The sequence below is a fragment of the Cyanistes caeruleus genome, chromosome 25 (assembly GCF_971803275.1).
Source record: "Cyanistes caeruleus chromosome 25, bCyaCae1.hap1.1, whole genome shotgun sequence".
Classification (NCBI taxonomy): domain Eukaryota; kingdom Metazoa; phylum Chordata; class Aves; order Passeriformes; family Paridae; genus Cyanistes; species Cyanistes caeruleus.
The window spans coordinates 1174901-1446362 of record NC_141725.1 but is presented as its reverse complement, the minus strand read 5'-3'; the positions used below and the strand labels follow the sequence as shown (position 1 = coordinate 1446362).

Sequence of the window (271462 nt, the reverse complement as noted above, 5' to 3'; positions counted from 1 at the left end):
ACTTATGGTGCCCCTTGGCAGCAGCTGTCTTGCAGCAGTGATGCAGGCGACCATTTTTAGTGCAGAAGCCCACAGTGCTGCAAAGAAGGGATTTGGTCTCCTTTGATGCAGAGGTGTAGCATCAAGTGCCTGCTGGTGCTGCAACAAAACAATGTACTCTTACCTTCTTCCCTGTCCTGGTTAGGTTTAGCACCTGCAAAGCACAGCAAGACATGCAATGAAGAGCTATCCATGAGGAAAGATCTGCAGTTGGTGCACAGTGGGGAACTTGATGAGAACAAGGGAGGATCCTAAGGAACTGCTAGGAAAGAGAGGGTAACCACAGAGCCAACACCCGGAGCGGGGCTGTCACCTTCATCGTCAAGCGTGGGGTAACTCCTGGCTGCCCGCAGGTCGTACTGGGTGTCATCCTTCTCAGAGGCCAGCTGGCTGGCTGAGAACGCCGCGGTGGGACCTGCCGTCTTCACGGCCAGCAAGGCACTACGCCCTTTCTTTGAGGGGGATGACTTCAGAGCTGGGGGAGGGAGAGAGACAGTCAAAGTACCACCACCAGCTACTGTCACACCAAAGGAATTTTTCTCTTCACAAGGAGAGGCTCTGCCCTCACATACATCCCTCCTGGACTGAACCCAGATCAGGTGCAGGGACTGCGTGGGAGTCTGAGCAGACCAAGGCAAGCCGTGACAATCTGAGGGCTCTGCAATTCTTAGTTTTGCTCTGTATCATGGCATATTCTGGGTTGGAAGGGACCTTAAAAACCCATCTCATTCCACCCCCTCCATGGGCAAGGACATGGGCACTAGAGGAGGTTGCTGAAAGCCCTGTCCAGCCTGGCCTTGGACACTTCCAGGGATCCAGGGGCAGCCCCAGCTGCTCTGGGCACCCTGTGCCAGGGCCTGCCCACCCTCTGATTTCCTAACTTCTAATCTAACCCTGGCAGCTCAAAAACATTGCCCCATGCCTGTCACTATCTGCCGGCATAAAAAGTCCTTCCCCTCCTTTTTCTAAGCCCCCTTTAAGTGCTGGGAGGGGCTCTAAAGTCTCCTGAGAGAAGGCTGAACACCCCCAGCTCTCTCAGCTGTACCACAGTGGAAAACCCTGCTCAGGTTCCAGCTCAGACTCCTTTTGAGAGCTGCAGCAGCAAGGCCAAGGTAAAGGCTCACAGCACATCAGCCCCTGCACTTGGTACTTACAGGAATTCTTTCGAAATACTGTGTTGGTCATGAATTTGAAGAATCTCTCTGCATAAAAGCTGGGTCTGTGTACTGACACCGTGTCCTACAACAGCAAGAAGCAACTGTTTAATTTTAAAATGATCCCTCAAGGCAGAATTTCCCTAACAACCAACACAGTCTTTTTTATTCCAACATTTAGCACTGACAGAGCCTTAAAATGGAAAGGCTTAACTGAAACACTAATTAATGCTATAAATAACCCTGAAGCATTGCCTTTGATTGCATTTGATTATATTCTTGCTGTGATTTTATAATGGATTTTGGTGACTTTATTCCTTTGTAGACTTCCTGGATTTTTTTTAAACACTGGCCTGATTGCATACATGAAATTTCTTCTGGCTTTGCTGGCTGCCATTCCAAGCACACCTGGATACCTTTGCATGTCATGCAGACACCCAAGTTTAGCCAAGGGTCTCAATACATTTGAAATATTTTTGTTTAGAATAGTAAAACCAAAGCTCTTTCTGCTTCTGATGTTTGACTGTGCTCCCATGATTTGGAATCTCCACATTTCCTTTGCCACATTAAGGGAAGCCAGGAAATGCAAGGTTGAAAAACGGTTCCCACATCTGAGGTTGCTCTTTCAGAAACACCCACCCGGCTGCTGCAGGAATGAAGCCAGCAGGGAAACATGGAAAGGGATTTGCTGGCAGAGAGCTTGCTGAAGTGAAAACAGCCAGTCACCAAAGAGAACAGCACAGGGCTCCTGACAGCCCAGGAACACACACCAGTGTGTGCTCCTGGTGTCATGGGAGGAGGAGAGGGACAGACAGGAACAGGGGAGGAAAGCTGTGAGCACAAGAGCTCAACATGTGAGGAGCTGGATTGAGCAAGGAAACCTGGCTGGGAATAAGTGGCACCACCCTGCTGTGCAGGAATGAGAGGCAAGAACTGCTCCTTTCATCAGCTGCAGCTGTGCCAGGTCAGGCTCTATAAATAGCCACCTGCGAGACTTGGACAACTCCTGCCTCTGCACAGGCACTTACCCCATCATGGACAAGGGCCTTCCAGGTGTGTTCCAATTTCTTGATGAACCTAATTCCAAGGAGAAGTGGAGAGAAAAATAAAGATACAGATACAGGCATGCACTCTGTACCAAGCCCCCTTTTATATCCTATGGAGGAGGTCCCTGCGCTGCCAATATCACCACAACTGGGCTTTCTCCAGCATCTCCCCAGCTGGGTCAGGAGTGCCTGGGAACACCACAGGGAAGGAGGAGCTAGGCTAGAAGAGGTGCACCTTCCATCCCTGGAGATATGCTTCCCACACTGAGGTGGGAAACTACTTCTTTATGAGCAGCTCATCATCCTGGACAAAAGGCTGTGTGTCCCCAGCTGTTCTAAGGACATGATGGAAGCCCATGACCAGCTTGGGGCAGCCATATCTACTCATCCTCACAGTCTCAAGGAGAGGACATCCTCCCTGCCTTCATTTGGTACTAAAAGAGGTTATTAGGCAGAAAAGACACACTGCCAGGTTACCTACCTGTATGACTGCAGGATATCTATGATTCCTACGTGCAGCAGGAGACGCTCTCCTTTGCCATTCACTGCTGGGATCCCTCCCATCCTGCAGGTAAAGCAGAACTTCAGCAGATGCAGCCTCAGCCAGAGCACCCGTGACACCCAAGTTCTGGGGAAGGGCAACAGCAGCTGTGCTAAGGGGCTCTAGTGTGGTGTCAGACACGTTAAAACCGGTGTGGTCACTTTGTGCACAACCATGGGAGTCACCGACTGACCTGGCCTGACCCCAGGTGTCCCAGGGTCACCGCCTGCATGGCCAAACACCACTGTCATGACAGAACCTGTGTTGTATAGCACAGCTCTGCCTGGGCCAGAAAGCACCATGGAGTTTTTTCCTGCCTACTTTATTCTGGGGATCAGATTATTTATTTAGGTCAGCGAGAGCTGTCTACCACTAGGGCAGTAAACCCTTAAGGACAAGGGTATTTCCAGTCCTGTCCACACAGATGCCATCCTGCCAAAAGTGCAGCGGCCATCAGCACCAGCAAACAACCAAAGCACAAGAGTACCAGACACTCTTTTAGACAGCCAATGCAATTGTTGATGCTGCCTGAAGGACTGGAAACACCATGGTATTATCTCAGCTCTCAGGATTAACCTTCCATCAAACCCACAGCAGCTGGTTTCAGACAGCAGCAAGCAGCAAACTCCACCATTCCTTGGCCCAAGAGCCAGGGATCCAGGTGGAACCACAGATCAAGCACAGCACAAGCTTGGGGCAACCCCCAGCCTCCAGCTCCAACAGTGACACCAGCACTTGGCTGCACTGCTATCTGCTAATTGCACTGGAATGGCTTCAGGGAACTGCCAGGGATTCCAAAGGTGGGAGTGATAGAGAACTGCAAGCTCCTACTGAGCTGATCCCTACTTCTGCTCCAGTATTTGGGTGCTAAGCTAGAACCGAGCTAGTGTCTCCTCCCCAGGGCATGGGTGGATGTTTCAAGGCTTGTTACACAAGCTAACAACGTAGAGCCTGGCCTAAGAAGAGAGACTGCTGTGAGGTCATAGACTTACAGAACTATTTCCTACCCTGGCTTCCCCCTTTCCCCCCACAATGGCAGCACTCTCAAAATCCCATGAGAGCTGCTCCCTTGAACAGTTTCTGTGGGCCTCAATACAGATTTCCCACTCCAGCCTCCACCTCTGCCCGTCCCAGCAGCACGAGCGAGCCCAGATTTCACCTACGTGTCGTCGGTGTCTATGGACTCCCCCCGGGCAGCCCCTCCTTGGATGGACTCCATGGCTGTGGAGTACAGGGCCTTCTGCCCCACAGGACGCTTCTCATCCGACGTGCTGTGGGCTCCCTCCGACAGCTGCTCCCGCTCGTGCTGGTCTATGTTATGAACCCCAAGCAGGAGGCTGTAGTCCATGATTTTAAAACTTTCCAATACCTACAGGTTAGTATCAAAGTCAAGAACAAAGACAAAATATCAAGCCAGCAGCAGAAATACAGACTCTGAAGCATGGAATCAAAGCAATCAAAGCAAAGCATCCCATCCACATCCCCACTAACAAATCCTCTGACAGAGCCTGAATGTTTCTGAACCAACAATCACCTCTGGGCTTGACTGCACAGAGTTTGGCCATCCCACAATCACACCAAAGGCCTGAAGGCTTGCAAACAACACCCTTGTATCTGCTGCACATTGATTGGGAAAATGCTCTGGCAGAGCAGCTGCAAGTGGAGCCTAAGTGTGATGCACCAGGCAAAGGAGAACAGCCTCAGTCCTCAGAGGCTGCCAGGAGATCCAACTCTACTGCTTGGCTTTTTTAGGGAAAAGGGCAGGAGAAAGGATTGATTCTACTCTGGGGTCAGCAGATTAGCAAGGTTCTCAACTGGGAATTGCTCTTCCTCATGCTTGAGAGCCACAGAGGTTCCTTACTCTGTCCCTGAGCTGCCCCCTCCTTACCAGACAGTCTCGCTGCAATGTCTTCACCAAAGCACTGAAGGTGTCTGCATCCAACATCAGGCCCTCAGGCATGTCTTGGATGAAGTCCAGATCCTTGTACGTAGGGCTGGACTTTTCTTTCTCCTTCTTGGATGCCCGGCGTTTGTATGTTGAACCTTTGAGATCGAATTTCAGGTGCATTTTCACCACTCGAGGCAGGATGTTGTTCATCACGACCACGCGGATATTTTTGCCCCCAGATTGCACACAGTACAGTCCATAAAACTTGGGCAGCAGTGTCCGGGGGTTCTGGTTCAGATTCTGTAGCAAGGGTGGGAAAAAAGCATGGAGGAAGGTTATTTGAGCAGAAAATTCCTGCTGTGTTCACCACAAAGCATGTCAACAGTTGGACTAGAGATTCTTTGCTGAGAGGTTTTCTGAACTTAACAGGAGCTCAGTGTACACGTTCGACAAAGTCCTGCATTTCAGTGGCTTTAGGACCTGAAAATACAGGGTCTGAGATGTTCAGCACTCTCTGGGCAAATAACCAAGTCCGGAAATCCCCTGTTTTTCTCAAGTACAGCAGCTAAAAAAAGGAAACCAAACTGGGAGAGAAATAAACACAATAAAAGGGAACTTCAAGCTTAAAAATAACAGCTTTCTTTATCTCTTCTTGATTCTTGTCAGAATCAAGAGCCATTCTCCAGCCCAAAATAAACCAAGGGACAGGGTTATTTTTTAAGCAAAACAACATAAATGTTCTCCTCCTGTTGCAGAGTTGCTTTTTAAAGCAGTCAACCAGAGAGCACGGATATCCTGTTCTGCTGTCATCTCCTTTCTTTAGGCAGCAGAATAATTAGGAATGACATGACAGGCAGGATTTGCTTGTTCAGCTTTGGGCACATTTGGGAAGGAAACAGAACTTCTCTGCATGCTGTGGCAGGAAGGACAGAGCTGACATGTTCTGACAGACAGAAGAAACGTGACTGTATTAAAATTTCATTCCCTTCAACTCACCCACCTGAGCACAGCAGTGAGCCCTCTTGGAGAGTGCCAAAAGTAATAGAGGCAGGTAAATGGAAACAGCTTTAAAGTAACTCAGGATTAAACCACCCTGCTTCCTTTCCCTGACTCTTTTGATATGGGTGGTTTCCCAGGAGCAGCAGGGAGATCAGGGGTAGCACCACAGAACTCAGAGACAGTGGAAAGCTGCAACAGGTCGCTCAGAACTCTGCATCACACAGGTAAGTTCAGTTTAATTCACTGACTGATGGTGGCAGGATTAACAATGCAACTTCATTCCCCCACAAAACCCCACGCCTGATTTACTACACACATTAGGCAACAGGCAGTTTTCCAAGAAAATTCATCCTGTCCAGGAACGTGAGTGTCATCTGCAAAAGTAAGTGATTCACAGAATCTCAGGATGGTTTAGGTTGGAAGGGACTGTAAAGACCATTTGGTTTCACCCTCTGCCATTGGCTGGGACACCTTCCATTATCCCAGGGTGCTCCAAGCCCCGTCCAACCTGGCCTGGAACACGCACAGGGATCCAGAGGCAGCCACAGCTGCTCTGAGCAGCCTGTGCCAGGGCCTCCCACCAGAATTTCTTTCTGGCCTGCCTGCCACTAACACACAGACATCCCATAATCTGCCTCCCTTGGGTAAATTTTCCCCAGTAAATATTGAGCGAGGAAAGGATTTTCACAGAACCACTGTAGGATCACATAAACCCACTGCACAAGGCACACAGATGGGGCAGCAGCATTGCTTCTCATCACCTTCTCCTTGGCATCTTCACAACAAACAAATCCCTGGTTGCTGTAACTGAATGTCAAGATTCCTCATCCATAAAGCTGGAGCCTCCAGCACAGTTGTGCAGGGAGACCAGCTCCTGGTTTTTACACCAAAACAGCAGGTTTTGGTCTGATTTACTTGACCCAATGCAAGTCTCTGGGTCTCAATATCCTGCACTGCCAGAATGATATGCAAAACTGGCTGGTACCATGGGAGATTCCAGCCTGGAATTGCAGAGATGGGAGTTAGAACAATCCTCAGAATTACAAACAGCAGGAATGGCAGAGATTCAGGGACAGCAGTGCTTTCCCCAAAAAAACACAGAGGTTGCATTATTGCCTGGAGAAAAGGAGGCTCAGGGGGACCTTTTGCTCTCCTCAAGTCCCTGAAAGGAGGGTGCAGCCAGGTGGGTGTCAGGCTCTGCTCTCAAGGAACAAAGGACAGAATGAAAGGAAATAGCCTCAAGTTGTGCCAGGGGAGGTTTAGGTTGGATATTAGGGGAAATTTCTTCATGGAAAAGGTTGTAAAGGATTAAAACAAGCTGCCTAGGACAGTAGTGGAGTCACCATTCTTGGAAGCATTCAAATAATGTGTGGCTGTGGCACTTGAGGACAAGTTTTAGTGGTGACCATAATGGTGCTGAGCTGAAGGCTGGACCTGATGATCTTGGTGGTCTTTTCCATCCTTAAGAGTTTTACTATTCTATGATGGCTGCAATCAGCAGCCATCCCCAAATGTAGGCTGGGGCAGATGCATGCTGCCAAACGAAGAGAAATTTACTGGTTCTGGGGAAAGAACACTCAGAAACACACACCTGGGAAGCCACTCTGAGGCTAGAACATGCCTCCAAACTATGGCACAATTATCTGCCTCATTTTTACCCACAGAGTTTGCAAATAATCAGTGATTTGTGCTTCTGGGACTGGCTTCATGACATGCTGTTAACACTGTCCTTGGCATGGGGGCAGGCCACAACACACCCAGGTGGAGGACATGCCCTGTGAGATGCTCTGCCATGACAAAAAAGCTGCCACAAGAAAGCTGAGCTGGGTTCAAGGTCCTGAATGATACTCACCATGTAGTATCCAGGAAGGAGCTTCTGCAGGAATTCAGCTTCCTTGTGCATCACAGTTTTTATGATGAACTCATCGTCGCTGGTGACATAGAAGAGGGAGCCGCTGGCCCCGGGGTTGGACAGCTCGATCAGAGGCTCGTTACATAATGAATACTGGCAAGAAAAAGAGAAGAAGGTGATGTTTTATCCCCTGTTTATAGCAGATTTGAGTTCTATGCCTTCAAGGACCTTCCCAATCGTGTTGTCTCCCTGGGAGATTAAAGAGTAGCAAAGCTCAAGTGACAATTATTTTCATTATAGGTTAGGTGTGAGCAGCCAAACTGATGGACAATTTATAATTAGAGACTAAGATTACAGTTCAGAGCATCCCAACTGCTCAGTATCCCATTAATCATCTGCTTTCAGGAATATCCAGCCTTCATAATGACATCTTATCTGTTCCCATTGTGCCTGCAAGCACGTATCACATTCAGGCTCTTTGAGCACAGCCCAGCACACGCTGACAGACACAGAGGATTTCAGGAAACACCACAGTCTGCTCAGGGAACCACACATATCACTGTGCTGGAGGGAACACAATGCACTGGCTGTTCTCAGCAGACTCCCCTGGCCTTGTGCTCCCCTGCAAAAGCCAGGATTCTGATCCACAGACTCCCAGAATGGTTTGGGCTGGAAATGACCTTAAAGATCATCTCATTCCATACATGAGCAGGGACACTTTCCATCAGACTAGGCTGCTCCAAGCTCCATCCAACCCGGCTGTATTTTTACAGCCACACCTCACTCCATCAATCCTGCTGAAAACATGTGACAAGTCTTATCCCAGGTGTGCAATCAAAACGGATGAGCCCTGCTCAAGCACAGCAAAAAGCTCTGTATTGGGACCTGAACTGGGAGGGCACGTCTGGTTATCAGGATGCAAACAGCAGGTCCTCAAATAAGGACTTGTCCAGCAGCAGATGAAAAAAAAAAAAAAGAGAGCAAAGCAGGCAGATGCACTTTTTAGCTCAGCGCTCACCCAGATACTGCAGGGGTCAGGTGGGTTCAGGGCAGGATCACAGAACTGCCCAGTGAGAAGGGAGATAAGGAGAAGAGGTGACCAGAACAATAGATTAAATGCCCATAATTATGTAAGGAAAACTGCTTTCAGCTCTGCACAGATTAACAATCTCAGACTTGATCAAGTTAATAATCTCATGCATAATTAAATGCATTTGTTGCTGTGGCAGGAAAGAGACAATCAGGAGAACCAGAAACAACAAATCAGAGCCATGACCTTTGCAACTGAGGTAAGCTCCTTGCCTGTCCTCAGTTCCTAACACCCATCCATTTAGCAGCACTTGGCTGGCACAGGAGGGGATCACTATTACCCTTCCACCAGGCACTGGCACAGGTTTGTTTCACTGGCAGGTGTTCAGCTGTGATCACCCCCATCTACAGGTGAAATCACACAAAAAGGGCTGTTCCAAAAGGGGAGGGTGTGCATTTGCGGATGTGTTTCCTTCCCCAGTTCACACAGAACAGGACGTTACATAAAGGCAAGGGCCCAAATTCAACCACAGTGCATTCAAAGCCCAAACAGCTTGTACTCCAAGGTATTTGAAAACCAGCCTTTCCAGCTCTGAGAAGCTTTTGAAACACAAGAACAAGTTGTGGTTTATTCTGTCCTTTTAAGATGATTAAAATAACTACACTCACATAGCTCTCCAATGAGTACACAAGAAAAAATTCCCATCTTTGTCCTTAGAGCCGCAGGGGACATTACAGGGTCGCACCCAGCAGAACACAACTCCTTTGGCTTGTAAACACAGTAAGTTATTGTTACCACAAAGACCAGAGAGGGAAGCCCATTGCAGGGTTTACACAGCTCACACTGTGTGCAGGTCATGGCCTTCCTCCAGTACACGCTGGCAGCTGCCATTCAGCAAACTCAGACTTGGAATCACGGAATATTTTGGGATGGAAGGGACCTTAAAGCCCAACTCATTCCACCCCCTGCCATGGGCAGATACACCTTCCACTATACCAGGTTGCCCCAAGCCCTATCCAACCTGTCCTGGAACACTCCCAGGGATGGGGCAGCCACAGCTTCTCTGGGCAACCTGTGCCAGGGGCTCATCACCCTCACGGTAAAGGTAAATAAAGGAGGAAAAGACAAAGAAATCTAAAAATATATCCATACCAAATAATCATCTGGACGAATCCCAAAGAGCTCTCGGAAGTACCGGAAAGCCACTGGGGCATAGGTCTTGAACCTGAAGTCGGCGTAGTGGTGAGCCGGGGTGAGGTTACTGCCTTCACTGCACAAAACACACACATGGGCAGGGCCTGTTACCATTCACCAGACATGGATAGTCACACCAAAGCTACTGTGTATTTCAGATGCACTGAGCCTTGAAAAAAGACATCTTTGTAACAACAACCACCACCTTTCCTCTGTGGTAGGAAAACAGGAAAACAGGTTTCAAACTATCTGCGAAAATCTATTTCCAGAGATTAAAAGAACAACCACTTGCCAAGCAGAATATATTTACACAGAGAACATAACTTCTATGAGCTTTGTTTATTCACAGTTAGAGAGCTCCCAGAAGGAGTTTCTTCCATCTAAAACATAGTATGATTTTGTGGCAGAAATTCTAGATGGACAGCTAGAAAGACAAGCACGTAGGAAGGTAACAAACGGAAGCGCACAGTACTGCATCTTGTACTGTGCTTCCCTGCCGGCCAGTGCGCTGCAGATTCCAACATTTCCCACTGTTCTGTTTGTGTATCACGGAGCAGATTTTAAACATTCAGAGCATGCAACTCTGATCTAAAGACAGATGGAAACTCTCTTGAAAAATCAGTGAGGGGAAAAGGAAAGAAATAATTAATGCATTCATTCTTTTCCCTTTCTTTACCTTGGGAAAAAAATGCTCTCCACCACATAGAAGTCCTGCATCAGGACATCTCTCTCTGGCTTGGAGCTCAGATTGCCCACAGTATATCCAATCCCCAGCTGGATGGCCCCCTTCAGAGTAGATGAGGTGGTCTGGCAAAAGGAAAAGAGCAGTCAGTGAGCATTTCACAGCAGATAATCACAGTAACATCCCCTGCATTACAACACAGTCATGTCTGTGATTTGGTTAGCAGTGTCTGGGCACCACACACTGCTAACCAAATTTACCCAGCAGCTGAAGAGATGAATTAGGGGTTCAGATTTGCTATTTGCAGGATTGTGCTGTTCAAGAGTGCTGCATAAAAATCTCAACCAGATTAATAAGTACTGAGCCATAACTTCTCTCAGCTTGTGACCTACACTTGGGTGCCATCCCCCACTCCCCAAACCCAAACCTTTTTGTAGGTGGTTTCCCCAGAAGCATCCACGCTTCGATGGCCAATCTTCTTTCCTTGGCCTGGCTGTCCTGGCAGTGATGGGCCCTGCAAGGAGAGCGTAAGTCAGGGCACGGGCTGAGCTGCCACCAAGCACATACAGAGCAGCACAGCCACATTCCCACACTGTACTGCACACAGGCATCATGATACTGCTGGAGAAAACCCTGCAGAGTGCCAACAGGTGAAACTGAAGCTCTCTGAATTATACTTCCACCCCTCAAGATGAGTTAGAATAGCAACACTCCACCTGACACCCCCACTGCTTGCTGGCAGAGCCCTCAGCAAAGATGCAGAGCTTGGGAAAGATCCAGCTGCCAAGATTCCCCTGGTGCTTGACTGTGATTTCACATTGATTTAAAACAGTTATGTATTAAATCAAACAGCCACAGAGATTTATTCTTAAAATCCCACGCCCTCAGGTGTCACACTGACACCTCGCGTTTTGGTGGAGAGATCAGAACCAGCTGATAACCCAGCCCCACTCACACTGAGATAATCCATTTAAGCAAGATCTCATCTGTTTACAATTACAAGGCTGAGCCTACACAGGGTGAGCCACAGGAATGTCTCTTCCACAAGTTCTGAAGTTTGCAGAAATGCTACAGACTGCCAGCACTTCAGGGTGACAACCAACCTGCTCCTGTCCCCTCCCCCTCTCCTACCTCTGAGTCTGCCTAGGCCTTTCTTTGCCAGCCCAGGAGGCAGCAGGTTGTGGCTGCTCCTTTAACAGCCTGGTGTAATCAGGTGTTAGGTAGTTCCCTGCAGCTCTTTTTGCAGCCCTAGGGACTCTACTCCACCAGGAGTCAACACTGCATCCACACCCAAGCTCTCTGCCAGCTGATCCCCACAGATCCTGGAGCCCACCAGACAGTCAGGAATGTTGGTGAGAGATCAGCATCATTTCAGGGTTTGCTACACTGCAGAACTGCTTTGGATGTTCCTTTGAGCAGTATGCAGAGAAATCCAAGGTCACTTCCCAAGTGACACTGTTCTATCACTGTCCCTCTTGAGTGCTGCAGAGACCCAGCTCTGAAACAATGGCTACAGCTGACAAAATGGGTAATTTTGCTCAGACTAAGGTTCTTTGTACTTTAGCTTTTGATCAAGAGCTCGCAGTTATTTCTGATCCATCTGCTCATACTTCTCATACTAAAGGTCAGTCTGAGTTCTCCTTCAAAAATCCCATTTCCTACCCTACTTTATTAGCAGGGCCAGCCTTGCTTCTGAGCACTCCTCCAGCACCTGTGAGCAGCAGCACAGCTCAGCCTCTCCTTCTACCAACCTGTCAGATCTTACTCCATGCAAGCCCAAGCTGCGCTGTCCTGCCCTGCCAGTGGCTCACGATGAACAGACACAGGCAGGGGGAAGGGACTGCCATCATAGGAACTGCAGTGACAAAAGTCTCTTCCAGTCTCCTGCTCTGCCTGTGGCTGTTTCCAGGGCAAGAAAAAGTGGACCTATTTGTGCACTGAACAATGCAATCAACTTCCACACAAGCTGAGCTTCTCACTACGCATATTCCGGTTCAAAATGATCAAGTGTCACATTCCAGGCAATTTTATGGAAATATTTTGTTGTTCATGTATACAAATGCTCATCATCCCAGGTGAAGAATGGGAAGGAGGATGTAAAAAATTGGATCAAACAAAAATCATTTGAACATGATGCCCTAAATCATGAGTGTGGGTTTCAGGGAACAGCTTTCAGGCACAGAGCCTCCTGCTAGATTCCCTGCTGCCAACTGTGAAGAGTTTTGCACCAGAAAGTAACAGTGACTCAGAACCTGCGACCTGGAATATCTACAAGAGAAGATGAGTCCCTGGAGATGTTCCCCTGTTTTAGGGCTTCACAAATCACAGCCTCCCTGACTCACTCCCACCAGTGGGTAAGTGCCCAATACATGCATTCTCCAGTTACCACCTCCAGGTGCTGGTGTGGAAGAGGTGCCCTCAGTCACCCATGTAGAGGCATCATGGATCACACAGCCAAAACTGGCCACATGATGGACACAGTCCCTCCACATCCCTGCTGTGGCTTTGGTGATGCCAGTGAAGGGACCTAGAGACCTGCCACTAATTTTATTTCTCCCAAATAACAGATATTGATTTTGTAGTAAACTTATAAGTATTCTGAAATGCAGTTTTACTCAGAAAAAGGCAGGCAGAAGAGTTTCTTAGGTCTCTGTTCTCATTTCTCAGCACAAGATTGTCAAACCAAGCTTTACACATCTCACCTCAGTGACAGCTGTCTTCTTTGGGCCCAGACCTGCAGACAAAAGGGAAGAGCATCAGGAAAAGTAGGGACATCAAATAAAAAAACTCCAACCCAACCACCAGAACTCCGAGAAAACAGCTCAATGCTCTGTCTTTTAAAGCAGCCAGCCTTTAGACCAGCTGATTTTATTTGGTTTTCAGCTTCACTAGTGCAGGAATCTAATGGTACAGGAGTCACCTGAACAATTTCATATTTAGAAGCACAAAAATGCACATTTTTTCCCAGCAACAGTGTTTCCTAGAGGCTTCAGCAGAGAGGTCTTGCAAATCTCTGCTGCCTCTTTATGGCACAGATGGGTCCACACCACGCTGAAGAGCTGGCTCCACACAGAAGCCCAGAGAGACACTCCTGAAGCTGTTTTCCAGCCACTCAGAAGGCACTTGACAAACTGTATCAATAATTGAATATATTTATAGAATCCTATGTCCAAATATATCACACAAATGAATGCATCATTTATCTTTATTGCTGCCTCAGGAGAAGCCACTGCTGCTCCATTACAGCCAACGGTGGAAATCAGGCTTTTGCCTCAAGCTTTTAGGGATATAATCAGAGCTGGAAAGACAGGCCCAAACCCTCTGACATGAGGCCACCTCCCACTTCCTACCCTGAGTTTGTTTTTCTGAGTTTTTCTGAGCCCAAGTTTGCAAGAAGCTCCTTAATTTCAGACAGCAGGGAGCATGGGCTCCTGTGTGGAACACGGGACCATGAAATGCAGCCCAGCTGGCTCCCAAGAGCTACCATGAAGGATCAAGAGCTGCTGAAGAGGAGCCCCCAGCACCACCCCAGCACCTCTGTGCACAGGCCAGTTCTCATGGTCCCCCATGGCCTCCTGCACAGAACACAAACTCAAGGGACACGTTTAAGGCCTTACTTCCAGCTATGAGTCTGCCACTCCCTGCTCCTGTCCTACAGCATTCCTATGGGAACAGATCCTTATCAACCCATAATCCTTCAGAATTTTGCAAGAGACAATTGAGTGTAGTTTTGAGTTCACCTACACTCAAATTAGGGGGTGGTCTTCTCTGAGGGGGGCAGATGTCCTCTGTCCCTCCTGGCTGGAGAGCAGGAAAAGCCACAGAGCACCTAACCCAACTTCTGCTGCTTCAGCATCTCCCCCATTTGGCAAAGGATGAACTTGGATGGTTTACCCATGGTACCTGTTCACCCCCTCAAAGAGAAGCAGTGATACTGCTTCCAGGGCTTGTTTCAGAAGGAGCCTGAGCAAGAACCTGGGCTTCAGTATCTGAAGGGGCTCCAAAAGAGCTGGAAAGGGACTTTGGACAAGGGCCTGGAGGGACAGAACAAGGGAGAATGGCTTTCTGCCAAAGGGCACGGTTAGATGGGATACTGCAAAGAAATTCTCCCCTGTGAGGATGGTGAGGCCCCGGCACAGGTTTCCCAGAGCAGCTGTGGCTGCCTCTGGATCCCTGGATGTGTCCAAGGCCAGTCTGGATGGGGCTTGGAGCAACCTGGTGTGGTGGAAGGTGTCCCTGCCCATGGCAGGGGGTGGAACAAGATGAACTTTAAGGTCCCTTCCAACCCAAAGCATTCCAAGATTCCATGATAATGGGATGACAAAACCAGGGAAGCGTGTGACTCACATTTTGGAAAATATTTCAGACTCTGGAGAGCAAATAAACAACAAACCAAAAAAAACCAAAATAAAACAAAGCAAAAAAACCCCCAAAAAACCTTTGGTGATCACAAGGGAAATGAAGCTGCTCTGACTTGGAAGTGCTGCAGGTGTCTCACCATCCTGATCTCCACGAAGTGGGCAGTCCCTTGTGTGAAACAGGTCTTGTCAGGTGCCACTTGGAGCCTGGCCTGCAGGGCAGAGCCAGGGCAGCACAGGAAGAGTCACTTCTTGTTATTCTCTTTTTTAAAAAGAGTGCCCAACTCCTGCCTCAGAAACACTGAAATGCCACTCCCTGTGTCACACCATCCCATTGCAAACAGGCAGAGGGATGTGAGCAGAGTGGGAAGCCAAGGGATGCAGAGCAGTTCCCCTCTGTCACACCCTCAGGCCAGGCCCCCTCAGGTGAGGGGGTGTCACTGACATGGGCAGGTGACACACACCATGAGTGGCATGAACCCTGTCACTCCTCCAGCTTTCAGACTGTAGCACATGGCTGAGGACCACTGTGAGCTCAAACTGTGCTGAAAAGTAAGTTTTTTGGCCTAAGCCAACACAATTTTGTGATCATTGAACAAAACACCCTGCAATGGCCCAGACAGCAGGAAATAAGGCTCTGAGTGAGCATTTGGCTACTGAACTTCCAGGGCACAAGCTGAAGCAGCACTTTCAGACCATGGGAGAATCCAAAGGAGCTAATGCTGCTCCACATTGAGCACTTGAAACTGCTGGGAACACAGCGCAGCTGAGAGCCCTGGGCCAGGGGAATGTGCTCTCCCTGCATGCTTGCCACTGCTCTCCTGCTGCACTAATCTCGTTTCTGCACTTTGTCACAATTCCAGAGCAGGAGATTATCTTTAATTTTGTGATAATTACCACGAGCCACTTTCATTCCCAGCTTTTAAGTGTCTGCTGCTGTACACGTACCAAATGTGGAATCAACACCAACCGTCTGCAAAAAGGAAAGGTATCTGAGGCAAGGAACCACACATCTCTGGGAGAAATGATGTCTGATGTGGGCAAGAGCAACCGCAGCAAAACTTCCCTCTGCCCCCACCACTAATAAAAAGTAATCAGCTTTATAAAATCAACTTGTCTAGTCAGAAAACATAAAAATCTTCCACTGGTTCCTCTGTGCATGGCACACGGCTATGCTCGGCTTAAACAAGCTGACAGATGGTCTGGCAAAATCTGATTTAACTCCAGCTCCATGGGTTATTGAGCCACAAGGCACCGCTGGGGTTTGTGGGAGTGGGAGCACTGCTGCGGGAAGTTTTGACGCTTAACAAGACAATTGAAATTATTCTTATCCTATTTGGTGTGGCTTATGTGCTCAGAAATCTGGTGAGTGGCTCTGGAGGGGAAACCCTGAGACGAAACCCCAAATTTCTGCCCTGCCTCCAGTCTGTGCCTGGGCTCTGCCAGGCACTTCATGCATGCTTAACCTGCTGCCTTCAGTTCTGTTCTCATCTGTGCATAGCTTTGAGTGACCCTGTCCCAATGCTTATGCTTCTATGGAGCCTCTGAAATAAATTTCAGTTGTATTTCATTCAGCAATTCCCATCTCAGACTTGTGTTTTTCCCATATTTACAGTCACATTGGCCATCTCCACCACTAAGCTGATGCCCTGCAGGACAGGCAGGAATTTCCTCCTGGAAAGCCTCTGCACAGGAAAAGGCTCAAGTTTCAGCTCTACCAGCCAGAGGAGCAAAACCCCCACAAGGTAAGGGTGGTGATGCCCTGGCACAGGTTGCCCAGAGAAACTGTCCCATCCCTGGAAGTGTTCCAGGCCAGGCTGGATGAAGCTTGGAGCAACCTGGTCTAGTGGAAGGTGTCCCTTCCACTCCCTCCAAACCAGCTGAGGCAGGCTGACTTGCCAAAACCCTTCATCGTCAAAACAGGCATTAGAGGCTTCTGTCCACCAGAAAGGAATTTCTTAAAATGTTTACAAAAATCCAGCAGAAGCTTAATTCAAGATCACAGAATCCTAGAATATCCTGAGTAGGAAGGCACCTACAAGGATCAGTGCAGCTCCTGGCCCTGCCCAGAGCCCCCAACAAGCCCACCCTGAGCATCCCTGAGAGCGCTCTCCAAACGCTCCTGGAGCTCTGGCAGCCTTGGGGCCGGGCCCATTCCCTGGGGAGCCTGGGCAGTGCCCACATGATCTAATAATGAAGTTTTCTTTATAACACAGGTCTATACACTCAGACATATATGAATAAATTATAAGTATTTGATGTTTTATGATGCCCTAGAGAAGTCAAAACAAATCTGAATAATCAGTGGACTCCTTTCTCTGATCAGAACTGCCGCGGCACCTTTATTAAAAGCTTCACTTTATTTAAGGGTTTATAAGGATATACAATGTGACTAGAACTAAAAATACGTGAAAAATATAAATGCCATGTAAGCTCCTTGGCTGGAGGCTGCAGCAGCATGACTCCCCCAGAAATCCAGCACACCAGAGACCTGCAGTTTGCCACTCACACTCAGCCTGGTCTAGTGGAAGGTGTCCCTGCCCATGGCAGGGGGATGGAACTGGACAAGCTTTAATGTCCCTTTCAACCCAAACCATTCCAGGATTCTATGAAATGCTGACAAGTAACACACACCCCAAAGGAGTGTGTCTATCTCATTTTTCACTCTCTCCACTGAGAACAAGGTACACCTGAGCAGCCCATTTGGACAATAAGGGGATGTGGAGACTATAACCAGGACAAATCCACCAAAAGCTGTTACTGCCTGTAAGGGAATCCTGGTAAAAACAAATTAAAATTATGGGGGAGTGGAGGAAGGCAATCCAGCAAATCATGGAATGGTTGGGGTTGGAAGAGCCCTCATCTCATTCCACCCCCTGCCATGGAGGGTGGATACCTTCCACTAGACCAGGGTGCTCTGAGCCCCCTCCCTGGACACTCCCAGCTGCTCTGGGCACAGGGCCTCAGTACCCCCATAGGGAAGAACTTCTTTGCAATATGCCATCTAACCCTGCCCTCTGACAGGGCATTCCCCTTTTTCTGTCTTTCTAGGCCTTTGTCCAAAGTCCCTCTCCAGCTCTCTTGTAAGCCAGAAAACACACCTGAGCTGGGAAGCAGCCCTTGAGCCAGTACGGCAGCCAGCTGAGCTTCCCAAGGAGCCAGCAAAAGCATCAGGCTGTGTCTCAAGGCACAGGCAAAAGGAATTTCTGAATTCCCTGAATTTCTTCTCACACTCCACACCTGTGGCTCCAGCTCCCAGCACATGGAACAGCAGCACAGGGCAGTCCTGGGATGGGAGGTGACACTTCAGGGACTAGCCATCCCCCAGAGAAGGTAGCTGAATACAATCTGCTCTTCTCAGGCACCTACTTCTGATTGTTAAACATATTTTCTTCCCATAATTCAACATAATTTAATTCAGATGAGAATCATCAAATAAGGCACAAAATTAAATTAAAATTTTGGGGGTTTTCCCCCTTAAATGTGGCATCACTTGGCAGAAAGAGCTGTAGCTGTTCTGCACCCTGGGCATGGATCACTGTTCCTGCCATCCGAGAGCTTGGAGAAATAATACAGAAATAAAGCAATCTGAGATAAATTCTGCTTGTTATGTAGAACCTACACAAAGCTTTACCACCTAAATATATCTATTTTTCCCTGGAGCACTGCCTGACTGACTGACTTTTGGGATCATCCATACAAAACTGGTGCTGGTCAAACCCAGCTGACCCTCTCTACTGCCTTGTTCACCTCATTATTCATCCCAGTGCTCAGGCAAGGCTGTCTCCATCCCTATGGGCAAGCATATAGGGAGAGGAGAGGAGAGACCTGTCCCTGATGCATCTGCAGCACAGATAGCTCAACATTCCTCAGGACACTTTAGCCAACAACCAAAGTCCAGCAGCTATGTGCAGCAGAAATGCTGGCAGCACCAGGCAGTGTCCAAACTGGGCCACCAGGAGCAGACAGATATAAATAATCCCATTTAACCCCACCTCAGCCACCCTGAACACCACCCTGTTCTCTGCTCCTTCTCGTCACCCGCATGGGCTCTGTGCCTTGTTTGAAGCACACAGGAGTCACTTCACATAAAATGACATTTGCACACAGGATCTGCTGCCCCAGCTCGTGTACTGCACGCTTCCCATGGCCTTTGTCTTGTTTTTCTCAGCAGAAATGCTGGGGATGGGAACAGCAAGGTTTGTACAAATAAATGGCTTGTACAAACGAAGGGAAGCAGCTTAATGTACAGGCTGGGCCTCAGGGCACTGCTGCGGTACCTGCTGAGAGCAGTGACACAGCTGACCCCTCCTTTCCACCCTGGGCATGGACATGCTCTTCCATTAAGTGGAGACAGACAGGCACAGGGAGCCCCAGTTCTGTCCCAGCCACCCCCTCAGTTTTCTGACCCCCAAACTCCAGAAGCTGCTCCCCTGCTAGCTCCCAGGGATCAGCACTGAACCTGTATTTTACAGCCCAGCCACAGAAGGATGTTATGCAGTAAAGGCATCTACCAGCCTGGTTTATTTTTGGGTTTATGCAGAAACTCTTTCTGCCTCAAAAATAAATCTGTTTATCCCAGCTCAAGAGGCAGGGCAGAAGCTGAAGATGCAAACAGGGAGTTAACACATCCCTTCCTTATTGTCAACTGCAGGTGCCACCACATCCGGGGTGCAGCATCCCGGGTGCAGCTCTCCTCGGGGAGCTGAGCCAGGACATCACGCTGGAACATTTCCTTAACAACTCCCCGGAAAAGCACTTACAGCGCCAAAGCCCAATTACAGTGAGGAACGAACAGGACAAGATCAGGGAAATGAAATTCAAAAAGAACTGATTTGTTTTCTTGTTTTGGATCAGCTGCATGTAGAAAAAGGAGAATTTTGGAGTGCTGAGCCCAAAGCGTGTGACATAGTGACAAAAAGCAAAACAAAAATCTCATCAAAAGCAGCGCACAATAGCTGCCACCCAGCAGCAGAACAGGCTGCAGCCGCTTGGCTCAGTAATTATGCAATCCAGTGGGATGTTCGGGCAAACATCTGCTCCATGGGAAAGGTGCAGCCTTATCTGAACACCGTGTTCCTGCTCCCTTCCACATGCTGCTCACAGGGGGATTGTGGAGTGGAAGAACACATGCTCCCCAGCATGTCCCTCGCAGGCAGTGGGGGCAGGAAGGCGAGAGGAGGCTCCCAAGGTCAGGCACCCAGCAGTGCTGCTGGAAACGCCGGCCTCTTCCCAGTTTCTGGCTTCTGTGTTTATTACAGCCTGCAAGTCCAATCTGCCTACCAGCACTCCCAACAAAGCTCGACCAGGATCAGAGACAGCAAACATGGAGCAGGAGATGTCACCTCTGCAGGACTGAGCCAGTTCTGTGCCTGTGAGGACACTCAGGCACAGAGGTGCCAAACTAAAACCACAATGCCAATTTAGAGCAGGACCATAAAAGGCTGAAGGACTCTGAAGCCACATTCCTCACAATCATCCAGAAGAGACAGAGCAACATTCAGCTGCCCTTACTTTTGTTCAAGGGTAGGATAAGCTTCGAATCCCCTACTAGCAGGTTCCAACCCACCAACTCTGCTCACTCAAGCATCTCCTGCCTGCCCAGAGCTGGGGTTTGGCAGCAAGAGGACACAGAACCTCCTGCTGCCCTTCTAGTTGTGTTGCAAAACCACTGAGGACTTGGATGTAGCACATGACCCCACCCAGCCCCTGGAACTCTTCTGTGTGTTCAAGATGGAGTTTCCAGCTGCCACAAGGTCCTCAAGAGCCACTTCTCAAACCCATGTCAGAGAAGCACAAGACAGTGAAGGAATTAACTTTCCTTGTTTATTTTCCAAGAATCCCCATCCCCCTGCTTGCAGACTCCTGATGAGAAGTAGGATCCAGGACCTTTAACATGCCCTACCTATGTGCAGGGAAGGAGGCTCACCTCCATCCTCCAATATGCTGTTCTCCCAGTGCCACTAATAAAGAGGGAGAAGTTTGACCTGACTAATCTGAGGTTACACCCTGCCTGCCACAGGCAGAACAGTTGTTCTGTCCTAGATACCCAGGATTTCCACTGTGGCACAGCTGAGGGCTTTGGCAGCTTGGGGCTTAGAGCCCATAGCACCTCCCAGCCAGGTAGGGATTAGTGCTGCTGGAGCCTCTTCACCAGCCAAGCTCCTTTTGGAACTCACTGGCTCTATGACAATACCTGCAAGGCAGGTGCCAAGCAAAGGACAGGGGACTGCTAGCTGGAAAAAGGCTATACTCACTGTGATCAATCCCAAAATTTCTTCTGCTGATAAACAGCACAGGATATTGTTATTGAGACGACGAGCCCCCTTTAACTACAGCAGGAGGATGCCTTTGCACATCAGCTTGGCTCCCTTTCCAATATTCCTTTTCTGGGTATCCTGCAAATGATCTCAGCCTGTCCTGAGGGGGAGCACTGGCAATGCAAAGGAATCATTCCAGCTGCTTGCAGAAGCAGCAGCACAGCAGATACCCAGAGTGTTGGATGCAGGCTGCAGAGATGGTGACAAACTGTTCCCCTGACTTTATTCCTCAGCCCTGTCTCCCTCCAGGAGGGATCGGCCAGAAAATTAGTAACTTCCACTATTCAAAAGTGTTTTCCTCAAACAAGAGATTGGCCCCCTTGCTCATTCACCAGCAGGAACTACTCTAATTTAGTCTGAGAATACAAGAATGCAACCCACAAAAGATATCCACCATCTTCTGACATTCTCAAAAATATGTGGAAGTCCAGTTACTACAGCCAAAGAAGGTAAGGAAAACTACTTTAAGTTTCCCAATAACCACCTACCACAAGACCAGGACATAGAGATGTCACCACAGTCAGCAAAGCTTTAAACACCTGGGATCCCAGCATCACAACCAACAGCAGTCTCCAAAGGGAAAACAGCTGTTCTGTCTGTGGGCCACCCTTCACAAGACATCCCAAAGATGCACCTGGATTTTTACTAGTGGGGCATTTCCTGATTTACTCTGTAGCAAAAGCTGCTTGGCTAAATCCTGTAAGATTTAATTCCACTCTGGCTAATGTCACCTGACAGAGATTTTCTGAGGGTGCTCAAGCACTGCAGACTTGAAAGGGGATTTCAGAACAAGGTTACGTACAACACACGTCACTGGAGATAAAGTCCTTGTACCCAGCCTGATGGGAGGAGCCAACAAACTCCTTCACCAAACACTTCCAGGTTGCCACAGGTGCTGCTGACAACATTGCAATATAGAGCTCTGCACCCCAACACTGAGGATAAGGCCTGGATGGGAAAAGAGGCAGGGATCTCTAACTCCTACCTGTCTCAAAAACAGACGTCCAGGCAAAAGCATTAGGTTGCATTTCCAGTTTTTAGAGTGTGAGTTTGATAGAGTGTGATGCAGCCCTCAAAGAGCACATCCTCTGCACAACTCAGACATGGTTTTCAAGCTGACCAGGTCCCAGTGAAAACACAGTTAAGAAAACATGCTCAGAAAAGCAGAGCTGTGACACATCCTTGTTAGAGAAACCAAAGGTTTGACTTGACAATCTTGCAGGTCTTTTCAAACCTCAATGGTTCCATGATTCTATGATTTACTAAAAAGGAGAAACCCAAGATCTCCAGGATGCAGAAATGGCTCATCTGAGCTGGTTTCTTGGCCTCAATCAAAACTTACTCTTCCAACCCTACTGCTTCCCATCAGAATGTCCTGTGCCTCCCTGGCAGTACCTCACCACCCTTGCTGCCTGTGCCTCTCCTGCACCACCATCCAGACCCCACAGATCAACCAAGTGACTACTGGCCAGCTCTTCAGGAGCAAACTCTGCTTAATCCATCCCAGCTACTGCAAATTCTTTCCTCCAGGTAGATCCAGATGGATCCTGGGCCACATCAAAAGAATTGTGACCAGCATGTTGAGGAAGGGGATTCTGCCCCTCCACCCCACTCAGGTGAGATTCCACCTGCAGAGCTGCCTCCAGGTCTGGGTCCAACATCAACAGGATATGGAGCTACTGGAGCAAGTTCAGAGGAGGCCACTGAGGGTCTCTCTCCAGAGAGACCTCAGAGCCTCATCCAGTGCCTAAAAGGGCTCCAAGAGAGCCAGAGAGAAACTTTGGACAAAGGCTTAGAAGGACAGGATAAGGGGGAGTGGCTTCCCACTGCCAGAAGGCAGAGTTAGATGGGATACTGGGACGAAATTCTTGATTGTGAGGGTGGTGAAGCCCTGGCACAGGTTGTCCACAGGAGCTGTGGCTGTCCCAGGCAGTGTTCAAGCTCAGACTGGATGGGGCTTGGAGCAATCTGATCTAGTGGAAGGTGTCCCTGCCCATGGAAGGCAGTGGAACAAGATGAGCATTAAGGTCCCTTCCAACCCAAACTATTCTGTGATTCCATGATCCATCCCCTCCCTGGACATGCCCACATCTCCTCTCTTTGCCAGGCTGAGGGGGCTTGTATCCAGGAGGGGTCCTGAGCCTCTAGTCTTTGCCCCAAATGGGGCTCTGTGAGCAAACATCCCCCAGAGCTGCAGCAGCTCTGGACAAACAGGCCCCTGTGCTGTGAGACTCAGGAATCATCGCCAGGGCAAAAGCTACTGACACAAGGTGTGGGAAATCAGAGGTTAAGAACAAATTTATTGCTCATTACCATGTTCTTTTCTCACTGGCCTAGCTAAGGCCTTCTGCTCTCTGTGACTCAAGTGTTTTGGTCGGATGCTCCTGCTCTGCTCTCGGAAAGGCACCTGAACAGATGGAAGAAAACATGCCACAGCAGGACAAGTTTCAAAGATGGAGTGTGCTGCCAAAAATCGTAACTCAAAGTTTCAGCAAGAAGTCTCTCCTCTTCCTGGGATCCTGGCTGTAGCATGGCAGCTAGTGACTCAGCTAGCAGCTGAAAAGAAGGTACCTAAAAAACATTTCAAAAAATACTTCTAGAGCTCTTACTAGGAAATTCAAGCAGGTGAGACATCCAAAGAGGGCATGAAGAGATAACCTGCTGCCCATGCTGGGCTACAGGGACACCTCAGTTGCATTACACCAGCAATCAGGGACAGCCTCCTACAGTGCAGGCAGCCACGAGCTGAAGGACAGGCTGGTTCTGGCACAGACCTGCAGTCTCCTCAAGGCTAAGCCAGAAAAGCAGCTTCTGCAGCCTGGCCTAGAGGACTTGCACTTATGAGGCTAAGCCAGGAATTTATTACTTCTATTTAACCAAGTGCAGCAATGCCCATTTATTTATTCATTTGGGAACCAGATCTCCACACTCTGCACAGGTATGTGCCCAAACAAAGATGCAAAAGAAGAAAGAGCAAAATCCAAAAGAGCACTCAGGCTCCCAAGGTGCTGCTCAGGCAGAACTGAGGCTGTTGCTGAGCTTGTTCTTCTAAACTCCTGCAGATCCCCAGGTGCTGAGGACCCTGCAGATTGCTGGCACTGTTTTCTCCGAGGCTGAGTACACACTTGTACCCAGTGCAGCCACAAGCCCCTCTGGGAGCAGCACCAGTTAGGGCTGAGCTTGCACAGGGCACAAGATGTGCCTCACCCTTGGAACTCCTGCACTTGCACAGGACAGAGGAGTGGTCAAGGTCTCTCTGAAGTGATGTTGTGGTTTCTAGGATGTGTCTGATAGAAGACTCTTAATAGGTGAAAGACAACACGTTACCTTGGAGTTGAACCCCAGCCATCTGGGTCAGCTCTTTTCATGGCTTTCCAGAGCCTCCAGAACTTGGGCTGTGAGCTTCAGAGCAGCTCTTCTCCAGTGAGGGTGTGGAGGAAAGGCATGCTTTAAACAGAGAGAACTACAATTAAGAATATTTGGGCTCTAAACACAAGTGACCACCTCAGGAAAAGCCCAGGCTGCCTGCCTACACGGCTCATAAATGTGCACTGAAATCACTTTGTAAGCTCCAGATTCAACTGGGAACAACTTCTGGTCTCTGAGTTCTCAAACAGAGTCCTGAGCTATGAACAACTTGTGTCCTTCTCAGAGTTTTACTCAGCATCTGTCCAACACAAGGAAAAACTTGGGATGCTGTATGAATAATAGAATCATTAAGGTTGCAAAAGACCTCAAGCCCAACCTCTGACTGAAGCTCATCATGCCCACTAAACTATACAGCAAAGTGCCATTTCTACTTGTTTATTGAACACTTCCAGGATATCATCACCACCATGATCCTGGGTAGCCTGTTTCAAGGCCTGACCACTATTTCAGTGAGGAAATTCAGTGTCCAACCTGAACCTCCCATAGGCCACCTTGAGGCCAGTTCCTCTCCTCCTGTCCCTGTTCCCTGGGAGCACAGCCCAATGCCCCCGGCTGTCCCCTCCTGGCAGGGAGTTGTGCAGAGCCAGAAGGGCCCCCTGAGCCTCCTTTTCTCCAGGCTGAGCCCCTTTCCAGCTCCCCCAGTTGCTTCTGGTGCTTCAGTCCCTTTCCCAGCTCTGTTCCCTTCTCTGGACACGCTCCAGCCCCTCAATGTCTTTCTTGTTGTGAGGGGCCCAAAACCGACCCCAGGATTCGCGGTGAGGCCTCAGCAGTGCCCAGCACAGGGGGACAGTCACTGCTCTGGTCCTGCTGGCCACACAACTCAAGCCAGCAGTATGGAGTGAACTTCACTTCAGCATTTCTGAACTACACAGAAGAACCTGTTGAGTTCTTTAACACTGTTTGCTAAGACTTCAATAAAACAAGAAGTGAATTCATTCCCCTGAACCAGTACACTATACGTTTGGATCAGCCAAACACACACTACCACTGACCTGCAAAAGAGAGGAGGAACAGCACAATCTGCTCCTCTGTTTGGAGAGAAACAGAAGCCACAGCCAGGCACACTGACATCAAATATTCCCTCAGAAAAGCATCTCCAGGAGGACAACCCAGCTGTGTGCTCAGGCTTCTCCTCCCAACCACCAGCTTTCTGGTCTATGGTGGTGGTTGCAGGGAGGCAGGAAGAGACAGAAGTGTGCGGTGATGCTGGCCAACACTTACACAACAGTTCTCAGTGGGGAATAAAGGATACCACAGTCTGACATGGACAGTCTCATGGGTTAAGGTCTACATTTCCTGGCTCCCAATCCAGTAGCCTCCTTTCAAACCAGATGGCTTCAGCCTACAGCTCTGTCCTCAACAAGCAGGGGGCTCCCCAGCCACACCAAGGAAGCCAAGCAGGTTTGAGCAGGGGAGTTTTTCCACAAAGTGCAGCAGAAGGGCAGTTGGAAGGCTCAGAGCAGGCAAGAGCTGAAGGCTGTCTGTGGGAAGAGGAGAAGGCAGGTGTGAGGAAGCAGAACCATCCTGCAGGGACTGCAGCCCCTTTTAAGGATGGGCCTGACCAAGCTCTGCAGTTTTGGATGGGCTTCTTGGCTTCCTCTTCACCAAAATGGGTGCAATAGTTTTGCCAACACTTAAAGGCGAGTCATAAGGCAAAGGAGGTTTGGAGATTGTTTTCTTGTCAAGTCAAAAACAGGAGCTCTAATAGAAAACATGAAGTACCAGGCAGCACTTGCTACTTCTGCCTGCAACACATTCCTTTTACCTTTAGATGAGCAGCTGCCATTCAGACACATCCCTTCCTCCCACAGGTTTTGAATCAAGTCATTTTTCACCCCACCTCACCCTTACAGATTAAGTTTTTACCCTACTTTGCAGAAAAACTTGCATTTAAATTTCCTTTCTTCAGCTGCTGTAAAAACCCACCTTGTTTCTCTAGGTCGCAGTTTGCTCTTCATGCTGAGCACTTCCAGCCTCCTTGCACTCCCAGTTTACAGCTTAGAAAAGATTAAAAATAAATCCAATCTTTCTCTTTTAAAACCTGGGAGTTCAGAGAGTCACAGTATCTGAGATTGTTATAAACCTTAAATCTCATCCCCTGTGGAAGCCTGCTCATTGCCATCCCATCCATACAAAACCAGGGCCTGCACATATTAAACCAAGTTCCTCCCAAATTGCCATGTTTCTAATTTTTTAAATAAGCATTTTCTGGCATTATCAGTTCAGAAGCCACTTGCTCAAGAGTGTCCCAGATAGTTAATCCACCAGTGACTCCTGCCCACTACTGAAATGAAAACAAACATCCAACCCTCTGAGACTACAGAGGAGAAAGACTGTCAGCAGTTCTCTACCATCAAAATTAATTTAAGCCTGAAGAGATGCTGGGTTGAGAAGAAGTATCTTGGAAATAAAAAAATCCATATGCATATCAATCAGTACAAGGCTGCAGCCTCACCTTGTGTTTTGGAGGCAATTTGGGCACCACCAGATCAGAAGGATCCAAAGCTGTTGGAGAGTGTCCAGAGGAGAGACACGGAGCTGGGGAAGGCTCTGAGGAGCAGCTGAGGGCACTTGGCTCGTTCAGCTGGAGCAGAGGAGACTGAGGGGAGGCTCCTCGGGGGCTGTAGCTCCTCCCGAGGGGAGGCGGAGGGGCAGGGGCTGAGCTCTGCTCTGGGACAGGGACAGGAGCCCAGGAAGGGCTGGAGCTGTGCCAGGGCTTGAGATGGATCTCAGGGCAAGGTTCTTCCCCCCGAGGCTGCTGGCACTGCCCAGGCTCCCCAGGGAATGGGCCCGGCCCCAAGGCTGCCAGAGCTCCAGGAGCGTTTGGAGAGCGCTCTCAGGGATGCTCAGGGTGGGCTTGGTGGGGGGGTCTGGGCAGGGCCAGGGGCTGGACTTGGGATTCTTGTGGGTCCCTTCTAGCTCAGGATATTCCAGGAATCTATGAAAAGCTACAAAATGCAACACAATATCCACCTCCTGAAAAACTTCATTGTCTTGTAATGTAAGTCAGAATCACAGGGGGAAAAATAATACATTAAGCAAAGGCAACTGTTAACCTTCCAGATTTCAGCTCTTATCACTGAACAAACACTCCTTACCAACCCCAAAAACCATTCCATAACAAGTGTTATTTATACCCCCAAATAATGCCCACCTGTTAGGCAAGAGTGAAACCCAAGGCCTTATTTCTGAATTCCACCTCAGCAAGTGAGCATGTCATTAACAATGACAAGCACAGCTTTGAGGGCTTCAGCTTCATTTTCTGCTGTCTCTATTCCAGCTTTGAAGTCAGGGACTATTTTACATCTCTACAGTTTGCATTTCTGCCAGCAAATGCTCTGCGTTTTGTACACTGCCCCCGTCAACACACAGCCAGCCAGATGGAGCGAGCGGCACCCAACACATAGAGAGAGGAGGAAAACTGTCATTTTGCAGATGACACCCAGTTAAAAGTGACATTTAAAGAGAAGACAAATGCTTTCAGGTATTACATCTGCCCTCTCAGCTGCATGTGGGACTGAGCACACCACCCCTCCATCCTGGCACAGGGATGCAGAGCCCGCTACACTGACAGAAACTATGGAATCAAGAACGCAGAGAGACACCCAAGTTCCACATCAGCATCCAAGTGGAGTGACTGTGACTGCTGAAGTGCCATTAGCACATTCAGGGAAGGAGCACTTAGCCAGAGGAGGATTTTAGCCAGCTCCCTCCCTTTGAAAAATGCTATAATGGACAATTTTATACTGAAAAATCTGCAAAATCTGGTCCATCAGATGTGCAGAGAAACTACAGAAAGAAAAACTACTGCAAACATCTTTGTTTCCAGCTGCTGCGTTCTGCTCAAAGCAGAGGCTTTGGCAATATTTCGTTATGGCCAGGTCACAGAATGTGCCAAACATGACAAGGTAGCACAAAGACAGGCAGATCTTCCCTGATTTTTTAGAGCAGTTAAAGTCCATCACTTTGCCTTGCAGAGGACTCTTCCCTCTCCCCCCATTAACCCACGTGGTAAATGCCATCCGTGTTACAAAGCCAGGGTGAACTCTGGTTCGCAGCCCTACATTGGGAAAAGAGCTGCACATCCTACAGGAACACCCAACCAGTGGCCACGGCAGGCTCCAGCTTCACTTTGCTTTGTACAATGCACACATGTGTTTCTAGGCCTTATGCCAAGCCTGAAGGTTTTTCTTAAATCCTTCAGTTTTTCAGGACCTCAAGTAAAATCAATAGACCCCAGAGGTGACAAATGACTTAAGCTGGACTGTCCCCTCTGTGGGATCCACTGCAGACAAAGTAGTAACAAAACAGAGCAGGCTGCAAGGGCAGAAACAAGCCATGTCCCATCTCAGCTGTTGTGACTCCCACGATTTTATCAACTGTGTTGACAAAGCAGGATACATCACTGTTGGTGGTGGCTGAGGTCACCTGAATTCTGCCAGAGTTCACAAGTGTTTCGACAATGCACCCAGGCACTTGGTGAGATTCTTGGGGTTCTTTCTGTGCAGGGCCACGAGCTGGACTCAATGATCCTTGTGGGTCCCTTCCAACCCAGGAGATTCTATGACTCTATGGTTTCTGGCACTGTGGTCTGCTGGGAGTCTCACAGGACTTAGGAGATAAGTCTTGAGCTTTGAAAGGACTTCATGAAAGCTCTCAAAATTTGCCAATTACATAAAAATACTCAAGTGCTCTGAACCCTTTGTAAGTTGTAACAATGCACCAACCCAAACTGCCCCCACTCAAGTTGCTCAAATTGGTGCCAAGTGGCCTCAATTACCTGAGCTCAGGCAACCCTGAATGAGATAAAAATCCACACACAGCTGTTCTGAGCCAACCCCATCACTGGAGGGCTGACAGGACTAAACAGCATCTGAAGCAGTGCTGTGACTGTACTGCTGCCCAACTATAGCTGGAGAAAAACCAGCTGTGAAATTCCTAGAGCTCAGGAGGATGCTGTTAACTTGCCCTTAAAATGGAATCACAGTTCCATCCACAAATCAGGAATTCCACCCCAAAAATAATTTAATAATAACTTAAATAATTGAATTAAATCACCTTGAAGTGATCTCATGCACAGAAACGAGACTGTTCCACCATACTGCTGAAGAGCTATATTTGATTTTTTGGTAGGTAATAAACAGGTAGAGAAGCCTCCCAAGGTCACAGGATGCTCCATAGGTCAACAGCAGCAAGACAAAGGTGGTCCCTCATCATCATCACCCTGCAGCACACGTGGCCAGGATGTTCTCCCATTCTGCAGGAAAGGGAGGAGGGAGAGCAGATTAAGGTGACCTACATTACTCCTGCTTTAAATATACAGGAGAATTGCTTTTATTTTACCTACCTCATTCCTCCCTGGCCTTCCTGTCCCACATAGGGCTGGCAAGACCCCTCTGCCTAGGTGGGATGTGCAGGTGGGGTGAACCCAACCTTAGCCAGGGAAGCAGAAAGCAAGTTTGGGCATCAAGCTTGAACTCCCAAGAAACTGACTTTGCAAACAGTGCTTTCAATGGAGATGACAGATGTTTCTCTGTCAGTCCTCAACACCATCAGGTTGCTTCACTGGTCTCAGTGGTTGGCTCAGCCACTAGAAATCTGGACCTTCACTTACTTGGGGTGACAGAATACAAAGCAGCAACTGAGAACAGCAAACTCCAAGGGAAATAAAGGTCTAACTACCAATTTAAACAACATCTTGTCAGGCAGCAAGTGAGCAGGCAAAACAATCTCAACTAATTCTACTCTTGCAGAAGCACAACATGGTCACCATCACAGTCTGACACATCCAAGACAAACATTTTGAATGGTAGCATCCTGATGTGCCCAAAGTTCAGGTCACACTAAGGAGAGGCTTCCAACATCAGCCCTGCTAAATGACTGAACTCAGGTCCCTGGCCCCAAAAGCAGCAGAACTCTTCTCCTACAGAAAAAAAAAATAATCCATGAAACAACTGGGGAATTACTCTGATTTACTAAATTCAGTGAAGGAGTAGAGACCTGACTGGCTCCCAGCCCAGCACTCCCTTCCTCAGATGAGCTGCATTTCCTCCAGGAGATGGCTGAGGTCAAAGCGCTACCAGATCTTCTGGAAAATAAACTAGGAGGTGTCTGCCATGGTACAGGAACACAGACAACTTGAATGTGAAGAGTCAGCAGTTTGACAGAGCTTTGTCTGAAAAAGCATTACTGAGTTTAAGTGAAGAGTTAACAGCTGCTGTGCCTAAACAGGCCCTCAGAGCACAAAAACTCATTTTGCAGGAGCCACCAAGACCCATGCAAGAGCTCCCACAGGAGAGCAGAAGCAGGAAAGCTTTAACAGTGGCAGCCAGAGCACACAGCAGAAGCTGAACCAAACCTCATTCCCCCTGCATGGCTGGGAGAGGTAGAACATTATGCAGTAAAGCAAAAAGCAGTGTTTGAGCTCTGTGGAGTCTGACCAGTCTGACTGAGCTCCCCACCAGCCATGGCGCCAGTGGCACCGTCCCAGCAGCGCTGCTGTGTTTTAATGACCACAAACAAGGCAAGCTGCCCTCATCTTGTAATCCATTAATTCCTCCCAGTTCAGGAGACTGAGCTGTTTCACTCAGAACAAAGTCAGGAGCTGCTGCCTGTGCTGTTCCCATGCTCAGCTAATCTCCAGGCTCTTTCAGTCATGGATGTGGATCTGCCCAGACTGGTCTTGTGACAAACCCTGGGCCATGACCTGGTTCCCTTTCCTGGATCAAGGAGTGTCTTGGGCAACAGAAGCAGCTACAGTTGCGCTCCTGGAACGTGGGCCCTTGCCTTTCAAACACTCCTCAAGCAACAGGCAGGTCGTCAGTGATGAAGGCAAACAGCTGGCTTACAACTTCTCTTTTCTCCCAGGAAGTCTTCCCCACCCTCTCTAGTAGCTATTTCTGCAAAGAGAACATGAAGATTCTGCTGATTATAAAGGAAATGAGCACTGGGCCCCATCAATGAATCTGCAAAGCATTTACATTCCTCACACTGAATGCAAACCACTCAGACAGTGGTTGGACACAGCAAAGTTTATTTCCTGCAACTCCAGATCCAAAGATGAGCAGTTATCCAGATGAACAGCACTTCTCCTAGGCATCTGCCAGAGGTGCAACTGTAAAGAACATGCCAGCTCCATTCTATAAAGGAACACAGCTCTTCAGCACATGTGGATTATTCCAGTCTGCTTCTGTGTTAAGAGTAAATATTTAAGAGAATCTTTCACATCACACACTAACTCCCTAGTGGTACACATTTGTGGTTTTTTCAACAGAATTAGGAACAAGCAGTGGGTTTGATGTAGCTGAAAGCTTGAAGCTTTCAAAGAAAGCTGGAAGAGAAGCAAAGAGACTCGCAGCTTCTCCCCAGAGCTGTGAGATAAAAAACATGTCATGGTAAGTGGTGACCACTGGCATGGGCAGAGCTGGGAACACTGGCACAACCCAGCACATTGACAGCTTCAGATTTCCTCCCCACCACAGTATGTCCTCTGACTCAGCCTGGTAATTCACCACAAGCCAGTGCCAAAACCCACATGTAAGCTGGGGAAGCCACAAGAACACACCATGGAAGACAATGACACTTAATTAGGGGCTGACAGCATTTTCTGCTAAATATGTGGGTGAGGAGACAGTAACAGAAAAACTCCTTTAATGACTTCTAGCTTTTTAATTACAAAAAATGCTTTCCAGAAAGCTAGAGATTAATCTAGCTACTGACATTGCCAAAAAGTCAAACAAACAAGTGCCAGGCTGCTTAGGAACTGAGTATTTCAAAGACCCTACCTAAGAAGGAAAAGCTCCAACATCACCAATGACCACTGGCTTGTGCAGGGCTCTTGGAGAAGCCAGGCTCCTGTCCACAGACTCAGTCTGTGAGTTCTCTCCAGAGGAGGTGGAAAGCTTGGGAGAGACAGCAGCTGCTTTCCCTTTAGCACGTGTTCTCCAGCCAGGCACGTAAGCAATGCTGGGCTCTGATGAGGTTTGTGCTGATGGAAATCAAGACCAAGCCCACTTCACACAGGCCACAAGTTTGGCTTTTTACATGACCCTCTTCCTTATGCTTTTGTTTCATTTCAGCATTGAACAGTCTTTGGCTTTTTGCAGTGCCTTGATTTCTCTCTCTGCTGTGGTCATGTCTTTTCCTGTCTGTGAGTGCATTCCCGTGGCAGAAGAGCTGGCAGCAGGGGCTCAGCCTGGTGTGTCCTCATCCCAGCATTAGAGGGAAACACAAGTATCTACACAGGCAACCTCAGCCAGCAGCAAACATCCAAATCATGCTTGGCCAGGAATTCTGCTTTGCCAAAGACTTACAGAACCCAACAGTACTTTTCTCCTTTGAGTTCCTGCACTCACCACAGATTTAGAAATGGTGATACACCACAGAAATGTGTCTATCAGTAAGAACTTACAGGGAATCCACACCAAACAACCAGGGCTTTGCACCTGCACAATGCTTCTGCCTAGTCCCACAGACATGACCTGACAATCAGTCTGATCTCACTAAAAATTATGCTGTTGGGCACATTCATGAGGTGACCCAGCTTGTAGGCCTGGGAGATGGGTGAAGGACAGCAACACTGTCACTGGGTTATTAAACAAATCAAAGGGGACTATCAACGATCTTGGTTAGAGATTTGGAAAGACTTAATGGGAAAAGAAAGGTGCCCACCTTTGCACCTGCTGTTCTGCAGCTGTTTATGAGTTTCAAGGCCAGTCTGGATGGGATTTGGAGCACCCTGGTCTAGTAGGTATGGTAAGGTCCATAGCAAGGGGTTGGAATGAGATGGTCCCTTTCCACCCAAACCATTCCTTCATTCTATGATTCAAACATTCTGAGTCACTTCTCTCCCAACATAAGCATCTCGGAGAAAAGGAGGTACCAAGGCCTCTGTGTTAAACCAGAGTGTGCCCCAAAACTGGCAGCCTGCTCCAATACCTGCTGCCCCCACTGTCTTCCCTGGGACGCAGGGGAGATCTATGAGCGCACCCATGGGATCAGAGCATCTGGGATGGCAGGACCTGCTTTGGCTCCCACTTTCCTGCAGCCAAGATAGCAGAGGGAGCATCTCCTGCTAGCAACATGGCCAGCAGCTCCCTTCCCATGCTGTGGATGGGAGCACTGAGCATTCACTTCCACCTAAACAAAGTCAACCCTCTTTGCACTGAGATTAGCAAATATTTCCCCCTCTCACTCTGCTTCTGACATTCCCCAGTGCAGTGCAAAAGGTGTAGTGATTTCTGCTTTTTGAGTCACAAGTTAATGACCCCCGCAGAACACCTGCAGGTCCCACATGCACAGATGAATAGATCTCCTACCAGCAGGCCCCAGCAAGCACATGGTACAACATTCATGTCAGGAGTGAGGAACCTGCCAGGCCTCTAGAGATTAATTACAGTACATGGGAATACACTTGGCAGCCCAAAAGGATGGATGGGAATAATCAAACACTGACAAAGCTGAAGCAGCAAGTGATGAGAAGAGCTCTCAAGTCTTTGTCAGGGTATCACACAGCCAAGGCAGGAGTATTTCTGGTGTCAACTGGAGCTAACCAAAAGATGTGTCCATGAAGGAAGAGAACGCTGGAATTCCTGCTGCTGCTTTTCAGGCTACAACCACCTTATATGGGAAAACCATATTTATTAAGATTATGCATCTGGCAAGAGCCCATAATGGTCACGTCAGTGAATCACTTCAGTAATAGTTCCCAAATTATACACTGTTCATACTGAATCCACTCGGGTCATTCCCTGAGGAGCTCTTCCAGAGAGCCCATGTGCCTCCCAAGTGGGATGAGGCAGGGGCAGCTCTGCCAGCCTTGGCCCCAGCAGTGGTGGAATGGGCTTTTATATATTGGTCAACGCCAAATGCTGGCTAATGAAAATGAGACTAATCATTCCTTGCCTTGTATGTTCTTGGGGACTCATTCTCCAGCCTGCCCCGACACTGATACAGAGAGCTCAGCATCCTTTGGGTAGTGCCCACACCTCCTTGCTGTACACACTGCCGTTCCCAGCTCCCAGGCTCCATCACACCAGCTTCCCTGCACGCTTCCAGCCGATTCATATCTTAAAGAACAATTAATTTGCCAGAGCAGCCTGAATTCTATTTTCATTGCCTTCCTCCTTCCCTGCAGCTGAGCTGTGACTTATTGACTGTGAAGTAACTGCAGGGTCTTTAAGAGTTCAAGGCGCGGGGTGTTTTTCTGCCTGCTCCTGCCTGGCTGACTCCCTCTGTAATCATCCTCGCCAGCACCATTTCACGCCACAGAGGCATGTGACATCCAACTAAGCTGTGAACCATAATCATGCTGGGGATGATGTTTACATTTGATTTTCCCTCAAGCCGATAAGCTCTCTTCAATTTCCCCTCTCCATCGAGTTGGTATGAATTGAACTGCTTATGCCCCACAGGTTGGAATTCTTCTCTTATCTCTAATCTGCTCACTGAAAAAATTGCTTCAGCAACCCTTCAAAAGTCACTTCAAAGTTATCACTGCTAAGAGGCAAGAGCTGCATGCAGTACTGTTTCTGGGCTGTTGCAATCAATGCTCTCCCAGTGCTTTTTGGAGACAGCCACACAGGTGCCACCACCACACAGAACACCTGGCTGAGGCCAGGATCTTCATTTTGCTCCTTCAGCCAGAGATACAGCAGGACAGCTGTCCAATACGAGTATAAATCCTTTCATAAAATCATTTCAGCTCCCTTAAGCATTAGAATCCAACCTTGAAGAACACAATGGAGGCTTCTGCTCCAGCTCTGGACCGCAAGTGATGGGCAGACTCCAACAGGAGTAACAGGAGACCTGACCAACAGAAATAAATCTAATGTCAACTCTACTTCCCCATTAGACTGAGAATTCTCACTTTAGAAGGGAGATGGTGGAGGCCAGTTCTGCTGTCCAACACTTGGACAGTGCCAGTTCTTTTGTAGTAAAAGCTCTCCCATAACTCAACCACCCTTGACAAAAAGGTTTCCAGGCCCCATGTCTCCAGACTGCACCTGGCTAGAGGAATGGTGATGCACCACTTGCTTACCCAAGCACCCCCGGGATCATGGTACCCCAGCCTAAACAAGCCTGTCACCTGTCACCCCACAGCACCGTACCTCCCCACAACACCTCTGGCTCCTGCCCACAGCTCACCACAACCTTGGAGCAGCCCCTTACACTCCCTGCAGTCCCTCCCCAGAGCACGAGGGTACAGATTCAGGGAGAGGGCACAGCAAGCATCTGCACCCATTAGATCTTGAAACTCCCTTTCAACTAGCTGGTCACAAAATTTTTTAAAACTTCGAAGCCAAGGTCTCAGGAAGGGATGAATTTGGCCTGTGTGTTCATAAATGAGCCCTGCTGCTGGCAATAAGTGAAGTTTTCTCCCTCAAAGCATGAGATTTCCCTTCAGAACACTCAGTACCTTAAATCGACTTACTGCCAAGGCCTCCCAAACTTCCAGCCCTTCTCCATGCAGTTTTACTTCTGAATCAGACTAATTCTGATAACTGGTAATTTTTCTATAATTACTGAGGGCTTGGGGAAGGTCTTTGCTGGCCTGAGCCACAGTCTGGATTAACCCTGCCATGTTGTTCAGGTAGAGTACAGCACCCAGATGCCTCCTCTCCAGCCAGGAGCCAGGCAGCAGGTTTCAGCCACGCTGCTGATCCTTCATCAACAGCACATTCAGAGCAGTGAGCAGAAGGGGAGCAGTGTGAAGCGCCCATGTAGGTGGGTGATGGGCACTTCAACACCTCCACACAGCAGCAAAGGCACCACTATGGGGATCTGTCACCCAGTTCAGACCATAGAGCAGAGACAACCCCAGACCTGCACCACAGCCTACCCTGTGCGTGTGCAGCCATGACTTCCTACAGCCCACCAAAGGCCACCTCCAACCCCCAGGCTTTGCTCTTCTCCAGTAAAAACTCATTTGCTGTTGTGCATGTTGCCCCCAGCCCCCCGGGAGCTTCAGCTACAAGTGCAGCTGAGGCCGAGTGACACAATCTGGACACTACCCAAGTGAGGAGTAAGCAACTTGACTTGAGAAATCAAAGCATCAGTGAGATTACTGGCTCTGTTTCATCTTTTTTACTATCAGTGTAAGGTAGATAGCCTACAGGTTCATAAACTCAGATTTACGTGTTCACAGAAGAAAAAAAAAATACACTGTCCCTGCTTAAACCCTTCCTGAGCAACAGTCTCCATAGACACTTTGACTAGTCGTGAGCAACGACCCTCTATCCTCCCCAACAAACAGGTATGTGACAGAGAAATCTGAAGGACAAATTATATTTTAATTGTTCATTGGTGTCCCTCCCCATGGCAGAAGGGTGGAACAAGATGGGCCTTATGGTCCCTTCAAAACCAAACTGTTCTGTGAATCTGATCAGCAAGAGGTTCCCTCCCACTCCATTGGCATCACCTGCCACCCCTGCCCGTGCTGGGAAAACATTCCCAAAAAGAGGTTCAAGGGTGTGCGTGGCCTTGGGAAGGCAGGCTGCAGGCTGCCACCCCCTGCATTTCTTTGCAGCACCGAGGAACTGCAGCAGGACGGCTGGGGACAGCTTCCCTCAGCCTAAACCTCGGCACCTTACCCAAAGTTACACACTACACCCACACCCCCGGCGCGACAAATGACATCAGCGAAACGAGCTCGGCTTCCACTGTAATTAGCTGGTTTTCAGAAGATCTAATGATGCTCATTTAAAGGCGTGACGACACGGAGATCACTGGCATCACACAGCCAAACCCTCTGAGCACCCCGGACTTCAGCAGGTGCCCGGAGCTCCGCGTCGGGCCTGCGGAACAATGTGTCAGCCCGGCAGCAGAGGGGCTGAGCATCACGGGCACGGCTCAGCCAACAATCCTGAGGCTGTTAATGAACTAGAAACAATTAGGCAGCAGCGGAGGCGGGGGCAGGTGCAGCCCCATGGCTCCATCCTGCCACTCAGAAACCCCAAACCTTCTGCTAATGCCGCTGCCGGGCTCGGGCTCGCTCGGGGCCCTGACAAACGGGCGCCCTCCGCGGGAGAGACCCCTGCCGTCGGCAAAGCCCCCCACCCCCACTGCCAGGGTCTGCCCGGCCCCTCGAGCAACCCCTCCACCCCTGTGCGAGCGACCCCCGAGAGGGGACGGGACAGGACGGCCCCGCCACGGCCTTCCAGGCCCAGCCGAGGCCGGTTCGGGGCCTGGGAACAGCGCTGGAGGTGGGCGGCCTGTGCCCTGCACGGTGGTCCGGGCGTCGCCGCTGCCCCTCGGAGCTCCGAGATGCCCGAAGGCAGAGACGGGGGAGCCCCATCCCGGTGTCCCCCGGTGTCCCGGGAGTCCCGCGCTGGGGGCGGAACCATCCCGGGTCCGGGGGAGAATGGGGGGGAAAGGAAGCAGAGGAAGCAGCAGTTGGACGGGACCACGCGGTGGCTGGGGGGGGCGCACTCCGGGAACGGGGGAGGCTGGACCAAACCACTCCGAGCACCCCGTGGGGGGGCCCTGCCGGGGTTACGGCTGGGCTGAACCAACGCGAGCCGGCGGGACACGGGGACACGCCGGGGTTCGGCCGGGTGGGGGACAGCCAGGGGCGGCCCCCGGTGCTCGCGGCACGTTACCTCCTGACGCGTCCGGTCCCCCTACGCCGGCCTCCGGAGTGATGGCACCGGCACCCGCCGCGGCCGAGCCCTCCGCCTCCTCAGGCACCTCCAGCTCCATGGCGGCCGCGGGCAGGCGCAGCCCCGGGGCAAGACAGGCCCCGGACAGGCCAGCGCCCGCCGCCGCGCTCCTCCCGCGTACCGGCCGCGGCGCGGGGGACCCTGGGAGCGCCGCGGACCATAGAACGCGGGTGGCGCCGCGGCCAGACACGCCCCGAACAGTGCCGGAAGTACAGCGGGGCTTTTCCGCTGGAGTTAATTGCGATGCAGCGGAGGGCTGTCGCGATCGCGAGGGCTGTGGGATTTGAAGCGGGGGACGGATAAGGAAGGCCGCAGCAACTCCCGCCGCTCCCTCACGGTGCGGCGGCGGCGATACCTTCGGCGGAGGGGGAAACACCACAGGGTGGGGGCGGGGCCTGTGGTCACCATGGCACCGGGGCGGGGCTCCGTTGGGGGCGGGGCCTTCCTGCCAGTTGCTATGGCAATGGAGGCGGGGCTCCCGGGGGTGGGGAGTCTGCCGTTCGCCATGGCAGTGGGGGCGCGGCCTGTAGGTGTCCATGACAGCGGGGGCGTGGCTCAGGCTGAGGGGCGGGGCCAGGGCGGGGGCGTGGCCGGCCCTGCACGGCGGAGCCCATGCGCCCCGTCCTGTCGCGGCTCGGTTCCCACCGCGCTGTCCCTGCTGGACCGGGGCCTTCCAGGAGCCTTCCCGGTGCCGGGCGCCGCCTACCCGCCCTCCCCACACCCCCGTCTCCGAGAGCTCCCGGTAGTCTCACAATCCGCCGGGCTGGACCGGGCCTGGCGTGTACCGGGGCCCGGACACGCTCCCTCCTCCCTGCACGGCCCCGGCACCGTTCAGCACCGCCGGTTCCCAGCCCGGGCCGGAGCCCAGCTCCTACCGGCCCCGCGGCACCATCTAGTGGCGCCGCCTGGCCCGGGTCAGCCCCGGGGCGCGGGTCAGCTCGGGCCGGCCCCGCCGGTTCTCGGAGCCCCGGGGCCACGCGTGTCCCTGATGGGTAGCCGCGGCTGGGTGGCAACGCTGGAGCCACCGGCACTAATGAGACTGCTTGGCGGCGCCGGCCCCCGCCGGAGGGGCTCCCGACTGCGGCTGGTCCTGGGGAGCGGCGGGAGCGGCTCCAGGCTCCCCGCGGGGCTCGGCCGGGTGCAGCCGGTGCCGAGGAGCGAGCGGAGGGGAAGGCGGCGGCATGGCTCCGGCTCCGGGGTGGCGGCTGCGGGCCGGGGGCTTCCGCAGAAACTGGTCTCCCCACGCCGCCTCGGCGCTGGGCTGGGAGCGGTACCGGCCTCGGCGGGAGGAGAGCCGCGGCGTGGACCTGATCGCTGTCGCAGCCAGAAAACGGCCCCGTGGGACGAGGGATGACGGGGGCCTGGTCCTCAGGTGCGGACAGGAGCAAGGGAAGAGGAGGAGACGGGGCAGCAAGTCATCACCAGCTTCCCCCACGCCTCCCAGGATAGTGATCCATCCCTAGGCTGACTCCTGTGTCTGTCCCCTCTTGGGACAATGGGTAACGCTGAGAGAGTTTGGGAGTCGGGGGCAGAGTCCCACCGCTTCCCTGGACAGGGCAAGGATTGGGGGCGGGGGAACCCCTTTCCGCAGCCACCGCCACCACCAGCATCCTGAGAGCCTGTCCCGGTGCAGCGCTGCGAGGACGATAAGTGCAGGTGGCTGAGCCACCATCACGGTGGAGAACACCAGGGACGGCTCTCCGGGAGACCTGCTGTGGCCGGGAAGCTGCCACGGGACACCCTTCCTGCTCTTTCCCCGCTGTAGGCAGAGTCTGGGCCACAAAGGGTTACGCAAGGCACCCTGGAGTGACACCACTGCCACCAGCCCGGGAGCTCAGCTCCTTCCTGGTCGGATCCCAGGCTCGGTGAGTGCCTAATTCTGTCCCCCGGGATCTGTCGGCCGTTCTTTCTGGCTCTCAGCCGTGCTTTTCCCCTGGGGAACCGGCCGTGCTTTGTCCCTCTCTGGGTGGCTCCTCTAGTGACCCTCCTGGAGCTCTCCCCCGTAGCAGGGAGATACCCCGGAGAATCAGAGCTCCACGCCCCCGGGCTGGAGGACGTGCCTCTCTGCTGCTCATTTACACTCGGTCCGGAGCAGCCCTTCCAGAGAGCTTTCCCCAGAGCAGGGGGTCGGGATTGCTCTTTGTGTGGGGTTGGGATGGAGCAGGCTCTGGAGGGATCCAGGACCTCCGTGCTGCATGGCCAGGACCAGAGAAGGGACGAGTGGTTTTGCAGCACTGGCTGACAGCAGGGACCTCGCTGATCACAGGAGGGCTTTGAGGTCTCAGGATGAGGATCCCTATCAGGGGAGGGGGGATTGGGAAACATTATGGGTGGTGGGGTTGTCTGTGTGCACGGCTGAGGTGGACACTGTGTGTCACTTTCCAAATAAATGATCCCCTGACTCGTTACCGTCCCCATGATGGGCATTGTTGGTGGTGTCACCCGGGGCCAGGCACAGCCTGGGGACCTGGCAGTGGGGCGAGCTGCCCCGGCACCGCTTGGCTTTGTTTGGCGTCAAAACCCCTGGGGAAAGCTGCCACGGTACATGTGTGGGGCAGCGTGGGGCGGTGTGGTGCTTCCAGTGCTGCTGGTGCCCGGTGCTGCGTGTGTCGGGCTGGGCCATGGTCAGCTCTGCCCAGATACTGCCTCTCCCTGCGGGGCCATTCCAGGTGCGGGCTGGTTTCTGTCGCAAACCGGCTGAGCCGGCTCCTCCTGCTGCCAGCCTTGGCCTTTGGCTGCTGCAGGCCCTCCGCCAGCTCTTGGGGGGAGACTGGGGACAGGGCTTGGTGGCACTGGAGCTGCTGCCATCTGCATGCTGCCCCAGCCACTGCCTGAGGAGAGCAATGGGCAGCAGTGGGATGCAAGTTTGTGGCACTGCGATGGTGGGACAGTAGTGGGAACCAGCTGGGGACAGTGAGAGGCTGTATTGGGTGCTATCAGGGATGGCTCTGGCACAGCAGATGCCACCACCCTAGAGGGAGGGATGATCTGGCTGCTCCAGGTTGGTGTCTCTTGGACCTATAGCTCACACCATACGACCTGCTGGTGTCTAGAGAGCACAAACAACACTGGTGACACAGCTGAAACCACCCCAATGCAACACTGGGAGTTCCTGTTTATTATCAGCTTTCCCAGTGCCAGGACAGTGGGTGCTGCCACACTGGGGTCCTGCCCAGCCCCAGCTACCCCCTGGTCCCATGTGTCCCTGGGTGGCAGGGAGGCACTTGGGCTGGTTTCGGCAGCTGGTGACGCAGAGGGAACTCTGCCCTCCACACCCATGGCTGCAACCTGCCTGTCGGGTGAATGATTACCCCAGGCCTCCCCCGACCCTCCCCAGGGCTACAGTGGGTCTTGTGTCAGGGACTCAGGCTGATCTCATTTTGGGGGCTCAGCCAGATGCCTCATCACTGCTCCAGCTGGGGCTGCCTGTGGGATGTCCTTGTACTGGGGCTGAGCTGCTTCACTTGTCCAGGGCTGGCTGCCCACTGCCAGATCCCTGATGTGGCATCACCCCAGCATTGCCCATGAGATGTCTCTGTGTCCCACCAAAACTACCCCATGGCCAATTCCCAAAGGGCTTGTGGAGGTTTTGAGCTCCCTGTGACACCAATGTGGGCATCCCTGGCTGGACTTGAGGGTTGCTGAGCTGCGCTGGGAACTTTTAGAAATGAGCACAGCACTGGCACAGCCAGTCCAGAGCCCTTGGACACCACAGCTGTGTGGTGCCATGGGAACTGGGGGTGTTCAGTTTGCAGAAGGGTGTTCAGGGGACCTCACTGCTCTCTACAGCTCCCAAAAGGAGATTGTAGTGAGGTGGGGATCAGCCTCTTCTGCCAAGTGTCCGGACCAAAGGAAACTGGCCTCAAGTTGCACCAGCAGAGGTTCAGATTAGACACTAGATAAGTTTTTTCACTGAAAGAGTGATCAGGCAATGGAATAAGTTGCCCAAGGAGGTGCTGGAGGTATCATCCCTGGAAGCATTCAAGAGGCATCTGGATGTGGCACTTGAGGACATGGTTTAGGGGTGATTATGGTGGTGTTGGAGTGACAGTTGGATTTGATAATCTCTTCCTGCCTTAATGATTCTGTGATTCTGTGAGCCCTGATTGAAGTGATATGACCGTGTCCCACCCCATGGGAACTGGTGGGAGGCTCTGGTCCTGCTGTCTCCTACCATCAGGGAAACACGTCTCTCTGGGTTCATGCTGACATTTCCTCCAGGGAGCCAGGAGCCGGTGGAGGTCCCTGGGCCCATCTCAAGAGTTTCATCCTCAAAGGGCATTATTCTGTCAGTCAGGCTATCAGCCTTAAATGGTGAAAAACGTTGGATTTAGGGAAAACCCAAGGAAACCAAATGGTGAAACTGGGGCAGTGGTGCTACCAAACCAGCTGGCAGAGCTGCTGGAGGCCAGAGTGGGTGGATGGGCACTGAAACACCATCCAAAGCAGCACCCCCAGGCCTGCCAGCTCCAGGAGGACAGAGCAGACCATGAGGATGCCATGGACAGTGGGTCCCAGCCATGGAGATGAGTCCTGTCCTTGCCCTCTCCTTCTATGAACACATGTCTGAGGGGATGGAGATGGACCCCCAGGGGGTGATTTCATGGTGCACAGAGGCAGCTCTGGGTTTGGAGCCCTGCAGGGTTAGCTGGGGTGTGACATAGCTGCCATTCCTGGTGTCCCAGTACCATGGGGCTCTGTCCCGTGCAGCCTCACAGTCCCTGGTGCTTATGGCTCAGTTTTGCTGCTGCTCTTTGTTGCAGCCTGATGTTGGATTGAGGAAGGGGCCAGCAGCTGCAAAGAGGAGCCGGAGCCGGTCAGAGCCCCCTGGCTGTCCAGCTGCCACCATCACTCTCCCTAGCTTGTGCTGGTGGGTACCCACCATGGAGGAGATGGTGATCTGGGAGCAGCACACAGTGACGCTGAGCAAGGTGAGTGTCATCTGGGGTAACCCCACTGTGGGAGGGGCAGGGTCTATGGGGTCAACTCTGTCTGACCTCCATTCTGCCCACACCCACTAGGACCCTCACCGAGGCTTTGGATTTGCTGTCTCTGGAGGCCGTGACCGTCCCAACAGGATAACCGGGGACACAGCAGTGTTTGTTTCAGATGTGGTGTCTGGGGGACCAGCAATGGGTCAGCTTCAGTGAGTGCATGGGGACATGGGGCCATAGCGGGTGCTCACTGCCAGCAAGGGTGAGAAGGATGGAGAATCACTCCTGCTGGGACAGGGCCAGCACCACTGTTGCCCTGTCTGGCTGGAATGGGATCCCTTGGGGTACGCTCACCACCCCACCAGCTCCCTGGACTGGGAGCTGTGCCTGCAACAGAGTCACAGCTGCATTTTCCCTCTCAGGAGGAAAGATCAGATCGTGATGGTGAATGGCCTTTCCATGGAGAATGTCCCATCCTCTGTTGCCATCCAGACACTTAAAACCTGTGGCAAGATTGCCAACATTGTGAGTGTGCTCTGTGGTGGTATGGGACTGGTGTCATGCTTACACTGTGCCTGTCCCCATCCCAGATCCCCTGTCCACACATGCCCAGGGTTTGGGGCTTGGGAGTTGGTGCAGGGACATCTGGCAGAGACAGTTGTACCTGTCATCCTCTCCTGCTCACTTTGCACCTGCAGACGCTGAAAAGAGCAAAGAAGATTCACCTCCCTGTGAGCAAGAGCAGCCCTGGGTCCCCTGCTGTGGCCCGGCACTATGACTCAGATGACAACTACAGGCTGCACCGCTCCCGGGATGACCTGGATCAAAGCCAGGGCTATGATGGGGACTCATCCAGTGAGAGGAGCTCTGGTCACCACCACAAGTCACACAGCCAGAGACGAAGCCAGGACAGCAGCCACTGGATGCAGGGTAGCTCAGATCGGAGAGGCCACAGCCGACATTGTTCTGCCAATGCCTTTGGTCAGGATGGGGACACCAACGGGCTGGCCCTGGTGTCAGGCTTCAAGCGCCTGCCATGCCAGGATGTGCCAATGAAGCCCATCACGTCAGTCCTGGTGAAGCAGAAGCAGAATGAGGGTGAGGTCCTACTGCTCCTGCTGTCCCTGGGTCTTGTTGCCTGATTTTTAGCCATGCCTTCCCCCAGGGAGGTGACAATAGTTGGGTGGGTGCCAGGGCCTGGCTGCAGAAAGGGGACAGTGCATGCCATGCTGGTTGCACTAAACCTCCTGCCCTCAGCTGGGGGCTACAGAGCTCAGCTTTGGGGCTTGCTAGTACCCCAAGGGGAGCTGGGGCTTGTGGGGATTGTGCCGAGGAGGAACCTTGAGGGGGTCTTGCTCTGCTGCCTGACTCTGCTACCATCATGGCTCTCTCTGGTGCAGAGTATGGCCTGAAGCTGGGGAGTCAGCTCTTCATCAAGCACATAGTGGAGAGCGGGCTGGCGGCCAAGGGCAACTCCTTGCAGGAGGGAGACCTTATCCTGAAGGTATGGGGGCCCCAGGGTGCAGGGGACACTTGGGGTCTCATCTGCCCCTCTTTGGAGGGCTCGTCCCTGGTTGGTGTCACTGCAGGGCCCAGCCATGGCCACGCTGGAGGCAGTTCTGTCTGTGCCCACTCCCTGCCCCAGCCCCCCTGGCTGTTCCAGGGACCCTGAAGGGGCTCTCAGGGCCCAACTTCCTACTTGTGGCATGTCCTGCTGGCACAGTGGGGTAATGTCCACCCCACTGTCCCCATGATGTGTGGTGCCTCACTCTGTCTGTGTCCCCACCGGACACATATTTGTCAGATAAAACGATACTTAAAGTATTTGGAGAGGAGGAAATAGAAGAGAGGGAGACCCTTTGTTAGCACACCTAATCCAGGCAGACCCATGGCTGCTGGGAACTGGTGCCATAATGACTCTGAGGTAAACGGAAGGGATTACATCCCACAATCTGTTGGGAAAAGCAGCTACTACTCAGGGACATCCCAGCCCCAGGGCCAGCTTGGGGCCTGACTCCCTGCACCAGGCCAGGGCATGGAAGGACAGTGCTGGGGCCAGGGCAAAAGGAAACAGCTTCAGGTGTCTGAGGGGTCTGTGCAATCCTGCCTCCTGGCAGAGCCCCAGGCAGGTGGAAGGGGGTGTTAACGAACCATGCTAATGTTTCCTCTGTACAGAATAAGGTCATACTGGGAAGCAGCCAGGAACAGGGACACAGAATAGGTGAAGCTGCAGGAGCTGGGGCTGGGCTGGAGGGGCTGGGAAGGGACCAGGAAGATGGCAGGCAGAGCATCCCTTCCCACTTCCTGTGGGTGTTTTTCTTAGGAGCAAGTGCCCTGAGGCCTCCTACTCTGTCCCTCCAGATCAATGGGGTACCCAGCCAGGACATGTCCTTGGCTGAAACCCAGCAGCTCATTGAGCAAACTGAGGGAATCCTGACACTGCTCATCCTCCGTGACCACCGGCAGTTCCTGGTCAGCATCCCTGATGTTGACAGCCAGAGTGACAGCTCCCAGATGGATGGTGAGGAGACACGGTGGCAGGGCCAGGGTCAGATACAAGGCACAGGGGCTGCATGGCCACTGATGCATCTCCCCTCCTGTGGCTGCAGATATCTCAGACATCGACTCTGAGCTGTCCAACCCGCCATCTCCATTGGTCTCCCCACGACCTCCAGCTGCTGCCAGGACAAATTCATCGTAAGGCCCATGTACCCATGAGCCCCTCTGTCCCCTGGCAGATCCTGTTGTGTTCTCCACCTGTCTGGAAATGCTGGTTCTCCATTCCTAACCCGATATCCCCGGAGCTGGCCATTCCCAGCTTGCTCTGCTGTCTCCACTGCCCGTGTGTCCTGACTAAATCCTGTTTGACCTTGTTCCAGGGAGAGGAGACGATCGAAAAGGGAGCCTGTGGCTGAGGTGACTGTAGCTGATGCTCAGAGCCCAGGTGAGTGGACTGGCCACTGAAGGGGCTCCAGGCTCTCCGGTGCATCTCCACTGCCCAAAGCCTTAGCAGAGCCATGCCAGGGCTCCCTGTGCCTTGGCACAGCCACTCCTGCTCCTAAACCAGCTCTTCTTCCTGCAGACCTTCTGGAAGCTGTGGAGTGGGATGGCCACAGCCCCACTGCCCAAGCTGCCCACAAGGATGGGTATGTCTGCAAGAGGCAGGGGCAAATGTCTGGGGGACATGAGGAGCTGCTGTGTGATAGGGTCAGCGCCTCCCTGTCCTGTCCTTGCATGTGTGTCCCAGCACCACTGGGTTGACTGCACTTCCCTGTGGCAGGTACAGCACCAACTTCAGGATCGTGCGGTTTGTGAAGGCCAAGAGTGTGGGGCTGCGGCTGACAGGTGGGAACGACGTGGGCATCTTTGTGTCGAGCGTGCAGGAGGGAAGCCTAGCTGACAGCCAGGGTGTTCGGGAAGGTGACCAGATCCTGCAGGTACCTGAAGCTGAAAATGCTCCATATGCTGCTGCACCTGGACTGGCCCCAGCCCTTTTGGGTCCAATATCTCCCCAGGGTATCACCTCCAAGGTTACAGGGACCAATTCCCTCTCCCACACTGCCCTGGGCACTGCTGTCCCTAGGGCCCCTGCTGGTGCCCATGCCTTCTGTCCTGCTGGCAGGACCATGTCCAAGTGCTTTTCTGTGGCAGGTGAATGACACGAGTTTCCAGAACCTGACCCGTGAAGAAGCTGTGGAACATCTCATGGCCCTGCCCCCAGGCGAGGAGGTCGCGCTGTGGACTCAGAGCAAGCAGGACAGTGAGTGGTGACCAGGCTCATCCTGGGCTTGTGCCTTTCCACCCTCTGTCTCTCCTGGGCAAGCATCACACCTGCTGGACTTGCCACGGCCCTTCCTGTCCCTGCAGGGTGGTCTTTCTTCCCCCCTCCTCCTCCTCCTCCAGAGAGCGGATGGGAGGGGACTAGACCATCCCAGCCCTGTTTGTGCCTCGGCTTCCTGGAGCACAGGGGCTTTCTGCCACCACTGCTCAACCTGGAGGGGCCAATGTGCTGGGCAGTCAGATTCTATTGTCCCCAGCATGCCTGAGAGTACCATGGAAGGAAAAGGTATCCCCAGTACCCTCCTTAGCAGCAAGGGCTACTATGGAGCCTCCCAGCCAGCCTAGTGCCTTCCCAAATCTCTCCAGCCTCTTCTTCCTCAGCCACCTCTTTCCCTGATGGTCCCTCTTGCCCTGGGCTTCAGTTTACAGGAAGATGATCTTGTCCAACGTGGGTGACTCGTTCTATATCCGGACACACTTTGACTTTGAGAAGGACACGCCATCAGGGCTCAGCTTTGTCCGTGGGGATGTGTTCCATGTGCTGGACACCATGTACCGGGGCAGGATGGGGAACTGGCTGGCTGTGCGCATCGGCAGGGACCTGCAGGAGCAGGAAAAGGGCATCATCCCCAACCGGAGCAGGTAGGGATGGAGCCAGGAACAGCCCCTAGACAAGCAGAGCCAGAGAAGGCTCCCAAGTGAGCTGGGGAGATGGATGGTAGGCTCAGTGAAAGACAGGGCAAGGGCTTGTGGGACAGTGGTGGGAAGCGTGAGCTGGTAAAATCCCTTCTCAGGGTGGTGGGGCAACTGACAGTCAAATTCTCCAAAGTCCCAGAGACAGAAGTCTACCACAGCCTCACCTGGCTGTGCCACCGAGCAGGGGTGCCAGCTTCTCCTGACCTGGTCCTCAAACCCAGAGGCTGCAGGTCCTGAGCCCTCTCCTCTCCCAGGGCCGAGCAGATTGCCAGCCTGGAGTCAGTGCTGAAAGCCTCATCTGGTGCCAACGCCTCTGGGGCAAGGGCCGAGTTTTGGAAGCTGCGGGGCTTGCGGGGAGCCAAGAAGATGCTGCGGAAGAGCCGGGAGGACCTGTCTGCCCTCACAAAGCAGGGGCACTACCCACCATATGAGAGGGTGGTCCTCAAGGAAGGTGGGCACCAGGACAGCCTGACCCACCTTGGGGACATTGGTCCTGGGGCTGCCCTGCTGTGGATGCTGATGGGCCTCCCTCTCCTGGGAGAAGTTGCAGGCCTGTGGGCACCATGAGGAGCAGGGCTGGGTGCTTGGATGCTGGGAGCTCTTCCCTTGCCCCCCAGCCACCATGAACACCTCTGTCCTCCCACAGCCAGCTTCAAGCGGCCAGTGGTGATCCTGGGCCCCATCGCAGACATTGCTGTGCAGAAGCTGAGCAGGGAGCTGCCTGAGCTGTTTGAAATTGCCCGTAAGTGCTCCCACGCTGGGGAGAAAATGATATCCAGCAGCCAGACCCTGTGAGAGTTCCTTACCTTTGGCTCCCTCCCTATGACACCCCAACACTTTCCTGGGCTCATTCGCCCTCCCCCCTGCTCTCCCTGAGGGACACAGCCCTGGGGCCGGGTATGGCCATGCCCAGGCTGGGGCTGTTGGAGCTGCAGCCCCTCTCATGCCCCATCTCTGTGTCCTGCAGCGAGTGTGCCCCGAGATGGGGCATCGTCCAAGGTCATCAAGCTGGATTCGGTGCGGCAGATCGCAGAAAAGGTGAGACCTTTCCCGTGTCCTTGGAGTCAGCTGGGGCCTGTGGAAAGCCCATGGTCCCCACCCCTGCTCCCAGCAGGGCTGATGGCTGTGCCCTGCCCCAGAACAAGCACGCCTTGCTGGACATCACGCCCTCAGCTGTGGAGCGCCTCAATTATGTGCAGTACTACCCAGTGGTGGTGTTCTGTGAGCCTGAGAGCCGGCAGGGCATCAAAGCCATGCGGCAGTGGCTGGCGCCTGACTCCAGGAAGAGCTCCCGGCGCCTGTATGCCCAGGCCAACAAGATGAAGAAATACTGCAGCCACCTCTTCACGGCCACCATCAGCCTCAGTGGCAGCGGCAATGCCTGGTACGAGCAGATCCAGGACATCGTAAGGACACAGCAAAGCCAGCCTGTCTGGACAACAGCAGAGCAGGTATGGGCATGGGCTCTCTGTGGCAAGGCTTGGCCTCCTGGGGCTCCAACCAGGCAGGTGATGGGGCTGCACATGGTCCCCCTGGCTGGGGTCTCATGTCTCTGTCATCCCCACCCCTCAGGCAGATGTAGCACCTGAGGACAGTCTGTACCTGCTGAACCCTCCAAGCTCAGTGGCCTCAGGCTACCTGACATGTGACAGCCATGCCAACAGCGACTATGACGACACAGATGGGGAGGCAGGCGCTTATACTGACGGTGAGGCAGAGGATGCCTATGACCAGCCCGGGCTGGCACGTTCCTCTGAGCCAGCACAGCTGGCCCCGAGCCATGGCCTGGACTCCTCCGAGCCAACACAGCTGGCTCCAAGCCACAGCCAGCGTGAACAGGTGTGTTGTCCCAGACTGGTACAAGAGCCTAGTGGGGCAGAAGAGGGTGGCATAGTGCCTGGCTCTGGAGTGTAATTCCCATCCTCGTGGCACAGGCAGGGTGTCACCTCTGGCTGCTGCAGGGTCCATGTCCTGCTCTGGGTGTCCAGGGGCAAATGCCCCAGGCTGGGGCAAAGCCCCTGCCCTGCCCCTGACCTCTCCCATCTCTTCTTCCCCAGGTGCCTGAACGGCCACAGCAGGGCAGGCGCTATGACAGCATCAGGTACCCTGCCCAGGGGTGGGGATGGCAACCACCCAAGGCTGGGGACAGTCCCAGAAGGGCACTGTTCCTGTCACACAGAGCCATCACCACCCTTCTGTCCCCCAGGGAATATGAGCATGAGGCAGTGAGGAGGAGGTTCACACGGGCCAGGGATGACTCGGACCAGGATGAAGGCTACGAGTGGGGCCCAGCCACAGATGTATAGTGGCACTGCTGGCCTGTCCCTCTGGACCCTGCACAACAGCTCAGGTTGTACCCCTGTGGCCAGGCTGGGCTGGGCCAAATCCAGCTATACCCTACATCACCAAGTGCCTGCACTACCATGTGCCTCCTTCCCTTTTGGCCACAGCCACTGCTACTGGAATAAAAGGGATGTTTGGATCAGGATGGGCTGTTTCTGGGGGTGCAGGATGGCAGAATACAGGGCCTTGCTGGGACCCACACACCTCCCTGGCTGGTGGCCCTGCGTACAATGAAGCATCACAGGGGGAATTGGGGCCTGGCACCACTGCAGACCTGGGACATGCCCCCCAGAGCTGAGCGTTCACTGCTGCAGTTCCCTGGCCACTCCTCAAATGCAGCTTCATGTATTTCCAAAAATTTTTATTTTTAGAGCAACCAAGCACACAGGCACAGCCAGGTCAGCACTGCTGCAGCTCTGGGAGCCCAGAGAGCTGCTGACAAAAAGGCTCACAGCCCCAAGCTCCCAGGATGTGGGGCTGGGCAATGCCATATTTCTTCCCTTTTGCTGCTCAAAGGGTTGTGGCTCTGGGCTGGGCTGTGCATGCAGAGCAATGCAAGGCAGCACCAGGTAAAAGCTCAGGCAGGTTCCCAGCTTGGTGCAATGTGTCTAATGGACAGTTTGCACCCCAACAGGCCTCTGGCCAAGCCACGGGAGAAGACAAGGTGCCAAGAGTGCTTCTGCCCTTAAGGCTGAGTCTGAGAGCTGCTGGGTATCCCTCAGGGGTGCCAGTGTGCACCCACACATGGTTCTGCAGGGTCAGTGCTGCTCTGGGGCTGTACTGGCTGAGCTCTGGAGTTGAGCTGCATGCACCATCCCCATCTTGGGAAAGGCACCATTGGTGAGTGTAAAAGTACAACAGTCAGGGACTGGCTGGGAGGCACTTTCACATAGGGCCCCCTCTGCTCCCACTAGCACAATGCCAAGGCAAGGGACCCTGTGCAGCATCAGAACAGGCACTGTGCAGGCACTGTAAGGTGGGCAGAGGTGACTGGAGGAATAGAGGTGCCCAAAGCATGGCACCACAGGCCTTGATGCTGCTCAGGCTGGGTATTGTCCCACTGTGTCCTGAGTAAAAACAAAGGAGGTGCAGACTTAGATCCTGCTGAGGGCTCTGATGCAGGGCTGGGGCAGAAGGCAGAGCCAGTCCTGCCCCTCTGCAGTCCTGGGCTTGCTTGTGCCTGCCCCAGGCATCGTGGCTCAGAGGAAGATGGGCTGCTCTTGCCCCGTCAGCAGACGGTACGTGGAGGCAGGCATGGTCTTGATGTGTACCTAGGCAGAGAGGTGCAAATCAGAGGCCCCAGCCCAGGCTGGAGAGTGCTGGTGCACAGCTCTGAGCCCAGCTACTCTGTGGGGGCCCAGCTCACCTCACTGACCGCCTCGGTGAGGATCTGGATGATCCTCTCGTGCGCCATGGCCACCACGCTCTGCCCGTTGATCTCAATGATGCGGTGCCCCACGCGGATGCCACCCCGCTCCGCGATGCCCCCACGCATCAGGCTGCAGATCTGGGAGTGGGGAGTGCTGTGAGAGCAGGGCTGTGCCCACAGCCCAGCCCTGTGTCACCACTGCTCTGAACCCTCACAGCCCTGTAGGCTCCCAGCAAGAGCTCTTGCCTGGGGTACACCCCTCCTCCAGCCCCTGGGCACACAGTGAGGGCAAGGATGTCCCAGTGCATAGCTGCCACCAGACTGATGTGCTGAGCTGGGGCCAGGGCAGCTGCCAGGATTTTGTCCCCCAGCTGACATGGCTGTGGCTGCCTTATTCACTGAAACCTCCTGCTCCCCTCAGGCCTGGGCTGCAGAGACTGAGCTTCTCCCTGGGGCATCAGGAGAGGCCCACATCTCCAGTCCTAGGTGGGAGCACCAGCTGGTGTGCAAGGTGGCCGTGGAAACCACCCCCTTGGCTCCCACAGAGCCCAAGAAAGCCCCTCTCTGCATTCCCAACACAGCCACAGAACCCAGGGCAGGGAGTGGCTCAGGCACAGGGGATAGCAAGCACTGTCACTAGGATCATGCCCAGAAAGAAACCACCACCCGGAAAGCAAACAGGTACAGAGTACCAGAGAGAGGGCTACAACCACCAATGCTGCAGAAAGGCTGTGAGGAGCTTTTTGCTGAGTAAAGCAGAGCCCTGTGACCCCTTGGCCTAGGCAGGCACATGGAGTGTGGGAATTGGGTGCTGGTCCCTGGACACAGCTAGCTCTGCCTGTCCCTCAAGTAGACCCCGGCCCAGCTCCCATCCCATGGGCACTCACCACACCGTTCTCAACACAGAAGCCCAGCTGGTACTTGGAGTCAGGGCGCCGGATGACAGCTGTGGTGACAGGGGGACAGTGCACAATGTTCAGTGTCACTTCGGTCTGGTGCTTCAGTTCCTGGAAGGTGGGATGGAACTTGATCAGATTTTGGACAGCTATTCAGACTGGTTGATGGGCGATGCAGCCACACTGCTCATGTGAGGGCTGAGGATTAGCAACCTGTTTGCAGTGGGGAAACTGCACAAAAGGGATACTGCAAATACAAATCCAGGGACAAGAACTTACAAACCCAGCCCGAGACATCCCTTCCCCTGAGGCTATGCTGTCCTTGCTTTCAGCTCCTTCCCATGCTACTGAGTAGATGATGCAACAGGTTCCCTTCAGGACAGGTGCCTGCCTCCTCCTCCACCCTCCTTTTCAGGCAGGGCACAGCAAGTACAGTCCCCAGTTTTGTCCCTGCCTTCCTCCAAGCACTCTGAGCAGGAACTGTCACAACCTGCAGGACACGTATGACTCTGCACACCTGCCTCCAAAACAGGGGGCCCCGAGGGAATCCCAGTGTCACAGACACTCCCAAATCATTCAGGCCAGTCTCCATCTCTCTCCTGGGGTGAGGCAGGAGCTCACCCTGCTCTGGCTCACCCGGATGATGCTCTGGCAGGTACCCAGGGGCAGCCCCACCAGGCTGGTCCCGTTGACTGACATGAGGCGGTCCCCAATGCTCAGCTCGCCCGACCGCTCCGCAGGGCCCCCGTGCATCAGGTTGGCGATGACCACGGTGGGCAGGATGGAGCCCCAGCCCGACTCCACAATGGCAATACCCAAGATCTCCCCCTTCTGCTTCTGAATGCACACCTGGGGGGAGAACAGGTGGGTTATGGTCGTTACCTCCACCAGAGTCGTGGAGCACATGTCCCAGCCCCCAGCTGTGCTCACAGCTAGCTGGGACGTGGTCTGGTTTTGTAGGAAGCACCTCAGCTGCACAGGGAGCCATGGAGTGGGTAACACAGAGGTGCCAGTGGGTTCCCCACATTGGCCCCACCCCACAGAGCAGCTCTTACGTCCTTGCAGTTCTCTTGCCGGGAGAAGTGGGTCAGCTCTGCGTTGTACTGCTCCTGGTCCTCCAAGGCACGGCTGTACTGGCGTGGGCTCAGCTCGCTCGGGTCGATGCTGTTGGCCTCCAGGAAGCGCTGGTAGGCCACACCAAATGCCTGCCCAATGGCCCGGGCGATGACCTGGGCCTGGGGAATGACAGGGGCTGTTCAAGGCTGGAGCCAACAGCTACCAGTGCCCTGCAGTGCCCAGCACAGGAACCATCCTTGGGGTCTCCAGGGTGTCCTGGCTCCTTCCCTGCCTGAATGAGCCCCTGTATGGAGGCAACCTTCCCTTCCACTTTGCTTGCTGGGCCTCTGTGTGTCACAGAGGGCTCCTGCCCTCTCCCTTGTGGGGAGGGAGGGGTCTCTGCTGGAGCCCCAGCCCAGAATACCCAGTTATTACAGTGGGATGGGACTCGGGTTCCCAGAGCCACCCACCCATCCCAGGGATCTGTGTGCTGCCTCACATCAGCCGAGTGGAAGACGTGGCAGATCATCTTGTAGAGACGCTTCTCCTCCGCCACCTCCGAGCGCCGCGGCAGCTTCCGGCGTGCCATGAGCACCACAAGGGAGCCGATGTCAGCAATGTAGGAGATGGTCTGAAGGGAGTGATCCATCATGGCCTCCTGGCAAAGGGAACACAGACAAAGAGTTCTGCCTCCTCAGGGCTGTCAGACCACGTGCGCAGCCATGAGCCTGCTGGCACTGCAGGCAGGAAGGGATGTGGTGCAGCTGCCCAGAACATGCTCGGCAGAAACCATGTCTGTGCCAAAAGGTACAAACAGATCCTTCATCAAGGACCCATTTATGTCCCTGGGTACTGCCAGGGGACAGGACAGCTCTTCCCTCTTGCTATAACACAGAAACTAATCCTGAGGCAAAGAGCTCCCCAGATTCTAAGCCTGAGTTCCCCAGAGCTCGGTCTGGGATCCCAGCAGCTCCAAAGGGTGCAGGTCATATGGGAAGTGTTGTGCTGCCACACAGAGAGGTGAGGACAAGACACAGGAATGCTGTGAAGTGACATGTCCCCTCCCAGACATGTGTCCTCATCCATAGGCCATGGACAAGACCCTGGTGGTGTGGGAACAAAGCTTAGATCCTGAGACCAAACAGCAATGTTGAAGCAGCCACAGAGTCATGTGTTACTGCTGCTCCTGCTCACCTGAGTGTCAGCGGTGAGCACCTTGATCCTCTGTGTGGAAACAAACAGATCCACCTCCGTCATGGGCTGGGACTCCCCCTCGGGTGCCTGCAGAATGATGGAGAGGTCACAGGACCCTGCTGGGACCCAACCCCACAGCCAGGTGCCCTCAGGCATATCCTGAGTGCTACCCCATACCCACAGGGGGGGCAAGGTTTGGGGCAGCCATGCTCCCCATCCTTCCTGCACCTTGATCCTGTCCACCGCCTCCTGGGCCTGCACCATGCGAACGCTGGTTGGGGGGTTCCTCTCCGAGGACAACTGCGTGGAGCCCAGGTACTTGGCCCCAAAAATCACACCATCCAGCAAGTCCTCTGGGTCACAAGGGCCTGGAACTGAGGCATTGGGAGGGACTGAGCAGAGGCTGCTCCCCCACCTCTGAAACTGGGGGTACCAAGTCCTGCTGTCTGTTAGCTGCATTTCTACACATGATGAAGCAGCTCAGTGCTTGGTACATGGGCACCTGGCATCACCAGGGGACCAGGGCTGCTTCTCCCTTCCCTTGGGAACACATGTATTCCCTTTCCACCAAGTATACCACCTCCCTGATCTCTGATGCACCTCCATTTCCCCAGCAAAGGCTCAAACAAGCCACGTGGAGCTTGGTGCACCCATTCTGGGTAGGTGCAGAGCTGGCTGTTCCCTCCCTGACTGGGACCCTGTACCACCACCCTTCAGGGGGTTCAGGGTCAGAGCAAGTGGGTCAGGGCTCCTGGATGCTCTTGCTGCTCAAGCACAGAAGCAACTCACCCTCTTTGAAGGCTGGGCAGGATGATGGGGATTCCCTGTTCTGCAAAGCAATGAGAGAGCAAGTGAGGCTGTGGCTGGTACCTCAGGGATTCAGCCTGCCTGGCCCTGGAGCAGTGGGACAGCAAGGGCAGAATGTCCCTGGGGATGGGGGAAATGGGACAGGGTCCCAGGGCTGGACATGGAGGAACAGGATCTTAGGCCTGTGAGGGTGCTAGTGCCGGGTCCTGAGGCTGGATGGGAGGATGGCACAGGATCCCAGGAACAGAGGGGCTGTTTGGACCCACCAGCCTCTGCACCAGGGCACACATGAATCAGCCAGCCATCCAAGCATGCATTTAGGGCCGAAGTTGGTACTGAGGGTCTTGTCTGGGCAATCTTGTAGCACAAGGCCCTGTAAGACCTGAGGAAAGTCATCCCTGGTTCTCCTTTGCCCCCATCCCAGACCCCAGGAGGGATCAGAGCCAAGGGGAATGTCCTGGCTGCTGCTGCCCCATCGCAGCCCAAGGCACAGTGCACTCACAGTTACAGGGCCCTGAGGCAGTTGCTCTGTCCCAGGGGTCAGAGCAGAAGGCAGGGCTGCCCATGCCGGCTCTGGGGAACCTTCCCGAGGACCCTCGCAGACAGAATCGTCCTCGCAAAGCCCCCCTCCATAACACCAACTGCCAGGTTTTTCCTCAAAGCTCTCTGGCCTCCCCAGCCCTTCAGGCTTCTCCACAGTGGCTGGCTCCTCCTGAGCCTGCAGCATCTTCACGTTGGTCCCAGCCAGAACATCGGAGCAGGCCAAGGAGGTCTCGGCACCAGCCTCAGGTAACCCCCCCTCATAGCCCAGGAGGCTCAGCAAGTCCTCCCGGTCAGCCTCGGCAAAGAGCAGCCCGTGGCAGGGCCGGTCGCAGGCAGAGTGCTGGGGGCAGCAGGGACGCATCGCCAGGCCCCGACCCGTGGCCACATGCAGCGGGCACGGCCGGCACTTGCCCGGGCACTGCCCGCGGCCCCGCCGGGCACCGGCGCCCGAGGAGGACGGCGAACCCTGCTCTGGGGCGGAGGAGTGGTCGCGGAGGTTGGGGTCGAGGGTCTCGAGCTGAGCCAGCAGCCCTTGGATCTCCGAGGGTTCGTCCTCCACATCCTCGGTCCACTCGGCGCTGCCCGGGCAGGCGTGGGGCTCGGGGGTCTCATCCAGCTCCATGCCCGCGGGGTCGGTGCTGCTGGGGGTCCGGGGGCGGCCCGTGCCCCGAGGGGCGCTCCCGGCGCCGGGCTCCCAGCGGGCAGAGCCCTGCGGCACCTCGGGCCCCGCCTCCGCTTCCATCGCTCTTCCCGAGCCCCGGCACAGCTCGCTCCGTCCGCCCGCGCCTCCCGCGAGCTCCGGGGCTGCGGCGGGTCCCGACCCCTCCAGCCCGGAGCCGCTGCCGGGCTGCGGGGCGGAACGGGAGGGCTCCTCCGACCGCCCGCCCCCTGCACAGCGCCCAAGGGCATCCGGCCCGTCCTCCGTGTCCATGGCCCGCGGCTCCGCGGTCTCATCGCTGCCGCCACCGGGGTCGGGGAGCGCGGCCGCCTGGAAGTCCATGGCGGTGCGGCTCTCCATGGCGCCTGGGGCCCGGGAAGGGCCCGGGCCGGGCGGACTCGGTCGCTCCCGGCGCCTCCGGTCGGGCCGGTCCCGCCGCCGTTTCCGTTCGCCCCGCGCACGCGCGGCCCCGCCCCGCTCCCGCCCTGCCCCGCGCTCATGGCCGCCCGGGGGCTGCTGCGGGCCGCGGGAGCCGCGCTCCAGGTCCCGGCCCGTGGCTACGCCAAGAAACCCGGTGAGGTCCGCACGGGCATCGGCCCCGGCCCCCGCCCCCTGTGTTTCCCCCTGTGTTTCCCCGTGTGTCACTCTGTCCCTTCGTGCCCCGGTCCCACGCTTCTTGCCCCTGGTACCGGCCCTGCCCTGCCCACCCCATGTCTCGGTCCGGCCTCGGCCCCGTGCCCTCCCCGGTGGTGCCGCCGTCCCAGCTCCATTCCTTATTCCCCCCACTCCCGCCTGGCCCCGGCCCGGCCCCTGTTCCCTCCCCGCGATGCCCTTGCCCTCGAATCCCCATCCCTTTCCCTGTCTGCGTCCTTGTGCCCAGGCACATCCTCTGCCCTCACCCTGCCCTTCTCCTCACAGCTGCCAAGTCCAAAGGCAAGGGTGTGCCGAAGGAGGCGTTGAAGGGGCCGGAGGTGTGCACGGACCCCACCCTGCTCGCCACCCATGCCATGGGAGTCAACTACTTCAAGGAGGGTCCGGAGGTGGCCCTGAAGCCCGACTCTGAGTACCCCGACTGGTGCGTGCTGCCCCACTCTCCTCTGTGTCCCAAAAGAGGTGCCAGCCCAGGGGCACAGAGCTGTGTAAGAGGAACAGGGAAGTGTTCTGTGAGGAGGCAAACTGCCCCTCTGCAGCCCAGACACCCTCCCCAGGGTCAGGAGTGGGTGCACTGTGGATGTAGGGTGAGGGATCTCCATATTCTGGTCACTCATGTCCATTGCTCCATCTTGTGCTTGTCCCTTTGTCCTCCTTCCCGCAGCCTCACATCCTCTCTATTCACCCCCAGGCTCTTCAAGATCCACCTTGGGCCCCCTAAGAAGCTGGAGGAGTTGGACCCTGACACGCTCGAGTATTGGAGGCGCTTGCGGAAATACAACACATGGCAGCGCAACAGGTTGAAGAAGGGCAAGAAGCTGTAGGTGCTGCTGAGCTTGGGGCTTCCCCATGTGCCAGCACAGGTGACACTGGGACCTGCCCTGGCTTTTGGTCTCTTCTCCTTGCTGTAAATAAGAAATAAACCTCTGGTGAAGCTGTTATAAAATCTGTTATAAAGGCTGTGACAAACCCAGACTCTTTGCAAGCTTGGTGCAGGGTCCCTCCATGCCGAGGGCTGAGGCAATACAGGCCACAGGGTCTCAGCGTGTTTGTTAAGACAGAAGCTTGGGTTTTGGGTTGTAGAGAGAGCCCACACTGCACATGGCTCCTGCTCCCTGCTCCATCACTGGCTGTGCCACAGGGGCTTCAGCTGAGGGCTCCATGGTATGTGGGGTGGGGAATGACCCACCTGTGTCACAGTGTCCCTGGCCAGTGGATCTCAGGGCCTGAGCAGCCTGTGCTCTCCAAGGCTGGAGTGATGGGGGCCAGGCTTTGGCAGTGCTGTGGGGCAGCAGGCAAGGTGAGGGAGGGTTCATGGTGGCCCTTTGCAGTGCCACCCCAACAGCATGCTCTCCTTTCATGCAGCAGCAGTAGTGGTGCTGGGATGCCAGGGTTTGGCTGAGCTGGATGGTAAAGGCAGGTTCTTCCCCACTACTGCCGTACCTCTGCTTCTCCTTGGGCAGCTTCAGCCTGGCAAATCCCAGAAGCATCCCCTGGCCTCAGTTCTGCCTGTGTGTTGGGCACACCTGGCTGAGAGGTGCCTCTGTCGCCTCAGTTCACCTCAACTCTGGACTCACTGTCTTGCAGCTCCTTCTGGGCTCAAGTTGGGCTCTGGGGAAAAGAGGTGCCTGTGGGTTCCTGCAGTGAGGAAGGGACAGTGGGAGCCTCTGCCTAACTTGGCAGTGGCCCTTGTGACAGGGCCGGGCCTGGCTGTGCCCAGCTCCCCTGGGGCTGTGGGCGGGGGGAGTTGAGGGGTGGCAGCTCTGCACCCACGTGCTTCACAACAGGAAGGAAGAGGGAAAGAAGCAGAAGTGCTGTGCTGCAGCACGGGGGCCTAGGGGAGATTTTGGGCTGAACCCTCATTTCCTCTGTGTGGGGCTCAGTGCACAGCCTTGGACCTGACGGGGCTTGGCCATACCCTGTGGTGAGTGCCCCTCCCTGCTGGGCCTGCAGGTCACCCTCTCCTTGCCACCCCCAGTGTGTCCAGATCCCAAATCCAGCAGCAGGTGAGAAGACAGAGCACCTGGGTCCTTGTCTTCTGTCTTGGAGCCCCCTGCTTGTGTGAGTATCACCCAGCTGCTCTGGACAGGTCAGTCCTGGAGACAAGAGCCCTTTTGGGGTGGGTTGTTGGGAAGGGACCTGAGGGGGGGAAGAGGGAGCTCCCCCTGTCCAGGTGGTTAATGTCACACTGAAACCTTTCCCAGGATTCAGGGCAAGCTGAGCTGGGTCCCAGTCCCAAGACCCCCATGTACCCTGTGCTGAGCCACCATGAAGAGGCTTGGTGACAGCAAGGGGGCTGCTGCTGCCCCACTGGGGCCTCTGCCAGAAAGAGAGGGGTATTGGGGCCCCATTATCTGTATCACCTGACAGGACAGGGAAGGTGACAAGGGCCATCCCCTCCTAGTTCCGTGGATCCCCCTTTCATGAAGGTCCCTTTCTTGGGGCTGGGCTAAAGTACCCTGGCTCCCTGCCCAAGGCTGCGGGGGGAGGGTGAACAGGGACCCCCGTGCCACCCAGTTCCCAGAGTGGGAGTCTGTGTCATTCCTGGCTGGCTGCCGGTGGCCGGATCCAGCAGTGCTGCCCAGCCAGGTCCCAGCACCTCCTCAGGCTCCTGCCAGGAAGTGCCTGACACCAGGGATCTCATTGTTCTCCCCTCTAAGTCACCCTGTGCCCACAGGGGTCCGGTGGGGCAGGGGTTCCTGTCAGCCACTGACAGCTCATCCCCTCGGCACCCCAGGAGGGATGGGGGACTGGAGCATGCCCATCGGCTCGCTGGGTGAGGAGGTGGTGGCCCGGCTGTGTGAGCTACTGGATAACGCCGGCCGGGGCTGGCGCAAGCTGGCTGAGCTGGCCGGGGCCGAGAAACGCTTCAAGTGCAGGTAGGGCTGGGGGAGCCTTGCCTGGGCCCGTCCCCGACCGGGTTCCAAAACGCGCAGCTCTGCCGTGGGCTGAGCGAGGGGCGCACGGCTCAGTTCCCCTCCCACGCTGGGGCACTGCCCTGGCACGGCTCCCATCCGCACTGAGGGAGGGAGGGAGGGAGGGCTGTGGCTCTGACGGCTGCGGGCGCTTGCAGCGCGGAGGAGCTGGAGATGTGCTCGCTGAAGGTGCTGGAGCCCCGCGGCAGCCCCACACAGTGCCTGCTGCAGCTCCTGGCCGAGCGCGACTGCACCCTCAGGTACCTGCTGGGCTGCCTGGAGCGCATGGGGCACGAACAGGCCTGCCGAGTCCTCAGCTCCGCCGGTATGGATGGGCGGTGGGAACCGGGGGGCTGGAGGGGAACACCACGGGGCAGGAGCTTAGCAAGAGGACATGGGCGTGGGGGTGAATTACAGCAATTGCTGCTGGGGGTTTCGCTCTGGTAGCGAGGTCCTGGGCAGGCAGGGTGGAGTGGGATGGAGTGGGCAGCAGGATGAGATAGGATGGGATGTGGTCTGATTGGATGGGACAAGACAGATTTGGACAGGATGGGATAGGAGAGGATAGAGCAGAGTGGGATGGGAAAGACTGAAACAAGATGAGATGCACAGATGGGATAGCACTGAATATGCCAATGGGACAAGGTAGGATGAGATGGTTGGGACAGGACAGAGGTGTGGGATGTGATAGGTTGGGTTGGGCTGGGAGAGGAGACTGTTGGGGATGGGGGTGGGGCAGGATAGGATGGTATGGGGTGGTGCGGGGCAGGGGACTCAGCCAGCCCAAGCTGGTCTCTCCTCTCCTGCAGTACAGGATGTGATTCGCATCACGGTGCAGCCAGAGTCGCAGGTGGTGGCAGAGGGGACACAGGTGTCCCTGACCTGCTGCGCGACTGGCCCACCAGGGCTCGTGTACCAGTGGTTCTGTGGGAGGCAGGAGGTGAGGTCCCACTGTGCCACACTGAGCAGGGCCCCCACACCCTGTCCATGGTGAGGGACCTGCATGGGTGAGAGGGAGCCAAGGATTACTCCTTGGCCTCCTCCTGTCTTGTAGGTGCCTGGAGCTACATCCCCAGAGCTGGTGATTGACACAGCCATCCCAGTGGGCCAGCCTGAGTGGTACATCTGCCGGGTGAACTGTGGGGCCACCTTCACCTTCTCCAGGTGGGCTCATGTCCAGGTGGAGAAGAGCAGCAGCCCCAACTCAGGTGGGTCTCGAGATCTCTGTCCCTGGGCTGGCAGCTATGGGGCACCACTTGTCTATTTGGGACATCTTCTGCAGGCCACCTCTCGCCCCACCAGGACAGGGATGGGTCCTGGCTGGTATCATTTGCCATGTAATGCCCTGGCTCAGCTGTGAAGGTCTCTGGGCTTGCTGGGGTGATGGTGCCCACAGAGGAGCCACATGCCCTATGTCCTCCTCATGCCTGCTGCCTCATGTTATCCATGGGTGCCAGGGCCTGTGGGTGAAGAAGCTGGGCCTGGAGCAGTTCTGCAGAGTGCTGCCACGGCTGGATGCCTAATTTGCCACCCTGTCCCTTCCCCAGGCAGTGGCTACTGCTTGACCACAGCAGGGCTGCAGATCCTGCGGCAGCCGCGGCCGTGCCGCCTGGCCGAGGGGGACACGCTGGCACTGGAGTGCAGAGCCATTGGCAACCCCCCACCCCAGTACCAGTGGTTCAGGAACCGGCGCCCTGTGGAAGGGGCACAGGCACCCCAGCTCCAGGTACAGAGGAACCTCTCCATGGCACAGCACAGCATAGCGTGGCACACTGTGGCATAGTGCAGCATGGTCTGGCACACTGCCCCAGCCTCCTGCTCCGTCCTGCTGGCAGGTGAAGCTGGTGACAACGGCTGAGCGGGGCAGCTACTCCTGCCGTGTGTTCAACCTCTTCCATGAGGTGTGGAGCCAGGAGGTGGATGTGGAGATCGGTGAGGGCCCCAGACAAACCTCCATAACCCCCCACCTGCTCTGTTCCCAATAAAGCCCTCATGGCTGCTCCACAGTTTTGGGGGCACTGCAGCCCATGCTGGGAGGTGATGCCATGCCATAGGGTCCCTGACATCCCCTCTGCCACAGGCCCACGGCTCTTCACCTCTGGAGGCTCCTGGCAGGAGGGGGATGGAGGTAGGTGGGAGCAGGTCTGTGCTGCTCTGTCCACTGTGTTCCCATGGCTCTGGAGGGCCATGGCACAGCATTTTTCTCTTCCTAGGCTCCCTAGAGTATGGCAGCCCTGGACAACTGTATGGTAAGAGCCTGTCCAGGAGGGGCTGGTGGCCCTGGGGGGCTCTGACTATAACCAGTGTCACCACAGTCACCCCATAAGGCTTTACTTGGCCAGGAATGCTTTGGGTGTAGCATACTGGAAGAGTGAAACAGCAGCCCAGCCCCAACCCAAATTAGGAGAGCAGATCAGCACCTTAACCCTCAACACTAGTCAACCCTAACCATTACCCATAACCTGAGGGTTCAGGGATCAGCGAGGCAGGGATGCCACTGGGTACCTTGGTACCCTTGGACAGTGATGTTGGCCAGAGATAAGTGTCACCTCTATGGGCTGTGGGCAACGTGGAGAACAGCTGTGTCCCACTCTGTAACAACACCTCCCTCTCCCGTCCTTGCAGCCACGGACAAAGTGGCGCTGCTGATTGGCAACATGCACTACCTGCACCACAAGCAGCTGCAGGCGCCCATCGTGGATGTTCATGCCCTCGGTGCCCTCCTCCACCAGCTTGACTTCAAGGTGGTGTCACTGCTGGACCTGCGCAAGGCCGAGATGCAGATGGCTGTCGATGAGTTCCTCCTCCTCCTTGACAAGGGGGTCTACGGTGCGAACACCCACCAGGGTGGCTCCAGCCCAAGGGGAGCTGGATGGCTTTATATTGGTGGAGTCTTGGGGTGCACCCAGGCAAGAAGCAGGTGCTGGCAGGTCAGGGGATGTCACCACGTCATCTGCCCTCTGTTCCCCCAGCAGGTTTGCTCTACTATGCCGGGCATGGCTATGAAAATTTTGGCAACAGCTTCATGGTGCCCATTGATGCGCCCAGCACCTACACATCAGAGCACTGCCTGTGTGTGCAGCGGGTGCTGCGGGAGATGCAGCAGCGCCACACCGGCCTCAACATCTTCCTGCTTGACATGTGCCGCAAGAGGTGACCCAGTCCTGCCACCCACCTGGGGACAATCTGCCTCTCAGGGAGAGCCAGCACAGGGATCTGTGGGTGGTGGCTCCTGGGGGAGGGTAGCTGAGCACCCTCAGAGTCCCATCTAAACCCATTGTCTTTGTCTAAATGCCCAAGACTTTAAAGCACCTCTGAGCTAGCAAACACCATTATGGGTGGGCAGAGGGGCACAGAACAGCCCTCAAGGTCTGATGTTTCACTTTGGGGTGGGTTTTGGGGGAGGACAGGTTCTCACTCTGTCCAGCTTCTCTTCTCTTGCAGGAACCTCAATGATGATGTCATCCCGCAGGTTGGGGCACTGGAGGTCACGGCCAACATCGTCTTTGGCTATGCCACGTGGGTCCCCTCCCACCATCCCCTGGCACAAGCAGTGGGGCTGAGTATCCCTGCCTAGCTCAGGGTGGGGCAAGTGCTCTGATCCCCATCACCTGCATCCCTCCACCCTTGATGCTGGAGGGGTTGGGTGAGCGGCAGCCCCCAGTCCCTCACAGGGCAGGGAGGTGCCCATGGTACTGTTTGGCTTTGGGCAACACCTGCTAGCATGAAGCTCCAAGATTCCTCCAGAGCACAGGGGTTGGGGCTGGTGATGCTTTAAGTGCCTGGGATCCAGCCATACTTTCACCTGTCCCCAGCATGGGAACAGGAAGAGCACTGGGCACCCAGCTCTGGCTTCCTTAGGGCTGTCACCCTGTTGGGGGCCAGTGCCCAGGGAGTACCAGATCCAAACACTGCTCCGTCCCCTCAGGTGTGCGGATGCCGAAGCCTATGAGCTGAGCCAGGGTGAGTTCTCCAACGGCATCTTTGTCACATTCCTCAAGCGCTGGCTGCTGGAGGATGAGAAGATCACGGTGCTGCTGGACAAAGTGGCTGAGGGTGAGTGAGGAGTAGTGGGGAATTAATGACCCCCCTGGTGGCCCCTGCCAACCCCCTGTTCTCCTGCAGACATGGGCACTCTGGAGATCACACGGGGACGGCAGGCACTGGAGCTTCGCAGCAACCTCTCAGAGAGACGGGCTCTGACAGACCCCATCCGCCCTCCGGGCCAGGATGAGTCCTCTGCCAGGAACCTGCAGTGGGCCAAGGCTCATGGTGAGTCATGGCCACCCTGTCCCAAGTTGGCATCTAGAGAGGGTACAGCCCCAGGAGCAGAGAGAGGCTGTGAACAACATTTGCTGAGTTCCTCCCACCCGGAGGAGAAACTGCCAGTACAGAGCCAACAGCCTGGGGACAGAAGCACCATGTTGCCACTTCTGCTCTGGGGTGACCCAGTGGCCACCTCTCCTGTGGGTACAGCTCTAGCCCTGAGGCCCTGCAGGTCCCAACCCTGTGCTCCCTGTCCCCTCCCCAGTCCTGCCAGAGAGCCGGCACCTCTGCTTTGACTGCGGTGTCACCGTCCAGCTGGCCTTTGCAGCCGAATTCTCCAACATTATGATCATCTACACACGTGTGGTGGCGGTCCCCAAAGACATCACCAAGTGTGAGGCTCGGCTCACTGATATTCCCGAGGTGGGAGCAGCTGCCAAAGCCCCCTTCAGGGCAACGCTGGGGAACGGGGGGGAAGCTGTGGTGGTTTTCACGTGGATGCCATTCATGGCAGGAGCTAGATGTGGACCTCAAGTGCACCAACAAGGAGAGCCCAGAGGAATTGGGCAGCCCACTGGCACCCGTCTGGAGCCTCGGCTGCCCCTCCTGCTGCCTCTATAGCCGGATTTGTGGCTTGCAGAAGCTGCGGGTAAGAACCATTGTGGGCAGGGGCTGGTGTCAGGGGCACAGTGTGACCGTGGCCATGCCAGGACAGTAGCCCATGGTGTCCCTGCAGCAGGAGCTGGCCTTCACTGTGTGCCTGCAGTACCGCTACCAGGGCATGGACGACTTTGTGGAGGAGCGGCAGCGGGTGAATGTGGGGCGGCCGCTCATCGCCAAGCTCAACCTGCAGTGGGCAGCCTCCCCCTCGCCACCCCACAGTCCCCTTTTCTCCTCTCCCCCTGGGAGCTGGGGGATGGTGGAGAGCTCGTGGGTAAACACCCCTGAGGAGAACCTGAGCCCCGAGGGCCCCAGCTCCCACACCCCATAGAGGGACAGTGAGGCCCCCCCTCTCTGTCACCGCAGTCCCCTGCTGCCATGTCATCCTGCTGGGGGCCAGGGGACGGAGGGGGCGAAGGTGACACTCACAGAGGCTGGGCTCCACCCTGGCCTATGCCAAGGGGTGCAGGTCTCACAGTACAGCACAGCTGGGACTGCGGGCCCCAGCCACACGTCCCTGGCATGACAGTGCTCCCCCGCCCCCATCCCTGGGCAGTGCCAGTCCCCCATCCCTGGGCAGTGCCAGTTCCCCATCCCTGGGCAGTTCCTGCCCCACGTGCCAAGCCACCACCAGGCAGCGCCAGGGGCAGAGTGCCCAGAGAGCACAGCTCAGCGGGCTCGAGGTGTCGTGCCGGGGCAGGTCTAGGTTCGTTCAGGCCTGGGAGAAATAGAGAGAAATAAGCAGCTTAGGGGGCAAATCCCGCGGGAGGAGATTACAGGGGGTGGGAGCGGGAGGGCTCTGTTCGGCCACGAGGGGGTGGGAGCATTCCCTGGTGCTCCCAGCTCTGTCAGTAGCACCCACTCCTCACAGTACAAGTCCAGGAACCGGCCCTATCTGGGCAGTGAGCGATTTCAAGACAGGATTGGGATCTAAGGGGGGGAAAAAAAGCCTTTTTGCTTGTATTTTTGCCAAACAAACCCCCACATGCTGGGGCCGGCTCCAGCGGGTATCCACGGGGAAAAGCACCAATAAAGTGGTCCGACCAGGCAGCTCGGCGCTTCTGCGCCCTCCTTGCGTTTAAATGGCATTTTTGGGGTCAGAAATCTTGGCTGTTCCTGCAGGAGGCGGAGCGCAGCACGCGCACCCACGGGAGGGAAAGGGGGTACCAAGTGAGGGTACCCTGACATTCCCTGTGCCACCTTATGGAAAACATCATTTCCGTAATTCACACAAGCCGCAGCCGCAGGGAGCCGCCTCCTGCCGGCGGGGCCCCTCGGCGCTCTCGGGCGGCGGTTGCGGGGCCGGGCTGGGGGAGCACCCTCGCCCCAATTAGGCTCCGATCAAACGAGCCGGGGGTGCGGCGCTGCCGCTCCCAGCGCCAGCCGGCCTTTGTTGGCGCTCGGGAGGCCGAGGGGTGCCCCGGGCTGGCGCCAGCCTCGGCAATTATGTCATGTGAAAAGCGCAGCCCCCATTGAGCGCGTCCCGTCCCCCGGATCAAACCCCATTACTTCCGCAGCCCTTGCTTCATTATCTGCCGGCCGGAGCTCGCCTCGGCCGGGGCGCTTCACCCCATTAGCCGGGCCGGGGAGCCGGGGAGCATCGATTATGCGTTTAATGGCTCGTTAAAGGTTTAATTGTCGCTAACGAAACAGACGAGCAGCAGCAGCCGGGGTACGGGGCACAAGGAGAAGGGTCTCGCCGGGGTCAGTGCCTCGCCGAGCCCACTGGCATCCCGGCCAGACCCGGCCGAGCCCGGGGCTCTGGAGACGTCAGAGTCCGGCCCGGGGGGTCGGGTTGGGGTGAGATCCCAGGCGGCTGCGGGGGGGGGCACCGAGCGGACACGGTGGGGATGGGGCTGGGGGCTGTTGTCAGCTCCTAAGTGGGAAGATTTTCTGGGGAAGCGTTTTGGTGAGGGGAGGGTTGTCCCTCGTCTGATTTCTCCAGGAACTGGGGCACTCCTGGAACCTAGGACGCCTCAGGGCATCCCAGGGACCCGGGGCACGCACTCACCCAGGGATAAGTCCCGTCTTGCTATCCCAGCTGTGCTTAAGCACCTCAAAGCCACTGTGGACTCAGCCAGGCCCTGGGGCCGTGCTGGCTTTTGCCATGGCTGTGCCCCGAGCTCCAGCGGGTGAGCAAATAGGTCCCCCAGAGCTGCAAAGCCACTCTGGGGACCCCTGAGCACCCTGTCACTACCACCCAGCTCCCACCTGGCAGGAAACAATGGCAAGGGATAAGCCAAGTGTTGGTGTGCCCCAACAGCCCTGTTGTGACGCCAGGGCTCCTCTCACCAGCCCAGGCCAGGGGCCTCGGGGATCCCACTGCTACCCATCCTCCCACCAGCATAGTTCTGGCAACCTTCTGCCACTGGCACCCCTGGGAGTGTCAGTGCGGGCACAGCCCACGAGGGACAGCCAAGCTTGTGACAAGCTGTTGAGGCCATGGTGCAGCACAAACCAGTCCCAGCTGGGGCCGATCAGGTCATCTGTGCCTGGACCTGGCCCACAGCTGCACGCAGCATCCCAGGGGAGCAGGTCAGGAGGGTGCGCAGGGGTGCTCCCATGCCCCCAGGAAAGCTCCTTTCTGCAGAGGCTTGGCAGCCACACAGTGGAGAGCACAGCATAACTGAGGCCCCAGCAGCATCCGACTCCAGCGTGCGGCAGCTGTCCAGCTTATCTCTTTACTCACAATACACCCGTGCTCTTGGTGCCGGCACATCTCCTGGCGTGACCGGCAGCGTGCCCCGACACAGCTAAAACATCCCCCCAGGTACTCCCTACAAAACTAGAGCTCTCTGTTCAGTTTTGTTTAAATCTGCAGCATTAAAAAAAAAAAAAAAAGCAAAAAAGAATAGTGGAAAGGGGAGGGGGTATGGAGAAAGGAGATGTCCAACTGGGGTGTGGTGGGTGGTCTGGTGGCACAATGGGATACCTGAGCCTCAGCCATGTCCTCAGATGATCTTGGTGCCTTAGAAAGGCAAAGGGGCTCTCCTGGAGTGCTTTCCCCCAGCCATGGGGTCCAGCCAGCACCCTGACTCGCTCCCCCAGCACCACTGGTGCTGGGTCAGTGTGGGGAAGACACAGTCCAGCATCCCTGCCTGGTGCCAGCTTTGGTCCTGCTGAGCACCCACCGTCCTCCCTCACCCACTGTGGGGCCGAGCCAGCACCAGGGCTGGGAGCGGCAGCCGGGGAGCTCGGAGGGGAGTGTTCATCAAATGGGCTGCCAGGTCTTGTCAATGGTCTGAATGTGCTCCTTGGCTTTCATGCGGAGCGAGGCGATGCTGGAGCTCCTCTGGTCCACCTCCTCCAGCGGGTACTTGTCCACAAAGGGGGTGCCGCACTGGTAGGGCGCGGGGGCCATGGGCTGCATGCCCTGCGCCATCGGTGGGGGGGTGTTGAGGAAGGAGTGCCCAGCGTAGGGGGGCTGCAGGGCCTGGGGGGCTCCCATAAAGCCAGGGATGCTGTGGACTGTGGTGGCGCTGGAGATGGGGGATGTCAGCCATGGGTCGAGTGGGAGGGAGTTGCTCATGGGCCCCACGTTGGGGGTCATGGGGGGCCGGTTGAAGGAGAGCACGGGAGTGTCGTGGAGCTTCATGGAACTGGCTTCCATCTTCTCCTGCCTCCTCCACTTGGCTCGTCGGTTCTGGAACCAGACCTGCAAGGTGAGAGCCAAGGTGAGCTCACTGTGCCCAGCTGGACCCTTGCAGTGTGCCTCCCATGCCCCATGTCTCTGCCCCAGGCAGGGTGCCCCATGTGGGCAGTACCCATGTGGGGTGCCGCACAGGGAGTGCTTGAGGTGGGGGTGTCCCATATGAGGTACCCCATCCCACAAGGGCTGTCCTGCAGGGCTCCAGTAATCCCAGCACCTCTGTCAGACCTCTTCTCTCCCACAAGTCCCAGAGACCAAGGATATCTTCAAGGTGTGGAAAGTGAGAGGTGTATATGCACAACCCCTTCTGCTCCATGGGAAAGTGCACCCTGGCCCTGCAGACTCCCAGCAGTCCATGGGACAATGTTATCCGACCTTCCCAGCTCCTTGGTTGCAGCTTTTGTAAGTTAAACAGCTACAGTTGTGCCAAAACCCAGCAGGAACGACAGTGACCAGCGACCCAAATCCTGTGGTGACGTCTGGCCCCGTGGGAACTGCTCATTAAAGTGCTGGTCCCCATGTCCCCAGAGCAGCACAGGGCACAGGGGTCTGCTGCAGGAGGCAAAGGGGAGGAAAGATGGATGGCTGGGTGGGAAAGGGGAGGGTTCCATGGGCTGCTCATGGCTGTTGGTGGGCGCTGGGCTGCACTGATGCAAACTGCATGTCCAGAACAGGGAATGGAGCTGGGGAAAGGGCTGGAACACAAGTTGGATGAGGAGCAGGTGAGGGAGCTGGGGAGCTCAGCCTGGAGAAAAGGAGGCTTAGGGGGGACCTTCTGACTCTCTACAACTCCCTGACTTCTGATAACTCCCTGACAGGACAGTGGAGCCAGGTAGGGGTCAGGCTCTGCTCCCAGGGAGCAAGGAACACGACAGAAGAAAGCAGCCTCAAGCTGTGCCAGAGGAGGGTTAGGCTGGAGATTGGTGGAAACTTCTTCCCTAGGGCAGTGGTGGAGTCCTTATTCCTGGAGGGACTTAACAAGATGTGTGGATGTGGCACTTAAGGACATGGATTGGTGGTGGCCTTGGCAGTGCTGAGGGAGCAGTTGGACTCTATGGTCTCAGAGTGCTTTTCCAACCTGAACAATTCTGTGATTCTATGAAACTGGTTGTTGCTCAGAGGTGTCTTTATGGTTTGGACACCCACAAAAAAGGCTGCACTGTCTTGACTGGGGCTTGAGGCCTTGGAAATTCACTTCATTTGTTTGGGGTTTACTTCTTGGGTTCACAGTGGGTTTGATACTTCAGCTTCCTGACCCTTTCTCCCTCCCTGATCTCATCCCATCAGGCATGGTGGGGAGAAGACTGATGGCACCCCAGGCTCTTCACAGGCTCTGCTGACCCCTCATGAGCCTTTTCCTGCAGCCTAAGGAGCAAAACTTCCCCAACCCCACTGCCCCACCAATTTGTCCTGCTCCAACAAGCTTAAAAACCTCAAATCCATGAGGATCTTGGACCTGGAAGGTCCAAAAGACCTGGAAGGTGCCATAATCAGCCAAGGTGGGTTTTTTGGCCACTTTCCCATGTGAGCAGCAGGAGGGATGGGAGCAGCCACCACCAGAAGACAGAAATATTTCTGAAAACCATCTCTGTGCCCTAGTGGAGCCTCTGGCCTATGGGCCCAACTGGGACCTTGTGAGTCAAACTGGGACCCCATGGAGGAACAAGGCTCAGCCATTAAACCCTTTCCCTGGCTTTGTCAGGAGCTGCTGGCTCTGCAGAAATGCCAACTCCATCTCAAGCAATGGGGAAACTGAGCCACCGAGGGAGGCATTGGCACTAGAGCTGAGATCTGAGCAGAGCTCTCCAGCACCTCGGGGTCCCTCTGATGCTGCTCAGAGACAGATCCACGGTGCTGGGAAGCTGCCCTGCCTACCTGCACGCGGACCTCCGGCAGGTTGACCTTCATGGCCAGCTCCTCGCGGCTGTACACGTCAGGGTAGTGCGACTTCTCGAAGGCACGCTCCAGCTCGTGCAGCTGGTACGTGGTGAAGGTGGTGCGGTTCCGCCGGTGCTTCTTCTTGGGCTGCTCCTCCTCGGTGGTGGCCGGTGGGGTGCCCTCGCCGTCCCCTGGCTTACGCAGCTCTCCCAGGTCCCCCTCACACTTATTCAGGAACATGGTGGCACCTGCAGGGGCACCACAGAGTTAGGAGGGGTGTGGGGGCTTTGGACCCCGCATGTGTCCCCAGTCCAGTGATGGATGGACAAGTAAACAGAGGGATGGGAAGATAGGGTGGCACTAAGAGCAGGTTATGCAAAGGCATAATCCTCTCTGCCACAGCAGAGGATCCCAGGGCTGTGGTGTCCTGGGGGCTGATCCACGGTCCTGGGGACTGATCCAGAATCCAAGGGATGCCTCGCACTTGGCTCTGCTGTCTGATGCCACCAGGCATGTGCTAAAAGTCAGATTTCCTCTAAAATGGAAGATTTTATGAAGGTGCCATCACAGAGAGCCAACCTGATCTCTCTCTGCCCTGGCTTGGAGGGGACCAAGCCTGGGTTAATTCCCTCCTTCCTCCCCAGCTCCTCTTGTCCAGTCTCTTCCATGGTGAAGGCTGGCCCTGGAGCACTGGAGGATCCAGTGTCAGTCCCCATGCTTGACAGGAGTGACCCAGCATTGTCCCCTGGCTAATAACCATTTTAGTGATGCTTATAAGCATTTTCAACCTTCACAGCGTTTCATCTTTAAGCTTTTTATCCGGCATCTGAAATCTTCCTGCAGTATTTGCAGAGGATTAAGGGTCTCTTTCCACCGTGAGGATGTCAGCAGACATGGAAATGGGGCAGAAAACCGTAATCCTGGGGCAAGGGGAAGGCACTGCATTTCCCAGACCCAACTCCTAATGCCTCAGAGGGAGTGGGGAGGGAAAAGGAGAGCAGCTTCACGCTGTGAGGGGGTAAATGGGGGTCCTAGAGGGCAGCGGGTGGGTGTCAGGTGTTGCCCAGGCTGTGCACACAGGGGTGTCTGGGTGGGGGTGCCCATGTGTGCTGTGGGGGTGTGTGCGGTGTGCCCGTGGTGGCTGCATCTGTGCCTGTACGTGGGCAGGGGCCTAGGGGTGCTCAGGGATGCTCTCAGCAAGGCCCAGGTGTGTGGGGAGAACGTGAAGTGGGCTGAGCATGCAGTGTAAGGCGTGCAGCATGTGCACGGTGTGGATGTGTAGGTGTGGGGATGGGGTGTGCGGGGTGGTTTGTGCCAGGTGGGAGCAGTGCTAGGGTGCAGTGCCTCTGTGCCATGCATGTAGCACATGCTGTGCAGTGTCTGCACTGCTGCACAGGGGGCTCAGTGTGTGTGCACAGCGCTCATGCAGGGTGTGTGCACAGCTCTGTGGGTGTGCAGGGAGCACAGTGTGTGTGGGGCACGCACAGCCTGTGAGCACAGGAGCTGTGGGCACCCAGTGTGTGTGCAGCGTGTGCCGTGCACATGGCACATGCAACAGAGGCACGTGCAGCGCCTGTGGCACAGACCGTGCAGTGCAGCACATGCAGTGCCATTGGCAAGGCCAGTGCATTGTGCAGTGCCTGTTCAGCATGTGCTGTGTCTCTGTGCAGTGCAGCCAACATGACCAGCATGTGCTGCTGTGGTGTGCTTAGAGCATGTGCTGTTGGTGTGTGCTGTGGGCAGTGTGTCCACTGCAATCAGTGCATGCCCAGGGGCTGTATGTGCAGCGTGTGCAGTTTGTGCATGTGCAGTGTGTGTTGTGTGCAGCATGTGCAGCGTGTCCAGCTGTGCATGTGTGTGCAGTGTGTGCAGTGTGTGCACGTGCAGCGTGTGCAATGTGCAGTGTGTGCATGTGCAGTGTGTGTTGCACACCCAGTGGGTGCTGTACTCACAGAGGAGCTGCGCACATGCAGTGCTGTGTGTGCAGAGAGTGCAGCACAGTGTGTGTCCCTTTGGGCACTTTTGCCTCCCCAGCTCCTCGCAGGGTGTCTGTAGCCCTGGGGGCTCTGGGTCCAGCCCAGCAGTCTCAGGGTGCCTCAGGGGAGCCACAAGTCAGGGCAGGGGTGTTGGGTGCTGCACCCTGGGGTGTCCCAAGGCAGCGGGGAAGGGGGGGGGTGCTGAGGGGAGCAGGGGCCCTGTGGTCACTGTGTGAGCATCACAGTGTGTTCTGGGGTTGGGGACACGGGGAGGGGATGGGGCCCCCCACTGCCATCCTGATCTCACTTACCTGCTTCTCATTTGCGCAGCTCTGCACCTGCAAGGAGAGGAGAGAGGGGGGCTGAGCACCTAGAGCAACCTCCTGGGGTACAGAGCCCCCAGGGGATCCAGCACCCCATCAGGACCCCCATCAGCCCTGCCCAACCATGTCCCATGACCTCATAGAGCAATGTGGGGGAGCCAGAGCTGGGGGGGAGCTGGAACGAGCTGGGGCAGTAGGAATGGGTGAGATTGGCATTGGAGTGAGAGAGGCTGGAGGGGCTGGAGATAATATGGGGCAAGCGGGAGGAGAAGCGGGGCAATGGTGGGGGGACAGGGGTAAGGTGCAGAGATGGAGCTCCATGGTTCACCCCCTGACCCCATCAGAAAGCAAAGGAGGAAAAAACTCTCCAGAGAGCAGCAAACCCCAACCTGGGAGCACAGATGAGCCAAGAACAGCAAAATCCCAGAGCAGCAGTGACCCAGCAGCAGGGCGGCAGCACCAGACCCTGTGGGATGGGGGCAAGGGTGGGACCCCCACCCCCATCTGCCTTGGCCTGTCTGGGGGGGCAAAGATATCCCTGAGTGGGGAAGTGGGGAAGCATTACAGATCAGGCTGGGGGGACATCAGCACCAACCAAACATCCCATATTCCTCATCCTCCAGGGACTGGCCTCAGGACTCCCAAGCCTTTGCCACCAGTGTTTTGGGAATCCTGCCTGGAAACAGGCCACGCTGAGCTCGGGGTGGGGGCATTGCTAAAATCCGGCTCCCAAAGGATATCTTCCTGCAGCCACTGTCATGCTAGCAGCAATTTTTGGGTTTAAGTTTTTAAGCTGCAAACCTGTGCTGGGAACCATAAGGATCCAATATCTCAGGAGAGTTCTTACCCCCTTCTCCTCGATTCCCCAGATCACAGTTTCCCTGTGGGGGCTGCTAGCTGGGGGGAGGATATGGCTGCTAGTAAAGATGCCCAATAAAGCAGCAGAAACAACACTGAGCCCTGGTAAAAGTGGGTAAAAAACCTTGCTTCCTGAGAACTGCAAAACAGCAGAACATCCGTGAGGACAAGAGGCCTCCTCTGGCAGCAGGGGATGTGGAAGAGACAGTCCAGGGACAGCCCCAGCTTCCACTGGAACCCCATTCTTTGCCTTTGGAAGCCCATCTGGGTGCCAGAATTTGGCTCCTTGGGCTCAAGCTGCCTGGGACAGGTGGTAGGAGCAAGGGTGACTCCTGCCCCTGGCTCTGTGTGATTCGGGGCGAGTGAAACTGGCAGGTGCCCACACCCGCTCCTGAATCCCCAGGGAATGGTGCCAGCCCCGTCCCCAACACCAACCCTGGGCACACTCTGGGGACACCCTGGGGACACCCTGGGGACACCCACTCCCTTTCTCAGCATCTTCCCTCAGCGCTTTGTCCCGAATTGGAAAAAAACGGCGTTACCTGCTGGGCCCAACTCGGCTTTTCCAGGAGTATTTAACTTTGCTGGTCCCTCCCGGGAACCAAACAAGCGGCTCAACCTCACCAATCTCGCAGCTTTGGCAGCCAAAGTTGCCTCTAGTCTTCTTATTTGTCACAGAACCGCCGTGCTAAGGCTCGGGAGAATCTTTATTTAGTGTTGCAGATGTCACCAAGGCACCGCAGATTGGAAATGAGTCCAAAGGATTAAGACGAGGTTATTAATTGGAGGCCTTCCCCTTTAAGAATGATTGACAGTTACTTTCTGGACAAGTAATTGCTCTAAATGTCCCCCCAGCACGGGTCCGGGGGGGCAGGGGCGGACAAAGCCCCGAACTGCCTTCCCCACTCGGATTGTCTCCCCACAAAGGCGTCCTGCTGGAGTTTGCCGTGTAATCCCCTCATTACGGGCGAGGAGAAAGAATTAGAAACAGGGGGAGCGGAGAAGAAAGGATGGAGGGGGAGGGGGCAGGATTTCCTTGGGCTGCAGAGGCTCTGCCCCAGGGATGGGGTCCAGGGCAGATGCCCCAAGCCTCGGTGGGATGGGGATGCTGCAGTGACGGATGCTGTCCCCCCAGATAGGGATGGCATGTCTGGGGGTGGCCCTGTGACAGCGTGGGTGGCCCTGTGGCTCCCAGTGATGCTGCCTGCAGAGCCCTGCCCATGTAGGAAGCAGAGATGGGAACAGGTGTGAGGACAGGGATGGGGACTAGGCATGGGCTCCCACTGTGAGGACCCAGGGTGCAGACATGGTCTGGGGATCTGCTCTGGGGTCTGGTTGTGGGCCCAGGTGTAGGGACCAGCCACAGAGAGCAGCCCCCCTGAACAGGCTTGGGAACCTGGTATGAAGACCGGGCAGGGAACACTCACGAGGACCAGAGCAGAGGGACCAGGCAGGAGGGCCAAGTGTGGGGAGCAGCCATGGGGCAGTGCCCACAGGACCAGGTGTGAATGAATCATGGGCATGGGACTGAACACTGGGGCCAGGCATGGGAACACTCTGTGGGGACCAGCTGTGGGATCCAGCCAAGGGGACAATCCCTGGGGAATGCCCATGGGCCCTGGCCTGAGGGGCTGTGGGACAAAGGCAACCAGGCTGAGGAGCAGGACTACCATTCTTCTCCCCACTCCCACTGCTGCCCCTGGGTCCCAAAGAATGATGGAAACATCATGGTGGGGTTCCTGGGCTGTGCTGGGGGATGTGCTTGCCCACAGCTGCCCACAGCTCCCATCATCTGCAGTGGATTTTGCCCTTTTCTTTCTTTGCTCACTTTTACTTTCTCCCAAAACCATCTTCCTGCCACCTGTAACCGCCCCCGGACCTGTCTAGGCTTCCTCCCACTCCCTTCCCCTCCTTGCCACGCTTCCCCTTTCGGATAGCAAATGTCACTGTGGGGGTTTTGGACCCCAGCACCCTGTGCCAGATGGCTGCTGGCTCCTGAGAGGGTCTGTGCCCTCCGCACAAGAGCTGCTGTTGGTGAGACCCCACAGCCCACTCTGTGCCCTGGTGTGGACCCCAAGGCCATCCTGTTGTCCCTACCCAGGTTATGAAGCTTCACCTGCCCTGTCTCACACCTCCTTGGGGACAGTGTGACTTTGTCTTAAGGATGGCACACCACCGCCCTGGGGACACTGTGCCGCCACCCCAGGGACACGCTGGCACTGCCCTGAGGATGGCAAGACCACACACCAGGGATGGCATGACACAGGTGGGCCATGCGGCCCCTGGGGGTGGGGTGACACCCCCATGCCATGCAGTGCTGCCAGAGAGCGCAGGGGAGGGCAGGGAGGGGCTGCCTGTGGAGGTACCAGGGACATCCCCAGGGCACGGGCGATGTGTGGGGCCCGGGGCGCAAACTGGACCCCACTTGCCCGGATGCCCGTGCTGGCCACTGTGACGAGTGCAGGAGCCGCGTGCCCCTCACTGATGCTCCCCCAGAGTGCCCCCCCGGCCCGGGGGCGCAGGGAGGTCCCCGGGGTGCCGGGTTTGGGGGCACGGGACTGCCCAGCTGCCCGGCCCCGGCGCTGTGTGTGCCGTGCCGGCCCCACGGCCACCGCAAGGTGTTGCCTCGCCCGGGGGGAGGCAGCAGGCTGATTTGCCAAATGATTATAATTGCCTTTTAGGAGCAGATAGCAAATTGATTTGCTTCCTTGTCCAAGGCCCGTAATCACTTCATCACTTTAAAATATTAATGCTATACTTCTTTGCTAGTTTCCCAATTACCCTAATTGAAGGCAAATTGGTTAAGAAGGTGCAATGCAGAGTATCAGGGGGTTTAGTTCACTCAAATGACAGTTTTAAACCTCCCTAATCCTATTAGCGCGCAAAGCTGCTAACGCTTAGAGACGCTGCGTCAGCTTACCGGGGCGGTGGGGCCGGAGGCGGGGGTCGGGCCGGGGGGCGGCCGGGGGCCACCGGCCTCACGTGACCAGCTCGGCCGGGGATTTATCACTTTTTTAGTTCATTAAGAGGCCTTGGGCAGGCGGGGAGGCAGCAGGGGTGACCCAAAAGGGTGCTGAGCGGGAGGCAGGTGGCAGCATGGGGAGGGCGGGGGGGCAGGACGATTAGCCAAGGAGACCTGGTGGAGGGTCCTGACCCGAATCCCAGCTGGCGCTGGGAGTCCCTATGCTGGGAACACTGGGAGAGGGCTGCCCGTCAGGCCAGGATGGGGCCCTGATGTGGAGCCGGGATGGAGGACTGAGGTGGTGGTGACAAACCTCAGTGCCACCATCCCAGCAGCTGGCACTTGGTGGCGAAGCCAGCCCTGAGGAGAGCAGCGATGTGGGGTGGGATCAGCGTTGTTCTGGGTGCCGCAGCTGCTCCCACCTTGTCAGGGACCTGGCGAGGGACTGGCGTGGCACAGACGGTTCCATCCCACAGGTGGGGTTTCTGCCTGAAGGGAGATTTCCTAAATTCTGAAGAAAAACTGGCGAACGGGATTGGGAATAATGGCAGAGACATCAGGGATGATGAGGACAGCAGAGACAGTGGGGCCACCAAACATCAGGAGGCTCCCCAATGTCAGGCCCAGACAAGCCTGTCTCACACTCTCTGGGATGCTCCAGCAGCCACCAGCCCCTGGACCTGGTACCCAGAGGTGTTCCAGGGGAAATTGGGCACCTCGTGCATCCAGGGACCTCCTTGCTCCGTGTGCTCCAGCTCCTCAGCGGCGGCTGAGTGCGATGGCTCTGGTGACAGCGCTGAGCACTGTGACACAGCTCCCAGCCCCCCGGATCCGGCTGCCCCGTCCCAGCCCGGCAGGGCCGTCCCCGAAGCCTTTCCGGAGCAGATGGCAGCGGCGTGGGGAGGACGGAGGCGGCTCAGCGCGTCCTTCCTTTCATGCACACACAGCATGAAATCCCACAGTGATTCCCGGCGGCTCCGGCTCCGGCGGGAGGTGCCCCTGGGGCCAGCGCTGGCCGAACATTTCACACGGGTTCAGCGAGCTTAGTCCTCGGGGACAGGCGACTCAGGAAGATTAGACCTCGCTAAAATAGGCAGGTATTAGTGATCTCAGCAGCCCCCGGCCTTCCGGCGCGGCGGCATTTAAGCCAGCGCTGCTGCTGGAGCGCCCAGGACAGAGTCCCTGGCGGGGAAGAGGCGGCCGGGCGCCCTGGCCTGGCCAGAGGGATGCCCCTGCTGCTCGCACTGGCAGAGGATGCTTGAGCACAGGAGTAAATGCTCCACGCCTTCTCCCGGTGCTGTCCCCGAGGGACAGCCAGGGTGATCACTGGGTCCCAGTGGGGGCTGCTGCAGAAGGCGGGGACGGACCCAGTGGCCAAGCATCCTGGGCTGGTTGGTGGGTCAGGGGACATGGGGCAGCCCGGCTCCAGTCACCGTGTCCCCTCACCAACCAGGACAGGGACTGTACGGGTGCGGGATACGGCGGGACGACCAGAATAGTGCCGGCAAATGCTGTATTTATTGAGCCGAATGGAAACCGGTGCCAGGGCTGGTGAGGGGGGGTAACAGTCAAGGACCTGCCCCATATGGGCGCTCACACCAGGAGCACACCGAGGGACCTGACCATAACGGCTGCACACGCTGGGAAAGCTAATGGGAATGGTTTTGGGGAAGAAAATCCACACCTAATATGTGTATTGGGACCCGCACTCCAAGCAAAGACACGCAGAGCCTCCGCGCTCCGTGGCTCCCGGGGCAGGAGCTGCCGGTGCCCCCGGGGCGGGCACGGAGCTACATCAGGGCGCACTTTTCCTTCACCTGCTCCGCTCCGCCCAGCGCTCGCCCCCGCAGCGCCGGCAGCTCCACCTCCCGCAGCCTCGCCAGCAAGGCGAAGGTCCCGGCGCTGCCATCCTCCTCCTCCTCCTCCTCCTCGCTGTGCACCACGGCTGCCAGGTCCTGTGGCAGCTCCACCGCACCTCCGGCCACGCGCACCTGGGCGTCGTCCCGCTCGTCCTAAACGCGGGTGGGAGAGGGTGTCGGGCGGGGACAGACACGGTGCCTACCTTGGGGGACGGGGGACAGAGAACAGCCAGTCCTACGGTGCTGGGGACACGGGGGCATTCCAGGACTGTCCAGTGCCAGACTCGGACGCTGGACGAACAGTGGGCAGCAGATAGACAGTGGCCGTCTGCTGCCCTCTTCAGGAATCCCTCCCATCCAGGGGACCACGGCAGCCATGGGCCCGGGACTCTTGTGGGTAATGTAGAGTCAAGGGGAACCCCCGAGGTCTGCAGACAGGCTGGTTCTTACCTGGGCCAAGTGGTACTTGTCCCGCAGGTGCATCCGCACCGTGGCCCGTTCTGCCTTCCTCTGTGCAAACACCTTATCCCGCTCGATCCTGCAGTAGGTGCCACACCATCACCCCCACCTCACCGAATCCCCCAGGACTACCCTGATATCACCCTGGTCCTCCTGCAGAGCAGGTCTAGGGCAGTAGGGAGGAGGTCTGAGATCCCCAAGAGGGTTAAAGTGAGGATGTGGGACCAGGAACCACATCCTGTGCACCCAGCTCAGCAGCCAGATTCAGAGGTGCTTGATGAAGGTGCCCATTTCAGGGACTTGCTCCTCCTGCAGCCTCTCATCTCCCTGGTGCTGAGCTGCTGGGTTCCCACAGCACCTGCTCTTGGGGGAGGTGGGACCTTAATCCAATCCTGTGCTGACCCCCCATCCCTTGGCTCCAAGGGTGCTGGGCTGGAACCATCCTGGGATTCTGACACCTGAGGGTTTTCCTTGTCACCTGTGGTGCACGAAGGTGCTGTTACAGCCCTGTGCCAGCACCTCCATGGAATTCCCATGCTGTGGGGGAGACACACTGAAAAGCACCTTCTGTGCACTGTCTCTTTCCCCAGCTGCCTCCCTGTCCCTGTCCTGTGCCACCCCGGGGAAAGCCCACAGCAGGTGGGATCCCGATTCTGGTGTGTTGGGGGACCCTAGTGACCCGCCCAGCCCCAGCAAAGCCTTACTTCTCCTCCAGCAGCTGCCGCTGGTACTCCTCAAACTCCTCGCGAGCCACACCGTTGGGCAATGCAGCTGCCTTGTCATCCTTGGGGGCCCCCTTGGGTGACTCGTCCTTGCCCCTCTGGAAGCTCTTCAGGGCAGCCATGAAGAAGGAGGCCATGGTGGGTGTGTGGTGGTGACAGATCTTGCCCCAGGGTGCCCACCAGGTTCCAGTGCCTGCAAGGTCAGTGGGACCAGCCCCAGGGGCACCGCGGATCAGGGGCGGATTAAGGCATTAGGAGGGGAAGCCACAGCCAGGGTGGAAAGACCTTCCCTTTGCTGCACCCAAGGGTGCTTGCAGGGGACAGTGGCAGTGTGGGGGGACAGCAGGTGCTGCCACATCAGAGTGATGGGGAGGTGGAAGGAGCCATTGAACTGCAGCACACACTGGGTCAGGCTGAAATACCCCCCATTACATGGGTCCCAACTTGGGGCAGCACCCATGGGGCCAGGGCAAGCCCTGGGGAGAGCCCCATGCCGTGGGCACCCAGAACTACAGGGGGATTGGTGGTGCAGGACGTTAGCACAGAGGAGACACAAGAGGATTAGCCGAAAAAACACAATTGAGGGCCAAAGGACTGGCAGCAGATGAGGCAGTGGTGGGTGCGCACCCACCCGCGCGGCAGCCTCATGCCCCCGCTAATCCCTTGTCCACCAAGACTCAAGATTGCTTGGGAGCCTGCAGGGCTGGGGGCTACCCACTACTGGGGATGTGTCCTGTGCCTGTAATCTATACTAAAGCAATTCCCATACAGCCTCTGATTAAAGCATAATCCCCTGCTGCACTGAGCCCCGATGGGAAAGGGGATGGATGGCACGGGGGCTCCGAGCTCCTGGTCCCCCCAAAGCCTTTCACTGGGCTTTGTCAGGCCCCAAGTGAGAGATCGGCCTAATTTCACCCCAGAGGCTTCAGGATGCTGTTGAGCTAGTTTCTTTGGTTTAATCAAAAAGTCCAAATCCATGGGGTTTAGCTGGCTGTGCTGGCATCCCTGTGTGGGGCTGGGTGCTGGGGCAGCGCTGAGTCAGGATGGGGTCTCATCCTCCACCCATGGAAATATCCAGTCCTGTCTCTCATCACGGGGAGTTGCAGCTTGAAGGGACCCCACATACAGCATCTGCTCCTGGGGCTGAGCACAGGGGGTGTGGGCATGGCTCCCTTGGGGACTGGGCTCCCCACTCTGGTGGGTCAGGGGAGATCAATCCCATGGAAACATTCTCTGGGCGAGAGGTGGGTAGAAGGACCATGCTGGGATGGAGGGAGGCTGCTGCCCCATCTCCACAGGGAGAGAGCAGCACCACAAGCCATTCTTTCTGTTCCTGGCCCCAATTGCCCTACCACTCCCAACCCTGGAGGGTCTTGGGGCTTCAGGTCCTGGGTCCTGGTAACAGGATGGGGGTTAAATGTCCCTCAGGTGCTTCAGCTCCTTCTGCAGCTTCTCTGTGAGTTTCTTGAAGGACGGGCGCTTGCCTGGCTCCAACTCCCAGCAGCTCTTCATTAGGGTATAGACGGTGGGTGGGCAGCCCTCGGGAGGATCCATGCGGTACCCCTGCTCCAGCAGCTCTGTCACCTCCTTCAGGGCCTGCCAGGATGGAGAAGCCAGCTGACAACCCCCTTCCCTGCTCTGGTCAGGGAGCAGTGGGATGTCCCTGTCCCATGAGTGCCAGTGGGGTGTAACAGGTGTAACCTGTGGTGTTCCCTGGCACAGTGCTCACCAGCTTGGGGTAGGGTGCCCGTCCAAAGGAAAAGGTTTCCCACAGGAGGATCCCGTAGCTCCACACATCCGACTTGGAGGAGAATCTCTGTGGCAGCAGGAGACGGGGAGGCTGACGCCAGCTGAGGGCTGCACTGTTGGACCCCATTGCTTCCCGAGGGCAAGACAGAGGACATCAACTGCCCCCTGCCCCACCCCCAGCTCCCATGATGTGAACACCCCCCAGTCCCATCATCCTGCCCCAATTCCCATTGCATGCCTGCTCAGGACAGAGACAGAATTTTGGGAGACGCAGGGCTGACTGTACCAGAGGTCACTGTGGGGCAGGGATGGGGCAGGGAAAAAGGAGGGGCTACCCACGGGGGTGAGATGCTTTGGAAGGACCCTCAGGCCAGCCCCTTCCCTCTCACTGTCACCCACGTTGTGTTTCAGGGCCTCTGGTGCCGTCCACTTCACAGGGAGCAATGTGGCATCTGCACCCTTGGGGTTGACCCGGGCCAAGCCGAAGTCGCTCACTTTGGCCACGTTCTCCTCGGAGATGAGGATGTTGCGGGCAGCCAGGTCCCGGTGCACCAACTTCTTGGACTCAAGGTAGTCCATGCCTTGAGCCACATCCCTGCCACAAGCGAGTGAGACAGTGTCACCGTGGGTGCCCTGGGGCCGCACAGGGGGATGCAGAGCCCAGGATCCCAGCCCAAAGGAGAGAGAGGGACTTACAGGGCGAACAAGAGGAGCTGCTGGGTCGAGACGAGCGCCCGGCCCCGTGTGCGCAGGAAGTTCACCAGGTTGCCCTGACAGGATAAAATGAGTCAGGACCAACAGGATGAGGCTTCCAGGAGACTTTGTCTTCTGCAGGTTCTGCAATGCCTGACATCTGTGATGACTCAGCCCCTAGACAGGGATATTGTCCCCAGTCTAAGTACTGATGTGTCCCACAGGCTGAGGAGCAGCCAGGTGCACTCACCTTGCTCATGAACTCCATGACAATGTAGAGGCCATTGTGCAGGATCACTCCCAGCAAGCACACAAGGTTTTTGTGCCGGACCTTCCTGGAATGGAGGGGATCCGAGTCAAGGAGGTGCCTGCTCGTCCTGGGCCACGAGGCAGGGTTGGGCCACACCTCCATGAAGCACTCACGTCATGGCAGCTGTTTCAGCAAGGAAGGCCTGGGCAGTCACATCACACTTGATGTTCTTCACAGCCACCCTCTGCCCCATGTACTCGCCCTGCAGGACATCTGGAAGAGCATGGGAGAGTCAGGCTGAGCCCCCCATGCTATGAGATGGTGAGGGGGATCAGGCAGTGCCATCTGGGGAAGCTGCACCTGGGGAACATCCAGCCCCATCCTCTCACCTACCTCCGAACTCGCCTTGCCCAATGCGGTCTCCAAGTGTGAGGTGCTTCAGGTTCAGCAACCAGCCAGCTGGGCATGGGCACAAGGGCAGGTTAGCAGGGGCCACCAGTGGGGCCTTGTCCCTAAAATGCAGACCCAACCCCCTCCCACTATGCCCTACCTTTGGCCAACTCCTCCTCAGCTGACTTCATCCCAGATTTTGGTTTGGGCTTCACCAGCTTGGTGCAGATGGCTCCCTGCTCCTTCATGTAATGCTGCCAAGGGATGAACAGATGGAGCTGATGCCAGCTCTTACCCTCAGGCTCAGGGTGTGAGTCCAGGGAACAACTTTGGGGTACTCCATGAGACCACACTATTGCCACCCTAGAGGGCAACCCATGTGTCAGCCTTGTTCCCCTCTGGGCACAACCAGAGGAACACCACGATGGACACGGGGGAATATGGGATTCTACCAGTTGAACCACAGGTTCTGCTGCAGCAGCTGAGGGCAGTTTGCAGAGCTGATGGGAGCAGAAACAGCCAGACAGGATGGGACAGGATGGGACAAGATGGGACAGGATGGGACAGGATGGGACAGGATGGGACAGGACAACCTTTGGAGTTTTAAAGTGGGGCTGGGGCAGCTGAGAAGGGAAAGGAGCCACCCAAAAGTTGAGTCTAAAAGGAAAACACGAGAGTGAAACTCCCTGGAGAGCAGACAGGGTGAAGGATGGGCAGCTAGGAAAAACTCACTGGAGGGGCAAGAGCTCACACAGGAGCCTGGGAGCCCTGTGGGGTCAGCAGGTGAGAGGGACCTTTGGGTGGAGTGAGACACAGCAAAATGCCTCAAAGTCCAGAGGCCACCAGGGTCTTCCTGCTATGTGAAGCACTGAATAAGCAGGGATAGGGGTAATCTGGCCCTTGGCCAGGGACTGGGACTGCAGCTGGCACAGCTGGTTTGCAGAGACATCCTTGGGATATCCCAGATCTGCCCATTGTACCCCAAACTGAGTGGGAACCACGAGCCTTTGAAGGGGATAGGGAATTATACCAGGGCTCTGGTGGGACTCTCTGCCCAGGGGGTCTCACCTCAATCATGTCAATGAGGTTGGAGAAGTACTGCTGGCTGTCGATGCTGAGTGTGTTCTCCTCGTGCACCACGCGGTAGTGGATCACCTCCTTGCCAAAGCTCACGCACAGCACGTAATCACCAGGGTGCCGGACAGACTCACGCACCAGGAACAGCCCGTCCTCAGGGGGCTGCAGCTCCCGCACTGCCTCCATCCCTGAGATCTTCCCATGGAACCATCTGAGGAGAGGGGGCTGAGCCAGTGGGCTTCCCACAGGGGCAGCAGTGAGATGGGGAAAGCAGAGCCCCTGCCAAAGCTACACAGACCCCTCTCCATGGGGTCCATCCAAGCTTGGTGGGCACAACTAGGGGTCCTTAAAGCCAGATACTGGCCCCTGTAAATCCCTCCATCACCAGGGCATGGCTACAGGATGCTCTGTCCCCAGCTGTCCACCCAAAACATGCATGGGGAGAACACACTGGGCTCATCTGCTGTTGCAGCTCCCAGGGGTTCAGCTGAGTCCCCTGGGGTCCCCTCAGACACCCCAGCCATACTCACGGCATCAGGCTGAGTTTGGGGTCGACACGGATGGCCCCACGCTCCCGCAGTGCACTGGCTGCCAGCAGCCCCTCCTGCCCCGTCTCATTGTGCCTGGCGCGGTACCAGCCTTTGCCCTGGGGACAAGAGGGTGTCAGAGCAAGGGAAGAAAGAGGGGATCCCTCTGGGAAGGAAGGGACTGGCTCTGGCAGCTGAGCTGATGGCACTGGAGTCCCATTCTGGCCATGCCCTCTCAGCACAGCGTGTGCCTGAGCACCCATAGGTCTCACCTCCACAGCCTCAATGATGGTGACCATGTCACCCTTGCGGTAGGCCAGCTCCCGGGGCTTGGGCTTGCTGTGGTCATGCTTGGTGACACACTGCGTCCCGGGGGGCCAGTGCTTCTGCAAGGAGAAAGCAACATCAGTAGGGACAGAGAGCTGGACCCCTCTGCTTCCCACAGGCACCAGAGCCAGCCCCAAGGACCATCTGAAGCCCTGTCTGGGGACCAGGGGCACTGGGCGTGAGCCCTCCTCCACCCCACTTTGGTCCTGGGAGGATATGTCCCCCCAGCTGGCACTGCTGGTGTCCCTGTGCAGCCCCGCTCACCCCAGACATGGCAACCGTCAGCGCATCAGGGGCTCCCTGTCCTCTCCTGCTGCCACCTGCAGAAGAAATCAAAGGGACTGTGGAGGGTCGGGGCTGAGCTGGCTTGGCCCAGGTCACAGCTGCTGTCCCAGACCACCGCTGCTGTCCCACAGGCTCCCCTGGCCAGTGCAGCTCCTGTCCCTCACACAGCCTCGCACCACAGGATGGAAGAAAAGGCTGAAAACTCTGCCAGTGCCAGCTGCGTCCTGGGGACACTCCTGTCCCACACATGGATGGGAGCAGGACCCAGCACTCCTGTTCTCTGCCTCTGCCATCAAAGAGGGGCCCCAGCTCCCACCAGCTTTGCTGGCACAGCAGCAGCCCAGCACCACAGCTGTGTGGGAGTAATGTGGTTTTACCAGGAACTTGCTTTTTCACCTCCTCTTTCAGGAGCTCTTAGTCACCATGGCCCTGCTGATGTGGGATGTAGCAGGGCTGATGCAGGGGCTGCCTAGCAGCAGGGACAGAGACAGGCAAGGCTGGGCTGAGGTGGGACTGTCACATGCACTGGCTGTGGGGTGATTGTGCAATGTCCCTGTGATGCCCTTGACACCAACTGGTCATGCTGGGATGCATATGACAGCTTTGCAATTTAAAATTGTGGGTCTTTTCCTACTGGAGTCCTTCGCTGTCACCTCCTTAGGAGGACCATAGAATCAGGGAATGGTATGGTTTGGGAGGGATCTTAAACCCCATCTCATTCAACTCCATGCCATGGGCAGGGACACCCCCCACCATCCCAGGCTGCTCCAAGCCCCATCCAACCTGGCCTTGGGCACTGCCAGGGATCCAGGGGCAGCCCCAGCTGCTCTGGGCACCCTGTGCCAGGGCCTGCCCACCCTCCCAGCCAACAATTCCTTCCCAATATCCCATCCAGCCCTGCCCTCTGGCACTGGAAGCCATTCCCTGTGTCCTGTCCCTGCAGGCCTTGTCCCCAGTCCCTCTCCAGCTCTCCTGGAGCCCCTTTAGGCCCTGCAAGGGGCTCTGAGCTCTCCCTGGAGCCTTCTCTTCTCCAGGTGAGCACCCCCAGCTCTCCCAGCCTGGCTCCAGAGCAGAGGGGCTCCAGCCCTTGGAGCAGCTCTGTGGCCTCCTCTGGACTGGCTCCAGCAGCTCCACGTCCTCCTGATGTTGGGGGTCTCAGAGCTGGAGGCAGCTCTGCAGCTGGAGTCTAATCAGACCAGAGGGGCAGAATCCCCCCTCTCTCCTGCAGCCCCTTCCATCCCATGCTGTGGGATGAGCTCCTTGGAGCAGAGATGACTTTGCTCCTTTGGAAGGTGAGTCACAATCAGCACTCTGCATCACTGGTGGTAAACTCATCTCTGTGGCATTGTGGAACCAAGGTTTATCTGGTTATGCCAGCCCATATCCACAACAACAAAACAGGGACAATTGCAGCTGCTACAAGGTTATTATCAGAAGGCAGCAGTTTTGTCTCTACCAGAAGCCACTGTTAGCCAGCACCGCCATCCCCTCACCTTGCAGCCCATTCGTGGCACACATTGTCCTGGTGGGGCTGGAAAGGTCACCTTGTGCCTGTTCCCCAGCAGGCACAGCCAAAGGCTGATGTGATTGGGTGCAGCTCAGATTAATTCCAGGATGGTGAGGACCCCATGAACACAGAGCTTCAGAACAAGGTCTGCTCCACACCCCTGCTGTGGTACATCCTGATCCAAAGACAGATGTGCTGGCTGAGCCAGGAGGGCTGATGGCAGCTCTGACAACTGTCCTTTGTTTTCTGCTGCTCCAGGACAGAAATTTTCGGTGAAAAGCAGCAACTTTTTGGTCAGTTCTGCCCCCGTGTGCAGACAGCAATTGGTGCTGGGAAGGGACAGATCCTCCACTCCAAAGGGAAGAGCTTCTCCTCTGCCCAGTTAGCCCTGGGGCTCGGGGTGGTGGACACACACCACCACATGGACACCTGCCATTGGCAGAGCCTGGCCACCAGCCAGTGCCTCACCCAGGCACCAGCAGGGACAGCAGTGAATCACCTTCCTCACATGCCTTGTCCTAAAGCAACTCTTTGTTCCTGGAGGTGTTTGATCCATGAAGTTCCCATCACTGGAATAATTGTTCCCACAAGCAGAGTATGCAGGCAGAAAGCCTGAGAGAAGATATTTGCCCTATTCTTTGTTTTGGGGCTGTTCTGTACTTTTATGAATTGGTAAACCTGGGTAATAGCACTGAGGCTGAGAAGCACAGAAACACAGTGGGGGTTGGTAAAGCTGTCCCAACCCTGGACTGGAGAGCTCAAGCTTATTCCCAGTGCACAGAGTTACCCCAGCTGAGAGATGCCAAACCTGACAGCACTGTGCCAGGAGGGGACACCGCCTGTGGAGGCTGCACCTCTGGATGAGATGGAGCCGACACGTTGTGCACTCCTCTCCAGAACACACACAGCTGCACTGGGTGTCAGTCAGACAAAGGGAAGATACATTTCCTCTGCTGGAAAACAGGTGACACCCGAGCATTCCCCCCACTGCCCACCATGCTCAGCACTGTGCCCATCCCTGCCTGCTGCCAGAGTGGACAGGAGGACTCCTCATCTGCCCTCAGCACCTCTTGGACCTCGCTCTTACCTCAGTGGTGGCCATGTGGAGCCGGGGGCAGCGATGTCAGGGGAAGCTCACAGCTGAGCCTGGACTTGGATTCCTGAACTCCTGGAGAGTCTCTTTCCTTCTTACACAGAGCCAAGCACTACATTTATGGGTAGCTCCCAGACAGAGGCAGGGCCCAATTTCCTCATTTCTCTGCTGGTGAGGCTGTGATGCAGCGTCCGGGCGGTCCCCGTGCTGGCGCCGCCTGCGCCCTCAAACCTCCATCAGAAATGACTCATTATTTGACAACACTTAGATCAACTTCTGCCCTTTGAGGGCACAGTTATGAACCCTTGATAGAAAGGAACTGGAGTTTACCAGATTCTGTCCCCTGCGGCACTGTGGGGAAATCAGTATCCCCCTGCAAACAGGGACAGTTGCTGTCACCACTGCTGGCCTGGCCAGAGCAGTGACAATGGTATGGGTGCCTGTGGTGGCAACAGCTCTCTGGGGAGGCTGAGTCTCAGGAGAGGAAGAGCTGGGACCAGAGATCCCCAAGTGGAATTTTGTCTCAACATCAACTCTGTGAGCCTCAGAGCAAGTTGATCGTGGCCACTCTTTGCTGTTCCTCTGGGGGTGACAATCCAGAGGCATTGCAGGTTGGGACAGGCAAAGGCAGAGAGACCTTTAAATGAGTACCACTGTTAAAGAGATGCCGCTTATCTGTATCCTGCAGCATCCACAATGAGTTGGGAGGGAATAACCGCCTCCACAGTTCATCCCAGCCAGAAAACCAGACACCAGCTCTGCACTAATGTTCAGCATTTCCAATATTCTGAGCAAAATGGTGAAAAAGAAGAAAATGAAGTTGTAGGCAAACACCAGACTGCATTCAGGGGTCTTGGGATCTTTTTGGGTGTACTTTAAAAAAAAAAAATAATAAAATGGTGTTTAAGCCTTTAGAAAATATTGGCAATTTAAGGGCAAAGGCAGTGTAGAAAAAAACTAAGTTAAACTAGCTGATACTTTCAGGTCCTGGTTATATCTTTTGATCCACAAACAACTTCCCTAAACCATTCAAGCCAGACTGTTCATAGGATTTTTGGGGTGGGTTTCCCCAGGAACACTCCTTGCATTTTTCCCTGTATTTGTAGGGATGGGTCCTTAGAAATGTGGTCTGTTCAGGCTGGAGAATAAACTCGAGTTCATCTGTACACCTCTGAGCTGCACTCCCAGGATCTGCACAAGGCTCCCTGTGACAAACAGAAATATTTTGTACTTTTGGGTTTTGCCACATCCGGCTGTTGGTACAGACATGACCATGGCTGAAGAACTTGGTGTCACACACAAGGAACCACTCCCCCAGATGTAATAAATGGGCTTTCCCTGTCCTCCTGCACAGCCATGTGCTTCTGCTTGAGCTGGTGTTCCCTTTACATCCTGGCACATGCCATCCAGCCAGAGCCTGAGCCTTTAACACGCAGAACCTCACACTGCCTTTTCCCTTCTGGTGCTACAAAGACAATGCCCGGCTCGCTGGGTACCGCTGAACCCCACATGCCTGGGTCCCTCCAAAAGCTACAGAGCCAAAACATCGGGACTGTGCAGCCCCTCCAAAGTTACTGCATAAAGGGGCATTAGTGTGGGAAAGTGTCTCACATTCCTGGCTGAGGCTTTGTCTACTCACCAGTCTTCCTCCTGGCATCCTGCATTTGGATGAGAGGGAGAGTGAGGCTCAACATCCTACAGAGAAAATTTCTGAGCAGTGCCATTCCTGGCAAAATCAAAGTTATCCAAAGGAGCAGAGTTTGGAGGTGGAAAGATGGGCAACAATATTTGTCAGGAACAGCACACATTTTGTACAAAAAACCCAGCTCCTGTAATCTCAGCAAGATCTGGGCATTAGCAATCCCAAACCTACAGGCTCTCTTTTGCCAACTCAACCCCTTTCAGTCCCTTTGGACAATACCATTGGATTCACCAGAAATGTACCTTCCAGCCTGAGGAGTCTGCCCTGCATTTCAAACCTTCAAAAAGGGAACCAGAAAATGGCAATAAGTCATAAGAGCAAACATGTCTTTGACATCCAGTTTCCAGCATTTAAAGGGAACGTCACTGAGTGAAAGCATGATTTATCATAGCAAAGATTTATAAGTCCACCCAGAAACATAGACTCACTGAGTGCCAGAATGGTTGGTGTTGACCTTGAATAGCATCCCTTTCTAAATCCCTGCCATGGGCAGGGACAATCTCCACCATCCCAGGCTGCTCCAAGCCCTGTCCAGCCTGGCCTTGGGCACTGCCAGGGATCCAGGGGCAGCCCCAGCTGCTCTGGGCACCCTGTGCCAGGGCCTGCCCACCCTCCCAGCCAACAATTCCTTCCCAATATCCCATCCAGCCCTGCCCTCTGGCACTGGGAGCCATTCCCTGTGTCCTTTCCCTGCAGGCCTTGTCCCCAGTCCCTCTCCAGCTCTCCTGGAGCCCCTTTAGGCCCTGCAAGGGGCTCTGAGCTCTCTCCAGAACCTTCCCTTCCCCAAGCTGAACACCCCCAGCTCTCTCAGCCTTTAACACACAGCCTTCATCATAACAGTCTTCAACAAGAGAAACTGAAGCCTGTGGCAAGTCTCTTGCTGCCTGGTGGTATCACATCAACCAAAGCATCCACCTCTGGTTCTCTCCATTGCACTCCTTTTCCAGGTACCACCATGACAGCACCAAAGCCGTGTTACAGCTCAGTCAATTTTGCTCAAAACCACTGAGAAGGAAGTGTCTCCATATGTCTGTACCACGCTGTACACCGCTGCTCCCAAACAGCAGCCCCTGAAGCCCAGGATCCCAGGATCATCCAAAGGATGGTGGAAAACTCCAAACCCACACAAGAAAACCTGGCAGCTTCAGGCTCTTCAGGCTAGAGGGCAGAAATCTAAAGTGATAAAATGTTTAAAGGATACACATGATACCAGAGTGTGTGTGGGATTTATATATTTTTCTTTTTTTTTTTTTTTTTCTTTAATATATTTCGCTATATGTTTTGCTGTGGGAAGAGTTTCTTCTAGAGCAAGGAGTGGGAGGGAAGGAAACATAACAGAAGGAAAGGAACTGTTGCTACAGGCAACTCAACTCTTACACAACGGTGCGATTTCTGTAGTGATTATGGAATCACAGAATCATGGAATTAGTAAGGTGGGAAAAGACCTCCAGGATGATCAAGTCCAACCATCAGCCCAGCAACACCTCCATGTTCACCACTGATCCATGTCCCTGGATGCCACATTCACATGTTGTTTGAAAACTTCCAGGGATGGTGACTCCACCATTGCCCTGGGCAGCTTGTGCCAGTGCCTGGCCACCATTTCCATGAAGAAGTTTTCCCCTATATCCAACCCAGACCCCCCCTGCTGCAATTTGAGGCTTTTTCCTCTCGTCCTGTCATTTGTTACCTGGGAAAGAGACTGACCCCCAACTGGCTCCACTGTCCCATCAGGGGTTGTACAGTTTTGGAGAATTATAGAACAGCAAAACTCCCTGCAATGGACTATTTAAAATGCAAGATATCAGACAAACCCAGCACTTATTACAGGCAAAAATTGCAATCATATGAGCATTATTTCATGCATGCAATATGATTACTATGCAGTATCTCTTGTTTGTAATTTTATCCACCTCCTTCACCCTCTGCTCTTCCACCTGTCTCTCTCCTTTTTATTGTGCTCATCAAAAGTATTCTTTTGAGATTTCAAGTGCCCTGATTATGTTTTTTCCCCCTCAAAGCCATCATTTTTAAACTATGCCAGGAGAAGAAGGAGATAAAATGGTAACAACCCAACTGAAATGAAGATAGCTATAAGGAGGAAATACATAGAAATCTGCAGTTCTTCCCACACACTATGGAAAATGGAAATTTAAGTTATTTAGAAGTTCATCACCACCATTACAGCATACACAGAAATTAAGCTGATATTGCAAAAACCTCACCGAATGCTACAGTAGCCAATGCCTTTGAAAATATGAAACCAAGATTTTGGTGTCCAAGCTGAAGCCTGCTTCATCAACCTTCTGCCCTGAGCCACAGAGGTTTCAGGCAAGACTGGCTATTGCAATTTTAATTTAATATCAAACTGGGCTCCCTTTCATTATATTTAACATTAGTAACTGTAGGATTTTAATGTTTGCTTATTTGATATTGATCAGGAAAGTCAATGCTTTCATTTCACAGTAAAGAAAATTGCTACTGTTAATGAAAAAAAAGTAATTACATGTAAATGACCTTTCCTTCTGCATATCAAACCAAGAACAACTGAGCAAACAGGATGGGAGAGGGCTTGAGTCACTGTGCAGTTTTATGTGCTACAATAAATTTTGTGGTTTTCCACATAAGCAAAAAAAAATGGGACAGAGGAGTCAATGGCACAGAGAAACACTGAGGACATTTATAGACAGTAGGACACTCATTTGGTGGGAGACCCCTAACTCTCACTGTCAGTGTGGAGAACTAAATTAACCAGGACCCTCATGCCAGGGCTTGGGATGGGTCTCAGGGCAAGGTTCTTCCCCCCGAGGCTGCTGGCACTGCCCAGGCTCCCCAGGGAATGGGCCCGGCCCCAAGGCTGCCAGAGCTCCAGGAGCGTTTGGACAGCGCTCTCAGGGATGCTCAGGGTGGGCTTGTTGGGGGGTCTGGGCAGGGCCAGGGGCTGCACTGATCATCCCTGAGGGTTCATTCCAACTCATGGTTCTATGCTCCTATCACTTTGATGGATCCCTTCACTTAAATCTGAGCAACAACACAATTTCTGGTGTTACTAATGATAGAAGTACAATAATAAATAATAATAAATGTAGTCCACATCTCTACATCGTTTAAAAGTGTTAATTGCAGTGAGAATCTTCAGTATCCTACTGTCAAGGACATTCAGCAAACAAGTATTAACTGTACTTCTCTACCTGTGCATCATTTCATTACAGCTTCACTGAATCCCAGAATGGTTTGGGTTGGGAGGGACCATCCCAATCCACTCCTGCCATGGGCAGGGACATCTCCCATCTTCCCAGGTTGCTCCAAGCCCCCTCCAGCCTGGCCTTGGGCACTGCCAGGGATCCAGGGGCAGCCACAGCTGCTCTGGACAACCTGTGCCAGAGCCTGCCCACCCTCACAGGGAAGAATTTCTTCTTCTACAGTAAAGAGTTCCTGGCAGCTTACAGTCTCTAAAGCATCAAACTTACCTTCCTAACAGGGATCTTGCAGTCCAGGTTCATCTGCCAATGCAAGAGATGAGAAAGGAAACCCATCACAAAAATAATTATATTGCAGTCAAGTTTTTAACAGCAAACATCAGCAGGCAAAGAATTAAAAACATGTTTTAAAACTATTCAAATAATTCTGAAATCTTGCTTTACCTGAAGAAAATGTGAGAAGCTGATGAACTGAGCTTTAGATTCTCTGGAATGAGCCCACAGTTACAGCATCTGAGACTTCCCTTAAAAGCTTTTCTATAAATAACAACTGTGAGCGTTCCGAAAAGCAACATGAGCTTTGTAGAAGCCAAGTGGGAGTGCCTGGGGCTGGAAATACAGTTCTGAAAAATCCATAGAATCACAGAATCCCAGAATGGTTGGGGTTGGAAGGGATCTTGGAGACCATCTTGTTCCATACCCCTGGGCAGGGACACCTTCCTCTGTCCCAGGCTGCTCCAAGCCCCGTCCAGCCTGGCCTTGGGCACTGCCAGGGATCCAGGGGCAGCCCCAGCTGCTCTGGGCACCCTGTGCCAGGGCCTGCCCACCCTCCCAGCCAACAATTCCTGCCCAATATCCCATCCAGCCCTGCCTCTGGCATCCCCCTTGTCCTGTCCCTCCATGCCCTTGTCTAAACTTCCTCTCCAGCTCTCCTGGAGCCCCTTTAGACCCTGCAAGGGGCTCTGAGCTCTCCCTGAATCCTTCTTTCAAATCCTTGTATTCAAAGAGTGACACTGTCTCTGGAGAGGATTAAAGTGACATGTTAGAAGCAAAAAACCAGGCAAATATGCTTTCCCTTTAACCAAACCTTTTTACTTCTCTGAATATTTGCCCATTCTTGAGACTCTGCCTTCGGGTTTGCAGCACTTGGAAATTAATTACTGGACTGCTTTGTCACAGGTCATCCAACTACCAGGAATGTATCCACTTTTGTGGGAATTCTGATTACATAAATAGCCAAGTAAGAAATTATATTTTCTCTTTTATCACCAAAATGCACGCACCCTCAGCAAATCAACTCTTCAACCTGATCTTGGTGGCAGAGTTTCCTTGGGATGAACATCAGGAGGATGAAGAACTGATTTTGGAGCTCCTTTCTAAAAATGTTAATGATCTCAGATAACTGAGTGCACACGGGATTTAACAGCTGCCTGGTAATCTTCTTAACTGCAGTGATCATACAAGAAATTCTACCTCAAATGCACACCAGGGGCTGAATATATCACCTCTGTCACTGAGACCGAGTTGTCAGGGGTCTCAATGGATATTTTTGTTCTTTACTGGTGTTTTCCCATCACTCACCTGCTGCAGTTTGATGGCCGTGTGCTAGAGGAGAAGTATTTTCTCCATGTCCTGTCACATCTTTTATCTGGGTATAGGATTCAGGCATTACTCTCTGAATACTAAACACAAACCCATTGCAGCTGCACTCAGAGCTTACAGTGAAGGTGGATATTTTAACCTTCACCATTTCCAATCTGAGACACAAAGAACATCCTTCAGGATGACTAACCATGACAGTAAGAGCAGGAATTTCTCACCAGGATGTATTTTCTCAAGGTGTACATACTTATTCCTTAATAAAATGTTGTCACCCTGTTGAGTAGCAATGACTTTAAAAGCTCCCAGCCACCCCTTACACCACAGTTCAAGACAGGAAGGAAATGCAACATCCATTGAATCTGCAAAGGGCTCTAGAAAGAACCAATTGTAAACCCCACAGAGAAATTTAACTGGAGGGCAATTCATTCACATACATTGACAAGGTTTGTCACCACAATGGAAATGTCTTAATTTTAAAGCTTATGGGAAATAGCAATCATTTAGCAAATAATTTCTTACAGCAGATTTTTTTTATTCCATTGTGCACCCAGCTATGTTCTCTTGAAGATTATCACCCCTTCCTGGTGCCAGTCAGTCACCTGCCTGTGGTATCATGGGCATTTTCCAAACATAAATAATACTTACATGTGGGTTTTGTTGGTTTTTTTTTTTCATTTTATCTGCCCCTGCTTATAGTAAGAGTGGGAAGAACAAAATCTGATCTCACTGGAAAAGGAGATTTAATTTATATTTTCAATCTTAACGTATGATTTCATAAGTAAAAGCAAAGTAACATTTTCAGGAATTCACAAAATAATCTAAATGTGTCATCATCTGTCCCAGCATTGAAAACTGTATTTGCATATAGAAAAAAAAGCCTGACTAATACAAAACCCTACATGAAAGCCCATAAATGTATATATGAAAAATCAGAATAAGGTGATTATGCACAAAATAAACCAGTATGGCATAAGTTCAACAGCCTCATCAAGCATTGTTGAAAAATAATGTTATAAAAAAGTTAAAAATCATGATGAATATATCTGAAATCAAAAGCCTCATACAGCAATTTGTCTTGCAAGGAAAGTATCGACCTCTCCTACTCAGTCCTGTCAAACAGGATGTACACCCAGCAGGCCTCCAGGTACTCTTTCAGAGGCAGTTGTAGTCTGCTTCAGTTTTGTCACCTTCTCTTTCACAAGTTTGCCACTTCTTTCCTCTATTTTTAGCAGTTTGTGAATGAAGAAAACTGGCTTAGTAGCCCAATTCTTAGCTATTCAGGAAGACATCCTTAATAGCATTTAAGTTAAAAATCCTTCATACCATTGCCAGCTGTTTGTTCCTATGAAATCTTCCCTGATTTGTTCTATTCCTTCTCTTTAGAGCAATTATCAGAGCAGCTGGCAGTGGTGGGTTGAATTTATTACTGACATTTGCACCTTTAACCCAACACTGAAGCAATGTCTTCACTAAAAGCTTTGCTTTGTTAAGCAAAAGCTTCTGCTTGAACACCTGGCTGGCACTCAGCCTCCCCAGTGTCCAACAGGTAATGCTCAAAAGGCACACCAGGTAAAGTTAGAACCTGTGCACAGGTGGGCTGCAGAGGGGGTCCATGCCAATCTGAAGTTCACACATACCAAGCACAACTCCTGCACCCAGGTCAGGGCAATTCCAAGCACAAACCCAGGACAGGCTGAGAATGGATCAGGAGCAGCCCTGGGGAGGACTTAGTGCTGTCGTTGGGCAAGAAACTCAACCTGCTCTGGCCACAGGCACCAGCCCCAGTTCTGGGCTGAGCCCCCAGCGTGGGCAGCAGGGGAGGGGGGATTCTGCCCCTGTGCCCCTGTGCTCAGGTGAGACCCCACCTGCAGAGCTGCCCCAGCCCTGGGGAACAACATCAGGAGGACGTGGAGCTGCTGGAGCCAGTCCAGAGGAGGCCACGGAGCTGTTCCAAGGGCTGGAGCCCCTCTGCTCTGGAGCCAGGCTGGGAGAGCTGGGGGTGCTCACCTGGAGAAGAGAAGGCTCCAGGGAGAGCTCAGAGCCCCTTGCAGGGCCTAAAGGGGCTCCAGGAGAGCTGGAGAGGGACTGGGGACAAGGCCTGCAGGGACAGGACACAGGGAATGGCTCCCAGTGCCAGAGGGCAGGGCTGGATGGGATATTGGGAAGGAATTGTTGGCTGGGAGGGTGGGCAGGCCCTGGCACAGGGTGCCCAGAGCAGCTGGGGCTGCCCCTGGATCCCTGGCAGTGCCCAAGGCTGGGATGGACAGGGCTTGGAGCAGCCTGGGATGGTGGAGAGTGTCCCTGCCCAGGGGTATGGAACAAGATGAGCTTTAAGATCGCTTCCAACTGAAACCATTCCATGATTCTGAATTTTTCCAATGGTAAGAAGTCTTTCAAAATAAAAGGCAACTCCAGACTCTCCTAGAATCTTTGTGTGCTGCAAATACAAATTACTTGTAATTATTTCTTTGATGATGGTTATATCAACTACAAAGCTGTAGTTAGGCCAGAGAGATTTTAAGCCTTTTATCACGAGCGGACATGATTGTCTCCATGATGCTCCATATCAGATGCTTTCAATACTGTGGAATATTTCTGAATAGGTTATAGTTCACACCACTTTCTCCACCCTTAGCATCCCTTCTCTGTGCAGTTCTGAGGATTAGCTGCTGCTAAACTTCTATTCATGCCCCGTTTCCAGCCTCAGCAAAGGATAGTAACTGCTGAGTAGCTTCAGATGCTCGGCTGGTCCCACAGACACAGACCTGTCACAGCCTCTCTAAGAGAGAGGAGTAACTACTGGCTCCCTGCTGTAAGTACTCTGGGATAGAACCAGACATTGGGAAAAACTCCAGTAAAGACAACTCTGAATGACCACACTGTGATCACGTGCATGATCTTCCCAGGCCATGTGAAAAATCTGACAATTCTTGTGCTCAGACACTTTCAAAGCCATAACTCAGAGAAGACATGAAGTGCAGTGTCCAAAGATGAGCGAACACTTGGAGCAAAAGATTTTTAGAGACATCAACTTGAACAGTCAAAACCAACTGTGAAATAATTTTTGGGAATATTTGAAGAAATAACACTTGAGGTTTGATTGTGCTTTACTTAAGCTGTTGGATATTTCTGAAGTGTTAACTTTATTTCCCTGTTAACTGTAACATCAGCCTAACTTTCAAGAAAAATGTGACAGAAAATCTTTGTGAAATGATTTGACTTCATAACATAGATGGCAACTTTAACCTGAACTTTTGGAACTTTTGGAACTTTTGGCAAAGCTGAACTACACAGTTCAAGCCGGGTTGTCCCAAGAGCTCGTTTCCTGCTGTGAACTGACTTAAAGCATATTCTTATATCACAGTTTTTATTTCAGAAATGTTTCTGAAAGAGCTTTTGCTTGATGTACACCCTCCTAAAACATAAACAGGCTCTGTGGTGTTCATACCCCTACAAATGTGTCCCACCTCCCGAGGCTCCCTGGATACGTGTGGCACCTGCTCCTGTGAGCCACAGAGCAGACACCACAGAGGCCACACTGACGTGCTTTGCATCCTGCAGGGCTGCTGTTTCCTCGGCTTCCTGCCCTGCTGAACGAGGCCTTTCTTGTTGCACTTTTGTCATTCTAAGTGCCCCTTGTATGACAGGGGAATATATTCATTTCCCCTTCAATGAAAGTACTGTTTTTCTATTAAACATTGTGTTCTCTAAATATAAATGGAAAAATTTCTTAAACATTTAGATTAAAAACAAAAGAACAGCATTTGGAGTCACATTCAAACCTGCAATGTATAAAAAGCTCACAAGCACAGGCAGTTTGAGGGGTTTCTCCTTCACTGCCTCACACTGCTGGTGTCCCTAAAGCAGGGTTCTGTGACCTCCTGTGCAAGAGCCAGCTCGCACACTGAGTCAGGATTCTGGGTTTTATCAGCATTCTGCAGAACAAGGTGCCAGGCCCCTCACAACGCTGGCACACCTGGGAAACAAGCACAGCCTCATATACAAAAAGGTAACACAGAAAAATTACACTGAAATGGGCGATTGGTCACTCACATTTCCATCATATAATTCTTAAAGTCCTAATGCATCTGATGTCTTAATCCAGCTCATTACACCCTTATTCATACAGAAAAAATTCCCTGAGGGGCTGTTTTTTATCATTATAATAACCTAAAGTAATTTCAGGCTGTATTTTCATCCTATCAGCTACCACCAAGTTAATCTTTAACTTACACTTAATTACAGTTTCTGCATGAATCTGTTTGAACAATTACCAACAAAATAGGGATTTCTGGCGTTCTGTTCCTGAGAGCGTTTCCTGGTTTAGGGGAAATCTGGGAGAAAAAACTCTGAATGGGGTCCCTCCAGAAAGCAAATTCAAGCAGCCCCGCCCCCAACTGGTTTGGGAAAAATATTTCCTTGGAGAAAAGTAGAAAAACCAGTTTATTTAACAGAAATGGAATAACATTAAACAATAAAACATCTCACTGTTCGATGAGATGGCAAATCCAGAAAAAGTCCTTTTCATGGGGTGTAGCTCGGCTCACTCAGGTTCTTATCGGTCCCTCTGGCTCTGGAAGGTGCCGAGGCCCAGGCCTTGGTGGGCCACAGGCATGAGCTCCTGGGGTTTGTCTGGGTTTTCAGCCCAGAGTAGGTTTGAACAGATACAAGAAAAAGGAAAAAAAAACAGTCCGGGGAACTCTCTATCTCAGCTATGCAACAGCAAAGGAGGTCTCCATCCTGCTGTCTGTCTGTGCTGCAGACACCACAGTCCAGGAGCAGGATGGGGGGGAGTGAGGGCTCTTTATCGACCCAAACTGCGGCTTCTTCTTCCCCCTCTTCACTCTCAGAGCCAGTTTTAATGGTGCAGAACTTAATATGTAAGATAAACAAGGTGAGTGGAGATACAAGCATCACAAAGTCACCCCAGGACAGGGCTCTGCACTCTGTTCTTATGGTGTCAAGTTGCTGTGAACTTTCTGTGAATTTTTCAAACTTCATCTGACATCACTACTGCAAGAGTTCACACAGAACCCATTCATTTTAAGCTTCTTGTACAACCAGACCAGTCTTGGCTGCAAGACCTGCATGTGGCATGGACACAGTGGGTCCCTTCCCACTCAGCATATCCCAGGAATCTGTGATTCCCCGTGTCGAAACGTACCTGTCATCAGCTCTTTGCTGCCTGCAGAGCACACCTGAGGTAGCTGGTTTAGATCCAGGTGACAACATTGTTGGCACAAGCACTTGCTTGGATGCACTGACCTTACCAAGTATGAAGAACTAAAGACCCTTTTGCCCCAACCTGTTTATCATTTAGGTTTTCAGTAAGGGACAGACTGAGCACTCCAAGTGTAGAGCAAAGTTCAAAGAGGCCAGGCAGTTACTGGTACATCATGTACTTTCTCTGAAAAATGTGCACTTTTAGATGCAGTAACTCCTGGGTTAAACACTTGTGAGATTTTGTAGCTCTTTGCAAACAGCCCTTTGAGGAATAGAACTCTTTTGTCCCACCATAACCACCACGCTGTCACTCAGGTGGAAAATGAGGACAGTCACACGAGTCAGGGGAAAATCCTCCCTCAAGTTTTGTCTCTCAGTTGGCTGAGCTCCACACACCCCTCCAAGGGCGAGGCTGGCCCTGGTTCCAGGCATCAATGGACACATCAGTAACTAGCTGCTGGACTGAAGGCTTCCCAGAAGATGTATTCCCATGCTTTCATACAAATTAAGTTAGGAAAGAGATGTTTAGCACATCAATATATATTGCTTCTTAAAACAAAAGGAGGTTATTTAACAAAAATCATAAGAATTTAGGTGAAAAAAAGAAAAGCTGTGTAACTGTAGGTTCTAAAACAGCACATGATCATTCCACGAAACTACACTTATCATAGAAATATTTTCATTTTACCTGGAGAAGAAAGCTTTTCTCATTACTAAAAATAAATCTCAGAGTAAAAGAGAAATGTGAGCCAGTTTTTAGCACTTCTTGCTTCCTCAACAGGACAAATACAGCAATTTTAGTTACAAATATACTGCTCACTATCTCCTGTTTTTTCAATATATACACATTGAGGAAGGTATTTTTAGAGTCCCTCAAAGAATGTACCTATTGAAACCTTCCCCTCCCTGCTTGCCCCACATCAAAAACAGTGATGAAGTCAGATAAAATACATCACACTTTAAAAAGGTGAAATGCTAATTCTGTAAGAGTTTAATTTCTTAAATTCAGGCCTACAGGAATATTGCCTGTTCTAGCATAATTTCAAGAAATTAATGAAGAAGACTTACAGTTCACAGTTCATCTCATCATATTCTTTCAACAAATAGATATGAAAGATATTGCTTATGCACTCAAGGTACTCAAAAATCCTGATGGAGACATGATTATCACAGAATCACAGAATCATGGGATGATTTGGATTGCAAGGGACCTTAAAGTCCATCCAGTTCCTGATGGGCAGGGTGACCTTCCACTAGACCAGGTTGCTCCAAGTCCTGTCCAGCAGAACATGGATTAAACACAGCCTATTTATGAGAACTGAATTTCTGACAAGAAGCAGAAGTTTGAGTAAGAGGGTTGCAACTTCACACTAAATCATTTTTTTTTTCTCGTCATATAGAGAGAAGCTTCTCCAGAAAGAGCCTCTGGGCAGGAAGCTCATGCCCTTTGCAACTGAAGGAAGTTGTTTGAAGTGTCTAATTTGAGAATCAACTACCTGTACTTCAAAAACTTTCAGATAAAACGTAGAATACAGAAGCCATGGACACTGGATTCCAGCAGCAGTGGTTCTGCTTGCTCTTCACAGTTGCTCACAGATGTTTGTTGTTCATAACTAATTATCCTGTATACAACATTCCAACAGAAAAACAGAAAAAAGAGGAATTAAGACAACTGTAGTAAAAAAATAGTTGTTTTTATTTGAATGACATGGCAGACAGCAGACAATTAATAAATGCAATTTCTTATTCTGCCTCAAATATTGCATAATTCTTTCTAGAAAAATACCTAAGGACATCTTTGTGGTGTTAGAAGGGAATGGGTGGGGAGCAGGAACAGGAACAGGGTAATTGTGCTTAATACAGAGGAGCAGGGTAACAGGAGGAATCACTGAGAGCAACTCTGAGCAAGAAGGTAGTTTTAATTCATTCCCATAAGAGGTCCATTCCATTTCCAAATGGTTTCCAGTTTGAGTTAACCCAAAATTAAATTATGTTGCAAACTTCTAAAATACAAGATATACCACCTCATTAAAACTTACACAATTCAATGTTCTTGCCAGCATGACAGGTACCAATTCAAAATAAGTAATTTTGTAATGAGGGGGAAAAAAGAATGATTTTTAAATTTTGATTCTCTAGAAATAACGAGGTCTGGAACACTGGTAAAAAAAAAATACATAATCTCACCATTTAAAGGAAGCAGGTGAGGTGCTGAAGTCTAGAAGCTTTTCTGACATTTACTAGAGAGTCAAAGATGATTCATTAACTCATTATAACTCATTAACTCTGGCAATGCCTAGAGATATTTATTATGGACTGAAACCCACTGTATTACTGAAAAATGCTCAGCTTTTGAAAATCCCTCAGAAATGGAGGTCTGAAATCAATCCCATGCACTCTTTTAGTCACTTCAGTCAAGGGTGGGGATTGTCCTGCTCTGCTCTGCACTGGGGCAGCCTCACCTCCAGTGCTGGGGGCACTTGGGGCACCACAAGATCAGGAGGATCCAAAGGTGTTGGAGAGTGTCCAGAGGAGGGACACGGAGCTGGGGAAGGCTCTGAGGAGCAGCTGAGGGCACTTGGCTCGTTCAGCTGGAGCAGAGGAGACTGAGGGGAGGCTCCTCGGGGGCTGCAGCTCCTCCCGAGGGGAGGCGGAGGGGCAGGGGCTGAGCTCTGCTCTGGGACAGGAGCCCAGGAAGGGCTGGAGCTGTGCCAGGGCTTGGGATGGATCTCAGGGCAAGGTTTTTCCCCCCGAGGCTGCTGGCACTGCCCAGGCTCCCCAGGGAATGGGCCCGGCCCCAAGGCTGCCAGAGCTCCAGGAGCGTTTGGCCAGCGCTCTCAGGGATGCTCAGGGTGGGCTTGTTGGGGGGTCTGGGCAGGGCCAGGAGTGGGAATGATCCTTGCTGGTCCCTTCCAGCTCAGGAGATCCTGTGGCTCTATGACTCAGGTACCCTGACACCTGATATGGAGCCAGAAGCTTCACACAGGCTGCAGTGCCAAGGCAAAGCAAAGCCCTGGCACCCTGTCTGTTGGCCACCAGCCTGAAAACATCAGTCACCACCAACATCTGTGTGTTCACAGCGGTCTGGGAGCCACAGACACCTGACAGACACCTCGCTGGGGCCACTGCATTCCACTGCATTCCACTGCCTACAGAGGGAATCAGGACTCAATGACACAGTGTCATGGTAGACACAGATAATGACACCTGTTTCTTCTTCCACCATCGCCCCATCTTTATTGTACACAGCTTATATTTATAGGGTTATCAGAAGGCATCGTGTTTAATTCCAATTGGTTAGGAACTCAGTTCACTGGTTCGTAATCGTGAGTGTACATGTCAATCAAAACTTTTCTCTCTAATAATGCTTACATACTTTATCTACTGAGTCTCATGGAACAGATCCCTTGTTATTACAGGTAAACTTGTTTTTCTCTCTAAGAACAGTTTTTTATGTTAACAAACTTTTCATTCTTAAGATACTTTTGCATGGGAACTTATAAGGCTAGCTGCTAGCTATACTTAGCCAAAGTAACAAGGTCTGAACCATGATTTTACAGGGTCTTTCTTTTTGTAAGGTTTTACCTATATGTGACAACACAGGAGTCAGTGTGAAAAATGAGGTTCACATTTTTTTATATAAAATTTAAAAATTTAATACAAAGACAATTAGGAGACAGAAATAAAGCAAAATGAACAAATACAGCCGGGTGCCTCAGCATTCAGCCAAGAGCACACCTTACTAACAAAGGATTGTCCCTTAAAAACACAAATCTCTTGCATATTCATAAATGCTTATGTATGATTCAAACATTCCTCTTAAGTTTTAGATGTTCCTTTGTTTAGCTCCAACTTCCCCCCTCCCCAACAGATCAATCTTGGCTCTGTTGAGTCTCACACTCCCTGATAACAGAGGTTCAATAAATTCCTCCCTTGGAGCTCCAGTCACTGCTGTCCTCATCTGGATAAAATAATCTAAGAATGCAGGGGGGTTTCTGACTATCTTTTCAGTCTCTGGGTTATATGAACTAAAGCAGTCTTTATTTTAATACCATGCTACAGCCTAAAAAAAATTATATATATATATATATAACACCATTATTTCTATGTTTTATCAATAAGAGAAATAAACTATATTAATACAGAAAAGTTTTCCAACATTATACATATAATATTCATTTCAATATTTGCAAAAAGCCAGTAATATATGTATCTGTAACAGTCAGGAAACTGCAGCAATGCCCACACAGAGGAGAAAATCATACAACGGTGATAAAGTGACTGTGTGGAGTCTGTCACAGAGGTACTACCTGGCAATAAGCACACTGTTGAAGGTTAGGTTTTTTTCCTTTTATTTTTCTTTATCTCAGGGAATTTTCTCTCATTTGTTGCCTGATGGTTAGTGACAATAGAGACAAAAGATGTACTGGGAGAAGGAGAAGGGGGACAGGTGCAGTTTGCTACCATCCCTTAGCTGAGGGGCTTTCTCTTTGGAAAGGCAGAGACCCTGCAAGATGTGGGGGCTGAAGAGCTGGGCTCAGCTCCTTGCTCGCTCTCGGGACTAGGGGTGAGCTTGTCAGGCTGTGGCTGTGGGGAGAATTTGCTGCCACCGCAGAGTTCTCTCCTGCTTTCTCCCTCCTGCGGGTGAGTTTCTGCTCACAAGAGCAGCTGTTGAACTGGGACCTTTCCAACACCCGACCTCACTGGGAAGGGGACCCTGAACCCCTCGCCCTCAGGAAGGGTCTCTGGCTGCTTGTGGGAGCCTGCTTGCCTCTGCCCAGCCCGGCTGCTTTCTTACACTGCTTCAGCTACACTTGGACTCAACACCCCACGCCCGTCTGGATATCCCACAGCTCCTGGCATGGCTCTGGAGTTTTGCTACACTTTGTTTGCCCCTCTGGGTGTGCCTGCCTCTGCTGTTCCAGCCTGCTGCAGTCCATTCAGCTTCCCAAGTGCTGCTGAGGCCCCGCTGAGGGTTTGCAAAGGAAGTCGCTTCTCTCTCTCACCCGCCATTGCTGTGTGGAGAGGCGGCCGAGCTCGCGCCACAGCGCCCCCTGCAGGCGCAGGGGCATCATCGCACCTGCCCTGCCCGGCCGGGAGCCAACAGCGCCCCTGCCGGCTGTGAGCGGAACTGCACCAACAGGGAAAGTGGCCGCGAGAAGGCCGGGACCGGGTCTGAGGTTCTGGCTGGGACCGGGTCTGAGGTTCTGGCCGGGACCGGGTCTGAGGTCCTGGCCGGGACTGGGTCTGAGGTTCTGGCTGTCACTGGGACTGTGGTTATGGCTAGGACCCAGTCTGAAGTTCTGTTTGCCTTGTTATACACACATACATAGTGTTAAAAAACTGGTGCTCCTTTTCCCATATCTTTGCCTAAAAACATCATAATTTCAAAGTTATTATAATTTGGAGAGAAGGGGGTCACATTTTCCATTTCAAGTGAGGTCCCTGTCTTCCTTGGTAGACATCTGTCTTTCAAACCAAGACACACATTCAGGTCTGTCCAGCAGGATATCCTGTCTCAAATGGTGCCTATAAGCAAATGCTGAGGAAGGAGGCAGCACAGAATCCTCCCTCACAACTCACTCTGCTTCAACTGTCAGCTCCCAAGAATAACCCAAGCCTGTCATAATTTGTCCTTTGGTAAAGCTCAGAACATCTCTGAAGTACTTGCTCAGCCTGCTTTATTTTTCTTGTTTAACTTTCTGTAGGTGCAACAGCCTCCAGCATCCCACGGATACAGTGCCTATTCCCAGGATCCTCGCCTCCTCCATCTGCGCTGAAGCCATCTCCTCACAGCCTCATTGGTAACCCAAGCTCGTGGAGTACAGGAAGAGACAGCAAACAATCAGTTCCTATTCAGTGACTTTGTGCCACTTCAGATCCAGTATTTGCTTTAAATCATCTCTCCAGGCAGAAGATTTCCAGCCTGCTCCATTCTTGCAATTGCAGCTCTGCTCTGCTTTTGATTATCAAAAATTTTTTTTGTTACTGTCACCAGCCCGAGGCCCTCCCCACTTCCTACATATCTTCTCCAAACATCACAGAACTGTTGAGGCTGGAAAAGACACCTAAGACCATTAAGTCCAACCATCTACCCACCACCACCACCAAGCTCACCACTAACCCATGTGCTCAGGTGCCACATCCAGCGATGGAGACCCCTCCACCTCTGGCCTGGACAGCCTGTGCCAGGGCCTGCCAACCCTTCTGTGAAGAAATGTCTTGAAGACAAGAGGAATAAAACTGCATGCCATCTGTATCCTGAGCACAGGTGAATCACTATCATTATACTAAATAGCGGCATAATGTTCTCTGTCTTCTAATTTTGTTCTTAATGTCTGACATTATATAAGCTAGTGCTCTGCAACATCATAAACTTCAATATTTTGTTCCTGAGTGGTGATGGCCAGCATAGCTTCTCATCTTGTGGAAAAGCCAGGAAAGTTTCCCCCAGGCTTTACTTCTGTATGTTAACTATTCAGTCAGACATGATGGCTTCCTGTAACTCCTCACATCTGCCCTACAGAACTATGGATTATGTCACCTCCCTTGCTCATCTATTTTTCAAATAATGAATATACTGACCCAGACCTCACTATGTAGTTTAAAACATTGTCACTCATACTGCATCATGTCACCAGCATCACTTCCTATAATCTGGCAGAAATAGCTCCTCATACAAGAGGGAGAATTCAACAGAAAACCTACCAGAAACAACCCAGATATCTTAATCTCCAACCAAATCATTCAGAATTTTACTGTGATTCTAACAGACATTAATGCACAGAACCAATTATGTGCTGGATCTCAGCCACAGCCAAGAAATTAAGATTCAGTTAAAGAGCTGTAAGTGTGTTATACATGTGTTCCAAGAACAAAATATGTACAATTCTGTTTTCCTATTGGTCCTTGAAAACTATGGGAGTTGCAGTCTTCAGTCCTAGAAGGGATTTCTCCCTGTATGAACCACACAATTTATTCCAAGAGGTACTCTGGTGGCCCCATGGTTCTCACCCTTCTCTACACTACACCAGGCACAGACAGCATTTCAAACAATGTTTCCTAGCTTAGAATTCTTACTGACAATCTTGATTAGGAGCAAGAATAACAAAAGGCCTAACAAATAACAATGTTTGGCACATCAGGTCTACAGACTTGAGTATCAGTGGCATTAAACATGGACCAGGTAAAGAATTGCCATTGTGGGCAAGGAGGGCTTACCATTGAGAAGTGTGCCTATTATGGAAGCTGGATAATGGTCCTGTTCTTCCCTTGTCCTCTGCAGAACAACTCCTGACTGCTGTGACCACAGAGCATCCAAGAAATGTTACGAGCATTTTCTGTCACAGCACGAGTATCTCTACCTTTGACCAGAGCTTCTTGACAGCTCACAGGACTCCTTCCTCCTCCAAACATCCCATCCTAACACTTAGCAGTAATTTGGTACTTGTCCAAAGAGATAAATCTTTTGGGTTAAGACAAATATCTAACCTGTATTCCTTTTATTTTACTTCTTGTTATAACTCCACTTTGTGATCTTCATGACAAAAGATCAAGTAGGTCATTAGAAGATGCATCAAATTAGCTCAGAGAAATTAGCCTGGGGAAAAGGAGGCTCAAGGGAGGACCCTGTGGCTCTCCACAACTCCCTGACAGGAGGGTGCAGCCAGGTGGGGTCAGGCTGTGCTCCCAGGGAACAAGGGACAGGAGGAGAGAAATAACTTCAACTTGTTCCAGAGGAGGTTCATGTTGGATATAAGGAGGAAATTCTGCCTGGAAAGGGCTGTCAAGCCCTGACAAGGCTCTGCAATGCATCAGTGGAGTCACAATCCCTGGAAATGCCTGAAAAACATGTGAATGTGGTACTTAGGGACACAGACTTGATGACCTTAAAAGTCTTTTGCAACCTAAACTATTCTGTGATTCTAGGAAATGCTAATGACAGAGTGGGTTGGAGATGTCACAGCACCATGTGTACTGGTCAGTCTTGGCAGTATTCTACTCTCCCAAAGCTTCACAAACTGACAATTATTTCTTCAAGATGTCAAATCTGAAGAAAAAAAATCTACTTCTTTATCAGAGCTCCTGATAAAGGAGCTACATCCAGTGTAGACAAACCTCAAGCTTTCAGAAAGAGAACAAAATATTGATGTATCCTTATAGACCAAAACCAGCTGATTAATTTATTCATCCTTTGCCAAAGCAGAGATATTCCTATGAAACTGATCAAAAACATTCTATGAGGTTCATTGTCTGCTGAAGTGTTCTCAGCACATAGATTAAAAGAGCAAATTAAAGCAACTCCCTAGTTAAGCAAACTCTCAACCAGCCCACTAGTTCAAAACCACAAGTCTGAACAAAAGGTCTGTTTTTTTCCTTGGAAAACATTAGCAATGTATGTCTGCAACAAATCACATGAGGTGTAAAGACAGTGACTCACTTCATTATCTTCAAAGTATGAGAACAAAATATTCTGCTGAGACAAAAGTCCCTGAGAAATGCTAATACCTGCTGCACTTTGCTCTCTGGTGGCAGCAAGGAACAATCAAACAATTCCAGTAAACCTCCACAAAAACAGAACTGCAGAGATTATCAGATTTTAGTCTGGATTTCTGTGTTACAAGAACATGCTCATCTTACAAACTCCAGAATGGCTCCCATTGAGGAACAGGCCTGCAAATTATACCAAAAGTCTCAAAACTAAATATGTGCAGAGCTGAGGAGTAAGCATGCCAACAGTAAAAGTTCTGATAGCCAGAGGAAAGGAACCCCATGGGACAGGATGATAGTTTCTGTGGATAAAGACAAGGGTTAGTTCAATACATTCTAAAGCTGACACTTCTACTACAAGCAATAAAAACCTGGAAAATCTTCGTAACTTGACACTATGCCATTCCAGGAAATTTCTAATTGAATTCACCCAGATCCCTTACCACCCACAAGCCACATCCCTTCCTTCTTGAAGGTGCCTGAGTACTTATGTTGGACAGGTCTGTTTTATCTGCTCTATCAGGCAGCCACAGGTGACAGGAACCAATTTCTCCTAAAATGATCAAAAATCCTGGCTCTAATCCAGGAAATAAACATAGGTGATGAAAGCTCAGAAACACAACCATGATGCCACAAAGCCCCTGCCCAAGGACACAGTGCTGCTGGTGAGGCATTCCTGTCAGGAGTCACAGAGAATTACCTGGAATAACCTAGATCAGAAGCTGAGATTTATTAATGCTGATGCACTATTACTTCCAGAGTTAAACGAGGAGAAATATGCAGCAGTAAAATTCAAACTGCATTAAACTATGGTGTAGCAAAGGAAGTTACAAAATGGGGTTTTCTTTTCATTATCCCATCATCCAAAATCTACATTGGAAGGCCAGGATGAACTGTGAAGGCATGGAGAGCACTGAAGTTAAAGACAACTAACAGTCTTTTCAAATCACACAAATCATAGAGATTTGTGTGATTTGAAAGCCACACAAATCATAGAGAATCTCAATCTTTACTGTCTTGACTGTGTAATTGTCATACAAGAAACACTGAGGGGATGGAGTGTGTCCAGACAGGAGAATGGAGCTGGAGTAGGGTCTGGAGCCCCAGGAGCAGCTGAGGGAGCTAGGAAAGGGACTCAGCCTGGAGAAAAGGAGGCTTGGGGGGCCCTTCTGGCTCTGCACAACTCCCTGACAGGAAGGTGCAGCCAGGGGGTTTGGGCTCTGCTCCCAGGAATAAGGGACAGGACAAGAAGAAACAGCCCCAAGCTGTGCCAAGAAAGGTTTAGGTTGGACATCAGGAAGAATTTCTTCCCTGGAAGAGTGGTGAAGGGTTAGAACAGGCTGTCCAGGGCAGTGGTGGAGACACCAACCCTGGAAGTGGTCAAAAAATGAGTTGACATGGCACTTGGGGATATGGTTTTGTGGGCTTGGGGGATTAGCTTAAAGGCTGGACTTGATAGTTCTGAAGGTCTTTTACAGACTAGGTCTTTTCTATGATTCTATGATAAGCAGATACCATCTGATATCCAGTAATACCATTACTGATTGCTAACTAAAACTGCCCTAGGTGTTAATCCATGTTCCCTTCCTGAATGTTTGCTGTTAGGACAGGCTGGGGAATAAGTTCCTCTGCTGCCAGGCAGGACCACAGCCTGGCCCAATAACCTAGACTAGACAGGGCCAGAAAGGACAATTCACCTGGGCCAGCAGCCACAGATGCTTACAAGTGAATTTTCTCTCTGGTAGAGCTCACTCCACAGATTAATTAGGATTAAACTATACATGACTGAGTGCTTAAAAAAACCCCAAAAAAACAACCAAGAAACCAACAAGTCAAAAAAGTTGTATTTAACTGAGCCAGCTTCCGGGTAGATAATGTAGAGATATACCAGTTTAGCATCACCCTGCAGCAAGGCAGTTTGTAAAGACAGACTAATACCGATCAATCCATGATACAACAGTGAGACCACAACTGATTAGACATGGAACTAAGATAAAGTCACACAAATCAGACAGAAAATGCCAAGCAAATAAACAAATGGCTCTTGAATTCCCGACTAGATGGTAATAAAATACAAACTTTTGGTTACATCTTGCATTGCAACCCAAGACAGTCTTTAAACCTCAACAGCTTTCCATCCTCCCCAGATACAGGATTCTGTCATGTGAAAAGAAATCTGGGTCTACATCATGGTCCTGACTTCAGTTTATTATCAGATTCAGCTCTTCAAATAAATCAAACCTTGAAGTGCAGGTATCTTCTAATGAGCAGAGTAACACCTTCAAAAAACAAAGCAATGTAGAGGTGAAGATCTTGTCATTTTATAAAGAGAAATTATTTAGTCACATTCGCTTTTTCCCCCCTTTTTATGCAGCACTGTTATTAAAAGCTATTTGAAAGGTTTATCTAACAGCTAGGTAAGTAGCAAAGATACAAATATCAAATGCATGAGTTTAACCTATAAAGCAAGGAAAAAATATTCTTTATTGCTCTCAGGCAGATCCTGAGCCATTGTGATGTCACAGGAGAGAGCCTTTCTTCAGCAGCCCAGTGCTCACCTGGTTCGAAGTGCATTGCACCTTTTCCCACACCACATCCTCCAGGCAGTAGCAGCAACACTGACATCCACTGCTGAACTCTGACTGAAACATGAGAGGTCATGTTGGGACACAGCAGACCAATAGTACAGGACAATTAATTACCATATAATTGTCCCATAAAATAGATTACAGTTACCCACATCACAGCTCAGAAAGCTGCAGAGGAAGGATTGGAAGGGCCTGTCAGCATCAACACTGGAATGTGACACCATCTGAAGGCCATGCTGGAGGTGCCTGGGGCCTTTTGGAATCAGTCTGGGCCACAGCTAGGTGTTCACACATGACAATGGCAGCTGATATGCCTCAGTTCCAACTGGGGATGAATTTTCCAAAGGAGCCTCCAGTGCTTTGCAGCATCTCCAAGCTGTTCTTGTGAGGGATTTTTGAGAGACTGTGCTTGGCTTCTGTCACGGAATCTTGCAAAATTTTGCCAGAGGAAAAGGTTCTTCCCCCAGCAGGTGGTCAGGCACAGACCACCAGGCTCCCCAGGGAATGGTCACAGGCCCAAGGCTGCCAGAGCTCAAAGAGTATTTGGACAACAGTCCCCAGGGGGGGGATTGTTGAGGTGTCCTGTGCAGGGCTGGGAGTTGGACTTGATGATCCTTTTGGTCCCTTCCTACTCAGGAGATTCTATGAATCTATGATACTATGAAATAATATATTCAAATGAGGTTTATTTTGTAAGCCATCTAAAGCAGATAAATCAATTAAGGCTTGGTCAGCCTTTGAATACAAATTAATGATGTCAGATGGAGGTGGTGCTGCCCAACTGACTTGAGAACTCTGAAGATTTTAGAACACTTAGTCCAGATATGGAATCCCTCACACACTGAGGCAAGGGCTCTCAGCCTCCAGGAATTCCTTTGGGCATCCCAACCCACAGGAAGAGTCCTCAACTGCAGACCTACTGTTTGAAGGAGGACTGACCCTACTGACAGCCCTGACAGGGCTCCACCATAGCCCAGTCAGATCTGACCTATGGTCAGGTATGGTCATACTCACCCTCTGTGGTGGGCTGCTGCCCAGCACAGCCACTCTGAAATGTGATGGGGTCCAGCCTGCATAGAGCAGTCAGTGATTCATTCCTCAAGCCATGCCACAGCTCAGGCCAATTGCAGGTACCTGCTGGGGGAGCACCTGCACAGATGCTGAGGACATGCATCTCCTGACTGCTCTAACACCTAGCTCATGACTGGATGACTGGAATTTCTGAAGTTAACCTCTTTGAGGGGCACAACTAATGTGGGTTGTGTGAGCAGACATCTTTCAGACACCTCACCTATTCAGAAAAGTGTTCAACACGTAAACACAAAGCATACTGTTGGAAACAGGAAGAAAATATCCCAACCATCAGCAGTACCACTGGAAAGCCACATACATGTAAAACAGCAACCAGCACAGCCACACACCACCCATACACCACTGACTGACACAACATCCTCCTGATGTTGTTCCCCAGGGCTGGGGCAGCTCTGCAGGTGGGGTCTCACCTGAGCACAGGGGCAGAATCCCCCCTCCCCTGCTGCTCACGCTGGGGGCTCAGCCCAGCACAGGGGGGTTCCTGGGGTCAGTGCCCGTGGCCGGGGCAGGTTGAGCCTCTCACCCACCAACAGCCCAAGTCCTTCTCACCGAGGGATGCGTCTGATCCATTCTCTGGGTTTGTGCTTGGAATGCTTGATCTCAAGACTAACAAACCACTCTCCAATAATATTATTAAAGTACACATCAGACTCTTTAGAACTGTCTACTGCTAGTTCATACTTACCACACGTAGTACCATAGTAAGTAGTACGTTTTATCAAACATTCAAAAGTACCCAAAAAACAGGTGAATTAAAAAAAAAAAAAAAAAAGTGAATTAATCAGGGTGTTTACTGCACATTTTACTACTGCTGAATACCTTCCTGGAAAATGGGGACTGGAAAATGATGATAAATGTAATTAATATTGTCTAATTGACAGTCTGACAAAGTGTTTTTCACACCAACAGTTCATTGGACAGATACAACTATGCTACAAATTCATTTACAACCAGAATAAAACCACACACTTCATAAATTATGAGCTTGGAATAAAGATGACTTCTGACAACCAGGAAAAGCTTCTGGCTTGCTTCCTTATATTTTGCTGGATTTTTGTTAAATCATTTACCTGCTGATAAAACTTAAAGGAGATGATTTCAGAAACTAGGCTAATAGATGGTGGCTGCTGCACAACAAACATTGAGGGGAGAACATATGCAGAGGTCATTGATACATAAAGGAAAAGAAAAAACAAAGAAAGAGTGAGGGAAAAATCAGCTTCAATAACAGCTTATAATAACTGCACATTTAAATTGAATTAAAACCTTTCCACATCTATCCACAAATGATTAAGTGTGGCTGGTTTAACTAGAGCAGCTCAGTGCAGAGAAACCTGAGCCGACGATGTGCTGCTGGCCGCAGTGCTGCTTCAGAGCTCACACGGCCACACCTGGCATTTTCTGCATGGACCTCAGAAAATCCAGAAGTTCTCCTACAAATCACTGGGAATCTAAATGGGAATGATCTTTCTGCAGCACAACTAGAGACAAACATGCTCCAGGTGACATAATTCACCTCACAAGTGAAATGACAGCAGAGGCAGAACAAGAACAGCAGCTACAGGTAACCTCAGGGAAGGTGACTCCCATGGGAGTGAAGCCGCAAGCGAGCCGCAGCTGCTCTCGACAACCTGTACCAGAGCCTCACCACCCTCACAGGGAACAATTTCTTTCCAGTATCCCATCTAACCCTGCCCTCGGGCCATTCCTTCTTGTCCTGGTGCACCAGGCCCTTATCCAAAATCCTTCTCTAGCTCTCTTGGAGCCACTTTAGGCACTGGAGGGGTATCTGAGGTCTCCTCTTCTCTAGGCTGAACATCCCCAGCTGTCACATACTGAACAAGGGCGGGAGATCAGGGCACTCAGCACCAGAAGCCGCAGAGCCCCTATGCCCTGGAGCCAGCAGCCTGTGCAGGGCGGGATGAAGATCACCCAAAATCCTCCACGACCCAGCCTGCGGCCGCCATTTCACCCCTCAGAGCACGGAGGGGGCGGGGCCTGTCATGACCCCACCTAGGCCCCGCCCCCTCTCGGGTCCCCGGCGCTCCCGGCCGCCATTTCAGAGCCGCGCGGGGCCGGCGGGTTGGGACATCCGGCACCACCGCGGGTAACTGCGCTGCCTCCGGGGCCTCGCAGAGATCATAGAGCGGCCGGAGCCTGCGGGCTGCGGAGCCGGCACTGACCACTGCGAGTGTGTCCGAGGACGGCCGGTCACAGCTGTGAAGCGGGGGAGCGCACCCGAGGTCTGGCCGCTCCTGGAGCCTCCCTGCTGTTCTCTGTGTGGCGTCTGCGCCGTTAGGAAGCTCTGCGTCCATCCGTCCATCTCCCCTTCTGTAACCCGCACTGCCCAGCTGAGGGCACTTGGCTCGTTCAGCTGGAGCAGAGGAGACTGAGGGGAGGCTCCTCGGGGGCTGCAGCTCCTCCCGAGGGGAGGCGGAGGGGCAGGGGCTGAGCTCTGCTCTGGGACAGGGACAGGAGCCCAGGAAGGGCTGGAGCTGTGCCAGGGCTTGGGATGGATCTCAGGGCAAGGTTCTTCCCCCCGAGGCTGCTGGCACTGCCCAGGCTCCCCAGGGAATGGGCCCGGCCCCAAGGCTGCCAGAGCTCCAGGAGCGTTTGGACAGCGCTCTCAGGGATGCTCAGGGTGGGCTTGCTGGGGGGTCTGGGCAGGGCCAGGGGCTGGGATCAGCAATCCCTATGGGTTCCTTCCAATCCAGGACACTGTGATTTTATGATTCCATCTATTCACAGCCAGATACAAACATTTGTCTTTGTGCTGCTGCTTCCATCTGTCGACTCCCACTGCACGTGTCTCTCCTGTGTCAGAACCACTTTCTCCAAGGGCTTCCTGGGCCACCCTGTTTGCACTGAGCCTTTTTCATTTTTCAAGATATCCCAGGAAATGGCATGACAAACCTGTGGCATTCATGTTGCATCATTTTGAGACGATTTCAGACATGACACCTGGCTTTGTGTTGCTGAAATTCCACACTCTTTTTAAACCTTCAGGCTGATGTTTTCATATTGAACAGAAACACTGTAATAGACCATCAATACATTTAGCAAAAAGGGATAATTCCTGTAAAAGTTGACACACTGTTTCACAGGACAACACCTTTTAATTGCCAGCACATCTTAAGTAAGTGTTTATGGTGATAGATGAAATTATGAGTTTGCAAATATGTTGTCAAATGATAAAGGCATCAACACTTAAGTGTTGTGCTCATGGCCTCAATTTTTGAAGATTTGAGACCCACCTCATGTTCAAGAATGGGATTGTTAATTAAAACCTGGATAATACATGGAAAACATCGATTGTACAGTAAAAGAAAGTTGCCACTGATGTGAATGACAATATTGTGATTTTGGGGCTGGCAGGATGAGCAAATAACAGATGCACATACGTCTTTAATGTTTTATGAGTCCTTGAAGGATATTTCCAAACCTGTCAGGCTTGGAATTTTCATGTGAGGATTCCCCATCTGGCATTGTGAGCTATTGTAGAGAGGAGAAGAAAATGGCAATATTTTTAACATCGCTCTTAATCTAACATCCTCATTGGACCCTTCATGCAGCTGAACACTGGGATCTCTGTCACACTGTGCCTATTGGATATTGCAGAGGTTGCGCTGTCCCTGGCTGTCACATGTGGATGATCAGGACACAGCAAAATGTAACAGGGCCACTTTAAAGGGTTTCTGGGCAGCTAAACCAGAAAACATCAGTGCAACCACGCTGGGAATTTACCAGACAAGGTTTTGCTAGAGGGTACATCAGGATAGGCAAAGAAAATATATTTGTACTTTCGTTGTGTGATTTGCCACGTATTCCAGTAGACACAATATTTCCACACGTGTGCACTGAAATGCCAAAGAACCCAAACTCCTGTCTTGCTGCAATTCCCAACCTTCAGCTGAGATCTCACTCTTCTAGACTTGAGAAAGGAGCTAGAAAAGGAGAAATTTGATTTTCAGGTGTGTCACTCAACTAAGTAAAACTCAAATCATGAGTTGTGTGTTAATGAAAAGGAACATCATGTACTGTAATGCAGAAGTATTCTGATTTTTTTCTCCCCTGAAGTTGAGTACCTTAACGCAGGATTTACAGACCTGAAGCTTAGATGTCACACACTAAGCATGCTGCTTTGTACCAGGGTATTGCAGAGTACAAAAAGACTTCTTTTTCTGCAGAAAAGGGAATTTTACTCTCACAGATTACTCCTGTGCAGTGGAAATAGGTGCAGATACAAATGGATGCCCTTGGCTATGAAAAGTGGAAACGGAAGAGGGAAAACACTTGCACAGCTGGTCCCTTCAGGGCGCTGCACAATTTCCCTCAGCACAGGGAGGTGCTGGCCACCAGCTTCTTTGACAGATTATCATTTGCATCTCATTTACACAGGAAGCATTAATCTTTTAACCAGTCACCAGCATTCCGGTGGGTTGTGCCCGGGGAGATTCCCTGTGCCCGGGCTTCGGCTGACAGTGGCCCTCAGACGAGGAGAGGCTCGGCTGCCGCGAGCTCTGCCCGCAGCCATCGGCCCCAGGGCTGCCGTGCTCCATCTTCCACCGAGCCTGGCACAGGGCATCACTCGCGTTTCTTCTCCAAGAGCCCGGAAGGCCAAAGGAGGCACGTTCTCCTCCGGGCTCCTTTCCACAAGAGCAGCCGGACCTGCGGCCGGAGCGCAGCCGCCCTTCCCGAAGCCCCGAACCGTCGCGGGGAGATCTCTGTGGATCCGCGGCCGCCTCCGCGGAGTGGCCCCGGCCCCACTCCCGCCCAGCTCCGCTCCCCTCCCCCTGGCGCGCGGTAGGCTCCGCCCCCGGCCGGAACTTGACGGACGGGCGGAGAAGCCAATAGCTCGCCCGGCACGTGCGCCCGGCAGCCAATGGGTGTCGGCGGGCGGTGCGGGGGCGGGGCCGTGGCGCTGGAGCGGCTCGTTGTGCGCTGCGGACCGATCGCCTCCCGCTGCCCGGGCCCGGCCGCCGCCGCCGCAGGTGAGGCCGCGCGCGGGGCTGCGGGGCCTCGCTCGAACAGCCTCGGCGGCACCCGCGGGGCCGGCGTGGGACGAAGCGGGCGATGGGGCCCGGGCGGCCGGGCCGAGGCCTGGGCCTGGCGGGGTAGCCTGGGCCTGTGGGGGGAGGGGCAGCGCGGGCCCGGGGCGGCGGGGTCGCGGCCTGCGGGGGCCGGATGGGGCACGGGCGGGGAGCGGGTCCCAAAGCCACCGCGCTTGCGGCTGGAGGGCCGCGGGTTGCGGGGCCGCGATGTGCTGCGGGTCCCCGCCGCTTCTCAGGGCCTTTCTCCGTCCGATTAATGGCCTCATCTCTCATGTTTATTTTGTCCGTGTCTGTGCGGACACAGCTTTTAAATCTCCCACGTTGGTTAGGACTGGTGCGTCCTCGTTAACTGGCGGTACCCGAGGGTCCGTGCCAGCGAGGTCAGTGCCGGTTGGCATCAGTGCTGGCAGCGGGTCCGGTGATGGTGTGGTGAGTGCTTGGGGCCGCAGGAATCATGGCTAAAGCAGCAGTCGCTGTTGTTTGTGCTCGTGGGAGCAATTGGAAGCTGAGCGTTTGCTCTGTTTTAGCGGTTGGAAGAGGCAAGACTGTGCTAGGGGCCGTTTCACGGCAGTACGCGTGAGGGCTGGGCTGGGACAGTCGTGGGGAGGCGAGTGCTCTTGCCGGATTCTGCACTCCTGGAAGTGAAGGAGCGTTTGTTTGGCTTAGAGCTGTATCCGAGACTTGCTGGGAAAGGAAGCACCATTTGTTGCATGAGGACTTGCACTGGGATCCTGTGATCACTTAATGAGGCATTTGTGGAAAACAAAAGAGGAAAGAGTAATTCCTTTTGTTAACACCTGTTGTTATATTTGATCACTTCTTGAGATCTTTGTATTTTTGTTCAGTTTGCTCCCTGATTGTGGGTGTTGACTGCTCATATTGCTCGGCTCTCACCTCTTTACAAGCTGTTGTTTCCCTGTACTCATGTTTTAACCACTTTTTTTTCTGGAGCTGTGTGAACAGTTCTGCGACTTGTGTATTCCCTATTATAACTAGGACGATGCACATGTTCCATAGTCTTTATCAAACCTGTAGAGTTGATGGGATTTCTTAGATTCCTGTTGAGTCCTGGGTTATATCTGTGTGTGTGATGAATAATAAAATCAAGAGTCCTGAGCCTGTAAGTCTGTGTTGCGTGAGATATTAGTGTCCTGGTTTTTGCTCCGAAGCAGAGTAACTGTATGTAAAATTATTCCAGTGCTCCTGTGGTTCAAGGTGTTCATCTGTCCGGAGTTACAGCTGTGATTGCAGTGGGTCTCCCCTGGCCTGATTGGAATATGAACAGGAATATCTTAAGCTGGTGTGATTGTTATGTGTTGTACAGTGAGTTCATAGCTCTGCTGTGGGTGGTTCTGGAGGATCAGATCAAATCCTTAGGGAGTTGTCTTGTGCTGTACCAAGTTTGTGAAAACAGCAGCAGCAGTAAGCATAGTCTGAATGGAAATGGGAATGTTGTGTGTAGCAGCTTACTTACCTGTATTTGTTGAACAGTGTCTGGTGCTGACATGAACTTAATGTGAAATGTGCTGTATGCTCTGAATTCAAACACTATTTTATTTCTGTTTCTTGCATGTTCTATCACTTTTTTTTTTTTTCCTGAAAAAGCCCTTCTTGTCTTGATGTGAGATATGGCATTTTATTTTCAGCTTTTGTATCAGCCTGCTTTCTCTCCTGAAGCTTGGGCCTCTGTCTTGTTTCTTGCTTATTTGTTGTGATCTCTCTGAATTGATTCCCAAAGTTATTGGCTGTCACTCTGACCACATGTGGATAGGCTGCCTGTGAAGTTGGTAGACTTAGTCATCAACTTTAGAAAGCTCAAACTTGCTATGTTTTCAGACTTCAAGAAGTTTAGAGAAGCTGTTCTTTCTGCACTTCCAGGTACTTTAGAAACAGCCTGGAAGGCAGTGGCAGGAAAGTCCTGCCAGTTTAAGCATTTAGGGAGAATGACAGAGTTCAGCAAAGGAGAGGTGGTAAATTTTGACTTGTGCTGAAAATGATCAGGAGACTTCTCCTGTCTGATGTGCAGTTCTGTATTCAGGCACCTGCAAGCTCCAAACTGCTGGCCTAAATGATCCATTTGATTATACAACCTCATTATATGTAGGTGATGTATGCAAAAATAGATTTTAATTTTTTTTTTTTTTTCTGAAGGGATAAGGTGGAAATAAGCTGTACTGGGAAGGCAGAGACATTCTTCACGTGTGGGTTTGATGCCTTTGGATCTTTTTTTTTGTTTGTTTTGTTTTTAATATTAGTAGCCGTGGCATAGTCCTACAAAGGTATAATTTTCTTATCTCCTACCTACTGCTTCCATGACCACCATGTAGGAGCACAGCAGCAAACCAGTGTCTCACCAGGCCCTCAGAGATGAATTTGCAGCTAGTTGTTTTGTGCTAGTGAACAAGTTGGATGCTGTCTTTTCCTTCTGTAATTCACTTGCCTTCCTGCCCCATCAAGGTGAAAGTATCTAAAGATGGGTCAGTGTTATCCAAGGTTGGATCAATGTGTGGAGCACCTGTTGTCAGAAAGTGTCTGGAATCTACAGTTCTTAAGTCCACTTCTCATCTGCCCTCTCCCTCAGAAAGGAATCATTCCCTCACAACACAGTTGTCTCCAGATGTCTTTTGTGTTGGTGAAAAAATTGCCAAAGGCAATTTATGGACAGCTTGACACTGTCTAGAAAAAGGAAGATAATAAACTCTTTCCTTTTTTTAATATCTGCTTATCAGAAGTCTGTTTCTTTTAAAATACCAGTGCAAAAGGTGAGATAGTCCAGGCTGCACAAAGTTCTTCACTGTTTCTTTGCTGCATAAAATTTGGTGGTGTTAATTGGCAGCATCTTTCACCCAGGGGCAAACAACTGTGGAATCACAGAAACCCAGAATGGCTGGAGTAGGGAGGGACCTTGGAGACCATCTTGTTCCACCCCCTGCCACAGGCAGGGACGCTTTCCACTATCCCAGGCTGCTCCCAGCCCCATCCAGCCTGGCCTTGGACACTTCCAGGGATCCAGGGGCAGCCCCAGCTGCTCTGGGCACCCTGTGCCAGGGCCTGCCCACCCTCCCAGCCAACAATTCCTTCCCAGTATCCCATCCAGCCCTGCCCTCTGGCACTGGAAGCCATTCCCTGTGTCCTGTCCCTCCAGGCCTTGTCCCCAGTCCCTCTCCAGCTCTCCTGGAGCCCCTTTAGGCCCTGCAAGGGGCTCTGAGCTCTCCCTGGAGCCTTCTCTTCTCCAGGTGGGCACCCCCAGCTCTCCCAGCCTGGCTCCAGAGCAGAGGGGCTCCAGCCCTTGGAGCAGCTCTGTGGCCTCCTCTGGACTGGCTCCAGCAGCTCCACGTCTTTCTTTTGCTTTTAAGTGTATTATGCTGCTTGGATGGTGTTGATGTGAAACTCTGAGCAGAGCCTGGTATCCTCTATCTGTCAGGGCTGGCTGTTAACCTGGGAAGATGGGGAAATCTGGATCTGGCAGCAGATGTTCAGTGTCTCAGCCACAGGTGTCTGACTGCCCTTGTTCCTACTGCTGGAGCTGAGAGGGGCCCCGATCCCTGCCATGTGTTGGACCAGCAGCTGATGGTAATTATGGCCAGCCTGTATCTGATTTCTGACAACATCCCAATGATGATTAATTTTGTTCCTAGGAATTGAGTGTAGTTCATCAGTCTGCTAAAGTAAGGTCATTGCTCTGAAGAATGCAGCTTATTTTTTGGCCTCAAATGTTTTTGTCTCTGAATGGTAATACAAGCATTGACTAAAATACCTTGATGATATTATTATATGGACATGAATAAAAACAACTAAGGAAGATATTTAAAAACCTTCCTGACAAATCTGACTGCTAAGGAACATCTAAAACTGCTTTGCTGAAATATTAAAATTATGACAGTTGTGATTTGTTAGACCAAAAATGTGCTTAAAACTAAGTTAATGCCCAGTGTTTATAAAACAACATAAAAAAAAAAAAGGGGGGCTTAAAATATGCTGTACTGAAATCAGTGATTCAGCATATGGAAATAGAATTTGTGGAAATGTAGCAGCAGATTTTAGTAATGGCAGCTTCTGGTGCTGAGCTATTTTTACTGGCAAAGTGTTGGAATATTAGGTGCAGTTAAGCTGAGAAGAGCAAGGGTAGTGTCCTCGTTTCAGGTGTGCAAAGGGGAAAATAATCAAAGAGATGAGATCTGTTACTTCTGGAAAACCTAGAGGGTTGGCAAGTAGAAAGGGTTTGTTTGGTTGCCAAATTTACAAACAGAATTTACATATCAGTGTGAAAGGACCATATATGTACAGCATCTGTAGCAACATTAGTGTTTCAGGGTAAAAGAATCTTCCTGTCTAAAGACATGTTTTTTTAGTGACCTTCAATAGCATGTGTCAGCAGTGAGTTAGTTTCATTTTTATGGGGGGAGAGAGGAGAGGTGAAATGCCAATTGAATCAAACTGAATATTTAATTTAAAGTTTTCCTATTTGCTGATTTAAAATATTGTGGCTGCAGAGCAGAGGAATTCAGATGAGCCAGAGAATATTGACCTGATTGATTGCTCTGGGACAATAGGAGAACTAGGGTTACTAGTTGGGGGGAAAGAATCTGTGACACCTCACTTTCTGCCTTTAAATTTTCGTGTGCATCCAACCATCATGTTCATAGTTCAGGAAGATGGCTTTTCCAGTGGAGCTTAGGATTCATTCTCATGAAACAGCTGCCACTCAGCCTAAGCAAGGAAAGGTGAGACCAAGACTCTTGGATTGTGGTCACAGACTTTTGGAAACGGCATCAGGCACCTCTCAACTATGGCACACTCCCTCATATGCGATTTGGTTTTATTCATAAGAAGAGCATTACCCTCTGCCCTCACAAATGTGCAACAAAATAATCTGTTGGAAGACCTAGACATGTTGCTTGGATCTGAGTTGAGGCTTTGAAGTGTGTGACCTGTACTCGCTGGGATGACCTTTGATTCTCACCTTAATGCTATTTTCCCTCATACACTGTATAAATTCAGTGTTCTTGAATTTAAGAGACAATCTGGATTTTGTGATTTCTCCTAATCACAAACCTTAACCCTAACCCCCCCAAATGGCTTTTGATGTTTGGCCAAGATTTAATGGGAATTTGAGGGAATAGTGCATGAATATATGGTGAATCAAATAGCAGTGCAAGCCCTGTACCGTCCTTGTCCTGGTGTTCGTCTGTGTTCGTGAAGTGGTTCATGGACAGGTCTGTCTGTGTGCTCATGTGCTCCTGGGTGCAATATGCAGAGCTGTTGGGGACATGAAAAGTTTGTATAAAGAATAAAAGGTGTTTTTTTGTAGATTATGGGGAAAGGCTCTGTGATGTAGAGAGGTCTGGATTAAGTAATTGAGAGAAATGTGTTCTGACTGTGGAGTGCTAGGAAACTTTTTCCTGGGAGGCAGGTAAGCCTAGGGGAGGGTTTTCTGCTGGTGTGGGTATTGAAGTGAAACTTATTCTGTTCTTCACAATGATTTCAGAAAAGAAAGTATGTTGCTTTTTCTTCTGCCAGTGTCTGTCCTCTGTTGTGCTTAAACTCTTACTTCTCAATCCTGGCATTACAGCTGCCTGCAAAGCAAGTTTTTTGTGTGACAACACTGTGTTGAATAGTTCTTGAAAACTGTTTTCCTGAAACAGTTCAAATTCATGGAGGCTCTTCAGACCCTTCTACATGAGTGGCATTGGTTTTGGTATGTGTTCCAGCTTGGACATCTCAGCACCTCTGCACCTACCTTCTGGATTGGTTTGGCACTTGCCTGAATGCAGTAGTGTCCTTTTTGTTCTGCTTCAGGTGTGGTCTCCAAGAAACGGCTCAGCAGTTTAAGACAAGATTGTTGTCTCTTAGCCTTGGCTCTGGGTGGTAGGCATGTCAACAGATATTTGTGTGCTGGAGAAACAGAAGGGCTCTAATAGTCTTGAGGTTCTACTTGAAGCACCCCATTTAGATTCTTAAATACACAGGTAAAGCTAAAGAATAAAGCTATGAGACTGAAGTGTGAGTTGACAACACAGCTCACGAGCAGAATTCTCCAGCATCACTGGTTTCAGAGTTCCTGTTCCTTTACCAATTACAGCACCAACAAGGAGATTTCACCAGTTCAGGGACTCTGCCAGGAACTGTCCACTGAAGCCCTTCCTGTACAGTGTCCTGGGTGATGCTGACTTGCACTTCATTGCAAAGAAAGATGGAGATTTTGGGTGACTAGTTGGGTCAGCAGCCTCAGTTCTGCTGTGGTCTAACGACCATGCAGTGCTCACTGTGGCCCATTCCCAGTGCTCCAGTCAAGGTACCACAGAGCTCATTGGTCCAGGAAGAATTTCCCATCTTAAGTTCTGATCTGTCATCCATCCTACCTGAAGAGCTGTCTCCATCTCTGGGGACCCCAGTGCAAGAAAGACATGGACCTGTTGAAATGAAGCCAGAGGATGCCATGGAGATGCTCTGAAGGCTGAAGCCCCTTTGGTCTGGAGCCAGGCTGGGAGAGCTGGGGGTGCTCACCTGGAGAGGAGAAGGCTCCAGGGAGAGCTCAGAGCCCCTTGCAGGGCCTAAAGGGGCTCCAGGAGAGCTGGAGAGGGACTGGGGACAAGGCCTGCAGGGACAGGACACAGGGAATGGCTTCCAGTGCCAGAGGGCAGGGCTGGATGGGATATTGGGAAGGAATTGTTGGCTGTGAGGGTGGGCAGGCCCTGGCACAGGGTGCCCAGAGCAGCTGTGGCTGCCCCTGGATCCCTGGAAGTGCCCAAGGTTGGGCTGGATGGGGCTGGGAGCAGCCTGGGATAGTGGAAGGTGTACCTGCCTGTGGTAGGGGGTGGAATTAAATGGTCACTAAGGTTTCTTCCAACCCAGCTATCGTGGGATTTTGCGAGCACCTGTTTAGATGTTTGTGTACTAATTTGTGACATCAGTAGTGGTTTGGTGCCTTTTTAGTCCTGTGAACAAGGTGAAGGTAGACAGAGCCTCCTGCCTGATGTTGAAGACAGATAGTTCTTCTTGCCAGTGTTCTCGTTTCACACGATCTCCACAGATCCATGCAGGTCTTCCTTCTTAGAAAACTGCAAATCTTGCAGTGAAATAATTAATAGCAATGTTTCTAGAATTCTGAATGGAGATACAGAGTGTCATTCGGAAAAAACTTTGATTGGTCTGTTGCCAGAATCATTAAACCTGTGGGATCTGGTGTGCTTTTGTGAGGTGATTGTCATGGTCAGTGTGAGATTTCTGCAAATAATGCCCATGAGAGCTTTTCAGTCCATTCCTGAGAGTGCTGGCCTGGCTGAGAGTGCCTGAGCAGGCATTGGCACAGGTGATGAAGTGTTGGGCTGTGTGGATTTGAGCACCTCCCGAATTAGTGGAAAATTCAGGCACAGCACACGTGGTTCCTGTTGTTGCTCTGTGCACTCTGGCATTGTAAGTTTTAAGCATGTTACCCAAGGAGGAACGTGGCTGCTGCCCTTTGAAACAAGTTTCTGCAGCATTTGGTTATTTTTTAAAAAATTGTCATTTTAGGAAATGCAGTGCAGTGGAACCTAGTCTTAAAAGTTTTAGTTTTTGGGGGTGTAAAAATGAAGGCCTGTTTTGGAAAGGTTGCAAACTACCAGTCTCTTTTCAGTCAGCTTTCCTAAATGGAGCTGTTTGGCCTTCTTGCCATCACTGACCTATCCTCTGGGAATATAAATGCATTCAGTCTTTTGATTTATGTCATTGTGGATTGGCAAACGTCAGTTAATGAAGTTCTAGATGCGAATTAATGTCTAGGCCTGGTTCTCAAATCTGTAATATTTACTGAAGAAATGGATTGTTATCTCTTTGGTAAAGAAAGATCAGGACATTCTCTCAGCATGTTTCAGTAAGAGCAGAAGAAAAACTTGTTTTCCAGTGTAGCATTGCTTGATTCATCCATCCTATCTTATTGCTGCTTTTCATTTTGTAAATCTTTTCAGTATGCAGAGATTACAATTCTTCAGGGGCTCTTTTTAACTTTGCTGGCATGAGAACTTTTCACTTGTTGAGGAATACACCTGGTGTAGGTGGGCAGTGGGAATGTGACCTGCAGGTTGTTCTGGGTGGGGCTTCTTCAACTCTGACAGACTTGGGGCCATGACCAGTTCCCTGGGGAGCCTCTTCCAGAACCTTTTCATAATACCCAACCTAAACCTCCCCTGACACATTGAGAAGACCCTCAACAGAACATCAGCATCAGGCTGGGCACAGACTGGAAGGGAGATAGCCCAGGGGGGCTTTGTCCAGGGTCCCTCCCCAGGGGCACCAGCTCAAGCTGTTCTGTGTCACTGTACCACAAAGGAACTGGAGTCTTGGGACTGTGTTATGGGAAACCTGGGGCCGAGCCGGTGAGAGGAGCTGGTCTGACTGGGAGAGTGTGGGGTGTGCAGGGAGTCACACGGGGCCTGTGGGGTCACTGGAACCACTGGTGCAAAGGGGCTTTGATCCCAGCAGTACCAGTCTGGGGAGCTGCCAGCGGGACCACCAGAGTGGCATCAGACCAGTTGAATGTGGGAGTTTCCTTAACACCTCACCAGCAGAGGAAGTGGTTTCCCACTGACTTCCAGGCTTGCTGGACAAAGTTAGTCCTGCAGCAGATTGTGTAAGTGCTCAGCAAGAGGTTAGAGAAAGAAAGAAGCATCTTCTCTCAGTGCTCCTTTAGCTCTTAACTGTGCCTTTATTGCTCCTGCATGCTTTGTTCCTGGTATCCCATGGAAACGTTTGACAGGCCTGTATGCAAGGGCTTCTAATTTTTACTTTCTAAAAGCCTGAAGAAAATCAGGTGTCAGCTGCCTTTCCACCTTCTAATGGCTCTGAATCAGCACTGCCCAGGCACTGCTGGAGTATCTGGAGGTGCAGACTGTGAGTACTGCAGACAGGTTAGAGGATGTGGAACAATGATGGAAAGTCAGTAGCCACTTGCCAAACTCTTGTAAATTCTGCTTTATGCCAAATATAAGTGTGGTAACTTGCCATCATGGTGTGCTGGGAAGGTTTCTCTGCTTGGTATCTGACTGTGGTGCCTCCTTTTCAGGCAGCAGGTACACCCTGGAGAATTAAAAAAAAAATGCCAAAACACCAATCCTTAAGTGTCTGTTCTTGAAATCATTACAATATATAGCAATTTCCTCATCTCAGCAGCAGGAAGGATTTCTGTCGTAAATAAATGACAATAAAGGGCATATTTGGTTAAAATGAAAGAAATTTTAACTTTTTACTCTTAAAAGTGAAAAAATCTCAATGTTTCTTCCTTTGCTTACTAAATATTCTAGTTGTGCTGTACAACTTGCACTCATCAACATATTGGTGTGTTCTGCTAGTAGGGCTTGAATTTTGCAAAGGGCAAAGGCAAGCAAAATTGCCTTCTATTCAGATAATTCTGAAAATGCATGTTACGTGGGCTTGTAACTCTAGACACAGTGACCAGAGGCAGTTCAGCTGTTCGAGTGTTGTTTACCAGAACAGGAAACTTCTCTGAGATTGTGCTCAGAGCCAGGAGGGAATGTGTATTTAATGACAGAATTTGCAGTACAACTGAGATGACCTGGCAGCTTAAAAATTGTCCGCTGCAGGGAGTCTCTTCTCCTGCTTCCAGCTTTGCAATGCCTCCCCCTGCTCTCCTATCCTGTGGCATTAACTGGTGCTTATCTTGCTGCAAGGAAAGCAGATTAAAACTGCTGACACAACAAAAAGAGCTTCCCTCCTGTGTGGTTTTCCATTGCTTTCACAGTACAGATTGGTTATCCTGTGAGCAGAGGGTGCTGGAATGGGCTTGTGTTGACACTTGAAACACAAAAATGGGGGTAGAATCTGATCTGTGGGTAAAGGGGAGCAAGAGCTGCCAGCTCTTAATGCTTCAACACATATTGAAAAGATAAAGATTAATTTAAAATCCATACTGTGTTAAATCTCAAATTAGCATAAGTCTTCTCATGGTTTATTCTATAGTGATGTGCTGAGGAATTTGTTTAAAAATTGGGCCTTCACTGTCAGACATGAATTAACAGCAGCTGCTGGTAAAAGGCCTGGAAGTCCCTTCATGCAGGGAGCATATTCTTTCTGTACTGAGGATTTCTGGTTTCTGTTTCTGACTTCTTCCATTGTTCAACTCCTGGCTGTTAGCGGTCCCTGGTGCAGTCCCTGGAAAGGTTTATTATTTAGCAGACCCAGATCTGTAGATCCTGTTGCAGAAACAGGGTTTAGATATCCCAATTTTGATGATTTCGAAGTAGTTTAAGTGCTTGAAGAACTAGAATTCTAGCAAGCCATGAGCAGCTTGAGTCTGGTGTGAGTTTTAGTAGAGTAGGTCAAATAAAACACCAGGATTCAGTCCCTGATGGTGGACTGAGGCAGAGAGTATCTTCCTGTGATAGGGATTCTGGATGTTTTCTCAAGGCTTTCTTTAAAAAGCTGCACAAATAGAAACTCTGTTGAATACTCAATATGCCCCCAAGTCAGTGTGCAGCACAGACTCACTGGTTTCGTACACACAGTTAAGCAGCACCAAAGGCAGCATTAAACCATTACAGGCCTTGAGGTGTAGGATAGACAATGTTTACAGGGGAAAGCTTTCAGAGAATTAATAGACCCCAGCTGAAACACTGAACTGGGTCAGATCTTGTGGCTTCTTGTCTCCATGTCTGAAAGAGTTCTGGGCATAAAGTTGGAATTCAGGTTGAGGTGGCAGTTTGGTTGTGTCTGGTCAAGTACCTGGACATGGGGGACCTGGTTTTTACCTCGGTTTTTGGGAATACTTTGGGGTTTACACGAATGTCTTCAAAATCTATCTTGATGCTTTTTATTAATGTAAAACACTAGAAATCCTGAGGAGCTCTTTAATGGTACATAGTTCTGTAAAATGAATTGTTTGTGCTTTTGAAAGAATGAATTGTTCTGGAATTTTCAACAAATAGCATTTTGTTTTCTGAGTTGGAAAAAAAACATTGCTGAAGCACTGGCTTGTTCCCAGTTTTTTAAATAAACATTCAAACTTATTTCAGGTGGAGGATGTTTGGTTTATGGAAATGTGAAGCTCTAAATCTCGCTGCGTATTTTTTCACTTTGCAGATATATTGTAAAATGTCCAATGGTTATGAAGATCACATGGCTGAAGACTGCAGGGATGATATTGGTAGGACAAATTTAATTGTGAACTACCTCCCTCAGAATATGACGCAGGATGAATTACGGAGTCTGTTCAGCAGCATCGGCGAAGTGGAATCTGCAAAACTTATTCGAGACAAAGTTGCAGGTATGATTTAGTATTTCAGAAATTGTCACTTTGTGTTAGACTGCTCCAGCAAATACTTGATTGAATACAGCTTAATGTAGAAATACTAAATTTTTGTATAATCAAACTACTGACAAGTTTGCCTGGAACTTCATTAATGCCAGGATTGGGTATTAGGAGGAAGGAATGCTCAAGTCTAAGTTAATGACTATTGTGTCATTAAGATTTCTGAAAAGTACAGTTCCCAAATTTGAACATTAATAGACAGGTCTATAACCAGTTTAGATTTAGTCCCCAGCTGATTAATTCTTCCTATAGTCTGGGTGGTTTTGACTCCACCAGAGCTTTGAATATACAAACAAACCTTTTGTTCTGATTTTGATCAGTAAAATAAAGGTGTGCTGAGGTTCTGAAGTAGCTGTAGGTCTTATCACTGTTGGGGAATTTAACTTGTAAGTTTCTTAAAAAGGGTTGATAATAATAGCAGCTTTAAAATATGAGAAGAATGAATTGTTCTGACTTGTGAAACTTAATGTTTCCTTGAAGCAAAGCAAATGCTGACAGACCAACTGTTTCCATATCTGTTTAGTTGCAGGAGGTTTTAGCTGCTCTCTGAAGAAGTTTTAGTTCTTGCATTGTTAAAATACTTCATTTACAAGTTTTGGTTATTTTTGTTCAGAATTTGCAGAATCTTTGATTCAGTGAGAGCATTTGGTTGTTTCTGGAGGGGGGAAAAAAAAGTGCTGTTAATTAGCTGTGCACTGGTGTTTGCTCCCAACCTGCAGCTCACTGCTTATGGAATTCTCTGCTGCACATGCTCAGTGTTCTGTTTCAGAATCCAGCAATACTGATCGTTATCTAATTCGTAAAAGAACAGGCCTGAGACTGCCCCCCAGTCTGTAAAAGCTGCCTGGGAGCTGATGGAATCCATGAGAGATCTTTGTGTGTCATCTTTAGTGCTTTATTTGCTTGAGAATACCCATGACAACTGAAGAATTAAAAACTTCAGAATTTCCCTTCTGAGTAGCCTCTCCTATTTCCATGTCTCTGGCTTTCCTGTTATCTTACAGATGAAGTATCTCATGATGTCTGTTTGAGTCTGTACTTAAGGGATGTATATGTTTAGTCATGATAAAATTAAATAAATACATGATTTCTTTGAATGTTTTGGTAGGTGAGTGTTTGTCCCAGATGTTGCCCTGTGCTTTGCAGCACTTAGAAGTGGAGGCTTACTCTGAAGGCTGGTTTTGCAAGTAGTAAGAGTCCTTGTTTAATGATAGCAAGTCATAGCTGACCTACACTTTTGACTGTAAAATAAGCACAGAATCACCTGCGTGGGAGGGGAGGATATTTTCAGTGGGAAGAGACTTCAGTGCCTGAAGTTGAGAGCCTGCTCCACACTATTACCTGTAGCATCGAACACTCTGGTAAAGTTTGGTTAACTTTAACTTGGAATTTGACAGTGCTGGGTAATTTAAAGTCCAAAACACACACTTGTGTGCTCAAGGTTGTTCTTAACCTCAAGAATCAAAAGTAAAATTGCTGTTATTGTTGCAGAGAGTCCTTGAGTGCCTGTGGACAGAACACTGGCTTTTCTCTAAAGTGGCTGCAGGTGCTGGATTCTGTATTGCTGCTGTGGTCACACCTCTGAATTTTGTTGCTATCTAATTTTTCATTTGCTTGCAACATTATTAGGAGCCGTTACCAGTCGTCTCCATGCTTACTGATAATTCTGGAATATCAGTGCTTTTTTTCTTCCTCTTGCTTTTGTTTCTGCCCCTCAATGTTCACATTACATTCTCTGTTCTCAAACTCTGTTAAACAGATGGGTGTGCAGCAGTCCCTGAACAGAAAAATCCTATGGCACAGTTCTGCTTTTCTTGTGCCTTCACTTGGCATTTCTCTGACCCTGTGGCAGACAGCAGGAAACTGGAGCTGCAGAAAAACCTGTTCAGCTCCCTGACCTTGGTTTCTGGTCAGATAAGTCATAATATTGGCATGTGTGATAGAGCAGGTTGGGTGGCCTGGACAAGAGGGAGGGCACCTTTTTGCTTTTGTTGGAATTACACTTTTTGGATCAGTTTAATTCTTTTCAATGAAGTCATAGCTTTTGGTGCCCCTGTAAAGTTGTAATAATCAGAGTGTTTTGTCTTTTAAATTCCCTTTATTGTTTGTGTTTGCAGAATTAAAATCAATGTTTAGTTGATAATGCTTGCTTTTTTGTAAAACATTGAATGATAACACACATTTCTTCTCAATTTATTGTCTGTTAATGAAACATGGGGCAGAAAATACTTCTGCCTGGAATGCGGTTTTTCATGACTTACTGAACTAGCATAAGAAGCTGTCTGGAGGCCAATTACTGGCATTCAAGAATTGATTTGAAAGCCAAAGCTTGGGTTTGTTTGAGTAAAGTATTTTATTATGATCATTACATATGTTGCTGTGTTTTGCTTCAAGTGCAGCAGAGTATTGAATAATCTGTGTTCCATGTGTTAGGTTGTGGTTATAAAATATAAAGAAAATCCTTGAAGCCTCCAGACTGCTGATCCCTTTATCTCACTACTGATGAGCATTACAGGAAGTTGAAAGTAGCAGCAAACTACAGTATCAGTTCACGTTCCTTACCAGGAGCTTTTTGCTTTGTGTACATATGGGTTATAACCATTGATAAAGGTGTCACTGTGTGTCTGGTTTGTTGTTTGAGATGTGACAGCCTTTTTTTTCTTTTTTTTTCAGTACCTGTACAGAAAAACTTGTGCACAGTAGATGAACATGAGAAGGATTCAGGGCTCCTCCTGATCATGTTGGAGGAATAGACTTCTGGGGTTTGCATTTCCCAGTTGGTGTTGTGCATTCCTCAGCACTTCCAGACATGGCTTTGGTTGACTTGTCATGAGTGAATCAGTACTGGGGGTCAGAAGGCAAATACTGGATTGTTGCAATGTGGCTCACTGTACTTGTGTTTATGGCATGTCTTGGACATCCAGGATTTTCATATGATAATTATAGAATTCATTGGACACTGTTCTTTCTGTCAGATCTTAATCAAACAGCAGCCACGCCTTGAGGCTTTGAACCCTAAGGAAATGTTAGAAGGCTGATTCCCAATATAGTATGGCACAGTGTCCAGCCTGCAATGTAGCTTTTTGCTGGGTCATCTCCTGGCCTGTCATGATGATTGCTGATCATTGCCATTGGCCTGATTCCATCAATGAAATCCTCTCCTCCTGTGACTCTGGCTCATGAGGCTGAAAGCAAGAAGTCTGGGGTTGGTCCAGTTCATCTGCACCAATCGGACAGTAGCCCTGCAGCATTGACTGCCGACACAGCACGGCCAGACTTGTACTCTGCACTCATTCCCTCAGTGGGATGTGTATGGTGTTAAATGTCCATGCCTTGGAGCAACTGCCCTGTGCTAGAGATGATCCAACAAAAGAAATCTTTCTTGTACTGTATTTTGCATGGGGCTGTTTGACTTTGCTGCAACATCCAGGTTCTGGGGTCTGGGTAAACATTTCTCCTTCAGTACCTGTTAATGCAGAAATCCAGGCCTGTGTGCCCCTCTGGGCTTATTCAGTTTCTTGCAGCATAGATGCTGATGGCTCATTGTGTCATGATGTCTGACTGTGCACAGCACAGATGCTTCTGCTCAATAGCTCTAAATTTTCTAAATTTTTTCATCTTTAACGTGATGTCCATGCAGCTGTACAAAGGCTGTTAGTCCTTCTGGTCCAAATGCTGAAGCTGAAATTAGTTGGTCATGAGTGTTTTAGTTTCTCTGTCTTCCCTTACTCTGCTGAAGTATTGGTACTTTCAAACGTGACTGTCCTAAAGCTCTGAAAAGGTCGAGTTAAATTTTTTTGCGGAATTACTAAAAACAAAAAGCTGCCAAACTCACGTGCAATGGTGGCAGCACATGGTAATATTCAAAATAATATTCCTGCTGATTGGAATAATTGTGTGAGCTCTGGGGTGCTCCCACCAGTGATACTGTATGTAACTGTCCTCAGAGTGCAAGGGAAAATAATTCAGCAAAATTACCACAAAGCTGTGTTGGAGGAATTTAAACTGGATATTAGGAAGAGTTTCTTCCCCCAGAGGGTACTGGGGCACTGCCCAGGCTCCCCAGGGAATGGTCTTAGCCCTAAGGCTGCCAGAGCTCCAGAAGCATTCAGCTTTCAGGGACTCTCAGGGCGGGGTTGTTGGGGTGTCTGTGCAGGGCGAGGAGTTGGAAGGGCCCCACAAGGACCATCAGTCCAACTCAGAATATTCTAGGGTTCTATTCTAGGATCTTATGAACCTTTTTCCCCATGTGTTTATGGTCTCAGACGTCTGTGAGATCTATTTATTGTTCCTGACACCATATCCCTGCTCTGAGTCCCTGGTGACAGGTTGCTGTGTACACCTCGCTTTGTGCGGGTTCCTTCTGACAGTGATTGATTTTGTAAAGGAGGCATCCAACTTCCTGAGGGTTCCTTCCCTCACACCTTTGTACTGCCTGAGCAGGGAATGTTTTCCCTCTGGTACTCATGACTTTCTGCTCTAGTAAGTGTAGGATATGATCCTTCACACTGTTCCAAAGGCTGTCTGTACCTGTCAGCTCCCCAGACATGGCTCCCCCTGTGTAGAGGCTGGGAGGAAGATGTGGGCTTCCTCTGCACTCTGCATTTGCTTGTGTCAGTGTGAGTTCTGATGGAACTTAGCAAAGGTCAGACTCTCTGATCAGCAGCTGTTGAGGGAAAAGGGAATCTGTCCACTGCTGCTGGAAAGCGTGGAGCAGAAAGGACAAGGGTGACTTGTTAAGGTTGTATGGAGAAATTTGGGGTCCATCTCAAACATTGCTGTTGTGATGGCTCACACTTTGCAGGCAGGCCGGGGACACCTTTCTTACAGGACCAAAAGAGGTCACTTTCAAGTAGTTGCAATTCCTCAGGAATGGACATAAAGATTTACCCTTTCCCTGCCTTTTTCTTTTCATGTATTCTCTGGAAGACTGACTCAGAAGTTATGCAGCTAAAAAAGAAATGAATGTCCTTGTCCATGTGAGCATTTCAAGCAGAAAGGGGAGGAGGATTTTACTGCCCAACTGTCAGGTGCTGTAGGGTGGTGAGTAGCTAGCTCAAGTTCATGTGACAGGGCAACTACTCATTTCACCAATGCAATGAACTCAGTCTAGAAACTGAATTCTGAAGTGTTCTTGTTTGTGGAAAATACTTAAGTATTCTCTTTGGCTGAAATAGATTGCTTTTGCATGCAAAACACCCATGAAATTGTTTATGCAGTTTTGCTGTTAACTGTGGAATTGGAATGCATCATTACCTCTGATTTTTTTTTTTTCTAGCTCTTTAATCACATTGGGTGGTATGCGATTTCTTTAAATGTGCATTCAAGAATGCCTTGTGGCAATGGTTAACTTAATGAGAAGTGCAAATGGTTTGCAGACAAACTGCCCATGTACTGAAAATATGAACATCAGCTTTGCCAGCTCCACTTAATTCCCTTTGTCATAAAGGTGGCCATATAAACTGCCTTGGAGGTAGTAACGGAGTTCTCTCAAGGGTATAGGAATACAGTTAACCTAAATCAAGAGAATCCTGAAATACCCTGAGCTGGAAGGAACCCATAACAATCATCAGTGCAGCCCCTGGCTCTGCCCAGACCCCCCAACAAGCCCACCCTGAGCATCCCTGAGAGCGCTGTCCAAACGCTCCTGGAGCTCTGGCAGCCTTGGGGCCGGGCCCATTCCCTGGGGAGCCTGGGCAGTGCCAGCAGCCTCGGGGGGAAGAACCTTGCCCTGAGATCCATCCCAAGCCCTGGCACAGCTCCAGCCCTTCCTGGGCTCCTGTCCCTGTCCCAGAGCAGAGCTCAGCCCCTGCCCCTCCGCCTCCCCTCGGGAGGAGCTGCAGCCCCCGAGGAGCCTCCCCTCAGTCTCCTCTGCTCCAGCTGAACGAGCCAAGTGCCCTCAGCTGCTCCTCAGAGCCTTCTCCTCCAGACCCTTACCCATCTTTCTAACCCTAAAGGTTGCCTGGGTTCTTTCAGAGGGATCAGAGCACAGCCCGTAGAAGCAACAGCTGTAGCAGCAGTTCTTGGATTCTGCTTCTAAATATTCAGGGCATATCTGGGATTGTCAGTGGATTTCTGGTACCCCTCTTCTGACCCAGAGTGCTGGCTGCTGGCAAGATGGGATAGCAGCAGGACAGTTGGACTTTGAGCAGGTTGCTCTGAGCTTTGTCGGGTGTACTTGACCAAAATGATATTGGAGTTTTTGTTTTGGTTGATCCCTTCTTGAAGACAGTACTTGTTTAGCTGCCCCTTAGGCCAGGCCTATGTACCAGTCTGGTCTAGAGCAGAGCTTCAGGAGCACTGTGAGCAGGCAGGGCAGGGCAGGGACCGGGCATTCTGCTGTGTTCAGCCCATGTGCACTCAGGGCTGCTGCTGATGTGCAGTGGTCTCCAGCAATTGTGGCAGCACCTGTTCCTGGAACAGCAGAGGCCTTGGCCAGGGAAAAGCTGCCTTGACTGAAAAGGATGGTGGAACTGTGCAGGGGGTGCCTGGGGCCTCTCACTCAGGCTGGGCAGATGGGTTCTTAGTGCTGCAAGTGAGGAGGACCTGTGTCACCAGGTGAAGGGCCTGTGGATGTGTTGAAAACCAGTCCTTGAGTTTGGGGATCATCAGCACCAGGTGCAGCTGGAGGGGAGTCCCTAGTGAAGTACCCAAAGGTTTGACATCAGGGCCAAATCTGTTAGAAATGTTGGTCACTGAGCTGGCTGATGGTTCTGATGGCACAGTTGGTGTGTGCGCAGTGATGCCAGCCTGGGAACGGTGGCTGGTCACCAGGTCATGTTGCTGCCACTCAGAGGGACCCTGAGAGTGTTCTCTGAAAACTTTGAAGCAGGGCTGGCACAACAGGCAGTGACTCTTTGCTGTTTTGGGGTCATGGTTGTCCTTCCACTCTGTCTGGATACACTGAGAGGATTAAATATATCCCTCCTTACCACACAAAAGTCATAAAGCCAGACCATTCCATGGCTCTGCTTCCTTTGCTTTTTTATTTCCCCTCATCAAGCTGCACAAATGAGCCATGTAGCACCATCTTTGGTTGTGTTCTAATATTTTTCAGCATGTTTTTAGGGGAAAGTATTGTTCCACATCTTATATATTACTTTCATTCTCTTCCAATGAAGAAGCTGTGTTTCTGCAATGTAAAAGTTGGGTTCAGCTCAGCCTGTGATCAGGATGACTGAGCACTTGCTGAGGTTTTTGTACTGTAGTGTTTGCAGGTAAAGTGTTGTTATTTGAAAGTTAAAATTTCTTCCTCAAGAGAAGGAAGAAGTGATTTTTTGAGCCCTCAGCATCTTGAACAGTCAGATTTTTGTTCCAACAACAGGTGAACAAATTCTGTCCTGTTTAAAGAAATGAGATCTTGCAGTAAGTGGCAGGCATTTTCCTCCCAGATTCCCTCCAAAAAAACAGTCTGTGGTATTTCTGCACAGTTTTGGGCCTGGTGCTGTGTTCACTTTACAAATTCTTTTCACTTCACAGAATCTCAGATGCTGGCAGTTCATCTGGAAAAGGAGTCCTGGAGCAAATGAAATTAAATCTCAATAGAGAAATGCTCTGGAGCTGAGAAAAAGGGAAAAAATAAAAAAGAGAACATATAGAAATTATAATTATGCAAAGAGGCTTTGTAAAATAAAATTAATTACTAAAAAACCTCCACCCTTTTATTTTCAGGATTTAACGCTGTTATTCTTATGGTTGAATTTTTGCAATATTGTGGAGATGGTGAGATCCCTGTGAGCTCTCTGAGCCAGGGTTGACAACAGACATGTCAAGTTAGCTTTGTAGCTTTTGACTTTTTCCCAGAGAGGTGTCTGTTTGAGTTGCTTGTATTCATCTGTTTCAAGGCAAATACCACTGATTTTACATAAGAAGAGGAGGCAGCTTTATTTGTAATTTGTAATGTTTTGCTGAGGTGTTTGAAGGTCAGGCTTTGGAAACCAGCTAAATGTTCTTTTGCCCTTAAAACTTCTATAAATGAGACTCTCCATTGTTTGGTTGTGAAGAGAAAGAGAGTTGTGTCCTAAAGCCAGGGGAAGCAGTGGGGGACACATTCTGGTCTGGAAAGACATTATCAGTATAATTAGGTATTTTCTTTGTTTCCTTGCTAGTTCCTTTCTGTTGCCATCAAGTGTCTGTTCAGCAAGATGTGCTGGTTTGAAGTCTCGAGCAGAAGTGGGAATTGGCACAGTGAGCAGTCTGGGCCTTAGTCACAGGAACTGCAGCAAAGCTGGTTTCAGGTCCTGTAGAAGGAAGGTCCTGAGCTGCTGCATAAAGGGTGAAACATCATGGAAATGCTTAAAATATAAAGCTAAACTTTCAGTTTTGCACTCTGTGTAGGTGGAGCACGGTGCAGTAATTGCCGGTGTTTGTGTGACTGACCCAGCCCTACAAAAGCACAGGTTAGGCACAGCCCTGGGCTGTTTGGCTGTGCTGAGCTTTGCCCCCAGCCTGACACAGACACAGGACTGTGTGGAGTTTTTGGTGCTGTCTTGGTGGTTCAGGGACTAAATGATAGTTTTGGGCAGCATTTATGACTTAACTGGAGATAAGGCACATGAAAGTATTTCAGAATGATTAATTGTTGCTTCGACAAATTCTTTTGGTAAACAAAAAAAATACTTGCTTCAGTTTCCCAAAAGCTGCATAGGAGAGGCCAGAATATTTTTGGTAGGCAAAGTGAAAGTGAAATTTACAATTAACTGCTTCAGTACCTGCACTGAGGCTCCTGCATTCAGTTCTGTCTCCAGTAGTGTGTTTTCTGGAACTCACTGTGGTCACCATAGCACAAATGGTTGTGTCAGAGACACAGCAGCTGTTCAGTGTTACTGGTGGGGTGGATGAGAGGACATTGCTGAACTGTGGGCTAGGGGATTGAGTAAGAGAAAATTTTTGGTTCAAGCTATCTGTATTAGCTTCAGCTTCATGTGCTTCCAGAGTAGCTGAGATACATCATCTATACCATTAATGAAGGATTGAGTGCAAGGCTGGAGCCCCTTTGGTCTGGAGCCAGGCTGGGAGAGCTGGGGGTGCTCACCTGGAGAAGAGAAGGCTCCAGGGAGAGCTCCTTGCCCCTTGCAGGGCCTAAAGGGGCTCCAGGAGAGCTGGAGAGGGACTGGAGACAAGGCCTGGAGGGACAGGACACAGGGAATGGCTTCCAGTGCCAGAGGGCAGGGCTGGATGGGATATTGGGAAGGAATTGTTGGCTGGGAGGGTGGGTATGGATGCTTAATATGAGCAAAAGCAGGGAGCACACCGTCTGTAGAAAAGCAGGCCGCATAACTTTCTCAGTCTCGCCTGAGAAAGTGGCCTGGGCAATCATAAGGAGGAATTAAAACAATCCTCAGAGATAGAAGAAGACGGCCTTGCAGCTGCTGTTTGTCAGTTTCTTGTTTTCCTGTAAGAGAAGGTCAAGGGGTGGTGTACCCCACTGACCAGTGATGGTGATGGGTTAGTTCACTAACCAATAAGAGTTTTACCTTTCTGTACTTTGGCATATCGGTCTATAAAAGAAGATCTGAGGTAATAAACCTCACTCTCCTGTTCAATTCACAAGAGAGTCCGTGCCGTGCTTCTCGCTGTTCCCAATAGAGTGACAGGAGGGCAGGCCCTGGCACAGGGTGCCCTGAGCCGCTGTGGCTGCCCCTGAATCCCTGGAAGTGTCCAAGGCCGGGTTGTATGGGGCTTGGGATAGCCTGGGATAGTGGAAGGTGTCTCTACCTTAGTCACGGGGTTGAATGAAATTGTCTCTAAGGTCCCAAACCATTCCATGACTCCATAATTTCCTGTATTTTAAAAAACATGGTATTAATTATATGCTAGAAGTTATTCTGTTTATTACTATTACTGTCTATATTGTGATGCTGGAATTTGATCAGCATAGACATGGAATGGAAAATCATGCTATTAACTGTTAGTTTTGAAAATTGGTCATTAAATACTTCAGATGTTTGTTCCCATCCAAAAATGTGTTTTGACAGAAGTCCTTCATGATGCTGCTTTCTTTTTGATGCAATGACACCTTGCAGTATGAAAACAAAACCTGCTAAGGATGTAACAAATAGCAGGTGCTATTACTGTGCTAATACTGCACAGTCAAGTATTCTGTCTTCTGGCTGTACAGGATGCTGTTATCCTTCTCCCTTGGGGCACTGCTGGCTCATGCTCCATACCCTGATTCCCAGCTCATTTTCTATACAACAGTCTCCAGCCACTAAGTGTCCAGTCTGTTGTTGCTAGGGTGTCTTCCTCCCCATGATCAGGACTCTGTATCTGTCCTTGCTGCATTCCACAAGGTGCTGTTGGCCTGTCCCCTGTAGCAGCCTGACCCTTCAGTCTATGACAGGTTCCTCCCAACCTGGTGATATCTCCAGTCTTGGTGAGAGCACATTCCCATCACCTCTTCTACAACATGGATAATGAGGTAAACTTTAGGTTCCAGTAGAGACCCTGCAAAATCCGCTAGTTCCAGGCATACAGCTAGAAAGTGTGTGAGGGGTGTGTGTGTTTTTGTGTCCTTCTGAGGATGATGTGGTGTTTACCTTCCTTGCAATTTCCTGATCATTCAAAGATGAAACAGTTTTGGCAGGGACATGAACCTGATGCCCCATCACCATTACAGAGAGCCCATTTCATCCCCCCCAGGGGTTTGTCTGGGGGCACTTCACTCAACCAGTCAGTCCCTTGCTCAGTGTTCATCCACTGGCCTTTCTCTGGGAGCTCTTTCCAAAGTGCGGAGTTCCTGTTAGACTCTGCTGATGAAGTGAGGCTCAGAAAGCATCCTCTGCTCAGATCACATGTTAAATCTGCTGCCATACTTCCAGCCTTGTGCTGCTGGGACAGCAATGGAACATTTTCTTGTTACCCTTGATATTATTCTTTTGTTTCATTCCATTCTTTTCAAGAACTGCATTTGAGCTCTGCCATTCCTCAGACACAGGGGACAGCGTTTCTGAATTCCTGCTTTTGTAGCTGTCACTTCTTCTGTCTCCTGTGCTCTCTGTTTCCCTTGGAGCTCTGCCATGGCTCCCTGCTCAGTCAGGCTGCTCTGCTCACACATCTGTGTGTTTTCCTGGCTGTTAAGAAACAGGATGCTGTATGTGTGCTGTGACTTGCTCGGCACTTAGGGTGCAGGCTTTTGATCACCTGCTCTGCCAGTCCTACCTTGCTGCACTTCTACATTGTCATAAAACTTTTTGGGAAGTTTGATGCAGGAGGGTTGTGTTATTTTCTGGGCTGATGTGATTCTGTAGCCCTGGTTATACAACAGTGTAACTGCTGAGGAAGCCCACACAAGGCACATCTGAGCACTTCAAAGTGTTCTTATCCTCAGAAACTATAGCCACTGCTTTGAATTCTGCTGATGCCTGCTATTTGACATGGTACGTGTCAATGCATTCACACATATTTAGGCTCTCTAGTTATCACTCATAGGACAGTTTGTAAAGCTAAACAAAAAAATCAAACCCAGCTCACATCCTTCAAAAGCTGATTCCCAGTTCAGAAAACAAGTTCTAAACTAAGTTGCCATCATGCTGAAGTGCACTGACATAAAAGGAGCCAGGTTTGATTTTGGGGTTTCTTATGGAGGACAGGATGGGGAGGATCTGATTTAGCTGCTCTCAGTGAAATGCACTGGTGTGTATCAGACTCCTCAGTGAAGCTAGAATTGTCAGCACTGGGCTGGGAATAAGGAAGGAGCTGGTGACTGAAGCTGTGTGTCTCAGGAGCTGGAAAAGGAAGCAGGGACATGGACAGAAACCCAAGTGATGCACGGAAAGAAAACCAGCACCCTCTCTCCTGAAAGGGCCTTTTATTATGGAAACAAAACTTGATTCTTTCTGTTGAAGGACTGTAGTATTTTGCTTAAAACTGGGTTTTGTAGTTACTTGGTTAATTATTCGTCTCCAGATAAGGACCTACTTGTTGCTCTTTTTTAGCTTTGTGTCTTGAGTTAATTTGTATATATGTATATGCAAGCTTTTAAAAATATTTTTTAATTTCTGTCCACTAAAATGTTTTGAAAACTGTTACAGCACCAATTTTCTTTGCACTGCAGGTTTCTATAGCAGGCTGGGAACATTAGGAGAAAGCAAAAAAACTTCTCTCCTTGCCTGGGGTAAACACTTGACAGCAGTCATAATGCTGTGTAAATGCCAATTCCTTATATATTTCCTGGCATCCCTAGCAGATAGGTAGATTGTCCTGTTTTGGAGTAAAATTATAAAGCAAAGACCATTCCTGTGCAGGCATCCTGAGGTGGAAATGTCTCCTGCAGTGACAGGATTGTTCTGTGTTAGCCCAGCCCAGGTAGAGATGAATGCTGGGCACTGAGTAGGAGGAGATGTCTGAGACTGATGCTATTGCGTATTTTAGAGCAAGTTAAGTTAATATATGCTATCAGTTTTGCATGGGTTGGGTTTTTCTAGCACTTAAGCACTATACAGTCATGTTATACTACTGTAGTTTAAAGGTGGTAAGTACAGACACAGTCACTGTGTGGGGGTACTTCGGGAACAGACACTTGGAAGGAGAAATGTGTGTAAGATCCAGGATAGAACTTGTACAGGAACAAGTGGACACAGAATATGTACACCTCTGTCCCACTGTAAAAGGAGAGTGTTGGCTGGATGCTGTTGAATGTGCTTTCAGTCAGAGTACCTGGGACAAAAATCAGAACTGCTTCTATTGTGGGCTTGCATGTGTGTTAGGGCACACTTTCTGATTCCAGGGACTGGACCCGAGTCACCTGGTACCTTTTGCTCCTAGGTGTCCATGAGTGCTGCAACTGTATTTAATTGACTTAAAGTTCCTTGTCATTGATCTCAAATGGTGCCTAAATACATAACCTATGTGTTGGAAGGAAACAAAGTACTGTGGGCAGCAGGGGAGAGGGGAATTCTGTCCCTCTGCTCCACTCTGGTGAGACCCCATCTGCAGAACTGTCTCCAGCCCTGGAGACCCCAACACAAGAAAGACATGGACCTGCTGGAATGACTCCAGGGAAGGCCATGGAGATGCTCTGAAGGCTGGAGCCCCTCTGCTCTGGAGCCAGGCTGGGAGAGCTGGGGGTGCTCACCTGGAGAAGAGAAGGCTCCAGGGAGAGCTCCTTGCCCCTTGCAGGGCCTAAAGGGGCTCCAGGAGAGCTGGAGAGGGACTGGGGACAAGGCCTGGAGGGACAGGACACAGGGAATGGCTTCCAGTGCCAGAGGGCAGGGCTGGATGGGATATTGGGAAGGAATGTGTTGGCTGTGAGGGTGGGGAGGCCCTGGCACAGCTGTGGCTGCTTCTGGATCCCTGGAAGTGCCCAAGGCCGGGTTGTATGGGGCTTGGAACAGCCTGGGATAGTGGAAGGTGTATCTGCCTTGGGCATGATGTTGAATGAAATTGTCTCTAAGGTCCTACCAAACCCAAACCGTTCCATGATCTACCATGCTATGCCTGCTATGTTCTCTGGGAACTTGTTATAAGGAAAGGATACTCAGTGTACTGAAGACAGCATAATAAATTTATGTGAATGGAATCCTGCTCTTCTTCACCCGGCAGAATAGTCCCCCAGTCCTCCCCAGTGCAGCATCCATCCAGGAAGTGACAGTCCTGACTGCCAGGTGTCACTGTGGGTCACACTTGGAGGGATTAGTCTTGTTTGGAGTATATTTCCCTGGTCTTTAAGGGCCCATTTCCATAAGTTTTGGTAGGACCTGGTTCTGTTTGGTAGTTTGCTGGAGTATTCATGTTTATGTGACTTTCGGGACAGACTGAAAACAGTTGTTGCTCTGAGCCTTCGGAGCAGGCTGGACCTGTGAGGGATGTTGGATCCTTCCCATCCTTGGAAAAGTTATTGCCAATTGTCCACCTGGTATTTTTTCCCTCTTAAACTTACTTTTGTTTTCTTAGTCTGGAGAAATAAGGTAGGGTCCAGGTGTTCAACATTTTTCTAATTGTTCAATTACTCATTTCTTAAAGAGGTAAATAATCTCAATTGGTAAGTGGGTGTGAACCAACCACATTTGATCTGACTGACCATCTTTGACTAATTAAAAAAAATACTATAAAGAAATCACAAAAATCATGCTGGGTACATGTTAGAAGCATTGATGAGAATTTTGCAGATGTTATCTGTAGGTCTCCAGCGGATGGAATTAAATCCTACTTGGATGGCACAGAGGTTTGCTGTTAGTTGTGTGATATGTCTAGTGTCATGAGAGGCTGATTGGAGCTGGTTTAGTTCCAGGTCTCTCAGGGAACAGGGTGTTGTTTCTGTGCGAGACTTGAACACAGGGGATCTGGATTCTCTGAGAGTTTTAGCAGACAGCAGGAATTACCTGTGGGTGTTTATACAAAGGGTGTATTAGACAACAGGCTCTGACATTGTCTGGGTTCAGCTGAGTTACTGCTGGATTAAGTTTCACAAGCAAGCAGTCAAAGGCAGACGCTGTGCCAGGAGCTGGTGCAGTTCTGCAGTCTGTTGGCATGAAAACACTGAGGGTTATTTTGGGGTTTCCTTCCATTCCCTTGTGGATTTTATGCTTGTAATCTCGATGTCTCAGCAGAGTGGGCATCCTTTTTTTCAGTATCTGAAGTTAGTGTGAAATTCTCTTGCAGCCCTTTTCTTCATTTCCTCTGACATTTGTGCCAGGATATCATCATTTGACACCGTCTGTATTTGGTGTTCTGAAATGTCTGGAAAGCATAAGGAAACTTTTGTCAGCCAATACCATTGCAGAGCCAAGCAGTGTGATTAAAAAAGGGCAATTTCACCACAGAATCCTTTACCATTACAATTTGCTTTGTCTTCTAGTGTCCTTAAGCCTAACAATAGAACTTAATAACTTAAAAGTACTATACTGTTAGAGGAAAATAGCACATTTTCCTATGCATGCTTACAGTCTCATAGATCTGACAGAGACGAGAAGTTAGCTGAAAAATGTGTGTCTTGGGTTGAATTGCAGTTGTTTTATTGCTCTGAAAATAGTCTTGAAACTATTTTAGTTATTTTTAGACCTACATTGACAAGAACCTATAATTGTTGGGAAATTGCAACCCAAAATGATCTTAGCATGTAATGTTGTAATGGATAGTAGCAATTGCGGAGATTGTAGATAGAAACAGAACAAGTGTCTAGATAAATATCCTTTTCCTTAAATATTTTAAGGATTTTTATTATTAATATCAAATTCTTCCTGTAAGAATTAAGAGTAAACTTAAATAAAGTGTACATGAATTGTCTGCCTTAAAGAAAATTTTTCAGTCTTCACTATGGCTGCTTGTTTGCTGTATTTATGAAGGATTGGAAACTTCTTTTTCCCTCTTGTCCCTAGGGTTGGGGGTTGGAATAGCCAAAGAAATCACAAGGCTCTTCATTTCATACTTGACAGTTCATCTGTTGATGTTTTCTGACTTTCTGCTCTCTATCCACAAGACTTTGTACTGATGAACTTGGTGATTGCCTTTCTCCCACGTCGCACTGTATTGGGAATGGCGAGGCAGTAATGACACAGACTCTCTTGTGAGTTGAGCAGGAGAGCAAGGTTTATTACCCCAGATCTTCTTTCATAGACAAGCACACGAAGGTCTGGAAAGGTAAAAACCCTTATTGGTCAGTAAACTAAGACATCACCATCATCAGTCAGTCGGGTACACCACCCCTTGACCATCTCTTTCTAGAAAACAAGAAACTTGCCAGGCTGTCTTCTATCTTGAAGGATTATTTTGATTCCTCTTTATGATTTCTCAGGCTACTTTCTCAGGCTAGTCTGACAAAGTTATGTGACTTGCTTTTCCACAGACACTGTGCTCCCTGCTTGCTGCTTGCATTTAGCATCCATACTCCCACACCTATGGAGTTTGCAAGACTGTTCAGAGTTGGTGTTTTAGTTCTAAGTTTCTTGCTGTTGATGGGTACTCTGTCCAATACCCTCTGTCTAGGAATGCAGAGGGATGTCCAGAGTGGAAGTAAATGACCTCTGAGTTACTCATGATTTGTGCCAGCCTTGGGAAACCATTGGCTTTCTGAAATATTTGCTGTGTGGATTGTGTATGTTGAATTCACTTCTTGTTTGCATTTCCTTTCATTTTAGTAATGATAGCGTTCTTTTGTTAGGATTAATTTTAAAAAATGTTCTTCTGTTTAGGACACAGCTTAGGCTACGGCTTCGTGAACTACGTAACTGCAAAAGATGCTGAAAGAGCAATAAACACACTGAATGGCCTCAGACTTCAGTCAAAAACTATCAAGGTAGGAGCTCTTCAGTCTTCTGTGAAAACAGCATTGTAATAAACTTCAGTCTGATGGTAAAGTCTGTGTGCTGCAGCAAGCATGAATCTGGGAGGAGAGCAGTGAAGTGTTTTGAAACAGCTTAGAATTTGAAGATTCCCTTTCTTTATATTCCCACCATTTGTACAGCAAGAGAGGGACCATTATAGATGGTTGCCAGACTTTTTAACTCATGCACATCTTGGATACTTCATAATATTTATTGTAAATCTTGTTAATACACATGCACTTCTTTCCTTATCCAAAACAACAGCCCGTGTTCTGTGTGTATGATTCACTCCTGCCTGGATGATCTGTGCAGCTTTCTCCAGTATCAGAAACTGTGACAGAAAACTGCACTCTACTCATGCACTCTTTTTATGAAGCTTTGGAAAATATGCTGGCAGGACAAGTTCCTGATGTGAACTGTGGCAGGTCCAGTGGCTGAGTCAGAACTTGAGAATCTTGACGTGGCAAAAGTGTTTGCCAGGAGTGTTGGTATTGGTCTTCTGCCGTCTCCTTACAGCAATGCTTATATAGTTGTTATTTCTTGGATAAACCCAAAATGAATGGAGTTATGTAGGGACATTCCCTTTTTCCTGGTGTTTGGTTGATTTTCCCTTATTGTCTCCTGGTTCCATTTTTTTGAACTCCAATAAAAATGCATGTGTTGGTAATGGGGGAGTTAATTAAGTTGGCTCATGACAATAAATTGATTTTCCCTGTTAATACCCCAAACATGTATTTTTATTTCTTTTAAAGGTTTCCTATGCCCGCCCAAGTTCTGAAGTTATCAAGGATGCTAATTTATATATCAGTGGCCTCCCCCGGTCAATGACACAGAAGGATGTAGAAGATATGTTTTCCCGTTTTGGGCGCATCATCAACTCACGTGTGCTTGTGGATCAAACCACAGGTGAGTTCTGGGGCCTTGGCTGTGGAAAACTGGAGTGTATGGCATGTGTTTGGTGTTTTTCTGAGACTGGCAGTACCTAAACTTAAGTAAATTAGACTTCCAGCAACTAGTCATGGCATCTGGTGCCAACCAGTGATACAATTTTAATGGGATATCCATGTTCAGTGATTTTTTTTAAACGCAGAATGACTCGCGCTGTCTTTTTGTGAGCTTACAGCCCAAACCTCAGACCATATTAAAATAAGATTATTGTCATTTTTGTCAGCTACTAATTTGCCAAATCTACTTTCTTGCACTGACACTTGCTGGCACTGCAATGCACTGTGTTTCTGGGCCACATGTGTAACCTGGAGTGCTGACCTTACTTTGAATTTACACACATGCAGCTCTTACCCACAGGTCAATTCCAAGCCATAGTTATATATTTAAAGCAAAACAAAAATGTATTTTGTCTTTTGTACCAGCCTGGAACTCACTCAATTTTCTTGTATTTTAAACCATTTGAGATGTCTTACAGGCCTCTGTGGTTACCACTAAGCAAAGGAATGAATTTCATGCACTTAGTACTGCCCTGAAAGTTCTAAAGGTATTTTGTGTACTAAAAAAGAAAAAAAAGAGAAAGGGGAGAAGTTATCTAGTTAGGCACTTGGCTCAGAGGAGACCAAAGTTAAGGTTTCTTCATGATGGTAATTCTGACTCTGTGTTACAGTGTGTTTTCAGAGTTTTAATTTCTTAATTAATTCTTTAATTTAAGACAACATAACTAACTGGCTTAACCTGTCACCCAGGTGTTCTGTGGTTTTACTGGTAGTCCATATGTCATGTTTTAATGTGGAGAGAGCTTTTACAAATACACTTTTTCATTGATTATGCATCTGCTGTACTGGAATAGAAGACAATCTAATTCCAGCAATTCCACATTTAACATTTATAACTGGGATGTACATTCATACACATCAGTCTAGAAGCAGCTCTCCTGCTCTAGTTCAGAGTGGGCCACCAGCAGCTCCTGGTGAGCTCAGTCTGAGTGCAGGCTGAAGTCTGCAGGGCTGTGCCCCCATCAGAGCCAGCTCCTGGTGCAGGCACCACTTGCAGGGCTTTGGTCAGATCATGCTGCAAACAAAACTGTGCATCAGAGAAACCTGAGGTGACTTGGTGAGATCTGGGGACTGACATGGAAGACACTTCATGGTTGGTAAGGAAAATCCCATCCTGCCTTTCTGGAAGAAAATTACTGTTTTGCCCAGATCTGATACCTATATAGTCCTGTCTCTAGAGCTGATTATCTAGGATGCAGCTGTAATGAGAAGCAAGAAAAAGACTTGTGGAGCACAGTGAACTTAGTAATGTAAGTGTCCAAACTAGTCATCCCTCTCTGGCAGTCCATGGGGTCTGGAGAGCATCTGGATTTGACAGAGCTGTAAAATGAGGTGACAGAAGTCATATAAATAAAACCTCCACAAGAATAATACAGTTTTCATGGGTGTGCTGAGGCCTGATGCTGTATAATTCAGCTCAGAACACACCATTCGCTTTCCAATAGCCTAATAATGCATTGACTGAAGAGAGGGTTCTGTTACATCTCACAGTATGCCTGCAGAGCTTGGGCTTCCCATCCCACCAGGAATGTAGCTGTGCCTTGGCTTTAAGCCTACCTTTCATATCTTCATCTACTCCCACTAAAGACATGTTTTAATTTGTACTTAGCTGTACCTTCTCACAGAGGTGGTACTCCAGCTTTCAAAAATTATTCTGTTTAAAAATACACTTTCTACAATATTTATGTTTTGAATGAATGCTTTGAAAAGCACTAGGATGAGCATCACGAAAAATGGAGTCACAGTAAGCTGAGCTCTAGTATAGACCTTGCTGAGTTGGGCCTTCCTAGGGTGGGACATACCCTTCCTGCTGGCACGCGAGGCTGATCTCAGTGGTACCTGAGCATTATGTGCTGTCAGCTCCACTCTGGTGAGCCCATTTGTTGTTATTTACCAAAATGCAAACACACCTTGCTTGTTTCAGGCCCAGGTTTTGACATTTTGTTCTGTGGAACAGAGAAAATGATCCTCCACAACCTTGTGATTTATGAAAAGCTTAACTTCTCTATCCGGCTTTGAAGATGGTCCTGGGTGGATGTAAAGAAAACATGAAAGTGTCTGATAAGACCCTTTCTGAAACAGAGCTAATGAAGTCCTACATTTAGTCTGGCCACGATACTTGCTTTGGAATGGCAATTAAACAAAATGTGCCCTTTTAGCTTCACTGTGATAAACCATATTTTCAGCCTGAGGTCAAGTCAGAAATGAGAAGCAAGGGGAGGAGAGCTCTCCAAGGCATAACATACCTCAGTCAGATGGATCACAGTATCCAGGGGCTGGGACTAGGAAAAAAATATGCAGATTTTTAACAGCTGTGATACTGGTTCAGTACAGCTACCAAGAGGTAATTCTTCATTGATTTTAGTGAATAAAAATAATCTACATGCCAGCTGGAAATAATGTATGTGGTGCAGGTGAAATTGTGATCTCTCCATTAAAAAAGGTGAGAGTCCTTTATTGCAGTCAGACATTTGTTCCCTCATCTCTGAACCTGAGCGTGTTTCTAGCATGGAAAAATGAAAACATTTGCAAAAATCTATCAATTCTGTGTTGGCAGATGGTTTTTAGTGATAACATAATCAAAACTGAGAGGTTTGGGTTTGTTTTTAACTGGAATTAATTTTTTTTTACTTAATTTAAAATGTTGAGGAGTTTTTTGTGAATGTAAATGTAAGTTGGTGTTGAGTATCATGGAATTCTACCACATATTATTTTAAGTGTTTAGTCACTGTGGTTGTTATAGCTGAAATGAGTATGCTAATTTGTCTTTGGTTTCTTAATTTTGTGCTTTATTCTCTAGCTGCTGAAGAAATATAAATATAGAGAACTTGAAAGCTGTGACCAAAAGAAATACTGAACTTTTTTGGGTTTTGTTTTCAAAGTTATTTTGAGTTTATCCTGAACTTCAATTTTTTTTATTTTTGTTTTTTTTTTTTATTGGTTTGGTTACAAGGTTTGTCCAGAGGGGTCGCATTTATCCGGTTTGACAAAAGGTCAGAAGCAGAAGAGGCAATTACAAATTTCAATGGTCACAAACCCCCAGGTTCCTCCGAGCCCATTACAGTGAAGTTTGCAGCCAACCCTAACCAGAACAAAAATGTGGCACTGTTGTCGCAGCTGTGTCATTCACCAGCTAGACGGTTTGGAGGGCCAGTGCATCACCAGGCGCAGAGATTCAGGTAGGTTAGGAAGAATAAATGCATTTAAGGCTGTGCTCCTGTTCCTGTGTCTGTCTGGGGAGCTGTGCCCCAGCAGCTCGGCAGTGATACCTTCATTGCAGCGTGTGTGAATGAATACGTAGTGCACTATGTGTCCTCAGTGTTATGTAAAGAAACTGTTGCATTAAAATATGATTAAAGAAAAATCTCACTTGTAAAATTTATATTGAAGTTAGTACGTAAAGGTACCTGCACTCTGGTGTCTGTTTCCACTACTGGGTTGCAGTGAGGGGCCAGCAGCAGCAGGTTCCAGGTGGCTGTTGGTAGGTGCCTGTCTCAACAGATCCCCATTCTGTGGTCTATATATCTGAGCACAGATAGAATTTGGCAACTTAATTAAAGCTCTGAATGGTTGGTTCCAGCAGGGAAGTGTTACATCAAGAGAGGAAAACCTTATCTCTGGCAAGAAGGTTCTGTGGGATTCCTGCCTGCATTGCAACCTGTGCAGGGTTCTGCTTTCTCTTGAGGCCTCTCGAATTTACTGATGAGATTATTGAGTAGTTGCAGCATCCTGTCTGCTTCCAGGGCTATGGAAGACGTTTGCTTTGCCATAGAAAATTCTTTGGTTGCTTTAAATATGAATTGTTTGAATTGGAAATGTCTTGGGTATTCATGGAGGAAGCTGATGGTTGGAGGGGACTCTGGAAAATGCAGTGTCTTGCAAAGAAGCGACAGGCTTTGAGATGATAGATGTTTCTGAGGGTAGTGGTTCCCTGTTGAGAGTTTACTCCTTTTTTTTGTTTGTGGTATTTTTCTCCTGTGAAGGATCCAATGAGCTCAGTAGAATTGAACTAAAATCTCAGCCACCTTTTAGTTGTGCTGCTTTTCCAGTGTTGCTGTCTCCTGTCTGCAGTGCTCAGCATTTTGAGCACAGCTCTGTGTAATGGGTCTCCAGAGAAAATTCGTACTTTTGTAGTCAGCTGTGGTTTTATTCTGAGAGTGGTTGAACAGTTTGCCCAAGGAGACAGTGAATTTTCTGTCTTTCGAGATGCTGAAACCTGGCTGGAATTGATACCAAAAGGATTAATCTAATTTCTACTGTGCCAGTGTAGTTTCAGCAGGAAATGGGGTATGCAGGATCTGCTTTCTCAGTAAGGATGGTTGGAAGATAAGGGGAAGACATCTGGCTTAGGAATGCAGCCACAGCCAAAACAAGGACTGAACCTGGGAAATTAGGGAGAGTTTTATGGTAATGAGCAAAACATGTGATGACTGTGTATAAGCAGCACACTTGTAGAAGATCATGTGCACGCAAGGTGGAGTTATCCCCTGTGCAACCAGGCCTGTAATGAATAAAGCCCTTCTGAACACTACATTGGTGTTAAGGAGTTTTATTGGAGTGGTTTTGGTGAGTTTCGGTGACAGGATGAGCCTAAGCAACTTGCTGGAGCAGGTGCCCCACTTCAAGCAGGGGAGTTTGTTAGAGGATTTCCAGAGGTCCCTGCCAGCCTCAGTCGTTCTCCAGTTCTCTTCAGCTATAGTCTAGGGAAGTTTAGCTCAGGCAGCTCTTGGCTTCCCTGAAGCAGTCACCCACATCTCCACAACACACTTTCTGAGCCATGCTGAGGAATGAAATTCTGCATTGCTTGTGTTTAGGTGAATTATTTTAAAAATTGACACATCTGCCCTTTGTTTCAGCCAGGGCTTCACTGTGTCCTGATCCTTATAAAATATTTTTCGTTCTTAACATTCTTAATTGGACATTTTCATCATTGTCCTTCCCCCTAAAATTTATGCCATGATCAAAATGCATCAGAATAAGCAGTGCAAATAATATTCCCATCCATGATGAAGAGACCAAATACCTTTAATTCAGTCCTGTAATAATCACTCAGGAACAATAAAAATTATTAATGTATTTATGTCAAGAATTGCTGGTGAAACTAAATTCTAATAACCAGTTTGTTCATTATTCTATTATTGCACCATTTAGAGCAGCATTAATGTCAATTGTGTGCGTTTCATAGAATCACAGACTGGTTTGGGTTGGAAGGGACCTTAAAGCTCATCTCTTCCCACTCCTGCCATGGGAAGGGACACCTTCCACTATCCCAGGGTGCTCCAAGCCCTGTGCAACCTGGCCTTCCAGGGATGGGGCAGCCACACCCAGTGTTTCTGTAGGCTTGAGATGTCACAGTGAGGATTGAGATGAAGAAAAATGTTCTGTCTCTGTTCCATTCCTGCTGCCGTGGGAGCTTGTCCTGCTGGATGTCTGTGCCCAGTGCTCGTTTGTCAGCATACTTTGGCTGGCTGCTGCTCCCAGTGACAGACCTGCTGGTGGGGAAAGCTGAAGATTTTGAGGTCCCACAGCCTGGCAAAGGTAGGAATAGAGCAGTTGTGGGTCAGGCTGTGCTTTCAGGAAGATGCTGTAGAGCCATCAGTTGACTTGCAGACACAAGCTCTTCATCTCTGCCTGGTCACAGACTTGTGAGAACTCTAACACTTTCTACAAAGCTTCCTTCCCTCAATCACTCATGCAGACACGTCTGTACATGTATGCCTGCATGCACCATGGAGTCATGGAATGATTAAAGTTGGAGAAGACCTCCAACATCATCTCGTCTGTCTCTCTGTATTTTTCCTTCCATCTTTAGAGTTAGCTGCAAGTTTTTCTTTTGAGTTTGTCTTCCTTGAAAGATGCTGAAGTGAAGGAGTTGTGATTACTCATGCTATAGATAAGCTCAGGAACCTGAGTTTGGGCTGAGTTTTTTTGTTTTGGTAGTGAACAAGACATGATGACTGGATAATCAGATTCCACAGAGTCTGCAGTCTGTATAAATTAAAGTTGTGATCTCTGCCACAGAGGTTGAATACTTATCCTGATATTTTGATTGCATTTCATCTTGTTTCATCATAATCCCTGTAAATCCAGGATTAAATCTTTAGTATCTAATTTGTAATTATTAATTTCCTACATATATTTCTCCAACCCTTTGTATAATGTTCTTTTAATCCTTTAGAGTTCCTGTGGTGTTTGTGGCTCACATCAGTCTTAGTGCTGTGTTCCACTGGATTCCTGGGCTAATTCAAAGGCCCAGAGGGTCTTCTTCCATCCAGAGGGAATGATGCCACAGGATGGGATTGTGTCTGGAGGACAGATAAAACATCTGGGGCAGGGGTTTCTTTACAGTGTAAGATTTCTTTCCTTAAAGAGAATAGCAGATCTCCAGGTGCTGAACTGTAATGAAATGGAGGGGTTCAGTTCCTGAAGCATGAGGAGACTGCCTAGGGCCCCTGGAAGTCCCGTGCTTTTGCAGCTCACTAGAGCTTTATAATAGAACAACATTCTTTCAAATCTCAGTTATTGCCAGTTCAGCTGATTTAGCTTTCTGACTTCTTCAGGGTTGGAGCCAGTTCCCAGTTCCTGTAATGGGCATAACTACCGATATCAGCCCCTGAGTTCTGCCCTGAAGGCCTGAAGGGGAGCCATTTCTGACAGTTCTTTGATCCAAGGGGAAGTGCAAGAAGGCTGTTTAACCCTGTCAGTGATATGGTTGCTCAGACAGCTCCTGTACATCTGCTTGGTTTCACTCCAGTGAAATTGTTTAAATTTTTAGTTTTTTGACCAATTTGTAATTTGGATGCAAGCTGTATGTATTGACTAGAAACCATTTCATCCAGAGTACTATTTCACCAGTTCTGGAGGAATACAGGAGTGAAACCCCAATTGCTTCTGTTCTTCCTTATGTGGTTGTTTGATCCAACACCCTGATTTATTTCAGGCTTAGAGTTTGTGTCACTGAGTTCTCAACAAGATTTGTGTTGACCACAGCAGATAATTTCTGTCTGTAACTGAGACAGCAGAAAAAGTTGCTTGTCGGAAAGACATCATCAGTGTACTTGAGCTCCTGCTCTTTGTGGAATTATTAAAAAATAAAAAGCTGCCAAGCTCAAGGGCAATGACAACACAAGCAGGTATTAAAACTAGTGTTCCTGCTTATTGGCATCCCACCTGTGTAACAGTACAGTATGTAATTGTCCTTAGAATGCAGGGAAAAGAGTTCAGCACAAAAACCAGCACAAAGCTTTGTTAGGGGAGGTTTAGGTTGGATCTCAGTTCTTCCCCCCGAGTCTGCTGGCACTGCCCAAGCTCCCCAGGGAATGGGCCCGGCCCCAAGGCTGCCAGAGCTCCAGGAGCGTTTGGACAGCGCTCTCAGGGATGCTCAGGGTGGGCTTGTTGGGGGGTCTGGGTAGGGCCTGGGGCTGGACTTGATCCCTGCTGGTCCCTTCCAGCTCAGGAGTTTCTGTGATTCTATGAAAAGTATTTATAGGACTTCTATAGACCTAAGGATAAATTGCTTTCATTTAGGAGTGTCATTTCTGAGATTGCATCCTCCCATGGGTTAAACTCATCCCAAGATCTGTAAAAACGAAGCAGTCTGTCTGTCTAATAGCAGAGGGAGCAAAAGGTCATTAATAGAAGTGAGAAGCTTATAAAGTGAAGAAGAGTCATGATTGAAAATACACTGTTGTTGATACTTAATGCCCCCAGATGTTGGAAGTATTAGGTTAGCTTGAAAGAACCATCCACAAATAACACTGGCTACAGACTCTTCAGGAGGGTTGAAAAAGCAGTTTGGAGGAGAGAGTATAAAAATAATTATAACAGAATTGAGGACACCAGTTGTAAGTGTGCTGAGATTGTTCAAATTACAATATTAAAGGAATTTTAAAACCACTTCCTCTGAAACATCCTGTATCTCTGTTTGCCTTAGTGTTTGCCCTAGTAGGATGTTCTTTTAAATATCCTTAATAAGTATAACTTCCTAAAGGTCATCTTAAATTGGCGTGGCCACAAAAATCTGTCCTGGTAGGACAGAGAGCTGTGTCAGCTGCTCCAGGTCCTGCTCATGCAGGCTGTTACCCTGAACTGACAGAGATCTGGGGTCCCTCTTGTGCAGAGTGGGAACAGAGATGCATCAGAGGGGCTGAATAGTATTTCCTACAGGGTTTGTTGTTGGGGTTTTTTTCTAGTATTTTAGGGGTTTTTTTGTTTTACCCTGTTTTGTTTGGTTTGAGTTTTTAATAAACCTGTAACATTTTTGTGAGTCAAAGCAGGAAGAGAGGACAATCTGTTTGAAGATAAGTATATCCAAAGAGCAGGGGTACTTGCTATTTTAAATTATTTTGTCTGTAACAAGCATTTAGATTTGTTGTTTTCTTGCATTTAACACCAGTTGCTCTTCTTCAACTGATTGCAGTCTTTGATGTGGTGTTACCTGGGCTCATGGGCAGAGCCTTTGAAGCAGGCAGGGGCAGAGCTATAATGACTGCTGGAACCAACGTCAGGCAATTCTGAGCTCAGTGGTTTAAGCAGGGACTTGGGACTGGTGATCTGTTGAAATGAAAACTTGACAGATATTAAGATAAATCCATCCTGCCAGACCATTACTCACTTGGAAAGAAGCTACAGAACTGAAGGTGTCTGTCAGAACAAGTAAGTGTATCAAGCATGCAAGCGCAGGAATGTTTTTGTACAAAGCCAAAAGAAATAGCAGATGTGTCACCTCATCATCAGATCACATGGATTGGTATGTTTCATTCACCTTGTGGTACTTTTAACTGCTTTTTCAGTTTGGCTATAGAACAAGGCTTTCCAAACTTGGATTTTCGTGGGGCTGGCTGTTAGTGAGTCGGTGCAGCTCAGGAGTGTCCCACTGTGGTCCGGGAGCCCCTGGGCTGCAGAGCAGCAGTGAGGGAGGGATGGAGTGACACTTGTTCTGGGTACAAGAGACTCCAGGAGCTCAAGTGTCCAAGGCAGTGAGCTCTGAGCACCAGAGAGCCTGGGGGAGATGGGCACTGACTGGTTCTTGTGTGTGAGTGCAGAGTGTGTGTGCGTGTGTGCGTGCACTGCCACCCCTCTGCTCCCCTCCCTCCCTGTACACTTCCTCGAGCCCTCCCTCCTCGGAAAAGGCAGCAGCAGCTCCTTGATGCAGTGCAAGAGTCAGAGGGGAAGCATTTGGCACTTACTGCAGCATTCACTGCCCAGACATCCCTTCCCTGTTTCCTCCAGGTCAGCAGAGAATCAGGATCTGCCACCGCCCTGCTCTTGGCAGAGAGCAGCTCGTGTACCGCTTTTAAGGGGTTTGCAAATCACCAGTGGTACACCTCAATTTGGGAACCCCTGGTATAGTATCATTATATTTCTATGATCACATGACCTCATATTTTTAAATAATAAATAAGTACAAGGGTAAAGTGAGTTTTTGACCTTAACTTTCACATTTTCTGGCCTTTGAGTGCTTAGCTGTGCAGCCCTAACATTGTACTAAAATATTGAGAAGCTTTGATTTTCTGGAGTGTACACCAGAAATAGAATAAAGGGGAATTAGAAATGTGGGTTATAGGGAAAATAAATTAATACAAAGCAAGACGTAAACAGGAGAAGATTTTTGCATTTTGTTATGCATGAATCCTGCCGAGGTATTGTGAAGGAGGCAGGATTCAGGAAGAGTGTGTAGGTGATTTTAAAAATCCAGTTCAGTAAAGTCAGATCTAAGTTTTCCTGGAAAAATTAATAAAACAATCAGTACACACTGGAATAATGAAACTGCACTGAGCCTGCTCATGTTGGGAGTGTTTGCCTGTACCTGCTGCCTTTGGGTGGAAAGGGAGTAGGTTTTGTTATGTTTTACAAAAGAAGAAATTAAGACATACAATCTCTACTCCTAAGAACACAGCACACTCATCCCTGCCCCAGCAAACCCAAAGAAACTCTTTGACTTAAGAGTTTCCCAACATATTCTTTTTGAAGCAAGAAAAGGAGCATGGGGTGAAAAAAAAATCTCCTGTGAAATAAGTGGGAGATGTCTGGGGCCTCTGGGAAGGTGCTGCCTGTGCCCCCAACTCGAGCAGTTCTGCAGCAATGCCCTGGACACTCTGAGCAGCCTGGCTGAGTTCAGAGATCCATCCAAGTACCCTGGGAAGGTGATAATGTAATTTTGCCTTGCCTGTTCCTTGTTTATTTCTAAGGATAGTTCCCTGTTGATAAAGCAGTTGGAATACTTACCTTTTTTTTCCTGGCAGCTGTCAATTTGATTGTCAATTTGAATGGGGAAACATTTATGTGGCGGTTTTGATGTGCCATGTATAAAATATTCATTCTCAGTTGCTTCCCATTCAAGTTACTTTGCTTAATTGAATTGAACTTTTACATGAAATATTGTGCTTTTTATTTGCTAGGTTCTCTCCTATGGGTGTAGATCACATGAGTGGGCTTTCTGGTGTAAATGTTCCAGGAAACGCATCTTCTGGCTGGTGTATCTTCATCTACAACCTTGGTCAAGATGCTGATGAGGGAATCCTCTGGCAGATGTTTGGCCCCTTTGGTGCGGTTACCAATGTGAAAGTTATTCGAGATTTCAACACCAACAAGTGCAAAGGTTTTGGTTTTGTGACCATGACAAACTATGAAGAAGCTGCAATGGCCATAGCAAGTCTTAATGGCTACCGCCTGGGGGACAAAATCTTACAGGTTTCCTTCAAAACCAACAAGTCCCACAAATAACTTGCTCGTGCTTTTTGTATGGAATAGATAATGGAGTGACAGAAGTTGAAACATTTTTGTTAGTGTAAAACTCATTTTGCGCCAATTTTCACAAGTGTTTGTCTTAGTCTAAATGAGAAGTGAAAAGGTTTTATATTCTGGGATGCAACTGACATGTTCAAATGTTTGAAATCCCACAATGTTAGACCAATTTTAAGTTCCTTTAAGTTATTTCATTTAAAACATGTTAAAAATCCCCTGAAATCTTAAGTAGATTGCATTAACTAGACCCTCTGGATGGTGGTAAAATTGAAGCATGCTTTCACTTATGAGACTAACATTTGTTTCATTGAATGTTGTCTGCAAAAACTGGAATTTTTTGAAAAATATCAGGCTGAATTCATTGATTTTCTTTGGTTTTATGTTGTTCTTCCTACCCATCCCCCTGTCCTTTTGTTCCCCCCCAGTTTCAGTAGTATGGAAGAAAAGTTGAGAAATACTAATGTTTTAGTTGACAGTGACTTGTTTGATCAATTAATATTCATTACTCTCTGTCTAGTTGAGGATCAAGCTTTTTAAAGTCAAGGTCTTGTAAGTAGTAGCATGCCAGCCTAACTTTAACACCATTGAGGAGGTAAGTTGCACACTGAGCAGTGGCCAAGCTGTCCAATTCACAGGTTTTAGAAATGTGACCTTTAAAGCCCACTTTGAGAGGAATGGACCAAAGAGTTTCAAAGAAACTCCGGGAAGATTTCAGAGTCAAAATGAAACTCAAAAAATGCGAGTGTGAATATATGTTGCTACTTTATCAGACTGAATCTCTTCTGTCCAAATATTTAATGCATGGTGCACTACTTACTGGTACATTATAATGCAGCAAGATACTTACTCATTTTCCAAGATCATTGTAGTTGGAATTCCTTTGGCAGTTCTATTTTATAAAGAAAAAACAGTTATAAACATTTGAGCATTGTATTTCTCGCATCCCTTCTAATGAGTGCTAGTTTTTCTATTTTAATAGGATTTTGTTTTGACAACTAGCTTTACTTATTGAACACTCAGCAGAAAAGTACTTACAACTTGCAAGTTAGATATTAACCAAAAAACCCCTTTGATTTGTAGATTTAAAGATTAATCCCCCAGGTTTTCTGCAGACTGCCTTGAAACTCTGAGTTGTTCTGTTTCTGTTAATTTTCTTTTGCTTTTTTGTGTTTTTTGTTTGTTTTTACTTTTGCATTTAAGAACATTAAATTTGATTTTGTTTTGCTCAAATTTTGTTTTGTTTTTTATTTTCTGTTGTTTTTTTTGCTAAGTATTGCACAAAGTGTCCAGCTTTCAGAGTGTTTTAAGGAACTGTAGCTCTTCTTCAAGAGAATTTTAATTTACTGCTTTGACAGATGAGTAAAAGAAAAAGAGTTTTTGAAACAAGCACCACAATAAATCCGTCACATAGAAATGATGTGTCACAGACTGATGTAACCCTCAGGTGTGCTTGGGTAGGAAACTGGGATGGTTGACCCTGCCTGTACAGGTGTGTGAGCTGCTGTGCACAACTAGAGACTTGGCTCTGGTGTATATGTAGGTAGACCAGGTACGGAAACGAGGTCTATGGCAGTTTAATGCAGTGTGTCTTTGTTTTGCCTGAATCTCTACGAGCCCCAGAGTTCATTTCCAAACTCCAGAGGCCAGTCCATGCTGCCTGCTCATCTCCCTCCATCCCCAGTTGACCCTGCCTTGTGCTTGCCACCGTTTGTCCTCTCCTTGTCATCCCCTTGCCATGGGATATGCACAGCCCAATGGCTCCCTCACCCTCCACATGCAGCTGAGCTGCTGCCCAGCTCCAGGGAAGTTCTGTAGGGGGACCTGATCTGATGTTCCTTGACCTGCCCAGGGCATATCTAAACCCTACACATAGGCCTTGGCCCAGTGAGCAGCCTCCCGCTGAGTTTGAGCTTATGTGCAGTGAATGCAGGTGGGATTTTTCCTGTTAAAACATCCAACCTTGCCTCTCCTGCCAGGCCCTCCCCATCTCTTGAGAAACTCGGTGCTTGGTAAAACAGTGACTGTGACACAGCAGCCAGCCCACTCCCACCCCTCAAAGCTGTTCTTGGCTGTCAGAGTTTTCCTTCCACCAATTCGTCACCATCCATTTATCAAGTCAATGATTATTTCTTTTCTGCATACAGGGAGAGCTTGGGAAGCATTCTGGGGGTTCTCCCGAGTTAAAGCTGTGTAGTACAGACAATTTCTCTTACCCATCACTGTTGAACCCTGCACTGCCCTGTTCCACAGGAGTGGGCTGTAGTCATTCCCAGTTCCGGTCATTCTCTCTTGCTTTATTCCATTTAAGATAAATTTGCTACTAAACTAAATGGGAATTTCTGTTTGTCACAATATTTATCTGCGGGTTCAGACCTCCAGTGAGTGACCCCTAAACACGACTCTGTATCAGTACTGGTTCCAAGCACACTGGCCATGGCAGCTGCACATTGCTGTGCTGCCACTTCTGAATAAAACCCCTTCTCTTGGATGCTTTCTGGCATCACTCTTCCTTGCTTTTTCCACTGCTTCCCTATTTCTCTAATTCTTTGCTAAATAAGAAGGAAATGCAGGATATGTTTTTGTACCACTACAACAGTCTCTTTTAGCAAAGGTCTGATTCTATCTTTCTTTGATAGTTGCTCTGATAATAATTTTCAGGCAGTTGGTATGAGCAAAGCACTGCTGCTCAAGTCAGGAAAAGAGGAAAAACTCCTGCTAAGAGCCAGAGCTGATACCAGAAGTAGTGTATGAGCTGTGCTATTCTAACAGTCAATAAAACCTTGGTGTAAATAGCTGAAGTCCAGAAAAAATTGTGTATGTATTTTTGATGCTTTTGATCCTAAACAGCAGCTTGTGCATCCTCCTAGTAAAGACCAAAAGGCAGCTTCTGAGGGTGGAAACTAAATTCTAACAAGACATTTGCCAGGAGTTTTTCTGCCCAAAAGGTAGGAGCAACTGGTTTCCTCCTCACACCCTGCTTTGAAGCTCTCACTTGAACAGACCTGTTTCAAGAGAGGTTTTGGCCTCTAATTCTCAGAGTGCTCTGCTGTTCATCCATCAGTTTGATGGAATCGAGGTTTCTGCCAGGTGATGCTTCTGTCAGTCAGTGCTTACAGGATCTCTGTGGAACCAAAGGGCTGTCTCAAAGCAGAGGTCTCATATTGCTCATGAGATACAGTGGTCTCACTGAGGTAGAGAGTTCTGGAAAGTCTTCATTGCGGGATTAGGGTGTGATGATCAGATTTTGGAGACCTGGATTTTTTGGTCTGTACTGGAGATGTGCTACAGGAACAGCTGAGAAGGGAGTGTTTTGGGGTCGTTTAGACTAGGTTAAGAGTCTCTTGGGAATCCCCAAGTGTAGCTTCTGAAGGAACAGGTGTAATTGCTGCTGAAAACACAGTTATCCATGCTGCTGTCACAGGGTTTCATGTATAGATGCTGAGGGGAGTTATTACATTTGCTTCTCAGATGTCCACATGAATGGACATGCAGAAGAACACTGGCCATAAGCCTCATCATCTGTAAACCTCCTGTTAACCATTAGCAGATAGGGAAATCCCACATAAGTATGGAAGAGGAATCTCAGATGTTGCTGTATGTGCTTGGAATGAGCTGGCAAAGGCACATGCAGATCCTTCAGGTGAGGGGATGGCAACACCAGAAATCCAGACATGAACAAAATCAGAGCAGTGTCTTCAGTTCTCAGTCATTCCCTGTAAGATGGTATCTGTGCACTGAAGTGTTGGATTTGTTTTATTTTTATTTTTCAAGCTGCACTATCATAAAATTTGGTTTACTTGGGCTGCTCCACTCTCCTGTCAGAGACTGGCCAGTGCAGTTACTGTTGCCTCCTGAGCCCTCCTGTGCCAATCCCTGCATCTGTTCTGGCTCTGGGACTGGGAAAGGCTTGAGGACCCCGCTCTTAGGGTGAGGGGAGAAGTCACCATCGCCACAGCGGTGTGTGTGGCCACACAGCTTTTCCTTCCCTTTGCTTGGATATGTTTTTTGTACATCTGGATCATGTGAGCATGAAAACCACTGAAAATCCAGACACGAGTCACTGGAGCAGGATAAATTGTCACTGCAGTGAACACTGGTTGGTCAATGTGTGGTCATTTGCCCTTGTCCAGATGACCAAAGGGTGTTTGCATGGAGAGGACACCTATTTTTTAGGGGGATTGAGTGTTGTAGTAATGTTATTTATACAAAGCAGTTTAAAATCTTTTTAAAAAAGGTTTTTAAAAAGTCCTGGTATCATTTATAGAAAGAATATCCAGCAGTCAAAAGAAAATGATGAACTAACTGTAAAGGTGATCCATTATTTTAAGGCTGAGTTTGGAAAATGAATAGTTATTAAGGTCCTTCAACATTTGTTACAATTCTTATGTTGCTTTAATGTTCTGGGTAAGGTCAATAAAGTAGAAATTCTTCAAATATTTCAGGAGAGATTTTTTTTTTTCAGTGCATTTTAAACAGCAATAACTCAAGTTCCTTTTTGGATAGTTTATCATTACATGTCTGCTCTAAAAAAAACCACTTGGAGAATGTCCCTATGTTTACTTTTCTAACACAATATACAGATCATATGATAAAATAAACTGTTTATTCACAGTAGCTCCTCTGGTAGCTCTGCCCTGCAGAAGGTTAGAGTTTATGGCAGGTTTTTAACAGACGGCTTTTGTGAGCTGCTGGTAACCTGGTTCAGTCACATAAGTACAGAGCAGTTTGTCTGGATGCTGCTTCTGTCAGAAGATCCCTGTATTTTTTATTTCCATAATGAAGAAATGTGTCCTTTATAACTCTGTCAATGAAGCACCTTATTGTTACATTTCTACATTTAGGCATCTACAAATAGCTTTAGAAGGAAGGGACCAAATTCACCATAAGGAAACACCAACCCCTTGAGCTCCCTGAGTGGAGCTGCACTTGTGTTTTGGCTTTTTTTCATTTTGTTTTTATTTTCCAAGAGCTGTATTTGTCACCTGAGGTAATTTAATCTCTATTTGGAAGCAGGAGAGTCTTTTTGTGCCTTTGGCAAGTTCCTCTAACGTAGCTCTGCACTTCTCAAGATTGGCTACTCAGCACAGTAGATTGGATAAATCCAGAGCTCAAGAGGCCAGTGGTTGTTTTCTCTGATTATTATTTTTATTATTACTGAGTTTCTCCTTACTAATGTTAAAAATGTGGAGTTCATGAAAAGGGTCTCTTTCCCTCCCCCTCACTTGGAAGAGGCGGTACCTCCATGACCACCAGTGGATTGAAAATCACCGTTAATTTCTAAGCGTCACTCGTAGGTTGATCAGGTATGGCATCATTTCAGTGCTTGCTGTTTGTAGAAGTCTCATGTAGTCAAACAAAACCAAACTCAAAGTACTGCTTTCTCATCCTGCGTGGTTTAAAACCAGTCAAAGTCTTTATGATCTCTAAAGCCTAACACACCACCCCATGAGTGGCTTTGATGTTGAACTCTGGCAATTCCTTCTAGATCACACTTGATCAAACAGCAACAAAGATATTTTTCTGTTGAGTGGAATTTTCAGCACTGAAATTCTCTTTCGTTGCTAATGACAGGAAAACAGTAATGGTAGAACTGCCACCTGAAACCTTGGAAAATTGATTCTGTGTTCACATTTTAGAATCTCAATATTCTCCTACTGTTGTTCCTTATTTCTAAACATTTTTGGGCAAGTTTTTAGTGGTATGGCTGAACTTTTTCACTTGGTCATTGAGAAGAAAATAACTTGAGACATTTGAAACATAAATTGGGATAAACCTTGATTTGATGAGTAATTTGAATAATACTGTGCTTCTAGTATTTTTATTGATTACCTTTAACTTATGTAATCTTTTGTTTATAAATTAATCTGTTTGTGGGACAGAAGGTTTTATCAATTGCTTTCCATACTGTACAGTATATGGTTACACATTTTGTATATTTAGTGTGTTTTTAAGTTATTGATTTGTTTTATATCAAATAATTTATTTTTCAGGTACCATTTTCATTTAAACTTTGTTTTTACATGGGTTTACTTTAAATAAAGTATGACACTGCTTTCCAAATGTCTAAAATGAAGTTGAATCCCATTGTGTTATTTTGAGATGATTTATGTAAATTAACTTATTTTAGAAATAACTGCAAAAATGTACCAAATTCATACTTTGGTTGTGCTTCAATTCAAGTGCTTGGAAATTCTCTGCAATGATTTTTGAGCAGTTTGAAAAAATGGAATTTTCATATTGAAACAGTTCAAAGATTTGTTGATGAAGCAGTAGCTTTGTAGAATCCTGTGGATGGAGTTATGAACATTGTTTTCTATATGAATTTTCAAAATTAAATGAAACAACTCATAGATATTTTACACTGGTGTTAAGACTTAAATGACATTATCTATGTTAATAGTGCAAAGGAGTTTTGTACTTTGCCACATGTTCGTGGCTGGTTTTGTTGAGCACTTGTTTGGAACATGCTCAGGATGCTTTTACTTGAGCCCTTGTGAAGGGTGATGTACTTCAAATAGAATTAGGCTTTTACTTAATTGTTCATATTTTGTCTTTTTTTCCCTGCAGGAATTGGATTATTATTGTGCAGTTTGGAATTTGACATATTTTCAGAAGAATCTGAACTGTGTTCAGGAATGGGCCAATCAAGGTTCCTCCACTAAAGTTGTGGCCTTGTTAGAAAGATGGAATTAAAAGAAGGGCTTAGTTTCCTTTTTATTTTTCAGGAAAAATGTTGTTGTCTTTATGTTACATTTTTCTCAATGATTAAAGCAAACCCAAAGTCCAGCTATACTGTTACTCAGCTACTTCAGGGAGCTCCTGGGGAAATTGCCTCAAGTTGGCCCATTGGAGGTTTAGATTGGATGAAGATTTTCTGCAAAATGCACCAGGGTTGCCAAGCAGTGATGGCTGCAGAAGTGTTCAAAGAAGGTGGCTGTGGCATGGAGGGGGGTCATGGGCTAGTGGTGAACATTGTGGTGTTGCCAGGTTGATGGTTGGACTTGATTGCCTTAGAGGGCTTTTCCAACCTAACAACTGTGATTCCATGAGAAGGGACTGGACCATCAGTGCAGGTCAGGCTCCCTGGTTCCTTGGATGAGGCTGGGGCAGGACCAACACTCCCAGGTAAAACCCTGGGGGAGGTTCTGTAAGGGGTGATTTTCAGAAATGCTTCTGAAACCATGTCCTTTTGATTGAAGGAGCACATATAATCCTGCTGGCTCAGCACAGACTGTGTTCCAGTCTTAGTCCTTTCTTCACCAACACACCATTGGTTTTGGTAAGCTCAAGGCTGTCCTGCTGCATTTTGGCAGGTGCCTCCTGTCCTTCAGTCACAGAAATAATCCCTCTGAGAGCTGGGCTAATTGTTGTACCTTTGAGATGTTGCCTGTTATTTTTCTCTTAAAGGCTTACTGTGAAAAGTGATGTAAAGTAAGAGATCCAGTGTTTCATGTATGATGTCATGGAACGTATGGAAATGCTGCCTCAGTTCAGGATCTCTTCCAGCTCAGGAGTTTTTAGATTTCCAGTAGTTTTTTCTGCAATGGGAATTTCTCAGTTCAGCACTGTTCACCATATGGAGTTACTCATTGACCTAAATTGGTAAAGAGCAGAAGTGAGAATTTCTGTTCCTACCATTATATCAGTGGATTGTTGAATGTGCAGCATCTGAGGTATTCAGGAATGCTTCATCAGGATTTAGACCTTACTTGGGTTTTCCTTTGCATGAACTAGAACACCTCCATTCTTGCTCCCACCACAGTTTATCCCACATGGTTCACTTTCCTTATGTTCATTTGACCTCTATTGTATTTTCCATGTTTTCTTCTATGAAAAATCATGAGGGGAAAAAAAAATTCAATTCCAAAAAGCTTAATAACAGACATAGCCAAGTGAAGTTCTAGCCCCTCAAAAATGGCTCTTTTTTTAAAAGCAAACAAAAAAACTGAGTGTAGACCCATTAATGCCTAGACAGGGACTCTGGTTTTTGCAGAATTCCTGACAGACTCCCTGGCTTTTGACTATTCCCCCTCCTTGCTCTGCTGTTGTGGTATCCTGATTCCAAATTTTATCCCCTTCATTTCCAGAACAGTGAAAGAGGGAGGGCAGGAAAAAGGTGTTAAACTGATATGTCAGAGAAAGATGTCTGTATTTCCTATCCTTAAAAAAAATGGAAAGAATATGACTGTAAAAAATGTCCTGGGTCATGCTAACAGTGCACTTGCTCTGGATTCTGTCCCAGCAGTGGCAGTGAGCAGCTATTTAAGGAAGGCCTGGCTGCCATCCCCCCTCCCTTCATTCCCCTTGTGCTTCCCCAGTTTGGAAGTAGCTCAGTGTCAGAGGGGCCCTGCCTGTTCCCCAAATACCTCCTCTTCTTTAGAGTCCTGATTTTTGAAATTGCCTTTCTTTGTCCTAAACTGTCCTCTCCTTCCATCCTGTACTGACAGCAGGAAGGGGAAGTGCTACGTTTGGGAGTGGTTTTACACGTGTGTGTTATCTGTGCAGCTGAACGAAGGCAAATAAATCACAATGTTTTGCTCTTTGCACTGTGACACACTTTCTTTTTTGTGGGTTTTTTTGGAAGTGTTTTTGTATAGAAACAGTGATGAGCAAAATGGGACTCTGATTCTTAGTTTGTCAGAACTTGAACTAGCATCTCATTAGCAAATAATATTTCATTGTAATAAAACTAATTTAAACCAAATTTGTTAAATTAAAACAGTTGAAATACAGATTTTCTTTATTTGAATTTTAAGTGTGGTTTATGACTTTCTAAAGGTTGACATTTCCAGAATGGATTGATTTCTCCCTGCAGGGCTGGAGCTTCATGCTTATAAAAGAGCATGTGCTCAAACTAGAGCTTACAAAGAACTGAGTTGAATAAAAATTAGTTTGAGGCTTCCTGTGTTCTCAGAGTAGGGATCCGAGGAGCTGTTAAACCTACTTTAACAAACCTCTTAAACCTACTGTTTGAATGTGTTGGAACAGATTCTGCCCCAAGAGAAGGCTCGTAGAGGAGAGCAGAGCAGGAGTGGTTTGGCTTGGGAGCAGAATTGGGGCAGTGTAAGCAGTGCTGAGCTGCTTCCTGCCATGGGCTCCAGCTCTGGAGGCACTGGAGGGACAGTCACAGGAGGAGGAGGCACTGGCAGGACTCCAAGGCTGTCTTGCAGCCCATGAACAGCTGTGGTAAGTAGCTCATGCTTCTCAGTCCTGGCACAAAGGGGTTTGGTCTTGGTCTAACCAGACTTGCAGAGTTTGTGATGGAACACTTTTATGACCATATATCCTGCTTTACCATTCTGTCCAAGCTTGGTCCTTGTGCTTTACATCTTTCAAGAGACACAGAGTGCATATACATTTGTATGTGTGTGTACACACACATGTAATACCTGTGTGTAATAGAACGTGTAGACTGTATTTATACATTTAGAGTACCTACACATACCTGTCAGTTGTGTGTTACTGTGTCTCTGCTGTGTAGATGCTATATATAGCACATGTAGAATGGCACTTCTGCCCTGTCTCACATCCTGAGCAGTGCAGTGGTACTTCACGCAGAGATGTATGTCCTTAAAAAAAATCAAGATTATGTGCAGCCTTCTAAGGCATTGGCCAGAACTGTACAGTGATGTGAGGAGCGAGCTGTGGAGGTTTAAGAAAACTAATGTCCACATTGTGAAGAATTTAACATCCATATTTTTCAAACTCTAGAAAACTTCCACATCTGTATATTGTGTCTTAATATTTTTCAGCAGTGGTTCTGTACTGTACCATATCACTGCTGCTCAGGGAGCATCTCCCGTTCCCTTCTCCCTGTGAGATGCAGTGCTGTCACTCCATGGGAGTAAATGACTTCAGAAATCAGTGATTTTGTTTTAAGCCATCTGTATTCTGTATTTTCCTCCTTTCTGTTTTTATTTATTCCATGGTCCTTAATGTTGTAATCTTTTCTTACTGCAGGAATGGAGGAAGGAAGACAATTCAGCTGCAAGAAGGACTGTGGTTCTAGAGAAATGGCAGTGACTGACTGTGCATATCACGGCACACGGCATGATAGGCTGGGGTGCCTGGCCAGGCCCCTCTCTCTCCACCACTGGATTCCCAGAGAGACATCAGGGCTGCTCATGCTTGTTTAGATAAAATGTAGCAAAGCTTTATTCCAGTGTGTTATAGCTGCTTTTCTGAACAACACAAAGTTCAGGTTTAAGGTCTGACTCGCTGTGATGTCTGTGCCTTGTTCAATCACTCAGGTAGCTCATAAAGATCTGCACCAGGTGTTTTATTCCAGTGGTGCCTCCAACAGACTAATAGTTTCTGAAGAACATTCTGGCTGCCCTGATTTGCATCTTATCTTACTTAAACACAGTGATGCTCAAAGGCAGAACAAGAGCTGTAAGATGGAAACTGGTTGAGAAGCTTTGTGCTTCCCTCCTGATCTTGGTGCTCTGTGCTCAGCTGGGCATGTGTGAGCCTCATGTCCTGTTGGGGACCTTGAAGAACAAATGTTTGCAATGAAATATTTGCCCTGATTTTGGAATAATGGGAATAATGAGAGCAGATTGTATCCAAGAAGGAATAAAACAAGGAGAGGACAGACTTGTTGAATTGGTGAGATTAAGGCAGCCTGGTGTAATTTGTGAAACATGACAGGAAGGATCCCTGTGGGAGCATTGGGGTCAGCGCGGGATAGGGAATTGGTTGATAGGAACTGTGTCAGCCCTTTGCTCAGTGAGGACTGTGAGCAGCATCTAGTCCTAACAAAAGGTCTGCTTAGTTTGCTCCACAAATGAAAGGAGGGAAAGAGGTGTGATGTCCTAATATGGACAAGGATGAAATGGTTTTGCTCAGAAACACTGGTGGTTTTTAGCTTTATGTGCTACAGCTGGGTGGCAGTGGGGCCTGTGGGGCAGTGCTGCTGACTGAGGTGTCAGTTGAGTTCTGTCTATCTCTTGTTCTTTATTGGACACAGAAGAGGAATTCCTTGCAATAGGTGCATTTTCATCCTGTGTGAAAGCTTAATAGGTTATTAAAATAATAATATTATAATTTTATAATTATATATAATTATAATTATATATTATATATTATTATTAATAATAATTAATAGGTTATTAAAATAACGTAACATTCATAAATGTTTTTGTATTAGAAGACTATATATTGAGGTCCTAAAGAAAACCCCATTATGATAATAATAATCATCATCAAATGTGTTTGAAGATGTAAATAATCTCCAAAGGTGAGCTCTGGATATGTTTTAGGTGCTGGTCCAGCACCTTGTACCAACCCTCCACTGTCATCTTACTTGTGCTGATCAAGATGTTGGTAGGCATTTATATAATTAAAAGAAAGACAAGTCTTGCCAGTGGTTTCTTTAAACCTGGATCAGTTGTTGGATATGATTCCCCTGTAGTCCCCATTCCAGCCATGCTAAAGGGGCAATTAAAGGGTGGGATCATTCTGCATAGTACAGCATTTCTATCAAAAAAGTGCACTGGATTGTGCTTGGGGTCAGCTGGGGGCTCAAGAAAACTGTAGAAATGAATTATCCTGGGAAGACAGCTGGACTACAGAGTGGACTATGGATGTGAAGGACAGTCCTTGGAGTCACTTCTTAAGTCAAAACTGCTGGTATGATCATCAGTCCATGTACCTAGCAAAAGCCAAAGAACCTGGACTGGCAAAAATTCAACCAGATCCAAATCAGAGTAAATGTAGTGAGAAACCAAAATAAATTGTAAATGTGATGAGAAACCAAAGGTACTTGTCAGAGGTCAGGAAGGAAAGGAGCTGTTTGTAAGCTGTGAAGTCAGGAAGGAAGCAGCTCTGTGTTCAGCCGAAGGGAGGACGTGGCGTTTCGGTTACCAAAGGTTGGGCAGTGGAAGTGAAGGACCTGCAAGGGAATGGCCATGCTCAAACCAGGAAAGATGTGATCTTAAACAGAAGTGCATTGTCAGCACAAGAGTTCTGGTAGGAAGTACATTAACTTGCCCCTCCTGGCAGTGTCTCATGTGTGGAAAATTGCAAATCACAGACAAATGTGTATTAGAGTTGTAGGGCATGGGCTGGTACAACCCTGTTAAACTGGTCTCTGTGCTGCACCATGTGTTTCCATAGACAGGACACTTACCCCTGCAAAGTGCTGAAACAGGGAATGAAGGCTATGGCAACTTCTTCCAAGGGGCTCTGAACTGAGGAGGCTCCATCACGCCAAGACATGGTCTAAAATACTACCCTAAAGCCATATGCTTCAAATTCTCAATAACAGAATTTAAAGATACAGAGCTAAATGAAAACGTTCAAATACATTTTGCCACAGAATAATTAATTTGGTGGGTTACTTTAAGAATAGTAAGTAAATAGATTTTTAAAATTCAGTAACTCCCATTTACCTGGACTTGTAAAGCATTTGATATGGTGTTGGATACCACTGAATAAACTTTGGTAGTTACAAATACAGGAAGTTTAGGTTGGGAGTTGCTTTGAAGAAGGAAGGCATCATGGAAAGGTTAGCACGAGGTTTCCAGCTGGTATTGCTGATTTCCCAGATCTTTGGGATGCATTTTCAGTATTTACCTATGTTGAAGTATCACATATGTGCTATGGCATCCTCTGCTGGAAATTGTGGAGAGATGCTGTAGCTCTTTCCTGACTTCCCCATTCCCACTCTCCTGTATGAGGAGAGGTTTTGGAAGGACAGAAGTACTGTAAATGCTCTTGGCCCAGAGCATGGGTCGGGCATGATGCAGAGGAGTGCACAGACACGTTCAGGAGCCAGCTGTGCAGAGCTAGGGCAGGGATAACAGGGATGTGGGACACAGCTGTGAGAGGGAGCTTTGGGTACAAATTGTTCAGGGCCTGAGGCAGTAGGAGAGTTCATGTGTGTCCTGTAGGCTCTGTAGTCCTGTGCTTTGTAGCATCTTGTGAAACATCTTGTCTCTTCAGAAGACCTTCTTGCTGGGGTAGTCCATTTACGTCTCTGTGTGCCACTGGTCTGTATCCTTTGGCTGGGAGATGCACAATGCTGGGAGTGAGGAAATCCTTCCAGGACAGGATTTGGCAATCAAATGTCAGTATTGTCACTGGTTTGTTTCTGAAAATGCAGTGGAAAGCTGTTTGTGAGAAATTCAAAATCTCGATGCATCTGTTGTTCAGGAGTTGGTCACACAGGTGATATAGGCTCAGAATGGGCATATAGTGAATTCTTTTTCCCAAGGAAGCTGGAGTACAGAAGTTTTTGGATGTCCCATTCCTAGGTACAGCATGTGGCACTCCTGTTGAGGTCTTTTTGCTTATGTAGAAATAGATGGAGAGAACAAAATCTTGTGATGTGTTTGTGCTGAACTGAACCATCTTGCCTTGCTTATTCTGACAGGGAGCCAGCTGAGCAAATTAGGTGGTTTTCCTCATGGGGGTGGGATATGAGGGAAGTGAGCATGTCACATAGGGTAATGATACAGTGATGAGAATGAATTGTTCACACCAGAAACCTGCTGTTGACAACTTCGTCTAGGTCAACACGTTTCTCAGGTAAAGTCGGTACTGGCACTGCAGTAATGATGGATGTGGCTGTTTGCTGTCCAGAACCAGCCAAGGAGTTGTGGGGGTTGTCACTGAGTCAATATCCTCAAAGCTATCTTTGCAATCCTGGGTTAAAGCAGTGTGTTCCTGATGGTTTCAGGTGAAATCCGACTGGAGGGTGGTTTGGTGAGGAGAGCAGAGCTTACCTGCTGTGTGTGGCTGCCAGAAGCATCAGGGCTGTACAGCCAGGGTGGCCCTATGAGCTGTGCACCCAGGAGGGCTTTCTTTCTGCACTGCACTCATTGCCACAGCTGTGTTGGTACAGGTACCCAGCCCTGGGTTCTTCCTTACGAAACAGGGTGTTGTTACGAGGCCATCTGCTTTGGGCACCAGGATGTGGTGGTCTTTGTCCCCAGCCTGACTCAGAGTAGGTGGGATCGTGTGGCTGTTGGCGCTGGCAGCGGTGGATGTTCCTGGTGGGTGCTTTTTCTTTTTGGCTGTGTTTGAGTGCTTTGAGGGTGCAATAGACAACGGAAGAGGAGTCCTGATTGCTCACATCTGCCCATTTGCAGAGTTCTTGTGTCTCTGGTTGTTTTTGTATTTGCCAGTTTTATATCTGCCAGTGTCCCAGGAGAGCTGCTGGGGGATGTGTGTTGTTCACCCTTAGCAGTGGGACTCACCAGATTCTTTATGGTCTGTGGTGCTTGACTGTGTCCCTGCTGAGGCTTACCTTGGCTCCTGCTCACTGAGCTCATGCCTTTGCTGGATCATGAGGGAAAGGCAGATTTTATGATTGTGGGTTCAAAAGATGAAATAATTCAGGTCCGTAGATGAACCCAAAGCTTGAGCAGTTCCCTGCGTGTTTGGTTTGCACCTGGTTGGAAAGGTGAGAGGGTGAATTAGAACAGAGTTCTACTTTGGTAACTAGTTGTGAGCAAGTGGGTAATTGCTGCTTGGGAAGGATACATCTGGGTGTTTCATTTCCTGCTTCAGGCTTTATGTCTAGGAAATGCAGATTAGTGCTCACGTTAGAGGGAAGCATGGTGGGGAAGACCAGCTCATAATTCTGAGTAGCAGCTGGGTGAATGCCACATCCTGTGGGGAAGAATCACTTGATACATGAGCAGTAAAAACCAGCAATTAAAGACCAGGATTGGCATTTTGTTGGCATTAGGAGGAGAACTGTGAGGAAGTTAGGCTGGCTTGAGCTGTGATACCACCAACAGATGTCTGTCTGCCAGGCTGTAAGTGCAGAGCATGTGCTTTGTCTGTCTCTGGTGATTGCAGCCTGTCAAAGTAAGTAACTGCTTAGGGTAGAGAAAGCAAGACAGAGAAATGGAGTGAAATGTCTAGAGAAAGCAGTGTTCTGAAGTTGGGGTCATGATGCTGCTCAATGTTATAGCACCAGAATCTGGTTTAAAATCCTGCTCTGCAGATGGTTGAAGACTCCAGGAATATTGAAAAGGAAAGAAGGAGAATGGCCAAATACCCATTTTGTTCTGTTTCAAGGAAGGACAGTGAGTAGAAGATATCTGAGGTGAAATGGCCAGGTAAGTGGAGCAGCAAGTTTTGGGTTGGGTGTAATGTTTCAGCCTTATTGTTCTTTCCTGTCTTGTGTTGAGCTGTGGTTTGCCTAAGTCCATGGCTCAGACTGAAAACTAAAACTGGCCTTTTAGAGTTTGAAGGTTCAGAATTCTAAAAATAGGTCTTTTGCTCAGACATGTAATTTAGGGTGGGATTCATCCTACTGCTCAAACTATTAGCCTTAGCACCCAGTCTGAGTCTGTCAGTAAGAGCCTTCTGAAGACATCTGCTCCTAAAGCCTGGGATGTAATGCTCAGAAAGGTGCCTGGCTCTCACTACAGGGCACTTCATGTGTAATTTAAATGAGGCACGAAGCTTCTAGAAAACAAAGGTAAGTGCACATTTCACACCTGGATACCAGGATCTCTGCACCTGCAAAAGTTTGGCTACTCCTGACATGGATTTTGGAGCATCTTACACAGGGATGCTACAGTTTCCTCTCCACAATGAATCCTGGAAAGTTTGCATCTGGAGAATGTCCAACACAGTGGCTGGAACACGCTGCAGAATTGTCCAGGTTGGTGGAGGCCCAAGGTAACGGGTCTGTGAGGCCCTCTGCACCCTGTGCTGTGCATGGCTGGGGGCTGATGGGATCCGTGGGGTGCTGTAGGGGTCTAAACACTAGCCCTAAAGGCCCAGCAAAGGTGCTGATACAATTTTTAGGGAGCCTGCAAGAGACCCAGAGAGGGACTTGAGACAAGGGCCCAGAGTGTCAGGACAGTGACAATGGCTTTCCACTGCCAGAGGGCAGGGTTAGATGGGGTATTAGGAAGAAATTCTTGGCTGTGAGGTGGGCAGGCCCTGGCACAGGGTGCCCAGAGAAGGTGTGGCTGCCCCTGGATCCTTGGAAGTGTTCCAGGCCAGGCTGGAGGGGGCTTGGAGTACCCTGGGATAGTGGTCCCCCTGCCCTGTGGCAAGGGTTGGGATGAGATTCGCTGCATGTGAACACTGAATGACAATTTATGAGCTAGATCTGAACTGTTAACTGTGGATCAGTTTGCAAGTGGTCCCATAGCACAAGCACTGATGTGCCTTGCTGTGCTCTCGTAGCATTGCGTTCTGGGCAGGACCTGTCCTGACCCTGGGCTGTGTTGTGTGTAATCCATGGGTGATGGGCTGAGCTGCACCTGCCTGCAGGAAGGACTGAAATAATTCATTCAGATTTTCTAGAAAGTTTATTATCACATCAGACAAGATTAGGAATTCCTCAAGGAAACTAATGTGTACAGTGAATTGGAAAGGCAGAAAATACATCCCCATGGAGGCATTCACTCCTTAGAGGAGCATTTAGTAGAGGTTACATGCTGTGATTGTCAAATAAAACCCAACTTATTTGCTTATTTGAGCTATATCTGTTGTTCAGAGCTGCTTTGAAAACCTGGTTTTATAGAGAAACCTGGGGTTGTAATAGATTTAAAGAATTATCTTTAAAAACATTTACTGGAAGGGAATTTTCAAAATCATTCTAAAAAACTTGCAGACTAATTTTGAAGTTGGTAGTATTTTAAATTAAAAGTGAATTTTGGGCTGGTTTTCACATCTGTTGTTTGGATTGTATTTTGCCACATGCTACAGCATTGAGTTATTTTGTTACTTTTTTCAGTTTTAGTAAAACACAAACTGAGGCACATTGTGATCCAAAGGAACAATGGCAGCAGTGCTCTGCTGACAGTTCCCTTCCAACTCCATTTATATGTCCTAAAAAGATGTGAAAATGATATAAAAGAGAAAGTCCCTGATTAAAACTCAATGTTTTATAAATTCAGGTATGTAAAAATAACTGGTGCTCTGGAAGAACGGATGCACAGAAAAGAACCAATCTGGAGGATCAAGTCAACTTGTAGGAACAAGCCAGTGTCTTCTGAGTAAAGTGTATGCTCAAGTCATTCAGTTCAATGAAAATTCATTTATGGTCAGTCACATCCTCAAATTCTCAAATACCATTGTGGAAATGTCATTCCCCAGTCAAGGCTCATGTGGCCAGCAGGTGGGTTTTCTGCCCATGTCTGGGAGGTGCCCCAAAGAGCCAAGGGCTGCTTCAACTTTTCCTTTTGCTTAATAACCACAGACCCCATAAATACCTTTCACATGGATTTTAGTTCACCAAAGTAGATTTCCTTGAGGGTTTTTTCAGTAAAATAACACTTGTATAACCACCAAATTTCTTCACCCAGTTGCTCTCCAACTTTATTGCAATAGTAAGTGCAGCAGCCATAACCCAGGGATCACCTGTATTACCAGAGCAGCTGAGATTTTTGTTTGTAAGGAAAACAAGGATTTTGAAGGAAGAAATACAGCATTTGAGCATGTGTGCTTTCTGTACACCAGATTTCTGTGCTGTAGGATATGTGCCTTGCACTGCCTGTACTTCTCCAATTGCATGGAAATAACATAGAGTTAGATTTTCAGTGCTAGAACAGAGAGAGGCACCTCTTTTTCTTACAGGTGCCTGGGAAAATAGTTTAAAATACTTTGAAGGTGCAGTGTATCTGTCAGTAGAATTTAATTATGGAACCACAGAATATACTGAGTCCAAAGGGATCATCACTCAGCCCCTGGCCCTACACAGATACCCCAACAGTTTCACCCTGAGATGAAATGAGATGCTCATCCCTGAGAGTGCTGTCCAAATGCTCCTGGAGCTCTGGCAGCCTTGGGGCCGGGACCATTCCCTGGGGAGCCTGAGCAGTTCCCCGGGTCCCTTTTTTTAATCTTTTTTGAGGCTGAATAGATGGGTTTCAGTTTGTCACGTGGAACTTCACCTCTCTCCCATCCTGGTCTCCTGAATACAGCTGGTACAGAATAAAACTCCTCCCAAGTGATGCCCAATGACTTTGTCCAGACTCTGCTACTTTCTCGTTTTCTAGAAGTCTCTTGTTCCTCACCCCTGATGAGTTTGTGTTGCTCTCTACAAAAGCCCTGCTGACATTCTGGGGTTCCATGAGTGCCACCAGCTCTCAGAGCTGGCACAGGGAGGCTGCTGTTCCCCCCTGAGCAGCAGATAAACATTGCTGTCAGTGTTTCCCCAGCAGCAGGTTACTGAAAACGCAGGTGGGGCTGGCATGGTCTGCGACAGTGGGCACCTCACTACCTGGGCCATCCCGTAAATCTCCTTCATTTACTTTTCCACAATTTCCACCCTGTTGAAGGTGTTCAGGTGCCTCTCCTTTGCCTGTGTGCAGTGCTGAAGATGGATTGTCCTTGCTGCCTTTGGGCTTTCCCCTTCAATAACCCTTCCCTCTATACCAGACCACAAAGAGATTTTCAGAAGCACTTGAATTATTTTTTCCCCTTGTTTTATCCTGTTCGAGGGTCACAGTGATGACAACCCAATTTTGAGGTTGCTGGACTCAAAGCTCTCCCTTGCTGTATTTGTCACAAGGACAAGGCTATGTGGACTCCAGCATGACACTTTACCTTTACCTTACTAGCATCAAAATACTTCCTGCTGATTTCCAAAATCAAAACATCTCTGCTAATGTGAATCTCACCAGATAGTAAGAGGTGTTACCAACACTTTGAAGGCCAGGTTGAACAGGGCTTGGAGCAACCTGGTCTAATGGAAGGTGTCCCTGCCATGGGAGATGAGCTTTGAGTTCCTTTCCAACTGGAAATCCATCCATTCTGATAAAGCACAGGGGCAAGTTGTCCAGGGTGCGATTGGCTTCACCAGCTCTAGATTTATTACTGAGATATAATATTCTGTGTTTTCAATAATATTTTTTTTCTTTGCTGCAGTGAGCTTGAGGATGTGCTGTTTAAATTGTTTTAGTATGACTTGCAGTTTCCAGGGCATGGGTCTGGTCTGCAGCAGCCAGAGCCCAGTGATGAGAGTGACTGCCCAGAGGCTCATCCTGCAACCCCAGCACTCAAGGACCTTTTGCCATGGGCATTCCATCCTGCCTTTTGTTGCAGGGTTAATGGTGTGCTGTAATATCCAGAGCTCATTGATCAGAAGAGAACAAATGTGAAAGTGGGGCTTGTCTCTGCTGCCTGTGCTGGTGTCTGTGCTGGTCAGCCTGGACTCACCTGGGGCATCCAGTGAGGGATGGAGGTGCTCCCATGCACCAGTGACTGACCAGAAAGGTCTCAAAAATCTTGCCTGTTTTAATTAGTCTGCTGGTGCAGGTGCATTGGAGGTGTCTGTCCAGCTGTGTCTGCAGGATGTGGGTAACTTGCAGACAGATGGGATACTCAGATCCTTGGCCAGAGCTGGGGCTGCCTGGAGCCTCCCCAGTGTCTCCCAGGGGGTTTTGGGTGCCTGAGCTCACTCCTGGTATAGAGGTACAACCACAAAACCCTTCAGAGCCAGTGATGCTGAACCAGTGTGTGATGTATCAAGGTGATCATACATGATATGGGAAGGAGGGAGGGATGTCTGAGGAAGCTGCAGAGATTGATTTGAAATGTGATTATTTTGGGTTTGCAAATGATGTAAGTGCTCCTTGAAGAGCAATTGGGCTGTAATGTTTAAGAAGGTAATAATTAACTTCACCAAGGAGAAAGGGTGAAAAAGGCCAAAGTTAGCAGCAGCATCTCAAGCTTACATTGCCCAGGATTCTAATTATGTGAAGGCTTTTGCTTGAAGTTAATAGAAGACAATTTTTGTGCTAAAGCTGGTTTATGATATTTAATAGTTTCTGCTTTTCATTTGGCAAAACTGGAATGAATATTTCTTCTAAATTAAATTTTTTTTACAACCTCTGACTTCAGCTTGAAAGAATTCTGCACATAAAATGTTTTCTTTATGTGCAGTTGGAGAACAGTTCAGTGATGTGAGTGGGGGTCTGAGCTGTGTTACGATTTCCAATTCTGTGACAGGGAAGATCAAGAGAAAAGGGATGAGATGACATTTTGAAATACAGATTAATTCACTGACATGAATTGTTGGTATAAAAGGCTTTTGTGTAGAAGGCTACCCTCGGAAGCCTGGATTTTAAGGCTGTAGTTGGAATTTGAGCTTGGAGACAGATCCTTTACTGGGAAAATCAACACAGTTGCAACTGGGCCTCGTTAATTAGTTCTCTGTAATAAGACAGCTATAGAAACAGGTGTACAGTTTGTCCTTCCTTCCTTCCAGCCAGTGGACCCCACTGTCCCCACGAGAGTGCAACAGCTCAGCCGTCCTGTCTGTAACCTGACAGCTGGGAAATCTCATTATGTCCAACTTGAATTTTGAGCTCTAGACAGAAATTCACATAATCTTAGTTTTTAGATGAGAACCCAGTAGTAAAATAAAAAGCAACGATTGAAAAAATAATCTCTATAAGGAAAACAAAAGCTTCTGGAGCACAGCCTGGCCTCCAGGGAAGAGCTGCTGGCCAGAGGGTTCAGTGATATGTCTCACCCCTGCTGCATTCTCACCAATTCCAGTCTGCTAACACCTGCTCACCTCCCTAGCTTTCAAAAATAGGTGAGCTTGGAAAAATGGGAGTTAACAATCCTTCAAACCCAGCCATTTAAGACAGGGCAGCGAGCTCCCAGCTGTGTCCTCAGGCGCAGGGAGGAGCTGGCTCCCTGCCCCAGCAGCAGAGCCACGCTCTTTGGGTGCCTGCTGGGAGTCCTATGGTCTTCAAAGGATAAGAGAGGATTTTCCCACTTGTTGTGCCAAGTAAGGCCTTTTAACTTGCAGAGCATCCATATGCGACACTCACTATGTCAGTGTTTAGCACCAAGATGCCATTCCTGGGAGCAGGAATGCTGTTATCTACACCTGGCAGATGTTGTAGTGAACTTGTGTCTGATCCAAAAGGGTTTCTTCAATCACTTCAATCCCATTGTCTTTGGGATGCGGGTGTGAGGTCTCTGCAGAAGGAAACTTGTCTGTGTTGCTCACTCGGTCTTCCTGCAAAAAGAAAAGAGCACAGTGAGTAGTGAGTAGGTGCCTTGTGCCTGTCCTGCCATGTCCCACACCCCCCTTCCCTCCCACCATGCTGTACATACTGGGGGGGGCTTTGGGGCAAAGTCCTTCTCGCAGACATGTGCTATGATGCCAGCAGCCAGCGCATCACCAAGGACATTGGTCATGGTTCGTAGTCGGTCCCTGTGGAGAGACAGCACCAGGATGCAGGGGGTGGTCACAGCTGGTGTTTCTGGGGTGTTGATAGCTTTGAAACACGTTAGCCCCCATTTTGAATGTGCCTCCCCCTGGTGTAGCCAAGTGCTGTGTTGGTTTTGCAGATGCAGAGAGAAAATGGTCCCTATGTGAGCCCTGTGCTGGGGCAGCATCTGTCTCACCCTGCCTGTGTGAGCAGTGCAGGGACCTGCCAGTGGCACCTCCCAAAATGGGATGGGCACTGTTCTGCTAAGTGCAGGAGATCTGCCCCAGGAAGTCATAAGACTCCTTGAGATGCCTCTCAAGGAAAAATCCTGTAGATCCAGCCACTGCTCCTCTCTCGTCTGCCCAGGCACCTCTCACTCACCTCTCATTAGTAGAAGGTGCCAGCAGTGCTGGGTACCTGGTGATGCTGAAAGGTTGAACTGGTGGTGTGTTAACCTTCCTTTTTGGGGTAAAGAGAAAAGGGGGAGGGAAAGAGAAAATCAGCCATGATACTTGACACTGTTCTCACTTCTTCCTGGGGGGCTGGGAAGTACAAACCAGCCACCCGCGTGTCTGTTCTGAAACTCGGCATTTGCTCTCTGTGGTTTCTCACCTAATGACTCGCTTAGTTTTTATCTTAGTACTTTAGAATGGCACATTTCACAGGCTCAGTGTTTATTTGTCTCTGACAAATGTAATCCAGCATCAGTTTGTGTCTTAAGAGCAATCTGGTTTCATCTATCAAGATGAAGATCCATCACCGTGAATTGACACTGGAGAGCACTTACAGAGCCCAGTCGACGGCAATGATGAGGGTGATGTCCTCGGTGGGCAGCCCCACAGAGGTGAGGACAATGACCATGGTGACGAGCCCAGACTGCGGGATCCCAGCGGCCCCAATGCTGGCTGCCGAGGCTGTGATGCTGCAAAGAGAAGGTGGCTGTGCAATTCAAACTAGCATCTTTGCATGGCAAAGTAAGTTATTGCTGTGTGGAAGGACTGGATTGGATCTGACTTCCTCTACCTTCCTGTTCCCGGGTGCTATCACAAATTCCCCTGCACACAGCAGCAGGTGCCCTGGCTCTGTGCTCCTCTCTGTCTTCAGGGTAGGGACTTCCTCCTTAGTAGTGAAAAATATTTGCAAACGTACTTAATTATGATTTAGTTACATGCTTTAGTTCCCTGCTTATAAAATGAGAATATCCCATTCCTGAAGGGGAATAAATGACACCTGCACAAATCCTGTGCTCAGCCCTATAGTACTGACGTGCCTCAGCCACATGTCTGTGCAGCTAGGCTTTTCCCTACAGGCAAAGTCCTTGACTTGCAGCAGATTCTGGGGTGCAGAGCCAGCCCAGCTTTCCCTGGCACACAGGGACTGGGACATGCTGCACCCTCTTCTGCTCCTCAGCTTCCCAGCAAAGGTCACTCTGTGCATTAACAAGATCTCTGCGAACAGGAAAAATGCAAGAGGTTGTCCTAATGTCTATAAGTAGGAATAGAGAGAAATAATCTGGCTGCTGCAGAGAAACTTTTACCTTATAGTTATAATTTGTCCCAAATCCAGTTCATACTCATTGACCTGGGCAATAAAGATGGCAGCGACTGCCTCGTAGAGCGCTGTGCCGTCCATGTTGATGGTGGCCCCGACAGGGAGCACGAATCGTGCCACGCGTCTGTCGATGCCATTGTTCTCCAGGAGACACTTGAGGGTGATGGGCAGGGTGGCTGAGCTGCAGGACAAGAAATGAGCAGTAATTGCTGTTTGTGTTGAGTTTTATAAGTTGGAGTCAGTGTGACGGGACAGAAATACCAGCCCTCCTGAGGATGGGTGCCTCAATGTTGCACAAATTGTTGTCGCAATGAAATTTGGCTCTCACCACCTGGGGAATAGACATCATCAGCAAAGTGAGATGCAGGCTGAGAAAGAAAATGTCAGAATGTCATTTCAGTGGCTGAAGTCACCACTTTAACCACCTGTGTGCCATGGCTGCAGCTCTGTTGAACATCTCTGTTGAACATTAACGTGCCCACATTAATCCTGCAGCGCCTCCTGGAGCATGTGACAGTGTGTACTAGCACTGGCTGTGTTGGGGTCTAGCCAGACCCCTGTGTCCTCACCTGTCTCCTCCATGTGGGATGCCTGCCTCAGCTTATGCACCTCTGACCTCTCTCTGTTGTTTCTGTCTGGCATGAAGACAACTGTCCCACAGGAATGGGGATGAGGAATGGAGGAAGAAGAACAGGTTGAAGAAAGGAAACCACAGAAAATAAGTCAATGGGATTTGAACAGACTCTGGGAGGCAGAGACTGCATTTGGGAACGGCCCTGGATGCAGAGTGGTGGCCCCAGCCCTGGGCACAGAGCATGGGGCTGGGACAAGGAGCAGGGTATTCTTTCTGTAACAGGATCTCCCTCCCTTAGCTGGCTGCAGAGCAGAGGGAGGAGAAGCCTGATGGAGAAAGAGCTGGAGATCCAAGTTCAGGAGGAGACCAGGTCATTACGAGTTGCAGAAGCAACGGTTGCAGCAGTGGGCACTGGAGAAGGGAGGCACAGTCCAGGGGTTTTATTTGGATTATGTGAAGAAGCAACAGAGAGGCCAGAAAAACCCTTTGCCTGGTCAAATGTGCTCCAGGAAAATGTTGGAATTTGTGTGTCTTCTGGAAAGGGTGGTAGTTAATAGTGCGAAGTTTTTTTTCATTGTTATAAGGAATGTATTTAAATTAAAATAGAATAGACAGATAAAATCTAAAATTATTAAAATCTTTTCAAAGTAGGGAAGATTTTTCTGTGGCTGAACTTGGGATACACTGTAGTTGATTTTAGATTGTCAGTAAAGTGTTCAGAAGAGCTTTTAATATTTTCAATTAAACTCCAGGATCATAACCCCATGCAGTTTATAAAGCACCTACAATAGTCCTGGTTTGAATTCATGGAAAGAAAACTGCAGCAATTGAATGAAGTGTGCACACACACACAAAAATATTGCTGGTTTGCTTTGGGAAAACCCTGGGAGAGGATGAGTGGAAGAGCACCATGAGCTGCCCAGGTCTACCAACCAGGGCAGGACCAAGTGTCTGCTTCCTCCTAAAACCAGGAGCATTCTCATTTCAAATAGTGCTGGAGCATAGTTTTCCTTTGAGTTACACCTCTCCTCCCAGAGCTCAGCCATGTCTCCCTTGCTAAACCAGATCCCTGCTCTGAGGTATCTGCAGGTTCCAGCCATGTTTTCCTACCTGGAGGACGTAGCTAAGGCGATCAGCAAGGCTTGCAGTATCCCCTGAATGAAAGCAAAGGGGTTTTTCTTGGTGATGAGGACAAAAAGCAGAGGTAAGAGGATGATTCCATGGAAGGCAAGCCCTGACACCACTGTAATGACATATAGTCCCAGTTTCTGTCCTATAACTGACGGATCTTCCATCTCCAAGATCTTTCCAGCTATGAGAAATACAATGCCAAAGGGGAAGTACCTGCAAAGAATAAGCACAAAAAAAATATGAGGATGCAGCAATCACTGTAGCACTACAGGACAGACATGGCAGTGTTTGGTACCGTGCAGTACAGTCACACGAAAACAAGTTCAGTGCTCACAACAGACACTTGCAGACATGTGACCAGCACTGCCATTAGATAGCAGGAAAGAAAATCAATCCATCAAAACCAGATTTACCAAACAGCCATTGAGACAATTTTCATAACTGCTTCGTTCAGACACTGGCACACGTTAACCAGCGGGGCTCCTCGTTCACCCATCTTTCCTAGGAGAAGTCCTGCAAACAAGCAGAGCAGGTTACATGACTTGAGAGCGCCATGGGAGCAGCACCTGACAGGCCAAGTGTCTTGAGGGTCTGGTGGCCACAGAATGGGGGTCACCAGGCAAAACCTGATTTAGTACTGGTTGCTGTGTGCTCTTACGAGTTATGGCCATTCTCTGTTCTAAGCAAACACAAGCATCTGGCCTTTTCTCACAAAGCCCCACCAGACCCAAATCCAGGATTTAGACTCTGCCTTGCACAGAAAACAGATAAACTTCACTGCTGCTCAATGCTGGAAGAGTCATTTCCTGTGATGGATAAACTGTGGATTAGCTGGATTAGGTGGATATCTGGATTGCTATTTGGTAGTGCAAGAATAATGAACTCTGGAAATACTGGAATTTTTTTAAGGGTAAGGTGTGGTAGGGCTTTCTGTCACTGGGGACGTGATGCTGTGCTGCATCCCTGCCCTGCTGTGGAGTGAAAGGGGCCCCGGCTGCCCCAGTGACTGAGCAGTGTTCTGGTCCCTGGTCCCATGCCTGGTTCCCTTGTGGGGTGAGTGTTCAGTGTTGGTGGCTCACAGGCTGTGCCATGGTGGTGACAACACATGTGCCTGTACAGTAACATGTCAGGAAGCATCTGAGTGAGTTGCTTAGATACAGGCATTAAGCCTTCTCTCCTATGTCTGTTTTCTTCTTTGATGTTGTTGCATTAACTTAATACAGCCTAATTTTCTGTTGAAGGAATACTAGAGCAGAAATACAGGTTATGGTTTGAATGGTTAGAAGGGTTATGGTGCTGTCCTGTGTCAGTGTTAAACCCCATTGCTTTCATTGGCTGGAGGCTTTCTAGGAACCCTCAAGCAAAGGGAAAATGAATGTTTTAGTATTTTCCCGTCTTGTTTCCAGCTTGGTGTGAGTCCTTCTTTCCATGTTGGCAAAAATTAATTTTGAAGCACTATGCAGGTGTCTGTTTTATCTTGGAAAAGAATATAAGCAGAATCTTGTGCTGCTTATCCCTCTTCAGTATCAGGGTTGAAGACTCCAAGAGGCCCTTGGTTGGTGGTTGGACCTCTTATCTTGCTCAAAAGAAAGTTGAGGTGGGGTCACATTTGCCAGAACTTTCAGAAATGAGACAAGGCTTGGCATGTTTAAGTCCCAGCTCTGTAGATATTCATCCAGTATTTGGTGGCCACAACAGCTGCTTTGGAAGAAAGTTATTTCTTTTCAGGTCTTACAGAGCTGATTTGGGAGACATGGCCCAAGTAAATGGACAGATTCCTGCAAGGATCTGGAGTGCTCTGCCCTCTTGTGGGTTTCAAAAGCAACAGAGAGGCCCTCAGTGACAGTGAAGAACTGCCAGAGCTGGGGTAGCTGTGTGGAGTCACCCCTCATAGCAAAGTCACTCTGGGTACGTAGAGGCTGCTGTATGGACACCTTGGTCTCAGCCCCACAACCTGCCTAGTTTTGGTGTTGAACAAAAATGCACTTTGCTGAGAGCTCAACCAGCTTCCACCTGCCTCCCCCACCTTGCTGCATGGAGGAGATCCCTGTTTCCCAAGGCATGGGGCTGTGGTGCCCTGTCTGTCCCTCTCCTGTTTTCTGCCAGCCAAACCAAATTCAGCCTCTCCTCATAAGGAAAGCATCCTGTGGGTGTATGAATGTTCTATATCAAGTTGCCCATGCCTGGTGCAGGTGATGCTCTGTGGCTTTGTGGAGCTCTAATCCTGGGCAAAACATGGGAAGTGCAGGTGGTGGCTGTGGCTGGCTCAGATGATCTCCCACTGCCTCCTGACTCAGGCTGATCCCACTCCCACGCTGGAGGGGTTGTGAAATGCCATCTTAGAAGAGAAAAGCCGCTTCTCGCTGCAGGTTTGGCTGGGCTGGAGGGGAGCACGTGTCCTGTGGGCAGGAACTCAGCACCTTTCCTGGGTGTCCAAGGTGTGCAGAGGGTGTTAGATGCTGGGACAAGAGATTGCCAGAGACATCTTGTGGCTGTAGGGATCTGTCAGTGGGTCTGGCTCTGTCCAGTCTCGCTGTGGCTAACTCCTCTGAGGTCTCTCATTTAGAACTGCTGCTCGAGGTGGCTCTGACTGCAGTCAGCGCACTCCGGTGCTGTGCTGGCTGTGCTGCCTCCACACCTCAAATCTTCTAATTGGCTTTTTGGTTCCTTATACACAAAGTTCAAGCTCCTTGCCCTCACCTCTTAATCTACACATAATCCTGCCACCATACTCATCTCACTGCCTTCTACTCTTTTTCCTTCCTGATCCCTCCCTTCTCCCTTTCTGCCTCAGCTTTGCACCCATGTCCTGTTACGCTTTGAGCCAACTTCATGATCCTTCTTTCAGTGACTTTCTCCCCTTTAAACCTCCTCTCTTGCACATGTCTCTCCACAACCTCTGCTTCTTCTTCCCAAAATTGCTGCCAAGCACCTTTTCCACATAGAACTGCAAGCTGTTCAATGCAGGATGCTGCCCTACCTCCTTCAGAAAGTCCTGTTGGAAATTCTCATGTATTTGTAAAAGCACCAAGTCTGACCCCGCTTTGACATCCTGCCTGCTCAGGGGCTGAATATTCAGCATGAAGGATTTGTGTCATTGTGGTGAGCTGCAGGCAGCTTCTGCAAAATTACTCCTCGCTTCAGACTTTATTAAAAGGACACCCCAGCTTATGTAATGGTTTGAAAACCCTCAGGATCTGCACATGAGTTGGGAAGGAAATACAAGGAAGGAAATACAGTAAAATTAGCCTTCCCCATGCCTACAGCTTTAGTGAGCTCCATCGCGGGTGGTGCTGACAGGGGTCTTGGTATGAGCTCTATGCTGGGTCCAGCTCCCAGGGGCTGGGGCAGTTAAAGCTAAAGGAACCTTGTCCCACATCTTTTGCTCTGTAAAGCATGGTGACCACAGCAGTGGCCACCCTGGGCTGTCCCTGGGCCCATGGAGGAGCAGGTACCTATGGTTGCTGAGAAGATGACAATCCCCAGGACATTCATCTCATTGCTGGTCCCAGCCAGGGTCCTGTAGGTCATCTCAGGTGATGGTGTCAGCTCAAGGAACACAGGCCGATGGATTTCAGGGTTTTTGTCATCAGGTGCAAAGTAAATAAAATTGACAGGTTTTCCTGGGATCTTTGGAAAACCAGGTGACTTCACCACTGGGACAAGAACAGTTCGATACTGGAACAGAAGCAAAGGAGGAAGGTTAGTGTGCTGCTGGCACGAGCTCCATCCTGCTCTCAACATGGAGGCCAAGCCTGCCCTAGGCTGGGTGCTCCTGGAGGTTAAAGGTTTGGGTTCAAGGCAGTAAAAAGCTGGTGGAAACAAGGAGTGAGAGTCAGGCAAGGGGAGCTGTGGCTGTTGGCTGCAGATGGTCTTCAGCCAAGGCTGCAGAGCAGACTCGTGGTGCTGGTGACCTGGGTCCCTGTGGGATGCCAGCACAGTGGCATCTTCATGTCCTTCCTCCATCCTTCCTCCTGTGAGCTATACTGATTCTATTCCAATGAGTTTGATTTTTTTCCCTGTCCCTTCACCCTACCTGGCCACTCCTCAGTCTGTCCCCTTTGACCACTTTACCTTCCCTCAAGTGTCCCTTCTTTGTGTCCCTTTCCCTGCCTGCTGCCTGACCACTCCGCTGCCGCCCCTCCCCAGGGATGAAGCCGCTGCACAGGAGCGAGATCTCAGAAAGGGATGTGTGCTGCTTCTGTACAGGAGCCTTGCAGGCAGAGAGCAGGCACGGGGGTTCCTGTGAGCCTGTACCCCCCTCCCCAGAGCCCTCCTGCCTTCGAGTGCCCACCCTGGGTCGGTGTGGGGGAATGCAGAGGAAGGGGAAGTTCAGGGAAGGGAAGTGAAGTTAAGGGAAGGGGAAGGGAAGAGCCTTCTGTCCAGGCTGTGGGTGAGCAAAGAGGCAGCCCCCGTGTGGAGCTGCACACAGAGGGGTCAGGTGAACTCACCTGCTGGAATGAAGCTTCAACCAGATTAGAAGGAAACATGTTTCTGTAAGAGACCAACGATACAGGGTTAAAGTGTGCTGTGAGAGCATAGGGAGCATCCTGGGAAGCATTTCTGGTGGGCACAATGTCCAGAAGAGGACATGAAAGCCAACAATCACTTAGAAGCTGTGCAAGCTGTGAGCAAAGAAAGCCTGGAAGGTGAACGCAAAGCAGGACTGAGAACCATGTGTAAATGGGATTGGTGGAAAGCCTGAGCCTGGGGTGGATATCTGCAGCCCTCTGCTCAGAGCCTGGTCCAGTCAATCCAGTACTCCCAGCAGTGAAGATTCTCCCCCAGCCCCTGGGTATGTGCTGCAGCCCCTCCCCAGGTAACCCCATCTACTGCTTTAACCCAGCTCTGGGCCAGCTCCAGGCTTGGCATTTCCCAGCTGGGGCTACAGAGGAGAATCCAAGCCTTGCAGGGAACATGACTCTGATCTCTGCTGCAGTGCATCTCTTTGCTGACTGCTTTGGGAGAGCAGTGGCAGTGACAGAGTAGCCAGAAAGGCATGGATGGGGGGACATGAACCCCATGTTGCTGAACTTGAAGATAACAGCACCTGACCAGTGGTTCTCATGTTTCCCTTGAGATCTCAGGGTCTTATGGGAACTCAGAACCTTCTGGGAAGATTTTGTTATCACAGCCTTGCCTCTTGCTGAATTCCTGTGACACACCTGATTAAATCCAGTAATGCATCGGCGGAGCTGAGCACCACTTTCCCCACAGAGTAGTTGTCCTTTTGGGCAGCTGCACCAGGATGGATGCTGACCACGAGGATGATCCCCACAGTCACTGCCATGAAGGTTGTCCAAAGGTAGTAGGTGATGGTGATCACCCCCATCTTCCCACAGGCCTTGGAGTCCATGGTGGCCAGCCCAGACATGAGGCTGCAGCACAGAACAGAGTGGTCACTGTCTGCTCCCCAGACTGCACAAGATGCACCTGATGGGCAAAATCTCCAAGGTGAGAGGGGTTTCCATAAGTTTTTTAAATCAAAGCCCAAGGGCATCACTGAGCTCTTGCACATTCCTGTGCCAGCAACCCACAGGATCTCACACCCAGGATGAACTTGTGACATTCCAAGCTGACCTGTGAAAGGCAGGAGACACCTCCAAGCCCCTTCTCAAGATCTGGCTGTGTTTTCTATTAAGGGTTTATATTCTTAGTGTATTTTTATGTTGCATAAGAGATGCTTCTCCTTTTTTGTGAGGTACTGTTCTCTTATATCTCCATCACCTCGTGCCACTGCTGCGTGTCACTGTGAGGAGCAAAGGAAGGTATCAGCAAGGTTCATAAAAACCTGGTGGGGATGGACCCCATGCCCCCAGGAGAGACCTGCAGATTCAGATTTCATGCATGCATAAGCCTTCCTAAGAAGTAACCCATAAGCTACTTCTCAGCAAAACTGGGCTAAAAATAGAGAGGGCATTACAGGCTGCCCAGCAGGGAGAGCAGTGCGGATGGTGGGGACAAGTTGGGTGCAGGACCGGGTTTGCTGAGAACACTCGCTTGGGAGGAACTGCTGACATTCTCAAGGACAGAGAGGGCCCACAGACAGACCCTGACAAATGCGAGGATTGGGAAATCCCCAACCATGTGAGGTTTAACAAGGGCAAGTGTCAGATCCTGGCCTGGGATGGGGCAGCCCTGGATGCAGGGACAGACTAGGAATGAGAGGCTGGAGAGCAGCACCCTGGCAAGGGACCTGGGGGTCCTGGTTGGTGGCGAGTTGGATCTGAGTCACCAGTGAGTCCTGGCAGCCCAAAGGGCCACCAGGGCCCAGGGAGGGATTGTCCCGCTCTGCTCTGCACTGGGACAGCCTCACCTCCAGTGCTGGGGACACTTGGGGCACCACAAGATCAGGAGGATCCAAAGGTGTTGGAGAGTGTCCAGAGGAGGGATACGGAGCTGGGGAATGCTCTGAGGAGCAGCTGAGGGCACTTGGCTCGTTCAGCTGGAGCAGAGGAGACTGAGGGGAGGCTCCTCGGGGGCTGCAGCTCCTCCCGAGGGGAGGCGGAGGGGCAGGGGCTGAGCTCTGCTCTGGGACAGGGACAGGAGCCCAGGAAGGGCTGGAGCTGTGCCAGGGCTTGGGATGGATCTCAGGGCAAGGTTCTTCCCCCCGAGGCTGCTGGCACTGCCCAGGCTCCCCAGGGAATGGGCCCAGCCCCAAGGCTGCCAGAGCTCCAGGAGCGTTTGGACAGCGCTCTCAGGGATGCTCAGGGTGGGCTTGTTGGGGGGTCTGGGCAGGGCCAGGAGTGGGACTCAGTGATCCTTGCGGGTCTCTTCCAACTCAAGATATTCCAGGATTCTATGAAATGTGACTGTTTGGGAGTTGCAGTGTGCCCCACATGCATACAGACACACTAAGCGCTTGCAGAACCCAGCCAAGCCCTGAGGCAGGACATAATAGAAGGGCTGCAAGGGTCAGTGCCAACCTTGGGGATACACAGGGTGGCTGAGGTGGTGGTCAGCCCACGGATCCCAATTAGCAGCGGCACATCCAGGAGGAGAAGGGCCTTGGAAACTCAAGAGAGTCCACAAAAGCAACACTGACCTAAGTGGTGCTTTCCAGCTTGGGGCTTGGGGATCTCCAGAGCTCCATCCTCAGAGCACACCCAGTCCCCTCTGGGATGGTGTGTAGAGGGAAGACACCACTTCACTATCATTCAGTAATTATAGAAAAATCCCTGGTTCGATCCAACATGAAATAAAACTCCCAGGAGGCCTCTGCAGACCCTGCACCCACAGACAGGAGAGTGATCATTGGACACCACTTAGCAACTGAGCTGCAGGGAGGGCTGAGACCAAAGGGAAACCCTCAAGCACCTCAGGGAGGGATGTGAGATACAGACTTCTCTACAAGGACTGGTACTGAACACATCAAGTGTGGCCAGGATAGAGACTACACTGCTATCAAAAATGAGCCAGAGGCAAATGGGACAAGAAGCAAACTGACAAACAATAGAGAAATGACACATCCTCGAGGGAAGAAGGACTTGATCATTTGTGTGTCTAATGAGCACATGCCAACATATTGTTTGCAATATGTTAATCCATATAAGGTTTTCAAGATCTTGCTTAGACCTCAGTGGGACTGCTGGCTCTGTTCCTTATTTCTAGGTCTCTATGAGCCAAAAAAATTGGGATTTGCAAACACAGACACAGCACTGGGGAATGGTGATGTTTTTTACCTGACCTTTCTCAAATCCCTCTAAGGGAATCTGCTTTGATGTTAAACAGCTCATCACAACTGCCCACAGATGGTCTTGGCATCACCAGCTGCCCAAAAGAAGGGAAACACCTCATCCAGTGCAGGTGTCTCACCTGGGTGCAAGTGCCTGCCAAATTCAGATGAGGATTTGTCCCACACTATCGCTGGGAAATCATGGGGTTTGATGAACACCAAGCCAGGGGATGCTGCTTGACTGCCAGCTGCTTGGAGACAGGGTTATTCTCATCCCCTGCAGTTTTGGGGTTATCTCCTCAATGCAGGGGTCACAGGGTGATCTTTTCAATGTGATGGAAAGATGGTGCTTTAGAGCAGAAGGTGATATCTTACCTGGAGGTGATCAAGGGCAGGATCAGCATCTTCAGCATCCTCATGAGGAGCTCTCCAGGAAAGGAAAAATACTGCTTCTCCTGCACGTAGAGCAGAGCATGTGTCAGGTAAATGATTATGGGTGAAGGGCTCAAACTTGATCCATCTGCCTTTATCCCAACCAGATCCAGCTCTGAGCTTTGTTCTGAACTGGCAGTCGCTTCTTGAGGCACTCAGTGATGCCATTTCTCTGCTGTCCCTTACTGGGAGTTGGCTCAGGGATGGGGAATACTGGGCACGTGGCAAACCTGGCTGTAAACAAGGGAGAGGCATGTGGGATTGGTCCCCTCCCAAAAATATCCCTGGTTCTGTAGGCTTCTAGGAAAGGGTCCACATGGCTCTACCATTGGCTCCTCTCAAAAGTCATTGCATTCATTATCAGGGAGCAGAGGCTTGGCTGCATCTACTTTGGGGCAAAAGTTCCCCAAAGCTGTTGGCAGCAACAAAAGGTGGGAATATCCCATGGCTGCAGGTGGAAAAGACAAGCTCAGGGAGAGGCCAGGTGTCTGGCCCATCCATGGGACAATCTTGGTGCCATGGCATCTCTCCACCCCATACACCTCTCACATGGACACGAAGAAAGGTTGCAGACATCCCCTCAAAGTCTGGATCCCACAGCCATGACCAAGGGGAGAGTGAGGGGTCTGTGGGACCAGCAGCTTGGCCAGCATCCCTCCTTCCCTCCATCCTTATCTCTATGTACCATCCATCCCTCCATCCATCCATCCATCCATCATCCATCCATCCATCCATCCATCCATCCATCCATCCATCCATCCATCCCTGATCCCCTTATTTCACTGTGCCTCTGTAGAGGTGTCAGGGAGTGATCTGAGTTGACCCCAAGACAAGGTACTTTTGGTTACTCCAGAGTAGCCACCACCATGCTGGGGCTTTGAGGGGTGCCAAGGCAGCTATTCAGTTGCTCCCCTGTGCTGTCCCTGCAATGTCCCAGTGTGTGGCTTGGATATGGCTGATGTCCCAGGAAGCTCAGGCAGAGTGGAGCTGCCATGGGCCCAGCTGGGTGCAAGGGTAATGCCAGATCCGAACAGCATCTCTTTGACAGTGGGTCTCTCAGCTTTGTTACACTTTCCCATTCAGGAAATGGGAGGAAAGCAGGGACTGGCCACCTCTCCAGCTGTCCTCCAGATTTTGTGACAAAAGTCTGTAGTGGGGACAGTCTCTAGTGGCCACCAGGCCCATAGCAGAGCTGTGGCAATAGGGCAGGATGGGGCTGAAGCAGAGGATGGATAAACTTTATGCATGGCAAGATGAGGGGCTGGAGCCCCAAGACTCTGTGAGCCTCATGCCCAGCGTGGGTGGCTGCTGGGCTCTCACGGGTGTGTGCACTGGGATGCTGGGAGATTACACCCAGCTTCAATTAAGTAACGAGATCATCCCTGCTGCGCTGATGCTGAAGGGCCTAATTGAAATGACAAGACTTTGCTAAATCCCAGTGGGCAACACAGGGATGTTCCAGCATCAGCTGAGCTCTCCTGGAGCAGCATTCCCGCTCCTGGGCTCAGCAGCCTGGCTGAGGATCAGGGCTGAACTGTGCCCCAGCTGCCTGAAGTCAGAGGATCTCAACTTGGTGCCATTTCACAGTGCAATGCTCCTGCAAAATGCTGAGCTAATGTGCCTTTCTCATGTGTTTTCTCCAATGCATTTGTCTCCAAGGCTCCTCAAAGGAAGGTGACTCTTCTACTCCAGGCTCCCCATCAGCCTTCTATTTATTTGCTAGGTCCTCTCCAGAGCATGAAAATGTGCTTTGATTGCACACAGCTGAGGAGGACCCCATCCCTCAAACCCTATCTTCTGGACCCCATCCCTCAAACCCCATCTTCTGGACCCCATCCCTCAGATCCCAATGCTGCTAGTGGTGTTGGGGGAGCCTGTTTACTGAGCATCTAGCCCCTGAGTAAACATTCCCCCCTTTCCCATCTTCATCCCACCTTGAGGCTCCTGAAGCCCCATGGGGTCCAACCCATAGCTTCCTACTCCCATTGGAGGGAGGCAGGATTTGTCCTATAGCTTGGGCATTTGTTGACACCTTCTTGGTCAAAAAAAAGAAGAAAATAAAAGAAAAAAATAAAAGCCATGGACAGAAACCTGCCTTAAGGTGGTTTTCTTGGGCAGGAGCCTTTGCTTTTGGGGCTGTGCCCATCTGGGACCCTTAGTGGCACCAGGGATTGCTCCCTGCCCCACTCCATCCCTCTCACTCCCATCACCATCCCAGCCAGGCTTACCAGGTCTGTCAGCTCGAGTGCCCGCAGCAGGAACCCCAGGAGGCATCCAGTGACAACCGACAGCATCGAGAGAGTCAAGAGGCCATTTTTGTACCAGAAAGCCCGTACCCACTTCCAGAGGCGCAGAAGGGCCGTGGACAGTGAGTGCAGCACAGCTCTTCTGACCCACTCCCACATGGTCGTCCTCAGCCACCCAGATGATGCCCCTGGGAGCAGCTCCTAGCCCCAGTCATGGCCATGGGCCCCACGGCACCGATGGACCCCTGCTCTGTGCCAGGAGCTGAGTGTGCTGGTGGCTAATCCCCAGAACCAAAAGCTTCAGGGATATTTGGGAGCCTTTCCCATAATGGAAAGTGACGTCTTCAACTGGTTAATCTGGGCTTGGCATCCTGCCGGTGAGGTGCTGAACCCTCCCAGTTTAACCCTCCAGCCCCTGGGATGGGGGCCAGTGTGCAGAATGAGAGCAGGGACTCAGCCTCAGAACTTCTCTGTGTTTCTGATCCAAAAGGTCCTGCCACCAGATCTGGGTCCTGCATTAGATTTGTGCTCCCCACCACCTGATCCTGCCCCCTCTGTGAGGGCTTCATGAAGGCAGGGTCTGCAAAAGGAAACTTTCCCAGTGAATGAGAGAATTTTCCATAGCATCTGCAGACACAGCCCAAGGCACCAACAGATGATACTGAATGTTCCCACACAAATATCTGCCTGAACAGATCCAACCTCCTGCCAGCTCTCCAGGGAAGCTGCCCCTAGGCCATGAGATGCTGATGGAGCACCTGGTCCATAATTCATTATATTTGAACATATTTCTCTGTCCAGTTTGCCTCTGGCTTAGGCCAGGAGTGTCACTGGAGCCAGAGTGTGGTGCAGAATGAAAGGGCAGGTGGGTTCCAGGCTGAAGATGCTCTGGGAATGGAAAATATGGAAACCTTAATGGGCCTGATTTTACCCCTCTCTCCCCACCCAAAAAAGAAAAAAAAAGGCCATGAAACCCTCTTGAACCACTGCTATATTTTACACGGACAAAACAGAGCTCCAGTGATGGTGTGACTTGAGGATCTGGGGCCGTCTGCCCCGTGGGACAGGATCTGTGCAGCTCCATGTGCTGAGCAGCCATAGCACTGCTCTGGCAGGGACACGGTGGCTTTGCAGTCTGTCTCAGAGGAGGCAGAGCTCCTTCACAAAAGGAGCCTGGTGTCTGGTGCTGTTCATGTTTCAGCCCTTGGGGCTCTCTGGTGCTGTCTCGTGCCTTTGGCCTTAGCATGGTTGGCTCAGCCTGCCAGAATTAGAGAAAGTGTGTGCTTGTGAGTAGAGCTGAAACACAGTTGTCGCTATTCAGCTCCGTCTTAAGAACCAACTGCCAGCCAGGGATGGAGTTTGTATGTCAGAAGAGAGCAACTGTTTGGAAAAGAGAAGTCTGAGTTGTCTGGGGGATCAGGGACACCTCAAAGGACATTGAAGGGGCCCTGGGGCTGGCAGCAAGTAGAGGGAGAAAGCTGAAAACAGGTACAGAGAAGTCCAAACAAGTTGGAACAGAGGAACTTGAAGACATTTAGGGAACTGTGAGTAAGTAAAGGATACCTCAGGGAGAGGAAGAGGAATCACTCAAAGGGAAGGAAGAGGCAAGGCAGCAAAACAGCAAAGGGTCAGGAGGAGGGGAATCTTGGTGCTGGTGTGATGGTCCCTGTGGCCAGTGAAAGGGTATGGCAGCAGTTCTGTGCACCTACCATAAATCTCAACGTCATCATAGATGTCAGTGTCCCTGCAAGGACAAAGATGGGTGCTGTAGGCAGTGTGGTCTCCCATGTCCCACTACCTTCCAACCCCCAGTAAGATAAGGGCCAGCTCCTGCTGCCGTATCTGTCTCATCTCCTGCTGACCTGTCTGTGGACTCTGGTGTCCACCTGCAGCCCCATTTCCACCTCCCAGTGCTGTGTTCTTCCTGCATGGCTGGGACCATCTGGAGTGGGGTTAAGATGACTCTGGCCCCTCTCAGGATGGTGGCCTTGTCCCAGACTACCAGGAGCTGCAGACCCAACCATGCAAAGGGGCTGCACCCTGTGACACTGTGCTGCATCCTGTGCCAGCAGCAGCCTCTGAGCAGTGTCTGGGCAGATCCCACATGAGGCACCACACCCTGGGGAGTGCTTCAAGTGCCCCAGTGACAGAACCTCTCCTCACACAGGGGAACCAGCTGGTGTTAGGCTTATGGTCATAGCATGAGCTGTGTAGTTTTGAGTCGTCAGCCAAGACTAGTTTGGCACTGGCCACTCATGGGGAAGTTGTTACAACTCATGGAGTGGAGATGATGGGCTCATAAGGGTACTCACAGAGGCAGCATCACAGCCCGGGGCACGTAGCCATCTGCAACAGAGTGAAGAAAAACACATCAGGTTGTGCTGGGAACCAGGGCATGAGCAGGAATCACCCCAGCACCTGCCCCTGCTCAGGGTTTAATAACACCTCATGTTCCCAGAAAGAGCTGGGACAAGGAGGAATCCAGCTCTGGGCAGCCAAGCTGGACCCTTCAGAGGAACTTGCTCTGGGCAGTGTCAGGATGGAGCCTTCCAGGCTGAATGGCAGCTGACAGGGAAGAGCCTGATCCCTTCCTCTCTGCTTGAGGGATCTGCAGCCCATTCCACCCAAGCAACTCTCAGTGCAGACACAGCTTGTGGTGTTGGAGCCCATGGCCAAGCCTGGTGTGCCAGGCTGGCAGTCAGGAGGCTTCAAGGACTGAAAAAGCCTTTAGCAGAGGGAAAGGACAAGCTCAGCTCACAGCAGAAATGCTGCTGCAGAGTGGAAGGAAGAGCAGGACATTTGTGCAGAGGAAAGTGGGAACCTTCTCAGGGTAGCAGGGTAGCTGTCAAATCTGCCTAACAGGTGGAGGAGATCTGGCAGGAGGTCTGTCAGGAGGGTGTTTGTATGAAGAAGCTTCTTCTCAAAACTGCTGTGCTCCCTGCTGTGGGCAAACCCCATCCCCCTCCAGACTTACACCTCCTCTGGCTGTTCCGGCAGAGGATTTGCTTCTCATTTGTAAACTGAATGACATCAAGGATTTCTCCCCGTCTCAGTGGCAGGTTCTTTGGACCACCCCTTTTCTCTGTTGCTGCAGGGTCAACCATCATCTGTGTCAGGACATTGATGGTGCCTTTGAACTGAAACACAAACAGCAGTGCCCATGGGGAGTCGAGTCAGGCAGATCGCTGACTGCTCTCCCTCCTTGAAAAAAAGCAGACTCCTCTCTGGCCAAATGGTCTGTGGGACTGGTCTGATCTGGGGAAATGGGGCAGGTATGACCTGGGGGAACAAGGCAGGGTGTGATCTGGGTATCACTGGCCCCTGTGGAGCACAGCTCCTTTCTACCATTGCACTGCACCCTTCCCAGGAAGGGAAAAAGAGCTCAGAGGGAAAAGTGATCACTTGCTGCTGCTCACCTTAAATTTCTTCTGAAACTCCCTGTCCATCTTCTCTTCCTTCTTGCATGTCTTGAGTGTCATGGTCTTCTTCTGGGAGACCTGGGATTCTCTACAGTCATTGAAAGCCAGGGGAAGATTCAGATGACCCCATGATCTACTCCCTCCTTCTCCTCCTACTCCCCTTCTCCCTGCCGGCTGCTCCCCATTGCATTTCTCTGCACCAGCTCTGGGGCTATGGGGGCTCTCAGGGCCAGGTGTACAGCCTCCAGCTTGTGCTCTTCACCACAGACATTCCTCTTCCAAGCCCAGTAGAGACCATTAAAGCAGCAGCTTAGAGTAGCAAGGAGCCCTGGCCATTTTAGGACCCTTAGAAAGAGTTAAAAAAAAACATTACCTCTGTGTAGCTGCCAGCAAGGTAACCCAGTTAGAGGCTTGGCCAGCATTTCCACCTGTAAAACCAAACCCAAGGAGAGGTGCTGCCATGAGGCTGCTGTGAGGTGTAAACACCTGCCTGTAAACAGGATACAAAGAGCAGCAAAAGCTTTCTCCTCCTGGGACCAAATCCTGAGTTTGGCCCCAAGTCTCAGGGATCAGGGTATCCTGTGCCCATTTGCAAGGGGAACCCACTGCCCTCCTGTGTGGGGGAGCAGCAAGGCTTAGCACAGGCCATGCCACTGCCCATGGCTCACTGGGGCCTCACAGCTCTCTGAGCTGCAGGTCTTACCCCAAACAGCATCCAAGCCCCTCCTGTACTCACCTCCTCTGGGGCAAGGATATACTGGCAGTGGGGACACAGAAGGCAGAAGGAGGCCTGGGCTTCTCCTGGCAAGCCCAAGAGGTTCAACGTCATCGTATATCTCATCTTCATCCCTGTGATGAGGCAGAACACGGTTAGGAAGTGCTGCTGCAATGATGGTGCTGAGGGCTCAAGGCAGAATCGGGGCTGCCAAGAGGAGGGTGGGGAACAAGCAGGTGGGCTGGCCATGGACCATCCCTGGCTCTGGGGCAGAGCTGGACAGCAGCTCCGTGCCCTGTGCTAGCAGCTCCTCACACAGCTGGATGTGGACAGGCAGCAGGGTGCAATGTGAGATAACGTAGCCCCAGGGGTGGCCCAACTTCACACTGTGGGAACTGCTTGCACACCCTGGGCTCCAACAGCAGGCAGGAAAACCCAAATATCCTCTTTCTGTCGTGTCTTGTGCTCTTCCCAGTGGCTTGGCACAGCTTGGAAGTGCAGCCTCAGTCCTTACCCTATGCCAGTCGGAGCATCCTGCAGTGGGAACCTTGTAGGCACTGATGCAGCATAGCCTGATTGCAGATGACCTGTGAAAAACAGCAGAACAGGAGGGAGCAGGGAGGGATTATTTCACATTTTCTCCTCAGCTCTGTCAGCCACCCTGAGGTCAGAGCCACTCTGGGCTGGATTTAGTGCAGGGGAAAGTGGGGAGATAAAACTTAACACACATCTTTATAGAGCAAGGAGTTTTTACTCCATAGCCCATCTAGGGATTTTCTTGAATATGAAATGGAGAGGAAGGAGAGGGGAAGAGGACAAAAGAGGTATCATGAACAGGTGGAAAACCCCTAAATTTCAGATATGTACCAGAATCAGGGCAAGTCTTGGATATCTCCATGCACTCAGGAGCATCATATTGCTGCCCCTTTAGGATTGCCAGTATGACCACCCCTCTTGCTAACAAGAAATTATTTATATCACAAGCCTTGTCTCCAGCCTGGTCAACCAGACCAACCAACAATGGGCACAAAGACCTGAGTTACAACATCAAATCTCTGCTGGTTTATGGTACCAAGTAATACACAATCAGATACTTGGTCCTAAAAATAGTAAGATTGCCCTAAAAATTAACAAAAATTATCAAATCAAGACAAGCTGTAACTGTAGATGGTGCGGCTTGCCTCAGGACCCACGAGACAAATAAATACTTGTAGCCAGTCATGTGAGAATCTCCCAGCACAACAGCGTGGCCAGCCCTGATAACAGCTTTTAATTATAACATAGACCAGCTCGATTTTTCAGTTCTCTTAAGATGAGGAAGTCTACTCCCATAGTTAGAGAAACTGAGCAAGAAATGGTATTTGAAACAGCTTTCATCACCTGTAGTGTGGATTAGCAGAACAGCAACTGTGAGAAACCACCACAGCAGCCTAGATCTGAAAGGCCACTGTTGACTGTGGCAGGGCAATGTCTGACTGGCACCTCCCCACCTGCTCATGCCCATCACCCCCAGGCCTGCCCCATGGCACCTCGGGGAAGAGTCTGGCCCCATTTTCTCTCCATTAGATAGCTGTGGGCAGTGAGAGCTCCCCTTCCTCCCTTTCCTCCCAGCTGAACAAGCCTGGGTCTCAACATTTCTTTCTCCATGTGCTCCAGTCCCCAACCATATTGGACTCACTCCAGTTTGGCAGTATCTCTCATGTTACTTACTGCAACCTAACTTCCTACAGATACTCCAGAGACGGAAACTTGTGCCTAGCCAGGGACAGGGCACTTTGTTTCTTCTGCCCTCCTTGTCTCTCATTCTCATGCTATTGCCTATAAAAGCCCCTTTGGTAATGCAAGCCCCCACCTCTCCATCAGCTCTCCCAGTATTTCCATCTCCCAAGAGCTGCAGGCCCTAACTGGGTTGATTTTCCTTCCTGAATGAGCAGCACCCTTCCCTGCAGGACTTTCATGTGCCTGGCCATACCCAGCTGAGCACTCCTTGGTGGTTCTGTGGCAGGATGGATGGATGTCCCAGGATGTGCAGCTGCTCTGAACTTTGCCAAATCCACATCAGGAGGGCGTCGGGGCTTGCCTGGCTTCACTCCCAGTTCCCTGACATGTGGCAAAGGCTTCCTCTGAGGCACCCACTCTGTCCTTTGGGGGCTTCCCACAGTGAGCAGAGGGGCTGCAACAGCTGTGCCTTTGGCAAGAACTGCTGGAACCCCCTTGTCTTTGTCAGGTGGCCGTGTCTGCTGGGCTGGCTTCCTGCAGGGAGGATCAGGGCTGGCTTCCACCTTCTTGTTCAACACATCTCCTCCTGGCTTTGCAGGCACTGGCTGGAAGTTGGCATCTTGAGCCGTTCCCTGCTTCCGACACACTGTTTGTGCCAGGGTCTCACAGGCAGAATGAGATGAATGCTGTCCCAAACTCTGACCCATACTGTGAGATGGAGAGGCCTTGCAGAAGTCCAACCTCCTGCTCCACAGGGGCTCCTGAGGAGGATCACCCTTGGCAGGGGTCTGTCTTGGTTCTGGTCCATGAGAGGCTGCAGGGCGACTCTCTGGCCAGCCACCCTCTTTGGAGGTGGGAACTTTGGGAGGTTCTTTCCTGTTCTGTTGGAACTTTGCTCGAAGGTGCTTCACCACGGCGTCTCTCCCCTCCAGATGCATCTGCAACCATTAAGAAAAACAGTTCCAGTTAAAATACCATGGAGGAAAATAAGTCAAAATTCCCCCTAGAATTTTGGTATTCCTTCAACATGGTCTCACACTAAATCTTCTCCATGAAATCAGGTCTTTGCTCAAAAAGGTCCTGAAACATTTCTGAGAAAACAACATGGGGCTGCACCAAATGGGACCAGGCTGCCCCACCACAGGGGCACCCAGGAGACCTTTCATGGAGTCTTTTGGTCTGATCCACCCTCTGTCCACTACCAGGGACCATCAAATCAGAGGGATTGGGTGGTAGTAGCAAAGCTCCTGAGGGCAGAATCTGAGATCCAGAGATTTCCCAGGGCTCAGATGGGAGCAACCTGCCTTACCCTGGTCCTGTTTCCCATGATGAGTTGGTGGGGGAGACCATGTAGGGCCATTGGATCCCTCCCTGGAGGAAAAGCTGAGATGGCACTGCTAAGACTCATCCTACCATAGCCTGAGTGCAGAAAACAGAAGGCCAAGAGGCAGCAGACTGCCCTACTTTTCTGACATGTGTGTTTCCTGTGTGGTTCACACTGTGCACACATGAATTGGGACACATCTGCTCCAGCACAGAGTTGCCCTTAGCTTCCTTAGTGACCAAAATTCACCTCTTTCTAGAGTCTCCAGAGAAAAGCTGCCAGGAGAAGGCTGTGAATGGCTCTTGGAAGAAGACTGCCAGCTTGTAGGTATGGCACAAAGCTACAGGACGGGGCTACATTTTTCCTAAGTTTCTCAGGTGGACTTTGTGAGAGGAAGGGATCAGCTTACCCTCCCCATCTTTCTCCCACACCCTTGTCCCCAGACTACAGCATCCCTTGGCACCAGAGCTGGCTGCTTTGCTGGAGCTGTATGCTTTGACTTTGGAGCTCTTCTCCTTCTGGGATTTCAGTTTTGGTTTATGATTGCATAATTTTTATTCTCACAAGGGAAGGGCTGATACAAGGGAGAGAAGCTGATACAATGTTTTTAGACATAACTGATCAAATGTATATATACAGACTTACAAAAGTGCAAGCTCCCCAGGCAAACACCCCAATTTTCCTGGTAAACCCTCAAATGCAGCACTTGGCACAGCAGCGCTGAAGCAGCATAAATTTGCCACTTCCTGTATACCGGCAGTGGGGCTTTCACTCCAATTTGTGAAAAAAGCAATGCTTTCCAGATTCCCAAACATGCCATTGGGATTTTTGACACCTGTAAGATTTGGTGGTTTGTAATGATCAGTGTTGGGCTAGTTCCATGAGCTGAGACTTGCTCAGAGTCCTTGGATATACAGCACTGCCATCACTGTGATTAGTTCCAGGTTTTCCAATTCATTTCTGTGCTGGTGGGGGCTCTTCTGGTCTCGATGGGAGTGTGGCCTCCTCCTTTCATAGACATTTATATTCAGCCCAAGTTCACCCAGCAAACCTTCCTCTGAGCCCAGAAACTGGTCAGAGACCTTTGAAACTCTGTCCAGCTCAGATGTACAGGAAGATTTTGACTTTCAGGAGGAGTGACGGTGTTGGCCAGATCCAACCCCTCACAAGGACATCCCCAAAACCCTTCCAACCAGGACATATGGCTCCCAGCGTCCCGTACCCATGTCCACTACAGCCCAGGTCTGGTTCTTACTCACCATCTTCCATTAGTGGATGCTTTCCTGTGTGCTCACCTCCTTGTTAAAGACCACCCCAAGCGTTCCGGACAAGTCTCTCTGAGGCTCCCTCCCTTGAAACCAGAAGCTCTTTCCTAAAGGCTGGTGAGGAACTCTGTGCAACACCAGGAAGCTGCTTTTGCCTGATGGTGAGACTGCACAAGGAGGAGGAGAAAGAGGAGGAGCAGCTCTCAATACACCAGCAGTTTGGCTTTGCTGCTGTTTGACGCTTGCAGCCCTCCAAGTCCTGCTGGGCATAAGGGTTGTGTCCAAAGGAGAGCCCCAGTTTTGGGAACTGACTGCAGGATGACAGGGGGTGGAACCAGGAGGGTGGGAAATGTCCTTGTCCAGTGGTGGCCCAGGATTCCTCTGCCAGGTCTCAAAGCTGCATGTCACTTGCAGATGGGAGGGTGCAGAGGGTGCACAGCTGAACTCTGTGGGAGCACAGAAAAGCTGGGTGAGGGCTATGGCTTCCTGGAGTATCCAAAACTGCAGGACATGAGCTCCACTGAAGAGCCTAGTTTCTCTGGGAAGCAAGGGGAAGCTCTGCAGAGCAGGGTGCTGTGTCAGGCCATCGCAGTATCTAACTGTCCTGATGTCACTGTTTACTGCCTCTGAATGGTCTGACAGGTCGAGTCAAGAGGTGCTCTGGTCAGCTGGTTGGTGCTGGTGTCCCTGCTCCAAGACTGGCGTGGCCCTGCAGCCCTTTGGGAAGGTGTCCCACCAGCAGTGCCCGAGGCAGCTCCTGCCTGTAGATGGCTTAAGGATAAGAGTTTGAGGACATGGGGAAGGCTGGCCATGGGCAACAAGCTGGCACCCGTTGGCCAAGGGAGGCGGTCCTGTGGGTTCTGTGGAAGGTGGTGGGTGCTCAAGGGGGGCACTGGAGGACTTGATCCCACCAGCTGGAGATGGGATGGAGAGGTTGTGCTGCGAGGTCCCACACTGGACCCACGGGGAGCTGACTCTGGGGCACAGGAGGGGAAGACAGCAGTGACAGCCACCTCTCACCTGCCCCACTGCCCCTGCCCCTGCAACAGGGAGGGCATGTCGCTATCTGTGGGGAGAGGGAGGCCCGGGAGCCGTGCTGGGGCACGGGGCTGGCACGGAGGCACTGAGGGCCATCTTTGGGGAGGACGGGGGATGTGTTACGCTGTGTTAGGGGACGTGGTGAAGGGGAAGATGAGGGGGCATGTTTGGCGATGGGGTGAAAGGAAGGAGGAGGGGCCGTACTCAGGGCCGCCAGCGCTGCGGGGCCCCGCCGAGAATGCAGCGAGGGCCCGCCGAGCTCGGCCCGGCCCCGCGGCCCCGCGCAGGCGCAGCGCTCGGGCGGGATGGCAGCGGCGGCGGCCGCGCCGGGGCCGGGCCCGGGCCCGGGACCCGCGGAGGCGGCGGCGCCCGGGGAGGAGGCGGCGGGCGCGGGGCCGCAGGGCCTGGGTCCGGCCCGGCTGGCCCGGCTACCGCTGGCGCGGGTGAAGGCGCTGGTGAAGGCGGACCCGGACGTCACCCTGGCCAGCCAGGAGGCCGTGTTCGTGCTGGCGCGGGCCACGGTGAGGGGCGGCCCCTGGGGGTCCTGGGGGCCGGAACGCTGCGAGATGCGGGGATGCTGCTCGGTCTTCCCCAGGTTTTTCGTTCTCTCACGGACCCGCGGGGCGGCTGTGGTCGGCCAGAGCTGGGGAAGGGGCTGGAGCCCCAGGAGTGGCTGAGGGAGTTGGGGGGGCTCAGCATGAATCAGAGGAGGCTCGAGGGGACCTTGTGGCTCTGCACAACTCCCTGACAGGAGGGGACAGCCTGGTGGAGGTCGGTCGCTTCTCCCAAGCAAGAAGGCACAGGACAAGATGAAACAGCCTCAGGCTGCACCAGGGGAGATTTAGGATATTGGGGAAATTCCTTTATGGAGAGAGACGTCAGGCTCTGGCACAGGCAGCCCTGGGCAGTCACCATCCCTGGAACTGTTTACAAAAATGTAGCACTTGGGGACATGGGGTGGTGGTGAATGTGGAGGTGGTGCTGGGTTGATGGTTGGACACAATGATCTTAGAGGTATTTCTCCACCTCAGGGGTTTCATGATTCATCTCCTGAGCACAGGACACCTTTCTCCCTTTAGAAGGTGCCCTGGGAGCCCCTGGTGTGGTGCAGGTCTCTCAGAGAATGTGAGTTTCGAGGAATCCACATTCCCAGCTTTCTCCCTCATTGCTTGTCCTGTGCATCATTGTCCAGCCATTTCCTTTGGTATTTTCAGACCTGTTTACTGGGGATGGGTAATGTTAGGATGAAGATTCTGATTTAATCCTGAAGCCTTATAGGACCTTTCTTTTTTCTCAGGATATTCTCTCTCTGATCTTCTATGTGACCCTGTCCTATTTTGCAGGAGCTGTTTGTTGAAACCATAGCCAAAGATGCTTACGTGTATGCCCAGCAAGGAAAAAGGAAAACCCTGCAAAGAAAAGACCTGGGTATGGGAGCATGTTCTGTGTTGGCCTTTGCAAAGGGTTGCTGCTATGGGGGATTTTTCCACCTGTCTGGAGGTGCTGAAGTAATTATGGATTTATTCTTTCCCTGAAGATGGGAGAGAAAAACTTCTATCAGAGACTACACTAATAATTTCACACACCATCTCCGAAACAAGTAATTTCTCTTTGAAAGTGGTCACTGTGCTGTGATGTAATTTCAAATGTAAATATGGAGTTGGTTTATCTATTTTAACTGTTCTCAATTTGCTTTTCAGATAATGCCATTGAAGCTATTGATGAATTTGCTTTTCTGGAAGGTGAGTTTCTACTTGATTTTAGTACTTTGTGTAATTATCTACTTATGAGAGAAAGAACTGAGTCATTTCCAAAGCTCTCTGCTTCCACATCCTCGGTAATTCCTAGTGTGTCTTGCAGTGCCCCTCTGAGCACTGGAACGGCTCACCCTTGACCCTGAAGCACATGCAGTAGTTTTTTTGGCTATATTTGGTTTTACTCATGTGTGATTTGCTTAAGCTTTAAAGTTACTGCACTTTCTTTTTCCAGCTTGTAGACAAGATTTATTTGTTCACACAACCACACTTCTGATTCCTGAGACTGTAATGTGTTTTTTCATTTTCAGGTACTTTGGACTGAGCTGGACAGAGACAGCTCTCTGGAGAAAGAGACTGCAGAGTTGGTGTGAGATGGAAAACAGGATGCTGAGAGTTCAAAAATAATTCCTAGAACTGAGACACTGAAATTGAGACATGGCAACCATGATATTTTGTATAAAGTTGAAATTGTTGTAAGTTCTTTATTTAAAATGCATATTTTTTCATAACTATTTTGTATGTCCCTTCCCATGTGGCTGCAGTGCAGCTCTCTGCTCTGGCCAGGTTACACAGCATTTACTCCCAGTAGCAGTCCCTGCCTCTGGGTACTCTTCAGCACCATGGAGCTGTGAACAGAGAGTGGCTTGGCTCAGGTGCCCAGGCACAAGGAATTTTTTTAATGGAAGTGTGAGTTTTGTTACACATGTTTGTCTCTTAACACAATTAAATTTTTGTTGTTGTTGTTGAGCAGCTGTGCTGATTTGTGTGCTGGGGTTCCTGTAGCCTGGTAGTAAATGGTGTGGTTTTGATAGGATGCCTTCTCTAGCATTTTGGTTTTGCTGATTCTTAAGGCATCCATTCCAGAGAAACCCAGCTGTCCTCCAGGGACTGGGGATGAGTTCCAGGGGAAGTTGGCTTGTTCTAAGGGCTGTGCACCTTCTGTAAGTGTCTGTGATTGTTGCACTTCTAAGTAATTGAAGGGAAAAAACCCAACCCCCCCAAACCTCATTTTGAATGCCAGAGGAGTGTCCATACTGCCATCACTGTTCTCTTTTGTGCTCTCACTCTTGAATCTGGCACAAATGTTTTCATTGGGAACTGGATCTGTTCCCTCCCTGTTCCCCTGGTCAAGTCGGTGCAGAGATCCCAAGTTGTGTGGTGAGGAGCTGTGTGCATCCTGTGTGCAGGAATGCTGCTGCCATCAGCTGTGTCTGAGGGCCCCCGACAGCACATGGGCACCAGCGCTGCCTCTCTGCTCTCAGGACTCTGGTGACCAGAGTTTTCTTTAGGTCTAAAAAGCACTTTAACTAGTGCTTTCCTATGTGGAGTTAACAGCAGAACAGTGTGGCTGTGGGGGACACGCTGCCATCACTGCTGTAATATGTCCTCCTGTGTTGCTGGCATTGTCCAGCTGCCACCTCTGACTCCATTTGGTGTGGGGAGGGACAGGATAGGGTTGGCCCCAGATAAAACCATTTAATGGGATGAAGGAGGTTGAGGTGAACATGATGCATGTTCTTTCAAATAAGAGTATTTGAGAGTGGCTCCCAGTCACCGCAAACTTAAATTAGTTTGGAAGTGGTGGTAAGAGCAAAGACTCCCAAGGGAGCTTCCCCAGGCTGTCAGCAAATCTAGTGACTCTCAAGAAACACTTTGAAGTTTGCTGGGAGCCTAATGCAAGCCTGATGATGCAGGGAGCACAATCCTGATCATGTGGGAGGTGCTCATTTTCCAGGCTGCCAAGGTGTTTGTTCAGATCACAGTGAGGGGACATTTGCTGGGCTATGCCATTTGGCTTGGAGCTGTTCACCTTCTCACCTGTCAGGGAAGGCAGGTATAAGTGTTGGATGTACTGGAGATTTTCTTGTGCTTCCCCAGGTGCAGTGTGCTTTCAGTGAGCTGCAACCTCTCTGGGTTCCCAAGAGTGCTCAAAAATCATTGAGAGATATATTTAAAATATTTGCCTAAAAATCAAAATCACAGTTTGTATGGCAGCAGAGCTGGGAGAATGGGTTAACAGTATCTTCAGCTGGCACACTGTCCTTTGCCAAGTGCCAGCTGTCTGCTCTGCTGTGGGTGAGGAGCACCCACAGGAATCACCACTGGAATGGCTGTTAAGCTGGGAATTACTGCCTGGCTTCCTGCTCACTCCTTCCTTGAGCAAAGGGACTCTCAGGCAGCCAGCAGCAGCTGTACCCCAAGTGCAAGTTTCAAATGTCCCTTCCTGTTTCTTGGTCCCCTGCCGCTGGCACTGGGTACACTGAAAATCCATTTTTAAGTCAATGCAAAATTTACATTTTTGCAGCACACACTGGGTCTGTGACTTCAGCAGGTCAAAGCAAACAGATTACAGTGGTGTTGCATGACACCATGGGCACTTCTTGTGAAAGTTTTCTTCCCTATTATCTGGTGAAATAAAGATTTACATCAATAAATCTTGGAGTACAGACACTGCTATCGAGGAAAAATAGCTCATTTGAAAAGGATTTCCAGAAGAAACAGCGTTTAGCCAATAAACACTGATAATTTGTAAACTCAAAATACAGTAGAGCAAACCAGTCCAAACCTCTGTGCCATGGTCCTGCACCTCCCCTGCTCCCACACCTGATGCCACCTTCCCATCCTCTGATGCAGAGCTGATGTGCCAATGCGGGACGTGTGGAGAGCTGTGATATTGGGGTTTGGCCACCGGGGACAGTTTTGTTTTCAGCTCAAGTAGCTTCAATGGGCTCCAGGAGAGATGGAGCCCTCTGCCCTCGACCCACTGGGCTGAGGCTCACTCAGTGCAAGATTTGTGCTTCAGCCATGGCTGAGCATCCCCTTTCCCTTTGCTAATCAGGGCACTGACCTGTTCTCACCCCATCCCTCGTGTGCTCACTAAAGAAAAAGCCTCTGATTTCCCAGTGAAATTTTGATTCTTTTTAGTTTGTGTGCGCTGACCAGTCTAATATAAAGTGTTTTACTCCTGGTCTGTAAACACCAGTTTGATGTGACAGCGCTGTTACTGCCAGACTGTCCCTTAGGAATTTCTGCATCAGACTGAAGGAATCTCTCCCAGGCAGACTTCCCAGGGGTGGGCGATGTCTTTTTTGTGGGTGTTTGTGTGGTACTCAGCCTTGGATTGGGCTCATTTTCACACAATGCATGAGTGGTAACCCTTGGTGGATCCAGTGTTTCACAGGTGTCTCTGGCAGTCCCATCAGCTCCTGTCAGCATGAACATCGGGAATGCCGCTCCAGGTGCCCATCCCAGCAGATCATCTCCCTCCACCTCAGCCTCCCAGGGCTCTCCAGACAGTCCTCCATGCTCAATTTCCTAAGGAGCAGGAAGGTGAGTGCTTGGGGCAGGGGGAGGGTCAGGTGCTAGGGACTGGGACGTGGTTTATACACGTTTTAAAAGACCTGCTTTTGGCTTCTGAGAAAACCTGTCGCTGAGTCTCTCATCCTTCCCAGTCCGAGCAGTGGCTTGTCCAGGTAAGACAGATGGAAACTCTCTAGCAGTGCTGGATGCCTGGGGCAGAGGAAGGGCTCAGCCAGGGAAGGGGCTGTGGCAGTGCCCACCCAGCTGCCCTGGCAGAACAGTTCTGGCTGGTCACAGCCTAGCAGCTCTTTCAACCACCTCTGCTGTACCTGAGAGCTGCTCTCTCTTGTGCAGAGAGGTTGGAGGCCTGCTTCCGCCTCTTTGAGCAAGACTGGCAGGATGTCATTCCCACATGATGTGCCATGTGTCACTCTTATGAGGGACTCGAAGGAGCCTGTGCATTTGGGACACAGCTGCTCATGTCATCCCAGGAGAGCTGACATTGCCTAAAGTCCCATCTCCGCTGGGATAAAAGACCCTGGAGAAGGGTGGAAACTCTGTGGATGTTGCACCTGTGTGTCCTGTGAGGGATCACCTGTAGCTAAGACAAATCTTGTTACCATTTGTCCCATTGTTACCAACACTGTGGCACTGCTGGTGCAGTGTCCTCCAGGCAGGCAGGGTGAGAGAGAGAGAGGAGGAAAAGCTGAGCCAGTTCCAGGTCAGGAGAGGTTTGTGTCAGGAGCTGATGCTGGAGGTTGTTCACTGCACTGTGTTTTCACATGGGTGTGTCCCTAGGCCTGTCCTGTACCTCTGCAGGTGAGAGCTTCATGTTCCTGCCCCAGGGATTTCCTACTGTGAGCTGGCCTGGCTGCACCTGGAGCAGCTCCTGCTCCTCAAAGGCCTTGGGGAGATGGAGGTGGTCAAGGGCTGCCACTGCAGCACCTGCCCCAAGGAATGTCTTCAGCTCCCAGCCCTGAAAACCTTTCCAGACTCTCCCTGGGAAGTCATAATGGATGTGGGGAAATGCTCTGACCCAACCTACAGTGCAGGTATGAACAAGGGAGAGCTCCTCTCCCTCCCTCTGGGAATATGGGAATGAGCCCTCTTGTGTGCCAGCACCAATGTCCAAGCTCCCAGTCTGCTGAGCAGAGCCCCTGCCTTTGGGAGCATTGGGATTGTGTTTTGGGGTTGCCTGTTGCTGGGTCTTTACCACACAGGTCTGCAAGCACAGTGATAATTCTCTGCCATGTGCATGGGTGAGGATGGGGATGCAACCACCTCATGTACAGGGAAATGTCCTTTAGCCAGAGAGCATGGATTCAGAGTAACCCAGGCTGGGAGGGACCTCGGGGGTCTCTGTTCCAACCCTCCCAGTCAAAGTAAGGAAACTAATCTGATGATAAAAGCTCTGCTGGATACAGAGCCCTGGAAAATGCAATTTTCTTACTTACTGAAATGCCCTTTTAGTACCAGTGAACTACACTGATGGCTCAAAATCACTTGGAAATGGAAACTCCAAACTAAATAATTCCAGACGGGTCAAAACCTCCCACTGTGACAAAGCTGAACTTGTTCATTGTGAACTAGTGAGCTGTCTCGTGAGTTCACTCCTAAAAAAACCCAAGACACGTCACTGGAGATGAACTCATTTTATCAGAATTGAAAGTGGTGTTGAAATGATTTACCACAGCTGTTTGACAAATTCAATTGTCCTGGAATTTGCTGATGTCATTTCTTTTTTGCATTTCTAACAACCAATCCGTTCAAACCTCCAGGAAGCTGCTGTGGCACCGCCGCTAGAGAGGGACAGAGACCGAGGGAGTGCTAAAGTGAGCCCGGAGAGCAGCGCAAGGGCTCAGGAATTCATTCCACGATTCTGTGAGCTGGAGGGGCCGGGAGGGGGCGGCGGAGCCCCCCGAGGGCTCTGCCTGAGGCCAGGTCCCCTCCTGGGACAGCGCCAGGAGGGCCTGCACAAGCGGCAGCAGCAGCTGCTTATCCAGCTGCAAGTGGAAAAGGCAATTAGGCAGCGTGAAGTGCTTTCTTCCAGAGCTGGGAGAATCAGCATTTACTTCCCAGACGTGTTAGTGGAAGGTGCTGGATGATTCTGTTGCTCCGGGGACGGGAATTCATGGAGTGGAGGGGGAGAATCTCAGTCATGGTAATAGCCCAGGGCTGACAAATGCGGACTCGCCGCCAGTTTTGCCTCTGCCCTAGGGCAGGTCTCTGCACTTTCCTTCTGGATCTTCCCATCTCATGTCGGGCTGATCCTTTCAATGTCTTGGTAAAGACTTGGAAACATCAGAGGAATGGGGCGGAGCGGGATGGGGATGGAGAGGAGTGTTAAAAGTCTCAAAAACACTGAGCCCAGAAACACTGACTTCCAGAAATCGGTTGTCATTTTATGTCCCACTCTTAAGGCATTCCAGAGATATTTGCTTTCAGAAATCACTTTTCCTCCCCCTGGAAAGAGCTCCATCCTGGAACAAAGAAATCTCCTCTAGCAGCTGCTGAAGTAGTTGGGAGGGGGCAGGAAACTCTCAAAACCCGTTCAAAACCAGGAGCCAAACACAAACCGCGAAGGATCCACACCCAAAGGCTGGGGCAGGGCAGGACCCAGGTCCTAGATGGAGCCCAAACCCACTTGGCTATCAGCCCAGCCATCCTTCTCCCCTTCCTCTAGTCATGCAATGGAGATTTTTAACCCTAATTTACTTGGTGAGTGGAGAAAAGCTGGAAGATTTAGCACAGAAACAATATTGTTTCTTTCCACGCAGATCAGTAGCTCAGACTGTGATGCAGGACAGTCTGTGCCTCTGCCCTTCCAAGTTGATGTAGTTGAAGCTGGAGGAGCCTTATCCCTTCTCTCCGGTTGCTGAGCCCCTGCCTGGGCCATCCAGGACCTGCCATGGTGGCTTGTCCTGGTGTGGTGCTGACACAGGAGCAGGGATGTGGCTGTCGGTGTGCCAACCCTCCTCCCCCCTGCTCTCTGCAACCAAACCAGGAATTTCAAATCCAGACAGAACTGCTTCATGCCCTGGGAATTTTTCATTGAGTTAAAGCTGGAATAGGGAAAGAAAAGGCAGAGCAGGATTTTGTTCTGCACCCCGAGAGCTGGGTCCATTGTCCACCTCCCTCTTCCACTCCTCTGGTACCAGCCTCCCTTCATCCCACACCCCAGAACTGGGGCCAGCCTCGCCTCACCTCGCCTCCTCTCCTCTCCCATTCCCTGAACTTCCCTTCCCTGAACTTCCCTTACCTTCTTTCCCCATCCCAGGTGTTCCTGTGGGGAGCCCGGTGCAGATCACACCCTTTGGAGGTGTCTGGGGAATGTGTCTGCAGGACAGCCTGTAATGCTGGCTCCAGCATCTGAGAAGCCCATAAAGGGCACAGTCCCTAGCAAATCCAGAGGGAAATACTGAATGAGTAAATGCTAAATCACGTTCCCCCATCCCTGGTGTGAGAGTGTGGCTCTGGGAAAAGTTCTGACATCAATATTTTGTGTTCAAATACAGTTTTTCTCAGAGATAACATGGGGTGGCTGGTGCTCACTCCCCAGAACTGGGACTTTCACAGGGTCAGGGACATCAGTCACAACTTAAACCCACAATAACTGCCATTTCCTCATGGTCTCAAACTGGGATGGAGGAACAAAGCCTACCACTAAGGCCAGGAACTGGTGAAGGAATGAGCCCCAAACTCCCAGCTGGGACCCTGACACAGAGAACAGCCTTTTCCAGAGGGTGCTAGATGCCAAAAGCTGGTTGTTCTGTACTGCTTCTGCAGGAATCTGGGCTGCAGCTCCAAGTTAATTTTCCTTCTTGATTCCTTGTAGATGGACTTCTCTGTGTGCCCACAAATTTCAGCACTGTTCTGGTCAAAAACCCATGTGGTGGAGAGGTGGTTCAGACACTGCAGAACTGTGAAATGAAGGAAAAATGCTACCGTGTCTCCCAGGTAGGATATTATTATGAAATTGTCCAGAACTGTGCAGGACACAGGGAGGAACAGCTCAAGGTAGGTTTCCAGGGGTTTCGCTCCTCTCTGGTGAGCTCAGCTGGGCCCTCATGTGGGGTCTGAGCTGCTGGGTAGATGCTCTAACATCAACAGCTTCACACTAGCATCGAACTAGAGTGGTAAAAACCTCACATTTATATTCTTTCATGATATAAAATGTATTTTACTGCCACTAATTCGTGCATACATCAGAGACATAAAGGAACATAAGGCTTTTTATTTGGATTGAGGATTTATTTTAAAAAGTAATTAAGGAACAATGATACTTATTTTAAAAAACATTTAGTTGTTAGGTATGTCTTCAGTTCAGCAGAGACCCTACTGCCTAGTAGGCTGAGTATACCTTCGTACACAGGGACCTCTGATTCAAAAACTACTGCTATGCCCCCAAAATATTTCTTACCAGCTGCTGCCCTTCTTTGGGGATGGATGCTGAGCCTGAGGCTGGAGGGAAGGTGGAGAGTCCTGGGGTGTCCCTGCTGAGGTGCTGCAGGGGATTTTTGTGCCTTTGTTTTGCAAATCTTTGCAGGAAATCGGTGTGGGAAGGTGCTTGGGCAGCTGCTCCTCGGGGGATCTCTGCTTGCTTAGGTAAGCACAGCTGTCAGGCTCCATCTGCTCTCCCTCCCGCATATCCACACCCCGGGCCAGGTGGGAGCTGCCCCTGTTCCTCTCACCCAAGGCATCTGCGGCTCCCGGGGTTTGGGGGCACACAGAGCAGGGTTTGGGTAGCACCCCCAGCTCACCCACCATGCTGTGCTGTGCTGGAGGGAGAGCCAGACCTGCCATGATGGGGCTGAATTCAGCAGGTGGTTACAGAGCCTGTGATGTCCCAGGACAGCAGACAGATCCTGACAGTGGCTTCTAGAGCCTGGAATGTGCCACTTCTGTCTCTCACCTCCTGGCAAAGCTGTGGGGAAGTAGGGGGTTGCTGTGGCAGGGTGTGTCCAGGCAGTTGTTTCAGGCTGAAGGGGCAGGACTATGTGTTGATTGTAGACATAAAAATATGGGTCCCCAGCACAGGAAAGACATGGACAAGGGGGGAATGGCTTCCAGTGGCAGAGGGCAGGGCTGGATGGGATATTGGGAAGAAATTCTTGGCTGGGAGGGTGATGAGGCCATGGCACAGGTAGCCCAGAGCAGCTGTGGCTGCCTTATCCCTGGGAGTATTCCAGCCCATTTTGGAAGCAAGGTTGGTGCTTGGAGCACCCTGGGATAGTAGAAGGTGTCCCTGCCTATGGCAGGAGTTGGGATGAGATGAACTTTAAGGTCCTTTCCAACCCAAACCGTGCTGGGATTCTTTGCATGCAAAGGGAAGCAAATCAAACCATGCAGGAAGAAAGACCTGATCTGTTCAGGCAGAGGGAGGTGACAGTTCACGAGTTACTCCAAGAGTAAGGAATAGATGCTGCAGGAAAAAAGCTGCCTCCCTTCTCTCTCATCCTACTCCAGAGCATCTACCCTTTTCCCAAGTGAAAGGTCCAGGATATAGGGGGCTGGTGGTGTACTGGGGATGTACTGGGGATATACTGGTTTTTCTTTGACTGCACTGGGAGTCTACTGGGGATGTACCAGGGATGTGCTGTTTTTTCTCTAGCTGCAGGGAGTCACAAGACAGAGAGGAATGCCTGTTTTGGGCACAAGCTGCCCCGAGACACTGTGCCCTCACGACTATGACATGCTCAGGTTCCAGACGCACCCGTCGCTGCCATCTGGGAGTGCAAGTATCGGGGATAGCGGGGCTGGAAGCTGCGGGTGGGGCTCCTGGAGACCCTGCCAGACTGTATGTAGGATATGTAAATGAGATAAGGCTGTTTTTAGTATAAAAGCTACTTTAACCAGCGGGTATAAATGAACCCTCTACAAAATGTTTTACAGCTTGTAAAATAAACATCATGGGCAATTTGCAGGTCCTTGGGTTTCCACCGTGCAGCTCCACGGCCCCTCTGCATCCAGCATCCCTGGAGGATGCAGCCGTCTGGCACAGGCTGGGGGGTGCACGGGTTGGCTGCTCCAGGTTACAAACTGGAGCTGGAGACAAGAGAGGGAACCAGGAGCTGGGCATATTGGGGCAGAGCTGTCTCTGCAGGCACCCCCAGATATCTTGGACGTGTTTCTGGTGAGCTGGAGAGAGAAAGGAGAGGATCCCAGGGGTACAGATAATTTCCTCTCTCCATTAACTCCAGCCTGTCGGTGTCACCGTGCCTGTTCTGCATAATTAACAACCCTTTGGGTTGGAATAAACTGTGGGCACCGCTGGACATTAGCCTTTACCTTGTCTCCCATCAGGTGGTCCTATCAGGGCTCCAGCCCTGATGAATTAGTTAATTAATGCTAATTTTTTCCGTTTATTCCCATGGCAGCTGTGCAGTGTGTCATGTCCACCTGCACTAGCTTGGTTTCTCTGTGATTGGGGAACAAGACCTAAAGAATTGGCTTTTATCCCACTACCCGAATATTTCATTAAGTTCAAGCATTCAGGAATTAGGAGCAAATGCCTTTTCATTCCCAGGAAGACAACAGCCTTTTATAATGATGATGATGATGATGATGATAATGATGAGTAGTAGTAGTAAAAAGCAAGCTGGATTAGGGTGCTGTGCTGCTGCTGCAGTGTGACAGCCTGGGGCTGCAGCACTGCCGGGTCCTCTGCTGGAACCCGCTCTGCCCCATGGCAGACTGGGGACCCGGGGCACCCCACCCTGCACACCTGACAGGAACATGGTACAGGGACACCAGTGTGATACTGAGCCCCCGCCACGATCCTTGCTCTCAGCAGCGGTTTCGAGAGGGGCAGCATGAGCTGCTGTGACTGGACCGGGATGGGAAGGGGATGCTCATCTTGATGGGCTGCATTCCTCCACACAAAAGTCATCCGATTTGTCCCATTAGTGCCATCATTAAAATCCAGTTAGTCTCCTACGGAGAGCAAATGCAGCTCAGCCAAGACCCTGCAAGGGTCTGGTGGCCCCAGACCCCCGTTTCCCCTGCCAGCCCTGGGAGTGCCTGGTGAGCCGTCCTCCTTCCCTCTTGTGTACTGGGGCTAATTGATGCAGGGGGCCCGGGAGCCAGGCTTCTCACCTTGTTAGCATGGCAATTAACTCTCTTTACCCTCCTGATTGCTCCTGTGCATATTTTACTCCAGTCCAGCTTTCTAGTGAGTTATAAATGCAGCACCGGGGAGGCCGGGGGAGTTGTGTAGGGACAGGGAGCACAGAGCCATGCTGGGGACTGTCCTGCTGCTGCTGGCCCTGGCCAAGACGGGATGCCCGAGCCCAGCCAGCTTGATGAGCCGGCGGGCTGAGGCGCTGAAGAAACTCCTGGAAGTCTTTGGCATGGAAGACCCTCCGGCCCCCCCAACTCACTTCAAGCGGCCCCCCCAGTACATGGTGGATCTGTTCAACACTGTTGCCAATGCGGATGGCGTCACCAAGAACCCTTTCGTCCTGAAGGGCAACACCGTCCGCAGCTTCCTGGATAAAAGTAAGGGTGGGGGGGTTCCCTGTGGTACTGGGATGCGGCTCTGGGGAGGGGCTGAATGTGGTTGGTGGTGCTGCCACCGCTGTTTTTGCTCTTTTCAATGCATCCTTCTTCTTTCCAGCGCACAGTGAGGAGATGCGGTTCCTGTTTGTCCTCTCCAGCGTGGCCAAGAATGAGAAGATCCTGATGGCAGAGCTGCACCTCTTCCGCCTCTGGCAGAGGGTCACACATAGGCCCAAAAGGCACCACTTCTGCCAGGTGAGGAGGGGGATGAGGATAGAGATGGGGCTGTCCCCCAGCCTGTGCCCAGGGATGCCACTGGCACACTGTGGTCATTTGCCTGCAGTGGGAACATGATCTGGCTCTAGTATCACATGAACAAATGTTTCACAGAGAATCATGATGATTTAACTGTGGCAGGTTCTTAAATATCCTTCTGGCTTGTGCAAACATCAGCAAAGACACACCAAGGTTGTTATAGATCCATGCTGACAATTCCCCATCTCCCCCCATACCTCTGTCCAGGGTCAACCCCTCAGGCAGAATCAAGGGGTGACCACCTTTGCCTTCCCCAGGTCAGTGTGTACCAGGTGCTGGAGAAAGACAAGCCAGACACCTCTGGAGGGAAGAAGCTGCTGGTAGCACGGACGGTCTCACTGCAAACCTCGGGCTGGGAGGTCTTTGCCATCACATCGGCTGTGAGTCACTTTTCCTCTGTTTTGGGCAGCACAGAGAGGATCCTGGGGTTCACATGCAGGAGGTTTTTAAACCCATTTCACCCTCAGAAGCCTTTCAGGCTCCAGTGTAATTTCCTGTCTGCAGTCTCTGCAGTGACATGGGGAGATGCATCCTCTGGGAGGGGGAAGAAAAAGTCATGCCAAGAGCCCCAGGAGCTGCTTCATCCTTCCCCAAACTTGTCTCACTGCTCTGCAGGGAGTTCTGGTGGTGGCTCCTGCCAGTGTCCCCTGTGCTGCATCCCCAGAGCAACCCCTTCTCATGGCACACAGAGTGTGGCCTCAAGGGGTCCCAGTTCACCATGTCCTGCTGCTGGCCTGGGACCTGCCTGTGAGGACACCAGTGCAGTGCCTGTCCTGGTCCACCATGACACTGGTTTGGTTCCCCAGGTTCGTGACTGGACTGAAGATGAAAGCAGAAACCAGGGTTTGCTGGTGACAGTCCAGAGCCCGGATGAGAACCCGCTCGACCCCCCACCACTGCAGTTTGCATCTGGCAGGGGCCACCATGAGAGCAAGAAGCCCATGTTGGTCCTTTTCACGGATGATGGGCGCCGTGGAGCGTTGCAGCCCACAGCTGGCTTCCCAGGTGAGTCCCATACGCCTGGCACGACTCCCTTGGTGCCAACATCCCTTCCCCAAGGGGTACTCCCCATCCCCACATGTGGACTCCTCAAATCCAAACCCCCTTCCCTGGCTGGTAGGAGAGGTTCTCTCATTTCTGGTGTAGCCCACTCAGGGGTGTTGTCTGCTTACAGATGTGTAGCTGGATTTGAGTTTGGCGTGAGACTGAGGCTGTCACCTTCTGGTGGCTCTGTCTGAGTTGGTGACAGGCTGTGACCAGAGGTTGCAGACAAAACCTGTGGGGAGGGATGGCCAGGGGTGGGGGGAGGCTGCAGTATTTTCTTCCTTCACCCAGGCTCATGCAATAGCCAATGGCATTGGATGCTCTTTCTGACAGATTTAAAGCCTCAGGCTCCTGATCTCCCTGCCAAGTTGCCAGTGCCCAAGCTGGGCAGATCACGCAGTACACGCTCGCTGGACCGGCCCCAATCCTGCCAGAGGTACCCATTGTCTGTGGACTTCGAGGAGATTGGCTGGTCTGGCTGGATCATCTCACCACGGGGGTACAACGCCTTCCACTGCAAAGGCTCCTGCCCCTTTCCTCTGGGCGAGAACATGCGGCCAACAAACCATGCCACAGTGCAGTCCATCATCAATGCCCTGAAGCTGAGTGAGGGTGTCAGCAGCCCCTGCTGTGTGCCTGACAAGCTCTACTCCATCAACCTCCTCTACTTTGATGATGACGAGAATGTTGTCCTCAAGCAGTACGATGACATGGTGGCCGGGAGCTGTGGCTGCCACTGAGGCAGGAGAAGGGGGCTGGAATCACCGCTGCAGTGGAGGCTGCTCCCTCCAGAGCATCAGTGAGGTCTCTGTCCTATAAACCCTATAAAACAGATCGGGACGAGCAAAGCAAGGGTCTGCCCTGGATGGTGTCACTCCCTGACAGGGCCAGCCCAGGAAGGCTCAGGGCCAAGCTCTGATTAAATCAACTTGAAGGAGCCCGTGTGAACCAGTAGCCACAGGGCTGCAGCTCCGTTTTGGGGTGCTCTGTGCAGGTGCATGGGTGTCCCTGCCCATGCAGAGGCTCCTGCAGGCTGTACTATATGTATATAGCAAGAGCACTAATATATGACAGATACCGCCTGTACAGTGTCCTGTAAATGTCCGTACATTCCTGCATTGCTGTGACTTGTAAAATTAATTCAGAGCAACTATTTAAACATGCCATTCTCCAAAAGCTGCCTGTGGACTCTGAATTGCTGCCATGAACAGGACAAGCAGACATCTTGCAGGCACAGGGAAGGGGGTGCACATGGAGGGATGGAGATGTAGCTGCAGCACAGTCTCCAGGGGCAAGGGGATGAGGTTGGTGTGCCCCATTCCTTGAAAGCTGGATGGTCTCAGGATCCATCAGCCTGCAACTGGGGGTGCAGGGAGATGAGCAGGCAATGGGGGTACTTGGGGGAATGTGGTGATGGAGTCTGGGGTGGGACGGGGGTGTCTATAGGGGTAGACTGCTGGGGCAGTGTCTGTCTGTGGTTTAACCCCAGATCGCAACTAAGCATCACACAGCCACTGGCCTCCCCCTCCACCCTGGTGGGATGGGGAGGAGAATCAGAAAAGGTAAAACCTGTGGGTTGAGATAAGGAAAGTTCAATAATGGAAATGAAATAAAATATGGTAATATTTAATAATATTTGTAATGAAAAGGGAGACACCAAAAGGAGGGAATGATAAACCCCAAGACAGACAAGTGATGCCCAATACCTAATTGCTCAGCACCAACTGATCTGTGCCCTGCCTGTCTCCTAGCAGCCATCAGCCACTGGAAGATCAGTGTGTGATCAAGATTATTCTCACACTGAATCTAAAATACAGCGTTGTACCAGGCACTGGGGAGAAAATGAACTCTATTGCAGCTGAAACCCAGACAGTGGGGCAGGAGAGCTCTGGGGGAAGATGGTCAGAGGAAAATGCTGTGCTCAGAGAGAATGTTCTCTCTGAGAACAGAGAGAAAAATGGGGTGGAAACCAGAGCCGCCCAATGCTGTGGGGTCAGGTCAGTGCCGGGGAGGTGTACAGAGGGCGGGTGTCAAATGTGGGTTACTAGGGAGTGGGTGTAGGTGTTGGTGGTCAGGGTAGGGGTCCCCTCACACCTGCTGGCACAGCCCCCTTGCCCCCTGCAGTTCAGCTCTCAGTGGGAGTGTGGCTGTCCCTGCCAGAGGACTCAGCTCCCCCAAGTCTCTTCCCAAGTTTCCAACATCAGCAGCTTAGCCACAGTCCAAGACTGACACCAGGGGTCCCGTGGCACCTCTGCATCTCCAAGTCCTGCTCACAAGTAAGTAAATTGTACCCTAGCCTGGCTGGCAGCAGTTTCTTCCCCCTGCTCTCCTGGAAATAGCACCAGCAGCTGTTGATCCCCACACCAATCCTCCCTGCAGCCCGAGATCCCTCTCTCCATCTCACCCAAAGGAAGGGTGTATCCCTTCAGGAGGCCCATTGACTGGACATGGTCCCATGCTGGAGGGTAAATCCTTCCCCTCTGCCCCCCAGACATGTCCCCCCCACTGCCTCCCATGATGTGAACACAGGGCAGACCCAACTGGTGTGTCCTGATCATATGCATGTCCCAGCTCCAGTTCCAATGCACCCAGGCCCAGGCACCTCATTCCAAAACTAATGCATGGACAGGCTCACATGGATCCCTGAGAGCCCCGTCCTTGCATTGATGGAATTGTGAGCCTTGAGGTGATGTCCCCTCCTCACTCCAAATGATGAGCAGTTTACTGAATGACACACAGTTGGCTGGACAAGAATGCAGGACAATGAAGTTTTGGGCCTGGTCTGTTAAATGCCTGTTCCTGAGGGTGCTCTGGCTACAAGCTCTGTATGCCTATAGTGCCTGCAGGTCCATCACAACAGCATCCCAAGTCAGGACTGTGCCCCAGACTCCAGGGTAGTGAGAAGAAGAACAGATTTGGCTGGAAGGATGCATGGCTGTAGCCTTTCCTCTGGGCCTTCACCCAAATCCCCACACTTGACTAGGCCTGGGCTGCTTGGCTGGGAAGGAGTCACTGGGCCCTGGGCAGGGAGAGCCTGTGTGTGTCCCACTCAGCGGGAAACAGAGCAGCACCTGCACGTGTGTCACACTGGGCTACCTGCCTTGGACAGGTGACAGTTCAGTCCCATCCCTCACTCCCTGTGATGTCAGAGTGCCCTTTGCCTCAGCCCGTGGCAGACAAACCTCCTGCCCTGGCCATACAGCTCCCAAGCCACCTGTGACTGGCTGCTCTGTGGGACAGCAGTGTCTGGCACACAGCAGTAAGGGAGGTCCCAGCTGGCAGCAGCTCCTGTGCAACAGCAGAGCCCCAGCACTGTTGGGACTCTGCCCATAGCTCAGAGCCTCCCTGGGGGACAGAACCTACTGTGAGGATGGCCAGGACAGGGGATGTCTGCGGGGTGGGGAGCCTGTGTCAGTGGTAATAGCGGGGCTCAGCTCTCCAGCACTCTGAGAACTTCTGCAGGACTCGCTTCTTCAAGCGGATCCTCCTGGAAAGCTGAAGTGACTGGCTCATCTCATGAGCCTTCAGCTTGGCATAGTAGTCAGAAAATTTGTTGTAGAGGATGGAGATGGGCATTCCATTGAGGATGATGCCAAAGGAGATGCAGACAAACGCCACCATCCTGCCGAGTATTGTGTCAGGCACAGTGTCTCCGTAGCCCACAGTGGAGAGGCTGACCTGTGCAGGAACAGAAAAGTATAAAATCCCATGGAAACAAGCCCAGCAGACCCCACTGGCTGGTGCTGGAACTCACTCCCTCCTGCCCTCTGTGGAGCCACCTGTCCCCTGTGACCAGTGCCAGACCCTGGCCCTGAGAGCAGCCAGCTGAGCTGTGCCCTCTCCAGAGCCTGCAAAGCCAGGGCGTCGCTGTCCAGGCAGGCCTGGAGAGCTGAAGGAAAGGGCTGGCTGAGCCCCAGAAGCAAAGATCAAAGGCCAGACCCTGCTCCCTTACTGCTCTGTGTGTGTCTCTTCAAAGGCAGCTGGACACCCCTGAGCTGAGCCTTCCCCAGCAGTCGGTGTCTGCTGGAGCTTCCTTCCCCCTCAGAGCTGTGGCTCCAGAGCTTCCTGACTGCAAGGTGCTTGTTCCCAGACAAAGCTTCCTGGAGGGATACCTTCCTGGAGCTTTCCCCTCCATGGAAAACAGAGGCATTGCCTGGGAATGAACCGTGTTTAGTAAATGGGGAGCAGCGCTATGGGAACAGGGTGAGCAGCTGAGGCCAGAGAGGTTTGGGCTTGGCAGGGAGCTGTGCTCCCAGGGACAGGCTTAGCCTGGGATGTTGAAGCACTTGAACATAGTGATGTTGCTGGTTTTGCTCCTCCTTGAGGAGGGATGAATTTGAAGCAGATAGCCTTTGGTGGCCAAAGGGTATTGTAAGAGCAGAAGTGATCTGCGGGATAATTTCATCTGTAAATCAAAATGCCCTCATAACCCTTGGCTCTCGTGCTTTAGCTGCTCCCCATCTCAGAGGCAATGCCAGGTTTATTATAGTGCTCAGCTCTGCAGAGCTGCCGGCTCCTGGCACAAGTAGGGCAGCGAGTGGTTAGCACACCCCAGTCTGTGTCCACTCTCATGACACGGGCTGAGGCACAGTGTGACTATGGGTCCCACATGCAGCCCTGGGTTCCCCATCTCAGACCCACAAACTCTTGTGCCTCTCGAGCTCAGCAGGGCTGCAGTGCTGCCCAGGTCTCAGGCTATCCAAGGTGGCTGACCCCATGCCCACAGGCTGCACCCACTCAACACATGGGTCCCATGACAGATAAAGCTGAGTCACATCCCCTTTGTTCAAGTCAGGCCTGGAAGTACCCAAGCCACCACCTCTGTCCCACCATCCCATCCCAGGACCAGATTTTGAGCCTCTCAGGTCAGTCCAAACCTCTGATTTCTTTCCTCAGAACATGCAGGGCTCTGAGTTTCCCACCATTACTGAGCTGGAGGGAAGGCTGGGCCCTTTCTGCCTCCTGGCCAGCAGCAGTGGTGAATCCCCTAAGCACCAGGGCAGCCCCTACCCACAGAGCCTCCTCCACGCCCCTCTGGAAGAAGCTGCTCACACCTTACCGCTGCCCACCACCATGCGCAGGGGATACTGGTGAAGTCGGTGCCAGGAACATCATGTTCCACCGAGTGTATGAGAGCGGAGAAGGTGAAGACCCCCATGGCAATGAAGAGGAGGAGGCAGCAAACCTGCTGGTAGCATTGGCGCATGGTGAAGCTGAAGGCTCGGAGGCCAGTGGAGTGACGTGCCAGCTTGAGGATGCGGAAGATCCTCATGAGCTTGATGAGCTTGAGGACTTTGCCCAGTTTGCTCACATTCTCCACCTTGTGCAGCTCCTCATGGTACTGCATGTCTCCATCATCCAGATTTTCAAAGAGGATCTGGATGTAGAAGGGCAGGATGGCCACCAGGTCTATAGCATTAAATGCTGCCCGCAGAAAGTTCTTGAAGCTGGAGGAGGATATGAGCCGCATGAGGTATTCAGAGGTGAAAAAGATGGCACAGACCATTTCCATCTGCTCCATCCACATTTTCCCTGTCTTGTTTTTCATCTCCTCCACTGTGCTCAGTGTCATACCCACAATGGAGATAAGCACAAAGAAGCTTGACATGACAGCAATTATCTTGGCTGGGACAGAAGAGTATGGATTCTCAATGAGGTTCCAGACCATTTTCCGAAACCGACCCAGAAATTTGCCATCAAACTGCGCCCCTGACTCCAGGGGCTCCAGTTCTGCCTCCAGCTCCTTCTCTATTTTCAGGTACTCACTGAGTTCATCTCGCTTTTCCTCGAACAGGATCCGGCAGCAGCTTTGGGAGTATTTCAGATGGATTCCCCAGTACTCAATTTCCTCAACAAAGTTACTGGGGCACATCTCATCCATCACCCACAGGACCCCACTGCGGTAGAAATGGAAAATGTAGTGGAAAATTGAAGGATCTCTGTCAAAGAAGTACTCATTCTTCTGCACCAAGTAGTCATCACAAAGCTGCAGCTTCTTCACAGGATCTGTAGAGAGGGCCAGCTTCCCAAGCCGGGTGATGGGATACCGGGCCAGTACCTTGTAAGCTATCTGGAACAATTTGCCACCCACGTTAATGTTGAGCAGGTACTTGTTCCTTTGGATGGGAGTCTGGCTCTTCTCCTGGTTACTATCTGCCACGTTCTGCATGGAGTTCCATTGCCTTACCAGGCTGTCCTGTGCAAATGGGATGTAGGATTCCTCTTCCTCCGGGGTCCGGCAGTGGCCTCGGTGATCCCCTATCTTCAGGCTGGCCGAGAGACTCGCGCGCCTGGTCCATTGTTGCCTCATGGTGCCCAGCCTTCCGAAGCGGTGACTCCTGTTATGGGCAGCAGGACAGCAGCTCTGGCTTCAAGGGAATGCTCCCACTGGGCACACACTGACTAGGACAAGTGCTGCGAGCTCAGGGCAGTGGAGTGGCTGCCCGAGGGGCACAGCTGTGTCCTGGTGCCACGTGTCACCTGCCGGGGTCCCAAAGCTGATTGCTGATCAGATTGGGGTTTGCATTGTAGCAGTCAGAGGCGGCCAAGTGCCCGCTCCTTAAGACACTAATGAGATTGAGGCACTAGTCCTTTATGTAAGGAACTATTTCTAGCTCTGCACTTCTCTTTTCCCTTATTCTCTTCTTATTAGCTGTTTGCATTTGCTGCATGCTGTTTCCTGGAAGGACATCCATGACAGCAAACTGGAAACAGCACAAGCTTGCCTCAATTTACCCTCTGTTGATGGGACAGGAAGGTGCAGACATGCAGGGTTTGTATTGTCTTTGTACCCCCACAGCAGATGCTGCTCTTGGCACCAGCCCTTCGTTAAAGGCTAATGCAGCTGGCCCGGCTGTCAGCTGTCACAGCCGGGGAGGGGAGATGGTCATGACCTCTCAGCTCATCCCTCAAGTCCCACAGTGCAGATTTAGAGCGGATGAGGTGAAGGAACCACCTCTACACAGTGTGCAAGAAGGTCCCCTGAGGGACAGGCTGCTCTGTGCCCCTGCCCTGTGTCTTCAGCCCCACTACTCACCCAGACAGGGGCAGGAACAGAGAACAGGGAACACTGGAAATACAAGTAGACAGTAATAGTTCCTCTGAACTATTGGAACTGAAAAGGAGGAAATAATCCTTTGATTTGCAAGTAGAAGGGGAACCAAAATTAAACAGGCTGATTTTTGAGGTCTTACCATGGAAGAGGATCCTACTTCAATATGTAAAACATCATATTGATCTCCATGAACTGGTCTAATTAAATACAGAGATGTGAAGCACAAAGATGCTCCTGGCTTGAAAAGCAGCTCAAGCTCCACTACAAGTGAAGCCCCTGAGCTTGGAGATTAGAACAACAAAAACACTTCTAGCACTGGACAGAGGAAGGGAAATTGCTGTCAGAAACACAGCCCAAAATTTTGGCACAAGATCCATGAAATGTATTTCTTTGAACCCTGAAGCACTCAGGGAGCAGAAAGCAAAACCTGCAATGTCTTGTGAATTTGCCTCAGGCCCTCACTCCTCATCACACAGAGCAAGCACTGTGCCTTGTACCAAAGAACAGGCAGGCTCAGCTTGGCAGCTGCAGCTCACGGTATGATCTGGGACTGGCTGGTGACAGCTGACCTTGGCCATGTGGCCCTGCCAGCACCAGCGCTTCAACTGGCCCCAGCTCAGCCCTGTCCTGTTGGGACTCCTGGAGCCCTTCCTGGAGTGCTTCCCACTTTGTACTCTGCTCTGGCAAAGAAAGGACAAGTTCAGGCATTTTTTTCACCTTGCTTTTGGCTGAACTCCCCACTTGTTCCTGGGTCAGCAGTAGCACCTCTGGTGCTACTGTGGCATCTGTTTCTCCTGTCTCCACCCTCTCTGTTTGCTTTGCTCCTGTATTTAATTTTGTCTGCTATAGCTGGTGTGTGCTGGAGTATCATCTGTCCTGGGAAGGCACAGCAGCACTGGCTTCCCCACAGCATCCCAGGCCAGCCCACCCACACCAAGTCTTCTTTCCCAAGATGTGACCATCCAAAGGTGATGGCCTCCTAGATACAGAATCCATGCAAATGCACATATCCAGGAAAAATAAAGACTCCAGAACTTGTTAATTCACATTCTTTATTCTCCTGTGTCAGTCACCACAGCTATTTCTGCCTGCCCCTACGGAAACAGAAGGTTGTGTGTGCCCTTGCAAATGACTCCTTGGTACTAAAAATAGGAGCCCTGGAATAACTCAGGACTCCACACCACATATAGAAGTTTCTCTCATGGGGTATGGCAGCACTCACATGCTATCCAGGAGCGGAAGACTCCTACTCCAAGACTTATGACTGGTGTCTGCTTGGCAAGCCAAGTTCCCACCTTCAAGGCACAGAGGTCAGCAGCCAAGGCAGCAGCTTGGCACACTTAGTGAACACTTGTGCAAGGTGCACGTGGCCAATGCTGAACTAGAGGCACTGGGCACTAATCTGCCCCTGCACAGTCAGTTCTGAGAGCTGCACAGCACTGAGTCCTTTGGCTGGGACTCCATGTGCCACACAGACAGTGTCAGACCCAAGACATGATTTATTTCCAGGGACACCTCCACTAGACCAAGATGCTCAGAGCCCTGTCCAGCTTGGTCCCAGGGATGGGGCAGTCACAACTGCTCTGGGAAACCTGTGCCAGGACCTCACCATAAAATCCTCCTTCATGTCCTACCTAAACCTCTGTCAGTTTGTATCTGTTGCCCCTTGTCCTTAACAGGCCTTGGTGAAAAACCCCTCTCCATCTTTCTTACAATTCCCCTTTAGACATGGACAAGACACAACAAGGCTCCCTGGAGCCATCTCTTCTCCAAGGTTTGCCCTAACAAAGGTGCAGGACCTTGCACTTGACCTTATCGAACTTCATGAGATTCCTGTGGGCCTGAAGACCCCTCTGGATGACATCCCCCTCCCCAGCTGCACTCCACAGCCCAGTCTCATCCTCAGACTGGCTGAGGATCTACTTGATCCCACTCTACACACCACTGATAAAAACATGGAATAGCACTGGTCCCAGTACTGACCCTCAAGGGACATCACTCATGTCAGAACAGTTTTAAGGAAGACACCATTGAGAGTGTTAAGAGGAGCCCAATGCAGCATTCAGCACTGGGGTGGGCAGAGCAGGTCTGCCAAGGGTGGAGATGTTTGTGGAAAGGAGTGTGAGAGGAGCTGCCAGTCCAGGGCCAAGGAGTTCCTTGCCCCATGCGGGCTCAGGTAACAGCACAGCAAAGCCAGAGCAACTGTCACCCTCATGGTGGCACTCTCAGTAAAGGCCTCCCATGCATGGGACTGAGCAGCATCAAACAGTAGTGCAAACATGGAGTTTTTGTCTGATCTGTGCAGCCAGGGAGAACCTATGGAAATAGGTGAGAAAGCTCCTGTTTCCTGACAAAATCCAGGAGAAAGAATGGGGCAGATGAAAAAAGGCTCTTGGCTGGAAGTGGAAGGAGACAGCTGAACAGCACCTGGCATTTCAAGGAGAAAAACATCTTCGGGCCCGAGGCCACGGTGGTGGGCATCAGCAGTAACAATTGTCATGCAGAGCAATGGAGACATTTCTACCACCTTTGGGAGGGCTAATGTCACAGCGTCAGGGGAGGTCCTGTGCTATTTCTGGAGCCAAGGCAGTCCCACAATCTAAAACTCATTTACAAAGGGAGCATCTTCTTGGTATTCCAGTGTAACAACCCAGATTTGAGAGCTGATGTCCAATTCAGTCAGGCTGTGGTGAGCAGGAGACAGACTGGGCTAGTTGCACCTTGGAATAAGGGTCCCTGTTACAAAGCCAGGAAAACACCTGGTTATTGACAATCCTTTGGGAAGAAACCTAGTTTGACATCAATTTATGCAAAGTGGAGGAAAAAAATCCCACACCAGAAAATCAGTATCTCAGCAGGACTGCTCCATGTCCTTGGCATCAGGGATGAAAGGGGAGAGTTCTGCTGCTGCAGGGCAGACTGAAACCCCAGGCATCTGCTTGGCAAGCACCAGGGATGCTGGGAAAACCTACACCCAAAGGGGAAAGCTCTAGAAATTTCTTGCCAGAAACACAGGGCAAGAAGGAACTTCTCCCTCAGGCACATGGAGCAAAACAAATGGGATGCAAAACACTTACCCTTCAGGGCAAGGAGCCTTTCCGGCTCTTGTCAGGCATCAGCTGTTCCCTGGATGCTTTTTCAAGACTGAAGGTGTCAGATCTGCATTTTGCTTTGGACAGACCCCACACAGCAACAGAACCTGCAGCTACCAGGATAATCAGGAGCTCTGGAGAGGAGAGTGCACAAGCAGAGACCCACTCACTGCCCTGGTCTTGGGACAGGGCTCTGCTGCTCAACACCATGAGGCAGCAACCAGAGATGAGCAGTGTCCCTCAAGGGCAAGGGACAGACAGAGAGGAGGTGAGCTAGTGCCAGATCGCAAAGAATGGCCTTTTCAAGGACATGACACATCAAAGGCAGAGCAATAATTAATGTGTGGTGTCAGGCCTCCCTTAGCCCTCCCAGGCCAACAAAAGCAGCTACTGATACAGGTCTGGAATTGACCCCATCAGGACACTCAATTTATAGCCCAAGGTAAGTAGGTTCAAGACCATGTGCTGCACTCTTGAGTCTCATGTACCTGCAACAATCAAGATCCATGTGTAACCTGGACTCCTTGATGGCACAGAGACCTCAGGCTCAGGTGTAACTGAAGGCTCTGTGAGGAAAAAGAAACAAGTCCGTGAGGCTTCCAACTCACCTTATGGTCAGCACTCAAAGCAGTCTTCAGTCCACAGCTGGATGAGTTCCCAGCTCACCTCAAGAGCACCAAGAGGCCTTGTTCAACTTAAGTGAAACCTTATCTGCTGCTACTGTGATTAACCCACACTGGAGGAAAAAAGTCCTACTGGAAATGTATAACAGGGAAAGGTGGGAAATTTCCCAGCTGGACCTGGAACTGCATCACGCCAACCTGTCCTCGCAGCACTGAGAAGCCACAGGTACAACCAAAATGCAGCTCTTCACCTCACCTGTCAATTGAGCAAGTGCAGGCATCAAACCCAAATCCAGACTCTCACACCTGCAGTAATCTCTCTCCTCTCCACACCCTTGGAAACCTCCGGGTGAGGGAAGCCAGAAGCACCCTCCCAAGCACCCCAGAAAGCCAATAGGTCTGACAAAGGATGCTCCTGAGCCGAGTAGCTCTGGTCCCACCAGTAGTGGGGTGTAGACACAGCCGGACACAAGCCCAAACACTGTGTCTGTAGCTCCTAGCCAGCTGTGATGGCCCAGAACTTCCTCCTCATCCTCTTCCCTTCACCCTGCCCATTCCCCAGAGATCAGAGGAGCTCGGGAGGTGGAGAGATTCCAGTGTCTTCTCGAAGCAGCTGCTGGGAATTGCACGTTCTGGAAAAAGGAAGGAAGTACTTCAAAGGCCCTTCCCGAGGGAGCCCTGGGGGACGGCATCGCCACCCCCACCAGAGGAAGCTGAAGGTGCGTGTCCCCCATAGCGCTTCCTCTACTCACAGTGACCCGCGGTGACCGCAGCTGCCCCGGATAGGCCAGAGACGGAACAAAGGCTTCGGTCCGGTTTGTCGCCCCCGCCCCCAGGCCGCCGCTGCCCGCACCCCGCGGCCCCGTACCTGCGCTGCTGGCGGGCGGCACCGCCGAGCTCCTCGACGAGGTCACCGCGGGGCCGCCGGGACTCGGCTCGGCCGCGGTCGCGGTCCCGCAGTCCCACTCGTCCCCGCCGTCCTCACAGTCGGGGTGGCCGTCGCAGCGCCAGTCCTGGGGGAAGCAGGGGGCGCCGGGCGCGCACTGGAACTGGTCCGGGCCGCAGCGGGACGGGGCAGCTGCGGGGGACGGGCGCGTGAGGGGAGGCCGAGGGGGGCCCCGCGTGGGGAGCCCTCGCACGCCCCACAGCGAGGACACCCCGCGCGCGGGGCGCACGAGGGCGGCAGCCAATGAGAGCGAAGGGCGTGCGCGGGGAACCAATGGGCACCGCCCGCCCGGCCGCGCCCCCAGCTCACCGGTGCCTGGCGGGAGCGGCGGGAGCGGCGGGAGCGGCAGCACCGGCAGCACCAGCAACAGCACCGGCAGCCCCGGTGGCAGCAATCGCGGCCCGGCCATGCCGCGGGCCCGCACCGGAGGGACTCACTGGGACCGCCGCGCTGCTACAAAGTCAGAGCGCGCAGGAAAAGCGCGTGCGCTCAATCCCGACTTCCACCAATGGGGTTCTCGCGAGGGCGGAGCGTGGGCCCTTGAGGAGGCCCCCCCACCTCCCGTGCACTCCGGGGCGGGGCCCGGGCCGGTGTCACGTGATCGGGGGCGGTCCTGGCAGCCGCAGAGCCGGCCCCGCGCTCGTGCCGGTTCCCGCCAGGACCGGCCCGGCCCCTTCCCAGCTGCGGGAACAACCGGGCGCTCCCGCAGCTCCCTGGAAATCCATCAGAACCGCGGTCAGCACTGACCCCGGGGAGGGGTTGGACAGCGCTCTGCTGGATCGAGCAGGCGGAGGTCACAGAAGGACACTGGTCACGGACGGAATGTCCCGGGCTGCTGAATTTTTCTCACAGAACCTGGGCACTGGGCAGCCCTGTGAACGAGGCTATGCTTTATTCAGCTTTGCTCTTTATTGACTGCCTACAGCTTACAAACACACAGCTTTGTCACTATTCCAACCAACCAAATACACTGGTATTAAACAGCAGCAACTCGAATAAATCAAACAAAATAGGCAAAATGGGGGGAGTAATCACTGCTTTATATACATTTATTAATCAGACATCAGCTCCCTCCAGCAGCCTGGAGCCACATCCAGCACAGCCTCCCCATCAGAGCTGCTCTGGAACCACCTGTGCCCATCATACAGCCTCAGCTCACTCCCTGCTCACAAGTAGGGCTCATCCTTGGAAATTTCCCACTTCCTAAGCGGTGGTCCTGGTGTCACTGGTTTCTTTGCTGTTGTTGTCACTGCAGCACCTGAACTGGGGTAGAGAAAGGAGGAGCAAGAAGAGGCTTTAGCAACACTCTGGAAACCACACTTGAATTTAATCAAAAGTCTAGGCTGCAAGTGTTTTTTAATCAGAGTCCCAGAATGTTTTGGGTTTGGTGGAATTTTAAAGCCCACCTTGTTCTAGCGCCTAACATGGGCAGAGCATCCCAAGTGGCTCCAAGCCCTTTCCAACCTTGAACACTTCCAGGGATGGAGCAACCACAGCTGCTCTGGGCAATCTGTACCAGGGCCCCACCACCCTCCCAGCCAAGAACTTCTTCCCAATACCCCATCCAGCCCTGCCCTCCGGCACTGGAAGCCATTCCCTGTGTCCTGTCCCTCCAGGCCTTGTCCCCAGTCCCTCTCCAGCTCTCCTGGAGCCCCTTTAGGCCCTGGAGGGGGCTCTGAGCTCTCCCTGGTGCCTTCTCTTTTCCAGATGAACACCTCCAGCTCTTCCGGCCTGGCTCCAGCCCTCGGAGCATCTCTGTGGTTTCCTTTGGACTCATTGCAACAGGTCCTTTCTTGGAGGCCCCAGAGCTGGACACAGATGCACCAAGTGAGATCTCACCAAAGCAGAGTAAGTGAACTTCATCCCACCTCACTTATTTGCAAGGAAATATACATCCAAATAATCAATTCCATATTCTTCTGCCAATCTGGGTAACTCCCCACTGCCGCTTGGGCGCGTTCTGTGTTCCTGCTACAAATCGGGACCACGGCTGACCGCACTCGGCGGCGGCAGCGGCGCAGCACCGCCTGCATCAGACCTACCCGCCGGCTTGTGCCCCCGCCGGCAGTGTTCTCTGCGCCGCCGCCACCACCAGGGGCGGCAGCGACTCTCGGCGCCCGTCCCGGTTGCAGTAATAGTTATCGGCGAATTTGTGGCTGGGGCCCACCGGGAGCCGCGGCGGCGGCTGGGTCCTAGGCAGAGAACGACGCAAGTGTCAGCGGCGGGGCCGGGGTGGGGGCGACTCAGTGCTCAGCCCGGCCGGCCCGGCCCCGGCACCTCTTAGCGATCTCCTCGTAGCGCAGCTGCAGCTTCGCCTGGAGATCCCGCTGCAAGGCAAGGCCAGAGCAGCTCAGGCGGGGCTGCCACCCTGCGCTGGGGGCTCCGCGGAGCCGGGGGCGCAGCGCAGCGTCCCGCAGGCAGAAGAGCCCCGAGCCCAGGGTTGTACTTACCCCCGCCAGGAAGTTGCGGAGCCGCTGGATCAGACTGGTTGCCGTCGCCATCTTGGCCGCGACGAAGGGCAGGGGTGCAGAGGGCGCCGGTCCGGGAGCGCGCGCGGAACGCTGGGTCTCGCGAGATTTGGAGCGATATAAGGCTACGCGGGAAGGCGCCGCCTCTTTCCGCACCCCGGAGCCGCCATGGACACGAGTCGCGTGCAGCCCATCAAGCTGGCCAGGGTGGGTACGCGGGGCCGGGCTGGGCCGGGCTGGGCTGCGCCGGGCCGCGGCATCGCGCTGACCCTCTACTGTGTCCCCGCAGGTCACCAAGGTGCTGGGCCGGACCGGCTCTCAGGGGCAGTGCACTCAGGTGAGCGGGCCGGGCAGAGCGGGCGCTGTGTCGCGGTCCGGGCCCGGCCAGGCTGACGCGGTCCCGCCCCGCAGGTGCGTGTGGAGTTCATGGACGACACGAGCCGCTCCATCATCCGTAACGTGAAGGGGCCGGTGCGCGAGGGCGACGTTCTCACCCTGCTGGAGTCGGAGCGCGAGGCCCGGCGGCTGCGCTGAGCGGGACCCGGGGCCGCCCCTGCTGCCGTATCGTCCATCGGGGGATGGAGCCTGGCGCGGCTCGTTCGACCCTGGGGCGCGGGTGGGAAGGAGCGTGGCGAACGTGTCACGGCAATAAAGGGTTTTTACAGTAGCCCCTTGTCCGGTTTTCACTCATCAAGCGCCGCCTGACACCTCCGTTTTGTCAAACACGGGGGCACCTGCCGCTTTCCTCGGGTTCAATAGCAACATGCTCTGCTTGTTACTGGGGTTACATATAGTGCCTTGTAATGTTACTGTGTTATTGCATCTTTACTGACCTGTCACAACAAAAGTAGTTCTGTTTTGATTGCAGTAGCCTTAATCCTAATTTTTCTGGTAAGCAATTTTCTGTATGATGAACTGGCACTGGAAACTTACTGAACCTCAGTGGAATTAAATCTTAAGTTTAAAGTCAAGCATGGTACTAGCTTGCAAAGCAACAGCCTGCTGTTTCTGTCCCTCTGTTCTCAGCAAACTGCTCAGTGAATGCTGCCATAAAACACTGACTTACTGTCGTTCCTGGCAGTCACCCATAGAGAGCAAGTGCTTGTCACTCTGATTTACTGACTCCTTCATCTCACTTGGGCTTTCCCTTCCACCACAGAACCAGTTAGCAAGATGTGTTGTTTCAGGATATTACATAAGTCAAAATAGGGCTGAAAAGTCTAGAAAGAGCCTTAAAACTGCTGTTTCAAGGGCAGGTTTTTAAGGACTGGCATCTTTTATCTGCTTATAGAGTAGTCCAGGTTTGTGGTGTAGGGTTGGGCAGAGTCAGATCTGCAGCCTCTCATGTGTGGTCTCTGATGGGGAGTGGTTGTCTTCAGTGTCCTGAGCTTGACTCAGCAGTTCAGTAGCAGGTGTTTCTGGGGATTTGAGCTGAGCAAAGCACTGCTGAGAGATGTGAAAAATGTTGAACTGGAGCAGGCACTGATGATTGTCAGGGCTGATGTCAGAGTGCGGGATTTGTCCTTTCTGCAAGTTTTAGTTGTGCCCTCAACTCATGGGCAGCTCATGGGCAACATGAGGTGAGGAGTTTGTGCCATGGAGAAAGCCCTTGTGTTTCTGCTGTTGCTTGATGTAATTTGTGATTTTTTGGGGGTTTCAGAGAATTAGTACAAGGCTGTGTTCCCTGGCTTATGTAATGCAGCAGAGCTCAGAACTGGTCATGTGTGTCAGAAGTCCTCTCAGAGTTCAGTTCTGTGGCTGCTGTTCATTCCCTCACTTCATCAGTGACCCAAGAGTGTTTGTTCTGGCCCCTGCAAGCCCTATGTGCTGGGTGACTGGGACAGAGTGGCTTAGAGAGCTGTATCCCTTCTGGAATATCCCTGTGGGGTCAGCCTGTTCCCCATCCATACGAGGAGGGAGGCAGTTTGCATCCTCACACTTGGTCTGATGATTGCTGTTTAATGATGCACTGTAACATCAGCACCACAGAGAACCAGGGGCAGTGCAGGGCTGCAGCTGGTCCTATGTTCCTCTTGGTCCTGTAGAATGAAAGGGGAAAAGACACCGCTGCAGCTGCCTGGCACACTTCAGCAGGAAGAAAGCCAGACTGAGGGATATAGCCAGTGCATAAACTTGCAGTGAATGACTTGGAATGTGGGGTCACCTGCTTAGGTTGGGGGCTGTGCTAGGCTGTGCCTCTGCCCCAGCTCTTCTTGCAGGGTTTGTTGTGAACCAGACAAGGCAGAAGACTGCAGATATCACTGTTAATATTTAAAAATAACTTTATATCTTAAAAATAAACATCAGTATTAAAATACCAGTAAACAGAGTAGTGTATTAGGGAATGGCAGTGAGCGCTGTATATTAACTCCAGTGCAAAGCTGAAAGCAAGTTTCTGGGGAGGATTGTGGGGTTCCTCAGCTCAGAGCAGGTCAGGCAGGGGCAGAAGTGGTGAGGCTGGGCCAAGGGGAAGGAATGAGGGGCATAACACGTTACCTTTGTGAAGGCTCAGAGCAGAGCTGCCATCCCACGCAAAAACCTTTTTCCTCCTGGTCCTTGTCCTTACCCTGTTCCCACCCCAGACAGTGCTCACACACTTGCACAGACATGTTCTCTGACATACGTGTTCCCCTTTGCAGACGCAACCTGTGTGCTCTGAGCTCTTCTGGCCCATGTGTTTTTCCTGGTGCTGTCCTCAGCTACTTTCCTCCCTTTTGGGATGGAAAGTGGTCAGAGAGGGACTCAGCTGTGGGCTCACAGATGTCTGCACAATCTGTGGGACTGGCTAATTGGGGAAATGTTTAGGATGTAATTGGTCTCTCTCCCTTGGGAGAAGGACCTGCTCCCCTTGTGAATTATCAGGTAGGCAGGCTTAGTCCCCAGATGCATCCTTGGCCCTAAGCTCTTTTTGCCACTTGGCTGCGACCCCAACTGCTCAGAGGTTTTGCTCCCATTGAGCAGAGCAAATCAAATCCCAAGTTCATGCTGAACTTCATCATTTGGCCAAGCAATATAATTTTTTTTGCTTTGAGTGTATGTGCTAGAAAAGAGAAAAAAAACCAAAACAAAACAGATTTCAGCCAAGAAAGGAAATGCTAGAAAAGAAGGGCAAGTATTTGAGTCTGGAAACAGCCCCTGTCCAAGGCAGCATTCCCTCTCCCGTTGCTGCACAGGATGTGTGCCTGCTGAGCACCATGTCCCTGCTGAGGCCAGGACTCACCACTTGCTCTCCTGGCTCCATCACTGGCACTGCTGCCGCCTTGGAACTGCCAGAGAACACAAACCAGGTGCCGTTTCTGCTGAGTTGGTTCTCTGCTGTTCCTCCTTGCTGAGGGCTCAGAGATGGTGCAGCTCTGGTGGTCATGGCAGGGAGCAGAAGGGGTAGGGTGGCTTCTGCTCCCTGTGTCTCCTGCCCTTAGGTAACGGCTCCAGTCACTTGGCGGTGAGGTGGCCACGTGTGGGCTGCATCCAGTGGAGGAGAAGGGCATGGGAGGCCCAGGGATGGTGCTTGTGTTGGGACTAAAGCTGCAGAGTGGTTCGGCACAGAAGAGTGGCAGGTGAGGGGATGTGAATCACAGGCCAGTGCCAATGGCTGCTCCTGGCTGGATCCCAAGGGCACTCTAATTTGGTTTCTTTGTACTGCCAGGGCTCTTTATGGCTGTCGGTGAAGTCTCCTGCTGCAATACAGTAGTCACCAGAGACCCCTCCAGTGACTCCTGGTCAGGGCCAGCAGGGCTGTTCTGAGCATGTGGCACCTGAAATGCTCTGCTTTTGCTCCTGCAGCTTCTTCCTGGAGACACTCATCTGTGTCACAGCCCTTTCTCCTCTCACAGGGAGCGGTGTGGTACTCACGGGTGCCTGCGCCTTTGTGCCATTGAGATGGGCGTAGAGGAGTGCAGCGATGTCACTGTGACCAGCCTCCAGTGCAATGGCAACAGCATTGTTGCCATCCTAGAAAGTAAAGGAGAGCATGCAGAAAGAGGTTTGGGGACAGGACATAGCGTTGGCTGCCCCAGCCCAGTGACAGAACCTTACACTGTCCACGATGGAGATGTTGCAGGTGGGCTGAGCCAGCAGCAGCTTCACGGTCTCCACGCGGCCGTGCTCACAGGCGCACATCAGCGCGGTCGAGCCCTCCTCGTCCTGCAGGTTCACGTCAGCACCGCAGGCGAGTAGGGCTTCCACCATCTCCTGCCGGCCATGGCTGACAGCCAACATCAGTGCTGTCTGGCCAGCCTGCAAGGAAGGGACAGTGCCAGGCCACCCCTGCCCCTGCTGTGCTACCCACTTGTCCTGCACCACAGGACCACTGCTGAGACAGCCCTGCTGCCACGCAGGAGGAGCTCCTAAGGTGATGCACTCCTCATGCCTCCAGGTTTTGGAGCCATTGTCCTGCCCTTGGAAGAGCTGAGCATGGCTCTGGCATCTGGGAGGTGAGGGTGGGAGGGTCAAAATGTGGTGGCCCTCAAACCACACCAACCTGGCTGGCCTTGGCGTTGACGTTGCCCATGCTGAAGAGCCTCCTGACCACATTCATGTCCTCCTCCTGCTCAACAGCTGCCAGTGCTGCCAGCATGAGGGCAGTGTATCCAGCTTTGTTCTGGTGGTCCACATTACAGATCCCTGTGGGGGTGGGCAGAGGGGGCTCAGGATGCTGCACAGCTGGTGGGAGACATGGACCAAACCATGTGCTTGGCTCTCCCTCACAGTCCTGACCAGGGTGCTGTGAGCCATCCCATAGGCACAGAACTGCTAATGGATCTCCCCCAGGAAATTTGGGCTGTGGCTACTTTGACCCCCACACCTATGAACAGACATAATCCAGGGCAGCTCTCCTTGCCCCTCTGCTGCCATTGCCTTCCCCCTGTGCTGACATGGCCAGGACATGTCCTGGAGTACAGTGGGATGGTGGCCAGGGGATGTTTCTGGGGCTGGGGGGAACTGACCTGTATCCAGCAGCAGCCACACGATGTGGAAGTTGGAGTGGGAGACACTGTAGTGCAGGGCTGTGTTGCCATTCCCATCTGCCAGATTCACCACATGGGCCAGGAGAGCTGGTGAGACCTCAGCAAAGGCCAGGAGGTGGTTGGCAACTGTGTCAGGGATGGACGACTTTTGGCTGGACAGACGGAACCACTCCTGAAGGATCAGGCTGCTGCTGGTGAGCTGTGGACAGAGAGGGGCTGAGCTCCCTTTAAGCCTCTGCATGGCCTCGCACCCTGGCACCCACCCCCTGCTGACAGTCCAGGTGGCAAGGAGCAGAATCCCTGCTCCTGAGGGGGTGGGTGAAGGCAGGACCCTGAACTGCCCAAACCCATGCTGGGCATGGCCTGAGCTGAGTCCACATGGGTTTTGGGGTTTCTGGGACAAACTGTGGAGCAAAGGGCTGTATTTTGGGGGAAGATGTTGAGCCAGGCTTTGCTGGCACCTCTCTGAGTAGGGCCAACTCAGAGGGATGTCAGCAGGGGCTGGGCAAGCCATCCCACCGCAGCGCTCCACTCACCACCTCTTTACTCTTGGCAGCACCAGGGTGGCCCAGGTGGGTCTTGACAATGAGGCAGGCCTCCCTCATCCTGGGGCTCAGCTCAAACCTGTGGAGAGCATGACGATGTCCGTGGTGTGGGGCTGCATCAACCCACCAAACCTGTGAGCTCCCCAGTGCCTACAATTCTCTGCAAGGTCCCCAGGGTGCAAGCTCCAGCCCACTGGCTGCACCCTGGCTGTTTCAGCCTCTGCAAGCTGCAACAGAATGGAGCCTTACTATGGATGTGCTTGGGCACGATTCACCCATTCTTAGGCCACATTTTTTCCTTTTGTTGAAAAATGCTATTGAAAGCTGTTCAGTTTTTCTGTCCCACTCTAAACTATCTTCTGCAGCAAAGAGGCATCTGGGGCCTCTCATCCTTTCCTTAGCAGATCCAAGAAACTGGAAGGATTGCTTCCTGATGAATGGTCTCTGCAGGAGCTGAATGGGTTCCCACTGGCAGCATTGAAACTGGGGCTGGGGCAGATGCCCCAAGCTGGCAAGGCCTGTGCCTTGGCTCCCAACTGTGCAGGGCCAGGGAGCAGGGAGCCTTCTCCACCAGCACTTACTTTTCCTTCACTTCGGGGGGCTCCAGCAGGGTCACATCACTCTCCTTGCACTCCAGTCTGGGCTCACACGTGTCTTCCCCAGCCTCCTCCTCTGAGGTTTCGGTCTCTCCCTGCTCTGAACTGTTGGAGCTGTCGGCTGAAGCCTTCTCAGAGGAGCTGTTGCCTTCTTCCTCCTCACTGGATGTGCTCTCATACCTGCACAGAGGGAAGATGCTCAGTGGTAGCACAGCACCAGTTTGGCCCCCTTCAGGCCCTGCCACTGGCCCCAGCCCAGGACAGGGATGCAGGGGACCAGGATTGGCTCACAGGGGTGGCAGGAGCCCCTCAGCACGTACTCCCCATTCAGCACGCCCACAAACTGCAGGCTCTTCTTGCTGCCCTCTGCCTTGCTCTGGGGAGGACCATCCCGCTTTTTCATGATGGACTTCAGGGCTCCTACAGGGAAAGAGATGGATGTCAAGGGCCAGTGAACAAGAATCATGGAATTTTAGAATCATGGAATGGTCTGGGTTAGAAAAGACCTTAAAAATCATCTCATTTCAACTCCACTGCCATGGTCAGGGACACCTTCCACTAGACCAGCTTTCTCAGAGCTCCATCCAACCTGGCCTTAAACACTTCCAGGGATGGGGCATCCACAACTTCCCTAGGTAACCTGTGCAAGGGCATCACCACTTCATGTTTAAGAATTTTTCCCAACATCTAATATGAACCTCCTGTTTTGAAACCACTCCGCCTTGTCCTGTCACTACATGCTCTTGTAAACAGTCTCTCCTTTGGGCTAGCCAAGCACCCCAAACCCACCAGACCTCTGGGCAGGCATGGAAGAGACATGGGCAACTGCTGGAGCATAGGTAGCATTGGCCCTGCAGGCATTGTCCCCAACAAGGCCATCCTCTCCCTTCCTGCAGGAACATTCCAAGCCAGACCCGAATGACATCCCTGGTGACACTCACCTGCTGCAGGGATTTGGGCAGCTCCACTTTCCTGTCCTGGGAATGCGTCCTGGTTGCTGTGTATTGTCTCCAGCACAGCCGGCCCAGGGGCTTGGCTGTCTGGGCACATCCTCCCCGCTGCTCCTGTGCCCAGTGCTGATGAGCTACTCAGGCCATCACCCAGGCCAGGCTCCATCACCTTGCCCACACCAGGATCCTTCTCTTCTCCTTCCTTCTCTTCTCCTGCCACATCCACATCTGTCTGGCTGCCCTTGTCGTCACAGCTGGCAGCTGAGTCGGGTCCAACTGCCACGTCCCGCCCATCAGGGTGGCAGCCCACGGCGACGCAGGAGGTCGGGGGGCAGCACTCCACACCTGCTTCTGCCGTCTCTGGGGGGTCACCAGCTGCCTGGCTCTGTGTCACTACCACAGCCTCCACCAGTGCCTCAGCCATCTGTGGCTTGGCCATCACCTCCTTGTCCACCTGCCCACGAGGCCGGCGGGCACACACCTCCAGCCGCAGCTCTTCCAGCTCCCGTGTGGCCTCCTGCAGGTGCCCCTCCATCAGGGTGATCACCTCCTTCTGGTGCCCCACCGTCTGCTGCAGAAGCTCCAGCTCCCGCTCCGTCTCAGTGGCCAACCCCAGCGAGGACTCCAGCACCCAGACAGCCACATCCTTGCGTCCCCCTGTGCCGCTGTCTGCCGTGTCCCTGCTCTCCTGCTGTGACCGGTAGTAGAAGACGGCATCTGTCATGGCCCGATCCTCACCCACTGCCACAGAGCAGCAAGGCCTCTCAGCCACCCTGGGGCTCTTGCCTGGCCAAGCCCTGATGTTCCGCTCTGGCACAGCCAGCTTCTCTGTCAGCTTCCTCAGCTCTGCAATTTTGCTTGTTCGCCCCCTCACCGGCTCTGCTTCACTCTCTGGCCCTGTGCGGGGTGCTTCCTCACCCCCTGCCCCTGCCTCAGAGCCAGAGGGGTGACACAATGCCTCACCAGGCTCTGCCGACAGCTTCTCCAGCAACTCTGCCTTCTCCCTCTTCAACTCGCAGATCTGCATCTCCAGGAGTGGGATGGTTTTCACCTGCTCCTCTAGGTCCCGGAGCTGCCGCAGGGCTGCAGCCATCTGCTCTCGCACGTGCTGCAGCGGGGCCGTGCTGAGCCCCGCAGCCGGAGTGCTGTGTCCCGAGCTGCCAGGGCTCACCCGACCCCAGCCCCCCTGGCCCTCGGTGCCCACTGGTACCCAGTGGGGTGGCTGGCCACTGTGGGAGGGAGCACCAATATCCTGCAAACGGCCCTGCTCCTGCTCCAGCCTCCTGCTTGTCTCCAGCAAGGTTTTCTCCACGCGTGGGTTTGGCACAAGGCACTTGTGGGTGGGAGGTGGGAGCAGCCGTACTGGTGGCAGTGAGATGGTGTGGGAGGTTGGCTTGCTCGCAGGCTCCAGGGGTGCTCGGCTGTGCTGGGACAGCAGCAGTGCAGTCCTGCCCTCCTCGCTGGCCATGGAGGTGAGGGACTCGGTGGAGGTCCAGGCGCTGGTGTGGCTGCTGGGGCTGCGCAGGGTGCTGGGTGGTGGACGGGACCCTTTCACCCTGCGAGGCAGTGGCACTTTCTTGAGTGTTTGGCCACTTTCAATATCATCAACATATTTCAGGAAATCAAGATCCAGCAGGAAGCCATAAGGGGTTTCCACAGAATACGAGCTCTTCTCTCCATCGTCCTGGTCCCGGTACAAGAACGGGCCCCCAAGATCTGTAGGAGGAGCAAGGATGGTTAGGCAGGGACCTGGTGGAGACAGGCTTTTCCAACTGGGCTATACTGGAACTTACAGCCTGCAGCCCCCTCTCCTCCACAATGTACGATGTGTTTGTCTCCAGCACCCTCAGTGCCATAGGGTATCACAGGGCACCCAGTCCATGTCAGGGCTGGTGCCGGAGTGAGGAACTCCATTGGGAAGGGATGGGACAATTCAGTCCTGCCACCACCCTTGCACCCCTTCCGCTGTCACCACCTGGTGACACCCCTGGTCTCTTTACCTGGGAGGTTCTGGTTCAGGGGTGCTGGCTGAGCCATCTTCTTCCCAGAATGCTGTTGACCAGAGGACCATCAACCTGAAACAACAAGACCACGTTCAGCCAAACCCTATGACCCCAGGGCTGCTGAGCCCCAGGCAGCCACACTGCTCAGACCCCCACCCGGGGAGAGCCCTGTGGCTGGCCCCACCATCTGCCAGGTCTCCTGGCTTCCCCCAGCCCAGGGCTGACACTGGAGCTGGTGGCTGGGCCAGCATGGTGCGGTCTGTGGGGCTGGGATTGTTTGTACACTTAAGGAATGCTCTACAGCTCAGCTGGGATGGCTGTGCTGCCAGCTCCCAAGGGTCATAAGCTGGAGCTTGGCCATACAGTGGGAGCAGGCCAGGAAAAAAAAGAAGCTGAAACCTGTATAGGTACAATACTCAGTTTGAAGTTTGCTTTGGATAAAGGGAACTGATGCTTTGGCAGAGCCACGTGACTGCAGGGAGCTGCCAGCATCTGACAGTGCTCGGTATGATGCCCATTCTCATCACCCAGGGTGTTCCACAAGGCCTCAGAGGTGTCCTAAGGGACCGATGACCCCCAGGAGAGACCTGACTGCTTTTCCCTGTCCATAATGGGGGATCAGGCAGAGGGGAATGAAATGGGAGCCTGATTTTTCCAGTCATGGACACACTGGAGGAGAGCCAACAGGATACGGCTGTGGTCCAGAAGTGAGCTCATGGCTGGGGGTGCTACCAGCTGTGAGCACTGAGCTGGGACCTGCTGCAACATCTGGCAGCATCTGGATTCTGGGGCCCAGGTGTAAAGTGCTCCTGGCAGGAGCAGGATGGGACAACAGCACCTTGGGAGCATCCATTGCTGCTGTGCATGGCATCAGGGCCCTGATGGTTCTGCCCATGGGGCACAGGTGGCCATGAGGCTGAGCAGCTGTTGGTGGGCAAAGCATTTGGCACTGGGCTATTTTCAGAAGAAAGCAGGGGAGGAGGAATGTCACAGAGGAATGGTGGCTTGGGTGCAGCCCTCAGGGAAGCTGAGGCTCAGTGCTACCCAGGGAATGGCCTTGGCTTCACAGAAACACCCACATCCGCCCCTCACGCTGATGTTGCAGCCACTCTCCAGCTCCGGCGCTGACCCTGTGGAGCCAGCAGAGCAGCTGTGGCACTGCCAGGCCAGGCTTGGGCTGGGCACCGTGGCAGCCTCCCACCCCCAGCCCAGTGCACAGGGCTGGGGGCTGAGTCCAACTGGGCAGAGATAAAGCACTTCCCACTAGTCACCAGGAGGGATTCTGGGGCTGTCCTACTCCTCTGCCAACCCACCTACAGCCGATGCACATCCCAAATTCCACCTCCCTTGGAATCATCCCACCTTTGAGTGGGAACCCATTCCACCTTCCCTGGTAACTTCCCAGCTCCATGCTGGCATCCACCATTCCCAAACTGCTGGCTTCATGCCCAAGAGGGTCCACACATCCCCCACCTTGTCTAATCCCTCCCACCATGGGAAGACTTTGGCTTCCTGCTCTGCATAGCCCTTGCTGCGGGTAATTAAACAGTGCTGGGGCCAGGACAAACTTCCCGCTGGGCTCCACACATGTTGTAAATCAAAGAGGAAGAGAGAGCAACAGGAGCCAGAACCAGTGGGTGCGTTTCCTAGAAGGGAAGTGGCCGGCAGCTCCCTTCCGCCACTCGGCCTGGGTATTGTCCTGCCTGAGGACAGGAAAAGCCTCCTCTGCTGAGGCCTGGAGACCTCCCACACCACTCCAGCAGCAAAGCTGCTCTTCGCACCAGCACTGCACTGATGTCCCCTCCACTGAGCTGGGGACAGGCTGCTTGTCACCTGCCACCTCCTATGGCCCCTTCAGCCAATGTCAGCAGCTGCATCCCAACTGTGGGGGACATCCTCCCACTGCTTCCAGACCCCATTTCTTTTGGTCTGACAGGATGGGCTGGACTAGGGCAGGAGTTTCTGTATTCACCCAGCTCCAAAAAGGTGATGGGACCTGCCAGCTCCCAACCATGTCCAAGTGGCTCCAGGGACCCCGTGATGTTCAAACCCTCCTACAAGGTGCAAACCAGACTCCTCAGGCAGTGTAAACTGTCCCTGGGCTGGGGAAGAGGTGTGGGGCTGGATTGGACAAGTGGGTGCAGACAGTCTCGGTGTGCAGCAGGTTGATTCCCCACCCCCTTGGCCCAGCCACTCTCAGCACCAGCCCTGGCTTCCACAACCATGGCACCACTCAGGCAGCTGCCCTCCACTTGGGCTGAAGTCTTGCTGGGGCTAATCGTACCAGTCACTTTGGTGCCAAAGGCTGATTTTCAGCAGCTTTAGCTGCTCCCTTGGGCACTGGTGGAGGTTGCTGAAAGGGCTGGGCACATGGACTACCCTGGGGGGAGCCCTTACATGATCCCAGGTCTCTCTGGAAGCAATGAAAGTGCTGTTTCTAGCACTGGAATTTCAACAGAAAAGTAGGATGGTACAAGCAAAGGACTCGTAGGGAGGCTTGGGACCGAGGGAAGAGGAGGAGAATGATGCACAGGCACCCAACCACCCTTGTGGAGGCAGGGCTATGCTTTGCCCTGGGCTCACACCTGTATTTTCCCCTCATGCTGCTGTACCAATGCCAACATGGGAAACTTGGGGCTAAAACTGGAGCTGCTCTGCTCAATACAATACAATAAGAAATCATGTCAGGGATGAGGGAGGCTGGGCACCTTGGCACAGCCCAGGTACCACCCGGTCCTCATGCCCCAGCCCCAGCTGCAGGCAGCACCTTGGGATCCCTGGCCTCATGAGGTGATTTCCCCTTGGGACTCCCAAGCTCCTGCACTGGCAGAGGAGAGGTCTGGGGGAGCTGTTCCTAAAGCTTGTGACCTCTGTGGCCTTTCCCTCCCCAGGGGCAAAACTGTAGCAGCCCTCAGCCCAGTTCAACCACCTGCTGCAGTGCAGTGTGAGCTGCTCCACCAGCAGGGCTCTCCTCCTGAGCCAAAATACTGAGGTCATGAGGAATGTGAGAAGAACAGAGTCCAGAGCAGCCCTGGCCAGTGCAACTTGATTTATCTCAGCCAGGCATGCTTCCCTCATAGCAGCGCAGGCGATAAGCCCTGAAGCTCGGAACTGAGGCTGTTCCAAAGTTAAAGGGAAACCACTGAGAAAGCACACTGCTTCCTCCACTGCCAGCAACCTGCCAGGATGCAGTCTCCTCACACACAGCCAGCTGTCACACGTGCTTGTCACCTGCAGTGTTACCTGCCAGCACTGTAGCTGGGTGCAGCAGGAGGTATCCAGGGCTCATGACACAGTCCTGTCCCTATCCCCTGCTGCAGGGGGTGTACAGAAGAGCCTGTGACTATTTGCCCAGGCCACTTCAGCCATGCTGGCTATGCTGGATCTGCTCCTGGAGGAGCTGGAGCCAGGTGGGATCCCCGACCCAGGTAGAGAAAAGGAAATGCTTTGATCATCTCAACAGCCTAATTTCAGGTTGGACTGTTATTTCTGGAGTTGTTGTCATCGATGGCCTGGCTAGTTGGGAGGCCAAGTGGGCTACGGAGGCTCTGCACCCGCTCCAGCCCCTCAGGGACCTCCCTGAGCTCACACACAACAGGTGTAGAGTCCACACACAGGCTTACCCATGTGGGGATCAATTCTACGAGCCCCCTCACACCTATAGCACTATAGGCTCCCTACAGCTTCACTAGAGAACATCAAACCCCTCACCACAGCTGCCCACCAGCACTTTCCACCAACAAAACCTGATTTTCTCAGGGCTGCTTACAATGCACGGCACCAGCAGCGATGGCCCGAGCTGTGAGGAGGGGCTCGGAGATGAAACTAAATTTACACCCGGGGAGCCCGGATACAGCCGGGGTACACACACAGCACTATGCACAACCCCACGGTGCGCTCTCCAAGTGCACGGAGGAACACCCCAAACCCCGCAGCACCCCTGTGCCCTTCAGCACCCCAGAGGGGCCTGCAGCAGCCTGGGGTGCCACCTCCCACCGCCCACAGCACACCCAGCCCGAACAGGTCCCCAGGGCCCTCTGGAGTCCCCAGAACCCCCAGCCCTGCAGTTCCCCAGCTCCCTGGGGAAAGCATACCTCAACCTTATGGGTTCCCGGCACCCCTGGAGGATCCCCAGTGCCCCGGGCTGCCAGCAGCACATTCCAAGCATCCGCACGTCGGGGTGACAGTTCGTCCCCAGCCCAGGGAAGCCCGGGGACCCCCGCCGCCGCCAGCCGGAGTGGGAGAGTTCCAGCCCGGCCCGGCCCCGCTCCCCTCCCGTTCCCGCCGCCGGGGCCGCTCGGGCGGAGCCCCCCGGAGCGGCGGATCCCCATCCCGGCGCGGTCCCGCCGCGTCTGCGGGGCTCCAGCGCGGCCCCTTGGGGGGCCACGGGCGGCGGCGGCGCGGGGCCCTGCGGGGGCCGCCACCGGGACGAACCCCCGCCCCGCCGCCGCCGCCGGGCCCGCCCGTCCCGTCTCGCCCGGTCCCCGCCGTCCCTCACCGTGCTGCCGGCTCCTGTGCTGCAGCCGGGACACGGCGCCGGCCCCGGGATTCTCGGGCTGCTCCGCGGCGCCGGGCAGGGCTGCCCGCCGCAGCCCCGGGCCGAGGGCGGGCGGGAGCGGGAGAGGCCGGGGCGGGGCGGGGGCGGGCAGGGAGCGGCCCCGGGCCCGATGGGACGGGCACCGCCCCCGGCTGCTCGCCCCGCAGCCGTCCCGCTAGCCACCTCTCCGCGTGGGGAGGGGATATCGCTGTCCCCGTGGGCGCCCGGGGTGGGATGTGCCCCGTTCCTGTCACCTGGGGGGGAGGGGTGTCCCCTACCCTTGTCACCCCCAGGTCCCCTGTCCTGATTACCCTGGGGATGGGATGCGTCTACTCCAGTCACCCTGGGGACGGGATTCTCCCTAACCTGTCCACATCGAGAATTGGCACCCTGCAGAAAGGGGGATCCCCTGCCCGCATCTCCCCGATGCTGGGGTACCCTCTGCCCTGAGCTCAACCTCGCTGCTGGCCGGGGTCCGGGGGGCGGCCAGGGTCCGGTGCCCTGCACCACCGTGTTCCTCCCCGCACAGCCGCTCCCCGCACATCTTGCCCTCGTCCCACCCACGGCCGGGAGAAGTGTGCCTCTGGCCCTGGCTGGGTTCCCCGGCCCTGGCCCCGCTGGGTTCCTGGCAGCTCTCCCTGTCCCAGCAGCGGCTGTTTGTCTCCTTTTCTTGCCAGCTTTCTTCCCCGCCTGTTTCCCGTGCTGGTCGCTGAGCCGCGAGCTCTGCGCTCTCTCCCCGTTCCGTAAGGACCCCGGCATTCCCCAGCTTAGAGCTTGCCCTCACTAACTGCTCCAGACCCTTTCAGCGCTGAAACCTTCAGCAGTGATTTTTGCTTTATCTTTCCTTTTCAGCTCTGAACTTCACGGGTATTTTTCCATATCTGGCTCCTCTGTAACACTACTCACGGGAAGAGCAGGAGAAACAAGATGATGACCCGACGTCCCTCCCAGCTGCTAGCAGGCAGTCTGGGGACTTCCTGGGAAAGGGTTTGCATCTGGATGGAAGTACCTTAATAGCTCTAATGAATCTACCTCCACTGACAAGCCTCGCCCCTCTCCAATCCATTTGCATACTCGGCTTCCCCAGTATCCTGTGGTAATGAACTTGGTGATTTCATGCCCTCAGTTGGTCTCCAAAGCAGGTCTGGAATAGCACTGCTTTTGCTGATCCACTGACTGCTTGGAGAAGAAATTACTTTGGTCCTCTGCCCCATGCAGCTTTACCTCCTCTGTCCAGGTCAGGAAAGGTGAAGTCTGGGGCGATGGGCCAAGTCCCAGAGGTCCCAAGTCCCAGCTGTGCCCTGCATCTTGGCTCAGAGTTCCATGATGGGCCTATGTCCAGGTCCCTCACTCCTGGTCTTGGACATTCGACAAAAATGTCACCCACCTCCAGGCAGCAATTCTAGTTTCCTGCCTGCACAGGGCAAAAAACAACAAAGGAGGAGTTAGGAAAATATGAGCTTGAGAAAATGATGTCACCCCAGCTCTGTGGGTGCCAGACCCCCACATGACTGCTGCCACCCCAGCACGGGGACTGAGCTGTGGAAGAGTGGGGAGACTATGAACCACCCAGCACCACCAAAGAAATACAGCCCTGGGGCTGCCTGAATGTGGTGCTGGATCACAAAACCGTGGCAGCTCAGAGATATTTCTAGGCTGAGACTCAGCAGCCTTTGAACAAGAGGGATTGCATTGTTCCCTGCAAGGGATCAGACTCCTCTGTCTTTAAGTTCTGGTCACTGAGAAGACTCAAACCCAAGGGTCAGCCCTTGTTTTTAATAGTCATTGCATAAACTGCATGGGACTCAAATATGAGGCCATGGCTAGAGAACTCACCTGGGCTGCTTGGTGTTCACACCCCTTGTAAATCCCATTGGCATCCAGGAGCAGATCACATGGAACAAAGTGTTTCTCAAGCCTTGGCTGGCAACTGATGCAGCAGCTTCACCCCACACCAGGGATGCCAAGCCAGGACCAGTCTGAGCTGTGGCACCTGCCTGCCTGGGCTGGCAGTGCCCAGCAGGTGTAGCTGAACCCAGGCTTGGAGGCAAATGACAACAGCTGCATCCACACCTGTGCCAAGGTCTGGGTTAACCAAAGTGTAGCTGTGAAGTTGTGGGTGTTAAGACTGGTGCCTGTGTGGGTGAAAGATGCACAGATGCTCAGTCTGGGAAAGGCTACAGGTAAGGACCAGGGACTTCCACAGTATGGGACCAAGCTCTTATATGCAGCATCTCTCCCATAACCCTGCATGGAGGGGTGGGGAGGGCTAGCCAGGCTTCTATTCCTCTTGTGGGGGTAGTTCTGCCAAAAAACTCAGTGGTTTCCTGGAGGAGTGTTGTCATTCAGCTCTCTGGGGCTCTGCTGACTTTCATGGCATTCTTTTTGGGTCCTGTACAGCCGCTCCTTCACGTTGGCCATTGAAATCAGCCCTGACCCTCGTAAGAGTGTCCATCTGAACAAAAAGCTCCAGGAGCTGATGCATTTTCATAGAATCAGATATATTAAAAAGCTTTTTTGGTCCAGAAGAAGGTCTCAAAAAAATTACTTTCCCTGTGAATCCAAATTGTTTTCTCTCTGTCAGTCCCTACTGAGACTGTGAATGTGATTGTTCCTCTTTTGCCATCAGGGCAGTAGGAAATGTGTATGCCTGTGTTCATGTGTTGTGACTCACACCAGCACAGCTGGCTGCTTCTCCACAGTGTGCTTGGAACAGAGCCTCAGGAGCTGGAGGTGACTGCAGACTGACAGAACAGGCTGCATCCCTGTCCCTCTGCACAGAAATTGGGTGGTGTTGGTGCATGAGAAAATACACAAAGCTTGTCCAGGCTTTTGGTGGGCTACAAGCAGGCATTTGCTGTCATTCTGTGTCATTCAGATGGCTCCTGAATGGAGAGACCCTGAGAAATCCTGCTGTAGATGCTGGTGGGAAAGGGCTGCAGCCCCTTGTGCTACAGCATGAGCTGCAGCATTCCCCTTGCTGCAGCTCTGGATGACTCCGTTTGTTCCCTGGGTAGTGAGACCCTGACCCCTGGGTACCCTGGTCTCCTCCATGGGCAGCAGGATCTTGCAGCCCTGAGCATCTCTGTCCTTTCTGAGGCAGTGGGCTGCAAAGTCCTGGGTATCCAGACTGGCCAGTGGTGGCCCATGGCAGGGAGGAGCAGTCTGTGCTCAGGGTACACCTGGGAAACAGATGATCAGATGTGTTCCAGCCATCTCAGCTGCCTGAGTTCATCTCTGCTTGCTCCAAGCCTGCTTGAGCTTGGCTCCTGGCTCCACCACCCCCTCCATGGCCCCCTGAACTAACTGGGGGTGAATGTACTGGACCACAAAACTGTGGCAGTTCAGGCACAGGCTGAGCATGGTGTGGGACCAGGGGGAAAAGCTGTGAGGCTCTGTCTGGCCCAGTCTGTGTAGGAAAGGGTGTTAATGCCAGCAGTATCCCAGCCCAGTACGCTGCCCTCCCGAGAGGCATCGTGTCCCTGCCCAGCTACCCCAGCAGGATGTCCTTGTTTTCTGCCTGCAGGTTTGGGAGTGAACATAAAGCTCATTTCCTCTTGTCGCCTCTCTGCTCAGATCCTTCCTCCCTGAGATGCTGCAGTAAAACAGAGCCCGAGAGTGAAGCTGGAGCTGCTTCCCTAGCAGTGTGGGACCAGGGAAAGGGTCCCTGAGGAGCTGTGGGTGCACTCATGGTGCTCAGACCCAGCTGAGCTGGCAGGGAAGGGGCTTGCACAGAGGCTGAAGCCATTGGGATAAGCCAAACCCCAACAGCAGGACAACCACCACACAGTTTCCTTGCCAAAAGCTCCTGCCTTGCCGTTTCCCATCAAGACCCCCTTGACCCTGCATCAAACACAGACCACCCTCAATGACACCCTCTCCCTGGGGACCTCCTGCTCTGTGCCACCTCTTGCTAGGTTCCACTAAGGTATGTGACCCAGTGTGTCCTTGTCCCCAGCACAGCCCTGCACGACCAACCCTAGTCCAGGTGCAGGGTGCCTTTGTCCCCTGTCCCCCAACCTATGTCCCCTCTGATCTAGCCGGCCACAGGTGACATTTTGTGCCTGTGTGGCACAGAAGGCGTGGGCTTTTATCTCGGGCAATCCTTGATGTGCTTGGCACAGCACTTGGCTAGCCAGGATAGGCCAGGACAGATTTTTTTCTTTGTGGCTGCAATTGCAGTTCAGCCTTATCAGTGCTGAGGGAAATGCCGTGCAGGCTTTCCGCAGCTGGGGTTTGCTTTGGCCACGGGCCAGCCCCGCCGGCAGCACCAGGGGGACCTGCCCCAACGGCATGTCCTGCTGTTATGTGGCCCTAAACACACCCCAACCGGCAGTGAGAGCCATCCGTGGGATGCTCCTGCGTCTGGGACATTCTGGTACTGGGATCATGCTGTTCGTGGAGGATTTGCAGCCTGGGTTGCCTTGAAAATCTGTGATCTTGGCTGAAACAGTACACTCCTTCAAAACGGCTTTTTCTTTTAGGAGCTCTGAGCCCTCATGTCCTCCTCTAGCCAACAGACTGTTAAATGGGTTTTGAAAACTGATTGTCCCCAAAAGGGGTGACTCCCGGAAAGGGGGACACCTGCCCTGTGAAATCCTGTGACCTCAGTCCCACACTTAGGGTGGGATTCCAGCTGCAGCCCTGTTCTCTGTGGGAAATGCCCCTGCCCAGGGGCAGCAGCCCTGTGATCCCCAGCCCCTGGTGATAGGCAGGGACACTGACCTGCGTGGGTACAAGGATGTCACCATCACCTGGTGGGTGATGTAGTCTCAGCTTCACCCACGGATTTCCAGCTCAACCCTTCACCCTGAAGAGCAGGATGGGGCTGGCTGTACACCATGAGCACAAACTAGCCCCCAAATTCCTTCTGCTTCTGTGCTCTCTGCCCTCTAGCACCCAGTAAAGATGCCAGCTGAGTCCTTAGGACTAAGAGAATTTCCTGCCCAGCAGATGCCTCTCTGCCCTGCACAGCCAAACTCAGTTTTTCCCAGGGGAGTTATTTCCAGCTGTTTTCAGGTCTCCACACCCCTTCCCCCAGCTTCACTCCCCCCACTGCAGAGCCCTTGGCATCCGACGCCGTTTTGACATTTCCAGTGGAATTGGGAAAGGCCACTCATGTCCCTTTGACAGAGCACCCTTCTCCAGCTGCTGCCCCGCGGCCGGCAGGTTCCCGGCTGCCGGGGATCTGGCAAGGGCCGGGGAGGCTCAGCGGGACCTTTCCGACGGGAATGGCACAGATCTGCCATTGAGGAGAGCAGAAAAGCCTCTCTGTGCCGCTGCCCGAAGAGCACATCCGCTGCTGGCAGACAATCGGGCCTTTGAGCTGGCAGCTGTGGAGTGGGGCCAAGGAGAGGAGCTTGGCTGCTGCCCGCCTCTGAGGTGAGTCAGAGAGTCAGAGCCTGAATCCTCCTGTGGGCAGCACTTCTGCCATTGCTTTCTGCCCTTGGATCTCCACTGGGAACTTCCCACTCCATCTGCAGGGCAGGAACACTCTCCCCAAGTGTGAATCCGCTGCCACCACTTCCATGAGCTACCTCCTGCCAGACTCTGTCCAGGACCTCCAGTGTGTCCAGACTGCTCTGGTGCCAGCATCCAGCTGGTTCATTCCTGCCCAGCGAGCAGAGAGAAGCTGGAGTCCAATTTATGGGAATTTTTTTCTTGCAGATGCTGCACAGTGTAGGTGGAACCTCTGAACTTGCTGGTCTGAGCCCACCTACACTGTGGGGACAGGGATGGTGCCATGGGGGACAGCATGTGGGACCTGCATCCTCTCCCTCGAGGAAGAAAAGAGGAACAGTGTGATTTGGCCCCCCTGCCATGGGACATGTGGCAGGGAGCACCTGCAGCGCTATTGGCACCTGGGGACATCTGGGGCACTGTGGGTGGCAGAAGTGCTGCCCTGGCCCCCTGGCTCTGCTCCAGACATGTCTCCTCTGAGAGAAGGACAGACACCTGAAATAAGGGACAGTTGTTAATGATTCAGTGTGTGTTTGAGGGGTGCAACACAGGCCCTGGGAGTTGAGGTCAAGCAGGGTGTGGGGGGAGTGCAAAAGGAAGTGTCCCTCTAGACAGATACGGATTCCAGGAGTTGGAGAGTCAAAGCCCAGCCGAGCACCGGGGTGGTGGCTGGTGCAGCCCATCGAGCTCTGAACAGGAGGGTGATGCTGCAGGGTGGCCAAAGGACCCCAAGACCCACAGGGCAGAGGGGAGTGGAGGCAGTGGTGTCTGGGGTGGGGAGCAGGGCACCAAGGCACAGCTGGGGCTGGGGGACAGCAGCAAGAGGTGCCAGGCTTGCTGGTGAGGAGAGCAGCGCATAGGGGTCTGTCCAGTGTGAACCTCTGGGGCCGGATCCAGGGGAACTATGGGAGCAAGTCACATCTGCCTGCAGAAGCCGTGATGGGATGACAAGGTGTGGGGTGGCAGGGTGAGGTACTGGCAGGGTGATGGGATGATAGAGTGATAAGGTGAGGGGGTGACAGGGTGGTCGTGATCCCGAGCTCTCAGCTCCGGTGCTGCGCTCTTGAAGCCCCGACTCCAGCCCCATTCCAGCCCCATTCCAGCCCCATCCCAGCCCCATCCCAGCCCCATCCCAGCCCCGACCCCAGCCCCATCCCAGCCCCATTCCAGCCCCGTCCCAGCCCCATTCCAGCCCCATCCCAGCCCCATCCCAGCCCCATCCCAGCCCCGTCCCCAGCTCCGTGTCCCCTCGTGCCTGCCCCGCGTCGACCGGCAGGGTGCGCTGCTGCCCCGGGAACAGGGATGGAGCCTGGGATGTGCTATGGGATGGATTTATGGGATGGGTTTATGGGATGGGTTTATGGGATGGATTTATGGGATAGGTTTAGGGGGTGGGTTTAGGGAATGTGTTTAGGGGGTGAGTTTAGGAGGTTGGTGCTGGGGGTCCACACTGGAGGGTGTCTGGGGTGGGTGTCTGGGGCAGGTACCTGAGGTGTGGGCACCGGCTGGGGTCAGGAAGCAGCAAGGCTCTGGGGACATGGGGGCAAGAGCTTTTTATTGCTGAGGACAGTGACAGGACAGATAAGAGCCCACATGGCCCAGGTCAGCACAAAGATTTTTTTTCTCTCCCCACCCCGACCTATGCAGCCCCTCAATGGCTGCTCCCAAACACCTGCCATGGCTTGGGATGACACGGAGAGATGGAGTCATGGGAGGAGAGAACAGAAGCCCTCCATTGCAGCTCTCGCTCAAGCCTGCAGTTCTCCTCTGTGCTGCTCAGGCTGGCAAACATATCCCCTGAGACCCTCTCAAAACCCCACACAGGAGTAGAGAGGCTTGTTCCCACTGGTGATGGACACAACAGGCACATCCTAGGCCTCTGGAGATGCTCCACCACCTAAAACGCCTCCAGTAGACCAATAACAGCTCTAGAGAGCTAATGGCACCTTTTTTCAGGGGGGTCAGTGCGATGTTGGTTTTTTGCCAGAGATGATGCCCAGTGCAGCACTGGGGATAGCTGGGGACAAGGATGTCTCCCATGGGGAGCATGGGCTCCCTTCTATGCTGGAGTCCTGCTGGAAAGTGAAGCTGGAGCATCCTGAGCTCTTCCTCAGGGTACAGGGGACCTTAGCCATCAATCATTTAGTGCTGTGAATTTTTAATGTGTAAAAATCTCTTTAAGTGAGGAGTCGAGTGCAGAGAGGCTGATGATTAATTCAGGGAGTGACGCATGGAGGTGAGTGCTGGCCTGGCCACAATGGGCGAGGGGTCCCACTGCTGGGGACCAGCCACCAAGCAAGTCAGGGTGGTGTGGAAGGGATGGACCCCCTAAGGGCTGGTGCCACAGGGTCATCAGTCAGCAATGCCACAGCGACAATTTCCAATGACCACCCAGGACATTGCTGACACAGTCCTAGAGGAGTTGCATGCACCTGTGTTAGATTATTTTGGAGGGATATGAGGCTGGGAGCTGCTCGAGTGGGGTTTCCCTGCTCAGGTGATGCTGCTGGTGGTGTTGGAGGCTGGGGGCTCTGGCAGCCCCTCCACACCAGTGACCCCTTGGAGCCCCCACCCCATTTCCTGTCTGCAACGGGGTACCAATAAATGCATAAATAATAGTACCAGGAATAGTGCACAGATTGTGGAGGCGACCAGGTGTCCATGAGGGACACACTGCACATCCTCACCACCCGTGTCCCCTTCAGTGGGGTGAGAAAACCCCAGTCCTCCCACAGTGGCCTCAGGGAGGATGAGCCAAACCAAGAGACCCTTAGGGTATGAGATAACCAGAGAATGGCACACCAACAGGAGGACGGGGAAAAAGAGCAGTGGCCAGGGGTTTCTTGCTCTGGCAAAAGTTCTGGTCACACTGCTCGCACCCAAGCATGGCACATCGCGGGCAGGACTGGTGTAGGCACAAAGCCTTGGCTGTTGAGCACCCAGCAGGTTCAGTCATGACAGGAGATGCAGATGTGTCAAACCTGAGTCACCCCCTTCCCCCTTCCCCGGCTCCTGTGTCCTGCCAGCACCCCCAAAGCTCTACCAGACCCTCCCTTTTCAGCTGTGGCTGGATCTCAGCAGCCTGGAGAGCTGGGAGCTGAGCCAGCAGGAAGAGACACGTGGTTGTGCTCAAACGCAGCTACCACCTTTCAGAAGTAGACAGAGAAAGTGTTAATGTAGATCTATTTTATTGAAAACTGCATTTCTCCAACAGCATTGGAGCCATCAGGTTTTAACTTTTAGGTATTTGGGGAGCTGGGCTTGGCGTTCCTATGTTAAAAGACAATTAACTGAGTATGTCTCATTAGAGGGTCAGGGAGGGGATCTGCCCTGCAAGGAGCTTTTGAAAGTGCTTTCAGCTTTGCTGAGGCTGGGCAAGGAGTAGCGAGGGATTTTTCTGGGATGAGCCACATTGGTACAGCTGCAATGCAGGGTCCACCAAGAAAAGCCATGGAAATTATCAAAGTCATGTGGGGAAGATCCTCAGTGTTCAGAACCCCAGTAAAATCTGCCATGCTCTGCCTTGGCTCTGAGGTTTCTGTGGCTGAGGCCTCTGTGAATGTGGCCTGGGGCCAGGCTGGAAGGGAATAGGGAGGGGAGCCTGAGGAAACCTGCTGCTCTGCACGAATGTGAAGAAGTCGAGTGGATTTGCAAGTCCCCAAATTCCACATGTGCTTCAGAGGAAGGAGTGATAATGGAAGGGCTCCACTTTTGGGAAGGCGAATTTAAATAATTTAGAGGAATAGTGAGGTGGAAATGAATGTGCAGAAGGTTTGGGGCTCCCTGGAAAGAAGCAGAGATGAAAGGAGCGGCCTTGCTACAATATTCATAAAGCTCTGAAGGCAGCAGCACGAGTGCCTGGAAGAAGGGCTGTTGCGTGAGCTCAGCTCCCCTGGAGACCCTATCTGGGCAGGCAGCGCAGGCATGGGAGGATGTGTTCAGCATGTTTGGGGGGAGCAGCTCTTGTGGCTCTTCGTGCCACGTGCCCCACGTGCAGGAGATGCCTTAGCCCTGCCCAGCCCCAGGCAATTGGGGGACTCCTGCCCACCCCCAGCCCCTTTCCTTTTCTTATGGATTTAATGAATTCCTTCTCCTTTGTCAGAGATGAGAAACTGGGAAATTCTGTGCATGAATGGGTCAAACTCTAAACTGGTTTAATTGGACCAAAATCTGGGACACCAGTGCCTCATGCACTGGTGCTGGTACAGGGTCTTTGTGCTGGGAATGGTGTTGAACATCAACACTTTGGTGCTGGGAGTCAGCACTGGGTGTTGGGGCTTCTACTGAGGGCTGGCACTGGCAGTGGCACTAGGTATTAATTCTAAGTCTTGGTACTGGGAACAAGCATTTGATGTTGGGCCTGGGTGTGGGGTGCTGGTCCTGGTGTCAGTAGTTTCTCTGATGCCTTGTGCTTTCAAAACCCTTGACAGCATCCTATTCTCCTGTTGGCCAGACATGGCTGCACTGTGTGGGGCACACTGTCCCTCCATGCAGCCCCCAAAATCCAGGGTCCTCCACAGGCTACTGCGAGTCCTGGGCAGTCAGGAATGTTTCATGTATTGCCAAGAACCAGATGCTTGCTTCCCTGGTGTCCTGGTGTGAGCTGCATGGGGGCCCCACACCTGGGGGCCATGCTCTCCCTGAAGCCCCTGCCAAGGCCAAGCCCTGGGGCTGAGGGTCCTGCTAGAGAGGAAGCCCTGCCAGCTGCCTCCTGCAGATTTCTGTTACCTGCCGTGGTAACATCCTCCCAAGTGAGAAGAGGGGTCTTCAGCCTGTCCCAGTGGATCCCCCGTTTCTGACACCCCCAAGGGAAGAGTGTCTCCCAAGACCAAAAAAACTGACCCCAACATGAGCTTTCTGAGGTGGATTCTCCTTAGCAGTGGGAAAGTGTTGCAGAAACTCCAGCCCTCAGATCAGGACTCATGGAAGTGTCTTAAGGATCCAGGACAGATTCATCAGCAAACAGCAAAAGGAAGGAGGGTGAAGGATGCTGGTTCTTTACTGGGAGCAGGGGCAGGAGGTGGGGATGCTCCCTGGAAGGCTGTGGGAAGCTCACAGAGGCCTCCTTGAGCAAAGCCCATTGCTGCCACCCCAGCTAAGGACAGCTTTGCAGATTTTCACTGCCCCTAACCAAATGCAGAATTTCTCTGGGCAGCATTGACCTAACTCCCCAAAGTCACTGATTTCCTGCTCAGACAGAGGGGTAGAAGCTTATGCAAAGCATAAAGAGCTACCCTCCCCTGCATTTCTCCTCCCTATGCATTCCCCAGAGAGGGAGGTTTGGCAGAGCACAACAGAAAGCAGAGAAATGAACATCTGGAACATTTCTTAGATGGAAGAGCCTAATGTGCCTGGCTTGTTTGCCTTCTAACTCACTGGTGAGCCCAAGGTTTGGCTCCTGAGGGATTTCCACTCCCAGCATTACCATAGGATGCTGCACCCACAAATGCACGTTGGAGTTGCTACTTTTCTCTGTGCTGACCATCCCCTCCACATGGCCCTGGGTCAGACTGGAGCACACCACAGCTGTTCTCACCTCACAATGCATTGACACATGCTGGATGTGACTTAAGTGAGAGCTGTTTTCCAGATGGGCATGGTTTTAACTGTGTTGTCTTTGGCCCTAAATGCTCAAGGTAGCATTTGAGAACATGGTTTAGTGGTGAACCTTGCGGGCCTGGGATAATGGTTGGACTCAATGATCTTAGAGGTCTTTTCCAACCTTAATGATTCTATGATAAACCTTTCCAACCTTAATGGTTTAATGATAAAAGCTCTTGGGAACTGCATGCTTTTCAAAGGTGTCCTTGTCTGGAGTTGCATTATTTCAGAGAAAATCCAAATCAGCTGCTGCCTTTGCTTCCCAGTGGGCCAAGGAAGGTTTTTGCTTGTTTGATGTTCCTGCAGACATCTATCACTGTGTTAAGGTGAAGTTTAGCACATTTCACAGTGGCCACTGGCTCATAAAATCTCCCTGGTGGGTGCACATTTACTCTCCACTCACCGGGCTCTGCTCCACACAAGCCTGTTGGTCACTGGCCACCCCCCTTCATCTGAAAGAGCTGACAGATTATTTAGTGGCTGCTGCCATCACAGAACCTCATGGAGTTTCTGCAGCAGAGGCTTGGCAGAGCCTGCAGACAGCTGTCAGTGGGAATGGGGATGCAGCAGCCAGCAGCCTGGTAGTGGGGGTGCAGCACTCCCCTCTCCCTTTCCAAGCCAAGCTTTGCTGCTTGGGTGGTTGTGAGTGGTTCAGGGCAGCAATGACCTCCTTCATGGAGAGAGATGGAATACTGTGAGAGGTGGAGGCAGCTGGGGCAGTGGGAGCTGCTGGCCCAGGATGACACAAGGACACGTGAGAAGGACCAAGCTGCCAGCATCTTGCAGTATTTTTCACAGACCAGCAGCAAACTCTTGGCTAAAGGGTAATCCCTGCTGGGAGTGACTGGGAATGTGAAGAGAAGGAGGAAGGGAGAGCAAAGCAACTGCCACCCTAGGAGTGGGCAGTGAGATTAGTGATACCAGAGAGGCAGAGGGGCTGTGGCATGAAGACAGCCCTGGTTTTCCCCAGACCCTGTGGCTGCCCATGGTGTGACCATGCAACATCCCCATGGAGGTGGGTACTAAAGGGGCTCAGATGTTGATGGGGTTCTTAGGCACCTGGGCACCTTCCTCCCACTGTGACCCAGTGCAGAGACCATGCTGTGTCTGGCAGCAGGCTCAGAGCTGCCCCTGCCTCATCCCATGTCCCAAAGCCCTTGGAAAGAGGAGTCCACAGTGCCCAAGGGTGCCCTGATGGTACCAGGGTCCTCTTCCTCCTCTGTGCCCTCAGCAAGGGAGGGAGTGATTCAATGGTTCAAGGAGCATCACTCCAGGGGACAGAGGGGCACTGCGCCCTTGCACTGTGCTTGAACTGCCAATCACTGGGACATGGCCAAGGTGGACACCCCCAAATGTGCACTCTTCTCCCCCAGATCTCCCAGCTGGGGACAGGACCTTTTGGAGGAATCCAGGGTCCACATACATCTGTGGGGTGGAGCCCTTTTTCCAGCTTGGAGGTGAGGATCCCAGGGATCCATCGCCCCACACCTGGGGGCCATGTTCTCCCTAAAGCCCCTGCCCTGGGGCTGAGGGTCCTGCTAGAGAGGAAGCCCTGCCAGTTGCCTCCTGCAGATTTCTGTTACCTGCCATGGCATTCCGGGCATCTCACGTGCTGCCAGCAGTCTTTGGCTGGAAAAAGTACACCTACAGTCTTTTCCTTCATTCAAACCAGGAGGACAATCCTCCTTCTTGAGTTTATTGTCCTGGATGTTGGGCTGTTGAAGCTGTCCCTTGCCTTCCAGTGAGCTCTGCTCTTTGAACCATGACAGATATTCCCAGGGGCAAGTCATAAGGAAATCAACATGCAGATCCAAAATCTAGTGGAAATAGCCTAGAAGTCCATGTTAATTAAGCAGAGAAATGGTGTCAGTCTATTTACAGAAGTGTCTTGCAGTGGAAACATTGCACTTGCTCCTCAGCCCTGAGTAGTGTCTGATGCTGGGGGGACAAGCCTTAAACCCCAGCTCCTAAAAAAGCTCTCAACCAGAGGCTGAGCCCTGTGGTTTTGGGAAGGGTGACTCCAGGGGCACAGCTGAACTTGAGGTATTTCAGGGAATGTCAGAGCCTTTACCAAAGCTCATGTTAGTCTTGGATGGTAAAAGGTAAAGGCAGCCGTGCTGCCCTGGCCACAGCCCCAGCAGATGCTCTGTGCCAAGAGTCGGGATGGAGCTGGCAGTGAAACCTCCAGCCAGGCTGCTTGGGGAGAGCCATGTTTCTATCTCCTGCAGGGCAAGGGGGTCCTTGATGATGTGATGCCAATGCCACCATTCCCAGGGCCCTGCTGATGTGGGGGTTTCACAGACACTGTTCACGCTTGAGTGGGGCTGGCCAGGGGTTTCGGCAGTGAGGGGAATGAGGGATGGGGCTGCAAAAGCTGCTTAAGGGATTTGAACTCTTAATCCCCATTACAAATTAATGTCCAAATCCCTGGAGTGATGGAAAATCCCACCCCAGAAGTTCATTTTTCTTCAAAACAAAAAGAAACACAATCTGTAGCATGTAGGACCAGCAGCCCAGGAGTGGGGCCTGGCCAAGGTCACCCACAGCCCCAGGCCACCCATAGCCAGGCACTGTTTGGGCACAGCTGCCCTCAGTTCTCTCTGAGTGTTGGGACATTTTCTTCCTAGATGGCTATTTCAAAGCATGGGAACACAGCTCAGGCTCTCATCCTGGTGACTGCTCTTCCCTCTGCCACCTAGCCATTAGTGAGTCCCCAGAAACTTCCTCCCATATTTTGGGAAAATATTTCCCATCTTCTGCAAAACAGTAGGTGGTTTGAAAATGGTCCAGCTCCTGGGAACCCAGGCAGGTTCCATTGCTTTGGAATCAATGCCCATCTGAGGGCTAAGCTAATTTTACACCTGACTTACTTTCACACCTCTAACAAGAAGCAGTTTCTTTCTCAATGAGCAGTTCATATGGCATTTAAGTTGATTATTCATTGAATGAGTGAGAACATGCAGCAAAGAAACGGCACTGGACACCCAAGGTATTGGAAAGGGGCTACAGTGAGGCATGAAAACAGACATGAAGATATCCACATATCCAAACCCACTGAGACTCACTGGCAGGGATCACATCTTGTGCTAAAGCTGGTGAAAAAGTCAAGGTGTAATTTAGTTTTAAAATCTGGCTCAGCTGGCCTTTCCCCGGCATTTCCTGCCCTTTGGCAGCAGTGTTCTATCTGTCCACAGCCACAGGAAGATGTTGCACAGGAAGCTGTGGGGACAGGAGCACCCACTACAGGCTCAGAGCACTGGGACACACAGGCTGGATTCTGCTCATACTTTCACTCCTTTCACCTCTGATGGAAATCCCTGGCACAGAGCAAAGGGGCTCCCACTGACACCCCCCACACTACTCCTGTTGTGGGAGCATTGCAGGGATTCTTGCTTGGAGGAGGATGGAGCTCCATGATCTTTGCATAATGCCAGACTCCATCATTTGGTCACTAACAGGGGCAAAAGGCTCAAAGCAATGCTCCTTGACCTGGCCATGCTCCTCTCTCCCTTCTTAAGGATTTCTCTGTATTTCCTCTCACTTCTAAGGAAAACCACATCTTGGACAGGAGACTGAGAGAGGGAAGAGTCCATAACAGCCCCATGAGCCCAGTGGCCATGGGATGTCCCTGCTGGTCAGACAGGGCCAGCCCCAGCATCAGGTCTGGATGGCCACAGCATTATGCAACCAGGTTTGTAAACCTCAGGCAGGGATGGAGATATCCTGTGGCCCTGCAGCCCATGCCAGGGCTGTATCTCCTCCAGGAAAGGAGATTTTTGGTAGGTCCCATCCAAACCCCATGAGCAGCAGCTACGGCATCACAGACAGGAGTTTTTCCCCATCATCTCTAGGATGGATGGGGATTAAATCCCACTGGAACAGCCCCTTGCTCCCAGAGGCTCAAGAGTTTTTGCATTTGATCCTGTTTCCAGCAAGTTGCATGGGAATAGGCTCTTTGCTGTTATCCCAGCCCCAGGTCTGTGGGTCCTGCTGGTGGATCCCAGACCTTGGAAGTGCAGGAATTTTGCTCTGATTTCCTTGCCCAGGTGGTAATCGTAATGAACATCCTTGCCTCAAGGAAGCCCAGCACTGTCAGCTCAAATGATGCTTTAATTCAGGTTAATTAATGGGTTCAGGCAAGAACAAACAAGCAGACAGGCTCCTCAGAGCAGGTGATGGAAGAGCTGAACCTGAGCTGACAACCGCCCACGGGAGGCAGCCAGTCCAGGGGTGTTGAGGGGGAACACTCCTGCTTGAATCGGCGTGGGGCACACACACAACTTGTCCAATGCAGGTGCCCAGGTCATCATCCCAAGACCCCAAAAGACCTGGCAGCAAGCAGAGAAGGGTCCCAGCTCAGTCCAGGACCTGGCAGGTGCCCAAAATACTAAGCAGGGGAGGTGTTTCTGTATGACAGGTTTTTGCAGGATGTCCCCCAAATGCTGGGGCTGTGCAGCTTTACTCCACCTCCACTGCATACGTCTGTTTCAATGAAGTGTGATGTGAATTTGCTCTGACGGGCCAGCAGCTGGGGCTCAGGATCAGACAAGCCTTCTAGGCTGAGACAACCTCCATGGAGCTCAGCTTTCTGTGTGCTCCCAGCACCCACCTCAACAGAAATGGCTTGTGCCAACCTGCCTGCTGGCACACCTGCCTCCAAAGCATAGGACAAGCCCTAACGGATTGTCCTAAATTTTATGAGAAAACAGGATTTGGTGCCTGGGAGAGTTTTCTTGTGCAGCAGTACAGGGTTCTGTCTGGGATGGAGGAAGCTGCTAGGGCTATGTGCCGCTCGCCTGGACTCTGTGGAGTGTGCATTACTCCTTCTTTTCACTGTAAAACTGCTTCTGAGGGACACACTCATGAAATATAAATGTGAGACCTGCTTTAAGCGGGCAGAGCTGGGAGATGAACAGCGGGTCTGAGCAGGCGGCAACTCACAGCTTTTCTCTTCTTAGCTGCAATTAATAATTTATGCTTTTCATAACATGAGCTGTGATCTGAGAGCCCAAAAAGCCCTGGGGGCTGGCAGGGCTGACCCCACAGCTCACTGCCACCTGTGCTTCACCTGCACAGACAGGCACTGTCCCCAGAACCTCTCATGCAGTGCCACACAGGGTGGGACCACACCTTGCCATCACCACAGGGGGCTGGGTCTGTTTCCCAGTGTAGGTGGGTGTCACTGATTGGGAATGGGTGGGCATGGGCCAGTGATGGTTTGGTGAATGGTGATGGCTAGTGATGGGTTAGTGAGGGGTGGTGACTCATTGGTGAGGGGTGGCAATGGGTTAGTGGTGCCTGGTGATGGATGTGTTGGTGGTGATGGATGGGGATGGGTTTGGGATGGGTGGCAACAGGTGACAATAGGCTGCAGAGGTTGATGACAGTACATAAAACTTTACAGTTTGGGGACCATAGGGGTGAGGAGTAATAACCTGCTGGGAGGCTGGGTAAATCTGAATGCAAACCTGTCTTCACAATCATCCCTGGGTTTCTTATCTCAGTTTCTGCAATGTCATTGTCTTCTGTGAGAAGGAATAGTTAATTTTGAATGAGCTGACACTGTCCATGCCCAGGAGATACCAAGTGCTGGGCCAAGGTTCAGAGTGTTGGGGATCAGCTTCTGCCCATGTGAGGACAGTACCAAGCCGAGCTAGGGTGAGGTCAGTGCCTTATAGATGGGACTGTAATACAAGTGTGACTCCTGCAGCAATGGCTCTCCCTAGCTGGAGGATCAGGATAGGAAGGGGCTGCGAGGGGTCCAGGAAAGGAGATACAACTCCAGGCAGATTGCCCAAAAGGCAGGGCAGAGGTACAGGCAGTGTGTTGTCATACAGACAACACCACCATGTCCATGCCAGAGCCCTACAGCGTGGCTGGGCATCCTTTGCCATTCTTGGGAGGACAGTGATGCTGGGGCCACTATTACCCACTGTGCCCGGGGACACTGGCCTGGGTGTGTGTTCCCAGGCAGAGACTGGCTCTAGGCCAGGTGTGGGGGTGGAACTGGGGCCAACTGGGTTGTCCTGGCTCCCACATGCCCCGGTCTGGGCTGAACTTCCCCCTCCCGGCTTCTGCTCTATTTTCAGCTCAGCTAGAAAAAAACCCTTTGGAGTTGTTGTTTCTTCCTTTGTTTCCTAATTTAGATGGTCCCAAGGCTCCACAGGCAGATAAAGGCAAGTTTATTGCTTCTCACTGTTTATGGCATTACTGGAACACACTGCTCCCACAAATATTACATCAAGGGAGTGTGGGGAAGGCTCAGTGTCCCCAGCATGGCTTAACTCTCACCTACATCTGCCCATCACTGCTCACCGCCGTCCCTGGCACCCTGATGTCGCAGCCGTGCGGTGCCGCTGCCGGCTCCATCTGGGCTCCCCAGTGCTGCCTCCAGCTGTGGAAGTCCCTGAGTCACCCTTGGGGACAGCCAATGGTCTCGGCTCCTGCTCTGAATCGTGCTGGTGCTTCAGCTCATCCCATGACTTGGGAGAGCCCTAGTGCCCAGTGCCATATGGGTCCTACGGCTTTACATTTGCCTCAGGTTCTTCTCACCTGCCTGCTGTGCCCACAGGGAATTTAGGGGCAGCACCAAAAGGCCTCTAGGGAATCAGCTGATGCTCTCCATGTCCCCAACAGCTCTGCTTTGCTGTGGCAGGCAGAGAAGAGTCAGGGCAGAGCAGGTGCAGAGACAGACAGGGATGCAGGGACACCACAGTACCCCATCTGAGCTCATCACACCATCAGAAATGCAGGTCCCTTGCATCCTGGAGACCTCAGCCCTTCCTTGGTCTCAGCAGCCACAACTCAGACAAAAATCATCCCTGAAGGGTGCTGGGACAGTGTTTGCACCAGAGGAGCTGCCACTGCCAGGCCCTGGCTCTGCCAGACACGGCTGGGCTGTCCCTGGCTGGGGGTGCCAGGGCTGTGCAGGCTGTTGCAATGAAGCACGCAGTCTGAGCTGTGTTTGTTTGGCTGGGACAGTGTGTCACTGCCATCAGGTCCAGGTTGCATCATGCCAGTGGAGAGGGAAGAGCAGTGCCCAACCTCCCTCTGCCCCATGGCCAGAGACAGCTGCCAGCTTGGGGGAATGTAAGGCTAGGGGACAGGCAAGGAAGGGGAGATGATGGCAGTGGGAGGGCAGGGTGGACAGAAGTGAAGTTGGAGGGTTTCTTACTCGTATGAAAGGAGCTAGGAATTAGGGGAACCCCAAAGCGCTGGAGAGAAGGGCTCAGGACTGCAGCTGGAGGTTTTAGGGGCTGTTCTTTAATATATCCTGACTTACCCACACAATACTGGTGGGAGAGGGATGCCTGTGAGACTTCTTCTGTCAACAAAAGTCCAGAGACAATGACATTGGGGATGTCAGTGTTTTTCAGGGAAGAGGTGTGATGAGCCCCAAAGCCACTGTCACAAGCACTACCCTAAGCATGCTGCCAGGGCCTTGCCTCTTTCCAGGGTGTGGCAGAAAAATGAACTCAAAATCCCTCTTTGTGGGATGGCCAGATAGCCAGAGATCTCTAGCAGGGTGTCATTGATAGGGCCCATTCTCACTGTCTCTGAGAGGTGTTGGTTGTGGTGTAAAGTCAGATCCCTTGTAGCTGGCACCTGGCACAGTGTCCTTACCATCAAGATTTGACTAAAATGCAAACACTGACCTGCTTGGTCTGGCATTCCAAAGAGGTCCAAAACCCCATGCCAGTCTCACCACTTCTTCCCAGGCAAGCATGAGATACCAGACTAGCACAGCCTTACCCAGGCTGTGGTGGTTATGCTGGGCAGAATGCTGGCCACACATGGCTGTGGACATGTCCCAGGCAGGCTGCATGGGGACAAGATAAGGTTGTCTGTCACCATGGGAGGGGAGAGGGAACTCTGTGCCCTCAATGCTCTGGCTCCATGGAAAGGGACATGGTTATACCCTGAAATCAGCCTAGAGGCTGGGAAATGTGTTAGCAGTGAGGTCAGGGATACCTGGAGAGGAGCTGGACCTTCCGGAGTGGTAGTGTGAGGACAGCAAATGGAATCAGAGATAGAGACAGGAAATAAGAAAAGTGAATCAGATGAAAAGTACATGGGCAAGGACAGCTTTGGGGAGCTAATCTGCAGCAGATAATGCTGTTAGGATGGAGGAGCCTTGGAGATGAGCTCATGGAAAGGGAGAGTCAAGGCACAGAGGCGTCTGAGGCCCCAGTGGCCAGCACAGTCCTCTGCATTACACACAGTGACTTCCCCATGGGAGCTGCAATCCAGCACTGAGCCTCCAGGATACTCTTGGGCACTCAGACATGTACATGTGCACTTTTGGGATGCATTTCACAGCCTCCAAAGGTTTCCCTGAAATCCTGCACTGGGTATTTATCCCCTGGCAGACAGGACTAGATGCGGGTGCTGCCTGTCTTCTTTAAGTCTGGTGGAGATTAAGCTCTCCAGGGCCTAATGGTGATTCTTTTGGCAACCGTTCAGCAGGCCTTAATCCATTTTATCTCTGCTCTGAAAGGATGAATTAGGCGCCTCTCCAAGCACTCAATGGGGAGTGGGAGCAGCAGGAGCTCTGGCAGTGCACAAGCTGCTGCGGGCACCCTGGGGCTGCCCTACATACAGCAAAGAGTCCCTGGAGCCACCAGCTCAGGCAGAAGCCAGGGCAATCTGGGGGCTGGGGAGCACTGCAGGCCAGCACACTTCCCTGCACCCAGCAGAACCCTCTCACATTGCTCCTCCTGCACATCCAGCTCTCGGCATCACCAGGAGTCTTGGCCTGAGTAATGAAGGTCCCTTGGGATTTGCCTGGATAAGAGCCAAGAGCAGTTTCTTGGCTCATGGGGAAAGACTGGCAGCAACATGACCCCACTCATCCTGTTCAAAGGCTCCCATGCCTGGACCAGTGCCTGTGCAGCCCATCCAACCCATCTGGCTGGCACCTAGGGATGTCCTTGCTCCCACAGACAAGATGTGGTCAGAATTCCCAAGTGACAGAGAGGACAGCACCGTCATGTGGGATTTGCTGTGAGATGCAGAGACTGTGAACTTGCCTTTTTCAAACCTGTCCTGACATTGCTAATAATAACTGTATTAATTAGGGAGCTCTTACAGCCCTGCATGATTCATTCAGTCAGTTATGGGGAATATTGTCAGGGTAATGTAAATGAGGGGTGGCAGTTGCCTCTCCAGCAGCCGTCTGGAGTGCTGGAGCCGTGTCTGAGACCTGAGGCACTTGCTGCACATCAGGGTGACCCAGTTGATGCCACAGGCAAGGACACAGCTCAGTCCTACACAGACATTTGGCCCAAGGAACTGTGGCTCAGGCACCTGCTGAGCCCAACACTGCTCATGTCTATCTCCACCATGGGGCACTCAAAGGTACAGTTTGGGGTGAGCGGCTGTGCCCCAGCTGGGCCATCTGCCCCAAGCCCACCAGCTCTCCCAGGCTCTTAGATAATTGCCCATCACGATGGCATCGTGCCTTCCAAGTGAAATCAGAGAGTACAGTGACACTGTTCATGGGCTTTGCAGAACATGAAATCTCCCACTTTTCTGCATTAAAGTGTTGCTGTAGTGGGTGACTGGGGGCTTAATTTCCTTTTGGCTGTGGTATCCCTCAGGTGACAGTCTGGTGGCTCACTTTCTCACCTGTCCACCCAGCAGGGGTGTTGGGGGTTGGGTGTCCTTCCTTTTGTTCCTTCTCATCTTTGGAATTTTTTGCCCATTAGTTGGGGGGGGGAGGGTGTGTGTGTGTGTGTGCTTAAACTGTCTGCTGGTACTTGGTGGGTGCTTGAGAAACACAAAGAGTTTGGCTGGGCCCAGAGGGAAAGGGGGGCAGGGGAGGGCAGGGGCAGCTGGGGCTGGCTGCTTTCTTGGGCCGGAGAGCAAGACACTCTCTCTGTTGCTGCTTTGGAGAAGGGAGTTTGCCATCACCCAGACGGAGCTGCTGCTTCTTCTCCTTCTTCACTTGTCAGCCTCGCACCCCCTGTCCTGCCGGGACGTGTGGCAGTGCCACACCGTGGAGCTGCTGATCCACCTCAGCCACTGGCCCAGGATCTCAGCTCATCCCTGCTGTTCCAGCTGAGTGTTCCTCAGAGCCCTGCAGGAGCATCAGGACTGCCCAAGGGAGTTTGTGAAGCAAAGCCTCTCCTTCATCCCTTCCCGTCCCAGCTGAGAAGGCTGTCATGGGGTCCCTGGTTCTGTTTTGTTGTTAATACTGTAGTTATTGTTGTTTGTGTGCCTCGTTATACACTCTAGTAAAGAACTGTTGTTCCTATCCCCAGATCTCTGTCTGAGAGCTCCTTGATTTCAAAATTATAATAATTCAGAGGGAGGGGGTCTACATTTTCATTCCAAGGAAGGCTCTTGCCCTCTCTAGCAGACACCTGTCTTCTAAAACCGAGACAAGTGGTTAGTGCCACAGCATGGCACTGGGACAGGCACTGAGCCTGCCAGGACTGTGTTACCCTGAGATTAGTTTGGGGCAGTTTGAAAGACGGTGAGAGAGCCCCTGTGACATCATCTGGTCTCATCCTGCCTGCACCCCACAGATGGGAAATGCATTTAGAGGGGAGGTTTCCTTCTTTTCCACACATGGTAAAGGCAGTGATGGGTTTGCTGCAGAGCTGCTGCCAGCTGGCACCCACTGGTGCTGCCCAGGGACCCATCACCACTGGATCACCCTCTCAGGGGCTCCTGGTGGGGGATGTCCCCGCTCAGCATTGCTGCCATCTGCTGTCCTTGCTCCTGACCTCAGCCTTGTTTGCTTTGGGCCAAGCTGTGCTGTCCATCTGTCAGTGTTTGAGGTGGTCAAGGTGGCTGTGGAAGCTCTCCAGGCACTGCCAGGGTGACACTCTGGCCATCAAACCCAGCCCACCACACCAGCCCCCAGCCTGTCCCCACACTGCATCAAAGGTTCTGTGGGGACCCTGGGCAGCCCTCTGTCACTGGAGGGTCATAGGGGTCTTTGCTGGAAGATTTAATCAATGTCTTGTTTCCCTCCTTGGCTCTAAAGCTCCTTTTTGCCTCTGGAAGAAGATAAGAATTAATTGAGAAAGAATTAATCAAAAAGCAGAAAGAAATTTTCAAATGAGACATCAGGTGCTGTAGGTCCTGTCCTCTCTGTACTTTGGTTCCAACCTCAGCTTGTTCTGCTCCAGCCACTGGCAGCCCTCATGTCTATTCCTGGCCCAGAGCCCCACACGAGCAGAAGTCCCCTCTGCATTGCGTCACCAGTTGAACTCTAGTGCATGCTATCTCCAAAGCAACAAGCAGCTAAAATTGGTAGAAAGTTTGATTTGAGCCTGAGCCAAGCTTAATTTTTAATTTCTTCTAATTTCACTCTCTGGGCTTGGTTTCCCATGCTGGGCAGAAAGACCATAGGGGCAGGTGTAGGCCTGGTCACCCATGGGCAGCACTTGGCTCTCCCTGGTCTGGAGCCCTCAGCTGAAGCACTCTGAGGGTACTTGGGGCCCCCAGACCCAGGGTCCAGCTCAGCTGCCTTGTCCCTGGCTCTCTGGGCCCCCAGACAGGCTCTCGGCTCCCCAGGAGACCCATTTATTGCCCCCATGGCAGAAGAGACTGAGCTCCTTGACTGAACCAATAAAGCAGTGGGACAGGTTTTCAGCTTTTCGTTTTGTGTGTTCAAAAGACTATCATGGGGTAAGGATTTGGTACTAAATCCCAAACACCTTGTGGCATTCCTGAGCCCATTCCTATTCCTGCATCCTTCCTTATTCCATGCCTGCAGTCTTTGTCTTCCCATCCCATCCCTGAAGCATAGCCCTTCCATTCCTTCCATCCCATTCTATCCTATCCCATTGCTGCAACCTTTCCCTTCCCATTCCATGGAGGGTCAACAAGTCAGGGGAGCATTTCTGGCATGAAGACACAAGGGAATCCTACAGCCAGCACTCACATTCCCTGGAAGGCAACTCCTCTCCCAAGTGTCTCCCTGAGCAGGGATTATGAGGCCACATTCCCGGTGTTATTCATGGCTGCCAACAGAGAGGCAAAAATCTTCTGGTCCTGGCTCAGAGCCGCTGGAACTTTGCACAAAATCCCCAAACACGTTATGCCTGTGCTGACACAGCAAACAGTTATTCAAATGGCAAAGGTCACTTTCCCCTTTCTGACAGCTATTTTTGCTACATGTCCTGAAGTCCAAGGATAAAGGAGATGCACAGCCAGGCAGAGCTCCATCCCTCACACCAGCTCAGGGTGTTAGAAAGGTTTGGGAGAGAGGAAGAAACTGTCGTGGGGAAGAAGCCAGGAAGACAGTGTCCCTCCTACCTGGTCCTTCTGATGTCCTACAAAGTCATCCCAAGGAGCTGTGAGTGGGGGTTGCAAACATTTACAGGATGTGGTTGTGCAAACGAGCACTGCCTGGACTGGCTGCACAGCTGGGTTTCACCAAAGCCCTGAGGCTGTGGGGAGGCTCTTCCCCAGAAAGTCATCGGCACCTCACTGATACTCAGCAGTAAATGGAAAGCAGCAAGAGCCAGTGGCTCCCAGCCCTGCAAGGCTGCTGTGTGCCACCAGTGGCTGGGAGCACCTGGGATCTGCACCCAGCTGTGGCTGGGATTCCTCCAGGGAACCCACAGAGATGGGGGAACAGCCATGAAGGTTGTTGTGGTGATGCCACAGCTGCTGGCACAACCCATGAACTGCCCCAACTCAATGTTGCTGAAGGCAGCCCTGAGCCACAGGAGGGTCCAGCCCTACTGCGATAGTGCACTCCTGTTGATGTTCACATTTTCTGCAGAGTCCTGGGAGAGGCTGGTGACAGGATGTTCCTGGGTAGCCTTGCACCAGAAGGAGCATGCACCAGAAACTGCTGGTGGGCTTTCTATAGCTGGTCCAGGGGAACTCATGATTAAAGCCAGGTCCCCACCAAGGAACACATGGAAAGGCATCCAGGGGGACTTGCCTGGGGCCACTCATACCTCATGGGCAAGGGCACAGGGAAGGCTGGGACCAGCCCTCTGTAGCCTGACCTTTTTCCCCCTAGAGAGTTTCTCCCAAGAGAGTTTCTGCCCAGTCCAGGGCACTGATCTGGGCGGGTTTGGAAATGGCCATTTAGCAAGTGGGAACCACAAAACCACTGTTGAAAGTGACATTCCTCAACACAAATCCTACTTTTCAGCTAGAGTGGAGGAGCCAGGATGCTCCATGGTCTCAGGTGATCACTGCCAGCTCATGATCATGGCAACCTTGGCCACTTTGATTGACAAGAAGCTCTCCCCATCTTGGACTCCTTTCTTAGGATGGGAGGGTTTTCTTGGACTTAGAATCTGCCTTTCCTCTGTGCTTTGCAATGGGGAAACAATTTCCAGGACCCCTGAGTGTGTAGCTGCATTCTTGTCAATCAGGACATTTTTTTCTAGATATTTGAATTTCCTTGTGAGGGGGATCACCAGATGTCAAACCTGGGCACCTCCCGAGGGCTTGTGCTCAGCTCTGGCTGAGTGAGGTGGTCCAACAGTAGCATCCAAGCTCAAAGCTCAGGCACAGACTTGCATCAGGTTTCTTACAGTGGTGAGCAAAGTCCTGGGAATGGAAACACCAGTCTGCCAGGTAGAAACCCCACAGCTTTTGGTTTTTTAAGAAACTTAAACTAAACAGATTCTGCCCTGTCCCAGCAGAACCACTGCACAGCATGTGCTCCTCTCTGACCTGAGGATGAGGAAAGCTGGGGGTAGGATGCCCCTGCAGAGGTACTTGTGAGTGCTGGGTACTGGGTTCCAAGTGTGGGATATCCCAGGAGAGATATCTATGGGTGCTGTGTGCTGGGGTGGTAGGTTCTGGGTGTGGGATGCCCCAGGGGATGTATCTCAGCCCTGGGTGATGGATTCTGGGTGTGGGATGCCCCAGGGGATGTATCTCAGCCCTGGGTGATGGATTCTGGGTGTGGGATGCCCCAGGGGATGTATCTCAGCCCTGGGTGATGGATTCTGGGTGTGGGATGCCTCGGGGGAAGTACCTGTGAGTACTGGGTTCTAGGCAACCCTCACTTGGGAAGCCAAGCCCTGCAGCAAGGACAGTGCTGCTGTTCTGGGGAGAGCTCACATCCACCCTGAGGGCAGTAATGCACTCAGTTTAGGAAACCAAGAATCTGCCAAAGTCCCTGTCAGAGCAGGGAAAGAGCCATGGCTGGAAATGGGGCCAGCTCTTCTCTCCCAGCCCTGCTGGGGATCTGGAGCTTCCCCAGCCACTGTTGGTGTTTCACCAGTGAAGGGGGATGGGAAAGGGGCTGCTGGGGTACTTGATGCTTTGGGGCATTTTCATCTCTTTCTTTTCAGGTTTTCACAGGTTTTTTTTCATATCCCAATGCCTGTATGTCCTGTGAGGTGGGATGTAAAAATCTAGAAAAATCCAGAATCTGAGCATAAAAAGGAAGGAAAATCTTGACTAAAGATTAAGATATAATTCCCTTTGGAAAATGCATGCAACAGACAAAATCTTATTTTATCACTTTTTTTTTTGGTTCCCACCCTGCAGACCCTTCCTTCCCTTTACCTTTACAGCAGGAAATATCCTGACTTCCCAGGTGCAGCCCAAGGCTGGTATTCCTAGACACCCTGTTACGTAGCTGAGCACACAGTTTGGATGCAGCTGGCCAGGGGATGGAGAGACATCACTGCTGCCTTGCCTGGTCCCTGGAGGCACGGCCTTGCCTCCCCCTGAGCTGTGACCAGCAGAGCCAGACGAGGAACCCAAGCACCACATGGTCATAGTCACAAACCAAACAGGGACACGAGTGGGAAGAGGTTTGGTCCCCAGATGGAATTTTCAGGATGGTCCCTCAAAATTTGCATGCTTCTCTCTTTGCTGCTGCATGAGGAATGCTCCCCTGTCATTTTCCCATATAAAGCTCTGCTGCACTTTCCTGCAAGTCTCTCCCCAGGATAAAAACCAGCTGAGGCCCCATGGGAACAGGCAGAGATCTGTTAGTTCCGTGGCTGGCTGTGGCTAAGGAGGCCACACAGCTCGTACTCAGCACTCACCCAGCACAGTGTTGGACAGGAGGGCACATCCCCAGGGGCTGTTGTGGACACCCATCCTGAATATCCTGGGACAGCTAAAAGTTTTCCTGGGCAGCAGAAATGACCTGGCGGTTTTTCACACCATGCAGCCAAAAAAAGCCGTTCGTGTTGCGTCAGGAGATCCAGCTTGTGAGGGGCTGTGCCAGCAGGACAGAGGGGTCACGGTCACCAGCAGATGCTGACTGATAAATGCCAAGAAGTGCCAGAGCTGTCTGTCCCCATCACAGAAGAGGAGATGGGTGGCCAGAAGACAATAGGGCTGGGGATGAACTCTGTGGGCTTTGTTTGTACTTGCCACAGCAGCACTCTCCTTCCAGTGGCTCTGGGCATCTCCTTTCAGAAACTACAAATGAAATGAAAGGATGTTCAGAAAATACTGAAGAAGTCCCCTGTCACCCTCATGCCCACCAAAGGCTCTACCAAATCCATTGTCTGTCACTAGCCAATGGCTGCTGATAAAATAGAAGCCACCATTGTCTCACAAGGAAAGCAGAGCCCAGTCCTGGTCCCTGTAGTCCAGCCCTTCCTACATGGGGTATGAGCAGACTGAGTATGACAAGGGCCACTTCATCCCCAGGAACCTGGAGCTCCCTGAGTACACAGCTGCAAGCTAAGCCAGCCAGAGCCCCTAATTTGAAACGCATGTTGGTTAAACCAAGAGATGACTGTAAAAAATAAAGGTTGGATTTCTCTGGCTACAAAGCCTCCCACGTTACCCTGAGCCCTATGGTTTCCTGCCTTCTGGCATGTGTGACCTTCTGCACAGTAACCCTGGTGCTCCCCACAGAGCCTGGGATGGCAGGAAGAATAAAGGGGAGTGAAGACTTGCATAACGTTCATCCAGGCTCGCCAGGAAAATAAGGACATTGCTTGGAATGAGAGCATTGCTGGTCTTTTATGTCAGCTTTACAAACTTGTAAATGGGCCCCCCTGCTCTGGGCTAACAGGCCCCAGGACCTTCTCCAGGTGAGAGGGACCAGGTGAGAGGGTGGCTGTAACCCTCACCCATCTTCTGGAGACCTCAGAAGATACGGCAACCTGGGTAACAACATCTTGCCTCACTTAGGCTGCCAGTCTTTTACCCAGGGCTGCCCTGTGCTGGCAGGGAAAGCCAGAGGAGACAGGGTGACAGTGGAGCCCAGTGAGCTGAACTCCCTGTGGAGCTGCATCTCACTGGGGTGGATGGCTGTGGCCAATTTTCCATCTTTTTGACTGACGCTGCTTGGAAATTCATCTCTGCTCAAGACGCAGGCAAGAGCAGAAGTTCTGTGTGTCCTCTGACAGAGTGAGGGGGTGTCCCCAGCCCTGGGAAAGGATGAGGCTATGCTCTGGCAGGCTGTGCCACCCTGCTGTCCCCTCAGGGAAATGAGGGTTGGGGTACAACCAACCTGGGCATGTGGCAGGAGCTGCATGGCCCTTTTCCAGAGTGGGGAGTGACAAAGCTTGAGCCAGCAAACTTGCTTGGGAAGAGCAGGAATAGGTGGCCTCAGGGGTGGGAGTTTAGGAAGCTGTTTGGCTGCAGGGCCAGACCAGGGTGGCGATGGATGAATCCTTCCAGGACCAGGTGAGCAGAGACTGAGGCTGATGGGGCACCCACTCTGCCCGGGAGTGCTGCCCGTGCCTGTCTGGGTGAGACGTACGGCTGCGCCTGGATGGGGGTCAATAGGAAATTTGTGCTGGATTTTTCCTGTCCTCTTCTGAATCAGAATTACGTTCCTCTGGAAAGCCTAAATTTATCCTTGAAGCTGTGATGATGTATTTCACACGTCCTATTCCCTCTCACTGGAGTCTCTCTTACATTTGCAATTTCTAACAACAAAGCAACGCTGTGAGCAACCTCCCTATAAATCATCCAACCATCCCTTCTGGTGATGTGAGCCTTGGCTGAGCAGCTGAAGGAATTTGTGTGAGTTCAGACCAGGCTGAACTTTCACACAGTGACCTGCCAGGTCAGACTGGGAAGGAGCAGGATGGAGAAAGGCAGGGAACAAAGACACTCCCCACAGCCCACCCACTCACAGCCTGACATGCATGGGATAGGAACAGGGATGGGGATGAGGATGGGGGGGATGTTCCACCATGCATGTGGGGGCTGTTTGAAGGAGCTACTTGTGATGTGTCCTGGTGATACTGCCTTTCCTGGGTGCCTGAGCTGGTGGGACTGCATGGAAGAAGGGTTAGTGATAATGAAGTGATAGGAATAAGGAGGGGGATTGGAGGATGGGGTTGGGAGCATCCCTTGGTTCCTGAGAGAACCTTCACAGAAAAGAACTTCCTCTATATTCTGCTGTCCCCTGCCCAAGGGCTGACCTCAGACACTCACAGAGAGCCCTGATAGCCATTATGTCCCGCTGGTCCCTGTGCAGCTTGGGTCCAAAGGCCACTGGGCTGCCACAGTGTCCTCATGGGGTCCCTCCTGGGGACCTGCAGAGGGGACAGGGTCCTTCATCCCCTGGGACCAAACCTCAATCCTTCCCTGGCCCCAAGCCAAGCTTGGCAGTTGGGATCCTACAGAGATCCACACAGGACAGAGCAGGGCATGGAGAAATGCCCCAGGAGTTCACATGCTGCTGGCCAGGCTGTTTTAAGCTCCATTTAAACTCGAGAGCACCCGGCTCTGTGGAGAGCACTTTCCCATCAGCCTGTGTTCATTCCTAGCCTGAGTCAGCTCATGGCCTCTGAGGGCTTTGCATTTGTGTACCTTAAAATTTGTATTTCTCAGGGCAAATTTGAGAAGTCACAATAGGAAAACACAGCCAAAGAAAAATGCAGCCAAAGGAATATGCATAAATCATGTGGCTTCTCAACAGGCCTTGGCTTCTCACATTCCCTCTCTCCTGCCACTGCAGAAAATAACCAGTGGTAACACGTCTGCTGCAGCACCCGGACTAACCCCGTTGTTTCCCAGGACAAGCTCCAGTGTTGGGTAATGGTGGGCAGGGAGCAGAGCTCACACAGGATTCATTTTGCCTGACGTCGTTAACCCACAGCAATAGCCAACACACAAAATTGTGCTTCCCTGTTTGTCCCAGTGACTCAAGGCTTGGTGTCTTCCAATCCAGAGGGTTCTAGGGATGCCGGGTGCTCCAGCCTTCAGCTCCATGTGCATGACTCCCGCCAGATCACTCCCTCCTGGGATGCCAAAAACCAGCAATACAAGCTGAAAAACAGAGTTTTCATTTTTCAAATTCTGTCTGTGAATTTTTGGCAGCCCCTACAGCACTCAGGAGTGGTGGGTATGGTGGCAGATCTGTCCTTGGTAGGGGGGCCATGACCTGGGGCTGAGGGGGCACAGGCCAGCTGGGAACACCCCAAGGAGTCTCGCAGGGACCCCAGGCCCAGCAGAGAAGGCTGTTGGAGGGGGCCAATGGAACCCCCTCCCCATCACTAGCACCTCTGTGTTCCCAGCTCCTCTCTAGCAATAGCGTCAGGGAGCACACAGAGGGACACCCCCCAAAGCAAAAAGATTTGGAAAAAGAAGTTCACATTTTTATTGTTCCTTTTTCTCCTGCAGTGTTTCCTACCTATGTTTTTTTCCTCTTTCCTCACTTGAAAAATTCCTTCTGGCCATGAAAAAAATGTGAAAACGGCAGCTGGTGGAGGATACTTGGAGGATACTCTCTAGAGTGTGTGCCTGCTGGA

At 51.3% G+C, this 271462-nt stretch overlaps 18 protein-coding genes and 3 long non-coding RNA genes across 66 annotated transcripts in view; 8 read left to right on the top strand and 13 right to left on the bottom strand.

Annotated features, from left to right (window-relative positions):
* PIP5K1C (phosphatidylinositol-4-phosphate 5-kinase type 1 gamma) overlaps positions 1–38741 on the bottom strand; it is a 51589-nt gene extending 12848 nt beyond the window's left edge. For 3 of the 11 annotated variants that reach the window (XM_086863006.1, XM_086863011.1, XM_086863007.1), the window contains exons 1-13: positions 38131–38314; positions 13128–13159; positions 10853–10939; positions 10420–10550; positions 9702–9819; positions 7520–7672; positions 4669–4968; positions 3944–4149; positions 2721–2804; positions 2222–2270; positions 1194–1278; positions 353–514; positions 164–193 (exon numbers count right to left, since the gene is read on the bottom strand). In XM_086863006.1, the coding sequence (XP_086719132.1) occupies positions 164–193; positions 353–514; positions 1194–1278; positions 2222–2270; positions 2721–2804; positions 3944–4149; positions 4669–4968; positions 7520–7672; positions 9702–9819; positions 10420–10550; positions 10853–10939; positions 13128–13159; positions 38131–38230 (1537 nt within the window). In that variant the 5' untranslated portion in view covers positions 38231–38314. Of the gene's footprint in view, positions 1–163; positions 194–352; positions 515–1193; positions 1279–2221; positions 2271–2720; positions 2805–3943; positions 4150–4668; positions 4969–7519; positions 7673–9701; positions 9820–10419; positions 10551–10852; positions 10940–13127; positions 13160–38130 lie in introns of those variants that run through there. The other 8 variants (XM_086863012.1, XM_086863009.1, XM_086863010.1 and 5 more) reach the window with 7 other exon arrangements.
* LOC147649319 (uncharacterized) lies at positions 29626–35340 on the bottom strand. The gene is made up of 2 exons (XR_015279232.1): positions 35259–35340; positions 29626–29789 (listed from the first exon to the last, which is right to left on the bottom strand). It is a non-coding gene; the product is annotated as an uncharacterized LOC147649319 (long non-coding RNA).
* TJP3 (tight junction protein 3) lies at positions 38317–50088 on the top strand. 7 transcript variants are annotated; one of them, XM_086862998.1, is made up of 21 exons: positions 38317–38527; positions 39956–40055; positions 42954–43121; positions 43212–43336; positions 43547–43649; positions 43823–44222; positions 44525–44628; positions 45486–45645; positions 45734–45821; positions 46004–46068; positions 46207–46270; positions 46405–46561; positions 46776–46884; positions 47327–47546; positions 47855–48051; positions 48247–48342; positions 48568–48638; positions 48740–49051; positions 49173–49439; positions 49658–49701; positions 49807–50088. In XM_086862998.1, the coding sequence occupies exons 3-21, from the start codon at positions 43074–43076 to the stop codon at positions 49904–49906; spliced, it is 2730 nt and encodes a 909-aa protein (XP_086719124.1). In that variant the 5' UTR covers positions 38317–38527; positions 39956–40055; positions 42954–43073; the 3' UTR covers positions 49907–50088. The 7 variants fall into 7 exon arrangements, with proteins under 7 accessions (XP_086719124.1, XP_086719126.1, XP_086719127.1 ...); XM_086863001.1 differs by having other exon boundaries at positions 38325–38527; positions 46411–46561; XM_086862999.1 differs by lacking the exon at positions 38317–38527 and adding an exon at positions 38659–38716.
* Positions 50089–50287: 199 nt separating this feature from the next.
* On the bottom strand, positions 50288–56911 carry APBA3 (amyloid beta precursor protein binding family A member 3). 5 transcript variants are annotated; one of them, XR_015279230.1, is made up of 10 exons: positions 55768–56911; positions 55248–55287; positions 54687–54832; positions 54459–54545; positions 53764–53922; positions 53264–53443; positions 52830–53057; positions 52200–52319; positions 51310–51466; positions 50288–51214 (listed from the first exon to the last, which is right to left on the bottom strand). XR_015279230.1 is itself a non-coding variant. In XM_086863003.1 (10 exons), the coding sequence occupies exons 1-10, from the start codon at positions 56824–56826 to the stop codon at positions 51143–51145; spliced, it is 2232 nt and encodes a 743-aa protein (XP_086719129.1). In that variant the 5' UTR covers positions 56827–56911; the 3' UTR covers positions 50288–51142. The 5 variants fall into 5 exon arrangements, 3 of the variants coding, with proteins under 3 accessions (XP_086719129.1, XP_023798576.2, XP_086719131.1); XR_015279231.1 differs by having other exon boundaries at positions 52845–53057; XM_086863003.1 differs by having other exon boundaries at positions 51310–51450.
* A 14-nt stretch (positions 56912–56925) lies between these two features.
* On the top strand, positions 56926–58063 carry MRPL54 (mitochondrial ribosomal protein L54). Its single transcript, XM_086863018.1, has 3 exons — positions 56926–57040; positions 57385–57541; positions 57809–58063. The coding sequence occupies exons 1-3, from the start codon at positions 56965–56967 to the stop codon at positions 57939–57941; spliced, it is 366 nt and encodes a 121-aa protein (XP_086719144.1). The 5' UTR covers positions 56926–56964; the 3' UTR covers positions 57942–58063.
* An 827-nt stretch (positions 58064–58890) lies between these two features.
* LOC111940211 (mucosa-associated lymphoid tissue lymphoma translocation protein 1-like) lies at positions 58891–66008 on the top strand. 5 transcript variants are annotated; one of them, XM_086862992.1, is made up of 17 exons: positions 58891–59178; positions 59855–59996; positions 60191–60357; positions 60842–60972; positions 61087–61240; positions 61580–61758; positions 61868–61964; positions 62113–62160; positions 62246–62281; positions 62658–62861; positions 63008–63185; positions 63477–63551; positions 63961–64088; positions 64158–64304; positions 64564–64721; positions 64813–64947; positions 65035–66008. In XM_086862992.1, the coding sequence occupies exons 2-17, from the start codon at positions 59860–59862 to the stop codon at positions 65287–65289; spliced, it is 2229 nt and encodes a 742-aa protein (XP_086719118.1). In that variant the 5' UTR covers positions 58891–59178; positions 59855–59859; the 3' UTR covers positions 65290–66008. The 5 variants fall into 5 exon arrangements, with proteins under 5 accessions (XP_086719118.1, XP_086719116.1, XP_086719121.1 ...); XM_086862990.1 differs by having other exon boundaries at positions 63005–63185; XM_086862995.1 differs by having other exon boundaries at positions 58898–59178; positions 59795–59996.
* A 1382-nt stretch (positions 66009–67390) lies between these two features.
* Positions 67391–70725, bottom strand: RAX2 (retina and anterior neural fold homeobox 2). The gene is made up of 2 exons (XM_023943019.2): positions 70483–70725; positions 67391–68613 (listed from the first exon to the last, which is right to left on the bottom strand). The coding sequence occupies exons 1-2, from the start codon at positions 70723–70725 to the stop codon at positions 68170–68172; spliced, it is 687 nt and encodes a 228-aa protein (XP_023798787.2). The 3' UTR covers positions 67391–68169.
* A 7378-nt stretch (positions 70726–78103) lies between these two features.
* On the bottom strand, positions 78104–80484 carry LOC111940210 (complexin-3-like). Its single transcript, XM_023942806.2, has 3 exons — positions 79627–80484; positions 78914–79001; positions 78104–78616 (listed from the first exon to the last, which is right to left on the bottom strand). Exons 1-3 carry the CDS (start codon positions 79779–79781, stop codon positions 78395–78397), a joined length of 465 nt encoding a protein of 154 aa, XP_023798574.2. The 5' UTR covers positions 79782–80484; the 3' UTR covers positions 78104–78394.
* A 91-nt stretch (positions 80485–80575) lies between these two features.
* MATK (megakaryocyte-associated tyrosine kinase) lies at positions 80576–92997 on the bottom strand. Of its 7 annotated transcripts, XM_086862880.1 has the most exons (15): positions 92889–92997; positions 92715–92747; positions 90935–91029; positions 84922–84977; positions 84603–84716; positions 84334–84449; positions 83795–84014; positions 82887–82980; positions 82730–82795; positions 82510–82609; positions 82337–82421; positions 82090–82163; positions 81793–81988; positions 81374–81460; positions 80576–81240 (listed from the first exon to the last, which is right to left on the bottom strand). In XM_086862880.1, the coding sequence occupies exons 4-15, from the start codon at positions 84928–84930 to the stop codon at positions 81058–81060; spliced, it is 1344 nt and encodes a 447-aa protein (XP_086719006.1). In that variant the 5' UTR covers positions 84931–84977; positions 90935–91029; positions 92715–92747; positions 92889–92997; the 3' UTR covers positions 80576–81057. The 7 variants fall into 7 exon arrangements, with proteins under 7 accessions (XP_086719006.1, XP_023798921.1, XP_023798919.1 ...); XM_023943153.2 differs by lacking the exon at positions 90935–91029; XM_023943151.2 differs by lacking the exons at positions 84922–84977; positions 90935–91029.
* Positions 92998–109580: 16583 nt separating this feature from the next.
* LOC111940347 (uncharacterized) lies at positions 109581–113709 on the bottom strand. 3 transcript variants are annotated; one of them, XR_015279214.1, is made up of 3 exons: positions 113623–113709; positions 110318–110401; positions 109581–110038 (listed from the first exon to the last, which is right to left on the bottom strand). It is a non-coding gene; the product is annotated as an uncharacterized LOC111940347 (long non-coding RNA). The 3 variants fall into 3 exon arrangements; XR_015279215.1 differs by lacking the exon at positions 113623–113709 and adding an exon at positions 112956–113423; XR_015279216.1 differs by lacking the exon at positions 113623–113709 and adding an exon at positions 113276–113416.
* ELAVL1 (ELAV like RNA binding protein 1) lies at positions 113483–165964 on the top strand. Of its 9 annotated transcripts, none has more exons than XR_015279212.1 (7): positions 113483–116430; positions 127567–127750; positions 143926–144029; positions 144810–144963; positions 148015–148240; positions 164796–164993; positions 165768–165964. XR_015279212.1 is itself a non-coding variant. In XM_086862867.1 (7 exons), the coding sequence occupies exons 1-7, from the start codon at positions 115573–115575 to the stop codon at positions 155784–155786; spliced, it is 1965 nt and encodes a 654-aa protein (XP_086718993.1). In that variant the 5' UTR covers positions 113483–115572; the 3' UTR covers positions 155787–157037. The 9 variants fall into 9 exon arrangements, 7 of the variants coding, with proteins under 7 accessions (XP_086718993.1, XP_086718994.1, XP_086718997.1 ...); XR_015279213.1 differs by having other exon boundaries at positions 162375–164993; XM_086862867.1 differs by lacking the exons at positions 164796–164993; positions 165768–165964 and adding exons at positions 154293–154406; positions 155462–157037.
* Positions 165965–176556: 10592 nt separating this feature from the next.
* On the bottom strand, positions 176557–190798 carry LOC111940381 (excitatory amino acid transporter 5-like). The gene is made up of 11 exons (XM_023943039.2): positions 190545–190798; positions 188260–188339; positions 185375–185587; positions 184661–184703; positions 183665–183887; positions 180623–180722; positions 180189–180422; positions 178491–178685; positions 177741–177875; positions 176856–176955; positions 176557–176757 (listed from the first exon to the last, which is right to left on the bottom strand). The coding sequence occupies exons 1-11, from the start codon at positions 190719–190721 to the stop codon at positions 176620–176622; spliced, it is 1638 nt and encodes a 545-aa protein (XP_023798807.2). The 5' UTR covers positions 190722–190798; the 3' UTR covers positions 176557–176619.
* A 737-nt stretch (positions 190799–191535) lies between these two features.
* On the bottom strand, positions 191536–200349 carry PRAM1 (PML-RARA regulated adaptor molecule 1). Of its 2 annotated transcripts, XM_023943037.2 has the most exons (10): positions 198999–200349; positions 196669–197353; positions 195211–195283; positions 194718–194830; positions 194355–194409; positions 193979–194069; positions 193537–193699; positions 192875–192908; positions 192272–192306; positions 191536–191820 (listed from the first exon to the last, which is right to left on the bottom strand). In XM_023943037.2, the coding sequence occupies exons 1-10, from the start codon at positions 198999–199001 to the stop codon at positions 191816–191818; spliced, it is 1257 nt and encodes a 418-aa protein (XP_023798805.2). In that variant the 5' UTR covers positions 199002–200349; the 3' UTR covers positions 191536–191815. The 2 variants fall into 2 exon arrangements, with proteins under 2 accessions (XP_023798805.2, XP_023798806.2); XM_023943038.2 differs by lacking the exon at positions 192272–192306 and having other exon boundaries at positions 198999–200347.
* On the top strand, positions 200333–202546 carry POLE4 (DNA polymerase epsilon 4, accessory subunit). Its single transcript, XM_023942805.2, has 4 exons — positions 200333–200563; positions 201386–201470; positions 201743–201784; positions 202108–202546. The coding sequence occupies exons 1-4, from the start codon at positions 200348–200350 to the stop codon at positions 202119–202121; spliced, it is 357 nt and encodes a 118-aa protein (XP_023798573.2). The 5' UTR covers positions 200333–200347; the 3' UTR covers positions 202122–202546.
* Positions 202547–207152: 4606 nt separating this feature from the next.
* LOC111940378 (bone morphogenetic protein 2-like) lies at positions 207153–215131 on the top strand. Its single transcript, XM_023943036.2, has 7 exons — positions 207153–209056; positions 209646–209704; positions 210711–212596; positions 212715–212851; positions 213169–213291; positions 213718–213916; positions 214289–215131. The coding sequence occupies exons 3-7, from the start codon at positions 212335–212337 to the stop codon at positions 214693–214695; spliced, it is 1128 nt and encodes a 375-aa protein (XP_023798804.1). The 5' UTR covers positions 207153–209056; positions 209646–209704; positions 210711–212334; the 3' UTR covers positions 214696–215131.
* Positions 215132–215565: 434 nt separating this feature from the next.
* On the bottom strand, positions 215566–222525 carry LOC111940377 (potassium voltage-gated channel subfamily V member 2-like). The gene is made up of 2 exons (XM_023943035.2): positions 219015–222525; positions 215566–217633 (listed from the first exon to the last, which is right to left on the bottom strand). Exons 1-2 carry the CDS (start codon positions 220263–220265, stop codon positions 217367–217369), a joined length of 1518 nt encoding a protein of 505 aa, XP_023798803.1. The 5' UTR covers positions 220266–222525; the 3' UTR covers positions 215566–217366.
* Positions 222045–226561, bottom strand: CD320 (CD320 molecule). The gene is made up of 5 exons (XM_086862874.1): positions 225980–226561; positions 225593–225802; positions 224590–224667; positions 224087–224235; positions 222045–223745 (listed from the first exon to the last, which is right to left on the bottom strand). Exons 1-4 carry the CDS (start codon positions 226077–226079, stop codon positions 224090–224092), a joined length of 534 nt encoding a protein of 177 aa, XP_086719000.1. The 5' UTR covers positions 226080–226561; the 3' UTR covers positions 222045–223745; positions 224087–224089.
* A 128-nt stretch (positions 226562–226689) lies between these two features.
* NDUFA7 (NADH:ubiquinone oxidoreductase subunit A7) lies at positions 226690–228224 on the bottom strand. The gene is made up of 4 exons (XM_086862875.1): positions 228121–228224; positions 227948–227997; positions 227713–227862; positions 226690–226933 (listed from the first exon to the last, which is right to left on the bottom strand). Exons 1-4 carry the CDS (start codon positions 228169–228171, stop codon positions 226837–226839), a joined length of 348 nt encoding a protein of 115 aa, XP_086719001.1. The 5' UTR covers positions 228172–228224; the 3' UTR covers positions 226690–226836.
* Positions 228219–228805, top strand: RPS28 (ribosomal protein S28). The gene is made up of 3 exons (XM_086862876.1): positions 228219–228345; positions 228428–228475; positions 228550–228805. Exons 1-3 carry the CDS (start codon positions 228307–228309, stop codon positions 228670–228672), a joined length of 210 nt encoding a protein of 69 aa, XP_086719002.1. The 5' UTR covers positions 228219–228306; the 3' UTR covers positions 228673–228805.
* Positions 228806–230402: 1597 nt separating this feature from the next.
* KANK3 (KN motif and ankyrin repeat domains 3) lies at positions 230403–242757 on the bottom strand. Of its 5 annotated transcripts, XM_086862866.1 has the most exons (11): positions 241698–241836; positions 237197–237271; positions 235188–236912; positions 234567–234666; positions 234232–234426; positions 233642–233729; positions 233085–233304; positions 232619–232761; positions 232174–232374; positions 231991–232089; positions 231620–231815 (listed from the first exon to the last, which is right to left on the bottom strand). In XM_086862866.1, exons 2-11 carry the CDS (start codon positions 237231–237233, stop codon positions 231759–231761), a joined length of 2865 nt encoding a protein of 954 aa, XP_086718992.1. In that variant the 5' UTR covers positions 237234–237271; positions 241698–241836; the 3' UTR covers positions 231620–231758. The 5 variants fall into 5 exon arrangements, with proteins under 5 accessions (XP_086718990.1, XP_086718989.1, XP_086718991.1 ...); XM_086862864.1 differs by lacking the exon at positions 241698–241836 and adding an exon at positions 242643–242757 and having other exon boundaries at positions 230403–232089; XM_086862863.1 differs by having other exon boundaries at positions 230403–232089; positions 241698–241847.
* A 736-nt stretch (positions 242758–243493) lies between these two features.
* LOC147649318 (uncharacterized) lies at positions 243494–250232 on the top strand. The gene is made up of 2 exons (XR_015279217.1): positions 243494–243919; positions 245263–250232. It is a non-coding gene; the product is annotated as an uncharacterized LOC147649318 (long non-coding RNA).
* The last annotated feature ends 21230 nt before the right edge of the window (positions 250233–271462 follow it).

What these genes read in the sequence shown, in the direction of transcription:
- APBA3 (XM_086863003.1), bottom strand. Translation starts at nt 56,826, where the DNA reads ATGGAGAGCCGCACCGCCATGGACTTCCAGGCGGCCGCGCTCCCCGAC. An exon ending in TGCCTCAGGGCCCTGTAACT is followed by an intron (nt 55,288 to 55,767) that starts GTGAGTGCACTG and finishes ATTGCTTTGCAG; the next exon opens with AACAGGGAATCCCCATCATC. An exon ending in TCTGTGTTGAGAACGGTGTG is followed by an intron (nt 51,451 to 52,199) that starts GTGAGTGCCCAT and finishes CCCCACTCCCAG; the next exon opens with ATCTGCAGCCTGATGCGTGG.
- TJP3 (XM_086862996.1), top strand. Translation starts at nt 39,372, where the DNA reads ATGGCTCCGGCTCCGGGGTGGCGGCTGCGGGCCGGGGGCTTCCGCAGA. An exon ending in GACGGGGGCCTGGTCCTCAG is followed by an intron (nt 39,563 to 39,955) that starts GTGCGGACAGGA and finishes TCCCCGCTGTAG; the next exon opens with GCAGAGTCTGGGCCACAAAG. An exon ending in CCAGCAATGGGTCAGCTTCA is followed by an intron (nt 43,337 to 43,546) that starts GTGAGTGCATGG and finishes TTTCCCTCTCAG; the next exon opens with GAGGAAAGATCAGATCGTGA.
- MRPL54 (XM_086863018.1), top strand. Translation starts at nt 56,965, where the DNA reads ATGGCCGCCCGGGGGCTGCTGCGGGCCGCGGGAGCCGCGCTCCAGGTC. An exon ending in TGGCTACGCCAAGAAACCCG is followed by an intron (nt 57,041 to 57,384) that starts GTGAGGTCCGCA and finishes TTCTCCTCACAG; the next exon opens with CTGCCAAGTCCAAAGGCAAG. An exon ending in GACTCTGAGTACCCCGACTG is followed by an intron (nt 57,542 to 57,808) that starts GTGCGTGCTGCC and finishes ATTCACCCCCAG; the next exon opens with GCTCTTCAAGATCCACCTTG.
- LOC111940211 (XM_086862990.1), top strand. Translation starts at nt 59,860, where the DNA reads ATGGGGGACTGGAGCATGCCCATCGGCTCGCTGGGTGAGGAGGTGGTG. An exon ending in GAGAAACGCTTCAAGTGCAG is followed by an intron (nt 59,997 to 60,190) that starts GTAGGGCTGGGG and finishes GGGCGCTTGCAG; the next exon opens with CGCGGAGGAGCTGGAGATGT. An exon ending in GTGGCTTGCAGAAGCTGCGG is followed by an intron (nt 64,948 to 65,034) that starts GTAAGAACCATT and finishes GTGTCCCTGCAG; the next exon opens with CAGGAGCTGGCCTTCACTGT.
- RPS28 (XM_086862876.1), top strand. Translation starts at nt 228,307, where the DNA reads ATGGACACGAGTCGCGTGCAGCCCATCAAGCTGGCCAGG. An exon ending in AGCCCATCAAGCTGGCCAGG is followed by an intron (nt 228,346 to 228,427) that starts GTGGGTACGCGG and finishes GTGTCCCCGCAG; the next exon opens with GTCACCAAGGTGCTGGGCCG. An exon ending in CTCAGGGGCAGTGCACTCAG is followed by an intron (nt 228,476 to 228,549) that starts GTGAGCGGGCCG and finishes CCCGCCCCGCAG; the next exon opens with GTGCGTGTGGAGTTCATGGA.
- KANK3 (XM_086862864.1), bottom strand. Translation starts at nt 237,233, where the DNA reads ATGGCTCAGCCAGCACCCCTGAACCAGAACCTCCCAG. An exon ending in TGCCCAAATCCCTGCAGCAG is followed by an intron (nt 234,667 to 235,187) that starts GTGAGTGTCACC and finishes CTTTCCCTGTAG; the next exon opens with GAGCCCTGAAGTCCATCATG. An exon ending in CTGCCAAGAGTAAAGAGGTG is followed by an intron (nt 233,305 to 233,641) that starts GTGAGTGGAGCG and finishes CTCTGTCCACAG; the next exon opens with CTCACCAGCAGCAGCCTGAT.
- LOC111940210 (XM_023942806.2), bottom strand. Translation starts at nt 79,781, where the DNA reads ATGGCCTCCTTCTTCATGGCTGCCCTGAAGAGCTTCCAGAGGGGCAAG. An exon ending in CGGCAGCTGCTGGAGGAGAA is followed by an intron (nt 79,002 to 79,626) that starts GTAAGGCTTTGC and finishes CACCTACTGCAG; the next exon opens with GATCGAGCGGGATAAGGTGT. An exon ending in ACAAGTACCACTTGGCCCAG is followed by an intron (nt 78,617 to 78,913) that starts GTAAGAACCAGC and finishes ACCCGCGTTTAG; the next exon opens with GACGAGCGGGACGACGCCCA.
- LOC111940378 (XM_023943036.2), top strand. Translation starts at nt 212,335, where the DNA reads ATGCTGGGGACTGTCCTGCTGCTGCTGGCCCTGGCCAAGACGGGATGC. An exon ending in CCGCAGCTTCCTGGATAAAA is followed by an intron (nt 212,597 to 212,714) that starts GTAAGGGTGGGG and finishes TCTTCTTTCCAG; the next exon opens with CGCACAGTGAGGAGATGCGG. An exon ending in TCTTTGCCATCACATCGGCT is followed by an intron (nt 213,292 to 213,717) that starts GTGAGTCACTTT and finishes TTGGTTCCCCAG; the next exon opens with GTTCGTGACTGGACTGAAGA.
- PRAM1 (XM_023943037.2), bottom strand. An exon ending in TTGCTGGCAGCTACACAGAG is followed by an intron (nt 194,070 to 194,354) that starts GTAATGTTTTTT and finishes CAATGACTGTAG; the next exon opens with AGAATCCCAGGTCTCCCAGA. An exon ending in CCGGAACAGCCAGAGGAGGT is followed by an intron (nt 192,909 to 193,536) that starts GTAAGTCTGGAG and finishes ACTCTGTTGCAG; the next exon opens with ATGGCTACGTGCCCCGGGCT.
- CD320 (XM_086862874.1), bottom strand. Translation starts at nt 226,079, where the DNA reads ATGGCCGGGCCGCGATTGCTGCCACCGGGGCTGCCGGTGCTGTTGCTG. An exon ending in GCCGCTCCCGCCAGGCACCG is followed by an intron (nt 225,803 to 225,979) that starts GTGAGCTGGGGG and finishes CGTCCCCCGCAG; the next exon opens with CTGCCCCGTCCCGCTGCGGC. An exon ending in ATGGATCTTGATTGTTGCAG is followed by an intron (nt 224,236 to 224,589) that starts GTACATGAGACT and finishes TCTCCTCTCCAG; the next exon opens with AGCTCCTGATTATCCTGGTA.
- POLE4 (XM_023942805.2), top strand. Translation starts at nt 200,348, where the DNA reads ATGGCAGCGGCGGCGGCCGCGCCGGGGCCGGGCCCGGGCCCGGGACCC. An exon ending in TCGTGCTGGCGCGGGCCACG is followed by an intron (nt 200,564 to 201,385) that starts GTGAGGGGCGGC and finishes CCTATTTTGCAG; the next exon opens with GAGCTGTTTGTTGAAACCAT. An exon ending in CCTGCAAAGAAAAGACCTGG is followed by an intron (nt 201,471 to 201,742) that starts GTATGGGAGCAT and finishes TTTGCTTTTCAG; the next exon opens with ATAATGCCATTGAAGCTATT.
- ELAVL1 (XM_086862867.1), top strand. Translation starts at nt 115,573, where the DNA reads ATGCTGCTTTGTACCAGGGTATTGCAGAGTACAAAAAGACTTCTTTTT. An exon ending in GCTTGTGGATCAAACCACAG is followed by an intron (nt 144,964 to 148,014) that starts GTGAGTTCTGGG and finishes TTTGGTTACAAG; the next exon opens with GTTTGTCCAGAGGGGTCGCA. An exon ending in CACCAGGCGCAGAGATTCAG is followed by an intron (nt 148,241 to 154,292) that starts GTAGGTTAGGAA and finishes TGTTTCCTCCAG; the next exon opens with GTCAGCAGAGAATCAGGATC.
- LOC111940377 (XM_023943035.2), bottom strand. Translation starts at nt 220,265, where the DNA reads ATGAGGCAACAATGGACCAGGCGCGCGAGTCTCTCGGCCAGCCTGAAG. An exon ending in GCGCATGGTGGTGGGCAGCG is followed by an intron (nt 217,634 to 219,014) that starts GTAAGGTGTGAG and finishes GTTCCTGCACAG; the next exon opens with GTCAGCCTCTCCACTGTGGG.
- MATK (XM_086862878.1), bottom strand. Translation starts at nt 86,460, where the DNA reads ATGTGTGCCACGAATGGGCTGCAAG. An exon ending in TGAGGAGGAGTTGGCCAAAG is followed by an intron (nt 82,796 to 82,886) that starts GTAGGGCATAGT and finishes GCCCATGCCCAG; the next exon opens with CTGGCTGGTTGCTGAACCTG. An exon ending in TGGGCAAGGCGAGTTCGGAG is followed by an intron (nt 82,610 to 82,729) that starts GTAGGTGAGAGG and finishes ATGCTCTTCCAG; the next exon opens with ATGTCCTGCAGGGCGAGTAC.
- RAX2 (XM_023943019.2), bottom strand. Translation starts at nt 70,725, where the DNA reads ATGTTCCTGAATAAGTGTGAGGGGGACCTGGGAGAGCTGCGTAAGCCA. An exon ending in TGCCGGAGGTCCGCGTGCAG is followed by an intron (nt 68,614 to 70,482) that starts GTAGGCAGGGCA and finishes CTCACCTTGCAG; the next exon opens with GTCTGGTTCCAGAACCGACG.
- LOC111940381 (XM_023943039.2), bottom strand. Translation starts at nt 190,721, where the DNA reads ATGTGGGAGTGGGTCAGAAGAGCTGTGCTGCACTCACTGTCCACGGCC. An exon ending in CATCTTCTCAGCAACCATAG is followed by an intron (nt 180,723 to 183,664) that starts GTACCTGCTCCT and finishes GCTTGTTTGCAG; the next exon opens with GACTTCTCCTAGGAAAGATG. An exon ending in ATTGCCGTCGACTGGGCTCT is followed by an intron (nt 176,956 to 177,740) that starts GTAAGTGCTCTC and finishes GTCTCTCCACAG; the next exon opens with GGACCGACTACGAACCATGA.
- NDUFA7 (XM_086862875.1), bottom strand. Translation starts at nt 228,171, where the DNA reads ATGGCGACGGCAACCAGTCTGATCCAGCGGCTCCGCAACTTCCTGGCG. An exon ending in TACGAGGAGATCGCTAAGAG is followed by an intron (nt 227,863 to 227,947) that starts GTGCCGGGGCCG and finishes TTCTCTGCCTAG; the next exon opens with GACCCAGCCGCCGCCGCGGC. An exon ending in GCGGGGGCACAAGCCGGCGG is followed by an intron (nt 226,934 to 227,712) that starts GTAGGTCTGATG and finishes TCTCTACCCCAG; the next exon opens with TTCAGGTGCTGCAGTGACAA.